A 288,358-nucleotide genomic window follows, 5' to 3' on the forward strand; every position below is an offset into this window, starting at 1 on the left:
CAGTAGAGCCCCAAAACAGGGTAACTTGTAAAGCATGAAAAACTAAATTGAAATGTCAGCAGTTCAAGAGTATTTATCCGCCTTTGCTCAGTACCTAGTTGAACCACCCCTCACAGCTACTACAGCCAGTAGTCCTTTTGGATAAGTCCCTATTAGTTTTGCATAACATGATGGAGCAAGATTTGCCCATTCCTCCTTGCAAAATTGCTCCAGCTGTGCCAGGTTAGTCGGGGAGCAATCTTAAGATCTTATCAGAGATGTTTGATTGGGTTAAGGTCAATTTTCTTCATTTGAAGCCACTCCATGGTTGCTCTGGCAGTGTGCTGTGGGTTGTTAGCCTGCTGAAAGATGAAATTTCTCCCCAATTTAAGCTTTCTGGCAGAGGCTAGCAGGTTTTTTATCCAGGATCTCTCTGTATTTAGCAGCATTCATCTTCCCATCCATCAATCCTGATCAGCTTTCCAGTCCCTACCATTGAAAAGCATCTCCATAGCATGATACTATTGCCACCATACTTGACAGTAGTGATGGTGTTACCTGGCTGATGTACAGTATTAGATTTACGTCACATGTACCGCTTAGTGTTGAGGTCAAAAGTTCAACTTTATCATCTGACCATAAGACCACATCTTTACAGTATCTTTAAAATCACACTTTGCAAAGACTTGATGGGCAAAGATGGGCTTATTTTTAAAAGCTAAGGCACTCTTCCATAAATGTACCCATTTTGTACAACACCTTAGAGATTGTGGAGCCGTGAACTTCATCTCCAGTTGCAGCTGCTGAATTCTGCAGCTCACGTAGAGTGACTGTTGGCATCACAGTAGCCTCTCTTACAAGTGCCATTCTTTTGTGGTGATTAAGTTCAGAGGAGTGGTCTGACCTAGGCAGTACTGAATTGAATTGACTTTATTACTTACATCCTTCACATAACATGAGGAGTAAAAATCTTTACGTTACATCTGTCTGTATGTGCAATTTATAGTAATTTGTAATAAATAGTATGTACAACAGGACAGTCAATATAGCATAGAAATATAATTGTATCAGCATGAATTAATCAGTCTGATGGCCTGTTGGTCCCGGCTTTTATGCTGCGGTTTCCTGGATGGTAGCAGCTGGAACAGTTTGTGCTTGGGATGACTCAGGTCCCCAATGATCCTTCGGGCCCTTTTTACACACCTGTCCTTGTAAATGTCCTGAATAGTGGAGAGTCCACACCACTCTCTGCAGAATCTTGCAATTGAGGGAAGTACGGTTCCCATACCAGGCAGTGATGCAGCCAGTCAGGATGCTCTCAATTGTGCCCCTGTAGAAGTTCTTAGGATTTGGGGGCCCATACCAAACTTCAACTGTCTGAGGTGAAAGAGGTGCTGTTGTGCTTTTTTCACCACACAGCCAGTATGTACAAACCACGTGAGATCCTCAGTGATGTGTATGCCGGGGAACTTAAAGCTGTTCCCCCTCTCAATCCCAAATCCATTGATGTCAATAGGGGTTAGCCTGTCTCTATTCCTCCTGTAGTCCACAACCAGCTCCTTTGTTTTTGCGACACTGAGGGAGAGTTTGTTTTCTTGACACCACTGTGTCAGGGGTGAAGACGACTTCTCTGTAGGCTGCCTTGTGATTAGGCCAATCAATGTAGTGTCATCAGCAAATTTAATTAGCAGATTGGAGCTGTGGGTGGTGACACAGTCACAGATTTAGACAGTAAAGGAGGGGGCTATGGTTTCATATGTTTTCCACTTTTTTAACAATGCACTGAGCTCTGAGATGCATATATTCATTTTGGTTTGGTCTGTTAAAAATCTACCATGCTGTTGGACCTTGCAGAGAGACAGCATATTTATTCAGGTGATCCTCCAATTTTCTACATCAACAAATTGGGTGAGTTGGTAAGGTAATATACCTAAGAAAAGTTAGCCAGGTAATTACAAAGGGAACAAATACTTCTTCGGCCTACCGATTTTCATTTTTAAGTTTTAGTAAATTGTTGACAGGTTCTTTCTTTTAATTTGACATGACATACAACATTTTGTAGATTAGCTCAAAAATATCCTGCTTCAGTACATTTTAAATTTAGAAAATGAGACAGTAAAATGGGAAAGTAGTTGTGGGAGCTGAATACATTTTCAAGGCACTGTATGTCAACGACTGGGATGACGGAATTGATGGCTTTGGGGCCAAGTTTGCAGACAATGCAATGATAGGTGGAGGGGTAGGTAGTGTTGGTGGAGCAGGGAGTCTGGAGAAGGACTTGGACAGATTGGGAGAATGGGCAAGGAAGTGGTGGATGGAATATAGTGGAGGGAAGCTTATGGTTATGCACTTTGACAGAATGCATAAAGGCGTAGACTATTTTGTAAAGGGAGAGTAAGTTCTAAAATCAGAGGAATGTGGGAGTCCTTGTGTAGGATTCCCTAAAGGATAACTTGCAGGTTGAGGTGGTGGTCGTTTTGTTTGGCTGTATTCATGTATTGTTGAATGATAATTAAACATGAACCCGAAGGATGTGATGCTGAGGTTTTATAACGCATTTGCCATACCTGGAGTACCGCGTAAACAGTTTATAAAATGACCCTTCATCAAGACTGGAGAAAAAGATGAGAAGTCAGAGCAAGAAGGTAGGGGAAAGGGAGGAAGAAGCACAACATGGCAGTGATAGGTGAAACTGGGAGAGGGGAAGCGGTGAAGTAAGGAGCTGGGAAGTTGATTGGTGAAGGAGATAAACAGCTGGAGGAGGGGGAATCTGATAGGAGAGGGTAGAAAATCATGGAAGAAAGGAAAGGGGGAGGAGTACCAGAGGGAGGTGATGGGCAGGGTAAGGAGATAGGAGGGGAAGCAGGTTATGGGGAATGATGAGGGAGGGATGGGGCAATTACCAGAAACTCAAGAAATTGATGGTACTCTTTTCTACAAGATGCTGTCTTGCCTGCTGAGTTCCACCAGCATTCCATGTATTTTGCCTTGGATTTCCAGCATCTGCAGATTTTCTCATGTTTGGAGTAATGACAGCAGCTTTGCATCCATTATCTAAGAAAAGATGCGCTGGCATTGGAGAGGGCCCAGAGCAGGTTCACGAGATTATCTCTTTCATTCCCAGAAAAAATGTATGAGGAGTGTGTGATGGCTCTGGGCCTGTACTTGAAACCTACCAAATATTGAAAAGCCTAGATACAGTGGATGAGGAGAGGATGCTTCCCATAGTAGGTGAGCCTAGGACCAGAGGGCTCAACCTCAGAATTGAGGGACGTCCATTTAGAACAGAGATGAGAAGGAATTTCTTCAGCCAGAGGGTGCTGAATCTGTGGAATTCATTGCTCTGGACTGCTGTGGAAGCCAAGTTATCGGGTATATTTAAGCAGAGGTTGTTTGATGTCCTGACTAATCAAGAATCTAAGGTTACAGGGAAAAGGCAGGAGAATGGGGATGAGGGGGATAATAAATCAGCCAGGGTGGAATGGCAGAGCAGACTCGATGAGTCAAGTGGCCTAATTCTGATCTCATGTCCTATGGTTGAAATATCAACAATAATATCCAGAAATGCCCTGCTCCAATCCAAACTTGAATGTGGAATTTGCACTGGAAAGGGGAACCTATTTCTTGTGTTAACGTCTCAATTGAAAGTTAGCACCTCCTTCAGTATAGCACTCTAATGTCTGCTGAGATTTGTCTGGATGAAACTCATCCACACAGTCTTCTACCTGGAAGGGGAAGTAGCTGACTCAGCCAAAACTGGCAGAAGCAGAAACAAGCAGATAACCATAAACAGCACCATGGTAAAAGTCCCCAGTCACAAAGTGATTTCCCCTCCAGTCAAAATAAAATCAAGAAACAAAGTAGTTGCAACATTTTTTAATGATATAATGTGATTTTAGCTTAAATCTCATTTTACATATTTATAAAATCTAATTGGCAACAGCCATTTTAGAGAATGTGGAATTAAAAGGAATATTCATTATCTGAAATTATGAGTGTTTCTTCACTTATACGGTGGGCAAGTAGGAATAAGGCATAACATTACACACTTTAGTTTGTGAATTTGATTGAGAAGATTATGATTTTCTAGCAACAATGATTGGAAAATTTATTAAACCTCAACAGTATAGAAAAGAATTCAAAGTTTTGTTATAAAACCAGCAAGGTGCCTTTAAAATTGAATTGTTACAAATCTTTTCTCTATTAAATAAACTATCTTTCTGATTCGATTAAAGATCGCACTCCTCACAGCTTTGTCCTTCCCCCTGGACGGCAGCCCTCTCGGAGGCTGCTGCTTCACTGAGTAGGCGCTCTGGCCTCAAGCCAGCAGGCCGAGCCGTGCAATCTTTGCTGAAAGGAACGAGTGGATGATGAACACAACGGGTTTGGGACACGAGTGAAGGTCCAGTTGCTAGGTGGGGAACAAAAGAGGAGTAGCCATGAGTTATTACAATCTTCAGTATAGCCATATAGAAAGAGATTCTACTTGCTTTTAGAATCATTGAATATTCCAGCCAGCTGGTCTGCACAGGCTGGTACAACAACAACATTTAAAATACACAAGGGCCTTAAATTCATTTGGTCCACTTCTGACACCTCTCTCCCCTTTCTTGATCTCTGTCTTCATCTGTGGAGACACACTGTCGATCAACATCTTTTACAAACCTACCAATTCCCACAGCTATCTTGACTATACCTGGTCCCACCGTCTCCAAAAACGCCATTCCCTTTTCTCAGTTTCATCTGTTCTCAGGGTGAGGCTTTCCTTTCCATGATCTCAGAGATGCCCCCCTTCTGCAAGGAATGGGGTTTCCCTTCCTGCACCATTGATGCTGCCCTCACCTGCATCTCCTCCATTTCACGGACATCCACGCTCACCCCATCTTCCCTTCAAGCAGCCAAAGTGCAACACCTGCCCATTCACCTCCTCCCTCATCTCCATTCAGGGCCCCAAACAGTCCTTCCAGGCAAGGCAACACTTCGCCTGCAAATCCGCTGGGGTCATCTGTTGTATCTGGTGCTCCCGATGCAGCCTCCTCTGCATTGGTGAGACCTGTTGTAAATTGGGGGACCGCTTCGTCGAGCACCTCCGCTCCATCTGCCAAAAGCGGAACTTCTTCCCGGTGGCAAACCATTTTAATTCCAATTCCTATTCCTGTTCCAACATGTCGATTGATGGCCTCCTCTTGTGCCACGAGGCCACCCTCAGGATGGGGATGCGACTCCTTATTCAACCTGATGACATGAATATCGATTTCTCCTTCCAGTAAAAGAAAATTCCCTCTCCCTCCCCTTTCTGGCCTCGTAGCTCTTCTCGTCTGCTTATCACCTCCCCCTGGATTCCCTCCTCCTTCCCCTTCTCCCATGGTCCACTCTCCTTCTCTATCAGATTCCTTCCTCTCCAGCCCTTTACCTTTCCGACCCACTTGGCTTCACCCATCACTTTCCAGCTGTCTTCCTTTCCTCTCCCGGCACTTTTTAAATTCTGGCATCTTCCCACTTCCTTTCTAATCCTGAAGGAGGATCTCAACCCGAAACGTCAACTGTAGCCTGACCTGTTGAGTTCCTTCAGCAATTTGGCATTTCATATGCATTGCTTTAAGATTTCCAGCCTCTGCAGAATTTATTGTGTTTATGAGAAGCAGTTAATGTTTCAGTTTGATGATCTTTCATCAGAACCCAATAATGAATGTCACCTTTTTTTGGTATTACTCCTATGATGGCCCTTAGGGTGTTTTACTGTATCAAACATGCTATATGAACACAGTTGTTGTAGTTGTACTACAGTACCAGACAGAGGAAATGAAAAGTACTTACAATTTCCCCGTCCCTTCCACCAAAGTCTAGATAGAGCATTCTCACGCCATCATCTGAGGAGTTCTTTAATTTCTCAAAGGAATAGTGGCAAATCAACTTTTGCATGCTTCCCTCCTGTGCGTCTTTTAAGATAGAAAACCCATTTTCGTAATGAATTTTCAGACAGCACTCCTGGGTCCTGTATGTACATGCTGTGAGGCACATAAATAACACCAGCATTAGGAGTAGTTCAGTCGAGAAAAATACTTGCCTGCATTAAGTGGCACTGAGTGAAAATACAAGCTGCACCAGCAATTATTAAAAGGAAAATATTGAACCCCAAGTTAGAAATGGGGGCCACAGTGGGACACCTGGCGGAGACGCTGCCTCACAGCTCTGGCAATCCTGACCTTGGGTTCCGAGTGAGTGGAGTTTGTGCCTTCTCCCTGTCGAGGCTCATTGGCTGCTATGTATTATCCCTGGTGGGTAGTGGAATGATGGGAATCAAAATGGGTGGCCACTGGGAGATCCTGTCTGTTTCAGCTGACAGAGTGAAGGTGCTCGAAGAAATGGTCTCCCAGTGTAGAGGAGGCCGCCAGGACCAGCGGGTGCAGTAGACAACCCTGACAGACTCGCAGGTAAAATGAGGCTTCACCTGGAAGGACTGTTTACTGCTCTGATGGTGATGAGGGAGGTGGTGCTGGGTCAGGTGTAACTCTGGTCACAGTTGTAGGGGTAAATGCCAGGAGGGAGGGAGATCAGTGGGCAAAGGATGAGTGAACGAGGGAGTCACAAAGAGCTGTCCCTGTGGAAATCCATGGCGTTGGTGAAGGGGAGGGGTGGGAATGATGTGCCGAGTGGTGGGATCCCATAGGAGATGGTGATAAGTTGCAAAGAATGAGGTGTTGTATGTGGAGGCTTGTGGGTGGTAGGTGAGGACAAGGGGAACCCTATCCTATTATATTGTGCTGGGGGTGGGGGGGAAGAGGGGTAGGGTGGAATAGGGCAAGGGCAGACATGTGGGAAATGGATAAGGTATGAGTGAGGGGGGGCAGCATTGGTGGTGGTAGAGGGAAATGCCATTGTTTGAAAAAATAAGAGGAAATCCTAGAATGGAAAGCCTCATCCTGAGAACAGATGTGGCAGAGGAACTTAAAGGAGGGAATGACATTTTACGTGTGAAGCGGTGGGAAGAGATAGTAGTCATAGTCATACTTTATTGATCCCGGGGGAAACTGGTTTTCGTTACAGTTGCACCATAAGTAATAAATAGTAATAAAACCATAAATAATTAAATAGTAATATGTAAATTATGCCAGGAAGTAAGTCCAGGACCAGCCTATTGGCTCAGGGTGTCTGACCCTCCAAGGGAGGAGTTGTAAAGTTTGATGGCCACAGGCAGGAATGACTTCCTATGATGCTCTGTGTTGCATCTCGGTGGAATGAGTCTCTGGCTGAATGTACTCCTGTGCCCAACCAGTCCATTATGTAGTGGATGGGAGACATTGTCCAAGATGGCATGCAACTTGGACAGCATCCTCTTTTCAGACACCACAGTCAGAGAGTCTAGTTCCATCCCCACAACATCTCTGGCCTTACGAATGAAGATATAGTCCAGATATCTGTGGGAATCAAGGATTTGTGAGAGATATTGATAGATAATCCATTTCTGGAGACAGACTGAGAAAAATCAAAGAGGGGGAGGGGGAGATGCCAGATTGACCCAATAATCTGAGGGTGGGGTGGAAGATGCAGGAAAAGTTGATGAAATTAACAAATTTAGCATGGGTGGAGGAGGCAGCACCAATGCAGTCCTCAACGTAGCGTATAAAGAGTAGAGGTGCATTACTAGTGAAGGCTTGGAACACGGGTTGATCCATATAGCCAATATAAACTGGGACTGGGTTTGGGGAAAATGGGAGGGGCCAAAAGAGATATTGCTGAATGTAAGTGCCAGCTCCACCTGACGGAGGAGGTTGTGGGGGAAGGGAAGGGGAGTTGTTTGGGTCTGTTGTCCAGAGAGAAATGGAGATCCTTGAGGCCTTCCTGATGGAGGGATAGAAGTGTACAGGGACTTTAACTAGTGCGTCACCCATTGCTTAACTATAAAGTCATCAACTAATTGAGATTGTTAGTTGCATTCTGGAAGATTGGGTTTGCAGCAAGATAATTTTACCTCTGTTTTCTATTAAACACCAAGTCTCCCTCCTGCTGTGGGAACTGGATAATGAACAGTGCCAAGAAGTTGCAAACCTCCCTTTATTGAGTAATATGCCAATCTGAATCAAGTTGACAACTGTATCAACAGCTTCTCCATCTCACCTCTGATGTATTCTAGTTTTATTCTGTCATTTCTATTGATACAAGAAAAAAAATCCACTTGGTGTTAAAATGGTATCATCCGTAGGCTTTACATTCTACAGACCTCAGGGGCAATTCCAGGAAGTCTTGCCTAGTGCTGTGGTTTCCTCCAGCTGCTAGCCTGACAGGACAACCCTCAGGGAGTACTGATTCGATGTGGAGAACGGCACCTCAAGCCAAGCTTGACAACTGGCAAGCCTGCATGTACACATGACTGCACTCCGAAGCAGTTTCTGCTTTGGGCAGTTAATTATCAATATTAGGGGAAAGTGGTCAACATTAACAAAGGTCAGAAATTAAATTTAGGAAGATTTAATCATTACGTTTCAGAATTTTCCATGCTTATAGAACAGAGGAACAGATCTGTTGACCATAATGTGTACTGAACTCATCAAGCTAATGATACCCAATTCCCTTCTGGCTGCACATGGTCCACATCCTTCCAGTTTCTGCAGATTCATGTGTCTATCCAAGAACCTTCTAAATGCCTATATCATAATTGCTTACACCACAATTTGTGGCAGCATATTCCAGGCATCTACTGCCACTTGAACTCTTCCCCATATCACCTTGAATACATGCCTTCTAGTATTCGATACTTTGACCGTGGGGAGAGAAAAAAAGATGCTGGCCATCTTTTCTATTTATGCCTCTATTATAGTCCATGCTGCATTCTCATTGGTTTAGGAAGGTAATTCAGGATATCCAGTTAGGAGCACAGCAACAGAAAGAAAACATTCAGCTTCTCCATCCTGCACTGACAGTTAGTGAATGAGCATTTGACCTACAGTCAAACTCTTTTACTTTCCCTTGAACTCCTTTTCCATTGATAACTCTGGAGATTTTTTATTATTAAATTTTAAATATAAAATTAATCATGAACCATTGAAATTTGCAAAGAATTCCTAATTTCTTCAACAAAATGACTGCTGGAGGAACTCAGCAGGTTGGGCAGCGTCTGTAGAGAGAAATGGACAACCGATACAAAACAATGACTCTCCATTTCCCCCCCACGGAATCTGCCTGGTCTATTGAGTTTCCCGAGTAGATTGTTGCTCCAGATTCCAGCATCTGTAGTCTCTTGGGTCCTAATTTCTAGCACCTTGTATATTGCAGAGCAAGTAAGTGCCTTCCTCACTCCTGAGGAGTCCGCTCTCATTTTCATGCCCTGGCCACCTTATCATAGACTCCCCAACTACTGGAAATAGCTTCTCTTTACAAACTCTATAAATTCCATTAAATCTCTTAAAAATACTAAATAAATCATACCTTATATCTTCTATAAATTCCATGGAATACTATCCTGGATTCTGCAATTTCTGTCCATGTTTTAATCCTTGAATAATGGTATTTTCTGCAAGTTCACTTCCTGCAAGGCTAAAGTACTCATGAAATGCTCCCAATGTAACCATTGAGAGGTTGTAGTCATTGAAACCTTACCTCACTGGTCATTAAGAGTTAAATTACTAGGCACTTTGAATGGATTAACTCTGTAATCATTAATCCATGAAATGTGTGCGCATACCTCTGATCATTCTTAACCATCAAACTCAGCACAATCTCCAAGCACAGTCCACCACATGATACTACATATTCACAGTTCCTTGCATTAATGACCTCATGGCTCCTCTGAGACAGATGATCACATTACATACCAATAAATGGAAATTGTTATGAGTTGATTTCCTTACACTCTCTTTAATCCTAAAATTAGGGCTCGAGTCAAAGTCCTGCAACATTTTGGACCATCCACTTAATAACAACAACTGTTTACTGTGGTGCTTATGTCCACCTCATTTCATCATTATTCCTCTCCACCCCCACCCCCCAACCGCCACCCTCGTTCACCTCTTTGGCTTTGCCTTCAACCCCACATCTACTGTGGACTTGGGAGTCAGTTCCACAACAGAACTAATATCAGTCTGCACAACATGGAAAATGCCACAAAACAACCTGGAACTAAACACAACCTACTCAAACTGGATTGCCACAGTTATATACAATTCAATCATTTGGAAATTTGAAGGTGAGCGTTTGATTCATCTTTTCACCAACTAGGGCTGAATATAAAGCTTTGGGTACCCTTGATATTTATCCCAAGGGATCTTAGTCCCTTCAGAAGTACAAAAAGGAGAAAAAGGAATGATGATCATTTAGAATGCTTTATTCTTCTGTCACTGTCTGACTATATGAAGTAGTAAAGCTTTTTTCCTTGAATGGACATCTCATACTAAAAGATAAATTCTTGATCTTCCAATCTACCTCATCATCACCTGTGTAGCTTATTTTTGACCTGCACTTTTCTGGTTAGCTGTAACACCATACTCTGCATTTTGTTTTCTTTGTACTACTCAAATAATCTTTCCGGATGACTTGCAAAATAAAAAGCTTTGTTGTATTATACGTGACAATAATAAATCAATACTAGTTTCATGGCATAATCTCCCATCCCACACTGGAAACACTCACTGGTTGTGACTTCTTTAATGAGTTCCACTGCTTTGTGGCAGCCCTGTACGATTTGCCTGGTCCAGTTAGACAGACTGGAGTTGTTCTCAACCCTGAAGAGGTGAGTTTCGATTCCCTGACGAGTTCCGGTTCGGGTGGCAAAGGATAGCTCTGCGCCTGGCTGAGGGGAGTCTCTTGCTGCACCAGAATGAACCAACCTATAAAAAGAAATGCATAGTTAGAGTAATATTTAGGAAAAAATTGAAACACCCCAAAGTTCGTGTATCCAGTAAGGCACTTGTTTACAAAAGCAAACAACTTGAGGAACTTAAGGTCAGGTAGCATCTGTGGAGGCAAAGAACTAGTTTTGGGTTGAGACCCTGAGTCCTAATGTGTGAACTTGACCCAAAATGTCAATCCCTTTGCCTCCACAGCAACGTATTCTCTAATTTATTTTTATAGCTGCGCAGAGCAACCATGCTCTGAGCTGGAAATGTTTTTTTAAATATATACACGGACTGAAAACTGTACAGCACTTAAATTTTTTTGTAATATGCATACTATGAATATTTAGATTGAAAAATCACACACTTCTGATTTTATTTATTAATTGAAGGGTACAATGAAACGCCATACAACAGAGAAAATCTTTCATGTTTCGTAAACTTTTCCGTGTCTGTCTTCATTACAAATCAATTGTCTATAAACACTGCCCACATTAATTACACATCCAGATGAAAGACGAGTCTTAATCCTCATTAGATCAACCGAATGTTTCACTTCTGGTCTGTTTCTGGACTTACATTTGATTGAATTCATAAGACTGAATCCACATTCACAGTCAGCACTAGAAGCTTGAAATTTTGCAATGATGTCAAGAATTGAGAGTTCTTCAAATTCTTCCTTTCTAGGCATGTAGTTCAACTTAACAGTGAACATCTCGATTGAACCAGTCTTAACTTACCAAGAAACAACAAATTTGAAATCACAGTAATGCTACAATTTTTTTGAGGCAACACTTTAGTCGTATTTTGTAAAAATACAACGTTCTCTCTTCTAAATTCATAATTGGTTGTGTTTGCAATAGCAACAGGGTCAAAAGCTTGCTATTCTCATAAGCCATCAGAATATCTATTATCCAAGTGATTACACACACATAATAATGGCCCAGTATTGACGTCAGAATTTATAAATCCAAGCAGATCTTTCACTTTGTCACTCCAATAAACAGAACTGGGACCGTAAATTGTTAACTTTTGCGTTTGCATACTGCAGTGCTTCTATTGTAAACACGCGGAATTCTGCAGATGCTGGAAATTCAAGCAACACACATCAAAGTAGCTGGTGAACGCAGCAGGCCAGGCAGCATCTCTAGGAAGAGGTACAGTCGATGTTTCAGGCCGAGACCCTTCGTCAGGACTAACTGAAGGAAAAGCTAGTAAGAGATTTCAGTTAGTCCTGACAAAGGGTCTCGGCCCAAAACGTCGACCGTACCTCTTCCTAGAGACGCTGCCTGGCCTGCTGCGTTCACCAGCAACTTTGATGTGTGTTGCTTCTATTGTATTCAAATAGCTTTCCTGAAGGAATTTACAAAGATGTCAGATTTTCTAAAACATTGTTAAGGACAGTTAATGCTATTTGATATTATCGATTGGTCAAAATCTTCAGGCAGTAGTTGCTGATTGAATCGTAATATTCACTAAACTTGCTCTTTGCAATACTGATCAAAACTTTGTAATTCCTCATTAAAGCAGTTACAGCAAAATGTCTTGACAGCCACCTTACAATGGGGAATTAAGACGATCTTTTTGGGCCGAGATCCTACATTAGGACTGATGAAGGAGCCCAGCCCCAAACATTGACTCTCTAATTCCTTTCCCATAGATGCTGCCTGACCTCGTGAGTTCCTCCAGCACTTTGTGTGTGTTCCTGAAAGTTATGGACCAGGAATCCATGAGGTTTGGCAGCATAGGAGGTGACAGTTGAGTAGAATTTGGTGCAAAGTAGGAGATTGATAAGAGTTTTGGATGAACAGATTTACAATGAGTGCAAGGCGGCTGGGATGGAACAAGCTGAAGGTAGTGGACCAACAGAAAGAGCAAACAACAGGAATTCTGCAGATGCTGGAAATTCAAGCAACACACATAAAAGTTGCTGGTGAACGCAGCAGGCCAGGCAGCCTCTCTAGGAAGAGGTGCAGTCGATGTTTCAGGCCGAGACCCTTCGTCAGGACTAACTGAAGGAAGAGTGAGTAAGGGATAACAGAAAGAGCATTATGTTTACAGTAGTAAACTCTCAACACAAATAAATGACTATACAAGTCAAGGGCATCTCTCATGCAAATAAATTAGGTCCATGGTGATATTTCAAAGAACTGCAAGTGAGAGGAGAAGATTATTGACTGCATTTGTGTGGAAGAATCTATGGTGCAAGATAGATATCAAATGCTCTCCTCACCCCTATTATCTATCAGAAGTAAAAAGGATATTAACCACTACTTTAACTAAGGCTACAGGAGATACAAGCGGACTGCAGTATTTGCAGATATTTATTGGGAAACACTTTTTTACAACAACGTATTAGAAATGGCACATCTAGTTCATGCGTTTTAATTAAATACTGTATAGACTATTTTTACTTCCTGAAACATAGGATCTTTGCATTCACAGAACATGCAGTTTATCATACTCTTGATTGATTTAACCTGGCAAATGTATATCAGCAAATCCGGGAGCCCCTGGCCTCCGGGAGGTGGCAGAATAAAAATTGAACCGCCCCCGTGGCTGTAGTGCTAATGTGACATGAGATTCCAATTAAAGTTCAAGTCGCAATAGAAACCCTGGAAATTCTGCAAGCTGGCAGGGTGTGGCTCACAGTGAGCTCACGCGCACGCAACGTAGCTGACCAACCATCTGCTCTCCTTCCTACTTGCCTGCACCTTTCTCAGAAGAGGGAGACTGGCCAAGTCAAACCTTACTAGCCTTTGAAAACTTTTCTGATACTCAGAGACAGTTAACAACATTAAAATAGACTCTCGTTTCTCCCTAAGGTAACTGACTGCAGTGGTATGAATGAGGTCACTGTTGGTTGGCCCTCCCTGGCGTAAAAGCTACCTGCAGCGTGCAAGGGGCATCAGTCACCCTCTCTGCAACATGACAGTGTACTGCCGCTGGAATCACAGGAAACAGCGGAGGAATGGGAGGCTGGCCTGACTGCAACCATTGGCTGTGGGTAGACACTTCATCCCAGCGTCTCTTTACAAGAAGAAACAATACCATTAAACATTACGTATTACATTATATAACGTATAGTACATAAAATATCACACAAATTAAATATTTAAAATTATATCAGGGTTTTTTATGCAACAAAGATCTGTACACTTACAGTCTCTGCTACTTTGCTTCATGGTGTAGTCTCTTACAAATAATTGTCCAATCACAATCAAGAGGTCAGGCCATAAACCACAGATGCTGTTTTCTGTCAGTTGTTATTCAGTGGGCAGTGCTTGGGCCAATGAGGCAGATCACAGCTGCACGTATCACTTCAGTACCAGGAGTAGTAGTATCATTGACACCAGTATTGGGGAAGGAGGGAGCTGTTCAGATGGGGCGAGTCTCCACCTAAACCATGCTGGGACCAGGATCCTGGTGAATTGTGCAACTGGGGCTCCTGATGGGGTTTTAAATGAATAGTAGGGTGCTGGGTTCAACAGCTTGGAAAAGTATGGACAAAGCAAAAGGAAAGAAGAGCACAGGAGAAATTACTGAAGTCTCCAGAATAAAGAATTAGACAAAATGCTCAGAAAGGAACACAAATTTAACTTCAGGCAACTTGAAGACAAATTATAGAAGGATGGTGAGTACGGGACTGGAAGTGTTAAATTTGAACACACACTGTACAAAATAAGGTAGATGGTCTTGTAGCAAAGATAGAAATTGGCAGGTATGCAGTTGTGGGCATGACAGAGTTATAAGCATATAACAATTACAGCATGGAAACAGGCCATCTCGGCCCTTCTAGTGCGTGCCGAACTTTTCCTCTCACCAAGTCCCACCAAACTGCACTCAGCCTATAACCCTCCATTCCTTTTCTGTCCATATAGCTGTTCAATTTAACTTTAAATGACAACATCGAACCTGCCTCAACCACTTCTGCTGGAAGCTCGTTTCACACAGCTACCACTCTCTGAGTGAAGAAGTTCCCCCTCATGTTACCCCTCAACTTTTGCCCTTGTTTCAATCTCCCCCACTCTCAATGGAAAAAGCCTATCCACGTCAACTCTACCTATCCCCCTCATAATTTTAAACACCTCTATCAAGTCCCCCCTCAACCTTCTACGCTCCAAAGAATAAAGACACAACTTGTTCAACCTTTCTCTGTAACTTAGCTGCTGAAACCCAGCTAACATTCTAGTAAATCCTCTCTGTACTCTCTCTATTTTGTTGACATCTTTCCAAAACTGTACACAATACTCCAACTTTTATGATTGAAAGGTGATCACAGCTGGGAGCACAACATCCAAGAATATATATCGTATCGAGAGGACAGGCAATTGGGCAAAGATGTGGGTGGCTTTGTGGGTATAACACAAAATCAAATGCTTGGAAGTGACATAGGATCAAAGAAAGTAGAACCTTTGCAGGTAGAGTTAAGAAATTTCAAATGTAAAGACCCTGATGGGAGTTATACATCAGCCTCTGAACAGTAACCAGGGTGTGGGCTGCAAAACACAACTGGAGACAGAAAAGGCTTGTCAAAGGGCAATGTTGTGACAGTCATGGGGAATTTCAATATGCAGGTAGATTGAGAAAATCAGGTTGGTGCTGGACCAAAGAGAAGGGATTTGTAGAATGCTAACTCTGAGCCTCCGAGGAAAGCCACCGCTACAACCTGCAACCTGGTCATTTCTGAGGCTGAGGGACGCAGATGTTTCCAACGTGTGGACAGTCGCAATCCTGCCGGACTGGACAGCGCCCCGGGGACGAGTACTCAGGAGGTGCGCAGCACAACCGGCAGGTGTGTTTACTGATATTTTTAATCCCTCCCTCTCCCAGTGTAGCGTGCCCTCCTGCTTCAAATTATCCACCAAAAAAGACCCAGGTAACATGCCTGAGCAACTGGTGTCCTGTCGCACTCACCTCAATAATAAGCAAACGCTTTGAGAGGCTGGTCAAGGATTACATCTGCAGCTTGCTACCACCCAAACTGGACCCCCAAAAATTCGCCTACCGACAAAACAGATTGACAGACGACACGATAGCCACTGCTCTACATACCATCCTTACACATCGGGAGAAGGAGGATGCTTATGTGAGAATGCTGTTCTTGGACTACAGTTCAGCATTCAACACCATAGTTCCATCCAGGCTCAACAAGAAGCTCAGAGACGTCTGCCTTGATCCTACCTTGTGCAGCTGGATCCTGGACTTCCTGTCAGATCGCCAGCAAGTGGTAAGAGTGGGCTCCCTCACCCCCAACCCTCTGACTCTCAATACAGGAGCCCCTCAGGGCTGCGTACTGAGTCCCCTCCTTTACTCACTGTATACCCATGACTGTGTCGCCACCCGCAGCTTCAATCTGCTAATTAAATTTGCTGATGACACTACATTGATTGGCCTCATCTCAAACAATAACGAGGTGGCCAACAGGGAAGAAGTCATCTCTCTGACACAGTGGTGTCAAGAAAACAACCTCTCCCTCAATGTTGCAAAAACAAAGGAGCTGGTCATGGATTACAGGAGGAATGGAGACAGTCTAACCCCTATTGACATCAATGGATCTGGGGTTGAGATGATAAACAGCTTTAAGTTCCTTGGCATCCACATCAACGAGGACCTCACGTGGTCTATACACACCAGCTGTGTGGTGAAAAAGGCAAAACAGCGCCTCTTTCGCCTCAGATGGTTGAGGGAGTTAGGATATGGGGGCCCATACTAAAGAACTTTCTACAGGGGCACAATTGAGAGCGTCCTGATTGGCGAGAAGACTGCAACTAGCGGGGCACCATCTACGCCACCCCGAGCTACCTGCCAGCCTAGTCATCATATGGGAGCCCAAGCACGGGAGGATGAACCCTGGGCGCCCTCTCAAGACTATGGTCAACATGCTCCTAGAAGACAGCGGCGCAGCTAATGTAGATGAACTGAACACACTGATGAGGGAGAGGGAGAAGTGGAGAGTCTGTCATTGTGCCCAACGCCGGCCCCCTAGGACTGAGTCGACGTAGTAGTAGTGACTGGCTGCATCACTGCCTGGTATGGGAACTGTACCTCCCTAAATCGCAGGACTCTGCAGAGAGTGGTGTGGACAGCTCAGCGCATCGGTAGTTGTGAACTTCCCATGATTCAGGACATTTACAAGGACAGGTGTGTACAAAGGACCCGTAGGATCATTGGGGACCCGAATCACCCCAACCACAATCTATTCCAGCTGCTACCATCCGGGAAACTGTACCGCAGCACAAAAGCCAGGACCAACAGGGTCCAGGACAGCTTTTTCACCAGGCTTTCAGACTGATTAACTCGCAATGATCTGAGTGTATTCTATGTTACATTGACTGTTCTGTTTATTATAAATTACTATGATTGCACATTGCACATGTAGACAGAGACATAACATAAAGATTTTTATTCCTCATGTACGTGAAGGATGTAGGATGTAAAGTCAATTCAATAAAAGATCGCTTTTTGGGGCAGTTTGTGGTTGAGCCCACCAGGAAAAAAGCCGATTATATAGAGGATATCAAAATTTTTATATAACAATTATGTGAAAATATATAAAAAATACTGACCTGCATCCAGACCATATCCCTACCATCCATGTATCTATCCAAGCTTCTCATAAAACACTGAAATTGAACTTGGGTGTACTACTTGTGCTGGCAGCTCTTTCCGCACTCTCACAACCCACTGAGTGAAGAAGTTCCCCTTCATGTTCCCCTTAAACTTCTCACCTTCCACCCTTAACCCATGACCTCTGGTTGTAGTTCCATCCAACCTCAGTGGAAAAAGCCTGCGTGCATTTACCCTGTTTATACCCTTCATAATTTTGCATACCTCCATCAATTCTCCTCTCAATCGTCTACTTTCCAAGGGATAAAGTCCTTACCTATTCAATTTTTCCTTATAACTCAGGTCCTAGAGACCTGGCAATGGCCCTGTAAATTTTCTCTGTATGCTTTCAACCTTGTTCAGAATCAGGTTTAATATCATTGGCGTACGTTGTGAAATTTGTTATTTTAGCAGCAGCAGTACAATGCAATATGTGATAAACACAAAAAAATTACAGTAAATACATATGTATATTAAATAGTTAAATTAAAAATAGTGCAAAACAGAAATAATAAAAAGAAACTGAGATAGTGTTCATGGGTTCAATATCCATTTAGAAATCAGATGGCAGAGGGGAAGAAGCGGCTCCTGAGTCGCTGAGTGTGCACCTCCCTCCTGACAGTGATGCTGAGATGATGTCCTGGGTGATGGGGGTCCTTAATAATGGACTCCCCTTTTCTGAGGCACCGTTCCTGGAAGATTCTTGGATACTACTACTTAGATCTTTCCTGTAGGTTGGTAATCAAAACTGCACACAATACTCCAAATTATTCAACTTCAGCATAACACCCCATCTCCTGTACTCAGTACTTTGATTTATGAAGGCCAATGTGCCAAAAGCATTCTTTATAATCCTATCTACCTGTGACACCACTTTCAATGACCTATGGAGCTGTATGCCTAGATCTTTTTGTTCTACCGCACTCTTCAGTGCCGTACCGTTCACTGTGCAAGACCTACCCTGAGTGGCCCTACTGAGGAGCAACACTTGCACTTGTCTGCATTAAATTCCATCTGCCATGTTTCCAGCTGGATCAGATCTCACAGTCAGCCTTCCTCACTGTCCACTACAGCCCCAATGTAGGTGTCATCACATATTTGCTGATCCAGTTAACCATATAATCATCTAGATTGTTGATATAGATGACAAACAACAATGGACCCAGCACTGATCCCTGTGGGACTCCACTAGTCAAAGGCCTCTAGTCAGAGAGGCAACTATCTACTACCACTCTCTGGCTTCTCTCACAAAGCCGTGTCTAATCCAATTTACCACCTCACCTTGAATGCCAAGTGACTGAACCTTCTTGACCAACCTCCTGTGAGGGACCTTGGCAAATGCTTTGCCATGTAGACAACATCCATTGCTTTGCCTTCATCAACTTTCCTGGTAACTTCCTCAAAAAACTTAAGACTGGTCAGACAGCACCTACCACACACGAAGCCATACTGACTAATCGTTAATCAGCCCATGTCTATCAAAACACTTATACATCCTAACCCTCACAATACCTTTCAATAAGCTTCCCACTACTGATGTCAGGCTCACCAACCTGTAATTTCCTGGTTTATTTTTAGAGCTTTTGTTGAACAGCAGAACAACATTGGCTATCCTCCAATCCTATGGTACCTCATTTGTCAATTCACAGTGGAAGACACCAGCAGAATGCCAGAAAGTTGAGTGGCAGTGGCAGGGGCAAGGGGCAGGGCCAGGGCCAGATTTAGTGGGGCCGGGGCCCCTGCCGACACTGTAAAATGCTGCTGTACCAACCAAGCAAAAAAAAAAAGGCAAGAACAAGAGCGAAGGTCGTACTGGTCTAAATATCGAAGCTGTAGACCAAGACATTGGTTTAGTACAACACGTAGGCTATAAGCTTACAGGCCTTAAGAGGGAGGACAGAAAGTAATGCAGGTTCTTAGTTTGAAGGACAGCATCTAAAGCACTCAAAAGTTGACCTAGGCTTATTTGGCTTAGTAAAATTACGAGGGAGACAAAGTATGATGTATCCAATCTTAATTGTTTATTTAGCTATTGCTGCACATACCATAGGCCTTATTTCTCAAACAGTGCCAAAGCATTTTTATCTAGGTATTTTTCTCAACCGTATGTTCTGAGAAAGTAAAATGGAAATAAGAGACAAAGGCCAAGAGAGATGGCACTATGGCAAACTAGGAAACTTGACAATACTCCAACAATCTTATTGAAAAATGAGATCTAGCACATTCTAACTTATTGCTGTACTGAGTGTGGCTTGCAGAGTAAAGACCACTTATTACTAAGTTTGTAAACAGTCAACTATTAGCCTCTTGCCACAAAAACAGGAACAGCACTGACACACAAGCCTAGATATTTACAAAGTCAGATGCTTGTTTTTCAAAATTAAACCTAGTTCTTCTGGATTCCTTCGCAACAAAGTCCTTGATCAGATCACTAAAATCCAGTTTCTGAACAAGTGACATCAGAGTGAGATGACTCAGCCTGTCCTGTCCCATTGTGGATCTGAGCCTGTGTAGTTGCCGTTATCAGGCCTGCCAAATATGTCACTGGAGCCTTGGATAGCCAGTCCCCTCTCAACCAAAAACTTCACAACCGCCAACACTCTTCTGAATACGTCGGTCCAGTAGACACACTCTGACTCAAACTGTTTTTGCAGTTCTGTATCTATTCTTCCGCTGTCAGACGCTAGTGAAACGTAGGTCAGTATCGTTTTTCTGTGGTGTTTGCCTATTTTCATGCTCTCCTATGCGCTCAGCGGCACGTTGCCAGTCGCTAAAACCAATTTCGAAGATGGACTGACAGTTACCATCACTGAAGATGCGGCATGCAAAACAAAACACACAGCCGGTGGGAGGGGAATATAAGAGCCACTGCCTTGATATGTACTCACCATTTACCAGCTTGCGTTTGAAGTGAAATTTAGAGAAAAAACGTCTCTGCTGTTTGTATACTCGTTCCAAAGCTTTGATATCCACATCCTTATTCTGGCAGGACTCCGGCCCTTTCTTAGCCCAGTACGCTCGGACTGAATCATCTAATGCTTCCTTTCCCCAGCGAGCAGGATCAGTGCTGTAAAGACCCTCAGTAGTGGTAACGTTAACATTAATGGCAGCCTGACTTGGTTGTTTGGAGGCCTCTGTGGTCGGGAATCCCAAAGTTATGCTCTCTGCCTCTTCAACGTTAGCTGCTAACTGTGGCAAGGATGGCGGTCCTCTGCTAACGCTGGTGCTAGCGCTAACTCTTGAACAAGTCTCCATTTGTCCACCAGTCTCAGACTGTGACAACAGCGATGGTACTGCAGCATCATCAAGAACAGGTTTAAAAAATTCCGTCAATTTCAATGTCTTTTTTAAATGCTTCTTTCTCACAGTCCTCTTGTTTCTTTTTTCTTTTCTGTGCTCCACTCTCATATTTTTTTTGTCCACCATGATGATAGCTACCTATTTTGGGCCCCTCTGCAGCTCAGGCCCCTGGGCTGCAGCCCAGCCTAGCCCTGCCTAAAGTCCGGCCCTGGGCAGGGGCCAGAAGTGAGTGTAGTTGCTATTACTAAGGTGTTGGTGCTTGGGAAGCTGAAAGGTCTTAAGGTAGAGATGCCACCTGGACCAGATGGACTACACCCTGTGGTTCTAAAAGAGGTAACCATGGAGATTGTGCTGGCATTAACAGTGATCTTTCAAGAATCAATAGATTCTGAAATGTTCCCAGAGGACTGGAAAATGGTAAATGTTACTTTTCTTTTACAAAACACTTCACTACGTGCAAGTGTGGTCACAGTTCTAACCAGTTTGTGCACAGCAAGTTCCCATGAAGCAGAGTTTAGAAGTGCTGACTGAGATACATACACACACATACACACACACACACAAAATAATATTGGCCAGTCCCTTGCCCTAATTCTATGCAAGGAATTAAGAGCGACACAGTTTTAGAAGGCATTTTTCTTTTTAAACAGTGCAGCAATCCCTCAGCACTGCTCTGGAAACCCGACCACAATCCTTGTGCTAATGTCACTGCAGTGGGACTTGAACCCACAGCCCTCCAGGTCCAAGGCAAGAGAGGTCCAACTGAGCCACAGCTAAGTCAGAATTGGAGCAGGCTTCTGGTTGGGAGGTGACAGCCATGCTCAGGGAAGGACTGATAGAAGTTCCAGTTCTCTGTGCCAGATCTCGTACACTAATTCCTCTTTGAACTGTTTCCAGACAGAATTTAATGGCAGGTTGATCATTGCCAGGTGACATTTCTCCCATGACCCTTACATGACCCCACTCTCTACAATACACCCTTGTTCCATTACTGACTCACCAATGCCATCAAATTCCTTCCACAGAAAGGGAGGAAACAGCTTTACAAATTAATGCCCAACTTATTTTTCTTTCCTGCCCATGACAGTTGCGTTGTGTTGATCGTGCTGGCACCTGCCCTGAAGAAAGAATCTTGCTGAAACATTTGCAATCTGAAGACCTCTTTTCCACTGCCGCTGCTGTATGAAGTAGACCAGTGAAGACCCAGTGGTATGTCAGTGGGAAATGATAAGTCAGTGTTGTTGGAGTAACACTTACTTTGTAGTCTGTTTCCGGATTTAATGCTGGCCCCTTGTATTAACTATTCACTGCTGACAAGTGGGAAATGAATTATTGAACAAGTCCAACAGCTGCTCTCCTTGCCAACATTGCTTTTGTTTAGCACAGACTTTATTACAGAAGAAAAAGATGTTAAATTAATTCTTTCTCCCCTCTAATGAGCAGCATCTTCTCCACTGCTGTCGGATTTCTGAACCAATCACCCCTTTTCGGTGGTGCTGCCACATTCTCAGACTCTCCATTAGCAGTTATTCCACTGTTGATACTTTCCTCTTTGCACTAGAATCTTTGCGCCAATCTGCTGTCATGCACTCATATTGTATTTATTCACAATAACACATTTCAAATTTCACAGCACATGCCGATGATATTAAACCTGATTCTAACACTGATATTATACAATTTGTGAGCTTCACGCAAACAAGGGATTTCATTTCATCCATTGTTTCTGACAATAAGTTAATCTGAATCTGATCTGAGGTGCTAGCTCTTGGTAGAGTTAATCAGGGTCACCTCCCTGTGCAGCAAAAGTTCATTCATCTAACTGATGGCTATATTTTTTATCCTTGGGGAATACAAACAACAGCAGCTGAGGCTGTTCAGAATTGTCTTCGGTACATCGTCTGCCGAAATGCTCGTACATGCCTTTGCTATCTCCTTTTCCAATGCAATCCCACCAGCCTTCCATGAATTAGTAGCCATTCCAAATTTTAGAGGTGCTGCACCAGACTTAAACAATTAACAAGTCCCATTCATCATTATCCCCACACTCACAAGCTCCCAGTTACCTTGTTCCTCAGTCCCTTCATACCATTATATCATCGCGTCATACAACTCCTCAAAGTACCTGAGTTCCTCCAATAATGACTGCTTGGTTGTCCACCAATAGCCCCACAATAGCTGCCCCAACTTCAGCTGCGGAAGCCCTGAGCTCTGGAGACACAAACCATTCTGCCTCTTTCTTCCTCCACAATGCTCTTTAAAACACATCCTTTTCAGAAGCTTTGAGCTTAAAGTCAATATCCTCCTGAAGATGGTCTTGTGATGGTCAATATAATATCAAAGGCAGTTAACAGAGCTGCCACCTCACAGGTCTAGTGACTAGAGACCTTGGAGAGACTGCAGAAAGATTCACTAGGATATTGCCCAGATTTGAAAGTATTAGCTGCAAGAAAAAGCTGGATAAACTTTGGTTGTTTTCTCTGGAGCCTTGGAAACTAAGGGGAAACCTGATCAAAGTATATAAAATTATGAGAGGCATAGAGCAGATAGTCAGATCTTTCTCCCCCAAGGTGGAAGTGTCAAGTACCATGGTGCATTTAGACATGCAGAAAGAGACGAGGAATGGAGGGATATAGTTCATTCACAGGCAGATGTAGTTCAAGTTTGCATTATGGGCCAAAGGACCTGATCTTGTACTGTACAGTCCAATGCAGCACTAACTTCCTGATAAAACAAACTGCAATCTTTCAGTTAAAACCTTAAGGATATTATATTGAATTAATACATTTTCACACCAGGGGAATGCTGAACTACAGGAAGTTGCTCCTGGGAGACTTGAGAGGGGATGAAGGAAGTTGGTGGGGGGCGGGGGGGGGGAGGCTCTTGGAGAAGGGTTGCAGACAGACAGACAGACATCTATTCACTAGCTTCAATTTAGCTGTAAGGTTCCAGTAGGAGATCCCCAGAGCCAAGATGATTGTCCACAACTAACAATGGAAGGCAGAGTGTCAGCGAAGGCACTAAAACAGCCCCTTAGGTAAACAACTCCTAACATCAAAAGGTCCGAGTCAAACCAACTAAGACTTGTGGGAAGAAGCTGGCTGGATGATTACAAGATACATCAACTCCTCTGGGAACTTTGGACATCGCAAATCAGACCGGACTGGATAATATCTTCAACTCTTACATCATCTTGGGTCAACAGCAATGATCAGATTCACTTGGTTTCATAAAACAATAAACAGATTACTCTTCTCACTTCCGGAAGCAAGTTTCCTCTGGCACACAGCAAGAACAGGATTTCTCATCCTGTTTTTCCTGAACGCAGAATTTTCCTAGAGAGTGTGAATTTTTTTTTAATGATTAAGGGAAATTAGTTGACATTTCAGTGCTGGCAAATCCATCATCAGATACTGCTATAATTATTTTTCAACAAGGATCCTTGACTTTTAAAAAAATATTTTGGGTAAAAATATTCCTAACATAAGAAGAGAGCGCTCCTTCAGAGTTGTAATTATCCTGCCCTGGGTTCATCCCCCTCTCAGTAACCCAGGCTGGGAGCAGGAAGCACCCACTTTCAGGCCTCAAACAGATCTCAGCACAATCTCACTCATCTGTCTGTTCTGATGATCCCTGCTGCTTATCAGAGGAGCTCAGGGTGCGTTGATAGATTTGTTGAGGGATTTAACTTGCCCTAATGGGATGTGCCCGTGCACGTGTCCATGCCTGTGTGACTGTGCACATGTGTGCGTGTCTCTCCCTGTTTGTTTGTGCTTGTCCATATGTGCTTCACTCTGGGTGTCTGTGTGTTTGCCCATGTATCTGCTTGTCTCTGCAGGAACGGCTCACAGAACCTCCTGCAAATCTGGAGCACTGAACAGAGTTGAGCATTTGACCTGACACACGAGGGTTTGCCAAATGGTACTGGGCACTGCAATTGGCAGGACCTGGTCTGGGAAACAAAGGATGGGATAGAAGAGAACTCTTTGGAGAGGGAGGGGTTGGAGATGAAGCCCACAAGTTAAGAGCCAGGTCTTTGAAGAGTGAAGTTCTACAGGAGAAATGTAGAGTTATCTCCAACACCAACAGTCAAAGCAGGACTGTTAAATCTCAGATGGAGTGCATTAACTGGAGATATTAAGAGAGATGGACAAGTGGCGAGGAAGGGGGAATGTGGTGAAGGGGAGGATCACATTTAAGCCCCACTCACTCAATGAATGAACTGATGTGCCAAGTAAAATTGGGGATACAGTATCCAGTCTGCATTTCAGGCTGAATTCAGGTGTCAATTGTGGGGGTTGAAGCAAAGGCACTCAACAGCTGAGGCCACATACTGGATCTATTGGTGAAGGACCAGGAACTGCAGAAGTGAGACTCCAAATTCCGATCAAGTTCCAGCCTGGCCCGTGGGGAATGCGTGCATCTGCAGCGGCAGGATCATTGGTGGGCTGGGGGAGGTAGGGGTATCTCAAATAGAGTGTGGTGAAAGGAGGAGGGATGCAAAGAGTGCAACTAAGACCCGTTTAATTAAAGCTAAACCAAACTTGAAGCTGCCGCCGTTGTAAAAGGAAAGTGAAGTTCCCACTGGCAAACCAAAGAGATCATTTCCTCACATTCTGCCATCTTACCTGGTGGCAAGCAGCGGGTAAGTATATGCTGGACTGAGCCAGGACTCCTTCAGACGAGGCATACTAGGATACATAAGCATGTCCTTCTCAGTGATTACAACCAGTACCGGCTTCCAGGTTCTCTTGTCACCCTCCACCATTGGCTGCAGAGAGAAAAAGACAGGGAACCATTAGGCCGGGCCGCCCCCGCCCAACTCCCTCAGGCCGGGCCGCCCCCGCCCATCTCCCTCAGGCCGGGCCGCCCCCCGCCCATCTCCCTCAGGCCGGGCCGCCCCCCGCCCATCTCCCTCAGGCCGGGCCGCCCCCCGCCCATCTCCCTCAGGCCGGGCCGCCCCCCGCCCATCTCCCTCAGGCCGGGCCGCCCCCCGCCCATCTCCCTCAGGCCGGGCCGCCCCCCGCCCATCTCCCTCAGGCCGGGCCGCCCCCCGCCCATCTCCCTCAGGCCGGGCCGCCCCCCGCCCATCTCCCTCAGGCCGGGCCGCCCCCCGCCCATCTCCCTCAGGCCGGGCCGCCCCCCGCCCATCTCCCTCAGGCCGGGCCGCCCCCCGCCCATCTCCCTCAGGCCGGGCCGCCCCCCGCCCATCTCCCTCAGGCCGGGCCGCCCCCCGCCCATCTCCCTCAGGCCGGGCCGCCCCCCGCCCATCTCCCTCAGGCCGGGCCGCCCCCCGCCCATCTCCCTCAGGCCGGGCCGCCCCCCGCCCATCTCCCTCAGGCCGGGCCGCCCCCCCGCCCATCTCCCTCAGGCCGGGCCGCCCCCGCCCATCTCCCTCAGGCCGGGCCGCCCCCGCCCATCTCCCTCTGGCCGGGCCGCCCCCGCCCATCTCCCTCTGGCCGGGCCGCCCCCGCCCATCTCCCTCAGGCCGGGCTGCCCCCGCCCATCTCCCTCAGGCCGGGCCGCCCCCGCCCAACTTCAGCAACATCAGCATTTTGTGTCAGACCTGTGTCACAGGAAACCACAGTGGCCATGATTGCCACACTCTGCCAAAGCCATTATTAGAATCAAGAGATCCAAGCCCGCTTGACAATAACATGAGAAGTTTACAATAGTATCGAGCAGATGGGGAGATGGTAGGAATTTTGCAAGTGTGACACGGGTTAAAGAATGTTACTTTCTCTTCGCATATTCTCAAACTAGTAGACTGACTTCAGGACCCTGCGTTCTCTGGGCTTAGTGCTGACACTTTTGGGGTCAAGAAGGGGAGATGCAATCGGAGGGAAGGTTCTTCTTACCCACTGCTTGTAAAATCAACGTGAATCTACTTTATTAGTTAAGTAAAAGGCAGCTCTGTATTTCCATGTTTCCCAATAGTCTGAGCTTCCTGTTTGTATGAAATGCTATACTCTCCCTCTCTCCCATCTGCTCTTCCCACTCCGCCAAGTGTTCTGCATACAAGGAACAGGCCCAAGACAGTTCCCATTCCTTCTCCTTTGGGAGGGGACCGCCAGACAATTCCTGAGACCTCGACAGGCGAGCAGTTATTTGTGGCCATGAGATAAAACGGGTCTGGGAGGCACAATGATCCAGCTGTCCCTGGGATACCTCTGCAGACAAACCACAATTACAGAGCAGGGATACAACCAGAGCCACAAGATATCAATGAGCACTCAGTGACCAAGGCTCCACTGAATTAAAGGACTCTTCTCACAACTGATGATTAATTTCAGGACAAAAAATGCAAAGTTAAAATAGATGAAGCCCTCAATGAAAGGATTCCATATTTGAGGACATGTCTAACTTGACAGAAACATAACACTACAGCACGGGAGCAGACCCTTACACCCAGGGTGTAGTGTTGAAATAATTAAACTAGCAATTAAATGACTAACCGAGCTAATCCCTTCTACCTACACAATGTCTGTACCCCTCCACCCTCTGCACGTTCACATGTTGTACTTGCCTTCACTACCACCCCTGGCACAGTATTCCAGCCGCCTACCATTCTCTCTTTAAAACAAACTTGCTTGCACATCGCCTTTCCCCCCTCACCTTGAATGGATTTCCTCTGATATTAAACATTTTGTCCCTAGGAAAAAGATACTGGCCATCTATAGCTCTCGTAATCCTATAAACTCTTATCAGGTCTCCCCTCAGCCTTGTCATTCCAGGGCAAACAACCCAAGTTTGTCAAACCTCTCCATAAAGCACATGCCCTCTAATCCAGACAGCATCCTGATAATCAGGAGATCACACTGGTGAATTCAGCACATTTAAATTAGGACACTGCAGATTTTGTAATGCAAATTCATTTGCCAGACAGGGAAATGAGTGCTTGAGAAACCCCATGTTTGGTCTACTCGTCAGTACATTGCACCCCGCCCCCCATCTCTCACAAGACTGCAGCTCAGACTGTCATGTCCAAGATACACCCAAAACAGACGGATAAGGTGGGGTGGCTTTGGTATAAACAGAAGACGGCACAGTGGTTCTGTCAGCCTCATACAGCAACTGCCTGGAATGAAGGAAGAGTTACTGTGTTGGTTTCTAAACTGGGGAAAATAACATTTCTTGAAGTAATTTTCAGGTGTATTGATTATTACTGGTTTATTATTGTCACCGAGATACAGTGAAAAACTTTGTGCCCTTTAGACAGATCATTCTATACGTCAAGATAGTAAAAAGGAAACAGAATGCAGAATACTGTGTGCTTCAGGAAGACTGAGAGATAGAAGATATCTTTGGGTCTGGTGGCATGTGCTTTCAAGCTTATGCATCTTCTGCCAGACCAGTGAGAAAAGAGAAGTAAAAGTTTATGGAGAATTAGAGACACTATATGATCATACAATGCAGTAGGCCAGTTCCTATGCCAATTCTTTTAAAGAGTTGTATTTATGGTATTGGTTCACGTATTTATGGTATTGATTGCCTTCCACTAAACACGGAGGCCAGTGGAATCCATGGTATTCTGCAGGGATTGGTGTTGGGACCGCTCCTTTTCATGTTATACATCAAAGATTTGGATGATGGAATTGATGGCTTTGTGGCCAAGTTTGTGGATGATAGAAAGATAGTTGGAGAGACGGAGTGCTGAGGAAGCAGGGAGCTTGCAGAAGGGTTTAAAACAGATTAGGAAAACGGGAAAAGGGGTGGCAGATGGAATACAGAATAGGGAAGTGTATGGTCATGCACTTTGGTAAAAGGAATAGGCTATTTTCTAAATGGGGAACAAATTGGAAGTTCTTGTGTGGCATTCAGTAAAATTTAACTTGAAGATTGATTCGGTGGTAAGGAAACCAATTGCAATGTTAGCTTTTATTTTAAGAGGATTAGAATATGAAAGGAAGGATGTAATGCTGAATCTTTGTAAGGCATTGGTCAGACCACATGGAGCAATGAGAGCAACTTTGGGGCCCCATATCTAAGCACGTGTTTGTATTGGAGGGGATCCAGAGGAGGCTTACAAGAACGATTCTGGAATGAAACGGTTAATGCACTAAGAGCATTTAATGGCTCTGGGCCTGTACTCGCTGGAGTTTAGAAGAATGAGTGTGGGTATCATTGAAACCTATCAAATATTGCAAGGGCTAGATAAAGTGGACGTGGAGAGGATGTTTCCTATAGTAGGGATGTCTAAGACCAGAGGGCACAGCATCAGACTACAGGGACGTCCCTTTCGAACAAAGGTGAGGGGTGGGGGGATTTCTTTAGCCAGAGGATTGTGAATCTGTGGCACTCACTGCCACAGACAGCTGTGGAGGCTGTCAGTGGGTATATTTAAATCAGACATTGATAGGCTCTTGATTGGTAAGGGCATCGATGCTGACAAGGAGAAGACAGGAGAATGGGATTGAGAGGAATAAATCAGCCACGGTTTAATCATAGAGCAGACTCAATGGTCCGAATGGACCAATTCTGCTGCTATGCCCTTGGTCTTATGGTTTATTGCTCTGCTTCGATAAGCCGATTTACAGCCCAGTCAGATTATATAACACAGAACCAGGCCTTCTGCACCAACTGCTCCATGCTGACCAAGACGACTGTGAACCACATCCTTTTACATTAGAAGTCAAAGGAAAGAGGCAATCAAGCCAATGAGAGCTGCTGGAAAGCATGTACGCCAGCAGTTTGCAGGGCATTGGCCTATCAAAAAAAAAAGAGGAATTAACTTGGTTTTGTTTCTAAAATTCTATTCAAAACCAGCTACAAAAAGCAGAACTGTTTTGCTTTATTTTTAAACCTAGAATTTGTTTCAATGCTTTTGTTTGACCTTACAAAAGCCTTTGGCTCCAGCAGTCAAGAGGTTTCTGTCTGGCCTCAGTAATTCACCTCGCCCCCGTAGTCTGCATTGCAAAAGCAGGCCATCATCTTAAGCAACAGGTCCACAGTCTCACAGCACATTCAGGAATTTGCTAGCTTGGAGGTGTGCGGAGGTATTTAAAGTGGAGGTAGATAAATTATTGAAAAAAAAAATCAAGGAATTGAGGGTTTATGGGGTATTGGGTTTGAGGCCAGTCCTCATCATGCTGATTGGTGGACAGGCTGAATAGTTACTGCTAATTCTATTTTCCCAAGGCCAACGTTTCTCACTGCAACGCTGCACATCAGCCTCAGCAAACTCCGATTAGGGTGCGCTTGCAGTGTGATGCAGAGTTCTGGTCATCCATTACAGGAAGGACGTGGAGGTTTTGGAGAGGGTACAGAAGGGATTCACTGGGATGCTGCCTGGATCGGAGAGTGTTAACTGCAAGGAGAAGTTGGACAAACCTGCATTTCTTTTTTCTGTGCACCGAGTTTCAGAGGTTGAGGGGAAAGCTGATAAAGCTTTATAAAATTATGATAGGGTAGACAGTCAGAATCTTTACCACAGAGTAGAAATGTTGAACACTAGAGTTTATAGAAAGTGCGAGGAAGAAAAAGGGCAAGCTTTAAATTCCACCCCCCCCCCCCCAAGAGATCAGTGGGAGCGTGGAACAGCCTGGTGGAGGTGTGCAGGCACATGGGATTAGTTTAAAACAACGTCACAATCCGTGCAGACGCTGTGAGCTGAAGAGCCTGTTATTGTCATGTTCTTTGTTAACTTCACATGGGAGTCCAGCCGATCTGCAGAACCAAGCCATACTCCGAGCTACATCAGCTCCACTCCCAGACCAGGGCCATTCCCACCTTCACCATCGAGCTGCAGTACAGAGTGGGCTAGAGAATGAACGTTTGAAGGTCAACTTCATTGTCGACTCATTCACTAAGGGCATGACGGAATGGGCTCTCACTTCCACGGAAGAATGTCTCTGTCGAACTGACTCCGCTGAATGCCAGGGCCCTCTATCACTCTTCAGTACTCGAGTGTAAAGGAGAGTGAAATGATTGTTACTCTGCATCATAGGCAGTAGAAAACACAAAGAATGTAACACCAATCCTATAAAACAGTGCACAAGTAACTGGGTATGGCCCTATATACAGAGATTAGCTGATGTACATAGACTGATTGCATGTACATAGAGTGACACCAGCTACAGGAGTCTCTGCAAACAGGGCAAGTAACAGGAAACGATAAAGCAACAATGTGACTCTTGGCAAGAGGAACTCTTCTAGGCAGCAGCAGGGCATACGAAATCACAGTAACTGTGCAGAGGGGCGGACTGGAAGCGCATGCTGGGGTGGAAGAGGGTGCAGAGAGCAGTTGGTGACGTGGGTGCAGTGGTGTTGGGGGTGGTGAGGTGGATTACTGAGTGGAGCTGTTGATCAGCCTGACAGCTGGGGGAAGTAACTGTTTTTGAGTCTTGTGGTTCTGGTGTGGACAGCTTCTGTATTCTGCTGCCTCCACTGGGTAGACCACACACTCATGTCCAACTTGGCATTCCTGCAACAGATGTTCAATTCCTAGCTCCATCTTGACAAGACATTATCAAGGTGGAGGGAGGAAAAGATTCGATGACTGTCTTTAGTCTCCTTCAGAAAGTGCAACAACCCCACTATGGAATCTCCTGCCGGCCACCTAGCAAAGTGGAGGAAGAGCTTTCTGGATGGCACTGAGAATCTCTAAATCCATGTTTCAGGAAAACAGAAGCTTTGCAATAATGGCAGGGTTTACCACCTCTAGATCTCGCCATCCTCCAGCCGCCCTCCCCATCTCATGGTTCATGTCCTACGGGGCATCTATGGACCCCACATTGGATCACTGGTCATTCTCAGAACCCAGACACTGGAGAACAGGTTGTCTGCTGACCAAGAAAAAAAGATTCTATTTAAACTCAGCAGTAAAAGCGGAATTGTGGACATTAAGCACTTGCAGCCTCCGTGCCCCCATTTATCACCCTCTAGCCCGTCTCCACCTTTACCCTCCCCTCACTTGGTTCCATTAGTCCTTTTTAAAAAAAAAAAAATTTCCACGCATAACCCTCTTGCCTCTGTTTCTCAATTCCACCCCCTCTGCCCCCTACCTGGCTCTATCTGCCCATTACTCCTTCATCCCTCCTTAATCCACCTATCACCTACTGGTCACTGCCCCTTTCCTCTTTACACCAACCATTTCCCCAGTCCACTCAGTTCTCAATACTGGGGGAATTGACAATTTCCCATCCCTTATTTTTCCAGCTGACTTATTAAAAGGAGAACTGCTTCATCCTTTCAAACCTGGATCTTCCCGAGTAGTCTCTTATTCACACTAAATGAGCAGAATGCAATGTTCCTAACTAGCTTGAAAAATATATGATCTATGTTGACGTTCTTTGCCTTTGCCTCCAGGCTAATGCTTGAAAGGTTTCCCACATGACAGCGTGCTTAATTCACCTCTAATCTGTCGGAGTACGTGAACGGATGCTGGGGAAGTGGTTGGGACTGTCCAGTCTTGGTGGGATGTCACCGGTATTTCGGGGTTCTTGGTACTTGGTGCATTATTGTCATATGTATGAAGATACCTTGAAAAACACTGATGGTGACAGATCACAGGAACAGCGATAACAGAATGCAGAATACACTGTTACATTTACGGAGAAAGTGCAGTGCAGGCAGACAATAAGGTTCCGGGGCCATGACGAGGTGGAATGAGAAGTTCACCTTTATTGTACAGGAGGTGCAGTCAAGAGTCTTACAGCTGCTGGTTTGCAATCTTAAAGTTTGTATGTCTTTTGGGGGAGAAGTGGGAATGACTGAGGTGGGAAAGGTCTTTGATAGTTTTAAGAGATGCGCAATGTGAAAGCAGCAGACAAGAACTTCTGGCTGCGACAGCAGCTCTGGATAACCACCCCACAGCTTCATCAGTAGCTCTCCTTTCAGCAGATCTACATCTCCAATCCGCTAACACGCAACGTACGTACAATGTACTGCGGTTCAGGAAACAGCAGTTCACCCTGAAGGGACTCACCGACCATGACCAAAAAACTTGAGATACGGAACAAAGATTGATTCACACTGAACTAGAGAGAATGAAAAGTAACTAAATGAATACAAAATGCGCAAGAAACAAATGTTGTCAAGAGTTCACATTTCAGACGGCTTTCACCATACAAAGGGTAAAGTAGCTCTTGTAGTTGTTCCACAGATCTCATGACCTCCAGGATGTGCCAAAACACCATACAGAGCTACCAGTCACGCCTTGCTGTTTGCCCACTGCTCTACAATCGGAAACCTGGCAGGTAATATGGACACAGCAAGCTCCCGCTCTCCCACCTCTATTGTCCAGTGATATTTATTAGATCTTGGTGTTGATAAATCAGATAACCAGGGGTAAGGGAGAATCATTTACACAATGTATAGTGATCCAGGGCATATGCTGCTGTAAAGGGTGGTGGAGGCAGATTCAGCAGGGAACTGGACAAATACTGGAATCCCCAGACCCCCTGGAGAACATCCCTGCTCTTCTTTATAATGGTCTGAGAGACATTGCATCCACACACAGGGAGAAGATAGAGCCTCAGTTTTATACCCCACGTGAGAGACACCAAAGCAGCACACTCCAGCATTCCCTCCACAGGTCAGGCCACATTCTGTGTTAACCACGCCATAGCAGGACTTGAACCCGCAACCCTCTGGTTCAGAGTTGACGACGCTACCTGCTGAGGTCCAGCCGGCCTGTGCCACAGCATCTCATTGTTACCGTGGACCGATTCGCAGGGGCAGGAAGCACTGAATTTAAACGCACCATGGGGCAAGAGTGGCACTGCAGTGAGTGCTGCTGTCTCACTGCCCCAGCTTCAATCCTGACCATGTGACGTTTGCAAGTTCTCCCAGGCGCTCCCATTTCCACCCAAACCTGGTTTGTTAATTGACCACTGTAAGTGACCCCGAACCTGACGCCATTGCAGGTGAGGCTTGGGGAAGAGGGTGGTGAGTATAGACAGAACAGCAGCTGACCAGCAGAAGGCAAAGTATAGGAATAAAGGGGACCTTTACGGTTTGGCTGCTGGTGACTAGTGGTGTTCTGCAGGGTTCAGTGCTTGGCCCACTGTATGTTAATGATCTGGATGATGGAACTGATGGTCTTGTGGCCAAGATTGTGGAAGATACAAAGATAAGTGGAGGGGCAGATAATGTTGAGAAAGCAGGGAGTTTGCAGAAGGACTTGGATGGATTTGGAGACTGGGCAGATGGAATACAGTGTAGTGTTGTGTACAGTCATACACTTTGGTGGAAGGATAAAGGCATCGACTATTTTCTACAAAGGGAGCAAATTCAGAAGTCAGAAGTACAAAGGGAGGCCTCGTGTAGGATTCCTTAAAGGTTACCTTGCAGGTTAATTCAGTAGTAAGGAAGACAAATGTAATGTTAGCATTTATTTCAAGAGGACTGGAACATAAAAGCAAGAATGTAATGCTGAGGCTTTAAAAGGCATTGGTCAGACCGCACTTGGCATACAGTGAGAAATTCTGAGCCTCTCTTCTCGGAAAGAATGCGCCGGCATTGGAGGGAGTCCCGAGGAGTCTCACTAAAATGATCCCGGCAATGAAAAGGTTAATGTATGAAGAGCATTTTGTGGCTCTGGGCCTGTACTTGCTAGCGTTTAGAAGAACTGAAACCTACCGAATATTCAAAGGCCTAGATAGAGTGGACGTGGAGAGCAGTCTCGGACCAGAGGGCACAATACAAGAATGCCCCTTTAGAGCAATGAGGAGGAGGAACTTCTTTAGCCTGGGGGTGGGAAATCTGTGGAATTCATTGCCACAGATGGCTGTGGAGGCCAACTCATTAGGTACATCTAAAGCAGGGCTGGATACGTTGTTGATTAGTAAGCTTGGCAAAGGTTACAGGGAGAAGGCAGAAGAATGGGTGTGGGCGTAATAATAAATCGGCCATGAGGAATGACGGGTCAGACTCAATGGGCCAAATGGCCTAATTCTGCTCCTACGATTTATGGTCTTATGTGAAGTGAGCTGCCAGAGGAAGTGGTTGAGACAGGTACAGCGATAGTTAAGCAGCACTGGATAGGTAGATGGAATGTTGGACCAGAGGGGGATGTGGGCCAAGTGCAGGAAATTGGGACCAGCTGGGTGTGCACTGTGGTCAGCATGGACCGGTTGGGCTGAACGGCCTGCCTCTATGCTTTACTGCTCTGTGATTCCAAATGTTAATAAGCATGAGACACACCATCTTACAGGGTAATAAGTAAACTGATGGAAATGCCCCAAGATCTATCACAGGTTTGATGGGCTGAATAGCCTCTAATGCAGCAATGAAAATATAAAAAATGTAATCAGACACCATCTTCAAACCTTCCTGTTATCTGAGAAATATATTGGATGAAACCTGCTTGGTGATGAATGAGGGGAAACTTTATAAAGCACTTTTACAGCTCGTAACATAATCCGGCAATCTCTGTGCACAGCGATTATTATTCAGGAAGCAGCTGACCGGGCAGAGACTAACCTCCAGTAACCTCCAACATTTTCACACTGTGCTGCCATTGTCTGAACAGGATCTTCATTTCCCCAAGCCCCGCAGCAAAACATCCCAACGATCAAACAACAATCGCTCGTGGCCTTACCTTTTCCGCAAGCCAGCCCATGTGCCGAACCTCTCGGCAGCCAGCCAGCCCCGTTCTGCCAAGTTGATCTTTGACCTCTGCGATGGCCTTGGATGTCAGGCTGTTGACATTGGCCTGAATGGTATTGAACCAGGCGTGGGCTGCAGGGGCATCTTTGCACCTCAGCACCACTGTGTGCTTGCAGTCGGGTGAATGCAACTCAAACTGCCTAAAGAAAGCAACAATTAAAACTGTGTCAGTTATGGACATCTGATTGTGAATGGTTATGTTCAACCTTCCACCGCAGAAGGGAGGAAGGAATTCTAGACGCAGCATTTAGAGTTTGTGAGATAAGATTCTCCACACTCCCACCTTGTTTCTCTAGACTTGGGATCCTTTACGTCAATCAAACTGCTTCCTAGTTGGTGGGTGACTTTAAGGGGAATGGCAGACAAGATGTTCTGCTGACCTTCATGGAGGTAGAGCTGTCAAGTTGGGAAGCTTTTCCCTTTATGTGGTGCTGTAGTGCTACAGGCATGGCTAGCATTTACAGTTCATCCCTCACAGCTCTCTAGAGAGCAGTGGTGAGGTGCTATGGAGTCATAGGGAGATACAGCACAAACAGGCTCTTCAAGCCACTGACCATCAACCACCCACTGGCACCAATCCTACGTTAATCCCATTATTTATTTCCTCCACATTCCCATCAACCTCTCCCCGTTCAACAACACATGGCAAGTTACAGCAGCCAGTTAACCTGCCAGAGCTGGGAAGTGGCTGGAAACTGGAGCAACATGATGAAAGGCACACGGTCCCAGGGAGAGGATGCAAACCCACACAGCCAGTGCCACAAGCCCAGGACTCCAGAGCCGAGGCCCTACCAGCTGTGCCACTATGTTTCCAAGCTGCCTTCTTGAACCTCTGTAGTTCGAGTGAAGGTACTCCCAACAGTGCCACGACTTGACCTTGTGATATATAACTGTATGCTGTGCAACCTGACAGGGAACCTGCAGGTGGGTTCTGTTCTTCTGCAGCCCATGCAAGATATGGCAGAGCTGTGGCAGCATTGCCAGCGAGACAGCCCGAGATGCCACATCAGGAAGTGGGCATCTCACCCTCGGGCTCTGCAGTTTACAGGCAGCAGGGCAACCTCCACTCACAGATCAATTGCCATGCCCCCAATGAGCTATGAAACCATGGCATTGTTCCGGACAGCACATGTTCTCCCCTCTGTCTTGACTTGTAGTTATCCCAATTAGTAAAGCCATATGGACAACGTGGGCAAATTGGAGCCACAATTCCTACCTCACAAATACACTGCATCAGAGTCCTGTTTACTGGCAACAGCACAAGTGCATGTGCGATGAAAAATGGCCTCCCAACAGCATCACAGAGGGCCAGCATGCCACAAAGCCCAAGCCCCTGGAATGAAATGCAAGCCCTTCTTTATCAGTGGGATGTCACGGACAAGTCACCAGACTGGGACGTGAACTTGCAACTCTTCGTTTAGACTGCAGTGTTTCCCAATTTGGGATCCACACCCCTCGGTTAATAGTAACGCTCCATGGCATAAAAAAAGTTGTGAATCCCCAGTTTAAAGGCAAAGAGTGCTTGCCGACTGTCCTTCACTCTGGTTAACCACAACTTCATGTTAACTACGTTCTTACACCAACAGTCATTCCACTCTCGAGTTTGGGCCGAAACACGGGTAGGAGATCAACAGTTCCAGTTCACAGGCTACAGATACAGAAATGCACATACAGAGAACACTTGAGAGGAGATGGCTTATCAGCTGAATGATCCAGCACCTTCCGATTTTATTGCAAATGTGGAGAGCCAGCACCTTCCGATTTTATTGCAAATGTGGAGAGCCTTTTTGGTTCTGGGAAGTTGTATTCGTGCAGAAGTGGTATCTCTGTGGCATTGGTGGTATTTCCAGAGAGGCACGCTCTAAACATACAGATATTGGTGTGTCTTCATGAAACATCAAATACTTGTACTGGAAACCACAGCTTCCTGACAATTTACATGAGTAGTACAAGCAGGAGGGGGGTGTACTGCAAATGAGTGATACCGTCAGAGTGAGTGATGCAGACACAAGAGACCACAGATGTTGGACACTGGAGTAACACAAAAGGTATTCGAGGAACTTGGTAGGGCAGGTAGCATCTATGGAGGTAAATGGATAGGTGATGAGTTGTGACAAGACCCTCAGATTGAGGGAAGACAGGCAGTATAAAGAGCTGGAGGAAAGGGGCAGAACAAGCGCTGGCAGGTGATAGGTGGATCCAGGTGAGGAGGGACAGAAGGGGGAGCGAGTAGAGTGGAAATGCTGACAGAAGCTGGCAGGTGATAGGTGGAGGTGACAAAGGGCTAAAGATGTTGGAGCAGTGAAATCAGGGCAAGGCACAATAAAGGGAACAAGCAAACAGAAGAAAAGGGTGAAGGTGGGACTCAGTAGCAGGAAATATAGAGAGGGAAGAAGTGATAGTGCGAGTGGTTAAAAAAAGAGGAAGCAAGAGGAAATAGAAAAGACAGAGGGTAGAAAGAGCAAGGGGAGAGGAGGAGGAAAGTGGGAAGAGAGGAGCAGGAGAAAGAGGAAGAAAGGGATACAGAGTGAGGGGAGAGAAAACAAGCAGGAGAAAGGATGAAGAGAGCAAGGAAGGAAAGGAAGCGAGAGAGAGGATGGAGGGAGAGTGTGAGTGGAAGAGGGGAGAATGAGATGTGAGAGAACTCGCATGGGGGATGCAGAAGATATAATAATGAAGAGATAGAAGTGGATTCAGAATCAGGATCAGATTTATTACCACTGTCGTGAAATTGTTGTTTTACAAGTTACAATAATAAATAAACAGCGCAAAAAGAGGACAAAATAGTGAGGCCACGGACAGTCCAGAAATCTGATAATGTTCCTAAAACATTAGGCGTACCTCTGCCCTGATGGTGGCAAAGAAACGAGTGCATGTTTGGATGGTGAGGACCCTTAATCATGGATGCCATTTCTTGAGGCACTGTCTTTTGAAAATACCCTCAATGGTGGAGATATTAGTGCCCATGAAGGAGCTGGCTGAGTGTACAACCCTCTGCAGCTTCTTCCAACTCTGCGCAGTGGCCCCTCCGTACCAGACAATGACACAACCGGTTGGAATACTCTCCACAGTACATCTGTAGAAATTTGATAGAGTTTTTGGTGACATACAAAATTTCCTCAAACTCCTATATGGCTGCTGGCAAGCCTTCTTCACGACTGCACCAATACATTGAGTGCAGAATAGATCATCTGAAATGTCGAGAGAGGAGGTGGAGATGTGGTGTAACGTCCCCACCAGAATGGAGGGTTTAAGAATTTTCAGTTCTACTTCACTGTTCCTTATGTTATCATAACTCGCAGTGACCCAGAGGTCTTTCAACAGAATTAACAAAAGCACAGTCTCAACGCTTTGCTGTTCACAGAAGTACATTTGCTCATTGATCACTTGACAATACTTAAGCCTCATCTCAGCCAGTTTAGAATCAGCTTACTCATAAAAGACAGTTAGACAGTGGGAAGAGGGGATTACCTGTTCTCTGGGTCTGGGACAGTGAGGCTTCGGGTAACATAACACATCTTCAGCGGGATACTCTTGTCCTTGGACTCCATGCGCAGAGAGAACGTAGGTGTGGAGGGAGACTCTGAGGCAGTTGAGCCAAGTCTGGGCGACTCTGGAGGGAGGGTTTCCCATCCAATTTCAGAGACTGGCGAGGTCTTCCGAATGTATGGCGTGGCTTCTCTCATGTACTTCACTGGAAGGATAAGAAGACAATAATGGGGATGAAGTCAGGTTGTCAGATTTGTAGCAGATTTAACCCAGGATGTTTTGGGAAGCAAGGCAGGAGATACAGTAGCTGGGGCCTAACAGAGATCTTTGCATCAGTGTTGGCCACAGTGGAGGTACCAGAAGACTAGAGGATAGTTAATGTTGTACCCTTATTTACGAAGAGCAGCAGGGATAAGCCCACTGGTCTGATCAGGAATCATCAGTATGATTTTGTACAAGGGAAGTCATGATTGACTTTTCTGAGGTGGTAACTAAGACAGATGAAGTAAAGTTTGTATATGCTGTCTTATGTGGAGTTTAGTAAAGTACAGTATTTGACAAGGTTTTGCATAGTAGCTGGTCCAGAAAGTTAAGACACGTGTGATTCAAAACAAGCTGGCTAATTAAATCCAAAATTGGCTTGGTGATAAGGAGCAGGGTTCCTTTGTGATTGGAGGTCTATGACTAACAACATACCACAGCAATGGATGCTGGGGCTGCTTGTTGTTTGTGATAATATAGTAACAACTTGGCTGTCAATGTAAGAGGTAAGATTAGTAAATCTTACTGATGACACAAAGTTGGTGTTATTGATCATGAGGAAAGTTGTCTAAAGTTACCTAAATATGAGAGATTCTGCAGATGCTGGAAATACACAGCAGGACTGATGAAAATGTCTCCACCTGAAACATCGGCTATTTATTCCCTCCACAGAGCCGTGACCTGCAGGGTTCCTCCAACGTTTTGTGTCTTGCCAAGATCTATAGCAGGAAAGAGATCTGAAAGTTGGGCAGGACTCTGGCAGGTGTAACTTAATCCCGGCTAGTGCAAGGTGATGCATTTTGGGGGTAGGATGTGTACAGTAAACGGTAGAGGTTAAGGAATGCTGATGAACAAAGGTATCTGGAATTCAGTGAAGGTGGCAGTACAGACAGAGGGTACTGGAAAGGGCACATGACATGCTTACCTTTGTACAAGTGGCATAGAATATAAAAGTCGGGACATTACGTTGTGACTTTACAAAGCACTGATTAGACCAGTTCATCATACTATAACGAGGAAGTGGTTGTGCCGGATTGAGTGCGGATGAGATTTACCTGGATTGGAGGACTTCAGTTATGAGGGGAGAATGGATAAGTTGAGTTTGTTTTCCCTGGAGCATAGGTTGAGGGGTGACCTGGTAGGCATGTATCACATTACAAGCAGCACAGATTGGGTTGATAGCCAGAATCATTTTCCATAGCAGAGTTATTAAAAATAAGAGGGCATAGGTTTAGGATGAGAGGAAGGAGTATTGGAAGGGGATTTCAAGGGAAGGTGTAATTTTTGTTTTATTACCAAGAGTGAATGATATCTGGAGTGTGCTGCCAGAGGTGGTGGTGGAATCACCCATTTAAGTGGCATTTGGATAAAGACTATTTATTTATTGATTGAGATATAGCCCAGAGTAGGCCCTTCCAAGCCATGACACCCAGCAATCCCCCGACTTAATCCCAGCCCAATCACCGGACAATTTACAGTGACCAGTGCCGATGATCTTTAGATTGTGGGAGGAAACCGGTGTACCTGGTAGAAACCCACAGCCACAGGGAGAATGTACAACCTCTCACAGGCAGCTGCAGGAAATGAACCTGGGGCGCCTGTACCATAAAGTGTTGTGCTAACCACTACGCCACGGTGCTGCCCTATGGCACTTAGAGTGGCGTGGCATGGGAGGTAGAGTCGAGGCGTGGAGAAATGCGATTAGTGAGGGTTGGCGTGGACACAGCAGACTGAAGCGCCATTTCTGTGCGGTGGGACTCAACTGCTATGTAAAAGACACCAGGAGGTGCACAGGGACAGGGAGGGGAGACCTGAGGAGCTCAGGCACAACATCCAAGCGTGGAATAATTAAAATTGGGTTCATTCGAGAGATCAGAATTGGAGGACTGCAGACGTCCAGTAGAGTTAGGTCAGAAAACAGAAGAGGAGGAGGAGTGGGCCATTCAGCCCCCAAAGCCTATTCTGATCTGCCCAGCCCTCACACCTCTTCTGCACCAGTTCCCTGTAGGCCCAAATTTCCATTTCCTCTATCTGGGTCACTGGAGTGGCGAAGCTCGGACACCAGAAGGCAGATGAGAAGTGGAATGTGCTGATGGGCCAGGCCGTAGGATCACGTCATCAGTTCTCTGCCACACACCGATACTTCAATCAGCACGCCCACTGGGGTAAACCACCGCACTCCTTCACGGCGGGAAACGGTAGAACAACTCAACTCTAGAGCGCCCTTACCCACAGCCAAACACCCCACGGTGCCTCACAATACCTACACCTCCACCCAATAAGCTAACCTCCTTCTATGGGAGACAGAGGAAATGTGTGGGGTAAGGATTTCTTTTTAAATAAAAAAAGACAGAGAGTAATGGATGCCTGGAAAGGGAGGTGGTGGAAGCAGACAAGAGGGTGACACTTAAGTGGCATTTAGACAGACACATGAACAGCGAGGGAACGGAGGGTGTGGATCATGCGCAGGCAAATGGGATCAGTTTAAACTGACACCATATTCACTATAAGGAGTGAGAGACCCACTTCTGTTCCATACTGTTTTACATTTAATCCAGGGCTCTGTAATGTAGGGTTTAACGATCATCCTGGGGGCAGAGAGAGGGGGGCAGAAGAGGCTTTGGGAGCGAATTCCAGAGCTCACGTCGGCCAGTGGCCGAGATGAGAGTGATCGATGAGGGAGTGAAATTGGATGATAGGGGAGGGTTGTACGGATGGAGGGGATTATGCCGTTTGCCTTACACTCCCTCAGTGTGATTAAAAAGGCAAAAAAAAAAGATAAGGGTGTTTATTCAACTTCTAATGGCCGGAAACCAGCATGGAAAATGTTCATTTCACTGAGGCACTGAAATTCAGTCCTTTCATCGCAAACTGATGTCTGCTCTGCCAGTGAACTGTATCAGTACGAGGCTGTGTGTGAGGTCTGCCTTTGAAAGCTTGTGCTTGGGGCTGCTGGGCACAGGAAGATGGCTGAAAACTCATTCCCAAAGCCAGGCCGTCCGGAACCAGCAACCGTTCAAAGCTGCCGGATCACGTATCGTGGCACAGCTTTAGCCGTCCCATCTTCACGCCCAGCCCCGTTGCTGATTCTGGCAGAGATGCATTTCCATGGATCCTGGCTACACTAACACACATACACACATGCCTGCGACATACACAGGTTCAGCTACAGCACATACACATGACCTGTGATTCAACGCTGAATAGAAGAGGCTCCTGTTAATATAACAACACAAATCTTGCTCTGGAGAACTTGGTACCTCCCCTTCCCCAAATTATCTGGGCACAAAATGCCCGTTAAAGTTCTCAATTCTTCATGATGACCTTCACTCTTTGGCGTTCTGTTAAAACCGAAACTCGGAGCTTTCATTTCAATGACCAAGGTCACAATGTTTCAAATAGCTTTAAAACTCTCCTTTCCTTACTTCTGGCTCACAGCCATACTACTAAAAGATTACAATTCACCACACACATGATAACACGTTGAGAACAGGTTGTCTGAATGTGTTACATATCATGTTGCAAAGCAGTAACAGTGCAAGCTCTGCCCCACAACACACTCTCCTGTTCTGTGCAACTTTTCTTTCACCTTTTCTGTCTCTCGCACCCCAGAAATGTCCTGGGAAGGAAAACAATGTTTCTTCAATCCTATCAAAACTTTCATGCACACACTGCAGTTTCCCAAGACAGACCCTGAGAAAATGCAGCGTGCAGCCACTTATCATTTCTCTCTCTCCTTCTACCAGTCCCTTGAACAGTTCAGCACAGAATGTATTTGTGTAGGTTAGGAAGCGTCTATAGGGGAGATATCACGAGTGACTTAAATCAGGAGCAAATCTTGAAGTACACTCGTGAGCCAGCACTGGTCAGGATTGGGCAAAACATATTGCAGTATTTTTATGTAAGTCCATCACTAGACCCCCTGCAGTTTGCTTACTGAGCACAAATTGGATTTGAGGATGCCATTATCTTCCAGCATCAATGGGCTTTCACCTATCTCAATGAGCCAGGCAACACTGTGAGAATCACTTTCTTTGATTTCTCCAGTGCTTTTAACACCATAAGGCCTGCTTTACTAGGGAGTAAGCTCACGGAGATGCAGGTGGATGCTTCACTGGTGTCCTGGATTACAGACTACCTGTCCAGATGACCACAGTATGTGAGACCGCAGAGCTGTGTATCAGGTTCTGTGGTTGGCAGCACGGGGGCACCTCAGGGGACTGTCCTGTCCCCCTTCCTGTTCACCACCTACACCTTGGACCTCAGATACAACTCGGAGTCCTGCCACCTGCAGAAGTTTCTGGATGATTCGGCAGTTATGGACTGTATCAACTGGGGTCAAGAGACTGAGTACAGAAGAGTGGTGGACAACTGTGTTGAGTGGTGTGGGCTGAATCACCTGCAGCTCAACATCACTAAGACAAAGGAGTTGGTGATGGACTTCAGGAAGGTGAAAACACCCTGCATTCCCATCTCCATCAAGGGAACAGATTTACAAGCTTCAATGGCTGAGGTGGGAGAGACTGCACACTCAACTATTGCCCGGGTGCTTCACCAGTCACAGCCTAATGGGAGAGTGGCAAAGAGAAAGCCACTGTTGAAAGAAACTCAAATGAATTTTCAGCAGAGTTTGCCAGAAGACACGTGGGAGACTCTGAAGTCAGCTGGAAGAAGGTTCTTTGATCTGATGAAACCAAAATTGAGTTTTTTTGGCCATCAGACTAAACGCTATGTTTTGTGCAAGCCAAACACTGCACATCAAAAACACACCATCCCTACCATGAAGCATGGTGGTGGCTGCATCATGCTGTGGGGATGCTTCACTGCAGCAAGCCCTGGAAGACTTGTGAAGGTAGAGGGTAAAATGAATGCAGCAAAATACGGGGAAATCCTGGAGGAAAACCTAATGCAGTCTGCAAGAGAACTGCGACTTGGAAGAAGATTTGTTTTCCAGCAAGACATTGACCCCGAGCATAAAGCTAAAGCTACAGAGGAATGGCTTATAAATAAAGTTAATGTCCTGGAGTTGCCAAGTCAGAGTCTGGACCTCAATCCAACTGAGAATTTGTGCTGGACTAGAAAAGGGCTGTTCACGCATGATCCCCATGCAATCTGACAGAGCTTGAACAGTTTTGTAAAGAAGAATGGGGAAAGATTGCAGTGTCCAGATGTGCAAAGCTAACAGAGACCTATCCACACAGACTCAAGGCTGTAATTGCTGCCAAAGGTGCATCTATTAAATACTGACTTGAAGGGGGTGAGTAATTATGCAGCCAATTATTTTATGTTTAATAATTATAATAAATTTAGACCAATTTGTAGAAATTTGTTTTCACTTGACATGAAAGTCTTTTATGTTGAACAGCGTTAAAAAAGCCAAAATAAATCCACTGTGATTCAAAGTTGTAAAACAATAAAACATGAAACCTTCCGGAGAGGGGGTGAATACTTTTTATAGGCACTGTATATAACATATGTGCCCAAGAAAGAACTAGGACAATATTGTATATGCAGTATACCACATAAGTATATAAGCATCCAAGAGCAGAGGAAATTTTAAATTGTTCCATTCAGGTCTAAAAATTTAATCACTGTGGAGGGTTGCCTACTCTTGTGGGATAATGTCTTTCCTGACAAGGGGGGAGTCACTCTGCTTGGCAGGTCAGACTTGTGGCTATGAAACAAATAATATCAAGTTGTGGGGCCTCCTCCATTGAGGTTGTAGGAGTTGACTTCTGGACTGCAGTAAAGCTCTGGTTACCTTTCTTCTGGATGTACTCAGATCATAACGTGAGGACAGTGGCTGATGTCAGAATTTCCTTTACCTTTTGGAAATCCATCTCGCACTGCTTTAGCAATTGCCATTTCTTCCTGAGCTGTGGTAGCAAGTTCAAAGGGTGGAGCACAGTAGCCAGATTTGGGAGGAACCCGTTACAGTGATTGACAGATAAGTACTGTAACTGTATACAATATCTAGTTATCTGTTGTGTCAGTGAGCAAACCAAGTGGTATTTTAAAGGGAAGAGAACTGCCAATGAGAAACAAATGCTAATTTTATTGAATACATCAAATTTAAAGGCATACAGTTTGCTTAGAAGTTTTATTGCCAAAATGAGCTTTGCTGATATTGTGAAATTATTGCAGGAACATTTGGAACCAAAAACCATTATTGATTGCAGAATGCTTTAGGTTTCATAAGCAAAATCAAAAGGAAGGGCAGTCCATTTCAACATATGTGGGTGAATTGAAGAAATTGTCTGAGCATTGCTAGTTCAGTGATGAGCTTAATGATGTACTGAGAAATCACTTAGTTTGGGGAATCTTTCAAAAAAAAAAAATGCTTTCAAAAATGGCTAACTGAAGCACAACTAACATTTAAAAGAGCAGTTGAAATAGCAGTAGCAATGGAAACAGCAGACAAAGACATAATTGAGTTGTAGTCTGGAATGAAAGTGAGCGTGAACAAAATTGCAGCATGTAGACAGCGGCTTGCCTGGCTGAACAAACTACGTTACTGCTGTGGCAGAAGCTCATGTACAACAGACCAATACAGTCAGCAAGTCGGGCAGACAAAAATAAATTGACTACACAGGGAAGTGAAAAAAGATAAAACCTCAAGTTGCAGTTTTAAAAAGAACACTAATCAGCATGCTGTTGATGTAAAACTGAAAATGATGGGAGTGACTGACACAGGACTGAATAGCCTTTAGATCTACAATGTGAAAACTAACAAAAGACAAGCAATATGGCTTACACCAGAAGAGAATGGCAAATTCATTAAAATGGAATTGGGCACTAGATTAGCTGTTTCCGTCATTCCACAAAATGAGCTTGAATGGTATTTCAAAAGAAACTGAATTGAAGACTGCAGATATTCAAGTAAGAACTTGTACTGGAGAAAAGATCATTCCTAAGGAAATGACATTTGTTACAGTGAAATACAACAATCAGCAAACCATATTGAGCTTGTATATGGTATAAAACAGGAGGATCAGCATTGTGGGGCCATGAGTAGCTGAAGTTGGATTGGAAATTCATCCACTGTTTGCATGCCACATCACCTGTGAAAGAGTCAACTGAAAGCAACTTAAAGTACAGGAGAGTTCAGGGGTGGCAATGGAAAACTCAAGCAATATATTTTACAATATCACTCAAATATTGATGAAATATTAAATACATAGTGTCAAGTGTGCAATTGTAGATCGTGGTATTCCACTCATCTCTGCCAATTGAAAGTGAGTGGTGTTGGGTGGATGGCTTTTAATTTGGTCCAATAGAGCAATTCGTTCAGCTTGTGTCAAATCTAATTGTGCCATTTTGGCCAGGGTATGAATTTTTTTTTCCCAGATCAAAAAACAACATTATGAAGCAAATCACTGCTTTTTGAATTGTGCCCATCAACCCAAATGGATAACAGAACACAAGCACAGGCAACTGACGCTACTTAAAAACTGTTTGCTCTAGGCATCTGTAGTGTCTTAATGGCCACACAAGTGCACGCAACTGACGCTAGTTAGAAACTGTTCGGCAACCCTCTCCTGTCCCAATTACACAGAATAATGTCCCAAATAAATAAATGGAATCCCAGCTATTTTCAGGATTAGTTTTTGTTCTTTAAGAGTTTTCCCCAATAAGTGACTACCCTGATTAATTGATGGCCCAATTAATCGGAATCCACTGTACCCATAAATGTATATGGCAAGTAAAGTTGATCCTAGGTACCCGAAAGAGAAACAGAGCTGACACTTTAAGGTTGAGACCCTTCATTAGGACACAAGGAAGAGCAGACATTGGAATCTGGAGCAACAAACAATCCACTGGAAGAACTCAACGCATCAAGCAGCCTCTGTGGGAGGAATGAAATTGCTGATGTTTCAGATTGATACCCTGCATCAAATCTTCATTAGAACAGCTTCTGCTGAAGGGTCTTGAACTTGAAATGTTAACCTTTTCTCTCTCTCTCTCTCCACAGATGATGCCTGAGCAGCCTGGCTAGCACTTCCAGCAGCTTTGTTTTTATTTCACACAGAGGTATGGACGTGGACACTTGTTTCCAGCTGAGCTGCCATCCTGCAAAACTATTGCTTCGGAAGCAAAATTATCATTCGGCAGTTTCTCCCAAGCTCTGACCTAGTCTCAGAGCTTCACTCTTGTAAAAACACAAAATGTGTTAAATGTTCTTGCACAGCTTAAGTGATTTAGTGGAATGGTGCTGGGAGCATCTGATTCAACAGCTTATTTTAAGCTTTCCATTCACTTCTGGCTGTCGGTGGCATTTACCTCTTAATTCTTGAGTTAAGTGATTTAGTACTTTCAGCATTTCAGGAATAATCAGTTCTTTTTCCTCAAAATACTTTACAAGAGTACCTCAAACAAAAAGCACATTAATTATGAGAAACCCCAATACAGTGAGTTAAATGTGATTGAAGGACTGTATGTCATATCAACATCATTCAATGAATTATCATTTCTAACAAATCCAAGGATATGCTGAATCTATAACCATTTCATAGGTCTCAAACCACTTTCCTGCCAATAAGGTACTTTTAGTCTAAAACAAAATACAAAATGAGATTGGTTACCTTACTATAGAAAGGATGTGATTAAACTTGAGAGGGTGCGGATAAAATTCATAAGGATGTTGCCGAGACTGGAGGGCTAAAGTTATAAAAGAAATTGGATAGGCTGGGATTATTTTCACAGGACCTTATAGGGGTTTATAAAATTTTGAGAGACATAGATAAGGTGAATGATTGCAGTCTTTGTCCCAGCATAGGGGAGTCAAAAACTGGAGGGAATAGGTTTATGGTTAGAGGGGAAAAATTAAAAAGGGACCCAAAAGGCGAGTTTCTCACACAGAGAGTGGTGGGTATATGGAAAGGGCTTCCATAGGAATTGGTGGAAGTGGGTACAATTACAATGCTTTAAAAAGAAAAAATTTGGACAGGTACATGAATAGGAAGGGTTTAGAGGGATAGGAGCCAAACATAGGCAAGTTGGATTTACTTCAATAAGCACTTGGTTGGCATAGCTGGGTTGGGCCAATAGACCTGTTTCCATGACACAGAACTGTATGAATCTCATTGACCTTGGAAAGACAAGAGAAAGCCTGTGCACAACAGTGACAATGTGATAACAGCAGCAGGAATTGGAACAAGTCTAGGCCATTGTTCCTGCAGTAAGATTCTGGCTGATTATTTACCTCAGGGACACTTTGTGCACCAATGCCATGTCCCCAGAATTTCGTAATATTCAAAAGTCCATTAAACGCTGAGATTTGAGGCAGAATCATACAGTAACACAGCACAGAAACAGGCCCTTCAGCAACTTGTCTATGCTGACTATGGTCCCCACCAATATAGTCCCATTTACCCATGTCTGGCTCACATCTCTCAAAACCTTTTCTATCACGTCCTCATCCAAATGTCTTTCCAACAATCTTATTGTACTTGCCTCAACCACTTTCTCTAGCAGATTGCTCCATACACGCAATCTCTGCGTGAAGATGTTGCCCCTCAGGTTTCTTTGAAATCTTTCACCTCAAACACATGTATAGTTATATCAAAGTTATACCAACATGTCTCCTGCCCCACTAGAGGCCCGAATGTACTTGACCACTGCTACACAGCAGTCAAGGATGCCTACCGTTCCGTCCCACGACCGCACTACGGAGAATCGGACCATCAGACCGTACTCCTCCTCCTGGCTTACAAACAGAAACTGAAGCGGGAGGTCACGGTGTCAAAAGTAGTGTCGCGTTGGACAGAGGAAACGAATGAGGTCCTCCGTGACTGCTTTGAATTGGTGGACTGGTTAGTATTCAAGGACTCGGCAGCTAACCTCGATAAGTACGCCTCAGCTGTCATGGACTTTATTTGGAAATGCATGGAGGACTGTGTGTCTTGCAAGACAATCTGGGTATTCCCTAACCGGAAACCTTGGATGAATTATGAGGTCAAATCCCTTTTAAAGGCTAGACCTGCAGCTTTTAGGTCCGGGGATACCAGTCGCTACACAGAATCCAGGTGTGAACTCCGGAAAGCCATTAAGGGCGCCAAGAGGCAAAATCGAGCCAAGTTGGAAGCCCAGGCTAACCAGAGGGATGCCAGTAGACTATGGCAGGTTCTAAATGAGATCACTGGGCGCAACGAAAAGGCTGGGAAAATCAATAACTGTGGCGCTTCTCTTCCTGACGAACTTAACGTATTCTACGCAAGATTCGAACAGAAGAGGAGCGTCCCGCTCCCTCCGGATGAACCGGACCTGGTGGCATCGAGATTCATTGTCACCGAGGAGGACGTTAGAAGGGCCTTCCTGAAGACAAATCCAAGGAAGGCGACGGGCCCAGATGGCGGCTTGGGATGGGTTCTCCGGGCCTGTGCAAGCGAGCTAGCTGGAGTGTTTGCTGATATCTTCAACTGCTCCTTGCTTCAGTCTAAGATCCCCTCATGTTTTAAGAAGGCAACAATAATCCCAATGCCAAAGAAAAGCAAGGTGGTATACCTGAATGACTATTGACCTGTGGCTCTGACATCAATTGCTATGAAGTGCTTCAAGAGATTGGTTATGGCACACATCAACCACAGCCTACCGGTCAACCTCAACGCTTTGCAATTCGCCTACCGAAGCAACAGGTCAATGGGAGATGCCATCTCTCTGGCCCTACATTCCTCCTTAGAACACCTGGAGAATAAAGGCGCATACGTAAGGCTCCTTTTCATTGACTACAGCTCTGCCTTTAATACCATCATTCCAAATAAACTGATTCCTAAGCTCCAGAACCTGGGCCTTAGCACTCAGATCTGCAGCTGGATCTTCAACTTCCTCACAGACAGGACCCAGGCTGTAAAAATAGGGGACAAGCTCTCCTCTACAATCACTCTGAGCACCGGTGCCCCACAAGGCTGTGTACTCAGCCCCCTGCTGTACTCACTGTACACCCATGATTGTGTAGCCAAATTTCCATCAAACTCAATATATATGTTTGCTGATGACACCATAATTGTAGGCCGTATCTCGGGTAATGATGAGTTTGAGTACAGAGAGGAAATTAAGAACCTGGTGGCATGGTGTGAAGACAACAACCTATCCCTCAACATCAGCAAGACGAGGAATTGGTTGTTGACTTCAGAAGGAGTAGCGGACCGCACAACCCCATTTATATCGGTGGTGCGATAGTGGAACAGGTCAAAAGCTTTAAGTTCCTCGGGGGTAGAAAACTTCCAGTGGCGCTCATGGAGTGAGGTCCTGTTCTAGATCGGCTCCATTACCTCTGATCCTTATCCTATGATCAGCTACATTTAAGCTAACTTTTAAGGCACCGAGCTTTACAATACCTTGCAGTTGATTGTCATTATATATTTGGATGTTTTTAAGGTCCGGCATGTCTGAGAAATGGAAAAACGGCAAACCTCCTGTCAGACCGAAAGCTACCGACCCCCCTCCGGTTGAATCGGCAGTAACTATGCAAGCTATAACGGATTTGATCTGTGCGGAGATTTCATCTAAACTGGAGAGAATCATTGATGAAATTGATAAGATGAAAATAACCATCACGGAACATCAGACTGCTGTAGCTAATCTCCAAGTTCATATGCAACAGAATGAACTTAAAATGGGAAAAATTGAAGAAACAATTAGTACAATGAAGAAAAAACTTGATTTCCTTACCTTTAAAAATTCTGATTTAGAATACAGAATGTGTAGTCAGAATACAAGAATTATTGGGCTCCGAGAACGCGCTGAATCTAAAGACCCTATTAAGTTTTTCTCTCAACTTTTAAAAGGTTCATTTCCCTCCTTGTTTCCTGATCAACCACCACTATTGGACAGGGCTCATAGAGTCCCATCATATTCATCTAAGTCAGACAAACCTTGGCATGTTACTTTACGATTTCATTATCTTCAAGACAAGGAAAAGTTGCTTTGTTTTGCTCAACCTACAGGCTACATTGATTTCTCGAATCTCCGCTTTCGATTAGTGGAGGATTTTAGCAAACAGGTTCGTGACCAACGTGTTTGTTACAGATCTGTGATGGCGGAATTCTACAAGATGGATTTAAAACCAGTGCTGCTATATCCCGCACGTTTGAGGATCCGATTGTCTGAGTGGTCTTCCCATTTTTTCGACTCTCCATCGGAAGCCCAGAGTTACCTGGATCAACATTCACCTTCAACATCCTAATCACACTACTAAATCATCAGTGCCTGATTGGAGGCTGTTACTCTGTTGGGTTTTAATTTCTTTTTTTTTTGGTCTTTCTGAGGGCAGAAATGGTTTTTTTTTGTTTAATCAATATGGCTGCCAAACTCTTTTTTAACTGCGTCATTCCTTCTTCTTCCCTGGGGATTTTGGGTGGCCACTCCCACAGCATCATTTTTCGCACATACCTGGAGGCCTTAAACTTCGTAATTTTTTTTGTTAGTCCATGCAGATATTTCACCTCCTTTCTTAATTGTATGGTTTGCTGTGTGTCAACATTTTTTTTATATTTTTTTTTCTTTGTATTATATCGTTTTAATCGGTGTACTTGATTTTTTTCCACTCTTCTACTGTTTTACAATTTTAGCTGACATTTTTATATATACACTTTTTTTATTGAGCGTCTATCGGAAGTCATGGGGGTAGATTTAGTGCTTGCTTCTATCTGGCTAGTCTATTTTATATTTAGCTTTGGGGATTTGGGGTGGGGGGGCTTCACTTCTTAGATTTTTTTTCTTCTTGGGCTACTCATATTATTGAAGTATTTTTCGCGTCCTCTTTCTCGGTATCTCATGTTTACTCTGTTCCCTTTTCGGGTTTGTGGATTGAACCTATTGTCAATCCTCCCTTTATTTGAGGATTGACTTTAGGGGTTATGGATTCTACTATTAATTTTGTCCCTTGGAATACTAATGGTCTCAATCATCCAATTAAAAGGAAAAAATCTTCAAAGTATTCCGGAGACCTAAAGCACATATTCTATTTGTACAAGAGACCTATGTGCGGAGAGGGGACAGATTACGTTTTTTTTAAGTTCTGGAAAGTTGAACAATATCATTCGAATTCCAATGCCAAAATTAGAGGAGTTTCTGTTTTCATAGATCCCTCAATTACATTTGTGCAACAGGATATTATCTCTGATCCAAATGGTAGATTTTTACTGTTTAATGGTTTACTCTTTAATAAAAAGGTAGTTCTGGTTAACGATTATGCTTCAAACTCGGACTGTCCGGAATTTTATAAATCATTATCTAATTTGTTCCCAAATTTGAATGAGTTTTCACTAAACTGGGGCAGAGATCTTAATGCTTGTTTATCCCCATTATTGGACCGTTCCGCCCGTATACGGACTGGACCCAATAAATCCACAACCTTGATTAATTCATTCCTCTCAGATTCGGGGTCGACAGACATTTGGCGGTTTTTGCATCCCCATGAAAAAGACTTCTCTTTTTTTTCCACATGTTCATCACTCTTGCTCAAGAATTGATTATTTTTTTTATTGACTCTCGTCTTATTTCTTCAGTAGTTAAATGTGAATATGACTCTATAACCATTTCGGACCATGCTCCACTTAAGCTTTCTATTAAATTATTGGCCAACACTCAAAATAATAGACAATGGTGTTTTAATCTGCTGTTGCTTCAGGACTTGGATTTTGTTAACTTTATGAATGAACAGATTGATCTTTTTTTTTAGAATTAACAGTACAGAAGATATATCCATGAACACCCTTTGGGATACTTTTAAAGGTTATATTCATGGCCAGATCATTTCGTACTCTGCTGCTTTGAGGAAAAGGTTGAAGAAGGAAGAGCTGGCTCTTGTGGAAAAGATTAAGGAAATAGATAAGAAATATGCTACAGCTCCGTCTGAGAAGCTGTGTAAACAAAGAACTGAACTTCAAATGGAACACAGTTTATTACTTTCGTCCTCTATTGCAAATCAATTAATGCAGACAGAAGCGAATTTTATATACATAGTGACAAAGTTGGTAAACTGTTGGCTAATCAGTTGAAGACTAACTCCATTAAATTTCAAATTAATCAGATTTATAATCAAAAAGACCAACTGACGTTTGGTCAAGCTGAAATTACTCCATCCTTTTTTGATTTTTATTCCTCTTTATATCAATCAGAATCTCCACAAGATTCTAAACATATGTGTGACTTTTTAGATAACCTAGATTTCCCTAAGATTTCACACGATATATGTTCTATATTAGAAACTTCCTTCACTACTGATGAGATTAAGACTGTTATTTTTTCTATGAACTCGGGGAAGGCTCCTGGCCCTGATGGGTTTACCATGGAATTTTTCAAATGTTTTGCACCCTCATTAGTCCCCTGGTTATCCAGGGTTCTGGAAGCCTCATTAAAACTTGGTAAACTACCAGAATCCTTTTATAGAGCATCGATCTCTTTCATATTATAGAAGGATAAAGACCCCACTCAATGTGCATCTTATAGACCAATTTCCTTGTTAAATGTTGACTCTAAGATTTTTTCTAAATTATTAGCAAATAGACTAGAAGCACTTCCTTATATTATTTCGGAAGACCAAATGGGTTTTATTAAGAATCGCTACTCTTTTTATAATATTCATACACTTTTAAATATTGTCTATGCCCCCTCACAAAATGATCCTGGATGCGTCATTTCCCTGGACGCTGAAAAAGCCTTTGACAGGGTCGAATGGCCTTACTTATTTAAGGTGCTTGAAATGTTTAACTTCAGCCTGAAATTTATATCCTGGATCAAATTGTTATACCATTCTCCTATGGCCTCAGTTTGTACTAACACTCTAAACTCACCTTTTTTTTTTTCTCTTTTTTGAGGTACCAGACAAGGTTGTCCTCTTAGCCCTTTATTATTTGATATAGCATTAGAACCTCTTGCAATTGCTATTCGAGAACCTCCTAACATTATTGGTATAACTCGTGGGTTAAAGTCTCATAAAGTATCACTTTATGCTAATAACTTACTTTTATATTTCCAATCCTCAAAAATCTATTCCAGCAGCTTTAGATTTATTAGCACAATTTAGTCTTTTTTCAGGATACAAATGAAATCATAATAAGAGTGAACTTTTCCCTATTAAAAAGCAAGTTCGCTTATATCAGAACCTGCCGTTTAGATTGGTTAATAATCATTTTTCATATCTTGGGATTAAAATTACCTGTAAACATAAGGATTTATTTAAGACTAATTACTTACCCTTAATTGACCACATTACACAACTTTCTTTTAAATGATCTCCACTTTATTTAACTTTGACTGGTCGTATTAATGCTGTTAAGATGTTTATTCTGCCAAAATGTTTATATATATTTCAGGCATTACCGATTTTTGTTCTAAAATCCTTTTTTGATAAAGTAGACTCTAAAATCTCTTCATTTATTTGGCAAAATAAAAACCCGAGATTTGGTAGAATACATCTACAGAAAGCTAAGAGAGATGGAGGCTTGGCATCACCTAACTTTATATTTTATTATTGGGCAATTAATATTTGACACATGAAATTTTGGTTACTTGACCAAGATACACTACCCATTCCTAAATGGGTAGTATTGAAATTACATTCTGTTCAAGGCTATGCACTTGGCTCTATATTAGGATCTTCTCTTCCTTCCGATTTGAAATGCTATAAGCAGGTTTGCAACCCAATAGCTAAGCATACCTTACGCATTCTGGTTTCAATTCCAAAAATTTTTCGATCTTAATCAATTTATGTTAGCGATTCCTATTATGGGCAATATATTTTTTCTCCCCTCCTCTACGGACCGTGCCTTTCAAATTTGGAAGACTAATGGTATATCATGGTTTTTGGACTTATTTTCAGACGGCTCCCTTATGTCTTTTGAACAGTTATCTAACAAATACTGTTTACCAAGAACACTTTTTTTTAAAAAGATACTTGTAAGTTAGAAATTTCCTAAATACCATACTTTCCTCCTTTCCGGTGTTACCCCCTACAAATATTTTAGACGCTATCATTAACCTCAACCCGTGTCAGAAAGGTGTAATGGCTATTATTTATAATACTATCATGAAACTTAGGATAGCTCCATTCGATAAGATCAGGGCTAACTGGGAAAAGGAATTGGGCTTTACTATCCCGGCGGATGACTGGGTTCATATTTTGCAACTAGTTAATACTTCCTCTATCTGTTCCAAACACTCCTTAATTCAATTTAAAGTTGTCCATAGAGCACACATGTCTAAAGATAAATTAGCTCGTTTTTACTCTCATATTAACCTTCTTTGTGATAGATGTCATGGGGAGATAGCTTCCCTGACCCACATGTTTTGGTCTTGTCCTATTCTGGAAACTTTTTGGAAAGACATTTTTAATATTATCTCAAAGGTTCTGAATAGTGATATTTCTCCCCATCCTATTATGGCTATCTTTGGATTACCTAAAACTTCTAGTAATTTATCCCCCTCAGCGTGTAGAACGATTGCATTTCTTACCTTAATGGCAAAAAGATGTATTTTACAACACTGGAAGGAGATTAATGCCCCAACTATGTTTTTTTGGTTCTCTCAAACGATACTGCATCTAAATTTCAAAAAAGTCAGAAGTAATCTTTATAATACTTCAGTTAAATTTGAACAGACCTAGAGATCTTTTATTCAATACTTTCATTTAATGTAGCTTTTTTTTTCTCTCTGATCATACATACACTCCCTTCATGGATTTTTTTTCTGCTATTAGGCAAGGTTGGGTTTGAGGACGTGATTGTTTAATTTGTTTAAGTCTATTATTTACCTAGTTAGCCTATTGCTTTGCTTTGTTGGTTAGCTGCACCGTAAGTTTTTTTTTGGGTTTTTTTTCTATTTTTTTTTCCCCTCGGTTATTGATATATATGGAAAATTAGTATACAACTATATTTCCTTGTTATTTTATAACTAACTTCCATTGTTTCCATTTTTTGTATTAATAGTACTTATATATTTATATTGTAACAATGTATTGGTTGCTATATGTTTTACCTTTGTGTACTAATTCAATAAAAAGATTTAAAAAGAAAGAAAGAAAAGTTCCTCGGGGTCAATATCACAAATGACCTGACTTGGTCCAACCAAGCAGAGTCCATTGCCAAGAAGGCCCACCAGCGCCTTTACTTCCTGAGAAAACTAAAGAAACTTGGCCTGTCCCCTAAAACCCTCACTAATTTTTATAGATGCACCGTAGAAAGCATTCTTCTAGGGTGCATCACAACCTGGTATGGAAGTTGTCCTGTCCAAGAATGAAAGAAGCTGCAGAAGATCGTGAACACGGCGCAGCACATCACACAAACCAATCTTCCGTCCTTGGACTCATTTTACACCGCACGCTGTCGGAGCAGTGCTGCCAGGATAATCAAGGACACAACCCACCCAGCCAACACACTTTTCATCCCTCTTCCCTCCAGGAGAAGGCTCAGGAGCTTGAAGACTCGTACAGCCCGATTTGGGAACATCTTCTTTCTAACTGTGATAAGACTGCTGAACGGATCCTGACCTGAATCTGGGCCGTACCCTCCAAATATCCGGACCTGCCTCGGTTTTTTTGCACTACCTTACTTTCGATTTTTCTATTTTCTATTTATGATTTATAATTCAAATTTCTAATATTTACTAATTTTTACTATTTTTAATATTTAATATTTGTAATCCAGGGAGTGGGTAGTGCAGAATCAAATATCGCTGTGATGATTGTACGTTCTAGTACCAAATGTTTGGCGACAATAAAGTATAAAGTATGTACTCTAGTCTTTAGATCTCCTTTCCTGGCAAAATAGTTGTGCTTGTTCACCCTGTTGAAGCTCCACATGATACTGTGGAGCTCTATGAGACTACCCCAGCGTTCCAAGGAATAAAGTCCTGGCCTGCCCAACCGCTCCCTATAACTTAAGCCCTCAAGTCCTGGCAGTATTCTTGTGAAATCTTCTCTGCACTTTTTCTAGTTCAATGATGTCTTTTTGATAATGTAACCAAAACAATACACCATGCTGTCAGTGTGGTCTTAAATGGGCAAATGTTAGGAGGCACTCTTCTACACCCACCTAGATGGTCATGAAGTCACATCTAAAAGACAGCACCTCAGCCTGCCACATGACACGCAGACAGTGAGATCTGGACTCCAGCCCAGTTATGTGACCACATCCTTCAGCCGCGGTATCAGATTCTAAGATCAAGTGTCCGCACTACTGGCAAGCGATGGAAGTATTAATGAAATATAAACATAATCCAGCTTCAAAGCAATGAGTGAAACAGGACTCAGATGTTTCACCCAATCACGGCTAGAGAACATGAAGTGCAGAGCCTCCAGCAAAATGGGAAGGGAGATTCCTTCCTCTCGGGGAAGGAAATGCCAGCTGCGGACTACCAGCAGCCAAGGGCAAAGCTTTGCCAGGACTCAGCAGGGCGCTCACACGGAGACTAAACTCCAGGGTAAACTCCACTTAGTCTACAGCAAGTTCATATCTATTACTATGGACATACATATCCAGGTTAGAAACACCATAACAAGCAGCAATTTGCAGCAACAGCACATTAGAAACATACCACAAGTTAACTTATACTTAAATTAACAAATTATATGCAACTTGCATGACAGAAAAATGTCATAACATTACTGCAAGGTGATGGAAATCTAGCCTTGGGCAGAGTTGGTTTTTCAGGTCAGTTGAAGAACCTAATGACAGTGGGAAAGGAGCCATTATTGAATCTTGGTGTGGGTCTTCAGGCTCCTGTACTTTCTGCCTGATGGTAGCATCAAGAAGAGGGCATGGCCCAGATTGGGGGGGGGGGGGGGCGGGTGCACAGATTAGCTGTTGCATCTCTTGCTTTGTGATAGTGACCCCACTACCAAAGCTCTTTACTGGGACAAAACAGCGCCATTCACTGTGAATTCCCATCATGCTGTAGAAATACAACGGCAAAAACCTACACATGCTGAGAATAGGAATCAAGGCCAGAAGCTGGCAAGGACAACCAACACGTAAGACAGTGTCTGTGGAGGGGGATGCAGGGTCAATAAACCTTGGTCAGAACCATAAACAAACTGGAGTGAAAGTTTGAAAGAGAACTACAAGAGTGAGATTTCAATCACCATTAATAAAACTAAAGAGCTGTTTGTTGACTTCAGGAAGGGGAGGAAGGACAAACCTGCACCAGTCTACATTGGGAGAAATCAGCAGGAGATACAGTCAGCAGTTTAACTTTCAGGGTGGTAACTGATTGGACGACGTGTCCTGGGCCCAACACATCAATGCAATCATGAGGATGGTGCACCAGTGACTTTGCTTTCTTAAAAAGTTAAGGATATGCCACTCTAACAAGCTTCCACAGATGTACTGTTGTAAGTATCTTGATTGGTTGCATTATGGTCTGGTATGATAATTCAAGTGCGCAAGAATGCAAGAAGCTGCAAAGAGAGTAGTGGACTCAACACAATATATCATGGGCATTATTGGTAGTATCTACAAGTTTTGTGTTGTGTGCTGTCTCAAGAAGGCAACATCCATCCAGATCCCCACCACCTGCTGCATCCCAACTTCTCACAGCTACTATCAGGCCGATGTACAGAATCCTGATGTCCCACACCACCAGGTTCAAGAGCAGCTACTTCCCTTCAACAATTTGGTTCTTGAACCAACCTGCCCAACTGTAAACACCACCTCAGATCAGCAACACTATGACCACTTTGCACTTCTATTCATATGTTTTGTTCTAAGACCATAAAACCAAAAGATATAGGAACAGAATTAGGCCAATTGGCCCATTGAGTATGCTCCACCATTTCATAATGACCAATCCAATTTTCCTCTCAGCCCCAATCTCCTGCCTTCTCCTTGTATACCTTTATGCCCTGACCAATCAAGAATCTAACAACCTCTGCCTTAAATATACATAAAGACTTAGTTCCACAGCTGCCTATGGCAAAGAATTCCACAGATTCAACACTCACTGGTGAAATAAATTTCTCATCTCCATTCTAAAAGGATGTTCCTTTATTCTGAGGCTGTGCCCTCTGGTCCTAGCCCCTCCCACCATAGGAAATATCCTCTCCACATTCACTAGCAGGACGTTTCACTATTCGATAGGTTTCAATGAAGTTACCCCTCATTCTTCTGAAGTCTAGTGAATACAGGCCCAGAGCCATCAAACACTCTTCAGATCACAAACCGTTCAATCCTAGAATCATTGAGCTGAACCTCTGTTGAAACCTCTTCAGTTTCAGCACATACTGTTCAGCAAACTCCAAGTGAGGCCCCACCAGGGTAAAGTCTCAACATTATATCTTTGCTTTTACATTTTAGTCCTCTTGAAATGAATGCTAACATTGCATTTGCCTTCTTCACCACTGACTCAACCAGCAAATTAACCTTTAGGGAATCCTGCACAAGGACTCCCAAGTCCCTTTGCACCTTAGTTTTTTTGTATTTTCTCTCCATGTAGAAAATAGTCAACCCTTTCATTTCTTCTACCAAAGTGCATGACCAAACACTTCCTGACACTGTATTCCATCTGTCATGTCTTGGCTCTTTCTCCTAATCTGTCCAAATCCTTTTGTAGCCTCTCTACTTCCTCAAAACTACCTGCCCCTCCACCTAGCTTCATATCAAACTTTGCAACAAAGCCATCAATTCCATCATCCAAATCATTGACACAAATAACGTAAAATATATTGGTCCCAACACAGACCCCTGTGGAACACCATGAGTCACCAATAGCCAGCTAGAAAAGGCTCCCTTTATTCCCACTCACTGCCTCCTGCCAATCAGCCACTGCTTTATCCATACTAGGATCTTTCCTGCAATACCATGGGCTCCTAGCTTGTTAAATAGCCTCATGTGTGGTACCTTGTCAAAGGCCTTCTGAGAATTTAAGTACACAACATCAACCAATTCTTATTTGTTTATCCTACTTGTTATTTCTTCAAATAATTCCAACAGATTTGTCAGGCAAGGTTTCCTCTTGAGGAAACCATGCTGACTACAGCTTATTTTATCATCTGCCTCCAAGTATCCTGAGACCTCATCCTTAATAATCGACTCCAACATCTTCCCAACTACTGAGGTCAGGCTAACTGGCCTATTGTTTCCTTTCTTCTGCCTCTCGCCCTTCTGGAAGAGTGAAGTGACATTTGCAATTTTCCAGTCTTCCACAACCATTCTAGATTCTAGTTATTCTTGAAAGATCATTTCTAATGCCTCCGCAATCTCTCCAGCCATCTCTTTCAAAACCCTGGAATTTACATCATCTGGTCCAGATGATTTATCTATCTTCAGACCTTTCAGTTTCCCTAAGAACCTTCTCTCTAGTAATGGTAACTTCACACACTTCATGACCCCCTGATACTTGGAACCTCCACATACTGCTAGTGTCTTCCACAGTGAAGACTGATGCAAAATACTTATGCAGTTCACCTGCCATTTCATTGTCCCCCATTACTACCTCTCCAGCATCATTTTCCAGTGGTCCGATATCTACTCTTGCCTCTTTTACAAATTATGTATCTGAAGAAATTTTCCGTATCCTCTTTAATATTATTGTCTAGCTTACTTCCGTATTCCATCTTTACTTTATTTTTTTAAATGACTTTTTTTTTCATAAAGTTGTCTTCTATTGGCTCTTAACAGCTTCCCAATCCTCTACCTTCCCGCTAATTTTTGGTCTATCATATGCCCTCTCCTCGGGTTTTATGTTGGCTTTGATTTCTCTTGTTAGCCACAGCTGTGTCATCTCGCCTTTAGAACACTTCCTCTTTGGGATGTATATATCCTCTGCCTTCCGAATTACTTCCAGAAATTTCAGGCATTGCTGGTCTGCCGTCATCACTGTCAGTATTATTTTCCAATCAATTCTGGCCAAATCCTCTCTCATGCCTCTAATTCCATTTACTCACTATAATACTGATATATCTGATATCATCATCTCCTTAAATTTCAAGATGAATTCCATCATATTATGGTCACTTGCCCCGAACAACACCCAATCCAAAATAGCTGATCCCCTAGTTGGCTCAACCACAAGCTGTTCTAAAATGCCATCTCGTAGGCACTCGACAAATTCCCCTTCCTGGGATCCAGCACCAACCTGATTTTCCCCAGCCTACCTGCACATCATCATCATCATAGCCTGTCACACCAGACAGCCACTCTAGTGTTGTTTGCTTGATGTTGAGCAGGTCAGTGTCAGCTAAATCAGGTGAGAGTGGGCAATTGCACAGAACGTGTTCAACGTTCTGCATCCTTTCGCCACACTCACAGGATTCTCTGGTCTTTAAACCCCACTTCACCATATTGTCTCCTGTCCTACAAACTCCCGCTCTCGCTCTGTTCAGAGTGCACCACTTCCGTCTGTCAAGCCGTGGCCTGTCTGGTAACATTTCTGTGGGGTCTTGCACTGCATTGTTTGGCGGGGTTCTGGCTTCTGTTTGTTGCCAGAGGTCAATCCTGTATGTTTGGGGGGGATGTTCCGTGTGGTAGTTCCTCCTCTGTAGCAAAGCTTTTCCTCCATTTTAGGCGTTTGGAAACTGGCACATGATGATGTAGTGGGTGCCGTGGATCCGAGTTCTGTTTTCCTTTTCCAATTTTTGTGGTAGCGTGTCTTCGGATCTCTGGAGGAGCAGTGCCTGCAAGTCTGTAAATGACGTTAGTGGGTGTGGGGTGCAGTGGGCCCATGAATATTCAGCAGGCTTCGTTAAGCAACGGGTCTATTTTCTTCGCATGGGCTGATCTGCCCCACACAGGTGCACAGTATCCTGCTGGTGCATAGCAGAGTGCTCAGGCAGTTGATCTAACTGTGTGAGCATTAACTCCCCATTTCGTGCCTGCTAATTTTTTCAAGAGAATTGCGAGAACCAACTTTCCCCTCGGAGTTTTTGGATATGGGTGGCAAATGAGAGTGTCCTATCCAGTGTCATGCCCAGGTAAAGGGGAGTCGGATGGTGTTCCAAGCTCCTTCCCACGCCACAAGATCTTGAGTTTCCGAGCTGCTTCTTGATTCCTCAAGTGGATGGAACACACTTGAGTTTTTGATGGATTTGGATTCATAGACCATTTTTTAATGATACTGCTTTGAGGACCGCTGTAAGTTGTACTTCAACTTCTTGGAAGGGGTTAGCTTGTGTTGCTATGCATAGGTCGTCTGCATAGTTAAACCTGCGTGTGGTAGGAAAGGTTGGTTGGTCATTTGTGGAAACATTAAATAGTAGAGGTGCCAGGACTGATCCCTGTGGTAGTCCGTTCTTTTGTGGATGCCACCTACTCTTAATTCCATTCATTTCTACATAAAATCTGTGGTTTTCTAGGCGGCTTCTTATTACTTTGAGGGTGGTTTCATTATTTAACATTTTAGATAATTTCAGTAGAAGGCCTCTGTGATTCACAATGTTGTATGCTGCTGCTAAATCAACAAATACTGCCCCTGTAATTTGTCGCATTTCAAAGCCATCCTCAATATACTGGGTTAAGTTCAGGACTTGACGCCAGCAAAAGCGGCCTGGCCTGAACCTGGCTTGATCTGGTGTTAGAAGATCTTCGACTAAGGGGGATATTCTTTTCAGTACGAGTCTCATATTGAAATCCCTCATCACTATTGTAACATTTTCTATCTCCCTTTATAATTTGTAGACCACATCCTTACTACTGTTTGGGGTCTGTACATAACTCCCATCAGGGTCAATTGTGTTCTTTGCATAATTTTTAAATAATTTATGTAACATTTATGTTTTCATGTGAATGTATATAATGCTATGCTCCTATGATAATATCGCAAGTAATTGCACCTGTGCATATGTGTACTTGTGCGTGTGACGATAAACTTGACATTGATTAAATAGTGGAATACAGCAGCAGGTTGCCAACACTGAGGTAAAACATTTTCAGGAAGGTTCACACAGTTCTCAGCTGCAGGAAGGTGATGGCAAAGTATGTACACCCTGCTGTTTGTATTGTGCTGTCTTTGCCAACAGGGCTTGATTAATAAGGTCATTTGAGAACTAGAACAACTTTTCCATCAAGCACAAAGCCAAAGTACAAAGTCAAAGCCCAGGCTGACATTTATAAACCAGTTGTACCTTAACACAGTTGGAGAAACTGGTTGAGAAGAGGCTGAAATCACTCCCCATTTCAGGGTGGGATGTCAGATCTCTATAGATATATCAGGTTTCCCAAAAGCAATGTAGTCACCAGCCCCGAGAAGCACAGAACCACATGGGACTGGTCAAGGCCATTCAGCCCTGTGCTGGTTAGTTGAAGGAATAATCCAATTAATCCCAGACCCTAGCTGGGTCTCCAGAGTCTCCCAAATATTTCCTTTTTTTGTATGATCCTGTTGAAGTTGCTACCATCAATCACTTCTCATCCCCAATCTGATTCTTTACTTGACCCCACCTTCACTCAGACTGTCACTGGGAATGTTCCTTCTTCTCTTACTCTGAAGAAAGCTCCTGTTGATATTGAAGTGTCCTTTTTAAAATCACAATAAGCAAAAAAAAACTAAAGACTGTGGAACAAGAAAATACTGGGGATACTCAGCAAGTTAGGCAGCATCTATGGAGAAGCAGAATGAATGGCTCAATGCACAACCTTAAGTCAAGACCTTCAACCCAACACATTAACTGTGCCTGACCTACTGAGCATTGCCAGTACTTTATGTCTTTATCCTGTCAATCTTGCTTTTCCACTTTACTGAGAATTTTTCCAACTATCTTTCCTTGTCCAAGCACAATCAGTTCCAGCAGGATGATTTCAAATCTTCTTTTTCCACATCAGGATGAAATAGGTGGATTCAAATAGCTGAATTCTACACCAGTTAAATTGCAGTTTCTTACTTTATACTTTCTTACAACACAAGGCCATTCAGCCCATTGAATCTGTGCTAGCTCTCAACACAATCTCATTCCGATTCCCTCACTGATTATCTTCTGAATCAGATTTACTTATCACTGACATCCAAGGTGAAATTTGTTGTTTTGTTGCTTTAACAGTGCAAAGATTTCAAAATCCATCTACAAAGCAATATCCAGAAATTCACTGACATTTGTTCTGAATGATCTCAGTGACTGTGCCTGCAAAGCCTTCTAGGGCACAGAATTCCAAGCATTCACCACCTCAGGGTGAAAATATTTCCTCAGTCCAGAACAACCCTTACTCTGAGAGGGTGCCCCAGTCTGAGACTCCTCAGCTGGGGGAGGCATCCAGCCTTTTTAGAATTTTGAACAATAGAAATGATACTTGAGGATTTCAGCAGCTCAGTCAGCCTCTATGGAGGGAAATGAACAGTTGATGTTTTGGGTCAAGGCCCTTCACCTGGACTCGAAAAGTTTACTGGCCAAAAGTGATGTTGCCTGTTTTAAATGTATTTACGATTGGAAGACCCTGCTGGAAATCAACCTAAAGTACTGAGGGTCTACCCCATCAGCAAATTGCTTGTTGGTGGAGAAAATGAAGGAGTTGGACTTTGTGCACAGAATCTGATACCTCTTGAACAACATGGCCTGCACCAAGGCTATGTGTAGTCTAACAGCGAGTGATTTTCCAAGTCACTTTTTTTGGAATGTGGTGAGGACCTACGAGTATCTGGTGGTGCACCTGGACGACAGACTTGAGTGGAGCACCACCAGAGGCTGTGTGCAAGAAGGGCCAGAGCCACCTCTACTTGCTGAGGAGACTGATGTCCTTTGGAGTATGCAAGCATCTCCTTTACATGTTCTACCAGTCTGTTGTCACTGGTACACTCTTCTATGTGGTGGTGTGCTGGGGCAATGGCATCAATACCGGTGATGCCAACAGGCTCAATAAACTGATTAGAAAGGATGGCTGTTGTAGGAGTCAAATGGACACACTAGAAGCTGTGGTAGAACAAAGGACTCCATGGAAAATCCTGACAATTCTGGACAATGTTTCTCACCCTCTGCATGCACCCTTGGCTGAACAGAGGAGCACTTTTAGTAAAAGACTTTAAGACAACTGTGCTGCTCTAAAGAGCGCTATACGAGGTCATTCTTACCATCGGCCATTAGGCTCTATAATGAGTCAACCTATAGCTGGGGAAGTGATGACCCCCTCCTCCCCCCCCCCCCCCGTTAGACTGTTTGCGGTTACTTATTTTTTTATTCTTTCTTACTTCTCTTCTAATATTTGTATGGCTGTGCACTTGTAATGCTGCTGTGACACTAATTTCCTTTGGGATCAATAAAGTATCTATCTAACTCATATCGCCTGTGGTGCTGTTGATAGATTCAAAGCTAGCATTATTTGTTTTCTGCATCTACCTTCAGAGGCACTTTTGGGAGATGCTTCTCTCTGCCATCAGTTAAACATCTTGAGCCCCTCATTTGACTTTGCAGGCTCAGCCAGTTATCAGAATATCTTCTGCAATCATGCTTGCCCACGCATTCATTGGCAACACCAAAGATCTCATTTCTACTCAGCTCAAGGCTGGCTTGTGGATCCAGTCCCCGTGGGGAGATTTAGCTGATGGTGGGTACCAACGGAATGGGAGAAAGCTGACTGCGTTATCAACCGTGGACAAGATGGGGTTATTCTTGCATGTGTGTGTGTGGTCAAAGTGTCTGTCGGCACTGCTCAACTATGCTCAGACAAAGATTTCAGACGGGAGAGAGAATGAAGGACTGCTGTGGCTTGCAGAATGAAAACAGAGGCTGCTCAAATATTTAAAATTACACTCATTTCCAGTAACTTCAATGGTTAAAAGGCAGGTGAAAGCAAGTTCAAAACCATTACTAAAGATGGGGGAAGTTAATGAACGGTGAAACTGTGTGGCTGATGAACTTGTGTGCAAATGTTATCAGAACATCTTTCAAAAACAGTGCTGTGCAGGAACTCACTTCAAAGTCTAGAGGCGAGACATTTTTTGCTTCAGTCAGTCACACGGGGTGGGTGTTGCAGACTCAGCATTTATTGCCCATCCTCGATTGCCCTCAAGAATGTGGGGGCACGCCTTCTACCTGAACTGTCTACAGACCTCTCGATTAACAGCAAGACTTCATGCATAAAAAAAGAGGTTGGGAAGCCCTGGTTTAAGTACCACTGTACCGCTGGGGAGGGAGCTCCAGGATATAAACTCAGTGAAGAAATGGCGCCATTTTTCCGAGAATCTGTACACGTGAATCTCGTCTCCTTCTTGTTGGAGAGGCGGCGGTTTGGGCCCTGCGCTTGGAGGACCCTGGCCGAGCAACTGCAGTTCTTTTTGTAGAAGATGTGAGTGCTTACTGGGTGTCAATCAAATGGATAGCGTGGTTGGTGCATATTGTGGAGAATTGAGCCAAGATCGGAGGAAAGGGCCAGGGAGTGACAGAGGACAGAATCGGAGCAGCTGACTCTCTGTGAGAAGCTGCGAAGAGTAATGGACCAAGGAGGTACCAAAGCCTGAAGTCCCATACCACCAGGTTCGAGAACAGCTTTTTCCCTTCAACCATTCTTCTTGAATCACCCAGAAAAACTCTAATCACCACAGTAAAGCAACAGAATGACCATTTTGATCACTTTCCACTAAAAATGGGCCTTTTTTATTCTAATTGTGTTCTTACTTAAAAATTGTGCAAAATTTGTTTTTCTTGTGAATGATGCATGCAATGCTGCTGCAGACATGTTTTTCATTGCACCTGTGCATACAATACATGCATTCGTGCATTGGACAATGAACGCAACATTGACTTCAATGTCAGCTCAACAGGTCCACGTCCTCGATGAGTACGACAGCCATCCCCAGCAGGAGAATTTGTTTGGATGAAAATTTGTATTTTCATTCAAACAAATTCAGCCCTTCTTAAGGAGAAAATCCTTTGATCAGGGATACGGAGCAAACTGCCTCAGACTGTGGAGACTTCGCTGCAGTTACCGCCTTGGCTTGTTAGTTGCATTCTCAGATTTATCCCACGTACATTAAAACATAGTGAAATGTATCATTTGCGTTAACAACCAACACAACTAGAATCTGCTGGGGGCAGCCCGCAAGTGTCATCACACACTCTGGTGCCAACACAGCATGCCCACAAGCAGCAATCACAACAACAGGGCAAAACAAGCCCCTTCCTACCCTCCCTCCACCTGTCCCTGCATATACACAGGCCTCCCACCCCAGGATAGGCTGCCTCGTGACCTCCAGTCTTTGGTCCTGGACTCTCAGATATTGGGCTTCAAACCTCCAGTCCGTGGCCTGCACTCGCAGACTCAACTTTTGGGCCTCCACCCCTGTACACGCTGACTTCAGTCTTCATCTTTGAGCTTAATACCTACTGACTCGCCGAGCATTCACTGTGAGGTTGGCAGGAATTGCGTGAGATTCTTCCATATAAACACCGTAGCTACCAGAGCAGGTCAAAGGCTAGGAATCCTGTGACATGCAACTCACATCCTGACTCCAAAGCCTGTCCGCTATCTACAAGGCCCAGGTCAGGAGTGCAATAGAATACTCACCACTCGCATGGATGAGTGCAGCTCCATCAACATTCGAAGCTCGGCAGCATCCAGTGTTAGGCAGCTAATTTGATTGGTACCCCTTCCACAAGCATCCAATCCTTCCACCATTGACGAACAGTTACAGCAGTGTGTGCTATCTACAAGATGTACTGCAACAACACCAAGTTCCTAACGCAGCACCTTTCAGACCCACGACCACGTTCTAGAAGGACAAGAACAGTAGATACCTGGGAACACCACCACTTGGAAATACCCAAGTCACTCACCATCCTGATTTGGAAACATATCGCCGTTCCTTCATCATCGTTGGGTCAAAATCATGGAATTCTCTCCCTAATAGTACTGTGGGTGCACCTACACTTCAGGGGCTACAGCGGTTCAAGAAGGCAGCTCATCACCACCTTCTCAAGGGCAACTAGGGATGGGCAATAAATGTCGGCTTAGCTGGTGACGCCCAAATCCTGTAAATGAATAAATAATAAATAAATAAATAAAGGTCCTACCACTTTTTTTTTTTTTAAAGTCCAGTTACAAGAGGCCGCAGAGGCTGGGATCGGACATTTGAGAAATCCAAATGCATGGATCAAGTTGGAGGCTGCCCAGATAGAATACGAGCTGAGAGTGATCTCACACAACCAGACACTGGTCTCATCATGGCAATAGAGGCGGCCATGGACCGACATGTCAGAAATCCTGCTTCAGGGAGACATGCACGAGTCCAGGTCTGCAGAGACTCCCATTTTCACCACACCTCCACTCCTGCTGTGCTGCTGGAGGTCTCAGATAAGATGTTAAGTAGAGAACCTCTCTGCAGAGTATGAAAGATCCCAAAGCACTACACCAGTGGCCAGACTGAAAAATAACACCGAGGAAAAAATATATCAGATTATCTTGTCATTTTTACACTGCTATTTGTGGACTTTGCTAGGCATAGACCGGATGCCACGTTTCCTTCATTATAACAGCAGGTCCAGTTTAGATACACTTAATGCCCGGTGTTATGCAACATCCTACATTAATGCTATTTTGAAAGGCAACTCAAAACCCTATCTTTGTTGGAGCACCAGACATTCCCCACTGCTGTTCAAGGCAAATTCTTCCCTTTAAGGACGTGGAAGGCATTTGAAAGAGGGGCCCATGAGTTTTGGGGGGGGGTGTGGAAAACAGAACTGAGCAGATATCATAAGACATGGGAGCAGAATTAGGCCATTCAGCCCATCGAGTCTCCTCTGCCATTCTCCTGCTCTATCCCCATAACTTACTAATCATGAACTTATCAATCCCTGCTTTAAATATATCTAACGACTTTACCTCCAAGGCTGTCTGTAGCTGTGAGGGAAGCTATAGAAATAGAGGGGGAGGTCTCCATGACCCTGCTTATTTTCCGGGCAGGTTTAACACAGCAGAGACCGTTAAGGTCATCCCCGCAGTCCCATACTTGTGACACACTCTTAGCACCGGTTTCTGCAGATCAGAATGGAGGACTTTCACCGGCCTGGGAGCTATGCACGACAGTGACAGAGATGTCTCTGTGCTCTTGTGGGACCGGGAGAGGAAATGAGTATGAAGCAGATTAACACCGAGTGCAGGAACAGCTTTCTCATTGAGAACAATCAGAATCAGTTACACATGGGAACCCAGAGCAGTAACAAAGGAGCTCTGTCTGCCAGAATTACTGCCAGTCTGTGATCTGCCTCCATGCTCCCTTACTCAAAAAAAAACCTTTCCTCTGCTTCCCTAGGTTTTCTGAATTAAATCTCAATGCTCCCCTCCCTGCCCATGTTCAACCTTCTCCTCTGATGTAACGTGAGCTAACTGTAGAAGCCTGGTTCAACCTCACCTACTCAAACATGTAAGCATGAATCGATTTTAGTTGGAAGATGTTTGGATCCCAAGGTTGACATCGGTGAGAATACCACATAAGAATATAGAACATCAGATTTAATATCATGGCATATGTCGTGACATTTGTTAGCTTTACGGCAGCAGTACAACAAAGTACATGATAAATAAAGAGGGAAAAAAACAGAATTACAGCAAGTAAATAAGTCTTTTAAATAGTTAAGTTAAAGTAAGTACTGCAAAATAACAGGAATAAAAAAACTAGTGAGGTAGCGTTCATGGGTTCCGTCTCCATTTAGGAATCGGATGGCAGGCGGAAAGAAACTGTTTCTGAATCTGAGTGTGTTCCTTCAGGCTTCTGCACCTCCTCCTCGATGGCAACAATGAGAAGGGGCCATGTCCTTGGTGATGGGGTCCTTAATGATGGACAGCACCTTCTTAAGGCACCACTCCTTGAAGATGTCTTGTATACTACGGAGGCTGGTACCCATCATGGAGCTAGTGCCCAAGATGGAGCTGACTAATTTTACAAGTTTCTGCAACTTATTTCGATCTTGTGCAGTAGTTCCCCCACTCCCCCATACCAGACGGTGAAGCAGCCAGTCAGAATAAGTCCACAGTACAATTGTAGAAGTTTGAGAACTTTAATTGACAAACCTCCTCAAACTCCTAATGAAACATAGCTACTGTCTTGCCTTCTTTATAGCTATATTAATATATTACATCGAAATTTCTCTCTCTCACCACTTCTGATCTCTCCGAGGATTGGCTTGTGTTCCCTTGTCTTACCCTTCCTGAAGTCTACAATCAGCTCTTTGATCTTGCTGATGTTGAGTGTGACACCACTCAACTAGCTGGTATATCTCACTGCTGTACGCCCTTTCGCCACCACCCGAGACTCTGCCAACAATGGCTGTATCATCAGCAGATTTAGAGATCCTGTTTGAGCTATGCCTAGTCACACGGTCATGGGTTATAGAGAGTAGAGCAGTGGGCTAAGCACTGTGGAGTGCCAGTGTTGATCATCAGGGAGGTGGAGATGTTGTTTCTAATCTGCACAGATTGTGCTCGTCCGGTTAGGAAGTCAAGGATCCAGTTGCAGGGGCAGGCCCAGGGGCCCAGGTTCTGTAGCTTTTCAATCAGGGCAGTAGGAATGGTGTTAAACCAGAACACAGGAACAGGCCCTTCAGCCTGCATTGTTGTGCCAAACTAATTAAAATAATCCCTCCTGTTTACTCAATGTGCAAATCCATCCATTCTCCACACAAGAGCCTGTTAAATGCCTTTACATTGTATTGGCCTCCACCACTGCTCCAAACAACACATCCCAGGCACCTACCACTCCCTGTACTAAAAATAAACTTGGGCCACTTGTCTCCTTCGAACTTGCCCCCTCACCTTCTTCCCCGGGGTCACACATTCTGACCCTGGGAAAAAGATACTGGCTGTCTACTCTATCTATTCATCCCAATCTTATGGACTTCCATCAGTTCTCCCCTCAGCCTCTGCTCCCTCCCCTCTGTCTAACCTCTCCTCATAGCACACGCCTTCTTATCCAGGGAACATCCTAGTGAAATACTTTTGCACCTTCTCTAAAGCTTCCATACCCATCCTTGGTGTGGGTTGGTATAGGCAGTGATACAGATTCATATGATATTTGTCTCAGTACAGCAAGGACAATTTCTGAACACGGGAATACGAGGATAGTTATTCTATTCAAAAATGACCAGCCTTCATCTTTTAGTGAGCATTTCTGGACTATTCAGCTGTGAATGTATTACAGGTGAACTCTTTGCCTGAAGTCCACCTGAACTTGTAATCTCTATGGGACCAATCACAATCTCAGAATCCTAAGATATGCTTTTATACTGATGTTGGGGCAGTCAGTTTGTGCACCGCCTGCTCCAGCAAAATAGCAACAGCCAGGTAGACTGTTGCTGGGGGATCTGGTTGAAGGGCAAGTACTGGGATGGAGCTGTGGGGGAAGACGAGACATCCATTGGTGGGGCAGGTGGGGCTTTCAACAGTATTGCTGACAGTGAGGCATTCGTACGAAATAGCACTCGGCGTATCAGCCTGGGTCTTCTGCTCAAATTTCTGGTGGAACACCTGAACACAATCCCTCAGCTAAGCCCAGGCCTTTCCCTTATAGAGAGACCAGGGCTATTACAAGAACAGAGAACAGTTCAACACAGCAGCAGTGTTTTGCTCTGCAATGTCTGATATTGATCTACGGTAATCCCCATCTGCCTGTGCATGGTGCGTGTCCCTTCGCTCCCTGACTGTTCACGGACCTGTTCAAACACCTCCTTAAACTCTACCATCTGACCTGCTTCCACCATCACCCGAGCAGCCCACTCCAGACACCCACCACTCGGTGAAGAGAAAATCTACATCAGACACCTCCTTTTAAACTTTCACCCTCTCAACTTAAAGCTCTGCTCTGTGGCATTTGACATTACTATGCAGGGCCAACGATTCTGTTCCTCTATGCTGCCAATGCCTTTCATACATTTTAAGATAAATCTAGTGAAGTTTCTTTTGGTGATTTCTTATGCCAAGTCCACTGGAGAAATTGAAGGCCCAGTATCTGTAAATCCACGAGTCTGCTGGAGGCTGAAGACGGCCTGAAATGGTGCAAGAGGATTGTGTATGTGCACGGATAGGAGGAACTGGGCTTGTTTTCTGTGCGCGTGGATGGGTGGGAGGGAGGGGAGGGGGAACGGATTCATTTTGTGTGAACGTGGATGGGTGGGAGGGAGGGACTGGGGGGAACAGGTTCATTTTGTGTGAATGTGGATGGGTGGGAGGGGGGGAACGGGTTCATTTTGTGTGGATGTGGATGGGTGGAAGAGAGGCGGAACAGGTTCATTTTGTGTGAATGTGGATGGGTGGGAGGGGGGAACGGGTTCATTTTGTGTGAGCGTGGATGGGTGGGGAGGGTTTGTTTTGTTGTTCCTTTGTCACTTGGTATTTCTGTGCTGTGCCAAGTATTGTGGCAAAATTATACTGGTGCCAGATTGTGTGCCAATACTTGCAGGCTGCCCCCAGCACATCCTTCAGCATGTTGGTTGTTAACACAAAAGTTGTGCACACACACACACACACACACACGTGATAAATGAATCTGAATCTGGTGTTAGGCACAGAAACATAGAATTAATCTCAATTACAACTTTCACTAACTTTGCATGGTGATAGAGACAAGGCATTAAACATTTGATGACAGGCATCACTGGTGGGGGGGAAAACTAAATCAGCTCCCTGTGCAGCCAGTGTTAGGAGAATGGCCGCACTTTGAATCTCCAGTAAGAGAGGCAGAGGAGGGAAAAGTTTTCACACCCCATGGTGTGATCTCATCCTCACAGCTGGCCACAGCCATTGAAGAAAATTCAACAGCTTCTTCCCCAGACACCTGAAACTTTTCTCAGGATTGCACAGAAGGAGCAGGGCTGGGAGCTGAATGGAGGTTTTTTAAAAAAAAATAATCAGCAAGCACACGCTTGAAGGGATGAATGGTCTTGTCCAATGCTGTGATGTTCTATGGACAATGCTCGCTCAGTTATTGTCGTCCTCGACATACATACTCAGGTACAAATGCCATTAAAGCTTTTTGCCACAGCAGCACAATACAAACATAGGTTAATATAAACAAATTAACATCAGTTATGTTAACTTAAGTGTGAGGGTCAGTGCCAAATGTCTTTGTGAAAGGTGCTGTACAGACTGGAATAAGTGAACAGGATCTGTGCTTGAATCAACATGTCCGGGAACAAAGCCTGTCTCACTGCAAACAGAACAAGTCTTATGGGTTTACTGTCTGGGTAGTGAAAGTGTTGCCACGGCCTGTGGAATTTGGTGCTTTGCATCTTCAGAACACGTGCACACTAACCCGTTGGCATCCAGTGAGCAGCCTGTCGGTCAAGGGGCACGCATTTCTCTTTAGCCGTCGCAACCACAGGAATCTGCTGTGGTTGACCGAGGACTACGGTGTGTCTGCCGAAATATAGATGGCATCGCACAAGCTAGGTGAGGCCACTGGGTCTTGGCCGATATTCTTGCCCCAAGCTCAGCTGCCCCGCCCCCTTCCTTCTTTCCCTTCTTCCATCTGCATTAATCCAGGATCCCATTACACGGTCCTCTACCATTCCCCAAGTCCCTTTCTGATGGGAAGGAAGAAATTTCTCATTCCAACCACTGTGCAGAAAACTCTCATTAACAAGGTATTTTTGACCACAGAATTGCCACTCACCGGATTTTTTTTGTTTCTCACACCATTCTCTGTCAACTGTAGACAATTTTGTATGAAAATCCCAGGAGGTCAGCATTTTCTGAGCTACTCAAACAACCCTCCACGATCATAGTCAGTTGGATCAGGTCTCTTCCCCATTCTGATGTTTAGTCTGAGCGAAACCTGAACCTCTTAACCACATCTGCATGCTTTATGCATTGAGTCACTGTCACATGATTGGCTGATTAGATATTTGCATTAATGAGGTGTATAGGTGTACCTGATAAGGTGCCCACTCAGTGTATATATAAACTGCTTCAGTTTATTTACTGCAAGGAGACCTCAGGGTGGCTGGTTCCAGGTCTGAAATTCCTCTTCACAGTTAATGCTAAAATCGCACATAGGAAACCTCTTCAAAGATCTTCAATTTTGCTCATTTCCTAAACTGTCAAGAGAGGGAAGGGAAATGCCCGGATAGTGGAGAGCACCCCTGTGGCTGTCCCCCACAGCAACAAATATCTTGTTCTGGATGCTGTTGAGGGGGATGACCTGACAGGGGACGCCCACAGTGACTGGGTCTCTGGCACTGAGCCTGGCACTGTTGTGCAGGAGAGAAGGAGGGTGAAGAGAAATGCGGTAGTCGTGGGGGATTCCATAGGCAGAGGAACAGACAGGAGATTCTGTGAGCCTGACAGAGATACCCGCATGGTGTGTTGCCTCCCAGGTGCCAGGGTACGGGATGTCTCGGATCGGGTCCTAAATATTCTAAAGGGGGACGGTGAGCAGCCAGTTGTCTTGGTACATGTTGGTACCAATGACATAGATAGGACAAAGGAGGAGGTCCTGAAGAGAGATTTCCAGGAGTTAGGAAGGAAACTGAGAAGCAGGACCTCCAGGGTAGTAATCTCGGGATTGCTACCTGTGCCACGTGCTAGCGAGGGCAAGAGTAGTCGGATCAGGCAGATGAATGCCTGGCTGAGAGACTGGTGTAGGGGGCAGGGCTTCAGATTCTTGGATAATTGGGATCTCTTCTGGGGGAAGTATGACCTGTTCAAAAAGGACAGGTTACACCTGAACCCGAAGGGGACCAATATCCTGGCGGGAAAGTTTAATAGAGCTGTTAGGGAGGGTTTAAACTAATTTGGCAGGGGGATGGGAACCGGAATGATAGAGCGGAGGAAGGGGAAAACAGAAATAAATCTAAGATAGTGAGCAGTAAAGATGTCAGGAAAGACAGGCAGGTGATGGGGCAAATGTGTAGCCATTGCGATGAGTTGCAGTGCAAAAAAGTTGCAGTGAAATCAAAGCAAAAAGTATCAAATACTGGTCTTAAGGTGTTGTACTTAAATGCACGCAGCATAAGGAATAAGGCAGATGATCTTGTTGTACAGCTACAGATTGGCAGGTATGATATTGTGGCCATCACTGAGACCTGGCTAAAGGATGCATGTCTCTGGGAGCTGAACGTCCAAGGATACACGGTGTATCGGAAGGATAGAAAGGTAGGCAGAAGGGGAGGCGTGGCTTTATTGGTAAGAAATGATATTAAATCATTAGAAAGAGGTGATATAGGATCGGAAGGTGCAGAATCTTTATGGGTTGAGCTTAGGAATAGCAGGGGTAAAAGGACCCTGATGGCAGTTATTTATAGGCCTCCAAACAGCTGCAGGGATGTGGACTACAAATTACAACTGGAAATAGAAAAGGCTTGTCAGAAGGGCAGTGTTATGATAATTGTGGGGTATTTTAACATGCGAGTAGATTGGAAAAATCAGGTCAGCACTGGATCTCAAGAGAGAATTTGTAGAATGTCTGCGAGATGGCTTTTTAGAACAGCTTGCTGTTGAGCCGACTAGGGGATTGGCTGTACTGGATTGGGTGTTGTGTAATGAACCGGAGGTGATTGGAGAGACTGAGGTGAAGGAACCCTTAGGAGGCAGTGATCATAACATGATTGAGTTCACTGTGACCTTTGAAAAAGAGAAGCTGAAATCTGATGTGTCGGTGTTTCAGTGGAGTAAAGGAAACTACAGTGGCATGAGAGAGGAACTGGCCAAAGTTGACTGGAAAGAGACACTGGTGGGAAAGACGGCAGAGCAGCAGTGGCTGGAGTTTATGTGAGAAATGAGGAAGGTGCAAGACAGGTATATTCCAAAAAAGAAGAAATTTTCGAATGGAAAAAGGATGCATCCGTGGTTGACAAGAGAAGTCAAAGCCAAAGTTAAAGCAAAGGAGAGGGCATACAAGGAAGCAAAAATTAGTGGGAAGACAGAGGATTGGGAAGTTTTTAAAACCTTACAAAAGGAAACCAAGAAGGTCATTAAGAGAGAAAAGATTAACTATGAAAGGAAACTAGCAAATAATATCAAAGAGGATATTAAAAGCTTTTTCAAGTATATAAAGAGTAAAAGACAGGTGAGAGTAGATATAGGACCGAGAGAAAATGATACTGGAGAAATTGTAATGGGAGATGAGGAGATGGCAGAGGAACTGAACAAGTATTTTGCATCAGTCTTCACTGAGGAAGACAGCAGGATACCGGACACTCAAGGGTGGCAGGGAAGAGAAGTGTGCGCAGTCACAATTACGACAGAGAAAGTACTCAGGAAGCTGAATAGGCTAAAGGTCGATAAATCTCCTGGACCAGATGGAGTGCACCCTCGTGTTCTGAAGGAAGTAGCTGTGGAGATTGCGGAGGCATTAGTGATGATCTTTCAAAAGTCGATAGATTCTGGCATGGTTCCGGAGGACTGGAAGATTGCAAATGTCACTCCACTATTTAAGAAGGGAGCAAGAAAGCAAAAAGGAAATTATAGACCTGTTAGCTTGACGTCGGTGGTTGGGAAGTTGTTGGAGTCGATTGTCAAGGATGAGGTTACAGAGTACCTGGAGGCATATGACAAGATAGGCAGAACTCAGCATGGATTCCTTAAAGGAAAATCCTGCCTGACAAACCTATTACAATTTTTTGAGGAAATTACCAGTAGGCTAGCCAAGGGAGATGCAGTGGATGTTGTATATTTGGATTTTCAGAAGGCCTTTGACAAGGTGCCACACATGATGCTACTTAACAAGATAAGAACCCATGGAATTACAGGAAAGTTACATACGTTGATAGAGCGTTGGCTGATTGGCAGGAAACAGAGAGTGGGAATAAAGGGATCCTATTCTGGTTGGCTGCCGGTTATCAGTGGTGTTCCACAGGGATCAGTGTTGGGGCCGCTTCTTTTTACATTGTACATCAACGATTTGGATTATGGAATAGATGGCTTTGTGGCTAAGTTTGCTGACGATACGAAGATAGGTGGAGGGGCCGGTAGTGCTGAGGAAACGGAGAGTCTGCAGAGAGACTTGGATAGATTGGAAGAAGGGCAGAGAAGTGGCAAATGAAGTACAATGTTGGAAAGTGTATGGTTATGCACTTTGGCAGAAAAAATAAACGGGCAGACTATTATTTGAATGGGGAAAGAATTCAAAGTTCTGAGATGCAACGGGACTTGGGAGTCCTCGTACAGGATACCCTTAAGGTTAACCTCCAGGTTGAGTCAGTAGTGAAGAAGGCGAATGCAATGTTGGCATTCATTTCTAGAGGACTAGAGTATAGGAGCAGGGATGTGATGTTGAGGCTCTATAAGGCGCTGGTGAGACCTCACTTGGAGTACTGTGGGCAGTTTTGGTCTCCTTATTTAAGAAAGGATGTGCTGACGTTGGAGAGGGTACAGAGAACATTCACTAGAATGATTCCGGGAATGAGAGGGTTAACATATGAGGAACGTTTGTCCGCTCTTGGACTGTATTCCTTGGAGTTTAGAAGAATGAGGGGAGACCTCATAGAAACATTTCGAATGTTAAAAGGCATGGACAGAGTGGATGTGGCAAAGTTGTTTCCCATGATGGGGGAGTCTAGTACGAGAGGGCATGACTTCAGGATTGAAGGGTGCCCTTTCAGAACAGAAATGCCAAGAAACTTTTTTAGTCAGAGGGTAGTGAATCTATGGAATTTGTTGCCACGGGCAGCAGTGGAGGCCAAGTCATGGGGCGTATTTAAGGCAGAGATTGACAGGTATCTGAGTAGCCAGGGCATCAAAGGTTATGGTGAGAAGGCGGGACAGTGGGACTAAATAGGATAAAATAGATCAGCTCATGATAAAATGGCAGAGCAGACTCGATGGGCTGAATGGCCTACTTCTGCTCTTTTGTCTTATGGAAAGCAGACAATGCAATCAAGGACCCCTCCTGCTCCAGCCACTCTTTTTCCTCCCATCGGGCAAAAAGTACAAATAATTGAGAACATTTACCTCCTGACACCAAGGACAGCTTCCATTCTGTTGTTATCAGACTCCTGAACAAACCCCTCATTCATTAAAAGATGAATTCCTGATCTCCCAACCTACCTCATCATAGCCCTTGTGCTTTGTCTATATGCAGTCCATATTCTCTGCAACAGCAACACCATTCTGCATTGTTTTGTTTTTACTAACTCACCGTATTTATGGCAGCAATTGTATGGATGGCATGCCAAACAAAACCTTTTCACTGTATCGCAGTCCATGTGACATTAATAAACCAATACCTTCAGCTGACGGTTTAGCCGAGGTACCTCAGAAGGCACCAAACGTGCACCCTCTCACACAGATGCAGATCATCCAATGGTGTTAGGAGAACTGGAGAGTTCTCATTGCCAAATCTAGCATTTATTCCTTAGACAACATAGACCATTCATCCAACAATGCACACTCATCGCTACTTTGCAATAATGAACACACCATCAGTAGAAGAGCACTGAACTTCCAAAGGATTTGTGGAAGCTTGTCACGAGACCAATTTTGTCCAAAGAGCCATCATCGTTTGATGAAACCAGGTTAGCTCTGTGCACTACATTTTAGTTCTGAGTGAGCTCCCAGGAGAACATGTCAAAGTACATTCCCAGCTCACCACAGGTCTCCCTTCATGGGGATCAGGGGCTTGAGATGACCAAATCCAGGGCCATTGCTAGAGTCAGGCTGCAAAACTTTCAACAATATTCAGAATCATAGCAAAGCATGGTAAGGAGATTCTCAATTTCAAGATGAATTCATTTTTCCTCAAACAGTTTGCATGATTTTACTAAATCTGCCGTGATGGTAGACTTACAATTACAGACATTAACAATCTGAGATGAACAAGTGTATTTGGGAACATAGGTTGCCCCCAATCACACACCAACCTGACTGGTAAGCACATCACTGTTCCTCCTCCATCACTCTGTTTAAATGCTGTAAACCAAACCCCACCCCTCCCCAATGAACCTGTGGGATCACCTTCATCAGAAGTACTGTGGCAGTTCCAGGCAACAGTTCATTATCAAGGGTAATTGGTGAGGGCAACAATCATTTGCCTTGTCAGGGAGGACAATGCCTCGAAGATAAGTATATACAGAACATGTAAAGGTAAATCAGCCACCAATACCTGCCATCTATCCCTTTGAATGACATACACTCAGTGACCACTTGATCAGGTACATATCTAATCAGTCAATCATGGGGCAGCAACTTAATGCATAAAGCATGCAGACATGGTCAAGAGGCTCAGTTGTTAATCCAGGACAAACATGAGAATGGGGAGAAATGTGACCTAGGTGACTTTAACTGGGGAACGATTGTTGGTGCCAGACAGGGTGGTTCGAATACCTCAGAAACTGATCTCCTGGGATTTTCACACAAAGTTTACAGAAAATGATGCAAGAAACAAAAAAAAAATCCAGTGAGCATCAGCTCTGTGGGCAAAAAATGCCTTGTTAACAACAAAAGTCAGAGAATAGCCAGACTGTTCAAGCTGACAGAAGGTGCCAGTAACTCAAATAACAACGCGTTACGACAGTGGTGTGCAAGAGAGCATCTTTGAGCACACAACAAACCGTACCTTGAGGTGAATTGGCTACAGCAAGAGGAAGACAACACCAGGTTCTACTTCTGTATCTAATATAGTAGCCACTGCATGTAATTATAGATGTTCAGTTTTCATGATACCTACGTCCAATGACAGATATATGGCAAATATCAAAATAGCCAGATGACAATGACTTCAGTGAATACATATACATGTGGAAAAATAAAAGTCAAACTGTCTCAGCCACACAATATTTCATGCTGTGTCTCCAAGATACTAACAGCATCTCACTCCTTGACATGCAGCAACCAGCCCAAGCCCATGCAATCCCTAGTTTGCTGACATCAGTCAAACATACAGGAGTGTAAGCGGCCAAAGAGAGTAGTGGACCCAGCCGAATACGTCCCTGATACTGACACATCTGTCCCCACCATCTGTAGTATCCACAGGAGGTCTAATTCAAGGTGGCAACATCCAAAGATCCCCAACATCCAGGACAAGCCACGTTCGTGTAGCTACCGTCAGACAGGCGGCAAGGAAGCCTGACGAACACACCATCAGTTTCAAGAGCAGTTAATTCCCTTCGACAATTTGGTCCTTGAACCAACCTGCACAACCTAATCACCGTAGTACGGCAACACCATGCACGAAAATGGACTTGGTTTTACTTTTGTTCTTATTGTGTTCTTGTAAAAATTGTACTTAATTTACATTTTCTTATGGATGCTGTTTATCTGATGTTCTGTGCCTGTGATACTTCTACTGGTAAGAATTTCATTGTACCTGTGACTTTGACTTTCATTAAGTTAGATTCTTCTTCCCCCCCCCCCCACCCTTTTGTCTCTTCTTCTGCTGTACCACCAACAGTTTACAGAGCTTTATAGAAGATGGCTCATCTTTGCAGGTGTCTAGGCTGGCCTGTACGTTTGGTGAATGTGAGCCAGCCCTCAGATCTAAAGGAGCACCTGTCCTTGTGAACGTCTAATAACATAAAGTTAAAGGGAATAATGGTTATGGTAGAATTCTTTAGGACTGCTGAACCATTCCGCCCTCCAGTTTATATCATTTCAAAGCAAGAAATTTTCTGGAAGGTTGCAGATATGTGGAATGTTGGCACCTGCAGTAAATGTACTTGACGTAACACTGAAAGAGAACCCAGGCCACACACTCCTCCTCACTGTTGAGCCAGATCCAACGATTGCTATCTGCAAAAGATGGCACTAATGCAGCTATCTCTAAAAATCAAAAGGCTTCTCTGGAACTAATTTTCCACGGCAGCCCTCAGAAAATCTCCTTTAATCCTGGTCTTTGAAGTCAACCGCTCAGTAATGGCAGCAACTATAACATTGAGCAATAATTTCACACTGATACAACAGAACAGCCTGCATTTCTCCTGAAGGGCGTTCTCCCATGGGTCCTTCATTGTCAGGTGCCTTGATGTTTTTGGAGACCGAAGCCTGCGTTTCAGTTAATTGGCGGGAGGAGAAGCGAAGCAGTGCGCCGTGCATGTGCAGCCCTCCGATGAAAAATGATATCGTATCTGTTAAATAGGGGCTGTGGACAATTCTGATTTGATGAGGATGGACATGAAAGCACAGAGGAACATCTGAAAAAATTTCTGAAACGCTCGTTTGCTGCTGTCAATACTGCGCGGTCAGGAATCTTTCGGAGGGTAGGCCTCAAAATCCCCGGCTTTGCCTGCTGTTGGTGACCAAGAAGGAGGTCGAATCGTTTGGATAGTGATGGCGCTCAGTACTCAGTGTCGGCGTGCTGATCAGAGCTCGAAGTTTTCGAATTACTCAGAGTCGGACTGTGGTCGGGTATGGCAGGGAGAGTTTTCTTCCTTCTCTCCGTCTGCGTGAGATGTGGGACATTTGAGAGACTTTGAACTTTACTGTGCTCATGGACTTCTTCATCAAGTTATGGTATTGTTGCACTGTTGTAACTATATGTTATAATTATGTGGTTTTGTCAGTTTTTTCAGTCTTGGTCTGTCCTGTGTTTTGTGATATCACACCGGAGGAAATATTGTATCATTTCTTAATGCATGCATTACTAAATGACAATAAAAGAGGACTGCGGGTCCTCATAATCTAATTGTTGAATTTGAGGGACTCGTGATCCTTCATCCAGTCCAGTCTGTTCCACCACTCCACAACCTAAGCAATGAATCAGTCTTGTTCCTCCCCCCATTTCTCTTGATACCAGTCGTCCCTACAACCCACAAGACACTCCAACGCATTGAGGACAAGTCTTCCCTTGGCCTCTTGGGCAAGCCATCTTCCGCTCTTAAACCCTCCTCTGGTGGACGTTCCTATCAGAGGCGAGAGGTGGCTAGGTTCTGTGCCAGGTAGGGAGTCTGCACCACCAACTTACTGTGCATCTGCAAGTGAAGGAAAAGACAGTCAAACCAAGAACAGAATGGCTGAAGACACTCAGAGGAAGCGTGGGTGGTAAACAGACAAGACACGCCAACTTGGTTGAACCAATAGGAATTAGTGAGCAGTGCCAGACATGAAGGATCACAGAGCCACACAGCACACCACGGTAAGATGGGAGAGTGCTCAGTCACAGTGGCATCTCCAGATACAACCAATGGTGTAATTGTTCATTCTTTGCAGCTTTCTTACCATCACAAGACACGACTGAATACCAAGATCACCAAGTACTGAAGGCCTACCCCACTGTCAAATCGTTGGGTAGCCGTGGAGCTGGACTTGATGTGCGCTGTGTCATCAGCTGCTATAGCCACCAAGGAAGGTGGCTTTCGGGGCGGAGTACAGTCCAGAAAACAATGGAAGTATTGTCTTGGATGTTTTTCTTGTAATCGCGAGACCCTGTGGTAATGGAGAATGCTGGAAATCCGATCCATTGGTGAGTCAGGCGGCGGGGAGTCGCGTGGCCTCGGTTTTTGCGTGGACCAGGCCCTCCTGCCTTGACGTGCCTGTTGCAGCTGCTCAAGGAAGAAGATGCCGGAGGCGGTGTGGGAGGGAGCAGAATCTGTGCTGGCCCCTGCAGACTGGCTCTCCCAGTGGAAGACCAGCTGTACTAGCGCACGATGAGGAACCAGTGTGTGCTTGTTCTTGCAGAAATGTGGATCCAGGACAACATCCCACGTACCATAAATCCACAGTTCAAGTCCCTGAGTGACATGGCCTTTTGTTATTTTTCTGTGACTGGATGTTTCTCTGCTACTGCCGGTCTATGTGCCAAGTGTGACTGTCGGTGCTGTGTTTTGCACCCTGGCCCCAGAGGACCCTGTTTCATTTGGCTGTATTCATGTGTATGGTTGAATGACCATGTCCATGCCAATGTCTACCCATCCACATTAATCCTGCTTGCCCATATTAGGACTGTATCCGTCTACGTCCACCCTGTGCCTCTTAAACATAGTAATTGTATACAACCCCACCAACTCCTTTGGCAGCACCTCCCGAGATCAAATGATTAAATGGGTACCATTTGCTAGAATTCAGCTGACTTTCCCAGGATCTAATTTGGGTCAATGGGATTAGTGTAGGTAGGTGAATGGGTGAGATGGGCCATCGCTTTATCTATGCTGGATAAGGTGGTCGAGGAAAGAGCAGATGGATAAACTACTTCTCAACATCATCTATCATTCTCCAGAAACCTTGTAGCAGACACTTTGGACAAGTCATGGAACATCACAGCAGACACAGAAACAGGCCTGTCGGGTAATGTAATGGGCGACAGATGACTCATTGTTCATAATAGAAAATGACCTACATAATTCACAAACACTGCCATTGAGTTGTTGTATTCAGTTTAAGAGATGGTGTCTGACGTAATGGAAGTAAAGGGCTGCGGCTTTTATTAAGCACACAAAACAGCTCTCACGTTTTATTCACAACCCTGACACTCTGGGGTGATTCAGAGTTAGGCAACATGTCGACCAGTGGAGTCGCTTTGAAGCTGCCGGAGTTCTGAGAGCAGCGTGCCTCCGTGTGGTTTGAATAGGCGCAAGTCCAGGTTGTGCTGCGAGAAATCACTGCGGACAATACCAAATTTTACTACATCGTAGCATCGCCAAGTAGACTTCAGGAGAAGGAAACCAGAGGTCCATGAGCTAGTACTCAGAGGATCAGAGGTGGAGAGGGTCAGTGACTTTAAGTTCATGGGTGTCACTATCTCAGAGAAACCTGTCCTGGACCCATCATATAAATACAATTGTGAAGAAAGCACGACAGTGCCTCTACTTCCTCAGGAGTCTGCGGAGGTTCAGCACATCAAAAATCTTGTCAAACTTCTATAGATGTGTGGTGGAAAGAATGCTGACTTCTGCATTGTGGCCTAGTGTGGGAACACCAATGCTTTTGAATGGAAATCCTACAAAATGTAGTGAATTCTGCCCAGCACATCATGGGTCAAACCCTCCCAACTATTGAGCATGTCTATATGAAATAATGCCCTAAAGCAGCATCCAAAGATCCTCACCACCCAGGCCAGGCTCTTTTCTGGCCGCTGCCATCAGGTAGAAGGTACAGGTGCCTCAGGAATCGCACCACCAGGTTCAAGAACAGTTACTACCCTTAATCAGGCTCTAGAACAAAAAAGGTATAGCTACACTCATTTAAGGAATCTTGTATTGTTATTTCATGCTCATATTTTATTTATTGCTAGTTATTTACTATCTGCATTTGCACAGTTTACAGTTCCCGATGTTTACAGTTTACAGATCCTGTTTACAGTTATTGTTCTAGAGATTTTGCTAAGTATGCCCGCAGAAAAAAATCTCAGGGTTGCATTTGGAGACATGTATGTACTGATAATAAATTTTACTTTGGCTGCAGTGGAACTCCTTAAGAAGTTCAGATTTGTGAATACTAGAAGTTCTGCTGGCATGTGATAAATATGTCACTCAGAAAACTTGGAGATGACAGACTTTTGGACTGAGAGCCTGAGCATGCCAAATAGTTGCTCCCCTTGTCCAGCATGCTTAACGCTAGGCCTTCAGAACTAAAAGACAACATGCTGTCTTGCCTAGGAAATCACAATTCTCATGTTATTTTTTTTTAAATTTATACCACAAATGCCTGATCACGTTCATACAGTGTTCACTAATACACTCACGAGCACTCGTGGAGGTAAGATACTTGACCACTGTCACACTCCCTTCCGCAACGCTTACAAAGCTCTCCTTTGCCCAGCTTTTGGAAAATCAGATCACGCTTTGATCCTGCTTTTGTCGATGTGCAGGCAGGAGTTGAAACAAGAGGCGGCCATTGTTAAAGCAGTCCACTGTTGGTCCGAACAATTGGCCCCCATGCTGCAGGACTGCTTCAGTGACATCGACTGCAATGACTTCCGTGATGAGGATGTCTCCGAGTTCACGGATGGGTCACGTGGAGTCATCCGGAAGTGCATTGATGATGTTGTCCCCCAGAAGATGGTCAGGGCCTTCCCAAACCAGAAACCCTGGATCAATAGTTCCATGTGAGCGGCACTTACCGCACGACAGAGCTTACACTGCCGGCAATCAGCTGGAGCTCAAGAAAAGCAGCTACGATCTGCACAAAGCTATCAGGGCTACGAAACAACAATACAGGGACAAGATTGAGTCAGTATTCACTATGAGTAGCACACATGACTTGTGACAAGGGTTGCATACCATCGCAGACTTCAAAGCCAAACGTTGTGGTGCCGCCAACATCGTGGCCTCTCTCCCAGCTGAGCTCAATCGCTTTTGCACATGGTTCGATGTCACTTACTCTGAGCCTCCGAGGAAAGCCACCGCTACAACCTGCAACCTGGTCATCTCTGAGGCTGAGGGACGCAGATGTTTCCAACCTGTGGACAGTCGCTTGCTACCACCCAAACTGGACCCCTTACAATTCGCCTACCAACACAACCAATTAACAGACGACGCAATAGCCACTGCTCTACAACCCCTCCTTACACATCTGGAGGAGGATGCTTATGTGAGAACGCTGTTCATTGACTACAGTTCAGCATTCAACACCATTGTTCCATCCAGGCTTGACAAAAAGCTCAGAGACCTCGGCCTTGACCCTGCCTTGTGCAGCTGGATCCTGGAATTCCTGTCAGATCACCGGCAGGTGGTAAGAGTGGGCTCCCTCACCTCCACCCCTCTGACTCTCAATATAGTATGCAGCTCTGAGGGGCTCCCAAGTCCACTCCTTTACTCCTTGTATACCCATAACTGTGTTGCCACCCACAGCTCTAATCTGCTAATTAAATTTGCCGACAACACAACATTGATTGGCCTAATCTCGAACGAGGTGGCCTACAGGGAAGAAGTCATCGCTCTGACACAGTGGTGTCAAGAAAACAACCTCTCCCTCAATGTCGCAAAAACAAAGGAGCTGGTCGTGGATTACAGGAGGAATGGAGACAGGCTAACTCCTATTGACATCAATGGGTCCGGGGTTGAGAGGGTAAACAGCTTTAAGTTCCTCGGCATCCACATCACCGAGTATCTCACGTGGTCTGTACACACCAGCTGTGTGGTGAAAATGGCACAAGAGCACCTATTTCATCTCAGACGGTTGAGGAAGTTTGGTATGGGCCCCAAATCCTAAGAACTTTCTACAGGGTCACAATTGAGAGCTTCCTGACTGGCTGCATCAATGCCTGGTATGGGAACTGTATCTCCCTTAATCGCAGGACTCTGCAGAGTGTGGTGAGGACAGCCCAGCACATCTGTAGTTGTGAACTTCCCATGATTCAGGACATTTACAAGGACAGGTGTGTAAAAAGGACCCGTAGGATCACTGGGGACCTGAGTCACCCCAACCACAATCTATTCCAGCTCCTACCATACAGGAAACAGTACCACAGCTTAAAAACCAGGACCAACAGCTTCTTCTGCCAGGCCATCAGACTGACTAACTCACACTGATCTGTGTGTGTATTTCTATGTTACAATGACTATTCTATTTATTATAAAATATTATAAATTACTATGATTGCACATTGCACATTTAGATGGAGACGTAATATAAAGATTTTTTATTCATGTTTGTGAAGGACACAAGGAATAAAGTCAATTCAATTCATGAAAGACTATAGGGAAGCTTGCTAAAATGACTGATAGTCTACACTTCACCAGGCAGGGCCTCCATCAGACTCACGCCTGCGGCTCAGAAACAGACATCACCAGGTCTATGTATTTACCACACACTCTTCAGCACCAACACCAAGTGCCAGCCACCCTGCAACTTCGACAGGGCCATCAGACGTCTGTGAACACCATGGGCTCCAGCTACCAGAGTCATCTATTTTTCATTATGGACACTCTTTAAGGGTGATACTTCCTGTGTGACACGGGTGCTTAAGGGAGTGTACTGCCAGCATCATCCACTGATTATAAGACACAGCAATGGACTCTTACTGGATACGCCCAAAGGCAGCAGGGTCCAGACTTATGGGACACCTGGGACTTGAACTTGGAGCATAGTGAGGCTAATTTGTGAATATTTCATTGCAAGGAATGTTGTAGAAAAGGCAGATGAGCTACACCTGGGACCTTGTCTCCGCTAAAGTTGCTAGACCTCTGCTCAGCACAGATTTCCTGTGAGCCAGAGGACCGTTTGTTCTTGGGAACTGCCAGCTTGTGGACACAAAGGACTTTGGATTGATACCCTGTACCTGCTGTAGGTTCCTCATGACATATCTGTAATGCACCACCACATACGAACTCACTTGCCTGCAGGGCAAATTCCCAAGCCTCACCAAACCCAAATTTTCTGCTCTGTCATGTCTAAAACGATGGAAACCTGAACATTGAGCTGCCAGTCCTCCCCCTCCTGCAACCAAGTCTCACCAACAGCTACAATGCCCAAGCTCACCCACCTCTCCAACAATATTCCTCCCATTGAAATGTTCGCAGCTCAGAACATTAGTCCCACCATGCTCACTCTTTCAATTCCTGACTTTGTATGTAGGCTTAACAACATCTTTCTCCATAACCACTCCACTATCTGTTCTGGCACACTAGTTCCCATCCCCCTACAAATCTAACCTCACCTACACCCCCCCTTCACCACCACCCCCCAACCCAATGCAGTACTAGCAAACCTTTTCTCAAGAATATTAGTCCCCCTCCAGTTCAGGTGCAAAACCTCTTGTCTGTGCAGGTCCTGGAAGACAGCTCAATAATCAAAAAAAAAATCTGAAACCGTCCCTTCTGCACATCTCCTTGACCACATGTTAAACTGTACACGCTTCCCATTTTTGGCGTCACTAGCACTTGGCACAGGGCGCAATCCTGAGATCACAATTCTGGAGGTCCTGTCCTTTAAGAGCACCAACTCCGGAGCTCGCTTTGGAGGAACTCATCACCCTTCCTCCTCACGTTACCGACATGGAGCATGACCTCGCACTGCTCACGCTCCCACTTAAAATACTGTGGACTCAGTCCAAGATGTTTCCAACTCTGGCACCTGGGAGGCAACATATACCCTATCTGTTCCCCTAATCACCAAATCCTTTACCGAGCTGTACCAGTCACTGATATCCGGTCTAGAGTGGAAATTTCCATGGTCGTACTCTAGATCTCTTCACTGGGACAGTAGATTATCAGTGTGTGCTGAGAACTTGCACTCAAATAGTGCCTCTCACAGACAATGAACAAGGAGTAATAACCCGGCGTTACAGAAGGAGATCCTACCAAAAGAAAAACATTACTTGTAATCTTTGTTGCAGGAAGGCCAGCACTTATTGACCAACCTCGACTTCCCTTGGAAAGATCGTGTGGATCATTTGTTTGAACCTCTCCAGTCCTTCTACTCCCACAGCATGGTTGGGTTGGGTTTTCCAGGATTTAGAGCCAGCGATGACAGATGTATGCATTTCCAAGTCAGAATGGTGTGTACTTGAAGGTGAATGCAAGATGGCTGCTTCCATGAACCTTCTTGCCTGGTCCTTCTAGATGGTTTGAGAAGTGTTGTTGGTGTTGCCCAAGCAAGTAATTGCATTTTGTAGATGGTACACATTGCAGTAACTATATAAATTGGCAGAGGGAATGAATATTGAGAGGAGTGCTCATCAAAAGGCTGCTTTGTCCTGAATGGTGTCGAGCTTGAAAAGAGCGTTTTGAGCTACATTCATTCAAGTGAATTGAAGGTGGTCCATCACACTTTAACATGTGTGTTCCAGATGATGGAAAGGCCTTGGGGTCTCAGAAGGTGAATTACTCACAGCAGGATACTCTTCTATGCTAGTCACAGTATTTACAGGGCTGACAACAGGAATTCTTCAGATGCTGGAAATTCAAGCAACACACATAAAAGTTGCTGGTGAACGCAGCAGGCCAGGCAGCATCTCTAGGAAGAGGTGCAGTCGACGTTTCAGGCCGAGACCCTTCATCAGGACTAACAGAGCTCGTTGACTTTATTAACTTTGCCTCCAACTTTCACCCTGCCCTCAAGTTTACCTGGTCCATTTCCAACACCTCCCTCCCCTTTCTAGATCTTTCTGTCTCTGTCTCCGGAGACAGCTTATCCACTGATGTCTACTATAAGCCTACTGACTCTCACAGCTATCTGGACTATTCCTCTTCTCACCCTGTCTCTTGCAAAAACGCCATCCCCTTCTCGCAATTCCTCCGTCTCCGCCGCATCTGCTCTCAGGATGAGGTTTTTCATTCTAGGATGAGGGAGATGTCTTCCTTTTTTAAAGAAAGGGGCTTCCCTTCCTCCACTATCAACTCTGCCCTTAAATGCATCTCCCCCATTTCACGTACCTCTGCTCTCACTCCATCCTCCCACCACCCCACTAGGAATAGGGTTCCCCTGGTCCTCACCTACCACCCCACCAGCCTCCGGGTCCAACATATTATTCTCTGTAACTTCCGCCACCTCCAACGGGATCCCACCACTAAGCACATCTTTCCCTCCCCCCCTCTCTCTGCATTCCGCAGGGATCGCTCCCTACACAACTCCCTTGTCCATTTGTCCCCCCCATCCCTCCCCACTGATCTCCCTCCTGGCACTTATCCTTGTAAGCGGAACAAGTGCTACACATGCCCTTACACTTCCTCCCTTACCACCATTCAGGGCCCCAAACAGTCCTTCCAGGTGAGGCAACACTTCACCTGTGAGTCGGCTGGGGTAATATACTGCATCCGGTGCTCCCGATGTGGCCTTTCATATATTGGCGAGACCAGACGCAGACTGGGAGACCGCTTTGCTGAACATCTACGCTCTGTCCGCCAGAGAAAGCAGGATCTCCCAGTGGCCACACATTTTAATTCCACATCCCATTCTGACATGTCTATCCACGGCCTCCTCTACTGTAAAGATGAAGCCACTCTCAGGTTGGAGGAACAACACCTTATATTCCGTCTGGGTAGCCTCCAATCTGATGGCATGAACATCGACTTCTCTAACTTCCGCTAATGCCCCACCTGCCCCTCGTACCCCATCTGTTACTTATTTTTATACACACATTCTTTCTCTCACTCTCCTTTTTCTCCCTCTGTCCCTCTGAATATACCCCTTGCCCATCCTCTGGGTCCCCCCCCCCGTCTTTCTTCCCAGACCTCCTGTCCCATGATCCTCTCGTATCCCTTTTGCCAATCACCTGTCCAGCTCTTGGCTCCATCCCTCTCCCTCCTGTCTTCTCCTATCATTTTGGATCTCCCCCTCCCCCTCCAACTTTCAAATCCCTTACTCACTCTTCCTTCAGTTAGTCCTGACGAAGGGTCTCGGCCTGAAATGTCGACTGCACCTCTTCCTAGAGATGCTGCCTGGCCTGCTGCATTTACAGGGCTGGTCCAGTTGAGTTTCTGGTCAGTGGTAACCCCAAACTTGTTGTACTCACTAAATATCAAATGGATTTGACTAGGCTGTCTTGTTGGAGTAAATGCCATCACAGATATATACACCACACGCTGCAGCCACAAAGCAAACAGCATTATGAAGGACCCCATGCACCTCTCCTATAAACGCTTCTCCCCCCTGTCATCTGGAAAAAGGCACCTAAGCATTCAGGCTCTCACGACCAGACTATGTAACAGTTCCTTCCCCCAAGCCATCAGACTCCTCAATACCCAGAGCCTGGACTGACAACCTACTATACCCTCTACTGTGTCTACTGTCTTGTTTATTATTTATTGTAGTGCCTGCACTGTTTTGTGCACTTTATGCAGTCCTGGATAGGTCTGTAGTCTAGTGTAGTTTTTGTGTTTTTTTCTTACGAAGTTCAGTGTAGTTTTTGTACTGGAAAAAACATGGTCCTGGAAAATGTTGTCTCATTTTTACTATGTTCTGTACCAGCAGTTATGGTTGAAATGACAATAAAAAGTGACTTGACTTGGAGTTTATTGAAAGATGACCGAAAGGAGGAGAGAGGCCAGGAGGCTCGGGGACAGAAGTCCAAATCTCGGGGAGTTAGAGTGCTACAACATGGTTTCTAATCACAGTCCAAAGATTAGCAAGGACACGTGGGAGGGCAAAGCTGAGGAAACACAAAGATCCTTAGGAAAAACTTAAGATAAATGTTTTGAAAAGTTACCTTTGAACACTGTAAATGCTTTTTACCTAATATGGCAGTGCTAAAGTTCTATCGATAACCTGGCCCTTTCTGACAGCACTGATTGTCCCCAGCATAATAACAAGCTAAACAAGTGCTGTGCCCAGCCCAGTCAGATATTAAGATGATCAATACATTACATTATTTTGGAAAGACGATAATTGGTCACTGAGGAACTTGCAGTTATGTAGTTAAGGCACAGCAGACGTTGGATCCATTTATGCTGATAGTGAGTGCAAAACATCATTAACTATTGTTCAAAGTGTGAAGATACATCACTTCAGGGTGCCAAGGTTTCACGTCCTGCTGCAATCTGCAACACCAGGTAAGAGCAGACTGGATGGAGTCTGTCCCACCAACTAGATCTGGACTCAGCCAGTTCCATCACGGGTCCAGCTCCTCCCACCATTGAGGTACCTACAGGAGGTGATGATGTCTCAGAAGGTGACACCCAGCATCAGGGGCTTCCGCCATCCAAGCCATAAGCTTTTCTTGACGCTGCCATCAAGCACAGAGAAGTACAGGAGCCTGAAGACCCACACTTCAGCAACAGCTTCTTCCCCAACCTGTTTAAAGGTTCTTTAATCAACCTGAAAAATCCTTACCTCGGACTATATTATTTTTCCTTTCTATCAATCTTGCACTATGTCATTATGTTTACTGCATGTTGTTCATTTTGAGCACATGCAAGTTATATACAACTTACGTGAATTTATTTTCGTTAACTTACGGACTATGCTACTACCAAAAGCTAACTTTTGTAACATTGTATGTGGCATTGTATCATTTCCCTGTGCACGTGTGCCTATGACAATAAACTAGAACTTGTACATATAACCTCACCACATCTCAGAGCGAGTCACGGTTGCTGATACTTCCAGGAGCTCTGATATGATGTTGGCTGAGGTTCAGTGTACATCGCAATCACCTCCCAAGAGAGAAGCACAAAGTCCAGGCTCAGCTTCTCAGCAAGTTGCTGCTCCCAGGACCAGATCTTAAACTCCAGAACAACTCCTCAGCAAGTCAGTCAATAGGCATCCTGCACTCCTCAGCTGGTCAGTCTCCTCAGAGCACCAGGCACAGATCATCCAGCTCTCATCACATTGCTGCCTGTGCGTTCATGCCAACTACTGTCTTTGCTTCATTAACTTAGTAATTACTGAACACTTCGGGGAGTGCTTCACCATGCAGCCCAAAGATATGTCTCAGGATTGCAAAATGAAATCCAGAAATTTGCCCTTCCCCCCCCCCGGGTGGAGGATGGCCAGTCCTGGCGTTGCCTCAGGAGGATTCTGGCACAGGCAGCCACAAAATGGCTCAAAGGTTCCAATAGGAAATGAAGTCAACTCTCAAAAAAAATGACAGCAAACCAGAATTCCAGCAGGCAGGTATCCAAAGCTAATGAGAGTCAGGAAAACATGCTCAGTGCCCTGGCTTTGCTGAAAAGCCAAGACCTGAAGGAACCAGGAACTTTGGAGTGATTGGCTTGAACAGGTTTAAAATCGGTGAGATCTCAGCTATTCAAAAGCAGGTAAAACATCTCACCCTCCACCGAGAAGGGGTTGAGTCAGCAGGTAGCACAAATCACTGCAAAACAGGTCTGCTGAGAACCTGAATGTACATGCCTTACCCATTATTAATTGCCTAAGAGCATTTGGTTACAATGTTGGGAAAACTCACACGTGAATGTGCCCACCCATTTTGTAGGCAAGGCTCTGCTGTAGCGGAGGCGAAGTTGGTGACAATCGGAAATGGATCCTCCCCTCTCTCGACTCCAGACCTCAAGTATTTAGTAAAGGTTAAGGCAAAACCAAACTCACTGCATCTTTGCCAGGAGCTATTTGGGTGTTGTCTCTTGATTGGGATTTTCACTGTGGTTAGATCCAACAGAGGCTGGATTGCTGAAACGTGCTTTCAGCTGCCTTTAGTGTTTCTAGGCCATGGAGAGAAGTGAAGGACTCTCGTGCTTTTATTTGTCCTTCTTGAATTAGGACCCTACGCTCTGGACTTCTTCCTTAACACTCTCCACTGCATCCTGACCAACCCAATATCTCTTCACACAGTCTGGTGTCAATTCATCAAGGTCAGGCACAGGAGCCTAATCTTTAATGGAGAGTTCAGGTCATGTTCAACTCACACTGAAAACCCAGTGTGATGGTACACCAAAGCCAAGCACTGAATGAACATGACAACTTTAAATGTGAGGGTCTCAGCTTATGGGCAATGTGGCAATTACCCCTCATGTTGATTTCTGCTGTAGAGACAATTGACAACTACAGATTCCTTGGCATCCATATCACCAACTACCTCCTTTGGTCCTTCCACAAAGTGATCAAGAAGCTCACCAGTGAACTTACCTTCTCAGGTACTTGAGATTTGGCTTGTCCCTGAGGATTCTCAATCTTCACAGGGAATGCTATAGAAAGTACCCCAACAGATTGCAATTCAGCCTGGTATGGCAATTGCTCTGCTCTAGACCAACAAAACCTGCAGAGTGATACACACTGCCCAATCCACCATTTCCTTCCATTCAGTCCATCTTCATAGTGCATTGCTTCAGGAAGGTTAAATAGCATCATCAAGGAAGTCTGCCACCCTAGGTCATAACAGGGATGTCGAACTTCAGAATACAGAGAAACTCATCTTCTCATTGCAGTCCTAAATATTTCCTTATCTACATAGATCAGCTTTATTCTTCAACTCAGGGAGCTATGGATTCTTCAACATGATGTTCAGGAACTGAGGGGTGGGGTGTCAAGAAAACTTTAGACACCGAAAGCTTGTGTTTGAACCTGGCCTTGCCAACCAAGTTCAACGACAGCTGACCACACCTTGGATTGGCTCAGGTGTGTTCTGACAAAACACTCAAGTCAGGGCGATCTGCCCTCTGTTCCCAATGAGAGATCAACAGCAACCTCGAGATACAGTGTTGGTTGGGTTCAGCATGGAGACAAATCCTTGCGTTTGGACTCAAGATCACCCTCGGTGGGGCGGGCCATGTTTTAACTTTACAATTAAGAGCAAAGGAGGGAGCTGGAGATCAGGCAGGAAGTTGGTTTTCTGCCAAGGTTCTGCCTGAATGGAGGCCGCTCCTGTTCCTATTTCTTATGTACTTGCGTCCTTATTCAATTCAATCATGGCTGAGGTGTAAATCTATCTATTGCTTTGTTCTGTAACCTGTAACACCTTATCCAACAAAAATATGCCACTTTGAGCAGCGCAAGGAATGCATTCTTTTCTGCTACTTTCATTCCCATTAAATGCCTTGGGATAGATTTTCTCTTTAAGAATATCCTTTTTTGGCTAGGTCTTATCATACTCCAAATATGCAAGTCCATAATCGGGAAATCGCTCGATGAAGGGAGATAATTCACATCTGTAGCCACAGCAACCATTTTTAGAAGAGTAGTTTTCCTCCTTCTGATCTTTCTAGTGACTTTCAATGGTCACGCTTAAATAACCATCTAGCTTTAAACCAATTATCAGATTGGCCGACGTCTAAAGAACAATGTCTAAAGAAGGAAACAACACTCTTTAATACTTTTTTCACCAAGTTAGCATGATTTTCTTTTAAATAAACATGCCTTGCTGAGCTACAGTGCGTTTGGAGCATTACAGAATAGTGAACAGTGAGTACAGCAGTCTTCTAAGCAAAACACTGCATTGGTACAAATGCCCTCTTGTGCAATATCATATTAGCACTCCAAGCTGTTCAGTTACTTTGAAATTCTGGCATTTTTTTTTTTGGGAGCCAAAATAAATCGTCTTCAATTACCAGAAATAAGAACCCAGAGGGGACCCTGTAGCTGCCAACCAGTCTGTGGACAAGCACCCTATAGGATAATGACACTGTTGTAATGCTGGCCTTTTGTCTGGGTAAACTCCCTAGGGCACTCACCCTTCCAAACAGCCATCAGTAAAAACCCTCTGGACTGTGCCTGATCTGGGTTTGAATCCCATTCATTTTCCAAAACAAGACATTTAAATTGACCCATAAAAATTAGCTTGGTTCAAAAACTCTTTTGGATTCTGCTCGTCTGCAATGCTCAGCAAGGGCTTCTGACAGAATGAGATTTAAAAATCGTCTGCTCAGCATATGACAAAATTCTTACATTTTATTCATAACCTTCAGGACCTAGACTCTTCTTATTGATCGTATTAGAAAGGGTCAAGCAACTTTGGGGCAGCATGGTAGCATAGCTGTTAATGCAACACGATCAGAGCCCCAGCAACCTGGGTTCAAATCCACCGCTGTCTGTAAGGAGTTTGCACGTTTGCCCCATGACCACATGGGGCTCTTCCCCCATTCCAAAAACGTAGGTGCATTGGTCACACCTGTAATTGGGCAGCTTGGGCTCGATGAGTCAGAAGGGTCTGTTACCATGTGGCATCTTAAAATAAAAATAAAAAATGAAACTACTGGAGACCTGCAGGGAGGATACCACAACAGCAGTGCTATCCATGGAAAAGCAATGCCATTAAGGAAAAGGTAGAAAGAGTGGTGATGTAAAGGAAAATCATGGTAATGGACATCATAAACAAGAGAAAATCTGCAGGTCCTGCCAAAGGGTCTCAGCCTGAAACATCAACTGTACTTCCCCCCCCCCCCCCAAATGTATGCTGTCCGGCCTGCTGAGTTCCTCCAGCATTTTGTGTGTGTTGCTTGGCAATGGATGTTTCCTGTTGTGAGGAAAGCTGGTATTAGAGGTCCTAAATATTCCGTGGGGAAAGAGGAGAAAAGTTGTCCCAGGGAGTGAGGGGGAGGAAGAGCTTATTCCTACAAGGTAGTGCAAATGGAGAGATTCAAGGGAAGCAGAAATCACACTTGGGGATGGGAATTGATAGATGGAGGATGATGGAGAGGGGTTATGCATTTCAAAATAGCAGTGCAACTGAAGGAATTCACGTTACTTGGATATTCCTTGAGGAGCTAATGCCCACTGTAGTTAAAAGTTCATATATGGAAGTCCTCTGTAATTTGGCAAGGTTACTGGGTGGAACTGGGGTTGTGCTTTATACTGTACATTTCTACAAACCCTTTCTTCCCACAAGATGTCCACTAACCATTAAGAAATAAAATCATGTGAAGGTCCTGCAGTAATGGTAAACTCTGGTACTAAGTAGTATGGACCTGAGAGTACTATTCCCATCAACAAGGCCCTTAGATGCAAGTGGGTCAGGGACAAGAGTTTGCGGACAATACGAAGGTAGGCGGAGGGACACGTAGTGTTGAGGAAGCAGGGGGTCTGCAGAAGGACTTGGACAGATTGGGAGAATGGGCAAAGAGACAGATGGAATATAGTATTGGGAAATGTATGGTCATGCACTTTGGTAGAAGGAATAAGCTATTTTCTAAATGGAGAGAATGTTCAGAAATCAGAGGTGGAAAGAGACTTGGGAGCCCTTGTGCAGGTTAACCTTTAGGGAATGTTGTAAATTGAGTCAGTGGTAAAGGTGGCAAATGTATTGTTAGCATTCATTTCTGGAGGACTAGAATAAAAAAAATGCAAGGATGTGATGCTGAGGCTTTACAAGGCATTGATCAGACAACACTTGGAGTATTGGCAGCTGTTTTGAACCCTTGTCCAAGAAAATAGAGGGTCCAAAGGAGGTTCATGAGAACGATTCCAGTAATGTAAGGTTTATTGTATAAAGAGCATTTGTTGGTTCTGGGCCTGTACCTGTAGTTTAGAAGAATGGGGGTGGGGATCTTATTGAAACCTATCAAATATTGAAAGGCATAGATAGTGTGGATGGGGTGAGGGTGTTTCCTGTAGTGAGGGACGTTGAGGTGGTGACCCTGTGGAATTCATTGCTGTACATGCCTGTGGATGCCAAGTCATTCAGAATATTTAATGCTTACAAAGGTCCTTGATTAGCAAGGGCATCAAAAGTTGCAGGGAGAAGGCAGGAAAGTGGGGTTGAGAGAAATAGGATAATAAATCACCATGATGGAATGCAAGAGCAGACACAATGGACCAAATGGCCCATGGCTTGCCTTTGGTCCAAAATCAGCAGATGTCTTTGAGCTTCCAGCTGGTCTCATCAAATCTTCCAAATGAACAGCCTCAGTGTTCAGACATTCCACTGCTCTGCAATTCCCTCCACAGTTCTCTCACGGTCACACAACTTACATCATTATGGTGCCGGAGGGAAAGAACCATAAGACAAAGGAGCAGAAGTTGGCCATTCGGCCCATCGAGTCTGCTCTGCCATTTTATCATGAGCTGATCCATTCTCCCATTTAGTCCCACTCCCCCGCCTTCTCACCATAACCTTTGATGCCCTGGCTACTGAGATACCTATCAATCTCTGCCTTAAATACACCTAATGACTTGGCCTCCACTGCTGCCCGTGGCAACAAATTCCATAGATTCACCACCCTCTGGCAAAAAAATTTCTTCACATCTCTGTTCTGAATGGGCAGCCTTTAATCCTTAAATCATGCCCTCTTGTACTAGACTCCCCCATCATGGGAAACAACTTTGCCACATCCACTCTGTCCATGCCTTTCAACATTCGAAATGTTTCTAAATTTGACCAAAATGCATATGACCAAAGCAAGGGTTAACTTCACAAGGGAAGTTCATCGTCTTCCATTTCAAAACAAAGCATGAACTGAAGTTGATCAAATCACCTTTGTTAGAGATGAACCAAGTCTGATCGGAGAACCGTCACATCACGGAGCACTGCAAGTTGGGTCCCACTCTGACCAAATGCGACAAAGAAACAGAACTTGGCCCGAGTTCTTATCCAGAACTGCAATCTAAACATGACCTAGGTTTTGATGTTGAGGATTAGGAAAGACTCCCAAAACTAGTTGGATTTTATTTTATAGCTGCAGCAAGTTAAATGTGAGTAGCAAGTTGCTGGTATTTTACCGACTCAAAACAATGGGAGCAGAATATAATATACTTAAGCGCATAATGCGCTTATTCCACTAATCTTTGTATTTATATTGTAATCCAATTGGGAAGCAGTCACGTGCAGTGTCTGCTTCTCAAGCAAGTTAACAGTTCTACAGATGTTCTGTTTTGCACCAAGAGCTTAGAGACAACATATAATTAGTTACTGGCTGCCTTGTAAGTGAACCCTCACCTCTGGGATATACACATGCTGCACATCAATGCATTCTGAACACAAACAGCTCAACAGGCTGGCCTGGTCTTCAACTCAAATCCCAGGGTTTAGAAGAACATTGTTCTCCCTTCTCAGACTGAAAATGTAGAAGGTCACAACATTTTCTTGGTTGCAGGGAATCAACTAGAAAGTTGGAACTTTGGTTCACAGTTTAATGACAGTGCATTCTTATTAACCCAACCACCCGCTCCTGTTTATTACGACCAGGGCTGATGACTAATTTAAGAGGGCATTAAACATCTCAACTTGATCTTGAGCTACCAGTTAGTCTACATCAGGGGTCCCCAACCTTTTTTGCACTGCGGATCGGTTTAATATTGACAATATTCTTGCAGACCGGCCAAGCCGGGGGAGGGGGGAGAGGGTAGGGTTGCCAACAGGCAAGAGTAGCAGTCAAATACGTTGTGTTTACCTAGAGAAAGACTACAATGACCATGAAGCCTTGCGCGGGCACCAGTGCGCATGCGCGTCGTGACCTGCTGATTTTTTTTTTCCTCCGCAAATCCTTTTTGGCGATTCTGTTGGGGGGGGGGGGTGGTCGCTGATAAGTGGCTAATACACTCAATTTCATTTCTAAAAGGGTTTATCTAACGAATTTAATATTAAACACACAGCGCATATTTTCCCTGTTTGAACATATAAAATCATTGCAATGCACCAATATCGCTGAATCAGTGGGAGCCCTGGGCTTGTTTTCCCTGTAACAAGACGGTCCTATCGAGGGGTGATAGGAGACAGCGATACTCGAAGGGGGTTCCTTATGTCCAATCTATTCCACAATTTAGTTTTTGTTGCATTCACTGCAGAGATATGTTGGAAATGGAAGCAACGTTTTCAGTGCTTTCGTGGCTATCTCAGGATTTTTAGCCTTGACTTTGATCCGGAATGCCGGCAGAGATGTTATGTCAAACATACTTTTCATCCCGCCGTCATTTGCAAGTTCGAGGAGTTGATCTTCTTCCCGCGCCGACATGGATGACGCGCGGGTAGTGACCTCGCGTGCATAATGGCTCAACAGTGCATGACAGGGAACGAGGAAAGGTGCAGCTGACTCCTATCGCCAAATCATATCGTTTCCTTGCGGCCCAGTACCGGTCCGCGGCCCGGTGGTTGGGGACCACTGGTCTACATCACTGATCACACTGTTGATAAGTGCACAATTAGCTTCAGGTCAACCTTTTAACTTATTTTTTTTTCAGGTTCTTCCAAACTGAGGGTGGTGTACGATAACATGCAGTGCACGGACAGCTATGCCTCGGAGGGGAGCACTCCCATCCCACAGTTTGGGTTTTGAACCCAATCTGGATACTGGAGCACAAGAGTCATGACCAACAGCTCCATGCTGTACTCAATGTTTTAGGCATATAAGACAGTGGAGCAGAGTTAGACAACTTGTCAAAGGCCTTCTGAAAATTCAAGTAAACATCCACTGATGCTTTCTGTCCTGCTTGTTACTTCCTCTTATTAACCTGTTTAGCAGAACTCTGTTTAAACTCTTTTTAGCTCTGTTTACCACAGCCTGCTATTGTGGACACCTGTGCAATACTACCATCAGTTCTTATCTGGACAGTGTGAATAAGCCCTCATTACTGTATAATATTACAGTAATTCTTGCACTACCATCTTATCAGTGTGAACTTGTAAATCTTGTAATCTTTGACTTGCAAACCTTGTACATCTTATTGTTAAGGTAACTTATTTTATTCTTTCTTCTCTTCCAATATTTGTATATCTGTGTACTGTAATGCTACTGTGACACTAACTTTCTTTTGGATCAATAAAGCATCCATCTCCCAAAAAAAATATTGCAACCAATTTGATAGGCAAGATCTCCCCTTAAGGAAAGAATGCTGATTTTGTGCATCTGACCACGTGTTTCCAGGTGCCCTGTAATCTTATCAACTTTAAAATCTTACCAACCACTGCTGAAGCAAGGTTACTGACCTATAATTTACTGTGCTTTGCTTCCATTACTTCTTATACAATGGACTGAATCATCTGGATTGAATAATTGAGTAGAAAGAAGACAGCCAGTAAAGAGGGATGACACAAGAGCTGGCAAGCAAAAGGTGAATCCAGATAAGACCACAAGACCTTAAGACACAGGCGCAGAATTAGGCCATTCAGTCCATCGAGTCTGCTCCACCATGCCTCATTTATTGTTACCATTTGGCCGGCATGTTAGCACTGGGGTGGGCACAACACTTTACGGTACAGGCGATTCAGGTTCAATTCCCACCGCTGCCTGTAAGTAGTTTGTACATTCTCCCCGTGACCACGTGGGTTTCCTCCGGGTGATCCAATTTCCTCCCATGGTCCAAAGACGCACTGGGTGATCAGTTAATTGGTTATTGTAAATTGTTCTGTGATTAGGCTAGGATTAAATCTGGGGATTGCTGGGCAATGTGGTTCGAAGGGCCAAAAGTGACTATTCCGTGGTGTATTTCAATAAATAGAGAACTCCTCTCACAGTGCCATTCTCCTGCCTTCTCCCCGTAAACGTTGACGCTCTTAGTAATCAAGATCCTATCAACCACCACTTTAAATGTACCCAATAACTTGGCCATGGCAAGAACTTCTACAGCTGCACCACCTTCTGGCTAAAGAAATGCCACTTCATCTCTGTTCTAAAGGGACACAAGCTAAAGAGGGGCAACAGACAAATGGATGAGGGAAAAGTGGAAATAGTGACAGAGGTTTAGAGGTGACACTGTAGGTGGAGAAAATGAAAGGCCACACAAACTGCATCTTGTTTGTCGCCACAGATTCCAGCACTGACAATATTATATCACTGTTTTTGGATGTGGGAGTCAATATTTCAACTTCCTACACAGCAACAAGGACTGCTTTCAACAAAGTTCTTCATAAAACTCTGATCTGCTCAGACACAGAGGTACTAGTCTTCTTGGTGAAACCATGCGGTGTGTCAATTTAGTTAACTTGCTGCCCCGGAAATGTAGACTGTTTCCCAACACTGCCATTGTCTGACTTTCATTAGCACGTTGACATTCTCACACTCTGGCTTCTACACTGCCAAGACTGCAAGGCCAAAGCGGAAGTGATGGACGCCAGATGAAAGCTGGGACAGATCAAAACTTTTTAACAGCAGAGGGATGGAAAAAAGTTTAAGGAGTAGAAATGTGGACCGGGGGCACTGAGCAAGCTACACACAGAGCACAGCACAATGAAAGCCGCTGCTTCACAAGCTGTGCCACAGGGAAACACAACACTGGGGAAGGAAGTACAGATTCCGATGCATCCACTAGAGCCGTCTGCTCTCTGACAACTGGAATGCAGAGCTCGTCTCCCAGTCATTTCATACCGCATACCCTCAACAACAGACTATTAATAAACAACTGCTGAGTGTCCACTATCTGGCAGGAGTCACTAAATCTTGAGGCTGGCACAGGGAAACTTCCTGCTCATTTCACAAGCTTGGGATCTATTTTGTGCTGATTCAGGGATGCAGGAATCATCCAGACTGGTATTAGCAGGCCAGCACCAATTGTCTTTAAGTTGGATTTATTCCATATTGAATTAATTAGTTGAATTCCATTCCCTGGCTGCTGTGATGGGAACTAAGCTTGCATCCCTGGAGCAAGTCAAGTTTATTATCACGTGTACATGTATAGCGAGGTGCAGGTACAAGGGAAAACTTGCTGCCCAGGGTACAAAGAGCAGTGCAGGAGTCTGTATTTAACACATTACCCTATCCCAAACGTGTCATTATAAAAAATATAGTGTTTAACATTAAAGTTATGTGGACTTTGACCTCTTGGATAGAGGTTGCACAAGTTTAGCTGTGTAAATGGAGAGGCAGAGGACAGTGTGTTGATAATGTACTTGAAAGGCAGCACCACAAGCACATAGGCACCAACAACACAATACAAAATTGTACAATACAGTGTGAAGCAAAACTGTACAGGACCTTAGTGTAAAAACAATGACAATGAAGTGCAAGAGGTGGCCTGTGGTGTCCCGTTGCTGAGGTAGGGTTAGGATTGTACAGGTCAGATCAGGATTAGGGTCTTCAGGTTTCTGTACCTCCTGCCTGCAGTAGCATTAATACAGGCCCCTGGCTCACTAGTTCTATGACCAAACTAATACTTACTGATCTCAATGACAAGCTCTTTCAAACACATCCCCATTCCCTAGAACTAATCCAAGGTTAATCTGGTCAGGGTAGTCCCTACCTCTATGCAAATCCACATAACTTCAGTGTCAGACACTGTACCCTTATGGTGACACCTCTGGGATAGAACAAAACACACAGACTACTGTACTGGTGTTTGCATCCTGGGACAGCACACTTTTCATTGTACCTGCACCTCACCATACATGTCAAACAGGTTATCCATTGAAAGGAGAGCAGCCAGATTTGCTTACTACCAGATAATGGAGAACAGTTCAGCAATACTCAGACTCATGTCATTTAACAGATTTATCTTCAGTTGCTTACTGTGCTTCAGTGCTTCGTATTTTATCAACAAAAGGTTCTCTGTATCTCCATTGAAACAACTGAACTTGCACAACCTGCCCTGCAGGTCAAGGTCCACACTTCTTTGTGGGAGACACTGTACCCTCATGACATTATCTTTGGGATGGAGCAACATAATAAAACACACAGACTCCTGCACTGGTGGTTATGCCCTGGGACAGTTGTGTTCTCAACCAGAAATATCACATCAGCATTTTGTATCCCCACAGCAGCTTAAGGAGAGATTTAATAGAAGGGGTCACATCACGTGAGGTTTTTGTTTGAACAAGTAATAAAAGGCTGGGTCTACTTGCACGAAGGTTGGAAACGAGATAGTACAGATTTTTAAAAAAAGATTAGCAGAGGAGTTACACACAAGGCACATCTGTTTTAGAATCACTGTGTCAGCTCACCAAATCCATGCTGACCATCAAGATCCCATCCCACTTGCCAGCCTTGACAACTCAAGTGCTTATCCAGATGTCTCTTAACCCACTGTAGGATCCTCTGTCTCCACCACCCACTCAGGCAGTGCGTTCCAGATTTTAGCTGCCTTCCGGATTTTAAAAAAATATCTTCCTCAGATCTCCTCTAACACCCTACTCCTCACCCTAATCCGATCCCATTTAGTCTTTGATACCCCTGCTATGGGCAGATGCTTCTTACTGCCCCATCTTATCTATGCATCCTATCAAGTGCCTGCTTCAGCTCAAGGAAAATAAAGCCAGCCTCTCTAGCAAGTCTGACATCTAAATGGAGCTTTTCTCATGAGGAAAAAATGAGATTAACCCAGGAGGTGCCCAGTCGCTTTATGAAATGTCAGATCACCTTATTCGTTTGCAGACAGTGCTGTTATGTGTTGTTCACCCGTTCATCCCCGAACAAAGGCAATGAAGAGTGAGTCGGCAGTTACAAAGTTCAATCACTACCTGAGTTAGGTGCCTACTACCAAGACAGCTGAACTATTTAACCACCCAAATCTGGAATCACTCAAGAAATCAAACAGCCTCCATGGAAAAAGAAACACAGCCAATGTCTCAGGTTCCAATCTCTGCAGTTTTTTAAAAAAAATCTGTAACTTCAAAGAAAGGCTAGTGTCAGGACATCTAAACTTAAAACAACTGGATTGTTGTAAAACTCATCTGGCTCACTAAAGTCCCTCGGGGAAGAGTATTTGTCGTCCTTATCTGATCTGGCTGATGTATATAATCCTAAATGGGACGTGACCATTTAAAGAGAAATCTGCAATGTGAATGGTTAAGTTCGACTACTGGGCCAAAGTTCATCAGGAACCTCCAGCACATGAAAAATATCTCCACTCGTAAAGAATCGGGAAGGTAGAAGAGAATGTTTCCATGTTTTCTTACCACTGCACACACAGTTCTCTCTGTTCTACTTTCCCCATTCCCAAAATGGTGATGGGGGAGGGGAAAGTACCTCACAGGACAGCACTGGGTATCACAACCTTGTTGCTATTCACAACAGATGACCCAGACTTTTCCTGTGCAGCACACTTCCACCGCGCTGGAGTCTCCCAGAGGTCAGATTTCCTGGACAATGTCCGAGCATTCACCAGTCTCCGTCAGCTGTGGCCAACTGAAGCCTCAAGAACGATGGGGTTTGATGCGCTGGTCAGAAACCACTCGTCACTGGATCACAAATTGGAATAAAGGCTCCATTGTAAATGTTAAGTACTCCTTGATTACAATCAAACCTTTATCTGAGTTCAATGAACTGTTTGCATCTTGACAAGGGCAAGACTGTACTATGAAGCAGTAGTATTGTAGAGTCAAAGTCCATTTCCCATCATTTAATATGCTAATCTGTTGTTCTTTAGCAATTGCATATCGATATCTGGTTTAGCTGAGTATCTACTTCAAAAAATACAAGGAATTTCCAAAGCTCCTTTTATTTAAAATGTAGATTTATCAACTTAGAGTGTGGTGGTAGAGCCATTAAAGATTTCAGGTATGCACTAAATTGTTGGCACCAGTTTAGCCCGGACCATAGGAGAGGGGAATCCACTTATTAAGCTCAGCCCCCCATTCTATCACATTATGATCACAATTCCAACATCACAAGGAGACAATTCAAAGCTTGCTTGTTACAAGCCCAGCTTGCGATCGCAACCATTGTCCAATCCCAAACCAAAACACTGCTGGAATGCTGAAATAAGAATGGAATTTTGGGAACACTCAGGTCAGGCAGCATCTGCAGGAGAGAAATAGAGCTGATCATCACTCGTCGTGGAGACACAAAGCAGAAGCTGGAATTTGAAGCAACGAACAGATTGCTGGAGGAACTCAGCGGGTCCAGCAGCATCTGTGGAGGAAAAAGAATGATAAACATTTTGAATAAAGCCCTACATCAGAACTCTGGATCAGCAGATCATGCATCGTTAGGAGAGAACAATGCAACTGCATCTGAAGGTTAACAGCTGTTGGTCATCTAACAACATCTGTAGGAGGCTACACTAAACTGCCACAGTTAGCTAGACCACAGGCGTTTTGCTGAATTAAGATGCCCCCCATTCCTGGACTCCGGCACTATCACTGACCAGATAACCTGCACTTAGAGTATTTGATGGGTCTGGGTCTGTGCTCACTAAAGTTCAGAAGAACTGGGGGGGGGGGGGGAAATCTCATTGAAACCTATTGAATATTGAAAGACCTAGATTAGAGTGGACATGGAGTGGATGTTTCCAAAATTGTCTAGAACCAGACAGCATGGTCTCGGAATACAAGAACATACCTTTAGAACAGATGAGGAGGAACTTCTTTATAACCAGAGAGTAGGGACTGTGGATTTCATTCCATAGTTAACTGTAGAGGCCAAGTCATTGGGTATACTTAAAGCAGATGTTGATAGGTTCTTGATTATCAAGGGCATTTGGAGTATGGATTCGAGGGGCCCATGATAAAAAAAAATCATCCAACTCTGCTCCCATGTCTTTTGCTCTTTAATGAGGGACTGAGTACCACTAGGCTCAAAAAGTTACTTTTCCCAACCAGTCAGGCTGATCAACACCTCCACGCATTAACACACCCCACCACCACCTAAACATCCACATCAGCCACTCTCCACTGCACTTTAGTACCCTCATCCCCCACGCACTGCCACTTTATGCTTACACTCTGCATCTCATTCCTACACTGACACTGCCCTATCGCGTTTCATGTTCCCTGATATGACCTAGAAGAGTGACTTTGTCACTTTATCACCTCCTGTCAGTCACCTTGTGTTTATATATGCCTGCACCTAGTCACTTTATTTACATACAAAAAAAATGTGTATATAAAATCACACTCAATTACTTTTACATTGCATTTTGTAGGATTTATAGGCATCCATTAGTCTCATGAGACCATGGATTTGCGCCTTGGAAAGTTTCCAGGGCACAGGCCTGGGCAAGGTTGTATGCAAGACCGGCAGTTGCCCATGCTGCAAGTTTCCCTTCTCCACACCACCGATGTTGTCCAAGGGAAGGGCACTAGGGCCGATACAGCTTGGCACCGGTGTCGTCGCAGAGCAATGAGTGGTTAAGTGCCTTGCTCAAGGACACAACACACTGCTTCAGCTGAGGCTCGAACTAGCGACCTTCAGATCACTAGACCAACGACTTAGCCACTTGGCCACACGCCAACGTAGGATTGCCTTTATATTTATTATATTTTTATGGTTGTGTTCTTTTATGTTGTATTGGATTCAGAGTAACAACTGTGAATCCTTTACACATGTGCACTGAAAAATGATAATAAGCAATCAGAATCGGGTTTAAAATCATTGGCACATGTTGTGAAATTTAAGTTTACGGCAGCAGTACAATGCAAAGCATGGTAAATACAAAAAAGAATTATAGTATGCATATTAAACAGTTAAATCAAGTAGTACAAAACAGAAGTAAACTAAAGCAGTGGGTTGGAGATTCAGGAACAACTTCTTCCCCTCTACCATCTGATTTCTGAATGGATATTGAAACCATGAGCACTGAGTGTGTCTCTTCAGGCTTCTGTACCTCCTTACTGATGGTAACAATAAGAAGAGGGCATGTCCTTGGTAGTGGCTCTGGTTCTTTAAATCCACTTCCTAATTAGTGTATGCCCCATACCCTTTCCCACAGACATAGAGCTATCTGCTATTTAAGTATATTTATGAGACCTTCCTCTTTGGAAACTCCCGCTGAATATGCTTCCACCATCTTTTCAGGCAGCACATCACAGATCACAATGACTCACCCCATTAAAACATTCATATCTGCCATCTAGTTGATTTCAGCTTGGGTAAATGCAAAGTTAAATAATGAAACACACGAGACTCTGCCAAAATAGTTCAGAACCAGATTCAGGGTTATTATCACTGCCTTATATGACGTTAAAGTTGTTATTTTGTGGCAGCAGTACAATGCAAACACTATAAATTTATAAGTAGTGCAAAAGGAAAGGACTAACAAGTTTGCGTTCATGGACGATACAGAATCTGATGGAAGGGAAGCTGTTTTTGAGTTGCCTTTTGAAGATATCTTTGATGGTTGGGAGGGTGGTGCCCGTGATGGAGCTGGTTGAATCTATAACCTTCTGCAGCCTCTTGTGATCCAGTGCATTGGAGACACCATATCAGACAGTCAAGGAACCTGGCAGAATGCTCTCCAACAAACACCAATTAAAACTACTCACACTCCTAACAAAATAGACCAGCTAGCTTGCCTTCTTCATGATTGCTTTAGTGTGTTGGGCCCAGCCCTTCCACCGTTGAAACCTCCATGAGGAGTACCGTGTCTTGACTTCACCTTCTTGAGGTCCATAATCGCTTCCTTAGTCTTGAGGTTGAGTGCCAGGTTGTTGTTGTGACCCCACTCAACCAGCCAACCTCACTCCCGTACACCTCCCCATTGCCACCTGAGATTTTACCAACACTAGTGGCATTTGCAAATCAAGGACTCAACGGATCTGAATGAATACAGCATGCCTGTCATGGACTTCATTAAAAAAAAAGTCACAGACAAGTGTCTCTCCACAAAATCAGTCTTCCCCAACCAGACGCCCTGGATGAACCATGAGACGCGCAGTCTGCCAAGGGACAGATCAGCGGCATTCAAGATACAAGAGGTCCAGGTACGATCTCTGAAAAGCAAACCTCATGGGCAGAGTCACAATTCTGGACCAAGCTCGTTTCTTTTTTATTTCGTATTTGCACAGTTTGTTGTCTTTTGCACACTGGTTGTTTCCTCACCTTACTGGCTGCAGCCTTTCATTGATTTATTACGGTTCTTGGATTTATGAGTATGCCCACAAGAAAGCAAACCTCAGGGTTCTGTACGCTGACAAATCTGTACTTTGAACTTTGAAATTTATAGATGGTGCTTGAGCAATGCTCACCACAGTCATGAGCGTAGAGAGCAATATCATAAGACAAAGAAACAGAATTCCACCACTTGGCCCATTGACTCTACTACTCCACCATTCAAACAGGGCTGATTTATTATCCCTCTCAAATCCATCCTCCTGCCTTCTCCCTGTAACTGTCGATGCCCTGATTAATCAAGAACCTATCATCCTCCAACTTAAATATACCCAATAACTTGGCCTGTACAGCTATCTGTGGCAATGAATTCCAAAAATTCACCACCTTCTGGCTAAAGAAATTTTTCCTCTTCTCTGTGCTAAATGGACGTCCCTCCATTCTGAGGCTATGCCCCCTGGTCCTAGACTCGCCCACTATAGGAAACTCTCTCTCCACATCCACTATCTAGACCTTTAAATATTCAATAGGTTTCAATGACATCCCTGTTCATTCTTCTAAATTCTAGCAAGTACTGGTTCACAACCAACAAAAGCTCCTCACGTTAACCCTTTCATTCCTGGGATCATTCTTGTGAACCTCCTCACGACACACTCCAATGCCAGCACATCTTCACTTAGACAAGCGACCCAAAACTGCTCACAATATTCCATGAGCGGTCTGACCACTGCCTTATAAAGCCTCAGCATTACATCCTCGCTTTTAGATTCTAGTCCTCTCAAAATTAATGTTAATGTTGCATTTACTTCCTTACCACTGACTCAACCTGCAAGTCACCTCTAATGAACCCTTCCAGGCTCCTTTGCTTCCGATTTCTAAACTCCCCCCCCACTTAGAAAATAGTCCACACCTTTATTCGTTCTGCCAAAACACATGACCATACACTTCCCTACACTATATTCTGTCTGCCACTTCTTTACCCAGTCTCCCAATCTGTCAAGTCCTTCTGCAGTCACCTTGCTTTTTCAATACTTCCTGCCCCTCCACCTATCTTCATCCACAAACCTGGCCACGAAGCCATCAATTCCTTCATCCAAATCCTTCACATACAGACAAATACAAAAAGCAGTACCAACACTAACATCTGCGACACACCATTAGTCACTGGTAGCCAACCAGACAAGGCCCCTTCTAATCCCACTTTGCCTCTTGCCAGTCAATCAATCTTCTATTCATGCTAGTACCTTTCCTGTAATACCATGGGCTTTTCTTTTTAAGCAGCCTTATGAATGGCACCTTGTCAAAGACCTTCTGAAAATCCAAGTAAACAACATCCATTGACTGTCCATCCTGCTGTTATTTCTCCAAAGGATTCCAACAGATTTGCCAGGCAAGATTTCTTCTTAAGGAAACCAGGCCGACTTTGGCCTATTTTGTCATGTGCCTCCAAGTACCCTGAAACCTCATCCTTAATAATAGACTCCAACATTTTCCAACCACTGATGTCAGGCTAACTGCCCTATTATTTCCTTTCTTCTACCTCCCTCCCTTTGAGAATGGAGTGACATATGCAATTTTCCAGTCTTCCAGAACCATTGCAGAATCTAGTCTTTCTTAAAAGATCATTTCTAATGCTTTCACAATTTCTTCAGTACTTCTTTCAGAGCCCTGGGCTGTAGGCCGTCTGGTCCAGGGGACTTATCTACCCTTAAATTTAAGGCTCTCTAGCATCTTCTCCTTTTGAAATAGAAACACTCACTTATGCCCTCTGGCATACTCACACTTCTGACATTCTGCTACTGTCTTCCACGGTGAAGACTGATGCAAATTACTTAAGATTGTCTGCCATTTCTTTGTCTCCTATTACTACCTCTCCATTGAGATTTTCCAGTGGTGCAATATCCACTCTTCTCTTTTCTACTCTTCATATATCTGTAAAAGAAACTTTCAGATATTTTTAGCTAGCTTACCTTCAAATTCCACCTTTACTCTACGGCTTTTCTAGCCATCTGTTGGTTTTTAAAAGCTTTCTACCTTCCCCATAATTTTTGCTATATTATATGCCCCCTTTTGACCTTTGTCAGCCACAGATGCCTCATCCTCCCTTTGGAATACTTAATCTTTGGGATACATCTTTCCTGTGCTTTCCGAATTGCTCCCAGGAACTCCAGCCATTATGGTGTTGCTGTGATCCCAAATAGGGTCCCTTCCCAATCAATTTTGGCCTGCTCCTCATCTGACTTTAGCTTCTCCCTCTCAAACTGCAAGATGAATCTTACCACATTATGATCACTGCCTCCTAATGGTTCCTTTCCCTCAAATTCCCTGTTCAAATCTGGGTCATTAAATAACACCCAATCCCAAATTACCATTCCCCTAGTGGGTTCAACCACAAGCTGTTCTAGAAACTCTCATCAGCATTCTAAAAATTCTCTCTTGGGATCGAGCAACATCCTGATATTCCCAATCTACCTGCATATTGAAATCACCCATGACGACCACAACTTTATCCATTTTAAATGCCTTTCCTATATCCCATTGTAATTTGTAGCCCACATCCTGGCTACTGTTCAAAGGCCTGTAAACAACTCCCATCAGGGTCTTTTTACTCTTGCAGTTCCTTAATTCTACCCCACAAAGATTCTATATCTTCCGATCTCACAGTATGTGACCTCTTTTTAAAGATTTGATTTCAATTTTAAAAAAACAGCCAGCCCGCCCCCTCTGCCTCACCTTTCAATACAATGTGTGTCCTTGTATGTTAAGCTCCCAACTATGATCCTCTTTCAGCCACAACTCAGTAATGCCCTCAACATACCTACCAATCTTTAACTGCACTACGAGATCATCTACCTTATTCTATATACTGCATATATTCAAACATAACACCTTCAGTCCTGTATTCACTCTTTTTGATTTTGCCCCCGTTAAACTTTAACTCATCGCACTGACTGCAATTTTGCCTATCAGCTGCCTGTCTTTCTTCACAGTTCCACTACACACCTCATCTAGTTCTATACTGACCGCTCCATCCTCAGCCTTGTCACTCTGGTCCTCATCCTCCTTCCAATGTAGCTGAAACCCTCCCCAACGGGTCTAGCAAACCTCCCCACAAAGATACTCATCCCACTCTGATTCAAGCGCAACCTGCCCGGTCCCCAGAAGAGATCCCATGATCCACGAATCCAAGACTCTAACACCTGCACCAATTCCTCAGTCAGGCATTCATCTGCCAGATCATCCTATTCTTACCCTCACTGGCACGTGGCACAGACAGCAATCCAGAGATTGCTACCCTGGCATCTCTGCTACTCAACTTCTACCCAACGCCCTATATTCCCTCTTCAGAACCTTCTCCCTTTTCTTACTGATGATGCTGGTACCAGTGTGTACATAACTTCTGGTTGTTCACCCTCCCCCTTCAAAATGAGTGGACCTGATCAGAGACATTCTAGACCCTGGCACCTGGGAGACAACATACCATCCAGTTGTGTGTGTGTGTGTCTCTCTCTCTCTCTCACACTCACACATCCACAGAATCTGCTGTCTGCCCCTCCAGTTATGGAATCCTCCATCACTACCACACTCTTCCCCCCGCACCCGCTTCTGAGCTACAAAGACTCAGTGCTAGAGATCAGGTGGCTGTGACTTCCTCTGCTAGGTCATCTGCCCAGTTGTATCCAAAGCAGTAGAATTATTATTGAGGGGAACAGCCACAGGGGTTCTCTGCACTGGCTGTCTATTCCCTTTCCTACCCCTGACAGTCACACATTTACCTGCCTCCTGCAACTTAGGGGTAACTACCTTCCTGTAGCTTCTCTGCCATTTTCCCGTATGAGCCAAGGGTTACGGATCTGCAGCTCCAGTTCCTTCACACGTTTTCTAAGGAGCTGCAGCTCAATGCATTTATCAGGAAGACTGAAGGTCTTCCGAAGTTCCCACATCTCAAATAAGTAACATACCACTAACTCTGGGCCCATTCTTAGCACACTATGAGTAAAAAAAACACTTACTTAGAACCTCTGCCTGTGCTTACCCAAGCCTGTTGAGCCAAAGCCTGACCACTCTAACACTGAGCACTCACACAATAGCTGCTCTGCTTACACCTCGCGTCTTTTTATTGGCCCTTGCCAAGTGCCTAATAGATAGTTATGATTTTAGCCCATTGGAAAGTTCCCAAAGCACCCAAGCTCTTTTTAAACTTTGTGCTGCCTGACCAACATCAACCTCTTGTGCAAATGCAGCCCGTGAGAGTAGAGCAGTAGGCCAAGCATCCATATGAGAGGGGTACCAGTATCAAAGGAACTGCAGCTTCTTAGAGACCGAGTAGGAGGAGGAGATGTCATTACCAATCCCTAATGACTCTCCTGATGAGGATCCAGTGGCAGAGGGAGGTACCTAGGTTTAGAAGCTTATTTACCTCCTCTTAGACCTGCAGTGGTTGGGGTGTTTGCTCAGACAGGAATTCTAGGCAATAACCAACCTCTTGAAGTGCTTCATTACAATAGACGTGAGGCATCTCACACTGTTCTTCCTGGGCACAGTAATCTTTACTGCCATTTTGAAACAGGTGAGAATCTCAGACTACAGCAGTGAGAGATTGAAGATTTCCTTAAAAAAAATTCCAGCCAGTTGGTTGCCACAGATTTTCAGTACCTGGGCACATAGATCATTTGTGTCTGACATCTTGAAGGCTTCACCCTCCCAGAGGATGCTATGACATCGGTCTCCGGGACATACATCACAAGGTTGCTGGACGCAGTAGGGATTGACACAGTGTAGCATTACTCTCCCTTTCAAAGGGTGAATGTAAGGCTCATTGGGGAATGAAACATCAGTGCTATTCATGTCTTATACGAAGTAATGGTAGGCAAACCCTTCCACAGAAGTTGTGCATCCTGTTGTGTCCCTAGTTTCACATGGAATTGCATTTTTGCTCTCAATGGACTTCCGTAGGTTCTACCTGGCCAACTTTATAGGATTCGGCATCGCAGATCTTGAATACCACAGATAAGGCCCCCAACAGAATGCGAATCTCCTGGTTCATCCAGGTGCTCTCGTTTGGGAAAACTCAATATGCTCTTGAAGGCACGCACTCATCTATACAGGTCTTGATGAAGTCAGTGATGACTGTGGCTTATTCGTTCAGATCTGAAGATGAACCCCTGAATCTGGTCCAGTCCACTGATTCAAAGCAGTCCTGTAAAGACTCCTCTGATGCTATCTTCAGTCATCAGTCTCTGCCTGTATGCCAGGTGTAGAAGTATAGTCAGGGGAGCGGACTTAAAGTGCAAGCATGGAACTGCCCGGTAAGTGGTCTTGATAATGGTATAACCAAGTGTGTTGGTTCCTCATGTTCTGTAGGTAACATCTTGTTGGTCATTTGCCAGAGACTTCTTCAAGCTCCCTGGTTGAAGTCCCTCGTAATGACCAGGAAAGTGTCCAGGTACACTGCCTTGAGGCTGCTGATCAGGGTGCTTGGCTCCTTGAGGGGGAGTCTGACATTGCCCAGTGGTGAAATGTACCAGAATGACAGTAGATAACTCCCTTGACAGGTAGAAAAGATTTCACTTGACTGCTATATGATTAGGTTGGGGGAAGCAGGACTGAAACAGAACAATTGGTTAATCATGAAGCAAACACCAACATCTCTGCCTTGACCTGATGCTAACACATGGTCCATATAGTGGATGAAGCCCTCTGTCTAGTGTGCTGGGCGGTGAGCCACATCTCTGTGAAGCAGAGTACACAACAGTTGCTGACGTCCCTCTTACTCTCGTTCTGATGCCCTACTTATAAACATTCAGTTTCTGGTTGAGCTCATTGTACTTGTCTATATTATTCCCATATACTAGATGTAGGTATATGGGAATAATATAGACAAGTACAATGTATAGTCAGGGGACTAAAGAGCCTGTTGCTATGCTGTACAGATGGCGTAGGCAGTCAGTGTGAAGGTCAACTCATATCACCAGTCCAAACGTTTTACCCATGAGCAATGATTTCAATCTTTCTAAATGGCAGAACATCTGAGGTTTTCAAACAGAGGCTGTTGGGAGTGATTACTGTTCTACATGAGCCTCGCAATACTTCTCTCCAATAGTTCCACCCTGCCCCTGGGATCTGAGGCAGGAGTTGGATTAAAATGACCTCTCCCCTCTACTTACGAGATAATAAAAACATTCTAGGCAGTCCTTTGGCATCAACTTGCTTCTACTTCAAATCTGAGAATTCTGTTGAGGCCAATGTGCTCCCCACCCTACATAATTACTGCCTGTCTCAAAGCCATTTACTGCTCATGCTCAGCTACTCCCAGCTGATGATCACTCCTCTGTAGGAGAGATAAAGCCCATGAAGACTCATGGACTAGCAGCAGAGTGTTTGGCTACACAAGGTTTGGAGGTGGTTACAAGAAGGAGCATCTTATAGAGGTAGATGTGAAATAATGCAAAGAAAAAACAGGTTGGATGCACACAGTCTGTCTCCCAGGGAAAGAGAATCAAAAACTAGTGGGCATAGGTTCAAGTTGAGAGGAGACGGGTTTAAAAAGGGACCTAAAGGGCAACAATTTCATGCAAGGGGTGGTTGGTAAATGAAACACTGCTAGAGGAAATGCTTGAGGCAGATGGAATAACATTTAAAAAGACAATTGGATGGACGGAAGGTACATGGATAGGAAAGATCTTGTAGGATGTGAATGAAATGGGACTACCTCAGAAAAGAATCTTGGCTGACATGGACCAATTGGGCTAAAGGCTTGTTTTGTGCCTTATTAACTTCCAATTATTATATTAAAGAGGTACATAACGTATGCTAGGCTCACTGCTCTACTCCATCCACACTCATGACTGTGTGACTAAACACTGCTCAAATGCATATAAATTTGCCAATTACTCCGCTGTTGTCAGTAGAATCTCACGATGACGACGAAGAGGCACGCAGAAGTGAGATGGAGCACCTAGTTAAACGGTGTTGCAACAACAATCTCACATTCAACGCCAGCAATACCGAGGAATTTATTGGAGACATTAGGAAGAGGAAGTTGGAAGGACACACACAGTTCTCATTGAAGATTCAGCAGTGAAGCATGAGCAGCTTTGTGGTCCTGGGCATCAATGTCCTGGTCTCAACACATTGACGCAATCATGAGTAAGACAGCAGCGACTCTACTTCGTTAGGAGTTTGAAAAGATTTGGTATGTCAGAGACTCTTACAAAGTTCCATAAATATACAACACAGAATCGCAAGAGGCTGTAGATTTGGCCAACTCTTTTGGGCACAACCCTCCCCACCAAGAACAATTTCTCAAGGCATTCTTTCAAGGAGGAGGCACCAAACACGACGTGCTCTTCTTATTACCATCAGGCAGGAGGGTACAGGAGCCTGAAGACCCACAGGCAACAATTCACAAAACAGCTTCTTCCCCATCAGATTTCTGAGCAGTCCATTGAAAAAACTACTTCATTATTCCTTTTCTTTGCACTCTCTGTAATTTATAGTCACTTTATATCTTTGCACTGTACTGCTTCTGCACACATGTCATACAAGTCAGATAATAAATCTGGTTCAGATAAAGTGATAACTATTAATACAGTACATATATTTTAATATTTCTGGAAGATATGCGATAAAACACCAAGGCAGACCTGTAACTGAATATACTGTAATAAAACAATCAAGTTCGCCTTAGGGCATGTCACAAGCAAAATTTCACAAAGACCTTGTATGTCAACCCATGAACAATACTAAAATTCAGTGCTTAATGAGGGTCAACTGCTTCCGAGCCAAAGTTTGTGCATTCTGTTGCACCATGACATCAGACAACCCAGACCTTGCAGTTATACGGATGGCACATCCATCAGTGTTCCCCACTACCAACACTGCTCCAACACATTAGCAACGGTGCCTTCAAGTCTTGTTTTGGGATTCCTTCCTTGAATCTGTTATCTCCCCTTTCAACTCAAGGGTCCACCTTGTTTGACCAAGTGTTAAGTTGGCCTTTTTTTCCCCCATTATTTGTAATTCATAGATTTTTAAATGTCTTCACACAGTACTGCTACTGCAAAACAACAAATTTCATGTTCTATGTCAGTGATAATAAACCTGTTCACTCAACAGTTCCAGTGACCCAAGTGCTGAATGTGTGGAATTTGTATGTTTCCTGTGCTCCACTTTTTTTTTTTTCCATACCTCAAAACACACGGGTCGGTAGATAAATTGTTGACTATAAATTGCCCCTGGTGTGCAAGTCAGTGGTAGAATTTGGGGAGAGGTGAAGTGAACGTGGAGAGAATGAAACAGGATTAGCATAGGATTGGTTCAAAAGGGTAGCAGAGACCTGACGGGCCAAAGGGCATGTTTCCCTGCTGTACAACTTTGACTTTTGTTTGATAACATTCCTTTGGCATTAAGTCCAGAGAACACTGAAGAAAAACTCATCAGCATCCATGGAAGTCAAATCAAATCTGACTTGACTTACAAAAAGAGAAACAATTACCTTTTCAGGTGTGGGACCCTTTACCAGAACCAGGCGAGGGGTAGGTGGGGAGGGACATTTAGAAAAATGGGAATGTCCATAATAGGATGCCCTGAAATGCCTTAACAGGGAAAGCTACCAGCACATTAACAATTTGTTACACAGACCTAAGCACTCAATGATAAGGTGGGACATGCCCAAGAGGCTAGATTTATATGAGCGGAGATAAGAGAAACTTAGTCTTTGGTTTGAAAGAGGCTTTACTGACTGATGATTCTCCAGTTTCAATTTAAAGTACTTCTACATAATTACTGTCCAGGAAAGAGTCAAAATCTTTTAGCTCGACAGGATTTTTTTTTTTCACACCAGGGCTAGATGTCACAGAGTCTTTGCACTCTCAGAGAATGAGAGTCACAGTAAAAGTGCGAGGACAACTTACAGCAAACAGAATTAATGCACAAGTCCATCTGCAAGGGAATTTGCAGATTAATTCTCAAACCATTAAACAGAGTGCAGAAAAAATATGAAGGCAACAAACTCGTCCAATGTGGAATAGGGACAATGGCCAATCTTTCTGTGTGGGCAAGTGAAATGCCAAGATGCCCACCAGATCATCCACCTTTCTATGGGAGAACCTAGGGCTACATCCACACTAGACCGGATTATTTTGAAAACGCTGGTTTCACGTAAAAACGATAGGCATCCATACCAGGCGTTTTTGAAAATACCTCCATCCACATTAAAACCAATATTTGGGCGAATCTCCTCCTACTGGGCATGCGCAGGACACATCTACAGAAAACAAAAGAAGAGGAAACTATACTTGGTGTGCGTTTGTCCAGTTACAGACGAGAAAAACTTAAAAGGAAACTGCCAAACGAAAGACGGTGCGCGTTTGTCCAGAAACATTTCCTACAGCCATAGTCTCTTCACCAATGAAAGGGATGACTACAACTAAATGCAATAAGACTTGTTACTGGGCAAAAGTGAAATTTGCTGTTACCTCATCTGTTTGCCTTTACTCTTGCCATGTCTTTGTGTATTATTTTGCTGTGTTTAACATGTGCAATAAAACAAGTTACTGGGCAAAAGTGACAATTGCATCTATTGAATGTTTGCACAAGCAATACATTAATAAAGCACCTTGTTAAATGTATAAAACTGTCTGCATCAGTGTTATCTTGTATTTCCATACAATGTTACATTAGGCCGTTACACATCTATTGTCAGATATTGTTGTGGTGCTGGAGGTTGCATTCAAGAAAATAATGAAATGCCACGCTGCCGCCACCATCTGTTCCGGCACGTCATGACAGCGTTTTTAAATTAGCCGGTTACCCCGTACACACTACAACGGCCAACCAGCGTTTTCAGATTTAAACACTCCGGAGAGTGTTTTGGAAAAGCTCTGTTTTCGGGGGAGGAAAACGTCATTTCAGTGTGGACGCAGGGTCAAAACGAAGAGGAAAGGCTTCGGTTATGGATTTATCCAGTCTACTGTGGACGTAGCCAAAGGTTGGCAAGATAAACCCAGTTCGTGGACAGGAAATGGTTTCAAAGTTCAAGGTTACTGGACCAATTATCTGAAGCTACCAATTCAAACCCACCACTGCATCTACCATGGTTTAAACTCTTTAAGTCAATCTAAAACGAACACCTACCTTAAATGCCCTCCACCTCACCAATGTTCTTCAGGGAAGGGAATCTGTAATCCTTACAAAGTCTAGATCTAGACTTTCCTGGCCTCTGAAGTGGACAAGAGCTGCTTGCTCCTCCTGCTGTTCACACTGCTGACACATGACTACGTCACAGGACTCAGCTCAAGCAGTGTCATCAAGTTTGTGTGACAACAGCAGGTGGCTTTCTCAACAGTGATGATGAGACAGTACAGAGAGGAAGTAGAGCGGCAGGTGGATTGGTGCAAGAACAACCCAAGCCTGAATGTGGAGAAGGAAATCATTGTGGCCTTCGGGAAGGTGCAGCTGAACCATCTCCCTCTGTGAGTACATGGCTCCTCTGTAGAGAGAGTTAAGTGCACCAAGTTCCTGGGAGTTCACATCACAGATGATCTCACCTGGACCCTTAATACCACCACCCAGAAAGCTAATCTCCTAAGGAGATTGATGAAAGCGAGATGCTTCTCTACCCCCTCCACCCTTAACTGCATTTTATAAGAGTACCATTGAGAACGGCCTGACAAGTTGCATGGCCATCTGGTATGGGAGCAGCCGAGCATCGAACCTGACGTCCCTTAAGAGGACTGAGAACAGCTGAGAGGATCATAGGAGTCTCCCTATATCATTCAGGGATATTTATCAGGAGCATTGCGTAGGCAGGGCCCTAAGTATTATTCAGAATCCCACCCATCCATCATCCTTTGACCTTCTACCATCAGGCAGGAAACTCCGATGCATAAAAACATGAATGGTCAGGATGAGAAAGTTTCTTCCCTCAGGCCATTAGGCTTCTGAACTCTCTGCCACATTGCATCTGAAGTGTCACCAGTTAATCTGTTCTGCACCTGACAATATCTATACATCTTACTTCATTTATTTATGCACAATTCATCTGTAGATTTTACCCTTACTTTCATAAATTGTGTGTTATGCATACTACTGTGCTTTACACCCTGGTTAGGTGAACGCTGTCTTGTTTAACAGAATACAAGCATATAATTAAATGATAATAAACTTGACTAAATTAAACTGGGGTAACAAAAGTGCCTTCAACTTTATGGCTCACATTTTGGAGGAGGGTACTGCCCAAAGGGTGAGATCGAGAATTAACTCATCAATTCCCCTCAGCTCCTCAGCACATGCCAAGTGACACTGAGAGGCTCTTTGCGGTCCAGGTGTTTCAAATCTTGGTGCAGACCCTTGGAAGAAAATGTTTTCCTATTCAAAGGGTGGGGATATAAGGGACAAGCTACCAGAAGCAGTGATAGAGGTAGGTACAATTGCAATGCTTGAAAAGGCATTTGGGCAAGTACCTGGGTAGGAAAGGATAGAGAGATACAGGTGCAAGTACAGACAAAGCAGAATTCAGGTAGACAGGCATCTTGGCCGTCCCGGATGAGTGAGGCCAAAGGGCCTGTTTCCGTGTTGTCTGACTTGAATCGCTCCTTGGCCTCGAGCTCCTTCATCCACATCCAGGACTCATTGTTCTCCACCCACTGCCATTCACATCCCAGAGCTTCCTTCATCATCCACACTGCTCTTCCCCATCTCACTTTGCTTTCCCTGGTGTTAATCTGATTTAAACATCAGATTAGCATCAATCTGCGTTTCTTTTCCCTGTACTTTCTCCACGTCCATCAAGACCCTCAGTGGACCAGAAGTACCCTTGGCTCCATACTCCGATGTAGAGGAACACGGGCCCGATGCAAGCTAATGGGATTAGCAAAAACAGATACTACGGTGAGCATAGATGAGGGGCTGAATGGCCTGTTTCATTGCTGTACCACAATTCTACGACTAAAGAGTGCCCTCAGAGACAAGGACCTAGTCAACAAATTTCTAAAGCTTGAAGCCCTCCTCTCTTGCCCTCACACTGACATGTGGATGGCAACAGGTTTCCAAGTGTGCTTCCTCACCCTAATCCGTGTCCTTACTGATTTTCACCGAGACACTGCTGATCAACATTCCATTGATTCTGAATCCTTACATGGCTCTTGGACTGAAGCTGCTGAGAACCTTGCTGGCAACACTCAAGCCTTTGACCAAGGACTTCACAACTTCCACATAGCATCTTACACCATGAGCAGCCATTTGGCCCATCACAGCAATGCCAGCTCTTGCCCTACAGACCTCGAAATCACCGTTTTCCCAAGTGTTTGTCCAATTTTCTGTCAAAGGTTCCAAGTGGATCTGCTCCAGGTCGTAGTGTCACACAGCATGGAAACAAACCCTTCAGTTCCAGGGCAACCAAGGCTTTGGTCGCATCCAAGCAAGTCTCATTTTCTCATCTTTACCCCATATCCCTCTAAACCAGGAGCTCCCAAACTTTGTGTGCCATGGACTCCTACAATTAACTGAGGGTTCTGTAGACCCCAGGTTGGGAACCCCTGCTCTAAACCTTACCTATCCCAGTACCTTTCTAATGCTGTTAACATGCCTGCCTTAACCACTTCATCAAGGTAGCAAACTTCAACTATTGGCCACTAAGGTTGAAAAAGCTGCCCTTCAGGCTCACATTAGATCTTTCCCTTCTCACCTTAAACTTACTCCCTCTAGTTCTTGATTCCCCAACACTAGGAAAATGACCATCTATCCATACGCACAAAGCAGGAACGTCAATGTAGTAGTGTGATTAAACGTTTTACTGAGTGATGTTAGAAATGGTATACACTGGGCAGCTTACATAATGGCTGCTACGAATCAAGCCTGTTGAGTCCAAAACTTGAAAGCCTGTGCAAAAGCAGAGTGCCTCCCGCACGTAGGAGGCCCAATCGATTCACTGTGTGAGCAACGAGCCACATGCACACTTACCACATTTTCCAATCAATCCGATATGGTTCGCTCATAAGACATCTCAATAACCTCACCTCTCATTGTATTATAGGCAAAATTAATGAAGTCCCAACCTGTCTCCAGAGCTCCGTCCATGAAGTCCCAGCAACATCTTCATAAATCTCCTCTTCATCCATTCCAGCCGCAGAGTGCCCAAAATTGAACATAATATTACAAATATGGCCTCACCAACATCTTGTGCAACTACAACCTGACAGCACCCTGACTGATGTGACCCAGCGTGCCAAAGGCCTTCTCCACCACCATGTCTAACTGCAACACCACTGTTAGGGAGCCGTGTACTCGCACTGCTAGGTCCCCTGTTCTACACCACTCACCTTGCGTTCATACTGAAAGCCCTGATTTGTCTTCCCAAAATGCAACGCCTCAGACTTATCAGGATCAAACTCCATTTGGCCATTCCACAGCGCAATTACCCAGCTGATCAACATCCCTCTGAATTCCGCCAACTATCGCACTAGAAAGTCAGCAATATCCCCATATTCAGGGAGCAACATCTCAAAAAAAATTCTCAGATTTACCGCAGAGAGGAGGCCTTTTTGCTTGTTATACCCATGCTGGCAACATTTGGAGGATGTGGCAGAGTTAATTGCTCAGTTTTGTGGTTTATCTCAAAAAAAAGCAAATTGATGCAGTTGGTCATATGGCAGCTGCTATGACATATGACCAAGGCAGGGCCTATTGTACAGAGTTCTCAGATAACTCTTCCTGGTAATTGGTAATATTATTGTCACAAGCACCAAGATGCAGTGAAAAACTTTTATTTATGTATTATCTGAACAGATCATCCAATACACAGGTACATCAAGGTAGTACAAATGAATTCAAGGAAACGCAGAATATACAGTATCACAACAGTTACACAGAAATCACAGTGCAGGAACAAACATAAAATACAAAGGCCATGATAAAGTACACCGAGAGATCAAGAGTTAAACTGCATTGTTTAATAGGTCAATTCAAGAGTCTGCTTACAGCAGGATAGAAGCTGCCCTTGAGCCTAGTGATATGCGTTCTCAAATTTTACATCTTCTGCCTGATGGCAAGGTGAGAGAACAGAGAATGACTGGGCTGGGATGGGGCCCATCATTATGTTGGCTGCTTTGCTGAGTGGCACCACTCACATTTGTGTTCGTGAGGAAGGGCATGCACCAACTAGAGAGTGGTTTCAGGGCACGAGTGCCACGCCAGCATGATGGGCTGAATGGCTTCCCTGTGCACCACTAGATTCTGAGATATCACTTAATATCATCTGAAGCTGCATTTACTAAAACTGCTAGCAAATTTTGCATCACTTAATTCTCCTCCAACAAAAATGTGCAATGAATAGAATGATAGGGAAGGGAGAAGGCTCATGTGGGGCATAAACTGAGGCACAAGTCTGCTGAGGAAAAGGCCTCATTAAAAATGAGTGTTACCAGTACAAAAAGTGAAATTAAAAACATGTTCAAAGCTGTGTGGGCTGTGAGGGCTAATTGATACTGAATTGCCCATAGTTCATAGATCAATGGCAGAATAAAAAGAAATGGGATTAATGCAAAACTGCACCCAGGTCATGCCTTGTTCTCATTACTACAATCAGGAAGGAGGTACAGAAACCTGAAGGCCTACACTCTACAATCAGGAACAGCTTCTCCTCCTCTACCAACCGGATCTCTGAATGGACATTGAACCCATGAACACTTCCTCACTAATTTTTTAAATTTCTGTTTTTCACTGCTTATTTAACTAATACAATGTAAATGTATGCACGTCCCCACACTTAGCTGCTTTTCTCTCATTATTCTCTCACTGCATTGCACTGCTGCCACAAAGACAACAAATTTCACGATGGCTGCCGGAGATATTAAACCTGATTCTGAGATTGGTGCTCGAAGATTACTATGCAGTAACAAGCCTGTTACTACACTGCCCCACTCCACAATCAAACAGATATACAGATGGGAGGGTTAACTCCAGGACCAGCAACTTCAGATACACTGGCCAAAATCCCTACATCCCTATAGGAATCATGGCTCATGTTGTTTCTTCTTTCTGGATGGCTTTCTGATGAAACAGCAGTAATTTCTACAAGGGTCAGCTACCAGACGATACGAGTTAATAACAAGAGAGTGGATGAGAATTTGTTTAAATCAGCGCAGTGAGTTGCTGTGATCGGGGACATGTTGCCTGAGGAGGCAAAGAAAGCAAACTCAAGAGGAAAATTTAGAAGGTGAATACTTTAAGGCAAAATATAGTTACTGGACTGTGGGACAGAGGAACTGATTAGAGATCTCTTAAAGATGAGCCAAGTGCATAGGTTCATTTAGTTTACACAGTGAGGTGCTCCAAGATTCACTTAAACTTGGAACCCAGTGAACGAATGACATTTGCAATTGCTTCCAGCTAGTGTTGTTTACTAGCAGAAGTCATAAACCTCAGAGTTGGGGGGGAAAAAAAACAATACTAATTCAAGATTCACTTCAATAATCCTTCAATGGGGAAAGAGATGATTAAGTGAGCACTAACTGGTGAAATTTAGCTTCAGTCCTGGAAATACAAGATTTTTTTAATAAAGGAACTCTATTTAAGACTGGAGACATGGACATTGGGCACATTAATTTTCTGTACCTTTATTGGAATTTACAAATCATGGAATCTTACAGTAGGGAGTGAGGCTGCCCAGCCCATTATGCCAGTACTAGCTTTCTGAAAGAGCTGTTCTCCAACCCTGCATTTCTGTAACTTTTCATGCTTTATCCATCACTGCTGTTGAGATTTTTTTTCCCCCCCCAGATACCAGTTTCCTGACCACACCAAGTGTGGTGCAAAACATTGCTTGTGCGACCAATAGCTCCGATTCGGTGTTCCTCAAATCTCACTCTCCTGCCGTGGAGAACACTTTCTTCTTACTGTTGGTGTTGCAAAGGGAAGACCAGAAGTCCACGTTGGTCACTCTAACCTTCTCCTAACAAATGGTGCAAAGTCAGTAAAATGTACGTGGTTAGCACCATTCACAAAACTGCAAAAGCCAAGCTGATTATTATGCCATGTGGACACCTTTGTTGCCTTGGAGTGAATAGTTGGGCTGAGATGACAAGTGCAATCACCCCAGCAACATCACTATAAAATAGATTTGTCCCATTACAAAATGAATTGAAATACATGCTTAAAGCTAATTTCTTTTCAAGAGAAGCAATTGAAGTTTCTCATTAAAATGTATTAGGATTGTAGAACTTTTGTAGCACATTTCACAAGGAAGGGGTTTAGTCAGTTTGGGTTTCTTCTTTAAAAAAGTGTAGGAGGCTAGTAGAGATTAAAATGAGGTAAATAGAATTATGAAAGGCCCAACCAAGGGAAACAATTATCTTTTTAATTGCATTTTTGTTCACCAGATGTGGACCACTGACTATTGTCCACCTTTGCACTGTGGAGGCTGTTAATGTCAAACACATTAGTGGGTCTGGATACAGGCCAGACCAAGCAAGAGCCAGAGATTTTCTTCCCTGAATGGTACGTGTGAAACCAAGAGCCTCATGCATTAATCTGAGAGTTTCATGGGAGAATCTTCTCATTTTCCAGATAATTTTAATTTAAATTCTCCATCTGGAGAGTTCAAACTCCAGTCTCTGGATCAATGGGCCGGTCTATGGCTTTTTGCCCAGTAACCGAACCACAATGCTAACAAAGCTAAATTCAAGTTTATTGTCACATGCACAAGTACAGACAGTCAGTGGCCTCTTTATTAGCTATATCTCATATGGCCACTGTGCTCGTCATCTTCTGCTGTTGTAGCCCATCCACTTCAAGGTTTGACGTGTTATATGCTCAGAGTTGCTCTTCTGCACACCACCGTTGTAACATGTGGTTATGCGTTACTGTTGCCTTTCGGTCAGCTTGAACCAGGCTGGTCATTCACCCCCGACTTCTCTCATTATCAAGGCATTTTCGCCCACAGAACTACCACTCGCTGGATTTCTTCCCCCGCCCCCACCCCCACCCCCACCCCTCTCTGTAAACTCTAGAGAACGTTGTTTGTGAAAATCCCAGGACATCAGCAGTTCCTGAGATACTCAGAACAGTCTGGTACCAACAATCATAGCGACTCAGATCACAGCTCTTCCCCATTCTGATGTCTGAACAACTGAACCTCTTGGCCACATCTGCATGATTTTATGCATTGGGTTGCTGCCACGTGATTGGCTGTTTAGACATTTGCATGAATGAGCAGGTGTACCTAATAGAGTGCCCACTGAATGGATATGCACAGGTGTAAAGAAAAGTTTACTGGCAGCAATATCACAGACACATAGCATCATACAAGCAGCACGCACAAGAAAAACATATTAAACATCCCTTTTCTGTTGGCTTGAGGCAAGGTGAAAATTTATGTATTTATGGAAGGATTAGAGGGAAATTGAATAGAGATGTTTTCCCCCAATAATAGTGGCCTGGAACTGACTGAAAGGGAGATGGCAGGTCGAGTCTTCACCATGGTTAACACCAACCCAACAAGCTACAGACCAAGAAGCGGGAAATGGGATTAGTCACAGTAGCTCTGCGATTCCTGGAAGCATGTCAGTCTATCATACTTAAAATAAACTTTGTGCATAAGCCTGTAAGTCTGTGTTTTTTTTAAAACGTTGCCTTGGAATTCAGTTTCCATCCCCAACATCAGGTACTGATCTCAACAACTGCCTGCTGTGAACATTGCTCTTCATTTCTGATGTAGTTCTTAGGCAATTTATTCTTAACCTCATCTCTGTTCTTCACTTTCCACTGAGTTCTCAACTTAATCCTTTTGGCAACCGCAGTCAGTGCTGAGTCCGAAGAGTGAACTTCATGGGGTAGGTTCAGAAGAGGAGAGCCAAAATTAATTAATGGACAGTTGCTCTCAAATCCTGAGTCCCAGGAGAAACCTCCTTTCACAGCGAGTGGAGAAAGTGAAACACTCCCTTGGGGAGGGGTGGAGGTGATTAATTTAGGGGAAGAAAGAAGAAGGGGCTGATAGAAAGGGAAGTAGAGGCTGGGGAAGGGTAGAATCACGTACAGATTGGAGTGGGGGGAGGGAGGAGAAATATGCAAGATACTTCCTTGCTGGACATTTGAAGCAATTTACTTTAAGGCATGGCTGATGCATATTACTCTATAGTGACTGAACGCCAACACTGCAGCTTGCCTCTCTGAATACTTGGAATGATGCAATGGAACCTGTTAATTCTTGTACAGGGTGTTGACAATATTGGTTTATATTGCAGCAGACTGTACTAGGAGCACAAGTGTTGTTGGGGATCATCGAGTCATGGCTGCGACATCAGAAAAAGTCATCCAAGCCGATCGTGATTCCCAAGATAACAAATCAGCTGTGAGAATCACAGACACAAGAGATTTTGCAGATGCTGGAAACCTAGAACACAAAATGGTGATGATGGATCTCTGCCCAAAACGTTGACTGTTTATTCATTTCCCTAGATGCTGCCGGACCTGCTGAGTTCCTCCAGCATTTTCAGTTTGGAACAGTGAAAATACAGGGCAAATCTATCTTTGTAACAAACCCACCTTACGACCAATGGGTGACTGAAATTTGTCCTTTCAGAACTCAAATCACTACCCAAAAATTTGAGATACAAAATAAAATTCACTCAGAATTTAAGGGGGAGAAGGAAATAAATGCTATTTTTTCCCCAACTTATTTCTTGACATGTATGCAGAACATGCAGCTTTACATTACAGAAAAAATGATATGGATCAATTGCTTGAAAAGCAAACATGCCATAATGCAGAGGTGGTCTTCCCATCAGATTACCTTTCCCCAACTGCTTCTTTTCTAGGTACTTTTGTTAGCCTGAGACACCCAACAGAACAAACAGGAACAATGGTAAAACTCAGATCAACCAGCATCTGTCGAGCCAAAAGGTACAAGTCAAGACCCTGTAAAGCCTCAGAACTTTGACTTACACTTTTGCCTCCACAGATGCTGACTGACCCACTCAGTTCTGCCAGAATTAGGTTTCTGCTCTAGATTCCAACATCTAAAAGATTTCTAAAAAATTAGCTTTATTTGCAGCAAAGATCACAGTCCGAGGAAGTACTGGGGCACCAACTTGGCACGTCCACAACTTACAAACACTAACCCATAGATCTTGGGAATATCTTAAGTCTCTTTTGTCTTTATACCTGGAGGAACTCCCCAGCTTCTGGGAACGTGATGCAGTGCAACTCACCGGTTTAATATTTCCAAGGAATAGGTCACCTCTGGTCGACTGACAATGGAGCACGAGCACGAGTCCTTGTGTTCAAGAGCTCATTGTGCGACCTGAACCCTGGACTTTTCTACCAGTTTCCACCGTCTGTCCTGAATTGGCAGAACTAGTCAAAAGTGAAGAGGCTAAATGGATTGCAATTTCACAGGAAGCCTCAGCTGTGGTCTCTCCCTCTCCAAGTGCCTTGAACGTGGATTTGAAGAGCTCTCACTAGGGTGGCAGATCTGCCCTAGTGGATGACATCATGAGCCTATTCATTCCCAATTTAAACACTATACAATGCAACACTAACATTAACTGTCTCTCCGGAAATACAAGACACTGCAGGTGCTGGAATCTGGAGCAACAATTGTTATTACCTCACAACCATCAGGCTCCTGAACCAGCATGGATAACTTCACTCACCTCAACTCTGACTGATTCCACAACTGACAGACTCACTTTCAAGGACTCTACAACTCACATTCTAAGCATTTATTGCATAGTTGGTCTCCTTTTGCACATTGGTTGTTTGTCAGATATGATAGTTTTTCCATAAATTCTATTGTATTTCTTATTTTCCTGTAAATGCCTGCAAGAAAACTAATCCCAGGGTTGTATATGGTGACATACATATACTTTGATAATAAATTTACTTTGGTGATCAATCTGCTGGAGGAGCTCAAGGTCCTGATGCAGGGACATGACCCAAAACATTGATAATACATTTCCTCCCACACATGCTGCTCAACCAGAGCTCCTCCAGCAGATTATTTGCTGCTATCGTTCACCTCACCACTTGCTCATCTTAAACAACCCACAACACATTGATTTTACATTCAATCCACTAAAGTTAATTCGAGATGTTAAACCAACCTCCACTTTAGTCAGGTGACAGGGCCCTCACTGACTTAGTCATCTCACTTTCCACAAGAAGATTCCTAGAACCAGTTTAGCCAGTAAAACTCCGGATTTGGAGCTCAAATTTATTCAGCTACAATCCATCTTGCTCAGTTTTACAATACATATCAATACATAAAACTTCAGAACTGTCTGACATTTTGGTTCAAGAATGGCTCCAGGAAGAAGGATAACATCTGTTTGTACAGACAATCAACAAGTTCCATCTCTAAATAACAAAGCAAATGAATTCTCAACATATTCCAGAAGTTTCACAAGAAACTGAAATGTATGACTTATATTCATACAGTCCATGTAACGGGAAAAATTCCCCAGCTTCAATCAAATTTGACTCCAAGAAAATAAACATTAGGACTGGTAACCAAAGATTTGGCCTAAGAGGATATTGTAGAGGAGAGAGACCCAGAGCAAGGGAGCTTTTGGGTGGAATCTCGGGGCTTAGGACACAAACAGCTGAAGGAACAATCATCAGTGGCAGAGTGATTATGTTCATGGATGACTGACCCACCCCACAATTCAAGAAGCAACAGTACCCACACATCACTAATAGTTTAATAGTTTAATTATTGGGGGGGGGGGGGGCGCGGCGCTTGTAGGAAATTCTTGGCATATTAACTTGTAACTGCAGTTTTGTAACACCTGATAAATTGGTTTGTTATCAAGGTAAAAACTTTACCAGTATGTTTTGCATGCTATCAGTACAGATCGTTTCATCACACCAGCACAGAAGCAATGCAAGGGAAAGACAAATAACAGAATGCAGAATAAAGTGTTCCAGCTGTAGAGAAAGTGCAGTGCAGGCTGACAGTAAGGTGCAAGTCATAACAAGGTAGATTGTGAGGTCAATAATCCATCTTATCATTCAACAGTCTAACAGCAGTGAGACAGAAGTGTGATTGCACCTGATGGCTCATGCCTTCAAGCTTTTTTATAAAACCTTCTGCCCAATGGTAGTGGGAGAAGAGAGAATACACAGGCAGACCAGTATCTGATTATGTTGGCCGCTTTATCAAGGCAGGGAGAAGTGCAGACAGTGTTGCTTCTGGAGGGGTGCTGGTATATGGATGCAATGCTCCAGAAATGGACAGGAATACAAGTGCCATACCGCAGTGGTAGCATCCATGCTTCTGAATGATGAAATACGAACTTTCAAATCCTATACTAGAATCTCAATCTAATTCTCCCTGTGCATTAATGGGGTAGTGCAGCACCGTCATAAGTGGTGATGTTTGGACAAGATGATAAACCAAGTGTTTTCTGTCCCTTCTGACCTCACACCAATAATTTGAAGCTCTTACTGGTGACAGTGTGTGATTCTCAAACAACCAGTGCAAAACACTATCTGGTCATTATCTTATTTTTTTTTTTTGAACAAATTGCACATTACAGCAGTGGTCACTAGTTACTGGCTGTAGAGGACTTTCATATGTCTGTGGCATTTTAGAAATGCCTTCCGTTTCAGACTTTTACAAAAGGTCTAAATTTCTAAGATTTATAAGTAATGCATCCAATAACAGAAAATAGCATGGCAACATTCAATTTACCCAGTCTTACAATAGCCCATTCACATGCAGACTACCAGGAAGAAACTTTAGACATTGCACCAATAATACTTCTTTATGAAACTGGCTTCACAAACAATATTTAAATATTATCTTAGACAGATTAAGGGTTAGGATTTGAACTCAATATTTGAAAATGAAATTTGGTTTTAAAATATCTTCAAACATTGAAAATTATGAAGGAGTACGGAAATTCTGCAGAAATGAATCCAGTCCTGGTTACACAGATGGAGCAGTCACATGGCAAGATCTGACCGTGGCTCATTGCGTCTGCATTGAATTCAATGGGCAACCACAAGTGGATGTGTACACAGATATGGCCGGAATTTCTAAGCATTCACTCACCCTCCAGGAGTACCTCTTTCCCCGCTCTCTTCAGAGCCTGTACTGCTTCGTCATGTGTTGCATCTCGCAAGTCCACGGAGTTCACAGACAAGATGGCATCCCCGACATACAGAGCCTCAGTCTGGTCAGCCGCTAGACCCTTGAAGATCTTCGAGATCAGGATTGGCATCTTGTTCTCTTTGCCTCCTTTGATGCTGATCCCCAAACCCCCAACCTCCTGCTGAAAGAAGGAAACAAAGGTGTTAACCTTAGGGATTAGTGTAGACCATCACAGTGCTATCCAACCATACAAAAGCTAAGGGCATTAGCTCACCAACCAACATTGGACTACAGGGGCATCTGAGGGCCAATGGGCACCTCTTCTCAGTTGAGAGAAGAGACCATTCCAAAGACATGAGCACAAAATGTCAGCTGTCTCCAATACAGCAGAGCACAGAAGGACATGACATAGGGATGTTGTCTTTCCAATGAAAAATTAAATTGAACTCACTTTAGTTTTTCATTTTAAATACTTGAAGAAAATCTCATCTATGTTCCTCTATTAAAATGTCCAGAACAATGTCCCAAAATGCTTCATTAAGAGAAACATCAAACATTTCACTTCACACTGAGGCACGCAAGGACCGATGATCATTAAGGCTTATAAGGAGTTGATCTCCCAGTCTCTCCAAACTGCTCTATCATGCAATGAGATCATGATCTGTCCTCAGCTTGACTTTCCTGTCTATCATCCTGAATCCAGGACTCCCATAAACATCTTCTGATCTAGGTGTTAACACAGTCTCCACAGTGGTTAGTTATAAAGCTACATCTGCCAGAGCTGGCCCAGGGGATTGATAAGGGCAGAGAATTAAATGTGCTCTAGATGGATTTAAGCAAGGCCTTTGGCATGGCAGGCCAGTTCAGACACACTGGATCCTGGGTGAGCTTGCCATTTGGATACAAAATTGGCTTGATGGTAGTGGAGGCTGGTTTTTCTAGACTGGAAATCTGTGACCAGTGTTGTGCTGCAGGGATCAGTACTGGGTCATCTGTTGTTGGTCATATATTTTAATAATCTGGATATAATGTTGTTGGCATGGTCAATACGTTTGTGGGTGACACCAAAATTGGTGTGGTGGACAGTGAAAAAAAGTTGTCTATGGTTACAACAGGACATAGATCAACTGGGAATATGGACAAGGGAACTTTTTGAACCTTTGAAGAGCATAGCAGATGAAATTTAACTCAGGAAAGTGCACACTGATGCACCTTTGGAAGTTAAATCAAGTCTGGAATTATACCACCAATGACATGGTCCTGGAGAGTGTGGTACAACAGAGAGACCCAGGGGTACAGATACAGAGTTCTCTAAATTTAAAAAATGGCATCAATGGTATACAGAGCAGTGAAGACATGTGACATGCTTCCCTTCACAGTTCAGAGTACTGAATATGAGAGTTGGGGTGTAATTTTAGTTGTACGAGATGCTGGTTAGGGTGCACATGCGGCCTAACCAACATGGTGCATTGCTCTTGTTAGCACTCAACAGCAATGAAGTGATTAAGCTAGAGGGTGCAGAAGAGATTCACAAGCATGCTTCTGGAATTGGAGGTCACGAGTAGGTTGGGTCTACTTTCCCTGGAGAAAAGTGGGCAGAGAGATGACAAAAAAAAAAAAACAAAATTATGTGAGGCAATAATAATAGATAGTCAAGAGCAGTTTCAATGGTACAGGTGTCCAAAACCACACAGCACAGGCTTAGTTTGAGAAAGGGGAGGTTTAAAGGTGATAGGAAGGGTGAATTTCTCACAGAAATAGCTGGTATCTGGAATGAGCTGCCAGCGGCAGTGGAGGAGGCAGTACATCTCTAAAACCCCACGACATCCTCTTCAGTTCCATCCCAAATGGGCAACTGCATACTGAAACCTCACTCCCACCAGGGGAAACACTGCCAATGAATTTCTTAAACGATGGAACAGGGAGGGGCTGCAGAAGAGGAGCGGAGGAGATGCAGGCATGGCTATCAAAAGTGGAGTGGTTCCTTCAATGGGTTGGAACTGGGGTTAAGCAGTATGTAGGGCTGGGAAATGGGGGCGAGATGGGCTTGAAGAGATTGTAGGGTCAGTAAATCGAGATTATTCAGATTGGGGCAAATACTGGTTCACGAGCAATACCCACTCAGAACCTGCAATTCTAACAACAATGTGTCATTATTGTGTTATACAGACATTCAGAGCACTAATTGAAGTGTCCTCTGACTCCAGCCAACATCAGATAACACAAAGCCTTCATGTCCAAGAACAAACAAACAGCTTGTGCCCTGTGATTGTTGTACACAAACTAACTACTGGAGGACCTCAGCCAGCTCAGCAGCAGCTGGGGTTTTTGGGGGGGGGGGGGGGAGGGGGAGGAAGTGAAGCAATAGTCAATTTGAGTCCAGACAAAGGGTTTCAACCGAAAACATTGCCTCCAGATACTGCCTGGCCTGCTGAGTTCCTCCAGCACATTGGGTTACCTTAAAGCGGGAGTCCCGTATTCCAAGATGATTTTAGGGAGAGTATATGGGGCAGTGAGAAACTAGATCTTCTACTCCTTTTGACCATAAGATATAGAAGAATTAGGCCATTTGGCCCAATGAGCATGCTCCACCATTTCATCATGGCTGATCCATTTTTCCTCTCAGCCCCAATCTCCTGCCTTCCACCAGCACCCCCACCCCTCATATCCTTTCATGCCCTGACCAATCAAGAGCCTATCAATCTCTGGCTTAAATATACATAAAGATTTAATCTCCACAACCACCTGTGACAATGAATTCCACAGATTCACCACCCTCTGGCTAAAGAAATCTCCATTCTAAAAGGGCACCCCTCTATTCTGAGGCAGTGTCCTATGGTCTTAGGCACACCCACCATAGGAAACATCCTCTCCACATCCACTCTATCAAGGCCTTTCACCATTTGATAGATTTCAATGAAGTCATCCCTTATTCTTCTATATTCCAGTGAATACAGGCCTAAAGCCATCAAACACTCTTCATATGACAAGCTGTTTAATCCTGGAATCATCTTCCTGAACCTCCTTTGAACGCTCTCCTGTTTCAGCACATCCTTTCTGAGAATAGGGGCCCAAAACTGTTCACAATACTCCAAGTGAGGCCTCACCAGTGCTTTATAAAGTCTCAACATTACATCCTTGGCTTTTGTATTCGAGCCCTCCTGAAATGAATGCCAATGCTGCATTTGCCTTCCTCACTACAGACACAATCTGCAAATTAACTTTCAGATAGAAATCAGTTCTGAGAGAGGGATGAACTGATGTTCAAAGCTGAACTTCATAAATTACCATTGCTATTACAGATGTGGAACCAAGGCAGTGAGGTTTGTAGAGACAACTTGGTTCTGACCCAATTCTGAAACTGAATGGGTTCTTAATTCTCACATTGCCTCTGTATTTTAGATATCTGCATTAAGAATGGAAAAGGGTCTTTGATAATGAGACACATCGTACTTAATCCCATGGTGTCCCAGTGAATAGTGATAAAACATTTATGATACTTTGCTATATGGGACTACTTATTGATCCTATAAGCCCATTTCCAAGTGAGGATGCAGTTCTGATTGGTGACACAGGTGAAAACAATAATGGCCTCAGTCCACAATTAAACCCAGGACAGTTAAAAGCCTCCAAGACACTTACACCTCCCCACAACCTAGTTCGCTCTTCTCTCTGGTGTATACACAAGGTGAAGGTACATAGTCTCTCCACACCCCCTCCCCAGGGAAAGGGTTTCAAAAAGGGGCCCAAAACAGCATAGGCTTAAGGGCATAGAATTAAGAGAGGAAAGATTTTAAAAAGTGACCTGACAGGCAATTTCTTCACACCGAGTGCTGATACATGGAACAAAATGCCAAAAGAAGTGGTTGAGGTGAGTACAATTACAGCATTTAAAGGACAAGTCGACAGGTATATCGATGGTAAAGGTTTAGAAGGATGTTGACCAAACCAAATGGGCATCTTGGTTAGCATAGACTAGTTGGACTGAAGAGCCCCATTTCCATGCTGTATGATTCAATGTCTCGAGGTCCTAATATAGTGCAGCCCAGCCTCCAACCTGGCAACATTCTGCAGAAATTTATTAAGGCAACAAGTATTCGGTGAAGTCTACAGAGCTGTCATATTCATAACTCATCCCTGTCCTCTCCCACATACATTCCTCAAACCCATTCCCCCCCATGGAAGTCAAGACCCTGAAGCTTTACTAGTCCTTTCTAGAAACTCAACCTTAACTTGCATCATCAAATGACTTCTGCAGTACTTTCTGAGAACTGATGTCATGTCCTTCACTAATCATTACCTCTTGAAAGTAGAACAAATCACTTTTGCTCCAATGTCAATAATGAAACTGATTGTAAAACCAAGTTAAATTCTGAACAGTTTGAAGTTTCTGGTTGGATTGAAGAAGTTTATTTTCAAGAGGGCGATTAGTTAATACTCTGCAGTATCAAATGTATTTACTCATTTCACTAAGCCTCAGTAATCGAGTAATTTGTGAAAGGAAACCAATGACCCGCTGTTTGACTGGAACATGATTGGTAGTTGTCAACTGGCACAATTCGAGATTATTTGTATCTATAGATCCCGTGAAGCAAAATGCACGTCCTAGAAAGAAGAACTAAAGTTACAATCATGAAAGCAAATTGCCTGGAATCCTAATCGCTTACTGGCTAAGCCCCACTGAACTTTAAACAACACGGCAAAGCATTCGGCACGCAAAGGGTTACTTGCTGCCTCCACAAATCCTGTGGTATTTCCATCTGTGAATACTTGCTGCAGGATTTTCACAGGCTAGTGAGGGATAGCAATAATTATTAACCATTGCCCTACCCTCCATCTTTAAAGCCTCTGTAAGGTAAAGTGTGTGTGAACAGCAAATGTTTAAATAATAAAATAAGTTCAGACAGAAATCAGAGTAGAAGCTCATATTTACAAGCCTGGAAATAGAGAGGGTATTGGGGTGGGGAAGAAATTGGGCATGAGCCTTGGGATGCGGGGAGACTGGGGATGTCAGTGCTGGAATCTAGGGACCGGAACTCAGGGTGACTGGGGACATCGATGCTAGGAAACGGGGGGGACTGATGCCAGTGCCTGTGTTGCAGAAGGAACCCCAGTCTCGGAGCCATCACAACTTTGCCCAGAAGTATCTGTCCGAAAAGTGAGAGTTCGGCTGTGGTAGTGGGTGGGAAGGAGGAGAAATGGACCCAGCTCTTCCACCCTTCTCAGAATGGACATTCAACCATCAGCCAGGGCACACCAGCCCCTCCTGGGAGCCCCTAACATTTGTGAGGGCATCCTTCTATCCAAGACACTTTCCAGACCCTTTCCCGGGATACCCCCCCCCCACCCCCGACACCCCACTGCTTCTAGAGACCAGCCCCGCCCCCAGCCACCTGCCCTTTGTCCTGGTGCAGGGTCTCGGCCGGGCGGGGGTAATCTCCCCCTTCCCACCCCAGAATCGCCGCCGGTCAGGAGCTCCAGTACCTTGATGACCCTGACGCTCCTCTTCCTGTTACTGACACTTTCGGGCAGCTCGGAGAAGGCATTGCGGACCCCTCCGGCTCTAGGGCTTGCGCACGGGCCCGGCGAGCCGGCTTGGTTCCCATTGGCCACACCGTTCCATGCCGCGGGATCGGCCGCCTGGTCACAGCTCAACACCAAGGTCTCGTCGTACAGAGAGGCCAACACTCGGTGCCAGGTGTCCCGCACCAGGACGTCCAGCAGCCCGCTTCTTTGCACCCTGGCCGTCAACGCCATCCCCGGAGCATCCTTCTCATTCCAGGACCTGGGGGGGTGGGGTGAGAGGGAGAGGACAGGAGACTCCGGGTCCACTTCTGTCTCGCGCTCACAGAAGTGCTGACAAATTCCTCTGCTCAAGTACTGTTTGAGGTGGAGCTAACAGTGATTAGGCAACAGAGAAACACGGATTAATCTCCACCCACTCAGAGTTTTGGGGAATCTGCTGAGGGCCAAACTTTTCAGCGACTCGTTTAGAGACAGTCCCAGATTAAAGACCCTACACAGCAGAAAACGTGGGGAAGGAACTCCATAGGTTGAAAATCAATCAAAATAACCCGAAACAAATCACGTCAACGCCCCGCCCCCGAAAGGCGCTCTTAAAGCAACGCCGGGCTCTCTGAAGTCACTGAAAACTTTTTGAAAAGTAAAACAACTTTATTAAAAATGCAAGGGCTTAGGTCCCAACTCGCAAAGGTGTATAAAGGTGTACATTAATAGTAAGGCTACCTTAAAATGGGGCCTAATGGTTTAAGGTACAACGGTGGGTGGGACACGTCGCTCACTTGTGCCAGTTAATACCTGAGTCTCAGGAATGGTTGGTCGTAGACTTGTGAAAGAGACGGCTTGGCTGTAAAGTGGGCACAAGACGTGCTTTACGATTCACCATGAACCAGGCGAGAGCTGAGCGGCAGACAGCAGTTCCCACAGGAGATGGCGACCTCATGTGGTCTGAGGGAAGGCTATGACAAGGGAGGTCGCAAAGAGTGAAGATGCCCTATCACTCAGCTCAATATCTCTCTGTTCTTCTTCACTCTAAATGGTTTAACCATAGACTAATTCCTAAACGGGGAGAAAATTCAAAACTCCGAAGTGCAAAGGGACTTGTGAGTCCTGGTGCAGGATTCCCTAATTTGCAGATTGAAGTGGTGGTGAGGAAGTCAAATGCAATGGCAGCACTCATTTCTAGAGGACTAGAATTATAAAAGCAATAATGTAATGATGGGGCTTTACCAGGCACTGCTGAGGCTTCACTTGGAATAATGTGAGTAGTTTTGGGCCCTTTATTTAAGAAAGAGGGTTTGGAGGAGGTTTGTGAGAATGATTCCTGGAATGAAAGGCTTATCATGTGAGGAACGATTGATGGCTCTGGCCCGATACTCGCTGGAATTAAGAAGAATGAAGGAGGATCGCATGGAAACCTGTTGAATGTTGAAAGGCCTAGATACAATGGCTGTGGAGAGGATGTTTCTTCTGGTGGGCGAGTCTAGGACCAGAGGGCACAGGCTCAGAATAGAGCCAGAGGGTGGAGAATCTGTGGAATTCATTGCCACAGGTAATGACTGTAGAAGCCAGGTCATTGGGTGTATTTTAGACAGGTTCTTGATTAGTCAGAGCACAAAAGATTACGAGGAGAACGCTGTTGAGAGGGAAACGGATCGGCCATGATGAAATGGTAGAGCAGACTCAATGAACCAAATGGCCTAATTCTGCTCCTGTAGTACTGAGAAAAAGTCTTGGGCACATGTATAGAGTTAGGGTGCCTAGGATTTTTGTACAGTACTGTATTTGTCAACATGGAGGGGAGAACAAGTTTGTAAATCTGACAGGAGCAAGGGATGTTAGGAATGGCAAGGATGGCACATTGTGAGAGGGGTGTGGGACAGTTGGTAGAGAAGGAGTGCCAGGGGCATTGGATGGTGCAGGTGCAGACACACCCAGCCCTGAAACACCAGGCAAGGTCGTTCAATTCCAAAAGTTCGTTTAATTGGTCCTTGCTTTTCATTCTGACAGAGAGTCCATAGAAGTGAGGCAAAACGGCAGGGAAGTCATGGACAGTATACAATTTATAATGGGATGAGTTTGCTGTCTTGAGACAAAATAGGGTGGATAAATCTCCAGGATCTGACAAGCTGTTCCCTCAGACCTTGGAGGAGGCTAGTGTAGAAATTCTAATGGGCCTAGCTGAGATATTTAAAACATCCTTACAAACGGCTGAAGTGGCAGAAGATTGGAGTATAGCTAATGTTGTTTATGAAAGGTTCTAAGAATAAACTGAGAAATTATAGGGTGCTGAGTCTGACATCAGTAGTGGTTAAGTTATTGAAAGTATTCTAAGGGACCATTTATAAGACCATAAGATACAGGACCAGAATTAGGCCATTTGGCCTATTGTGTCTGCTTCACCATTTCATCATGGCTGATCCAATTTTTCTCTCAGACCCAATCTACTGCCTTCTCCCCATTTCCCTTTAAACCCTGACAAATGAAGAATCTATCAACCTCTAGCTTAAGTACATTAAGGCTTGGCCTCCACAGCTGCCTGTGGCAAAGAATTCCACACTCTGGCTAAAGAAATTCCTCCTCATCTCCATTCTAAAAGGACACCCCTTTATTCTGAGGCTGTGTTCTCAAGTCTTAGACTCTCCCACCATAGGAAACATCCTGTCCACATCCACTCTATCAAGGTCTTTCACCGTTCAATAGGTTTCCTGTGAGGTCACCCCTCATTCTTCTGAGTTTTAGCGAATATAGGCCTAGAGCCATCAAATGCTCTTCATACGACAAGCCACTCAATCCTGGAATCACTTTTGTGATACAAGTATTTGGATAGACTAGGATTGATTAAGGATAGTCAACATGGCCTTGTGCATGGTAAGTCATGTCGAACCAATCTTATAGAGTTTTTTTGTGGGAGTTACCAGGGAAGTTGATGAAGGCAAGGGAATAGATGTTGTCTACATGGACAATGCCCCACATGGAAGGTTGGTCAAGGAGCTTCAGTCGCTTGGCATTCATGCTGAGGTAGTAAATTGGATTAGAAGTTGCTGTTGCAGTAAGTGTCTTGACTTACCTGCTCATCGAAAGCCATTCCCCAGTGGGAGGTGGGGAGTGGCTACTGTAAGGAGCATTGCAGCCCCTCCCACTAGCTGTCGATGTCACGGCACTGGTAGGATTTAAATCTAGCATGTGTACACGTGATCCCTTTTCCTCTCGAGTCACCGTGGACCAGTAGATGGGGGTGCTGTGGGAATGTTAAACAGTGGGGGTATGCTGTAGTGCAGTAGGCCTGTGCGCACGCTTTAGTTAAGAATTCGCAACTGTTTTTATGTTTAGTCTGTTTTGGGCACCCAGTTAAGACAAGTACATATCTGTAACCAAGTTTAACTTGAAAAAATATTGACTGCTTAGTGTCTTAGGGGTGTTAGGGAGCTTGTTTGACTTAGATGCTTGGTTGAGTGCTTCACTGCTTGTCTTGTGAATAAATAGTTAATGCGCTTAGTTGTAGTTGGTGTCTTCTGTCCCACTTACCGAATCTGCTTCCCCGTAACAATTAACTTTGTGGGAGAAGCCAGAGAGCAGTAGTGGATGATTGCCTCTCTGACTGGAAGCCTGTGACAAGTAGAGTAGTGCAAGGATGGGTGCTGGGTCCATTGTTGTTTGTCATGTTTATCAATGATCTGGACGATAATGTAGAAAACTGGATCAGCACATTGGACAAGATTGGGGTGTAGTGGACAGTGAGGAAGACTATCAAAGCATGTAGTGGAATTAGGACCAGCTGGAAAAATGGGCTGAAAAATGGAAGATGGAACTTAATGCAGATAAGTGTGAGGTGTTGCACTTTGGGAGGACAAACCAGGGTAGGGCTTACACAGTGAACAGTAGGGCACTGAGGAATGCGGTAAAACAAAGGGATTTGGGAAGACAGATACTTAATTCCTTGAAAGTGGCATCACAGGTAGATAGGGTTGAAAGAGAGCTTTTGGCACATTGGCCTTCATAAAACAAAGTATTGAGTACATGAGTTGGGATGTTATTTTGAACTCGTATAAGACATTGGTGAGACCTAATTTGGAGTATAGTGTGCAATTCTGGTCACCTATCTACAGGAAAAATATCAATTAGATTGAAACTGTGCAGAGAAAATTTACAAGGGATTTGTCAGGAGTTGAGGACCTGGGTTGCAGGAAAAGGTTGAATCTGTTAGGACTTTATTCCCTGGAGCATAGGAGAATGAGGGGAATTTTGATAGAGGTATATAAAATTATGAGGGGTATAGGGTAATTGTTACTGAGGGTGGGTGAGACTAGAACTAGAGGTTATGGGTTAAATTTCAAAGCAAAATTTATTATCAGAGTACATACGTGTCAAAATCAGAATCAGGAACAGGTTTATCATCACCGGCATGTGATGTGAAATTTGTTAACTTTGCAGCAGCTGTTCAATGCAATACATAATCTAACAGAGAGAAAAAAAATAATAATAGATAAAATAAAAAATAATAATAAATAACCAAGTAAATCAATTACGTATATTGAATAGATTTTAAAAATAAATGTGCAAAAACAGAAATACCGTATATTTAAAAAAAAGTGAGGTAGTGTCCAAAGATTCAATGTCCATTTAGGAATCGGATGGCAGAGGGGAAGAAGCTGTTCCTGAATCGCTGAGTGTGTGCCTTCAGGCTTCTGTACCTCCTACCTGATGGTAACGGTGAGAAAAGGGCATGCCCTGGGTGCTGGAGGTCCTTAATAATGGATGCTGCCTTTCTCAGACACTACTCCCTAAGATACTGCTCCCTAAAGATGTCCTGAGTATTTTGCAGGCTAGTGCCCAAGATGGAGCTGACTAGATTTACAACCTTCTGCAGCTTCTTTCGGTCCTGTGCAGTAGCCCTTCCATACCTGACAGTGATGCAGCCTGTCAGAATGTTCTCCATGGTACAACTATAGAAGTTTTTGAGTGTATTTGTTGACATGCCAAATCTCTTCAAACTCCTAATAAAGTACTGTATAACCACTGTCTTTTCTTTTTTATAACAACATTGATATGTTGGGACCAGGTTAGATCCTCAGAGATCTTGACACCCAGGAACTTGAAACTGCTCACTCTCTCTACTTCTGATCCCTCTATGAGGATTGGTATGTGTTCCTTTGTCTTGCCCTTCCTGAAGTCCACAATCAGCTTACTGATATTGAGTGTCAGGTTGTTACTGTGGCACCACTCCACTAGTTGGCATATCTCACTCCTGTACGCCCTCTCGTCACCACCTGAGATTCTACCAACAATGGTTGTATGGTCAGCAAATTTGTAGATGGTATTTGAGCTATGCCTAGCCACACAGTCATGGGTATATAGAGAGTAGAGCAGTGGGCTAAGCACACATCCTTGAGGTGCGCCAGTGTTGATTGTCAGCGAGGAGAATATGTTATCACCAATCAGCACAAATTGTGATCTTCCGGCTAGGAAGTCGAGGATCCATTTGCAGAGGGAGGTACAGAGGCCCAGGTTTGTACAACTTCTCAATTAGGATTGTGGGAATGATGGTATTAAATACTGAGCTATAGTCGATGAACAGCATCCTGACATAGGTGTTTGTGTTGTCCAGGTGGTCTAAAGCCGTGTGGAGAGCCATTGAGGTTGCATCCCACCACATACAATGGAGATTCTTTTTCCTGCTGGATCAGTTCCTTGGTCTTGCCGACTCGGAGTGAGAGGTCGCTGTGATGACAGCACTCAGCCAAGTTTTCAATCTCCCTCCTGTATGCTGATTCATCACCACCTTTGACATAGCCCACAACATCAGCACACTTGAATATGGTGTTGGAGCTGTACTGAGCCACACAGTCATACTGTAGGTGTAAAGTGCATAGAGCAGGGGGGTTAAGGGTTGAAAGGTGAAATGTTTAAGGTGAACATGAGGGGAAACTTCTTCACTCAGAAGATGGTGAGAGTGTGAAATGAGCTGCCAGCGGAAGTGGTGGATACGAGTTTGATTTCAACATTTTTCAGAAATTTGTGTAGGACCATGAATGGAAGGGTCCATAGTTCGGGTGCAGTTCAATGGGACCCAGCAGATTAATAGTGTGGCACAGACTAGATGGGCTGAGGGGCCTTTTCCTGTGTTTAGTGTTCTATGATGCTATGACTCTATGAGCCTAGAAGCAAGAATGGACATCGGACCGCTGGAAAATGACACTGGGGTGGCTGTAATGAGGAACAAGGAAATGGTGGAAAAACCGGATAAGCATTTTGCATCAGTCTTCACTGTGGAAGACACCAGCAACATGTCAGAAATTCAAGAGAGCCAAGGGGCAGAAGTGAGTGTACTGGCTATTCCATAAGAGAAGGTACTTGGGAAGATGAAGGTACGTAGGTAAGTAATCTGGACCAGGTGGACGACACACCGGAGTTCTGAAAGAGGTAGCTGAAGAAATTATGAAGGCATTAGTAGTAATCTTTCCAGGGTCACCAGAATCTGTAATGGTTCCTGAGGGCTGGAAAATTGCATATGTCACTCCACACAGGAAAATAGACAGGAAATTATCGGCCAGTTAGCTTGACTTCAATAATATCTGACTTCAGATATTAGATAGATATACTTTATTGATCCCGAGGGAAATTGGGTTTTGTTACAGCTGCACCAACCAAGAATAGAGCATAAATATAGCAATACAAAACTCACAAACAATCAAACAACAAAATGCAAACTATGCCAGATGGAAATAAGTCCAGGACCAGCCTATTGGCTCTATTTAATAGACTCTATTAGAGTCTATTATTAAGGATGAGAGTTCAGGGTAATTGGAGGCACATGATAAAACAGGCCAAAGTCAGTATGGTTTCCCTGAGGGAAAGTCTTGCTTGACAAATCTGTTGGAATCCTTTGAGGAAGTAACGGTCTGCCCTCTCTGCCAGCACAGACAGGGTGGCTGAATGGCCTCCTCCTGTGCTTTAATGATTCTATGATTTCATTAAATTGTTTACTGCAATCCATCTCCCTAACTTTCCATTGCACTCTGCAGGAGGCCATTTGGCCCATCAGCTTCTGTTTGTGTCTGCCCTCATGACGAACTTTCCAACTAGTTCCACTTTACCCCTGCTGTGGTATAAACCCTTCCTATCAGTTACTGAAACAATTTAGTTCAGTTTGTTTTCATGAAGGGTCTTCAACCTCAAGCATTTTCACTCTGTTTCTCTCTCCACATATGCTGCCCGACATTCTGGGTATTTCCAGCATTTTGTATTTTAACCAGAATCCATTTTATTTTTACTTTTATTATTATATTAGTTACACTATTTTTTAAATTTTACTATTATATTTCCTTTGTGAAGCACTCTGGGATGTTTCTAATCTATCAAGACGCTGTATAAATGTAAGTGGGGGAAACAGTTAATGCTTCAGCTCCATTATCTTTCATCAGAGCAGTTCCTTTCTCCACAGATGCTGCCTGACCTGTTGAGAGTTTAGCTGCATATTACATTTTCTCATATGTGGGCCAGCAGTGTGGGGAATAAATTATGCTGTTGCAGACAATACCCACATCCTGTGCATGAATAATAGGCAAAGTATCAGGTCTTGATACAGAAGTGAGAGAAAAAACATAACAAAAAACATATGGTTGCTAACAGGAAATGAAAGAGTGTTTGATATCTGATACAGATAGGTTTAAACATACCATTTAACAACATTAAATGTGCTCTTTAAAAAGAAAGCAGAACAGTTAAAACACTAGACAGTACTTGAAAATAATTAACAAATGTAATGAGGTATAAAAGTCCCATCTTTAATCAAAAAGTTGACTTTTAAGAAATCATTTATGTCAGGTAGTCACACCTGCATTACTGATGAGAATCTGTATCATGATAGTACTGGGGAATTTCATCACAGCTGATAACAAAAAACAAAATGTTAGAAGAACTCAGCAAGGCACGCTACACCTGTGATGGCAGAAGATGGTAATGTTACTGCTATATAGGACCCTGGTCAGACCCCGCTTGGAGTACTGTGCTCAGTCCTGGTCGCCTCACTACAGGAAGGACGTGGAATCCATAGACAGGGTGCAGAGGAGATTTACAAAGATGTTGCCTGGTTTGGGAGCATACCCAATGAGAATAGGTTGAGTGAACTCGGCCTTTTCTCCTTGGAGTGACGGAGGATGAGAGGTGACCTGATAGAGGTGTACAAGATAATGAGAGGCATTGATTGTGTGGATAGTCAGAGGCTATTTCCCCAGGGCTGAAATGGCTAGCACGAGATGGCATAGTTTTAAGGTGCTTGGAACGAGGTGCAGAGGAGATGTCAGGGGTAAGTTTTTTTACGCAGAGAGTGGTGAGTGTGTGGAATGGGCTGCTGGTGACGGTGGTGGAGGCGGAAACAATAGGGTCTTTTAAAAGACTCCTGGATGGCTACATGGAGCTTAGAAAAATAGAGGGCTATATGTAAAGCCTAGGTAGTTCTAAGGTAGGGACATGTTTGGCACAGCTTTATGGGCTGAAGGGCCTGTATTGTGCTGTATGTTTTATATGTTCTATGTCCTATTTTGGTTTGGGATCCCTCATCAGTACTGGGTGGAAAGATTGCCAGGATATGGTAGTATGGAGGTGGGAGGGAGTCCAGAATTCTGGTAGGTGATAGGTGGAACTGGATGGGGAGGGGTGATGGACAGGTGGAATTGGGTGGGGTGAGGCGATGGGAGAGATAAGCAAAGGGAAGAGAGCAGGGAGTGGTGGAGGGAATGGCCCTGACACAATGTGAATGGTAGATTGGAGTGGAAGTGGTGTCTGATGGTGCAACCTTGTTGAACTTGTCAAAAATTACAAAGGATGATCTCTTGAACATGGAGGTTGGTTGGGTGAGATAGGATGAGGGGAACCCTTTCTTTGCTGTGGTCAAGGAGAGAGATTAGGGCAGAATTGTGAGCTGTGGAAAAGCTGGGGTTGAGAGCCCTGTTAACCAATACAGAAGGAAAGCCTAGTTTCACCTTAAGGTGAAGGAGTTGCTCAGTTTAATTTTTCCGCTCCAGTGATGCCCACAATGTAGTCTTCTCTCATAACTCACTGAACCGTTAGCACAATATTTTTTTTCTACTACCTCGATGTGCTTGTATATGGTACAATCCATCCAGATGATTGGCAGCGCTTTTCAATTTTTTGTGTCATTCTCCATGAAGTCTGATGGTCTTCAGTTTGTGCCTTATGTAGTCTGGAACGATGCACTCTCACATATGTACCTCCATTTCTTACCAATACCACAACTCCATCCTGACCAACGACAACTCCAGGACCTCTCCTTTTTGTACGGTCTGCTCTTCTGTAATACACTTTGTCCCCGTGTCATATTTGTCATTTGTAGGACGGACCTGTGCCCTGTGCCTCTGTGCCCTGTGAATTCTCTCTGAACACTCTACCTCAGAGAAAGCCTTCCTTGATGCATGCAATCTGAAATATGTTTCCCAACCCACTCACTCCTTGTAGTGCCCTCTAGAGCAGGTAAGCTGTCAACCAGTACAGAGGGAAGGTTTGGATTCTGGCCGAATATCAATTTATACGGGCTATAGCCATGTACATTGTGCTTGGTATTCTTCACAATAAGGGCCCAGTCCAAGGCTGTGTTCCAATCACAACCATTGCTTTTCTATACCTTCAGTATTATTTCAGTTAATGTTTGATTGTCTCACTCCAGAAGTCCATTACTCCAAGGACTATATGCCACTGTTGTCTTTGTTTCAATGTGCAAGTTCTCTGCCATATCTCTGAACTCATCATTACTAAATTCAGGACTATTATCACTGAATACTTTCTGAGGTGGGCCATACACACTTATCCAGGAACAGATGAAGATTTTTTACTATCTCTGAGGTATTTATGTGAACTCAATGATGTGCAGATACCACACTCCTTGCTCCAGTTCATGTAGGTCTATGGCTACTGTTTCATTGTATTCAGATGCTGGTGGCAGACCAACCACAGGCATGGGCTTGGGCTTTCTAAACTTCTGGCACATCTCACAGCTGTCAATTATCTGCTTTGCAGTGGAAAAATAATCTGCGTCTTTGTTTCCTGAATACCTGAGCAGTCTCCAAAGTCTTTCAATTGAAGTGTCTCCAAACTGCTTGTGAAGTTTGAACAATACATTACACTTCACATCTGTGGTCTTGTTTTGTGCGACAGTTAGTACTGCATTCTCACAATGGTTCTCAGTAAATCTTTATCTAGAATGTTCACACAGTAATGTCCGGAGCTGGTGAGCTCAAGAGGCACTGCCTGTTGATTCATTGTTGCCTGGTCATTCTCCATATCCAGCACTGCTTCAGGTTTCTTGAGGGAAGTCTTACTAAAGAGTAATGGAATGTTCACTAGTACCATCTCCAATTCAATGTAACATTTTGTCTGCCCTAGTTTTGCAGGAATTTTCACTCTTTTGGTAGAATGTATAACCTTTCCATCTCCAAATGTGAATGCTTTGTTACTAGGTGTATCTGTGTTCACCAGTTTCTGCATTTTATTCTGGTTTTGTTCACTTACATAGCTTTCAAGCCATTTTTCTCCGCTCTGTGTGTGTGCACCAGTAACAGCAGATCCTAGAGATTCTATCATCAAAATCTCTCCCTCAGATATCTCCTTATTGCAAACAATGTGATATGGCACTCTTCTACATCTTCAGATTTGTTAATTTCTTCAGTTAGCTTAACTTGTTCAGTTCTGTGCAGACAGTTTCTTGCCTCGTGGTAAGTACTTTGAGATACCGCACATTTCGATCTCCCACCACACTTGCTTATTGGACTTGTGGCAGGTAATGGTTCCCTTGTCTGGTCACTGTTGGATCTATGCTCGCTATAATCTTGTTTTGCTCAGTGAAGTATGCCATTTCCTGACTCAAACTGGACTGTTGTCTTAATGGACTTTTCTCCAAAAATCCTGTTCAGTGCTGATTTCATAGATGCAAGTGTAAGTTCTGTGCATGCAGTTAACGCAGGCTATCTGTCCTTTATGTCTAGACATGCAGTAGCAACAATTTAAAAGCTAATGCAGTGTCAGGAAGTTCCACTTTGTATTTCTGCATGTGACTGTACTTTAGTTCAAAATCAATAACATAATCAACCATATCTTTAGAATTTTCTCTGTAAATTTTGTCAAAGTCTGAATATGCCTCATAAATCCGATCCTTTTCTTCCTTCAAAAAAAAGTCACGTGGATTTATTAGCCTATTCATAGCGTCACCTTTGTTCAAGTCTTCCACCGAAATTCCCATCACAGTCTCTCTCGCTCTTCCTGACAACAGCCAAGGTATGCTTTGTCTTCTCCAGTTCTGCAACATGAGTCCATATTTCAATTTCATTTTTCCAGCTTTTGTAAGGCTTGCTCTCAGCAAATGCTGGCGAGATCCTATAATTGGAAACCATTCTCTGCTACCACTGTTAACGCCGAACAACAAGGACATGTTTTTATTCTGTTTAAAGAACTTTACTTTCAACGCCTCCGTTCAATCCCTGAAGGCTGCCACCTTTTTATTCCACATTCCTCCCTCCTTCTCAGGTGCCCATGCACGTAACAGGGGAAGTGTGCATGCCTACTAAGTACTTACATAGTCCAAATGAACAGAACTCAACATACCTTATGGATTTTGCGCGCTGATCATCACCATGAAATTTCCATATCACGCACCATTTTTTTAAAGCACTTATATTTGTTATTTCAATTCATAATTCAAATCAATTAAAATGTTGCCCATTATGGAAACTGAAGTTTTCTATCTTGTTCAGGCATGCTTAGGAATGCTTAGGCAGGACGGATGCCACATGGCAGGACAGGTTTTGAAAGGCTGTAAAAGCGTCATGTACACACTGTCCTATGCATTGCATTTACATGTATATTGTTTTGCAATCACGTTGATGCTCATCTCTACGTGCATAGCATATTGTGTGTACTCATTATGATAAAGTAATTGTATTTTCAGGAGTAATTGTGATAGCAAAGTGCCTTGCCAATGTTGTAACAGCTGTGATACTTTCTGTTATACCTGTGGCGAGTATATGCTGAAATCTCAAAGATAGAGTATGACTCCTCTTATTAAGAAAGCCTATGCGCTCTACTTTGCACTTACAACTGTGGACCAAGACAAAGCTGAATGCCAAGATTAAGGAAGGCATTTTTTTGGTCCACAAATCAAACAGGTCATCAAGGATAGACAATTTAAAGAACTTCTAGTTGCGCCGTAATCACATGGAAGGCATTCAAGGATGTTGTGGAAAATTTTCTTGGCAACTACAGAGCAACAAACTATGTACAGCTGGTTGACAGCATGCTGCAGGCATACAAACCATGAAGTACAACGTGTCATAGAAGATTCATTTTCTGCATTCCCATTTAGACTTCTTCCCTGCAAATCTTGGCGCTGTCCGTGATGAGCACGGTGAAAAGTTTCACCAGGACATTGCGGTCACGGAGAAATGGTATCAGGGCAACTGGAATTTTCTGTACTGGCTGATTATTGTTGGACACTTAAGCAAGAAACCTCAGACACTGAGTACAAACAAAAATCATCAACAAGCTATTTTTAGCTTAGTTGAACTATTGCAAGGTGTCAGCACAGTTATGCAATTAAACACATAATATTCTATAAAAGTCAATTCCTTGTTTCTCCAAATTCTGATGCTAATCAATTAGTCTGAAGTTATATTTATGTTCAGCTTCAAGTGGTTGATCATAACCACAAAAATTTCTGAGGGAGCATCATTTCCAAAAGGTTTGCAGTCCAGCTCAATTAATAAACTTACACACCTCCCCTTCAGTCCATAAGGGTGACCCTGAGCTTCCTATCCATTTTATTCTTCATCGCCACCATCTCCCACTCTTAATTCACAATCTTCAGCCTCTTATGTTGTTCTAGTGACATCCAGTGTAGGGTCCAGGAACAGAAACTATTCTTCTGCCTTGGTCTGTCCTTAGGATTTAATACTGAATTCAGCAAATTTCAGGTTACACATTTTTTTCTCTTTACACAGACATAGCCACATGCTTTTCCTGTTTTGTCTCCGGTAGCTAATTTTAAAGATATCATTACCTTGATGCCCTTTCTGAGCCCAATCGCTATCCTTTTCAACCATCCTTCCTACAAGTTCACATATGGCCAGTCTAAATCCTGGATCTCCTGCTCCAACAGCACTGCGAGGGAACCCTCACCAGAAGGAATTCAAGAAAGTGGCTCACTAACACCTTTTTAAAGGCAATTGGGATCGTAAGTTGTTCTATTCATTTCACGTGAATTGATTTTTGTTTTGCATGCCATCCAGACAGATCATTTCATTGCATCAATACAGAGACAGTGCAAGGGAAAAGCGATAGCAGAATGCAGAATAAAGTGTTGCAGTTAGAGAGAAAGTGCAGTGCAGGCAGATTGTTAAAGTGCAAGGCCATAATGAGGTAGATTGGGAGGACAAGAGCCTATCCTTATGGTAGAAGTGACCATTTCAATAGTTTTATATTGCTGGTATAGAAACAGGCTTTAAGCTCAGTAGTACAATGTTCAAAGTTCAAAAAAGAACTATTACCAAAATATGTACTGTATATGCTACCTTGATATTCACTCTCTTGTAGGCATTTGCGGGAAAAAAGAAATACAATAGAATTTTATGAAAAACTAAAACAGGAACTCTGCAGATGCTGGAAATTCAAGCAACACACATCAAGTCCTGACGAAGGGTCTCGGCCTGAAACGTCGACTGCACCTCTTCCTACAGATGCTGCCTGGCCTGCTGCGTTCACCAGCAACTTTGATGTGTGTTGTTATGAAAAACTACATGTTAGCAAAAATTGGCAAACAACCAATATGCAGAAAGATGACAAACTATACAAATAGAAAATAATTATGAGAACATGAGTTGTAAAGGGTCCTTAAAAGTGAGTCTGTGGGTCATAAAATCAGTTCAGAGTAGTGATCCACACTGGTTCAGGAGCCTGATGATTGTTGGGTGAGAACTGTTTCAGAAGCTGGTAGTGTGGGACCTAAGGCTTCTGTACCTCCTGCCTAATGGTAGTAGCAAAAAGGGGCCACTGCATGGATAGTGGAAGTCTTTAATAATTGACACTGCTTTCTTATGGCAGTGCTCCATGTAAATGTACTCAGTGGTGGGGAGGGATTTGCCTGTGTTGGACTGGGCTGTAGCCACTACTTTCTATAGCCTTTTCATAGAAACATAGAAAATAGGTGCAGGAGTAGGCCATTCGGCCCTTCGAGCCTGCAGCGCCATTTATTATGATCATGGCTGATCATCCAACTCAGAACCCCACCCCAGCCTTCCCTCCATACCCCCTGATCCCTGTAGCCACAAGGGCCATATCTAACTCCCTCTTAAATATAGCCAATGAACTGGCCTCAACTGTTTCCTGTGGCAGAGAATTCCACAGATTCACCACTCTCTGTGTGAAGAAGTTTTTCCTAATCTCGGTCCTAAAAGGCTTCCCCTTTATCCTCAAACTGTGACCCCTTGTTCTGGACTTCCCCAACATCGGGAACAATCTTCCTGCATCTAGTCTGTCCAATACCTTTAGGATTTTATACGTTTCAATCAGATCCCCCCTCAATCTTCTAAATTCCAACGAGTACAAGCCCAGTTCATCCAGTCTTTCTTCATATGAAAGTCCTGCCATCCCAGGAATCAATCTGGAGAACCTTCTTTGTACTCCCTCTATGGCAAGGATGTCTTTCCTCAGATTAGGGGACCAAAACTGCACACAATACTCCAGGTGTGGTCTCACCAAGGCCTTGTACAACTGCAGTAGTACCTCCCTGCTCCTGTACTCGAATCCTCTCGCTATAAATGCCAATGAAAGGGAGCCTTACGTATGCGTCGTTATTCTCTGGGTGTTCTAAGGAGGAATGTAGGGCCAGAGAGATGGCATCTGCCATTGACCTGTTGCTCCGGTTAGAGGAATGAGAGGGGGTCTGATTGAAACCTATTGAATATTAAATGGTCTGGATAGAGTGGATGCGGAGAGGATGTTTCCTACCGTGGGGGAGTCTAGAACCATGGGGCACAGCCTCAGAATACAAGGGTGTCCCCCTAGAACAGAGATGAGGAGGAATATCGTTAACCAGAGGTATGTGAATCTGTTGAATTCATTGCCATAGATAGTTGTGGAGGTCTGGTCATCAGGTATATTTAAAGCAAAGGATAGGTTTTTGATTAGTAAGGATGTCAAAGGCTGCAAGGATCAAACAGACAGCCAATGATATTTTCAAGTTAGTTAGGACAATTGAGTTGTTAAAAGTCAAAATGAAACTTCCAGCAGACTTCCGATGATATTTTGAAGTTAGTAAAGACAATTGAGCTTTTAGTTGTTGGATATGTTTCACATCCTTCAGTTATCTCGACTGTCTCCAGCCCCCCCCCCCCCCCGATTGTGTGAAGGGAAGCTATGTTTTAGGGAGACCTTTCTGGAAAGATCTCACTACAGAAGCCTCACTGGTACTCACTGCCACAGTCTATCTGGTGGTCTCGCTCTGGGTGCAGACTCAGTGGGATGAATGGCCTAATTCTGTTCCAATGTCTTCATACTCTTGCTTGAATACAACTTCCCCGGGCTACCTTTGCCTCACTGCAACTTCGCACCTCCACTCTCGGTCCAGATGGCACTTCCACTCTCGGTCCGGGTGGCACCTCCGCTCTCGGTCCGGGTGGCACCTCCGCTCTCGGTCCGGGTGGCACCTCCACTCTCGGTCCGGGTGCAGGCACTTGACTCACGGCCAGTGGTGCCTTCCCGCCCAACACGGATGCAGCTCGACCCGTTGCAATCTCTTGTGTCTTCGGGCTTTATCATCTGTAAGATGCTAGAGGAACATACCTGTGAAAGATGTTAGAATGCAGTTACCCTGATAAAGACCGGAAGACATAGGAGAATAATTAAGCCATTTGGCCCATTGAGTCTGCTCCAGTATTCCATCATGGCTGATTTATTATCCCTGTCAACTTCATTCTCCCGTCTTCCCCCCCCTAGTCTTTGACACCATTGCTAATCAAGAACCTACCTGCTCCTATGGCTTATGGCTGGTGTCTGTGACGTGCTGAGCTGTGTCCACAACTCTGTGCAGTGTCTGGAATTCTAATGTGCAGGTTGGAAGCCGAAATGAATGGATCTTTGGAAAAAGGGGCTGAAGACAGGGGTTGATAGAACAATACAGCACAGTAGAGGTTCCTTGATCCACGATTTTGTGCTGACCTTTTAAAATACACCAAGGTCAATGCCATGCTTCCCTCCCACTTGGAACTCCATTCTTCTTTTCATCTACAGTACTGTGCAAAACTTTTAGGCACAAGTGAAAAAACCTGTAAAGCAAAGATGATTTCAAAAATAATGAAATGAAAAGTTTCTAAATATCAAAACAATTACTATAAGGAGCAGGAAACAGTAAAAACTAAATCAAATTAATATCTGATATGACCACCCTTTGCCTTGAAAACTGCATCAGTTCTCTTAGATACACTGCCGTGCAGTTTTATAAGAAAATTGGCTATTCGGTTGTTCCATCTTGGAGAACCTGCCACAGTTCTTCTACAGACTTCGGCTGTCTCACTCGCTTCTGTCTCTCCAGGTCATCACGGACAGCCTCAATGATGTTGAGATCAGGGCTCCGTAGAGGCAATACCATTTGAAACCATATAAAAAATCTAAGGTGTCTAAGACTTTTGCACAGTACAGCATGTGCCTTTCTAAGGGTCTCTTAAATAACCCTAATATATTTACCCCTACCACCTTGCTTGGCAGCACATTCCATGCACCACTATCTTCTGTGTCAAGAACCTACATCTGTCACCCCCCCCCACTGTATTTTCTTCCAATCGCTCTAAAATTATGTCACCTTATTTTAATCATTTATGCCCTTGGAAAAGGCACTGGCTGACCACTCTATCTATGCCTCCAATCATCTTATACACCTCTATCAAGTTCCTTCGCTCCAGAGAAGAGCCCTACCTCACTCAACCTTTCCTCATAAGACATGCTCTTTAATCCCAGCAAAATGCTAATAAATTTCCTTGAGCTTCCACCTATAATGAGGAGACCAGAACTGAATACAATACTCTCAAGTGAGTTTTACTGAGCTGCATCATTACCTCATGGCTCTTGAACTCAATCCCTTGACTAATGAAGGCCAACATACGATATACCTTCTTAACCAGGCTGACAACTTGCACAGCAACTTTGAGGGATCTATGGACGACGAGCCCAAGAGCTCTCTGTTCTGCCACACAGTCAAGAATCCTGTCATTCACCCTACACTCTGCCTTCAAGTTCGACCTTGCAAATTCTATCACTTCACACTTTCCTGGATTGAAATGCAATTGTCATTTCTGAGCCCAGCTCTGCCTCCTACAACAACCTTCTACACTACCTACATACCACATACCTTCTTTAAGCTTTTGATAAAGTCCTGATATGCCCACATTAAACTTCCAATATTTCTGTGTCAATTTTTAACAAAATGCTCCTGTAAAACAATTTGATGTTGATGAAGTTAATGAAGTTGCCAAACACATTGTACTTTTCCTCCAGGGAAATTAAGTGTGTAACTAAACATACCTCATTGTGGTTAAACAAGATATATCTTGGCTAATATAGGACATATGCAAAACCACTGGAATGTTTAGCTGGATGAACATTGTTCACACCAAATATATTTTGGACAAGTGCAGAATTTACTCTTAGTTCTTTGACATACTGTGATGGAGAGTTGTCTTTTCAGTCCATTGGACAGGCTGTATGCTGTGGGATGGACTATTGATACAAACTGTTACTAAATAAGAAATATTGATTTCAACAAGTGTCTACAGTCTTTTTCTCAGAACTGGAGAAACAAGAACTAGAGGACATAAGTTTAAGATGAGAGGTGAGAGATTGCGGAGATTTGGCATAATATTTAAAACTTCTATAGAAGTGCAGTAGAGAATATATTGACTGGCTGCATCACTGCCTGGTATGGGAACACCAATGCCCTTGAACATAAAATACTACAAAAGGTAGTGAATACAGCCCAGTCTATTACAGGTAAAGCCCTCCCAACTATTGAGCACAACTGCATGAAATGCTGTCACAGGAAAGCAGCATCCATCATCAGGGATCCCCACCACCCAGGACATGCTCTCTTCTCACTGCTATCATCAGGAAGAAGGTACAAGAGTCTTAGGACACACACCACCAGGTTCAGGAACAGTTATTACCTCTCAACCATCAGGCTCTTGAACAAACTTCATTCAACTTCACTTGCCCTGTCATTAAAGTGTTTCCACAACCTATGGACTCATTTTCAAGGACTTTTCATCCCACACTCTTGATATTTATTGCTTATTTATTTATATTATTGTTTCTTCTTTTTGCATTGTTCAATTTGTTGTCTTCTGCACTCTGATTGAACGCCCTGCTCAGTCATTCATTGAATCTATTCTACAGATTTGTTGAGTATGCCCACAAGAAAATGAATCTCAGGGTTATATATGGTGACATATATGTACTTTTATAATAAATTTATTTTACTTTAATAGGGACCTGAGGGGAAATTCTTTTTCCACCAAAGGAATGAGCTTCCAGAGGAAATAGTTGAGACAGGTAAATTGACAAGTTTCCAAACAAAGCTGTGATGCAACCAATTAGGATACTCTCCACTGTGCATCTGTAGAAGTTTGTCAACATTTTTGGTGAAATGCTGAATGTACACAAACCTCTAAGAGAGTAAAGGCACTGTCTTGCCTTCTTTGTGATGATACATATGTGCTTGTCCCAGGACAAATCCTTGGATATGTTAACCCAACGAACTTAAAGCTACCGATCCTCTTCACCTCCATTTCTCTAGTGGCCAACAACAGCGGTGTTGTTAGTAAACTTAAATAAGGCATTGAAGCTGTTCCTAGCTACACAGTCATAAATATAGAGTAGAGCAGGGGGCTAAGTATACACAGCCCTGTGGTGTTCCTGTGCTGATGAGGAATGTGGAAAAGATGTTGTTGCAAATTCAAACTAACTGAGGTCTGTCAATGAGGAAATCAAGGAACTGGTTGCACAGGGAAGTACTGAGGCCTAGTTCCTGGAGCTTAGTGATCAGATTCAAGGAGATAATAGCGTTGAATGCTGAGCTGTAGTCAATCAAGAACAACTGGACATATTTAGAAAGAATTTAGGGAGCGAGGTAGAAAGCTGAAAAACACGACTTCAGGGGTAGTAACACAAACATGAGGAAATCTGCAGATGCTGGAAATTCAAGCAACACACACAAAATGTTGGTGGAAGGCAGCAGGCCAGGCAGCATCTATAGGAAGAGGTACAGTCAACGTTTTGGGCGAGACCCTTCGTCAGGACTAACTGAAAGAAGAGATAGTAAGAGATTTGAAAGTGGGAGGGGGAGGGGGAGATCCTAAATGATAGGAGAGAAGACTGGGGGTGGGGGGGATGGAGCTAAGAGCTGGAAAGTTGATTGGCAAAAGGGATACAAGGCTGGAGAAGGGAGAGGATCATGGGATGGGAGGCCTAGGGAGAAAGAAAGGGGGAGGGGAGCACCAGAGGAAGATATAGTGAGAGGGACAGAGGGAGAAAAAAGAGAGAGAAAGAAAGGGGGGGGAATTTAAAATAATAAATAAGTAAATAAGGGATGGGGTAAGAAGGGGAGGAGGGGCATTAACGGAAGTTAGTGAAGTCAATGTTCATGCCATCAGGTTGGAGGCTACCCAGACGGAATATAAGGTGTTGTTCCTCCAACCTGAGTGTGGCTTCATCTTGACAGTAGAGGAGGCCATGGATGGACATATCAGAATGGGAATAGGACGTGGAATTAAAATGTGTGGCCACTGGGACATCCTGCTTTCTCTGGTGGACAGAGAAACGGTCTCCCAGTCTGCATCGGGTCTTGCCAATTATAGAAAGCTGCATCGAGAGCACTGGACGCAGTATATTACACATGCCCTTACACTTCCTCCCTCACCACCATTCAGGGCCCCAGACAGTCCTTCCAGGTGAGGCAACACTTCACCTGTGAGTCTGTTGGTGTGATATACTCAAGTCAAGTCAAGTCAAGTCACTTTTTATTGTCATTTTGATCATAACTGCTGGTACAGTACACAGTAAAAACGAGACAACGTTTTTCAGGACCATGGTGCTACATGAAACAATACAAAAACTACACTGAACTACGTAAAACAACACAAAAACTACACTAGACTACAGACCTACCCAGGACTGCATAAAGTGCACAAAACAGTGCAGGCTTTACAATAAATAATAAACAAGACAATAGGCACAGTAGAGGGCAGTAGATTGATGTCAGTCCAGGCTCTGTGTATTGAGGAGTCTGATGGCTTGGGGGAAGTCCGGTGCTGCCGGTGAGGCCTTCTATAAATTGGCAAGGCCTGACGCAGACTGGGAGACCATTTCGCTGAACACCTACGCTCTGTCCGCCAGAGAAAACAGGATCTCCCAGTGGCCACACATTTTAATTCCACGTCCCATTCCCATTCTGATATGTCTATCCATGGCCTCCTCTACTGTCAAGATGAAGCCATACTCAGGTTGGAGGAACAACACCTTATATTCCGTCTGGGTAGCCTCCAACCTGATGGCATGAACATTGACTTCTCTAACTTCTGTTAAGGCTCCTCCTCCCCTTCTTACCCCCACTCCTTATTTATTTATTTATTTATTTGTTTTGTTTGTTTGTTTATTATTTATTAATTCCCCCCCCCCTTCTTTCTCTTTTTTCTCCCTCTGTCCCTCTCATTATATCTTCCTCTGGTGCTCCCCTCCCTCCTTCTTTCTTCCTAGGCCTCCCGTCCCATGATCCTTTCCCTTCTCCAGCCTTGTATCCCTTTCGCCAATTAACTTTCCAGCTCTTAGCTCCATCCCTCCCCCTCCTGTCTTCTCTCCTACTTTAGATCTCCCCCTCCCCCTCCCACTTTCAAATCTCTTACTATCTCTTCTTTCAGTTAGCCCTGACGAAGGGTCTCGACCCAAAACATCGACTGTACCTCTTCCTATAGATGCTGCCTGGCCTGCTGCCTTCCACCGGCACTTTGTGTGTGTTGCTTCAAGGGTTGTAATCTCTGATTGCAGCCTGTGCCACATGCCAGTGAGAGTAAGAATAGGATGATTTGGCAGATTAAAGTGTGGCTGAGGAACTGGTGCAACGTTACATTTCCAGAGATGCCAAGTAAAAAGGGGTTTCATGTACAAAAGGGATGGGTTATTCCTGAACTAAAGGGGACCAATATCATTGCGGGTAGGTTTGCTAGAACTGTTGGGGAAGTGTAAACTAATTTTTTGGGGGGTGGGGGAAGGGATGAACCTGAGTGATAGGGCAGCTGCTATAGAAGCAGAGGCAGTGTGTAGGGAGGTTGTCAGGAAGGACATACAGATGATAGAGCAAAACTGCAGTCAGTGGGATGATCTGCAGTGTAACAGAGGGACAAAATCTAAAAGGGGGACAAATATAGGATAGAAGGCACTATATTTAAATGCACGCAGCATATGGAATGAGGTAAGTAATCTTGTAGCGCAGTTGGAGATTGGCAGGTATGACGGTGTGGGTGTCACCAAATTGTGGCTGAAAGAAGATTATAGTTGGGAGCTTAATCTAGAAGGATAAACATTGTATTGAAAGGGCAGGCAGGCAGGCAGAGAGTGTGGTATGGTTCTGCTGGTTAAAAAAGGAAATCAAATCCTTAGGAAGAAGTGAGATAGAATTGGAGGATGTAGAATCCTTGTGGGTGGAGTTCAGAAACTGCAAGGGTAAAAAGACCCTGATAAAAGTTATATGCAAGCCTTCAAACCTTTTTCAGGATGTGAGCTACAAATTACATAGGAGGTAGAAAAGGCATGTCGAAAGGACAATGTTACGATAGTCATTTGGGATTTCAGTTGCAGGTAGATTGGGAAAATCAGGTTGGTGCTGGATCCCAAGAGAGAGAATTTGAAGAATGTCCATGAGATGACTGTTTAGAGAAGGTTGTGGTTGAGCACACTAGGGGATCAGCTGTTCTGGATTGAGTGTTGTGTACTAAATCAGATTTGATTAGGAGCTAAGGTAAAGGAACCTTTAGGAGGCAGTGATCATAATATGATAGAATTTACCGACATAGATTGGAAGACTGCTTTGCCAAGCACCTATGCTCCAAGTGCCAGAAAAAGCGGGATCTCCCAATGGCTACCCATTTTAATTTCACTTCCCATTCCCATTCTGGCATGCTAGTCCATGGTCTTCTCTACCGTCACGATGAAGCCATGCTCAGTTTGGAGGAACAACACCTTGTATTCTGTTTGGGTAGCCTCCAACCTGATGACATGAACATGGATTTGTCGAACTGCTGGTAATAGCCCCCCCCCTCACCATTCCCCATCCCCTCTTCCCTCTCTCACCTTATCTCCTTGCCTGCCTCTGGTGCTCCTCCCCCTTTTCTTTCTTCCATGGCCTCCTGTCCTCTCCAATTATATTCCCCCTTCTCCAGCCCTGTATCTCTCTCACCAAACAATTCCCCAGCTCTTTACTTCACCCCTCTTCCCTTCCCAGTTTCACCTGTTACCTTGTGTTTCACCTTTCTCTTCCCCACCTTCTAATTCCGACCCCTCATCTTTTTTTCTCCAGTCCTGATGAGGCGTCTCGGCTTGAAACGTTGACTGTACCCTTTTCCACAGATGCTGCCTGGCCTGCTGAGTTCCACCAGCATTTTGTGTGTGTTGCATTAGTTTTCACAGTGGGAGACACTAGGAGTATACCGGAGGTTCGAGTGTGTCAAAGGACGGAAGTGAGTGCAATTGCTAATACTAGGTAGAAGGTGCTTGGGAAGCTGAAAGGTCTGAAGATAGATAAGTCACATGGACCAGATGGACTACACCACAGGGTCCTGAAGGATGTAGCTGAAGAGATTATGGAGACATTAGTAACAATCTTTCAAGAATCAATATATTCTGGCACGGTTCTGGAGGACTGGAAAATTGCAAATGTCACTCCACTCTTCCAGAAGGGAGGGAGGCAGAAGAAAGGAGATTATAGGCCAGTTAACCTGACCTCAGTGGTTGGGAAGAAGTTGGAGTCGATTGTTCAGGATGAGGTTTTGGGGTACTTGGAGACACATTATAAAATAGACCGACAGCAGCATGGTTTGCTTAAGGAAAATCTTGCTTGAGAAATTTTTGAGGAAATAACAATCAGGAGATACAAAGGAGAATCAGTGGATGTTGTGTATTTGGATTTTCAGAAGTCCTTTGACAAGATGTCACACATGAGGTTGCTTAACAACTTAAGACCCCATAGTATTACAGGAAAGATACTAGCATTGATAGAAGATTGTTTGATTGGCAGAAGGCAAAGAGTGGGAATAAAGGGAGCCTTTTCTGATCGACTACCGGTGCCTTGTGGTGTTCTGCCTGGGTTGGTGTTGGACTGCGTCTTGTTACATTGTGTATCATTGAGTTGGATGATGGATTTAATAGCTTTGTGGTCAGGTTTGGAGACATTATGAAGGTAGGTAGAGGGGCAGGTAGTGCTGAGGAATCAGGAAGGCTGAAGAAGGACTTGGATAGATTAGGAGGATGGGTAAAGAAGTATGTAACCCAGGTTAATTAAACCCAAAGATGTAATGTTAGAAAGTTCCACCTGCGGAGGGATGAAAACAAGGTTTATCAATTCTTTAAAAAAAAGAGAATTTGAAAAATTGCTATGTGAGAAGAGACGTGGCTGACACAGGACGGGCAAGGAGAGAACGCAGCAATGATTAGAAGCTGAAATCATGAACTGTTAGGAGCAGAATTAGTAGTGAGTATCTTTACCCTACTAACTTGAAAATGTCAGGGTGAAACCCCTGGAAGAGAGACAATAGCAATAAAAGATTTACTGAAATGAGTAATGACACAGAGGATTTAATATGGTTGGATGTATAAGTTTATTTTCATTCGAATAATCCAAATTACATTTTCTGCAAGAACTGACTATTTTTGCAAAGACTTTGATAAATTGCTGAATGAGATTTATTTTGTTTAAAAGTTGTGATGTTGGAGAATTGTCATAAATGAGTTAAACTGTGTGTGTATGTGTATATATATATATAACATCTTTAATTTGAATTTAAACTTGTAGATATACTGCCTGGAACTGAAACTGAAGTTAACTATAATACTTGAGAACAGGAATTCAATTAGTTTTCTAAATAACTTGGGATAAGTAAAAAGAAAAGTATAGTCTGTAAACCGGATCTAATTAGTCGGAGAGATTAGAGTAATAAAGTAATCTCACTGATTCTAATTAAAAAGGAATTTGTTTTGGTTTGATATCTAAGATTTGGAACCTAAACAAAATGTTGGAAATTTGAATTGTTGTTGCTCATGTAAATATTTTGTACATATTCTTCTTTTTTCCCTATCAGCAAAACTTATCTCCAGAAGAGTGTGGTTTCTATTCACTGCCTCCTTCCGATACTAGAATCTTCTGATAGCCTATTAGCACCAAGTGTAATTTGATTTTCTTTAAAGAGTGCGATGACTAGTCACACACAATAAGACTGGTGCTACACAGGTGTTAGATAAAACGTGGCAAGCCAGCCAGGAGGCAGTGTATTAGATAACCAGTAGCATACCGATCAGTATACAAAGCACTGAAAGAATCTTATTGTTCAAACTTACTTGTTCAATTGAGGCTTACAGTGAACGAAAATGGAAGTCATAGAGGAAAAGGGTGTCAAAATCCCAAATGCTGTTTTAGTCAATGGCTTAACAGGAACAGAACAAGATGAGGAGATACTGGACTTTCTAAAAGAACGTGGTTCAGTTGCCAGAGTTATTTGTTTAACTGATCCCGGTGAGAATTTCCCAGGTCCCTCATAGTAGAGTACTATTTTGATTCTGCCATGCAAGATCTCCAGCCCATACACTCAACAGGCAAGTGGTAACCAAAATGTTTCCTTCCATGTAGTTACTTTAGCCAGTGTTTACACTCAGAAAGTTGGAAAAGACACCACTCAAGCTTACCTTGGTGGGTTGAAAACCTTAGCAAAGTGCAGTGGGAAAGATTATAATGAAATCTTGAGAGAGATGTTAACCCAGTTCAGTGAAACCCTTACTAGTGCGAGTAGGGAAGTAGTCACTGTTGAAACTGCTGAAGATGTACATAATAAGTCCAGAACTCTTCAATTCAGAGCAGACTCCTCTGATACTAACCAGCCAGAAACAGCTCCAGCTACTATGAGTTACAGTAACTCAGTCGTTGAAAGACAAACGAATGGAGTTTCAGTGAAACCATCACTCTCTCCCAGTGACCTAAACCCTCCTGATATTCAGAGAGTCATAGTGGAGCACGTTGCGCGCAGTAATGACTTGATGGCTCATGGCAATCCACCAGTAAAGCTCCGAACCTTTTCTGGTAGAACCCCAATGAGGCGGGTTATGAGACTTGGCATGCTAGTGTTGAACTGCTCTTGCAAGACGCAAGTGTGTCTGATAATTCATAGAACATGGAAAATATTTGAATGTATACTTCCACCAACTTCTGACATCATCAAGTCAACAAGCCCTGGAGGTTCACCCGCTAATTACATACATTCCTGGATTCAGCTTTTGCAACCATAGAAGATAGTGATGAATTATTCGCCAAATTCAAGAACAGGGTACAGAACACATGTGAAAACCGTCCCCCTGCCTACAGCGGCCTCAAGTAGCGTTGACACTGACTGTAAAGTGAGGTGGAGTTGCCGAAACTGAGGCTAACAAGCATCACTTAAAGCAGTTTTGCAGGGGACATTGGAACCACTCCCAATGTTAAAGCTGCAACTGGAACTGAAAAAACAAAACCCACCATCGTTTACTGAACTATTAACATTTCTACGCAACGAGGAAGACAAGCATGCTTCTAGAACCACACGCATGAACCAGCATTTAGGAATAGCCAAACCACATGCTGTAAAACAGTCTCCCATAAAGAAGATGATGTAGCACAGCTAATTTCAATTACTTCTCAACTGACTAAACTTCAAGTAGCTAGGCTGAGCTTCAAAGTCAACTAGCTGCTCTACAAACTACAAAGCAGCAGAAGGTAAAAGCGAACTCTAAGACAGCAAGTGATATGCCACGAAAAGGAAAGCCTGACATCAGGGATAAACAGGAGTTCACAACCACTAACAAACAGCCAAGTGTAAAACCAAATCCTTGGTACTGTTTTAAATGTGCCAAAGATGGCCACATAACTAGCTCTTGCTGCTAAGAACCCAATCCGGCATTAGCAGTAGAAAAGAGAAGACAACTTGAAAAGAGATAGAGTGAGTGGGAGTCACGTCATGTACTCCTAAGCCTCATTCTAAACTAGAAGCAGATCCTGTTGCGGGACAAGTGGAGGCTGATGTTGGCAAAGCATGTCCCAAAAGCTCCATGATCTTGCTTGGTGAAACAGTCCTAGGGAGAGCAGGAACACACCTTGAAGTGTACTGAAAGTCACCTGGTGAACTCAAGTGACGTGGTTGAAGTTAGCGCCGACAACCAATGAGGAAATGCGTAATCAGTGTATCTTACCTGATGGCAGAAGTCTAGAAATTTTGTCAATCCCAAATGAGTTTGAGACTTGACAAGAAAAAGACACATGATGAAGAAAAGACACAACAAATGAAAATTCTCGCAAGGAAGAGCCTGAACTCAGGAGGTCTTCTAGACACAGAAAAAAAACCTAGAACTCTAACATATCCTGAGCTTGGAAATCCTTTACTGACAGTAGTTCAGTTCCTTTTCCAGGCTCTGAGTTCAGCTATTGTAGAGTCTCCTAGATTTCACAAATGAAGAATGCCCTAAACCCATTATAGTGCAATCTGTAGCCGTATGCAAAGGGACTTGCATAAATTCAAAGGCAGATGGTGTAACCCAGGTCAATTAAACCCAGAGATGTAATGTTAGAAAGTTTCATCTGTGGAGGATGAAAACGAGGTTTACCAATGTTTTTTAAAAAAGAGAATGTGAAAAAAATGCTAAGTGAGAAGAGGCGTGGCTGATGCAGGACAGGCGAGGAGAGAAACACAGCAGTGATTAGAAGCTGAAGACATGAACTGTTAAGAGCAGAATTAGTAGTGAGTGTCTTTACCCTACTAACTTGAAAACCTCAGGGTGAAACCCCTGGAGGGGAGACAATAGCGATAAAAGAATTATTGAAGCTTTGGCTATAATACACAGCAGCTATAATGAGATAATATCGGCAGAGACGAGTGTCCAAAGTCCCTACCGTGTAGTCGGGAATTAGTTCTGTAAATTCATACCAAGGGATTTGGTTAGGTTTTGTACAAGTTTGTGAATTGACTTACTGTGGATGATCCATTATTTCATCCAGTGAACCAACAAACAGATGGTGAGGCACCCAAGATAATGAGCCATTGCAGGAACGAAATGTATAATGACGCAGGGGGTTTAATACGGTTGGATGTATAAGTTCATTTTCATTCGAAGGACCTGAATTTGATTTTCTACAAGAACTGATTATTTTTGCAAAGACTTTGATAAGTTACTGAATGAGATTTATTTTGTTTTTGTAAATATACTGCCTAAAACTGTAACTGAAGTTAACTATAATACTTGAGAATAGGAATTCAATTAGTTTTCTAACGACTAGGGATAAGTAAAAAGAAAAGTTTAGTCTGAAAACTTTTAAATAGGGAATAACACTGGATCTAATTAGTTAGAAAGATTAGAGTAATAAAGGAACCTCACTGATTCTAATTAAAAAGGAATTTATGTTGGTTTGATATCTAAGATTTGGAACCTAAACAGAATGTTGGAATTTTTTAATTGTCCTTGTTCATGTAAATATTTTGTACATGTTCCTTTTTCTTAAAAAAAGTTCCTTTTTTTAAAAAAAAACATCTCCAGAAGTGTGTGGTTTCTATTCACTGCTTCCTTCCGATACTAGAATCTTCTGATGGCTACTAGCACCTAGTGTAATTTGATTTTCTCTAAAGGGAGCAGCGATTAGTCACACGTGATAAGACGGGTGCTACGCAGGTGTTACAAGTGGCAGATGGAATTCAGTGTTGGGAAGTGTATGGTCATGCACTTTGGTAGAAGGAACAAAAGTATAGACTATTTTCTAAATGGGGAGAAAATTCAAGAATCAGAGGTGCAAGTGGGCTTAGGAGTCCTTGTGCAGGATTGGCTGATTGGCAATGTTTCCTAAAGGTTAACTTGCAGGTTGAGTTGGTGGTGTGGAAGGCAAATGCAATGTAATATTGAGACTTTATAAGGCACAGACAAGGCCTCGGAATATCGTGAGCCGTTTTGGTTTCCTTATCTGGTGCTGGAGAGGGTTCAAAGGAGGGTCTCAAAAATTATTCCAAGAATGAGAGTGTTATCATTTGAGGTGTGTTTGATGACTCAATGCCTGTACTCACTGGAACTTAGAAGAATGAGGGATGATCTCATTGAAAGCAATCAAATGTTGAAAGGCCTAGATAGAATGGATACAGAGAGAAAGTTTTTCTGTAGTGGGGGAGCCTAAGAGTTGAGGAACAGAGGTGAGTAGGAATTTCTTTAGCCAGATGGTGGTGAATGTGTGGAATTCATTGCCACATGTGACTGTGGAGGCCAGATCATTGGGGGTATTTAACATGGAGATTGTTTGATTCCTGATTAGTCATGGTGTTAAAGGTTATGGGGAGAAGAGGGGAAAATGATGTTGAGACAGGGAAATGCATCAGCCATGATGAAATGGTGAATCAGACTTGAAAGGTCAAATAGCCTAATTCTGCTCCTATGTCTTATGGTCTTGTATGCATCTTCATTGTCCAGGTGTTCCAGAGCTAGATGAAGAGCCAATAAAATGGTATCTGCTGCTAACCTGTTGTGATGATAGGCAAATTGGAATGGATTCAGGCCACTCCTCAGGCAGGAGGTGATAGACTTCATGACCAACTTCTCCAAGCAATTCATCACAGTGAATGCAAGTGTTATTAAATGATAATCATTAAGGCAGGTCACCATGGTCTTCTTGGGCACCAGCATAATTGATGCCTATATAGAAAAGGTGAGTACCTCAGACTGCCAAAGTAAGAGGTTGAAGATATCTGTAAACACTCCACCAAGTTGATTAGCAGGGATCTTCAGCACTCAGCTAGATAGACTGTCTGGGCCAGATGTTTTCCATGGATTCACCCTCCTGAAGGAAGCTCCCATGTTGGCATCAGAAACTGAGATCACAGGGTCATTGAGGGCTGTGGGGATTTGCGAAGGTCTATGCTGGTCAAAGTGAGCACAAAAGACTAATAAATGCTGGACTGCCCACTTTGGCCACTTCTAAAATATGTATAAAATCAAAAAATGCTCTATCTGACATTATGTTGCAGTTGTACAAGCTGTAAGTGAGACACCGCTTGGGGTTTTATGGACAGATTTGGTCACCCTGATATCAGAAACATGCCAATAAACTGAAAAGAATGTGGAGAAGATCGATAAAGGTGCTGCCAGGTGTCAAGGACCTGAGTTATAGGGAGAAATTGGGTAGGCTCGGACTGCATTCATTGAAATGTAGGAGATTCAGAGATGATCATACAGAGGTGTATAAGATCATGAGGTGCATACTGTAGGTAGGGTGAATGCACAGGGGAACTAAAATCATGAGGGCATAGGCTTAAAGTGAGAGGTGAAAGATCTATAAAGATCCAGGGAGGCAACTTCACATACCAGATGGTCCATATCTGAAATGAGTTGCCAAAGGAAGTGGTTGAGTTGGTACAATAAAAACATTTAAAAGACATTTGAATAAGTTTATAGATAGAAGGAGTTTGGAGGGATCTGGGCAAATAGGACTAGACTGGTGACAACATGGTTGACATGGACAAGATGGGCTGGAGCACAAGTTTCCCTGATGTATTATAAATTGATTTTCACTAAATCAATTGACATTCCCCTTTCTCAGGACACCAATGCCAACCTTGTCAGGTTTGAAGAAGAGGAGCAAAGAACTGCAGATGCAGAAAAACTGAAACAAAAATGGCAAATGCTGGAAACACTCAACCAACATCTGTAGAGAGTGAAAGACAATAGTGTTTCATGTTCAGAGGCCCTTCAACAGAATGTGCTCTTTTCTCTTTTTTCCCTTTCCAATGAAGGGTCTTCCACACTTGAAAAGTTAACTCTGCTTTTCTCTCCATCGATGTGTGTTTCTAGCATTTTCCATTTTTAAACAACTATGTACTGTATCTGCAATAGAATATCCCCAGCTGATTTCCAGGAGAGTTATCACTCTAAAGTGATCTTGAGGGGAGGCAGGACCAGAGGAAGTTATAGAGACATGTAACATCGCAGAGGGGCTCGAAGGGGACCTATCACTGGCATTAGGTGTGCATGCTGACTTGCACTGAGTTCCAAATACAGGGTCCTCCATTGCTCCAACTTTGTGTTCCTGTACCAGCTTGGGACCCCTGTTTATGTTTGTTTTTTTGTGTGTTCTTCGTTTAATCTCGTTGACCATCTCTGTGTTCACACATTCACAGTGCTGCTCAGGGTCATACACATCATTATCAACCCCAGTCTCTATTCTTGCAAACATCTCAAGAAATTCTGACAAATTCTGAATTGTGAAATGTCTCCGCCCTCCTAATTCACAACCCTGTTATCACACCCTCGCTCCTCTTTTATGTTAGGAGTCATTGTGGTAATAAAATCAAATTACAATCTATGCCTCCTTTGTTTATCCATTCCTCACCATCAGGCTGACCTTCATACTTGTTCTGTTCTCTACTTTACAGCTGCTAATTAGTAATAACAGGTGTAGCATGACCTTCATTCCCAGCTCACCAGACTAAGAGAGTCTGCATTCAGTCAAAAAAAAAGGAACCTTCTCATGGACTTAACGGTGTTCCTGAACTAAAGGCCCCCCTGCTGCAGGTGTAAGTGCAGGAAGCAATACTAATAGTTTGGTGTACTAGAAGAAGCTAAGGGAAGTGTCCTTGGGACTAATGGTTGGAATAAAGGAGTCTGAATCCATCTTATTCCATCCCTCTTGCCTCCCATTTAAAATCTTCGCTGTCCAGTGCCCTCCACAGTTACCTTATTTGCTTTTGAGCCACATGTTGCAGTCTTGCTCCACTGAACAATAATTTGTCTTTTCATTTTTCCTCCTGTTGCCTCCATTCGTCAACAACAGAATCTGGAGTCAAGCAGTTTGCATTAGTAGCTCCCTTTGCAACCAGTTCCTCAACTTCCTCACTAACAGACCATAATCAGTGAGGGCAGTCAGTAACAGAACACTGTGAGTATTTTGCGTCAGTCTTTATCGTGAAAGACACCAGCAGTATGCCCCGAAATTCAAGAGGGCCAGGGAACTGGGACTTCTGGACAGCAAAGATGCATGCATCAGGATGCTTGTGATTAACTACAGCTCAGAATTCAATAGCATCATCACCTCAAAACTAATCAATAAGCTCCAAGACTTTGGCCTCAAACCTCCTCCTGCAATTGGGTCCTGAATTTCCTCATGTGCAGATCCCAGCAGTTCGGGTTGGCAACATCTCCTCTTCACGATCTTCATTGGCACAGGGGCACCACAAGGCTGCATGCTTAGTCCCCTGCTCTACTCAGTTTACACTGTTTGGCTAAGCACAACTCCAATGCTTCATTCAAGTTTACTGACGACATCACTATCATTGGCCAAAGCAAAGGTTGTGACAAATCAACATATAGGAGATTGAAAATCTGGCTGAGTGGTGCCATAACAACAACCTCTTACTCAATGTCAGCAAGATCAAGGAGCAACACACACAAAATGCTGGAGGAACTCAGCAGTCCAGGCAGCATCTAGGAAAAGAGTACAGTCAATGTTTTGAGCCAAAGTCATTCAGCAGGACCTTTCAAAGGGTTTCGACCTGAAACATCGACTTAACTCTTTTCCTAGATGCTGCCTGGACTGCTGAGTTCCTCCAGCATTTTGTGTGTATTGCTCAGATTTCTGGCATCTGCAGATTTTCTCGTTTGTCATTGGAAGACCAAGGAGCTGCTTATTGACTTCAGGAGAATGAAATCAGAGGTCCATAAGTTAGTACTCACTGGGGGTTCGGATATGGAGAGGGTCAGCCACTTTAAATTTCCCAGTGTTATTATTTCAGGGGACTTGTCCTAGGCCCAGCACGTAAATGCAGTTCAAAGAAAGCACAACAGCACCTCTACTTCTTTAGGAGATTGCAAAGACTCAGCATGACATTTAAATCTTGAACAAAATTCTATTAATACGTATTGGAGAGTAGATTGACTGGCTGTATCACAGCTTGGTATGGAAAATCCTACCAAAAAAAGTGGCTACAGCCCAGTCCATCATGAGTAAAGCCCTCCCCACCAATGAGCACTCTACATGGAATGCTGTCGCAGGAAAGCAGCATCTATCTTCAGGGACCTCCCCCCGCCCCCCCCCCCCCACCCTGGCCGTGCTCCCTTCTCGCAGCTGCCATCAGGGAAAAGATACAGGAGGCTCATGACTCACACCAACATGTTCAGAAACAGTTATTACCCCTCAACCATCAGGCTCTTGAACCAAAGGGGATAACTTCACTCAATTTCACTTGCCCCATCATTGAAAAGTGCCAACAACCTATGTTGAAGTCACTTTCTCATGTTCTCAAGATTTATTTATTTATTATTATTTCTTCCTTTTGTGTTTGCATAGCTTGTTGTCTTTTGCACACTGGTCAAATGCCCAAGTTGGTGCTGTCTTTCATTAATTCTGTTATGGTCATCATTCTGTGGGTTTATTGAGTATGCCTGCAAGATAATGAATCTCAGGGTTGTATATGGTGACATACAGAAGTGAATGCAGTCACTATTCCTTTGGAGAAGGTGCTTCGGAAGTTGAAAGGTTTGCAGGTAAATAAGTCACCTGGACCAGATGGATTGCATCATAAGGTTCTCAAAGAGGTGGCTGAAGAGATTGTGGAGGCATTAGTAGTCATCCTTCAAGAATCACTAAATTCTGAAATGTTTCCAGAGGACTGGTAAAAGGTAAATGTCAATTCTTTTCTTTTATAGAACACTTTACCATGTGCAAGTGTGGTCACAGTTCAAACCAGTTTGTACACAGCAAGCTCCCATGAAGCAAAGTTCAGAAGTGCAGACTGCAATATATGCAGACACATAATAATATTGGCCAGTCTCTTAGCCTAATTCTATGCAAGGATTAGATAGCATTTTCTATAATGCAGCAACCCCTCAGCACTGTCCGAGAAGCTCAGCCACAACCTTAGTGCTTACATCTCTGCTGTGGGACTTGAACCCATAACCCTTCAAATCCAAGGCAGGCGAGCTCCAGCTGAGCCCCACTCATTCAGATAGATGACACCCTAGGGTTCAGAGAGAGGCAGCGGAAGAGATTATTGAAGCATTAGAAGTCATCTTTCAAGAATCATTAGATTCAGGAATTATTCCAGAAGACTGGAAAATTGCTAATGTCACTCCACTCTAAGAAATGTGTAGGGGTTGGGGAGATGGAAGTAACTCCAAAGCGCAGGACTAATTGAAAGAAAAACAAGGGAGCCTGGGATAAGCTTGTGTTTTGTTTCAGTTTTACTTTAAGTAAGGCATGCAGTTAGGGTGTTTTATATATATATGGTGCCTATGAAAAATATTCACTCCCCTTGGAAGTTTTCATGTTTTACAACACTGAATCACAGTGGATTTAATTTCGTTCTTTTGACACTGGTCAACAGAAAACGTCTCTTCCGTGTCAAAGTGAAAACGGATCTTTACAAAGTGATCTAAATTAATTACAAATATAAAACACAAAATAATTGATTGCATACAATTGATTGCATAAGTATTCACCCCTTTAATATGACACACCAAATCATCACTGGTGCAACTAATTGGTTTTAGAAGTCACATAATTAGTTAAGTGGTGATCTGTTTTTGGAGATCTGTGTGCAGTCAAGGTGTTTCAACTGATTGTAGTAAAAATACACCTGTATCTAGAAGGACCAACTACTGGTGAGTCAGTATCTTGACAAAAACTACACCATGAAGACAAACGAACACCACATAAAGGTTATTGAAAAGCACAAGTCAGGAGATGGGTTCAAGAACATTTCCAAGTCACTGAAAATCCCTTGTAAGAACAGTTCGGTCAATCATCATTTCTCGATGATTGACCGAACTGTTCTTACAAGGGATTTTCAGTGAATATGGCACAGCTGTAAATCTGCCATGAGAGGGCTGTCTTCAAAAACTGAGTGGCCATGCAAGAAGGGGACTAGTGAGGGAGGTCAAGAGACCTGTGTCAACTCTGGAGGAGGTACAAGCTTCAGTGGCTGAGATGGGAGAGACTGTGCAGACAACAACTGTTGCCCGGGTGCTTCACCAGTCACAGCTTGGTGGGAGAGTGGCAAAGAGAATGCCACTGTTGAAAAACACTCATATGGAATCTCAGCGAGAGTTTGCCAGAAGGCATGTGGGAGACTGTGAAGTCAGCTGGAAGAAGGTCCTATGGTCTGATGAAACCAAAATTGAGCTTTTTGGCCATCAGACTAAACACTACGTCAAGACGTCTAGCCAAACACAGCACATCATCAAAAACATACCATCCCTACCATGAAGCATGGTGGTAGCTGCATCTTGTTGTGCGGATGTGCCACTGTAACAGGCCCTGGAAGGCTTGTAAAGGTACAGGGTAAAGTGAATGCAGAAAGTACAGGGAAATCCTGGAGGAAAACCTGATGCAATCTGCAAAAGAACTGCGACTTGGGAGAAGATGTGTTTTCCAGCAAGACACTGACCCCAAGCATAAAGCCAAAGCTATACAGAAATGGCTTAAAAACAACAAAGTTAATGTTCTGAAGTGGCCAAGTCAGAGTCCAGACCTCAATCCAATTGAGAATTTGTGGCTGGACCTGAAAAGGGCTGTTCACTCATGATCCCCATGCAACCTGACAGAGCTTGAGCAGTTTTGTAAAGAAGAATGGATAAAAATTACAGTGTCCAGATGTGCAAAGCTGATAGAGACCTATTCACACAGTCTCCTCACTGTAATTGCTGCCAAAGGGGCAACTATTAAATACTGACTTGAAGGGGGTGAGAAATTATGCAATCAAATACCTTGTGTGTAATAATTGTAAAAATTGAGACCAATTTGTAGACATTTGTTTTCATTTTGACACAATAGAGTCTTTCTTGTTGATCAGTGTAAAAAATAGCCAATTTAAATCCACTGTGATTCAATGTTGTAAAACAATGAAACATGAAGACTTCCAATGGGGTGGTGAATACTTTTTATATCTAGATGCATACATATATATATATATATATATATAATACAACTACTATATAGACATCCACAGCACTGAAAATTTTAATTTGTCCCAATCAGTCTAAAGATTTAATATCTGTGAAGGATTTCTTACTCTTGTGGGACTACGCCTTCCCTGACGAGGAAAGTCACTCTGCTTGGCAGGTGAGACTTGTGGTTGTGAAACAATCACAGGTTTTGAGGCCTCCTCCATGGTGGTTGTATGAATTGACTCTGGGATTGCAGAAAGTGTTTCTGCCAGCTCTGGACATTTTTCTTGTGCATGTGTTGGCATCTCAAAAAGTACATGGCAAGCTGCTCAATTTGCTGATTTATCCCAGGCCACCAGACAAAGCTCTGAGCCAATGCTTTCATTTTGACCACACCTAGGTGACTGGCATGTAGCTACTTAACACTTTAGCTCTCAGATTGGATGGTACAAGAACTCTCATACCCACACAAGGCAACCCCCATCAAGGGCAAGTTCATTCTGGGATTGGTAGAAATGGGGGGCTGGAGTTTCTGCTACACATTCCAGCCACTTTGTGTTGCCATGTAGCCCTGAGACAGTGTGGGGTCTTTTCTGGTCTCCCTTTGGATTATCTCTGCCATAATAGGAAGACTTTTGATTTGCATTGGGGGAATCCGTCAAGAGGAGTGTACTCTTTTGAATATTTTTCAGGTATTTCTTTTTCCAATGGTAAGTGGAACAATCCATGAGCACTTCCATGATTTGGTGTCCTCTTGAATTCAATCTTGTAGTTGTGCCCCTCCAGTAAAGAGGGCCCGTCTCTGCATTTGTGCTGCTGCTTTTAGTGGAACGACCTTCTGTGCGTTGAAAATGGACACTAGTGATTGATGGTCAGTAATGAGGGTAAACTTTCTCCCAAACAAGTACTGGTTGAAATGTTTTACACCCCAAACCAGAGACTCAAGGCCTCTCTGTCTATCCATGTGTAATCTTTCTCTGCAGCGATAAAGCAATGTGATGCACTTCCATCACTCATAACACGTGACATAATTGCATCTATACCATAAGGCAAGGCGTCACAAGTAAGCTTCACTGGACAATGTGGACCATAATGTGTGAGTACAGTGTCTAACGTCACCATTTCCTCTGCCTTTTGGAAAGCCACCAAACACTGCTTTGTCCATTTCCATTTCTTCCCAATCTGTAGAAATGAGTTGAAGGGGTGGAGTACAGTAACCAAGTTAAGCAGGAGCCTGTTACAGTAATTGACAAATCCTAAAGAGGATCACAATTGTAACACATCCTTTGGCCTTGTGGCATCCACCACTGCTTGAATTTTCTCAGCACACTTGTGTAAACTTTGTGTGTCAATGGTGTGACCACAGTAAGTGATACTTGGTTTAAAGAATTCACACTCTTTGCATCATACTCTGAGCCCATAACCTTCTAATCTTTTTAACACTGTCTTGCAATTTTGAGATGTTCCTTGTCATCCTCACTAGTAACTATGATGTCATCTAGGTAACACTACGTATCTAGACACCCTTGCAGCACCTGGTCCATAGCTTTCTGCCAAGCTGCAGGTGCAGATGCTACTCCAAAAATAAGCCTATTATAGCGATAAAGCCCTTTGTGTGTGTGTGCTTATGGTGAGAAACATTTTGGACTCTTCTTCCATCACCATCTGTAGATAGACCTCAGTATGTTCACTTTGCTGAAGTGTTTCCCCCCAGAGAGGTTTGCAAAGATATATCCTATCCTGGGCAGAGGGTTTTGATGTACTTTCAGTACGGAGTTGGTGGTAACCTTAAAATCACCACAGATCCTGGCAGATCCATCTTTTTTTACTACTGAGAACACTGCTGTTGCCCATAAGCTCCACTCAACTTTGAAAAAAATTCCTTCAGCCTCCATATGATCTAGCTCACTGACTACTTTATCACAGTTGGTATAAAGATCTGGACAGCCTTCATAAAACTTGGGTGTCACATTTTCATTTAATGTTATTTTGCCCTTGATATGTTTGCATTTTCCAATGCTGTCCTTGAACACTCCTGTGGCATCACACACCTGCATTGGTCTGGTGTATGTGAGCCCCTGCCACATGGTAACAATTTGTTCAGCAGGGCAAGCCTCCATCTAGACACTGCAATTTTGCTCATGCTCACATTTGTTCCTGATTGCAGCTTACTTGCATGTCTGTCTGCCTGTTTCCATTGGTACAACAGTTTCAACTGCTCTTTTAAATGTGAGTTGTACTTCAGTTAGGAGCTGATTTTGAATACCTTCTTGTAAGATTCCATAAACCAAATAATTTCTCAGCGCATTGTTGTCACTGAACTCACAAAGCTCAGAAAATGTCTTCAATTCAGCCACGTAAGTTGAAATGGGCTCCCCTTCCTTTTGATTCCGCTTATGAAATGTAAAACGTTCTGCAATCATCAATGGTTTTGGTTCTAAATGGTCTTGCATTATGTTCATGATATCAGCAAATCTCATTTCAGCTGGTTTGGTTGGAGCAGTTAAACGTCTAAGCAAACTGTATGCTTTTCCAGCCAATGCACTTGGCAAAACTGGCACTCAATTCTCATTGGCTATTTCATTTTCTTCAAAACACTGTTCAATTCACTCAATATACAGTATCCTGTTGACTTTTGTCCAATTGAACCTGTCTATCTTTCCGATATAGCCAGCCATTTATCTTTTTTAAATTTATGATTATTATCATCTGGTATTCACTGTTTATGAACCCATGAATTCATCCCTTTCCTGCCCTTTTTTAAACTCAGTCATCTTTCCTTTCCTGAAGAAACCATGTGCTGTGCTTTTTAAAAAAAACTTGAATGTCTCTTTTCCCTTGGTAAAGAAAAAAAGAACATGTTCAACAGGTAGCTAGTCATCTTGGATTCATTTTCAATCTTACTCATTGCCACTGTAATGCTTTGTAACTCTAAAGCATAAAACTAATAGAAAGAAAAACAAGGAAGCCCGAGAGATGTGTCTGCCTAATTTAATCTTTACTTTAAGTGAGGCATGCATTTGCATTTATGATGTGGTGGCATAATGACATATACCACTCAAGTATTTTTATATATAACCCGTAATGGATTATATAAACACAAAGAATATTTAATAAAATAACATATTTACAATGTTACTCAAATATTACTGAAATGTTAAAAACACAACATGTCAAAAATTGTAGGCTAGTTAGCCTGACTTCAGTGGTTGGCAAGATTTTATTAAGGATGAGGTTTCCAGGTACCTGGAGGCACATGATCGAATAGGCCAAATTCTGCATGGTACCCTAAAAGGGAAGTCCTGTCTAATAAATCAGTTGGAATTCTTTGAGGAATTAATAGGCAGGGTAGACAATGGAGAGTCAATAGATGTTGTTTACTTGGATTTTCAGAAGGCCTTTGATAAAATGTTGCACATGTGACTGTTAGACAAGCTGAAAAACCGTGGTATTACAGAGAAGATAATAACATGGAGAGAAGATTGGCTGACTGGCAGATGGCAAAGAGTGGGAATCAAGGGAACCTTTTTAGTTGGTTGCTGGTGACTAGTGGTGTTCGGTAAGGGTCGGTGTTGGGTCCTTTACTTTTCATGTTATATGTTAATGATCGGGATGGCAGAATTGATGGCTTTGTGGATGATGCAATGATAGGTGGAGGGGCAGATAGTTTTGAGGAAGCAGGGAGTCTGCAGAAGGACTTGGACAGATTAGGAGAATTGGCAAAGAAGCGTCAGGTGGAATACAACGTAAGGAAGTATATAGTCACACACTTTGGTAGAAGGCATAAAGTCATAAACAATTTTATAAATAGGGATAAATAGAATTCATAAATTGGCAGTCCTTGTGCAGAACCCCTAAAGTTTAACTTGCATGTTGAGTTGGTAGTAAGGAGTGATAGCATTCATTTTGAGAGGGCGAGAATCTAAAAGCAAGGATATAATGCTAAAACTTTTTAAGGCATTAGTTAGATCACATTTGGAGTACTTTAAGAGGTTTTGGCCCCATATCTAGGGAAGGGTGTGCTGGCATTCTTATTCTCCAGAGAAGGTCTATAAGAATGATCCTGGGAATGAAAAGGTTAATATATGAGGAGCACTTGATGGTTCTCGGCTAGAATTTAAAAGAATGACAGGGAAGGGGAAATCTCATGGAATCTTGAAAGGCCTAGGTAAAGTTGACGTGCAGAGGATGTTTCCAATAATGGGAAAGTCTAGGACCAGAGCGCGTGGCCTCAGTATAACAGGATATCCCTTTAGAACAGTGAAGTGGGGGAAATTTCTTTAGCCAGAGGATGGTGAATCTGTGGAATTCATTGTTACAGATGGCTGTGGAGGTCAAGTCATTGAGTATATTTAAAGCAGAGGTTGATGGGTTCTTGATTAGTAAGGGGATCAAAGTTTACAGGGAGACAAAGCGGTGGGAACCAGACCCGCTCATAGCCATCCTTGGAGCAACAAGCTCCCTATCTTCAGCCAATACATATGAAAAAATGGCTGTATTATTTGGAATGATGATTGCTAAGAAATTAATCCTGCAAATGTGGAAAATGGACTCTGTGCCTATGTACAATCTGTGGCTGAGAGAACTGGCAAATACTTTACATTTGGGGAGACTGAGACTATATAATGAGGACAGAGGGGACATCTTTGAAAGGATATGGGGCCCTGTATTGGACTTTCTCACGGGGTGAGGACTGAGGTTTTTTGGTGCGCTGCTGTGTATGTTTACTTTTGCCTTTATATTTTCTCCTTTTTGTTGTTCAATATTTAGTTTGATTTTGTTATGGTTGTGGTTTTTGTGGATGTGCTGTATTTTTTGTGTTTTTTTAAATAAAAAATAAAAATATTTTAAAGAATCGATGGAACCACACAAAAAAATGTTTACAGAGAGGCGACCAGAGAATGGGGTTGAGAGGAAAAATAAGTGAGCCACGATGGAATGCTGGTGTAGACACGATGGACCGATGGCCTGCTTCTGTTACTATATCTTATTAGTCTCCTTAACATTGGTGCCCCACAAGGCTGTGTCATTAGCCCTCTCTACTCTACCCCCGTACACTCATGACAACGTGGCCAGATCCTGCTCGAGCTCCATCTACAGTTTGCAGATGACACCAGTGTAGGTGGTTGAATCTCAAATAAAGCTAAGTTGGAGTGCAGGAAGGAAAAGGAAACAGAGAGCTTAGTGGCATGGTCTTGTGACAGCAATGTCAGCAAAACAAAAAGAGCTGGTCATTGATTTCAGGGAAATGGGGGTGAGGGGTCAGTTCACATGTTTCTGTCTGAGGTTGAATGGGCAGAGAGCTTCACGTCCCTCGGCCTGAACATCTATAATAGCATGCCCTGGTCCAACCATACCAGTGCCTCTACTGGCTCAGGACACTAGGGAATTTGGCCTGTTCCCTTTGACGTGCCCTGATTTTTATAAATGTTCCATAGAGAGCACTCCATCCATATGCTTCACAGTTTGCTATGGGAGCTGTTCTGCCTGAGACCACAAGACACTGGTGAGAGTTGTGGACACAGCTCTGCACATCAAGGAACAGTCTCCCTCCATGGACTCTGTCTGCATCTCTTGCTGCCTCGGTAAAGTAGCCAGCATAATCAAGCTGCCCAGTGCCCCCCTCTGAAGTTTCTCTTCTTCCTCCTTTCAGGATACAAAAGTTTTAGGGCATGTAGCGCCAGGCTCAAGGGCATCTTCTATCCTGTAGTAGTAAGACTTCTGAATGGTCCCCTAGAACGATAAAATAGAATTTTGACTTCATAATCTACCTCATTATAGCTTGTACAGTATTGTCTGCCTGCTCTGCACTTCCTCTGTAACTCATAGAGTCACAGAGTCATGCAGCATTTAACCAGGTCCTTTGGCTCAACTCATAACACTTTTGTCAGCATTCTATTGTTGCCTTTCCCTTGAACCACCTTGATGATATAATCTGTATGGAAGGTATGCAAGACAAAGTTTTCTGCTATACCTTGGTACGTGTGACAATAAAAAAACAATTTATCAGTTAGTAACACTCACTACAAGACTACTAGACTGCTCTCTAATCAAGGAATAAATGCCAACAAAGAAAAGAGGAAGTCATCGAATACATGACAATGCTGGAACTGTGAGAAACAAGTACATGGTTCCCTGAAACTGGTGCCACAGGTGGTGAAGACATTTGGCTTGCTGGCCTTCATCTGTTAGGGCATTGACTGTAGGAGATGGGATCTTGTGTTGCAGTTGAAAAAGACATTCAGTAAGGGCTCATCTGGAGTATTATGTAGAGTTTTCATTACTCTGTTTTAGGAAAGAAGTCATTAAGGTAAAAAGAGTGCAAAGAAGAACTTTTGCTTCTTTCAGGACCCAAGGACTGAAGTTATATGGAGAGATTGGGCAGGCCTTATTCATTGGAACATAGAGGACTGAGAAGTGAACTTATAGAGGTGTATAAAATCATGGGGCATAGATAAAGTGAATGCACATGATCTTTTTACCAAAGAAATAAAATAAAAAAGGGCATTGGTTTAAGTTGAGAAGGGAAGGATTTAAGAGGGATTTAAGGGGCACTTCTTCATGAGGAAGATGGTGTATATATTGGACGAACTACCAGAGGAAATGATTGAGGCAGGCGCAATGATGACATTTGAAAGACATTTGGACAAGTACCTGGATTGAAATGATTTAGAGAGATACGAATGGGACACAGGTGAATGGGACTAGATTAAATGTGCACCTTGGTGGATATGGAGGAGTGAGGCTGAAGGGCCTGTTTCTATGCTGTATTACACAGTGACGCTGTGACAACACTCCAATTGCTGGACATCTCCCAGCTTAGTGCAGTCTGCCCTCTACATGTCTCCAGACTCACAACTGTGACTGACTCATTTCACAGCCTGTTTCCATACTGTATGACTCAATGAGTCAATGACTGTAAGCTGTTCCAGCTCATGCAGTCATCGGGCATTCTTTGAGTGATTCTACAACTGAGGGTTAAATTACCAGTACAAATTACATGGTCTCAGCTTGCATTCTCTGGAATTTAGAGGATTAATTGAGACATTTTAGCAAAGATAGGGGAGATAACGAGACAGTTCAGTGACCTTTCTTCAGAACTTGAAGGTCAGAGATGTTACAATTAGGGCTGCCAACTTTCTCACTCCCAAATAAAGGACAAAAGTAGCAGTCAAATACGGGACACTTGTGTTTACCTTGAGAAAGACTACCATGACCATGAAGCCTTGCGCGGGCACCTTTGTGCGCATGCGTGTACGTGCCGATTTTTTTCCTACAAATTGTTTTTGACTTAATCTTCCGTATTCTGTTAAGACCATAAGACAAAGGAGCAGAAGTAGGCCATTCGGCCCATCGAGTCTGCCCCGCCATTTTATCATGAGCTGATCCATTTTCTCCTATTTAGTCCCACTCCCCTGCCTTCTCACCATAACCTTTGATGCCCTGTCTACTCAGATACCTATCAATCTCTGCCTTAAATACACCCAATGACTTGGCCTCCACTGCTGCCCGTGGCAACAAATTCCATAGATTCACCACCCTCTGACTAAAAAAATTTCTTCGCATTTCTGTTCTGAAAGGGCGCCCTTCAATCCTTAAGTCATGCCCTCTCGTACTAGACTCCCCCATCATGGAAAACAACTTTGCCACATCCACTCTGTCCATGCCTTTTAACATTCAAAATGTTTCTATGAGGTCTCCCCTCATTCTTCTAAACTCCAATATTCATTCATTATCAGCAAAGAAACCACAAAAAATAGTATCTATACATCAGTTAAATCCGCAAAAAAATGAGCTGGCCTCAAAGAACAGCCTCAATTTCTAAATATCTATGTTTACATTGTTTACTTTTCTGTAGAAATTTAGTTAATATCTGTAATCTGAGGAATAAAGAAAAACTGATCAATCCTGAGTTTAAGTGAAACTACACTGCACATACGTTATTTCTACTTTATATAGGCTGTGTATTTATCATATTATTCCTACTTTTACTATGTGTTAGTGTTATTTTAGGTTTTATGTGTTGTTGGTATGATTTGGTAGGTTATTTTTTGGGTCTGGGAACGCTCAAGATTTTTCCCCATATAAATTAATGGCAATTGCTTCTACACTTTACGCCATTTTGGCTTTCACAGGAATGCTCGACCTTAGCGGGGGAAATACGGGACAAGGGTGGTCCCGTATGGGACAAACCAATTTAGCCCAATATACGGGATGTCCCAGCAACCCTAGTTATAAATGGTGGAGTTGGGGACAAAAGGAGAGAACAAAGGGAGACCAAACGTCACAAGTAGAGGTGGTGCTAGCCGGGAGAGGGTGGTGAAGGATGGTTAATCACAGCTGATCTTTCTTGGGGAAGTGTAAACAGAAGGAGGTGACAAAACAATGCTGGGCTTGTAGGATACAAAACATTCCAGCTGCTGGAAATATGAAATTAGGGAGAGTTCTCTAAATACCCTGCAAGTCAGGCAACATCCGTTGAGAGAAACACAGAGTCAATGTTACTGTTTAATGAGTTTTCTGTCACAGACTGGCAAGATTGGTTGGTGAGGATTGTAATGTGCCTAGTTGGAAGATGAGGTAATTTTCTTTGAGTTCATGTTGAGCTCCACTGAAACAGGGTAAGAGGCCAGAGGGAGAGCTCAGAGAGGGGGTACATTGGAGTTGAGAGGGATAATAATTCAGCCATAATCAAATGGCAGAGCTGGCTCAATGGCCAAATGGCCTAATTCTGCTCTTGTGTCTTATGGACGGAGAAATAAGGTGACAGGCATCTGGAACATCAAGGTCAGCCTCTCAGACTGGACAAAGGTGTTCTGTGAAGCAGATACCTGGTCTGTGTTTGTTTTCTCCTGTGTAATCAAGGCCACATCATGTACACCTGACTGGAAAACGTGCAAGTGAACTGATGCCACATGTGGAAGGAACCTTTAAGACTCTGGATTTATCAAAAGACTTGACCGGCGGATAAACTATTTCCACTAGTGGGCTGAGACCAGTACTAGAGGACAGAATGTTAAAATGATTGTGGAGTCAGGAGGCTGCTTATCACACAGGTGGGGAGAGACCTGGAGATCACACCCTTAAACAATCTGCTGAAGCTGCATGATATGGGCCAGTTGAAAATATAATCCCCAAAATGCAGCACAGTTGTGTGGGACTGTTTGAGTTTGTCAGCTTCTGAGCATTAACCACAGCACTGAGGACCAGGGTTCAATCCCAGTCTCGGATAATGCATGAAGAAGACACAATGGCAGGTGTTGGAATCTGGAGCCACACACTATGACTATGTGAGATTTCTCAGGGTGCTCAAGCTTCCTCCCACGCCCCAGGTTCTGAGGTAAATTACTCCTGGTGTACAGGTGAGTGATAGAATTGTGTGCAAGTCAATTAAAATGTTGGGGAAAAAATAGGGATTAGTTCCGGATTAGTGTACGTTAGTGGTTGGTAGAGACTCAGTGGGCTGAAGAGTCTGTAACTTTATGACTATAACCATGATGGAATTGGAAATAGAAATGGTTTATTGTTGTAATGAGATACAGTGAAAAAAAAACTTGTTTGTCTGCCATCCAGAGAGGTCATGCCATACATAATTACACTTAAGGAGTAAAAAGGAAAAGAAAACAAAAGCCAGTATTACAGTTACTGAGAAAGTGCAGTGAGTAAAGAGCAAGGACAACCATGAGGTAGATTGCTAGTTTGATGTAGGTTGGATCAATAATTTGTCGTTATTGTCTGAGAGGTCTGTTCAAGAATCTGATATCACCCATTGTGGATGGGAGATTGAGTTACGGCAGAGATTTGCCTCAATCTAATTCAAAGCAAGGCACTACGGTGCAGGGGCTACTGCTGTTCTCATTTACCTTCCTTCCTAGACTTTGTAATCTTTCCACCACAGCTTCTTAACCTTCTTCAAGCCTATGCCTATCCCTCGTTTCCAGTTAGTTGTACTTGAGGTGGGAGGGCACATTTCTCTTTGGCAATTTCATAAAGCACAATTTGGACTATAAATTTTTCACGAAGTTCATTAAACATTGTCAAATATAAGTCAACAAACTTATATCTAGCAGGTCACTGGAAGTAACACTGGAGGGAGCTATAACCTAGGTTATAACTTACAGTTCCTTCAGTATCTTCAGCTTTTGGGTTTAGATGTGACATTATTTTGAGCATTAAACTTTAAATTAATAGAATTTCTGTGTATCAATGAGGTAACTTTATTATGCCAGTGAGCATGACAAGTTTATAATTGGCAAATTATATCAATTTTTGTTATTTTAGACCCATGATTAATATATTCGTTGGCCCGGACAAATCAGCAGGGCTCTCACAGCTAACGGTTTAAAAAGTTTGTCTGTTTGGCAAGGTAAGTGGGTGAGTAGACACATTTTTCCTGTTTCATTCCTGTAGAATTAGATAGCATGCCTGCAGGGTTAGTGCTTTGTTCAGGGTGTCAGATGTGGGAATCCTGGGAGACTTCCAGCCTCCCTGATGGCCACATCTGCGCCAGGTGCACCGAGTTGCAGCTCCTCAGAGACCGTGTTAAGGATCTGCAGCTGCAGCTTGATGACCTACTGCTTCTCAGGGAAAGTGAAGAGGTGATAGACAGGAGCTACAGGGAGGTAGTCATCCCTAGGCTACAGGAGTCAGAACACTGGGTCACTGTCAAGAGAGGGAAGGGAAATGCCCGGATAGTGGAAAGGACCCCTGTGGCTGTCCCCCTCAGCAACAAATATCTTGTTCTGGACGCTGTTGAGGGGGATGACCTGACGGGGGATGCCCACGGTGACCGGGTCTCTGGCACTGAGCCTGGCACTGTTGTGCAGGAGAGAAGGAGGGTGAAGAGAAATGCGGTAGTCGTGGGGGATTCCATAGTCAGGGGAACAGACAGGAGATTCTGTGAGCCTGACAGAGATACCCGCATGGTGTGTTGCCTCCCAGGTGCCAGGGTACGGGATGTCTCGGATCGGGTCCTGAATATTGTAAAGGGGGAGGGTGAGCAGCCGGTTGTCTTGGTACATGTTGGTACCAATGACATAGATAGGACAAAAGAGGAGGTCCTGAAGAGAGATTTCCAGGAGTTAGGAAGGAAGCTGAGAAGCAGGACCTCCAGGGTAGTAATCTCGGGATTGCTACCTGTGCCACGTGCTAGCAAGGGCAAGAGTAGTCGGATCAGGCAGATGAATGCCTGGCTGAGAGACTGGTGTAGGGGGCAGGGCTTCAGATTCTTGGATAATTGGGATCTCTTCTGGGGGAAGTATGACCTGTTCAAAAAGGACAGGTTACACCTGAACCTGAAGGGGACCAATATCCTGGCGGGAAAGTTTAATAGAGCTGTTAGGGAGGGTTTAAACTAATTTGGCAGGGGGATGGGAACCGGAATGATAGAGCGGAGGAAGGGGAAAACAGAAATAAATCTAAGATAGTGAGCAGTAAAGATGTCAGGAAAGACAGGCAGGTGATGGGGCAAATGTGTAGCCATTGGGATGAGTTGCAGTGCAAAAAAGTTGCAGTGAAATCAAAGCAAAAAGTATCTAATACTGGTCTTAAGGTGTTATACTTAAATGCACGCAGCATGAGAAATAAGGTGGATGATCTTGTCGTACAGCTACAGATTGGCAGGTATGATATTGTGGCCATCACTGAGACCTGGCTAAAGGATGCATGTCTCTGGGAGCTGAACGTCCAAGGATACACAGTGTATCGGAAGGATAGGAAGGTAGGCAGAGGGAGAGGCGTGGCTTTATTGGTAAGAAATGATATTAAATCATTAGAAAGAGGTGATATAGGATCGGAAGATGCAGAATCCTTATGGGTTGAGCTAAGGAATAGCAGGGGTAAAAGGACCCTGATGGCAGTTATTTATAGGCCTCCAAACAGCTGCAGGGATGTGGACTACAAATTACAACTGGAAATAGAAAAGGCTTGTCAGAAGGGCAGTGTTATGATAATTGTGGGGGATTTTAACATGCGAGTAGATTGGAAAAATTAGGTCGGCACTGGATCTCAAGAGAGAGAATTTGTAGAATGTCTGCGAGATGGCTTTTTAGAACAGCTTGTTGTTGAGCCCACTAGGGGATCGGCTGTACTGGACTGGGTATTGTGTAATGAACCGGAGGTGATTGGAGAGATTGAGGTGAAGGAACCCTTAGGAGGTAGTGATCATAACATGATTGAGTTCACTGTGAAATTAGAAAAAGAGAAGCCGAAATCTGATGTGTCGGTGTTTCAGTGGAGTAAAGGAAACTACAGTGGCATGAGAGAGGAACTGGCCAAAGTTGACTGGAAAGAGACACTGGCGGGAAAGACGGCAGAGCAGCAGTGGCTGGAGTTTATGCGAGAAATGAGGAAGGTGCAAGACAGGTATATTCCAAAAAAGAAGAAATTTTCGAGTGGAAAAAGGATGCAACCGTGGTTGACAAGAGAAGTCAAAGCCAAAGTTAAAGCTAAGGAGAGGGCATACAAGGAAGCAAAAATTAGTGGGAAGACAGAGGATTGGGAAGTCTTTAAAACCTTACAAAAGGAAACCAAGAAGGTCATTAAGAGAGAAAAGATTAACTCTGAAAGGAAACTAGCAAATAATATCGAAGAGGATACTAAAAGCTTTTTCAAGTATATAAAGAGTAAAAGACAGGTGAGAGTAGATATAGGACCGAGAGAAAATGATACTGGAGAAATTGTAATGGGAGATGAGGAGATGGCAGAGGAACTGAACAAGTATTTTGCATCAGTCTTCACTGAGGAAGACATCAGCAGTATACCGGACACTCAAGGGTGGCAGGGAAGAGAAGTGTGCGCGGTCACAATTACGATAGAGAAAGTACTCAGGAAGCTGAATAGGCTAAAGGTAGATAAATCTCCTGGACCAGGTGGAATGCACCCTCATGTTCTGAAGGAAGTAGCTGTGGAGATTGCGGAGGCATTAGCGATGATCTTTCAAAAAGTCGATAGATTCTGGCATGGTTCCGGAGGACTGGAAGATTGCAAATGTTACTCCGCTATTTAAGAAGGGGCCAAGGAAGCAAAAAGGAAATTATAGACCTGTTAGCTTGACGTCAGTGGTTGGGAAGTTGTTGGAGTCGATTGTCAAGGATGAGGTTGCAGAGTACCTGGAGGCATATGACAAGATAGGCAGAACTCAGCATGGATTCCTTAAAGGAAAATCCTGCCTGAAAAACCTATTACAATTTTTTGAGGAAATTACCAGTAGGCTAGACAAGGGAGATGCAGTGGATGTTGTATATTTGGATTTCCAGAAGGCCTTTGACAAGGTGCCACACATGAGGCTGCTTAACAAGATAAGAGCCCATGGAATTACAGGAAAGTTACATACGTTGATAGAGCGTTGGCTGATTGGCAGGAAACAGAGAGTGGGAATAAAGGGATCCTATTCTGGTTGGCTGCCGGTTACCAGTGGTGTTCCACAGGGACCAGTGTTGGGGCCGCTTCTTTTTACATTGCACATCAACGATTTGGATTATGGAATAGATGGCTTTGTGGCTAAGTTTGCTGATGATACAAAGATAGCTGGAGGGGCCGGTAGTGCTGAGGAAACGGAGAGTCTGCAGAGAGACTTGGATAGATTGGAAGAATGGGCAGAGAAGTGGCAAATGAAGTACAATGTTGGAAAGTGTATGGTTATGCATTTTGGCAGAAAAAATAAACGGGCAGACTATTATTTGAATGGGGAAAGAATTCAAAGTTCTGAGATGCAACAGGACTTGGGAGTCCTCGTACAGGATTCCCTTAAAGTTAACCTCCAGGTTGAGTCGGTAGTGAAGAAGGCGAATGCAATGTTGGCATTCATTTCTAGAGGAATAGAGTATAGGAGCAGGGATGTGATGTTGAGGCTCTATAAGGCGCTGGTGAGACCTCACTTGGAGTACTGTGGGCAGTTTTGGTCTCCTTATTTAAGAAAGGATGTGCTGACGTTGGAGAGGGTACAGAGAAGATTCACTAGAATGATTCTGGGAATGAGAGGGTTAACATATGAGGAACGTTTGTCCGCTCTTGGACTGTATTCCTTGGAGTTTAGAAGAATGAGGGGAGACCTCATAGAAACATTCCGAATGTTAAAAGGCATGGACAGAGTGGATGTGGCAAAGTTGTTTCCCATGATGGGGGAGTCTAGTACGAGAGGGCATGACTTCAGGATTGAAGGGCGCCCTTTCAGAACAGAAATGGGAAAAAAATTTTTTAGTCAGAGGGTGGTGAATCTATGGAATTTGTTGCCACGGGCAGCAGTGGAGGCCAAGTCATTGGGTGTCATTAAGGCAGAGATTGATAGGTATCTGAGTAGCCAGGGCATCAAAGGATATGGTGAGAAGGCGGGGCAGTGGGACTAAATAGGATAAAATGGATCAGCTCATGATAAAATGGCGGAGCAGACTCGATGGGCCGAATGGCCTACTTCTGCTCCTTTGTCTTATGGTCTTATGGTCTAAATTGTTACACAAGGTTAGGTTTCATTCTGTCCACCCTAACAGCCAGTGCCTTCCAGTGATTAATTATTTTAATTCCTCTCCCATTCCCACACACTTGTCTGTCTATGTCCTTCTCTACTGCCAAGTTCAGGCTCTGCAGAGATTAGAGGAACCACACCTCATATTCTGTTTGGCATGAACACTGCCTTCTCTGACTTCCGGTAATCATTCCCCTCTGTCCCCCTTTGTTTTCGTTTATCCCACCGGCCCTATCACCTCGCTGTTTTCCCCTCCCTTGCCCTTCCAATCTGCTGGTCTCCCACACATTCCTTCCTCCTGTTCCTCTCCTCAGCTCTTTTATTCCATGGTCCACTGCCCTGTCAGATTCCATATTCTTCAGCTCTTTGTTGCTTCCACCTATCAACTCTCAGTTTCTTTCATCACCCCCACTTTCTCCCCCTTCCCCACCTGCCAGCTCTTACTCCACTCCTCCCCCATCCTTTTATACCAGCTTTCCAGTCCTGAGGAAGGGTTGACTGAAACATTAACTGTCCATTTCCCTTCATTGACGCTGAATTCCTCAGGCAGATTGTGTATTGATGAGGATTTTGTTCTTCTGCTTTCAGTTCAACTATCTCCATGTATATATTTTAGCCAAAAAAAACCCTCCCCAGTTACCTTTTGGTATTAATATATCATTGCTCCTGAGATCCTCAAGTTCACACAGGGAAGGTTGTTGTCCTCACTGTATTTGTAACCTCAGGTTAATACTTAAGAACACAAGATCCTCATTTTCCCAAAGCCCATTGTATATCCCTGCTCTGTCTTACACCATCCCCGGTTCTATTCCTTCCATCCTTTCTTCTACTCCCTCCTACCTCCTACTTTATCACTAATGCTCTGACCAAGGGGTAAATGCAGAAATTTAATGAAGGGCTCTTTGGATGAATAACAATGAACATAGAACAGTACAGCTCAGGAACAGGCCCTTTGGCCCCCAGCGTCTGTGCTGGACATGAGTAAGCCAAACCTCTTCTGCATGTATGTGATCCACATCTTTCCGTTCCCTGCATATTTCATGTTACTGTCTCAAAGTCTCCTAAACACCACTGTCAAATCTGCTTCCACCACTATCCCTGCCAGCCCGTTCCCGGCAAGAGAGAAAATAAATCAGCCATGGTGCAGTAGACCCAAATGGCCAACTTCTGCTCCTATATTTTATGGGTCTTATGATCTAATGGTGTACCAAAAATTGTCCTCCACGTCTCCTTTAAACTTTCCTTCTCTCACTTTAAATGTGTATGTGCTTGCATTTGACATTTCTATCCTGGAAAAAGATTCTGACTGTTTCTACCTTTTTTGTACAGCTATCTAATTAATTTCATACCCTTTACTTTTCTCGTGACCCTGTATATTTCACCACCATCGTCTGAAGGGCAACTAGAGATAGGTAATTAAATGCTGGCTCAATCTGTAAAGCCCACATGAGATACTTTGTACATACATATTTATAAAGAGTATTAAAGAGTCATTAAGTACACTCCAGATACTTCTTAGATGTTGTAAGAGTATTTGTCTCCACCACCTTCTCAGGCAGTACGCTGCACATTCAATGAAACTTTGGGTGAAGATGGCCTTCCACAGATTCCCGCATAAGACAGAGGAGCAGAGTTACACCATTAGACACATGAAATCCGTTCCACCATTCCATCATGGATGATTTCTGATCTCTCTCAAGCTTAGTGTCCTGCCTTCACCCCGTAACCTTTGATTCCCTGACTAATCAAGAACCTATCAACCTCTGCATTAAATATACCCAATGACTTGGTCTACACAGCTGTCTTTGGCAATGAATTCTACAGATTCACCACCCTCTGGCTAAAGAAATTCCTCCTTATCTCTGTTCTAAATGAATGTCTCTCTATTCTGCGACTGTACCCTCCAGTCCTATAGGAATCTATAGGAAACATCCTCTCGTCATCCACTTTATCTAGGACTTTCAATATTCGATAGGTTTCAATGAGATCCCCCCTCACTCTTCTAAACAACAGAGCCATCAAACAATCCTCATATGTTAACTCTTTTATTCCTGGAATCACTTGCCTTCCTCACCACTGAGTAAACCTGCAAGTTAACCTTTAGGGAATCCTGCACAAGAACTCCCAAGTCCCAGTCCACCTATGAATTTTGAATTTTCTTCCCATTTAGAAAATAATCTACACCTTTATTCCTCCCACCAAAGTGCATGACCATATACTTCTCTACACTATAATCCATCTGTCACTTATTAGCCCATTTTTCCAATCTGTCCAATTTCTTCTGCAGACTCCCTGCTTCCTCACTACTACCTGTCCCTCCACCTATCTTTATACCAACCGCAAACATGGCCACAATTCCATCATCATTAATATATACCGTGAGAAGAAACAGACCCATCACTGACCCCTGCAGAATACCACCAGAAAAGGCCTCCTTTTACCCTCTTGTCTCTTGCCAGTCAGTCAATCTCCCATCTGTGCTGGTATTTTCCCTGTAACACCATGGGCTCTTAGCTTGTTAAGCAGCCTCACGTGCGGCAACTTGTCAAAGGCCTTCTGAAAATTCATGTAACCAATGTCCAATGATTCTCCTTTGCCTATCCTGCTTGTTATTTCCTCAAAGAATTCCAGCAGATTTGTCAGGCAAGCTTTGTCCTTAAAGAAATCATGCTGACTTTGGCCTGTTTTATTATTTGTCTTCAAGTACCCCAAAACCTCATCCTTAATAATGGACTTAACATTTTGTTAACATCCAAATGTTAACATCCTTAACATTTTATTATTTGTCTTCAAGTACCCCAAAACCTCATCCTTAATAATGGACTTAACATTTTGTTAACATGCCAAATGTTAACATCCTTAACATTTTCCCAAATACTGAAGTCGTGCTAACTGACCTATAATCTCCTTTCTTCTGCCTCCCTCCTTTCATAAAGAGTGGAGTGACATTTGGAATTTTCCTGACCTCCAGAACCATTCCAGTATCTAGTGCACAGCTTGGTATGGAAAAACCAACATCCTTGAATGGAAAATCCTACAAAAAGTAGTGGATGCTGTCTGGTCTGTCATGGGTAAAGCCCTCCCACCACTAAGCACACCTACACGGAACATTGCCAATTGAACACAGCATCCATCATCAGGGACCCCGCCACCAAGGTCATACTCTCTTCTTGCTGCTGCCACCAGCAAGAAAGTACAGGAGCCTCAGGACTCACACCACCAGGTTCAGGAACAGTTATTACCCCTCAACCATCAGGCTCCTGAACCAGAGGGGATAAAATCAATCAACTTCACTTGCCTCATCACCGAACTGTTCCCACAACCTATGGACTCACTTTTAAGGACTTCTCATCTCATGTTTTGATACTTATTCCTTGTTTATTTATTATTGTTATTATCATTTATTTTTCTTTCTTTTTGTATTTGCACAGTTTGTTATCTTTTGCTCACTGGTTGTCTGCTCTTTTGATGTGGTCTTTCATTGATTCTATTATGGTTATTGGAGTTATTGAGTATGCCCACAAGAAAATAAATCTCAGGGCTGTATATAAACTTTGATAATAAAGCTGCTTTGAACTTTGAACTTTTTTAATGCTCCACAATTTCTTCAGCTGCCACTTTCAGAATCCTGGTTAGTAGCCCATCTGGTCCAGTTGACTTATTTTCCTTCAGACCTTTCAACTTTCCAAGCAACAACACACACTCCCTGACACGCTAGCTTCTCCCTCTCAAACTGTAGGGTGAATTCTATCATATTATGATTAATGCCTCCTAAAGGTTCCTTTATCTTAAGATTCCTAATCTAATCTGGTTCATCACACAACATCCAATACAGAATTGCCTTTTACCTAGTGGACTCAACTACAGTCTGCTCTAAAAAGCAATCTCGTAGGCATTCTACAAATTCCCTCTCTTGGAATCCAGCTCAAACCTAGCTTTCCCAATCTACCTGTACAGTATATTAAAATCATTGAGACTATCATAACATTGTCTCTTTTTACATGTCCTTTTATCTCCCACTGTAATTTGTACCCCACATCTCGGCTACTGTACGGAGGTTTGTATATAACTCCCATCAGGGGTTTTTAACCCTTGCAGTTCCTTAACTGTACCCATAAGGATTCTATATCTTCCTATGCCACCTCTTTCTAAGGACTTGATTTTATTTTTTACTAGCAAAACACCTCACCCCCTTTGCCTACCTACCTGCCCTTTTGACACAATATGTATCCTTCAATATTAAGCTCCTGATTATAACCTTCTTTCAGCCCTGACTCAGTGATTTCCACAATAACATTACCTCCAAATACACTATAAGATCATTTATCTTATTCCGTGCGCTGAGTGCATTCAAATATAACATCTTCAGTCCTGTATTGATCACCCTTTTTGATTTCTTCCATTACACTTGAATTTATCTCACTCCCTGCAATTTTACACTATCATCTGCTTGTCCCTCCTCACAGTCTCACTACACACTGCATCTACTTTACACCAGTTGCCCCTTCCTCTGCCCTATCACTCTAGTTCCCATCCCCCTGCCAAATTAGTTTAAACCCTCCCCAACAGCTCTAACAAACCTGCCTGCAAGGATACTGGTTCCCCTCAAGTTCCGGTGTAACTTGTCCGTTTTGTACTGGTCATACATTCACCAGAAGAAATCCCAATGATCCAGAAATGTGAAACCCTGCCCCCTGCACCAATTCCTCAGCCAAGCATTCATCTGCCAAATCATCCTATTCTTGCGCTCACTGGAGTATGAAGGAAGCCGCCTTTCAGCTTTCTTCATACTTCTCTCTTCAGGAACTCATCTGTTTTTCTACCTATGCCATTGGTACCAATATGTACCACGACTTTTGGCTGTTCACCCTCTCCCTTTAGGATGCTGTGGATCTGATCTAAGACATTCTGACCTTAGCACCTGGGAAGGCACATATGATTCTGGTGTCTCTTTCACTTCCACAGAATCGTCTCTATCTATAGAATCCTCAATCACTGCTGCACTCCTCTTCTCTTCCCTCCCCTTTGGAGCCACAGAGCCAGACTAAGTACCTGAGACCCCATCACCATGGCTTTCCGTGATAGGTCACCCCCTCAGCCAAACTGTATCCAAAGAGGTATACATGTTATTGAGGGAGATGGCCATGGGGTACTCTCCACTGGCTGCCTATTCCCTTTCCTTTCCTGACAGTCACCTGGCTACCAGCCTCCTGCAACTCGGGGATGACCACTGCCCTGTAGCTTATATCTATCACTTCCGCATTTTTCTGTATGAGCCAAAGCTCCAGTTTCTTAGCATGGTCTCTAAGGAGCTGCAGTTCGATGCACTTCATGCAGATGTAGTTATCAGGGAGACTAGAGGTCTCCCAGAGTTGCCACATCTCACGCAAAGAACATACTGCTAACCCTAGACCATTCTGAATACACTAGCTATGTACCAATAGACAAAGAAAGAGAAAAAAAGCTTACTAGAGATTTACTTAAGCCTTCTTGTTGAAGCCTGTTGAGCCAAATCGCCCCACTCTAATTCTGGCCCACTCCAACAATGGCTGCTCTCACAATGGCCACTCTTTTACACCTCGCATATTTTTATTAGCTAGTGTTAATGATCCAGGCAACCTCTCGGTCCAGAGCCAAGTTCCAACAGGCCCACTTTTGAAAACTGGCATGTAAACTTTACAAGTAAATGTCTCCAACTCTCCTTCCCTAAACTTATTATTCCATTGTTTTGACACCTTTCTTATGGGAGAAAGGTTTCCATCGAAGATGATAAGAGAAGGAAAGGAAATCCAATTGGATGATTTTGTTGCTCATTGAATTTGGAGGTTGATTGGATGCAGAGCTTGGCTGAGAATCAGCAGATGGAGTTCAACCTAGAAAATTATGAAGTGATACACATTGGAAGGTTGAACTTGAAGGCAAAATATAAGGCTAATGGCAGGATACTTAGTAATGTAGCGAAACAGAGGGATTTTGGGGTCCACGTCCATAGATTCTCAAAGTTGCCGCACATTAATAGGGCCGTTAAGAAGGCGTATGGTGTGCTGGCCTTAATTAGTCAGGGATTGAGTTCAAGAGGTAATGTGGCAGCTCTATAAATCCTTTCTTAGCCCGCACTTGGAATATTGTATTCAGTTCTGGTCACCTCATTATTGAAAGGATGTGGAAGCCGTAGAGGGGGGTACATAAGAAATTTACCAGGATGCTACCTGGATTAGAAGATAGGTTGAACAAGCTAGGGCTCTTCTCTTTGGAGTGAAAGAGGATGAGAGGTGATTTGATAGAGGTGTAGAGGATGTTGAGAAGCAGAGATCTAGTGGACAGCCAGAAACAGTTTCCCAGGGTGGAAATAACTAATGCAAGAGGACATAATTTTAAGTGATTAGAGGAAAGTATAGGGGGGACATCAGAGATATATTCTGTACTCAGAGGGTGTGCAGAGAACCCTGCCAGGGGTAGTGATAGAGTCAGAGACATTAAGGACATTTAAGAAACTCTTAGGTAGGGACATGGATGAAAGAAAAATTGAGGGCTATATAGGAGGAAAGGGTTAGATTGATCTTAGTTAAAAGTTTGGCTGAACTGTGCTACTGAGTTCTATGTTGTATGTTTTAAACTGTTCCCAAATGAAATGGCTCCCATCGGCACAGAGATCTTTTCTCAGAGACAACCAGGTTACAACTTCTCAGTTGGAGATGCGTTGAAGCAGTACTTTATCAAGCCGCCACAGTTCAGGAGCAATTCTACCATGACATAGCCGGGACCATCAATAACATCAGCCATTGCATTTATAAAGCACTTTCCAGCCAGTAAATCGAACTTGCTTTGCAGGAGCTTCACCCAACAAAATCTGTCACCCAGTCATGTATTGGGGAGGGAGACCAAAGGCTAGGCCAATCGGATGGGTGTGGGGACCATCCTAAAGGGGAAATGTGGGGAGAGAATCTGGGAAGCAGTGGGTGTTATAATTGGATTCCTGCAGTGTTGTAAAGAGGGTTGCTGTATTAGAGGAGGTTATAGAGATGAGGGAGGTATAGGGCTGAGGGGGTTTGCAGAGATAAGGAGGGATTTGGGTGGCCAGAGGAGGTTAGAGAGATAAGGAAGGGTGGGGAGGGGGTAGAGAAAATTACAGAGAGAGAGAGAATGATAAGACAATAAAGATGCTGATTCAATTTCCTCACTTGGTAGCTGCAGGGAAAATGACAGAGGTATATAAAGAAGGTAGTTTAATTCAGTTCCCTGGTATGGTAACATGTCATAGAGCCAACATTGTAGAGTTAGCACAGTAAGAATAAAATATCAGCAGGGGTAATTCAAGGCAGATGTTGGCCTAAATAGACACTATTAGTTCCAAAATTGGAGAAACTAAAGCAACAAAAGTACATAATGTTTACTATAAGTGCTGGTTCCCAAAACTGGAGCCCACCTAGAGGCTGATTTCTAAGCAGCTACTGATTAATACTCCCCAGTATTATGCAACTCTGCAAGATGTTTGTTCTTTGGTATATCCCTCAGTAACTCTGTTTTCATTCACTTCAGTCCAGAACCGCACACACACATATAATTCAGCAATGCTTTCTCCAAGGAAGTGTTTTCCACAAACTCTTTTGTTCATTTTATAAATTAATTTAGGGTACTTGGAGCTAGGACCTACTTAAGAATGAGAGAGGTCCCAACTCTAAATAGATACTTAGTTTCCTGATTGAAGTTGGTAGGACTTGTCAAGGAATAAAGAGGGCAGTATTTTAAGCTCAGCAAAGTCTATTCAGAATGGAAAACTTAGGAGCATATTGAAATTGAGTACAGGCGGAGACCGGATAGGCTGAGGTTTATTTTCCCCTGGACAGTAGGAGAGTGAGGGGAGGTAGATAAGATCATGAGGAGCATAGATAGGGTGGATAGTCACTGGTTTTTCCCAGTGTAATCTAAAACTATAAGACATGGGTTAAAAGAGATCTGAGGCTCAACGTTTTCTCTGTTGGGTGAAGGGTCTTGGCCCGAAACTTTACATTTCCCTTCACAGATGCTGCCTATCCTGTGAGATCCTCCAGCAACTTGTTCTTCACATAGTCCCTTGAAGATGTTTTACCATTCAATAAAGTCATGTCTGTTCTCATCTTGGTCTCAGCACAACTGTCCTGCTCTCTTTCTGTTCCTCTGTTCTTTTGTCTGTCAGTCTCTCCCTTGAACATACTGACTGACACCATCCCACAACTCTCAGCAGTAATGAACTCCAAAGAGTCACAAATCTCTGAGAAAAGAAATTCTTCCTCACCTCCATCTGAAATGGCCAACCCCTTACTCTGAAACAACATGTGTGTTCGTCCGTCGTCGATGTCGATGAGGACCTTGACACCATTATGATGGTGTCAAGACTAGCGCGTGATTTGGATTTAAGTGAGGGAGAGTTGCACAGCGTCAGCCTCACTCTCTCTTCCCAATTCCCATCTGGATCCAGCGGCAAGACAAGAGTCAAGACGGCTGGAGATGGGACTAGGTGCAGTGGATGACCAGGACGTCTTCTGTGTCTTGTCCTGCTCTACATGTTCCACAACGCTTGCAGAGACAGCCTTCTTGACCATTGGACTTTCCATTGGTCTTGTCCACTCAACCCGTCGAAGTCTGTCTTCACATGCTGGGATAGGCAACTCCCTATCTCACCGAGGGTTTGAGACCCGTCGGATACCCTCACCTAGTTTAGCCGGCTTGTCGAAGCCGTTCCCTGGGGTGTGGCCGCTGTCACATGCAAACAGCTTCGAGGAGCCACAGGTGAGAGCTGAGTGCCAGGTGGGGACCAAAGGTGGACTAACCACCCTGAAAAGGACGTGACATGTTCCCCCACCAGAGGTGCTACCCCTCCCTGACACTTCATACACCCCAATCTGAAACAACATGGGGGAAAAGTGTCCAACCTATCAACTGCCCTCAGAATCTTACGTTTCAATAAGATCACCCCTCATTCTTTTAGTCTTCAATGATTTGAGGCCTAACTTTCTCAACTTCTCTTCGTACAAAATCCTCTTCATCACAGGAATTGATCCAGTGAGCCTTCGCTGCACTGCTTCCAAATCCAGCACATTCTTCTTCAAGTAATGTACCTGGTACTCCAGGGACCCCTCACCAGCACCCTGAAGAGTTGCATCAAAGGTTCTCACCCTTATCCCTTTGAAATAAAGCCCAACGTTCCACTAGTCCTCCTAACTCAACCGGCACGATAACTCCTTACCCTCCATACATACACACTGTAGAATCCCTTTGTAACACATGATTGTGTCATTTCACTCTGTTTAAATATTTATTTATTTTGCCATTTTTCACTGGACAACATCACAATATACACATTACACTCTCACTTCTTGCCCACTCAATTAACTTCTTTACATCCCTCTTCAGATCCCTTGTGTCCTCCTCACAATCGACAAACCAACCTATCACTGTCTCATCAGCAAGTCTGGCTGCCGTACACTCAGTCCCCTTGTCCACGTTACTGAATGCAAGTCTTCAGTGCCCATTGAAGAATGTGGCTGAAAAATGTACAAACGAAAGCAGCTGTAAATTGGCAGCAAAGTGATGGGGTTCATTCTGAGGTGCACAATTTAACAACAATTAAAATCGACTATTATAAATGGAGGAACTCAGATGTGGGATGGTAGGACACAGCAAAGTTGTTCATGAGTCTGTAACCAGCTGAAGGAGTGGCCCAGTGGCACAGCTGATAAAGTGTGTGTGGGGCTGATGAGGTCGGGCCATGTCATATCACACTGGCTCCTGTATGTAGGCCTTGTTCAGCCATCACCCTTGCTGCAGCATCCACGCAGTGCGAGAGACCCGGTTTCAATCCCAGCCTCCAGGACTGTTGTCATGGAGTCTGCAAGTGGCTGATTCCCCCAGGGTTGTTCCTGTTTTCTCCCACATCCCAAAAATGTTTCAGTAGGTTGTTTAATAGGCCATTAATATCTCCCCCCATGTGTAGGTACGTGGTAAAATTTGGGAGAAATTGATGGGAGTGTGGGAAATTAGGATTATTAAAAATTAGGTGTGTTGATGATTGGCATGTACTCTGTGAGCCCAAGGGTCTGATTCTATTCTGAGACTTTCTATGGCTCTGTGACCATGAAACCTGTGGCTGAGCCACGTATTAGGACAGACGATGAAAGGCTAGGTCACAGATGTGTGTTAAAGGAGCAGCGAGCCAGAGAGGTTGAAGGAGGTGATAGAGAAGAGACCATTGAAAGTCACACCACACCAATTCCAAGCCGCTTCTAGTCACAGCAGAATGCTTGTGTTAGAGTGGGCTGGCCCAAGGGGGGCTGCTCTAGGCTGTGTCCTTGGAACAATGCAGTGACTGAGCCCTGATTCAATGTGACCTCAAACCATACTCATCACTGTCTCTACCTTCTGTATGGGTGTGAAGGTCAAGGCAGAATTAACCCTGAGGTCACTTGTAGGTCAAAGATGATAAAAGGAAAAGGTTGACCTGCATATTATTAATGCTGTTAACGTTTGAAGATGTGACAGAATCTGTTACACAGTGTGCGTAGGGCTGATGGCATTGAGCTGCGCTGTGTCATATCACACTGGCTCCTATATAAAGGCCCAGCTCAAACCATCACCCTTGTGCTCCTTTGTCCACACTGCCACGTCAGCAACTTAAAACTTAAACTCTGTGGCCTTATCCTACAAGGACTGGGAGAGGAGGCAGAGATGACATAATGATAAGGCAGTGTGACACACATGCACACACACGCACATTAATACCAGCATGGATCAGAGTATTACAGATTTTATATACAAGGGGGCACAGATTCTGGGCCTGCCTATCTCGTAGGAATTACAATATGTAGTGAAGATCCGGCTAATGAGAATGCTGGCAATCCCCTGGCTCACGTCCTCTGACATCTGGGAGCTGAGAGGCTATTGTTGCTGGGAGTCCACTGATTGGAACTTGAATTTGGCAGGGACTGCCTGGTCCACCTGGCCCCAGCAAAGCCGCAGCTTGGTGGGGGAGATTCCTCTCAGGGACACTGAGATTCAGGGTCCTAGCACTCCACTTCTGGCCAGGATTCAGAGTCAACAGTCCAGCTCATAAAACCTCGAACCCTCAGCACACAAAGCCTCATTCAGTACTGGCTCGTAGCACACCTGATTACAGTGAAGTGGAGTCATTCAGCATTCGCCAGCCAGTAGTGGACTGGTTCTTTGCCAACCCTTGGCACAATGTGCCAACTCTTAAAGGAGCTGGAGGAGTACCTACCTTTTGATTTTAAAGATAAACTTTATTCACCAAAAATATATCATACAAAGAATACAAAAAAATGGAGTGCATGGCGTTCTTTACAGTCGTTCAGTCAATACATTCATATTGGTTCTACATACATGAGCAGTGTCGGTACCTTCTGTGTACAAAGCGTCATTGTCACTTGTGTGGCCTCCTGGAATGAAAGAAGCTTTAAATGCTTGAGACTCTTCTACACAGATTTATCCCCTCTGTGTTCAGGGTGGCATGACCCTCGACAGTGGTCCTTGTCCACAGAACCATTGTGCTGGTTGCACCAAGCTTCATGGCATCTCTCAGCACATACCCCTGCAGCCTGGTGAGTGCAAGTTGGTGGCATTCCCTCAAGGCCAGCTCATCATACTGCAAGACCAGCAAGTTTGGGGTAAACCACTCAGCTGATGATCTTTCAGTAGCATTTGGTGTGTGTGTGTGTGTGTGTTTGTGTGTCTGTGCTTGGGAACAACCCATAGATACTTTATACTTTATTGTCACCAAACAATTGATACTGGAGCGTACAATCATCACAGTGATATTTGATACCGCACTTGCGCTCCCTGGAGTACAAATCGATAGTAAATATTAAAAATTTAAATTATAAATCATAAATAGAAAATAGAAAAGGGAAAGTAAGGTAGTGCAATAAAACCGAGAGGCAGGTCTGGATTTTTGGAGGGTACGGCCCAGATCCGGGTCAGGATCCATTCAGCAGTCTTATCACAGTTGGAAAGAAGCAGTTCCCAAATCTGGCCGTACGAGTCTTCAAGCTCCTGAACCTTCTCCTGGAGGGAAGAGGGACGAAAAGTGTATGTCCTGGATGGGTCGTGTCCTTGATTATCCTGGCAGCACTGCTCCGACAGCGTGCGGTGTAAAGAGAGTCCAAGGACGGAAGATTGGTTTGTGTGACGTGCTGGGCTGTGTTCACAATCTTCTGCAGCTTCTTTCGGTCTTGGACAGGACAACTTCCATACCAGGTTGTGATGCACCCTGGAAGAATGCTTTCTACAGTGCATCTATAAAAATTAGTGAGGGTTTTAGGGGACAGGCCAAATTTCTTTAGCTTTCTCAGGAAGTAAAGATCAGAGAGCTCTCTGCTGTGCACATGCTCAGGATGAACTGAGACAAGGACCCTCACTTCCATTTCTAGACTTTTGTTGCACCCTAACAGGAGCATGCTGCCCCTTTTAAAAGCCTCCCATTTAGCAACTGTTCCTGAAGAGCACCCCAGCTGGATTCTGTCTAATGCCCCGAAAGTTGGCCGTGCTCCAGTACAGGACTTCATCCTGTGAACCCACTCTGCCTTTATGAACAACTATTTTAAAGCTCACACGTTGTGGTTGCTGACCCTGGAGTGCTCCCCAACTGCTTCTTCAATTACTTGGCCCACCTCATTCCCTAAGAAATCCAAAATTGCTCCTTGCAGAGTAAAACCTTTACCATATTGTGTGAGGAATATTACATGAACAACGACCTCTGGCAGTTCACCCTCCCACATGAGAATATTCTGCGGCCGCTCATTGTCATCCTTGGCCCTAGCATGCAGGAGGTAACTCGCCATCCTGACGTCTCTTCTGTAGCCACAGAATTTCATGTCTGTACCTATCGCCATTGATGTGCTGGGCCCAGGACAGCTCATCGGAGATTCTAACGCCCAGGAACCTGATGCTGCTGACCTCCTCACAGGGAATGGGGAAGGAAAAGCCTGGGCTCCAGAAAGCCGTGAGTGAATCAGGGAATGCGTCAGGCGGAGGTAACGCGGAAAAGAACGAGGGTAAGGTGGAGGCAGAACAAAGAACGGCTGTGTGAGAAGGCTCCTCTCAGGCCGGCACTCCACAGAGATGAAAGGTCCCAGAGTCACAAAGGCAGACCTAAAGCAGGAAATCCCACAAACATGAGACAGCTAATCCTGTGATGAAAGTATTGACCAAAGACAAGACGACTTTGTTTGCAGATGTTAAGATTCCAGAGTCAAAAGTGGGATAAATTAACTTCTAAAGGTAACCCCAAGTTTGAAAGTTGATTGAAATATAAAGCAGAGAGGCAGCAGGCAATGTAACGTCACCAGGGGCTCCAGTTATGGGTTGTACTGTGGTAACCCCAAGCAGAGCACCTGGGGACAGGAAACAAAACTAAAGGAAATACTGAAATTCAGAGGAATTTGATCTGGTGGATGTACTATTGAAAGTATTTTGGCCGGTTACATCATGGTCTGGTACAGCAATCTGAATGCTCAGGAATGCAAGAAGCTGCAGAAAGTAACGGACACAGCGCAATGCCTTACGGTCATAGCCCTCCCCACCATTGACAGTATCCACAGGAGGCAACATCCATCTTCGAAGATCCCCACAGTCTGAGCCATGCCAACATCGGGTACAGAAGCCTCAGGTTCCACGTCACCAGATTCAAGAACAGCCACTTCCTTTCAACTGTCAGTTCATGAACCAACAAGCACAACCCTTATCTCTAAAGTTTAGTAACACTATGCCACGAGGAAATCTGCAGATGCTGGAAATTCAAGCAACACACACAAGAAATGCTGGTGAACGCAGCAGGCCAGGCAGCATCTGTAGGAAGAGGTACAGTTGACGTTTCGGGCCGGGACCCTTCGTCAGGACTAACTGAAAGAAGAGATAACTATCTCTTTATCTCTTCTTTCAGTTATTCCTGACGAAGGGTCCTAGCCCAAAACGTCGACTGTACCTCTTCCTACAGATGCTGCCTGGCCTGCTGCGTCCACCAGCATTTTTTGTGTGTGTTGTTTCAGTAACACTATGACCACTTTGATTACTATCCTAAAATGGGCATTGTGACTTCTGTTCTCATGCTGTTCTTTCTTGTAAAAATTGTGTATACTTTATGTTTTTTTCTTGTGAACGCTGCTTATCTGGCACTATGATGCTGCTGGGAGTACTTTTTTCATTACCCCTGTGTGTACAACTACTTGTGCATATGACAGTAAACTCAAATTTAATCTTACAAGCTGTGAGGAGGGACAAAATGAGAGCAGAAATACTTGTATTTTACAGTGATTTTCACCTCATCAGGAAACACATAACATCTTACAATCAATGAAGGATCTCTTGACACACAACCAGTGTGGTATGATGAGGAAGGTAGTTTGGAAAGGAGGAGAGGATCAGCTTTAGCTCGTGCTGCCATGCCGGCACCTCTACTTCCTCAGAAGGCTAAGGAAATACAGTATTTCCCCGATAACCCTCGCCAATTTTTATTGATGCCCTATCCTATAGAAAGCATTTTGGTGGATGCATCACACACAAGAAATGCTGGTGAACGCAGCAGGCCAGGCAGCATCTATAGGAAGAGGTACAGTCGACGTTTCGGGCCGAGACCCTTCGTCAGGACTAACTGAAAGAAGAGATAGTAAGAGATTTGAAAGTGGGAGGGGGAGGGGGAGATCGGAAATGATAGGAGAAGACAGGAGGGGGAGGGATGGAGCTAAGAGCTGGCTTCCTGCATTCACCAGCATTTTTTGTGTGTGTTGCTTGAATTTCCAACATCTGCAGACTTCCTTGTGTCTTGGTGGATGCATCATAGCTTAGTATGGCAAATGTGCCTAAGACTGAAAGAAATTGCAGCGAGTTATAGGCTCTGCCCAGACTGTTATTGAAACCAGCCTTCCCTCCTTTGGACTCTTATCTAGAACAGGGGATTTGGTATGTCACCAAGTCTCTGCAGATGTACCATGGGGGGTCATTCTGACTGGTTGCATCACTGCCTTGCATGTAGGTTCCAATGTGCAGGATCAAAGGTGGCTACAGAGGGTTGTAGACTCAACCAGCTCCATCACGGCACAACGTTCCCCATTGAAGAGGACATCTTCAAGAGGTGGCACCTCATGAAGTCTGTATCCATCATTAAGGACGTTCATAGTTCAAAGTACATTTATTATCAAAACATGCATACACTATACAACCTTGAGAATCATCTCCTTACAGGCAGCCACAAAACAAAGATACCTAAAAGAACCGATTTTAAAAGAAGACTGTCAAGCACCCAGTGGACAGAGGAAAGAAAGACAAGTTGTGCAAACAATAAAAGTAAGCAAATGGCATTCAGAACAAAAGTGAGTCCTCAGACCTGAAGCCTGGAGCAGCTGGAGCAGGCCGCAGGTTCAACCTCAGTTCAGCACAGAGCTGAGTAGATATTGCAGAGCAGTGAGCAGAACCAGCCCAGCTCTTGCCTCTGGTCCCAACGCCCTGCCTTTTCAATCTGGTCTGGCATTTAAATAGTCCAAACAGCACGTTGTTCCTTGCTCTAGAGCCCGGGCGCTGACACTTCGATACACTCTGGGTCTGGACCCTGCCACCATGTTTCAGCCCGTACCCGACCTTTCCAAAATGGCCTGGCACTTAGATCGATCAAACCTCGGGTGTCTCCTCGCTCTTGATGGGTCTCGACTCTTCCTTGCCTCCATTTGCCCCGAATTTGCCTTGAATCTGCTTCAACCTCGCCTTGACTTTGTCTCGCCTCCACTTGCTTTGACCCTCAAATCTAGCTCGTCTTCGCTCGCCTCCCCATTGTTTGTGGTGATTGTTTACCATAAACTTTACCAGAAAAAGTATTAGTAATAAAGTTGTACTCTTTGTTTTGTTTGCTGCTGAGTGGTTCCCGGGCTTCACCATCGCCATCTTAAACCATCCAAGGCATGGATGGTTTCTTCTTCCAACCATCAAGGAGGAGGAACAGGAGTCATAATATCTTAGGAACAGACTCTTCCTGTCCTTTATCAGATTTCTGAACAGTCGGCTAACCCATGGACACTACCTCATTATGCCTCTTTTGCATTTTTTGTAACATATGGTAATTTTTATGATTTGCACTGCACTGTCGCCACAAAACAATAAATTTCATGACGTGCCGGTGATAAAAAACTTTGTTCTGATTCTGACAGACCACTCGCTGCCGGTATGTCAGGGACCACTCTGGCTCTGGCCTTTCTCTCTCTTTCCTCCTCCCATCAGGCAGAAGATCCTAGAGCTTGAAAGTACACTCAAGGACAGCTCCCACCCCACTGTTATAAGCATCTTGTATGATAAAGATGAATATTTGGCCTCACAATCTACCTTGTCATGACTTTGCACTTTTTTGTCTGCTTGCCCTGCACTTTCTCAGTAACTATAAACATTATATTCTACGCCTGCTACTGTTTTCCCTCGTCCCACCTCAAAGTGCTGTTGTAATGAAATGATCTGTATAGATGATGGCACATGCAAGACAAGGTTTTCACTGTGCCTCAGTACATGTGAGAACGATAAACCAATTTCACCATATTTAGATCTGCTACACTTGGTGCACTCAGTAATAATGAAGGTATGGGATGTCATGGTAGTGTAGTGTTTAGCACGATGCTATTACAGCTCGGGGTATTCTGGAATCAGAGTTCAATCCCGGTGCTGTTCCATAACGAGTCTGCCCCGTGGAATGCATCGGTTTTCTCTGGTCCTCCGGTTTCCTTCCACACTCCAAATATCATACGGGGTAGGTTAATTGATCATTGTAAGTTGTTCTGTGATTAGGGTTAATTGGCTTATTTGGGATTACTGGGGAGGCATGGCTTGAAGGGCTGGGAGGACCTACTCTGCATTGTATCACTAAGTAAATAAATAAACTTCTGCTAGCATTTCCCACACTCTCACCCCCATGTTCCCCATAAACATTTCACCTTTCACACTCAAACCATAACCTCTAATTCTAGTCTCACCCAACCTCAATGATAAATGCCTGCTTGCATTTACCCTGTCTAAACCCCTCATAATTTTGTATACCTCTATCAAATCTCCCCTCGTTCTCCTGTGCTCTAGAGAATGAAGTCCTAACCCCATCCAATCTTTTCCTATCACTCAGGTCCTCAAGACCCAGCAACATCCTTGTAAACTTTCTCTCTACTCATTAAATATTTTTCCAGTAGGTGACCAAAACTGCACACAATACTCCAATTTAGGCCTCACCAATGTTTCATACAACTTCAACCTAACATCCCAATGCCTGTACTCAATACTTTGATTTATGAAGGCTAATGTGCCAAAAGCTCTCTTTCCAATCCTATCTATCTGTGATGCCACTTTCGAGGAATTATGGACCTGTATTCCCAGATCCCTCTGTTCTATCTGTGCCCTACTGATCTCTGTGTAAGTCCTACCCTGGTTTGTCCTTCCAAAGTACAACACCTCCCGCCTGCCTGCATTAAATCCCATCTTCCATTTTTCAGCTGCTCCAGATCCTGTTACAGGCTTTGATAATCTTCCTTACTGTTCACTGCATCCTCATTCTTGGTGTCATCTGCTCATTTCCTGATCCAGTTTACCACATCGCCATCCAGATTGTTAATATAGATGACAAACAACACAGACCCGGCACCGATCCCTGCAGCACTCCACTAGTCACAGGCCCCCAGTCAGAGAGGCACCCATAATGAGAGGTTGGATAAATTTGACTAGATTGCCTGGAGCATCCGAATCTGACGGATGACCTGATACAGGTTTATAGTATTGAGGAGCATAGATAGAGCAGATTAGTCTTTTCTCAAGGGTAGAAAGGTCAAATACCCGAGGATATCTATTTAAGGTGAGAGTGGGAATTTTAATGGGGATGCATGGGGCAAGTTTTTTCTTCCCCCCACACACAGAGTAATAGGTGCCTGGAACAGGCTGCTGGATGGTGCTGGGAGCTGGTATGATAGTGGCACTTAAGATGCTTTTAGTTAGAACAGGCAGGGAATGGAGGGATGTGTGTCACGTGTAGGCAGACGATATTTTGTTTAGCTTGGCATTGTGTTTGGCACAGACGTGTGGGCCGAAGGATGTGTTCCTGTGTTGTGCTGTTCTGTGCTACATCCTCTATTTTCTATATGTCCGAACCTCTGGAGTGGGACTACATGGAATCTAGGGTCACCTGGAAGCAGGTCCTTCAGACCACTGACTCCATGCCAGTCATCAGCCACCTGTTTGTACTGATCCCATTGTTTATTCCTGTCATGGTGGCAGGACTGGACCCATGTGCAGAGGGACAGCGATCACCGTGACTATGTAACGCGATGTTGAACACAGGGTTTTCATGGAAGTAGATTGCCAAGCCTTTCTTCAGTGCAGACTCTGCTGCTGCCCAGGTTGAGACCCGGCTGGGTTTGAACTCAGGACCATCTGCCTTGAAGTCCGGTGCTGATGCCACTACACCACCAGCTGGTCCACATAACACGATAGGGCTCCGCTAAAGAGCTAACTGGAGACTCTTTAAGTATTCATAGAACGTAGGAAACACATGCCAGTTACAATTAACTTGACCAGATTAAACCGAAAGCACGAGGGCTTAACGGCTCTAGTTAAGATAACAGTTAGTAAATACAGGTGCTCGAGAACCTGAGAAGATCAACGTTCTCCGGCAAGCCGCAGAGACTTGCAGGGCTCATGACAATTCTTCCCACGTTCCCACCAACTCGCCCAGATTCCACCTCTCACCTACATACAGGGGGCAATTTACAGTGGCCAAATCACCAATCAATTCATGCATCTTTAGGATAAGAGAAGAAACTAGAGCAAAGGCGGCTGAAGGGTGCCCTTATAGAGATTTACCAAATTATAAGGGGCAGAGAGGGGTTAGATAGTCACAGTATTTTTTTTTCTCCAGGGTAAGGAAGTGTAAGACTAATGAGTTGCACTTAAGGTGAAATCTATAAAGGGAAGCTGAATTTTTTACACAGATGCCGGGGGAAGTGGGGAAGATGTCTGTAATTATTACTTTTAAAAGAAATTCGGACAAGTACATGGTAGGAAGGGATATGGGCCAAGCGCAGGCTAATGAGATTAGTGTAGATAGTCATCATGGTCAGTGCGGGCAATTCGGGTTGTGGGGCTGTGACGGTGCTGTGTAGTTCTATGAATATCGCTTGGAGGAAACCCGAGTGGCCAGAAAGCTACACACACACACACACACCATCCAAGGTCAAGACTGACACCAGGTCTCTGGCACGGGGTGGGGTGGCTGCAGTTCTACCAGCTATGCCACAGAGCAGCCCCGTTCTGACCTGCTCCCCGATGGGTGGGGATGGCCTACACTTACCCAAGTCCCGTATCCGTCTGTGCAGAGAGTGTGAAAACGGTGCTGCCATGAGAGCACGTTTCACTGCCTGGTTAGTGGACACAGTCCAGCAAGGGTTGTGAATGTTTTAACGCAGTGCTGAGGGAGTTCAGTTAAATCCATCACATGAACACATGTGGCTTGATGTTCACAGCTGGAGCAAGTTTGGCAGTCTAAGTCTATTGGATCACAGAAGAGTGGCAAAACATGAGTCATGGGAGGCAGATATTGCTCGCAGTCAGCCAACAGCTGTAGGGCTACAGCTTAACATCTTGGCAACTGGAGCTGGACAGGGGCTTGGTGATCTGGTAACCTTTGCACAGGACAACGTTCCACAATATGTTTGCTGAATTTGCTTTTATTACCAAGATATTGACCAAATTGCTGCACAGGACAACAACCGCTACAATCTGCCCTCTGTCGCGCTCTTCGCTTCTGTCTGATGTTGCTAATTTTGTTAATTGATTTTACTTGTTTTGAGATGCAGCACAGTAATAGGCCCCTCCAGACAATTACACCCATGTGACCAATTAACCTCTAACCCATATGTCTCTGGAATGTGGGAGGAAACCGGAACAGCCATACAAAATGCACGAGGTCACAGGGAGATTGTACAGTGACGGGACCAAACCTGGGTTGCTGGCGCCGTAATAAAGTTATGCCAACTGCTACTCTATCATGCCACCCTAATCTTATCCGAGGCTGTCTCCCTGCGCCATGCAAACTCCACATAAGTAGCACAGGGGTCGGGGTTGAACTGGTGTGGCTGGAACTGGCAGGGAGCAGCTCTACCTGCAGTGAAGGCAAATGCCAGTGGCCGAAGCCTGGTCGAGCGGAGGTATTCTTTATCTCCTCTGGTTACCCTGCCTCATGCACACTCTCCCTCAATCATCCCACTCCCAGGAAACACAGGGAGGAGAGAGGCGCGTATAGGAGACCATCACATGGGAAACACCAATGTCTTGAAAAGAAGAGCCAACAAAAGGTACTGGGTACAGCTCAGTCCAACAGGTAAAGCCTTCCCTATCATTGAGCACATCTACACGGAGCGCTGTCGCAGGAAAGCAACATCCACCATCAGGAACCCCCACCGTCCAGGCCACGCTCTCTTCTCACTGCTGCCATCGGGAAGCAGGCGCAGGAGCCTCAGGACACACACCACCATGTTCAGGAACAGTTATTACCCCTCAACCATCAGGCTATTGAACCAGAGGGGACAACATCTCTCAACTACACTCCCCGCATCACTGATCTGTTCTCACAACCTATGGACTTACCTCAGGAACGCTTCATCTCATGTTCTCGATATTTATTACTTACTGATCGATTGATTTGTTTATTTATTTATTATTATCCCTTTGTATTTGTACAGTTTACTACCGTTTGCACGCTGGTTGTTTGTCCGCCCTGTCGGGTACGATCTCCCACTGCGTCGATTGTGCTTCTTGTATTCACTGTGAATGCCCGCAAGAAAATGAATCCCAGGACTGCATATACGGTGGCATATTTGTGCTTGGGAAATAAGATTACTTTGAACTTTGGACCCTGAATATGCTTTAACAGACAGGCTGGAATCAGGATTATCAAAGAGCTACATAACCTATTTGTGCAGTTGACTGTAATAATGCACTGGCTCAGGCTCAGGCCTCCAGCTACATTATGTCAGCTTGCTTAAGCTACATTGTGTTGTGACAACTGTCCGTCTATAATTCATCTTGCTCGTGTCTAAAGTGCAAAGGCTGTTGAATTGCAAAGTGCCATTAAGGTTATGCTGTTTGAATATAGCTCTTATTAAGAAACACTGGGTTATGAAATGGCATTGTTCTCTGTCTCTGCACATCTGACACAAATTATTCTATAGCTGCGCTGCACAGCTGGCATTCGTCCATGCAGCTGTGACCTCTGGATCCAGTCCTTAAAGGGGCTAACCACTCAAAACACCACCAGCGCAATTTGCCCGGTACTGCCTGCGGATAACGGCTGCTAATGGTCTTGGAGATGGGGGAGGGGGGGAAGGGTGCAGGGAGGGGAGGACGGCGGACTGAGTGACTGGAGAGGGAAGCTGGAAAGGGATCAGGATGGAGAATAGGTGGAAGGGGAGGTGGGAGTGCAGGTGAACAGAAGTAAGATGCAAAAGGAGGGGATAGTAGACAGGAGGGGAGGATATATATGAAAGGTCAATCCAGTTAAATTTACTGTCAGGTGCACAAGCACGCTGAGGGACCATTACAATGAAAAACTTGCTTGTTGCGGCGTCAGTCGCACAGAGGTTTAGACAACAGACAGAATGTAAGTGATGCATTCATTCTGCATAACGTTATACCACACCTTGAGACTTTAGTGCAGAACAAAATAACGTCCCATGGTAGGGAGTTGGGAGGGGTAGGGAGTGAAGAGGGGAGGAGAGGTGTGGGGACAGTGAGGAGGGGAGGAGAGGTGGGGTGACAGTGAGGAGGGGTGGAGAGGTGAGGGACAGTGAGGAGGGGAGGAGAGGTGGGGGGACAGTGAGGAGGGGAGGAAAGGTGGGGGGACAGTGAGGAGGGGAGGAGAGGTGAAGGGACAGTGAGGAGGAGAGGAGAGGTGGAGGGACAGTGAGGAGGGAAGGAGAGGTTGGGGGACAGTGAGGAGGGAAGGAGAGGTGGGGGACAGTGAGGAGGGGAGGAGAGGTGGAGGACAGTGAGGAGGGGAGGAGAGGTGGAGGACAGTGAGGAGGGGAGGAGAGGTGAGGGGACAGGGGAGAAGAGGCCAGAGGATGGGGAAGTGATAAGGTGATATGACTGAGAGTTTGCTCCCAGACTAACTGAGAGAGACATGAAGAGCAGACAGCTGGAGAGCTGTTCCACAAGGCCATAGAGAGTCTGCTACAGAGACACACTGCTGGGGGAGGTTGTTGGGATCATTCCTGTGCCTTGTAAACCTCCCAGGTGTGTGTGGCTGTAACCTCCTCCTCGGCCTTGGCGCTGTACCAATGGTTCAAGTTAATATCACAGAATGTCTACAGTATGCAACCTGAAATCCTTACTCTTCACAGACATCCATGAAACGGAAAAAAATCTCCAAGGAATGAATGATAGAAATGTTAGAGCGACAAAGCCCCCCTCCCCCTCCCACGCACAAGCAGCAGTAAAAGCATCAACTCTTCCCCCCCAGCCACCCACAAAGCACCGACCCCCCCACCATGCACCGACCCCAACCAAGCACCGACCCCCCCCACCATGCACCGACCCCCCACCATGCACCGACCCCACCAAGCACCGACCCCCGCCAGCCACCCATCAAGCACCGACCCCCCCACCATGCACTGACCCCCACCAAGCACTGACCCCCGCCAGCCACCCATCAAGCACCGACCCCCCCCCCACCATGCACCGACCGCCACCCATCTGCCGTATTGCTTGTCCAAGTCCCCCGACTCGAGGACCAACAGACTCTCACTCACCATCGAGAGAGAGAGAGAAATCGCTCGTGTGCAGGGGCCTGCTGACGGTAATGTACACCACCCGTTGTCCCAACGTTTCAATCTCCCACAACGGTTCAATCAGTGACATCAGCGAGGAGCTGGGTCGTCTGCGGGGCTGCACCTTGACGGCACGAGTCTTCCAGGCCGCACCTGGAGATACTGAAGCACCCGGTCGCGCGGCTAGAACGGGAACCCATCACTCGTGGAGAACCATAGTTTGAGCTGAGCTCCAGATCACGACTTCGATAGGACCCTAGCCAACTTGAAAAGCACTCGCGGCCAACGTACGGCTGAAATGGCTGAAGGTTGGGGATTGGGGCAATCCTCAGTTGCTGTACATACCCTTCATCTGTCAAAACAAGATGCTGATATTCCCACCCACCAACCTTGTCCATGACATCAGTCCCTATATTTGGTCAGAAAAATTTTGAAATAGCCCAACCTCTAAAATTACCTCTCTTCCCTTCTCTGCTATTAAAGCCTCAGCTATATTTGATGGTGACGTTTTCTTGTTCATATTCAGGCTCCAAGTCCCACTGGTGTAGTTGTCTATATCCATCATCTCTAATTGCCTTTGAGAAGGTGGTGGTTAGCCATCTATTTGAACCACCTGGGTGGGGAGTCCTGGAATTTAGATTCAGTAACAATGAAGGTGCAGATGTACATTTATTTTCGAGTCTGGACGGTAAGCTGTTTAGGAAACCCAAGGTGGGGGTGTTCCCTTGTGCCTGCTGTCTGTTCACTTCTGGTGGTAGAGGTCACAGTTTGGGAGGAACTGTTGAAGTTACCTGGGCAAGTAAGTGCAGGACATTAAAAGCTAATTTCCTCTATTTTATTAGGGATGTTGATGATATTTGGAGCTTTCCAGGCATGGTGTCATAAACATCATTTTTATTTCATATTTGCTGTTGCAAACGGCACAGTGTTCTGCTCAATTGCAAACAGATCCCCAAGTACTTACTCATTGTTCAGGGGAAAATGTAACCTTCTGGGATAAATGGTCACAAGTGCTGCTTTGAGTTCCAAATGAAGGAGAAAACATGATTTCAATTTGTAGAACTGAAAGGAACATTAGGTGGAACTTAGAAACAATAAATGGTAACGGATGCCAAAATGTGTCTCGCTTGGGAATTTGAAATACGTCAGTAAGTGAAAGCCTTCCTTTAGCTTTGAATCAGGCTCCATTCTCTAACAACATAGTCACTAACAATGAAACCATAGTCAATTGGGGTGCCAACCCTAAATAATCTGGACAAGTTCTGGTTCTATCAATGTTCCACATGAACTTCCACCAGAGGAGACCTTTTTAACCAATTTGAGACCCCGGACAGCAGAAGGAACTCAGTGACTGCACTGTTCCTGATTGGCTGTGATCCAGGAAGTTTCGTCACATGACTTCCTCCCTTCCCCACTCACTCCGCACACAATATCTTCAATGGCCATCTCAAAAACAAACAGACTCTCATATGCCTTCCCTTGTGGTTCTACAACTAATATAAGGCCAATTTTAAACATCAGATTCCAGGTGTTGCTTGGCAGAGCTTAAAGCTTTGTCCCAGGAGGGGTAGTAGAAAGAGGTTCAATCCCAAATTTCAAAAATGTGTTGGGCAAGCTCTTGCAGAAGGTAAAGACAGTCAGATGGACTAATTGAAGAGCTCTTTCAAAGCTCAGTCGGTCTGTGTCATTTCATTCTATGGCTCTATAATTCTGGTAAAGTTTACAATTCCTCACAGTATGCAACTGAACTGAATTGCTCTAATTCTCAGTTAGACGCAAAGCCAATCGTTAACACTGTTGTGTTAATTTTATAAGCTTAATGAGACCAGCGATTACAAATTTAGCAGTACAAAGTCTCCTTCTGATATTTAATGGTTAGTAATGATACCAGCAGAGTGACATACCCCTGTCTATCTCTGTCCTCTTGTTTATAATTCTTTGAGATCTCTGTGGTTTCCTCATTTTGTCCACTTCGGTGCTCCCTTTTATAAGTGCTCTACTATGGTAGCCAAGCCTTCAGCTCTTGGAGCCCAAGCTCTGGCACTGTTTCCTTAATTCCTAGGGCTAAATTCTGAGACCATGCTGGGATTTGAAAGCAAGACTGAGAATTGTTTCATCCATTTTTAAAAGCTGATCTGGTTGTGGATTTGGACACGGCTAACCAATCCATTTGTTGAGCTGGACATGTCTAGGTGGTCCAGTGGTGGAGAGAGACTTGTTCGGCCAATCCAACTCTCAGCAGCACCAGTATGGGTCATTTTCATGTGAGAGTTTATTAACTCGTTGAACTGGTGTGTTGACTATAGATTTTGTAAAAGTGAATCCCAGAAAATGACCTGGGACCTGAAGGCCATTCTGTCCCTTGAATATGCTCGATACCATTCGATAAAAGGAGAACAGCACAGGAACAGGCCCTTCAGCCCATCATGGTGTGCCTAACTACCTCATCCTTTCTGCCTATACAATTCAAGATTGGTCGTTGTCATTGGTCAATACACTAGTGTAAAGGAGAACAAAATGATTGCTACTCCAGATCTGATGAAGCATAAAAAATAACACAGTAAGCATAAAGCATTAAAAACACAGTAAATATAAATACATTAGATTAGCTTATAGACATAGACTGATTGGTTAACGTGACACCAGGTACAGGAGTAACTATACATAAGCTGACTCTGATAGAAAATTATACAGTATTGGTGGCGGGGTGTGTGGTCGGCTGGGTTAATGGGTTGATGTGTTGATCCCTTCATTCCAATCAGCAATGTCCATACTCCTTCATTCTCTGCATATCCATTTTCCTATTGAAGAGTATTTTAAACACCTCTTCATATCTGCCTCCACTAGCATCCCTGGCAATGTATTCCAGGTACTCACTTCTCTATGTAAAAAAAAAATTAGCCTGCCCATCTCCTTTGAACTTTGCCCTCTCAACTGAAATCCATGTCCTCCCGTACTAGACACTTTGACCTTAGAAGAAAGATACTATTCCTGCTTTAATCTTATCAACTTCTATTCTCTATGTGATGTTGAGGCCACACTCAGGTTAGAGGAGAAACACCTCACATTCCTTCTGGGTAGCCTCCATCCTGATGGCCGGAACATCAATTTGTCCAGCTTCCATTAACTTTACACCCTCCTTCTTCCCTCTTCTATTTCCCACTCTGCCCACCCTTACCTCTTCTCTTCTCCTCACCTGCCCATTATCTTCCCCTGGGTTCCCCTCTTTCATCCCTTTCTACCATGGTCCACTCCTCTCCTATTAGATCCTTTCTTCGTCAGCCTTTTACTTATCAACTCCCAATCTTTTACTTCATCTCCTCTCCTCTAGCCCTCTGGCTTCACCTATCATCTTCTAGCTGGTACTCCTACCCCTCAATCCACCTTCTTATTCTGGCTTCTTCCTCCTTCCTTGGGCCTTGGCCTGTCTATTCATTTCCATAGATGTTTGCCTGACCTGTAGGAGTCCCTCCAAGTTTTTTTAATATGTTGAACTTCTACTGGGTCTCCCTTCGACCTCTGAAACAGCCCAAATTTGTCCAACCTTTCCTTACAGTACATGCCTTCCATTCTAGGCAGTGCTCTGGTAAATTTCTTCCACACCCTCTCCAAAGCCTCCACATCCTTCCTAAAATGGGATGACTAGATCATCTGATCTGATTATGGATCTCAGTCAAAAGCCAAAAGAAAAAATACAAGTAAAATTTAATATCAGAGTACATACATGTCTCCACATATGAGATGCTTTCTCCTGCGGGCATACTTAGTAAATCTATAGAACAGTATCTGTAAACAGGATCAAACTGTGCAAATGCAAATATAAATAAATGGCAATAAATAATGAGTATGAAATAACAAGATAAAGAGTCCTTAAAGTGAGATCATTGGCTGTGGGAAACCAGAAATAGAATGAGTGCAGTTGTTCCTTTTGTTCAAGAGCCTGATGGTTGAGGGGCAGTAACTGTTCCTGAACCTGAAGGTGCGAGTCCTGAGGCTCCTGTACCTTCTACCTGATGGCAGCAGTGAGAAAAGAGCATGGCCTGGGTGGTAAGGATCTCTGATGATGGATGCTGCTTTCCTCTGCAACGTTTCCTGCTGACTCTTCACCTTGTAGCACACTGCTTGCCAAGTGTATTCTGCCTCGAGAATATAGAGTAACTCTTTGAGGAAAGGTTCCAATGATTCATTACAGTCAGAGGGAAAAAACAAGTACTTTAAGATGGGGAGAGAGTGGATAACTTTGATGTTCAAAGGGACCTAGGTATTCCTGTCAAAGAAAACTACTGTGTAAGACCGGCAAGCGACTAGCAATGCCTGAATCAGATTTACCATTAATCTCTGACCTGTGAAATATGCTGCTGTGTGGCAGCAGTACAGTGCAAAGGCATAAAATTACTCAACATTACACCAATAAGTGAGGGACCTGGTACAGATAAATAGCAAAGTAAAGAAACGATGGGGTAGTTAGTGTTCATGGACCATTCAGAAATCTGATGGCTGAGGGATAGAATTGTTATGTATGAGTCATCAGGCTCTTGTACCTCCTCCCTGATGGCAGTAACATGAAGAGGGAACGAGGGCCCTTAATGATGTATACCACCATCTTGGGGCACTGCCTCTTGTAGACGTCCTCAATGGTGGGGAGGGTTGTGCCCGTGATCAGGCTGGCTGAGTCTAATAACCTCTGCAGCCCCTTGTGATCCGGTGCATTGGAGCCTCCGTACCAGACTGTGATGTGGCCAGAACACTCTCTACTCTACTGCACACCTACAGGCATTTGTAAGTGTCTTTGATGATGTAACGAATCTCCTCAGACTCTGAAAGAGAGCCGTGAATCCCCAATGAGTGTAATTGATATGTTAACCTTTATTGCAATGGGAGTTGAGCTCAGTGGCACAGATCATCTGAACACTGCAAATGCTGGAAATGTGAAATAGTAACAGAAAATGCTGGAAACACTCGGAAAAACAGGCTTAATATTCCACGTTGAAACCCCTTCGACAAGATGCTTTACTTCTGACAGATGCTACCTGACCTGTGGAGTGCTTCCAACATTATGACCTCTGAAGTAAAGGAATCTTCCTTTAGTTGTGTGGAGCCTTGCTAAGACTGCACCTAGAGTATAGCTCACTGTTTTTGCCTCCTTATACAGATAGGATGTACTTGCCATAGAGGCAAAAGTTCAATAGACTGCTTCCAGGGATGGCAGGTCTGCCTTACCAGAACAGATTGAGTAGACTTGCCTGAGCTTAAAGAACTGATTGAGTATTGTGGATATACAAAACAGAGACAGGTCCCGAGCTGACCATCGACTGCATATTTACACCACTTCCCATTCTAATCTCATTTTATTCTTCCCATATTCCCATCAACATTCACCAAGCTTACCGCTCACCTACACACTGGGAGGAAGTTACAGTGGCCACTTACCTTACCAATCTGGGATGTGAAAAGGAACTGGAGTACAAGAATGAAATCCACGCGGTCACAGAGAGAATGCAAAACTCTGCACAGATGATGCCGAAAGTCAGGAATGCGCTCAGGTCAGAGTTCAAAGTATATGTATGATCAACGTACAGATATGTCACCATATACTACCCTGAGATTCATTTCCTTTCAGGCATTCACAGCAAATACAAAGAAACACAATGGAATTAATGAACACCTGCACACAAAGGCAGACAAACAACCAAGGTTCAAGAGAGCAAATTGTGGAATTACAAAAAAATCAGTAATAACTATTGAAAGCATGAACTGTAAAGTCCTTGAAAGCGAGTCCATAGGCTGTGAAACTAGTTCAGTGTCCGGGGTGAGTGAAGATCTCCCCTTTAGTTCAAGCTCCTGATGGTTGAGTGGTAATAACTGTTCCTGAACTTGGCGGTGTGGAACCTAAGGCTCCTGTACCTTCTTCCTGACTGCAACAGGAATAAGAGAGTGTGAACTGGATGATGGGCGACCTTGATGATAGATGCTGCTTTTCTGTGACAGCTCTCCTTGTAGATATGCTCAATGGTGGGAAGGGCTTTATCTGTCATGGGCTAGGTCATATCCACTACTTTTTGTAGGCTTTTCTGTTCAAGGGCATTGGTGTTTTCATACCAGTGATTCAACCAGTCAGAATACTCTGCACCATGATGTTGAATCTTTGCAAACTCATGAAAAAGTAGAGGTGCTGCTGCACTCCTTTGTAATGGCACTTTAGTGCTGGACCCAGAACAGATCTTCTGAAATGATAACGCTGAGGGATTAAAAGTTACTGACTCTCTCCATCAATGAGGACTGGGTCAGGGACCTCTGGTTTCCTCTTCTTGTGGTTAATAATCAGCTCTTTGGTTTTGATGATGTTGAGCGAGAGGTTCTTGTTGTCATTGGAGCTGTAAGCAGTGTTTCTACAGTCTGCATCACTGTGCCTGATCTGGAAAGAAGACAGCAGATTCAACAGAAATTTTCTGAAGGGCCTTGGAGAGATAGTTTGAGAGCAGAGCGCCAAGTTCTTAGGAATGAACGTCACCTATAGCCTGTTCTGGTTCAACCACACAAACATCATGACGAAGGAAGCTCGCCAATGCCTCTACTTCCTCAGGGTGCTAAGGAAATGTAGCATGTCCCCATCGACTCCTACCAGTTCTGTTTGGTGCACCACAGAAAACATCCTCTCTGCATGCAAAACACTTTTGTATTGTAGCCGCTCTGCACATGGCCACTAGAAACTGCAAAGAATCATGGACACAGCTCAGTACATCACGGAAACTGTCTTCCACATAGGCTCTATCTATACATCTCACTGCCTCAGTAAAGCAGTCAGCACAATCAAAGACCCCACCTCTCTAGACATTTACTCTTCTCCCCCTTCCCTCTTCCATACAAAAGCCTGAAACCACTTAAGACCCAGCTCAATTTCTACTCCACTGTTATAAAACTACTAAAGAGCATGATAAGATGGATTCTTGACCTCACAATCTACCTTACTATGATGTTCCACCTTATTGCTTACCACACTGCACTCTTCCTGTAACTGTTCTCCTTGGAGCGACAGAGGATGAGAGGTGACCTGATAGAGGTGTACAAGATAATGAGAGGCATTGATCGTGTGGATAGTCTGAGGCTTTTTCCCAGGGCTGAAGTGGCTAGCACAAGAGGACACAGTTTTAAGGTGCTTGGAAGTAGGTACAGAGGAGATGTCAGAGGTAAGTTTTTTATGCAGAGTGGTGAGTGCATGGAATGGGCTGCTGGCGACGGTGGTGGAGGTGGAAACGATAGGGTCTTTTAAGAGACTCCTGGATGGATAGATGGAGCTTAGAAAAATAGAGGGCTATGGGTAAGCCTAGTTAGTTCTAGAGTAAGGACATGTTTGGCACAGCTTTGTGGGCCGAAGGTCCTGTATTGTTCTGTAAGTTTTCTATGTTTCTATGTTTCTATGTTACACTTTTTTCAGCATTGTTATTGCTTTATCTTGTTCTACCGCTAAGCACTGTGTGATGATCTGACCTGTATGAACAGCATGCAAGACAGGCTTCTCACTGTGCTTGTGACAATAATAAACCACTTCCAATCTCAAACATTTCTATCTTCAGTGACCCTGGTTTGATCCTGACCTCCGACACTGTCCCAGTGGAGTTGCTACATATTCCCTGTGACTGCATGGGTTTCCTAAAAATATGCTGTTTGGTTATATGTCTACATTAAATGATCTCTGTATGGTTGAGTGGGAAAAAATAATTAAGTAGAGTTGATAAGGATGTGAAAGAGAATAAATTGCTGGGATTCAGGGAAATAAGAAGAGTGTAGTGGGTCTGACGTTGGAAAACAACATTGAGACGATGAACCAAATCATATATTCCATGATTCTAATGGCTGATAAATATAGTTGATGACCCTGGAGGTGTAGGACTTATACCAACTGATTGCTTGAGCAAAAATGAGGATACTTTAACTAAGAGATTCCATCATCCAAGGCTGTTTCTAGTATACCATAAGATGTTGGAGGAGAATTAGGCCATTCAGCCTATCGATCTGCTCCATCATTCAATCACAGCTGATTTCCCCCCCAAATCTAATTCTTTCTCCTCATAGCCCTTAATCCCTTATCAATCAAAAGCCAATCAACATTTGCCTTAAATATATCCAATGACGTGGCCGCTACAGCCTTCTGTAGCAATGAATTTCACAGACACGTCATCCACAGGCTGAAGAAATAGCTCCTCGCCTTGGTTAAAAAGGGACAAATTCTTTTACTTTAAGATTATATCCTCAGATGTTAGGTTCTCCTACAGTACTAAAGGAAACCTCCTCTCCACTTCCACTCCATCCAGGCCCTTCAGCATTTGGCAGGAAATGAAATGAAATGAAATCCCTTCTCAGCCTTCTGAACTTTATCAAGTACTGGCCCTGAGACATCAATTGAGCTAAAGAGGTTTTACTTGAGGGCGGGGGGGGGACATGGGGATAAGAGTAGTTGAATTCCATTTATAGGAGCAAGCTCCAACCAATACACCAGAACCAAACTTAGCCAACACCCTCCACCCCCCCAAGTTGTGGTTCTCTGAGTGGTTAGCACTTTGCCCCCTAGAACAGAAGTCTGGAGATTAGAGAAACGAGGATGCGGTGCAGAACTGTGGGTTTCTGTACTGTCAGAGGTGCTGATGTTTAGATGAGATATTGCATCAAGGCCACATGTAGCAGGTTATGAAGGACCCTATGCAGCCATCAGAGATGTGGGTTACGTTCTAGAACATGAACAGTACATCAGGACAAGCCCTTAGGCCTACAATGTCTATGCAAAGCACAACGTAAAATTAAACAATATCTCATCCTGTGCGTGTTCATATTCTCCATTCCCTGTGTATTTAGTGTATTTATGTCTAACTCTTCTTATGCCACTATTGTATCTACTTCCACCATCACCCCTGACAGCTTGTTCCATGCACGTTCCATTCCTGGAAAAATGTTGCCCCATACATCTGCTTTAAACTACACTCCCCCCCTCCAACCTCACCTCCAATGTACGTCCTCTAGTATTTGATACTTCTATCCTGGGCTACTGACGCTCTGGAAAAACAACCCAAGTTTGTCCAACATCTCCTTATAGCTCATACCCTTTAACCTGGGTAGCATCCTGGTAAACGTCTGCTGCATCCTCTCCAAAACCTCCACCATCCTTGGAAGGTGTCTTGGAGAATAATTATCGAGCAACCAGCTTGACTAACATAGACCATCTGCACATCATGTCCATACTGCAAAGAGCAGCTCATTAGCTGGAGAACATTCTTGGGCATGAAGGCCAGCACACGAACACACATTACTGGATATACAACCCCCGCTCCTGAAAGCGGGTATTGTGTCTTGGTCTTTGATCAGGCCCCTGGTAATCCAGATAACATGGCTGGACGCGGCAGCAGTGGAAGAGTTTGTCCAGGTGAACCAGCAGATGACAATGTATCTCATGGAAGAATGGGGACGGGGAGTTGTAGCATTTTCCCTGCTGACTGCCAACACAAACAGAGCTTTACACTTGTATAAAATATCAGTGAGAGCCCACCGAGCAGAGCAGCTCATTATAAGATACTGTTTGTGTTGGCTGCTCTCCCAGCAGCTCGTTGTACTGAAGGGCTGATGTATATCTTTCTCCGTCAGAACTTTGTTATTTAATATACGTGATGTGGTAGTTATAAATTTCATCACGATCACCTTGCATTGGAAAAATTACCGTGGAGGTGGTGGGAGCTTTCCTTTTAAAAGTCATCGCTTTTTCCACCCACTCTTACCCGATTTTCATTCATGGGACATGAAAGTCACTGGAATGATCAGGCAGTAGGGTCCACCCACCCTCCAAACTGTGCTCATACCCCTCCCTCCCCAAGGCCGTCTCCCCAGTAAACTGCCAGAGGTGGAACCCCGGTCTCTGTTCCTCCTTCTCACTACCATCCAGGTTCTAACCAGCCCTTCCAGGTGAAGCATTCTTTCACATGCACATCCCTGGCATTATTTATTGCATCCAGTACCCCTGTTGTTGCCTCCAGTGAGACTAGAAGCAGATGACGGCTTTGCCAAGCACCTTTGCTCAGTCCCCTCTGTGGCCAAGTGGATCTCCCGAGGTAGTATAATTCTCCTCTCCATTTCCAAGCTGCCATGTCTGTCCACAGTCTCCACGACTGCCAAGATGAGGCCAACCCCAAAGCAGAAGAATAGCATTTCATATTCCACCTGGGTAGTCTGCAAGCTGACAGACTCAACATTGATTTCTCCTACTTCCAGTAATCGCTCCCCCATCTCTTTTCTTTCTCCTCCTGAAATTACCTTGCCCTCTATCGCTACTTCTCCTTTCCCTCCTCCAAATAGTTCCACTCCTCAGCTTACTTCCTTTAGTGCATGTCCACCTTCTTCTCCTGGTGGATTCCATCATCTTCAGCCTTTCCGGAGACAAGAGATTCTGCAGATGCACGCAGAATGCTGGAGGAACTCAAGAAGTCAAGCAGCATCTGTGGAGGGAAATAAAAAGTTGATGCTTTGGGCTGAGATACTTCATCACGTCTTCAATCTATCACTGTGATTTCTGCCTATCACCTCCCAACTTCTGGCATTATTCCAACTCTGGATTCCTCCATCTGTCTATCATCCTTCCTATCTCCTGTCAGCTCCTAACATGCTCCTTCCTTTCACCTCTTTACATTGGCTATCTCCCCTCCCCTCTTTTAGCCAAGAACACTTAGAACACTTCAAAGCCACCAGCTCTGCCAGTGAGGGGGACAATGGCAGCAAACGCATGGGGGCACCACCCATGCCCTCCAAGCCACGCACTGTCCTGACTTGGGAGTATATCACTTTCTTCACTGTAACTATGTCAAAATCCTGGAAATGCCTCCCCCAATAGAATTGTGGGGATACCAACACCTCAAGGACTGCAGTGTCTCAAGAAGGCAGGTCATCACCACTTTCACAAAGGCAACCTAGTGATGGGAATTTAACTGCTGGCTCATGTTGCAAAACTCTAATCTTTAAAATGAAAAAAAAAATTCTTAGCCGCTGTGATAGAGGGTCTGAATAGTCTAATCCTGCTACAAAAATATGAACATAGGGATTAGAGTAAGACTGGGCCACTCAGCCCCACGACCCTAACCCACCAGTCAATATGATCATGGCTGACCCACTTGTAACCTACAATACCCACTCTTGTCCATCCTCAGTAACTTTTCACCCCCTTCCTTATCAAGAAACTGATCTTCAAACTATTCACCTCTTCTGATGAAGGGAGTTTCAAGAACTCACAATCCTTTGACAGAGAGGGAAAAAAAGCTTTTAATTTCATATGGGAAACAGACGATTTAAAGTAGCCAATTAACCCGTCAGCCTGTGGGTCTTTGGGATGCGGGAAGAAGCCAGACCATCCAGGGAAGCCTACACAGTCACAGGGTGAATGTGCAAACACAACACAGACAGGACCTGAGGTCAGGATTGAACCTGTGGTCAGATAGTAATTCTACCAGCTGCCCACATTTCCCAGAGCTCCTCCCCACATCAATGCTCTGAATGACAGTCATCAAACTATATGTTACAATCATGTTGCTCCACACTCTTTTAAGCTCCCTGGATACCACTGTGAGCCTGTCCAACCTTTCCCCAGAACCTGCCCATCCCAGATTTCACAGCAAACCTCCTCTGAACTGTTTCCATGACAATTACATTCTTAACTGGGCTCCAGATGTGCTCTCCCCAGTGCTTCATATAACTGCAGTGCATCCACCCTACCTTTGTATTTAATTCCTTGCTCAACAAACACTAACATCCTGTTAGCTTTCCCAATTACTTGCTGTGCCTGCATTTGAACTGTTTGTGAATCAGGTACTAGGATCCCCCAGTACCTCAGAGGTGTGTGATATCTCACCATTTGGAGCATTTCATTCTGTTTCCATTTTTCTTATCAAAGAGGACAATTTTGCATATCGTACAGCACTTACCAGACTGTTTTTCCTATTGATAACATATTATTAACCTGTCATTCCATCATCCACTCCCTGTCCAGGTGAAGAGTTTCGACCCAAAATGCCAACTGTCCATCTCCCTACACCAATGCTGCCTGACTTTACGTGTTATTCCAATGTTTATTTTTTGCTGTGTGGTCCAGAATTTGCATGCCACTTAGGTCTGGATGTGCTCTGACCACCTCCTCCACAACCTACTTTCCAAACCCGTCTTTGTGCCATTGGCAAATTCAACAACCATACCATGGTGTCTCCTTCCACCCGGGTTACCTACACCTGTTAGACCAGACTGAAAGGTGTCGGGTTTCTGGATACCATATAACATGGAAGACTATAGCCCACAATGCTGTGCCAAACTAATTAAGTGAATAACCTCTAATTGAACTAATTCCTTCCGCCTGCACATGATCCATATCCTTCTCTGCTAACCATCAACTACACCCGTATACTAATCACTTGTATACTCTGTACTGGGTCTGCAGCCTTGTCTGGTGAGGTGACTTAAGTGCTCCTCCAGATGTTTCCAAAATGTGGTGAGACTCAGGCAGTGCAGTTCAGATGCTAACCACTGTCTGTGCGAAAGAAAATTCTTGCTCAGCTCCCCTCTAAACCTCTTACTGCTCACCTCAAACCTATTTATACATTTTATTCTGCCATGTTTGCTGACGGGTAATCATTTTCAGCTTAATTTTTCCTGCTAAAAATACTTCACAAGGTGTGACCATCATGGTTAAAGCCCAACATCTATTTGTCCATCCCTAAATGCCCTTGAAGTGAGTGGCTCTGGTGGTTCAGAGGCTGGTTCAGCGTCACCTGCACCGATACGTGGGACCGGACTGAACAGCTCGGTACCGCAGGGGGTGGAGCTGCGGCCTGCGCCCAAGCTTCAGTGACCCAGGTTCCATCCTGAACTCCACTACTGCCTGAGTGGAGTTTGCATGTTCTCCATGTTTGCAAGTAGGTGGGTTTCCCCTGATTGCTTCAGCTCCCTCCCAAATCCCAAAGGCATGTAAGCTGATTCACTGAGCGCTGTAAGTTGCCCCTTGGAGTAACTTAGTGTAGGCGGCTGACCTGAGAATCAGGGGTTATTAATGGCTATGTCAAAGAAGGAATGGCTTACAAGGGAATGATTAGTATTGAGAGCTGGCTTGAACTTAGTGGCCGGAATGGCCTTCATCTATGTGTAAGAAAATATATATTTTCCTTAATCATTATAGTTTCAATATTTCTATTCTACTTTATGAATTTCAAATTAACTTTGAAAGGTATAACTTAAAACCATCAGGGGAGTGCAGTGGAAATCTGCAGGTGAGTGTGTCTCTGTATTAATGTTCTTTAAAAAAGAAATACACATGGTGTGCCACTTTCTTTGAAGGGGCTACATATGGCACTGGTTTCTGGATATACTTTGATTAAAACATGAAAATTATTCCCCACGGATTTTCATCCAATGTTTCTGGGAGAAAGTTTTAAAAAATCTAAACGACAGGAGGAGGTGAGGGGTTTTAGTGAAGCTTTCATCAGAGTCTAGGTGAATTCTGGAAATCAGTATGGTGCGTTTCTTGATGATGATATATTGTTTATTCTGTGAAGAATAAAAGCCTTCATTTCAAATGTAACTGATATAAAGCAGGAGAAATAAGATATAGGAGCAGAACTAGACCATTTAACAACTACGTCTGCTTTGCCATTCCAGCATGGTTGATTGCTTATCCATCTCAACCCCATTCTCCGGCCTTCTTCCCATAACCTTTGATGCCCTGACTGATCAAGAACCTGTCAACCTCTGCTTTAAATGTACTCAATGACATGGCCTTCATGGCCATCTGTGGCATTGAGTTCCACAGTTTTACCATCTTCAGGCTAAAAACATCGTTATCTCTGTACTAAATTTGTGTCCCTCTATTCTAAGGCTAGATTCACCCACTATAGGAAACATCCTCCCCACACTTATTCTCTTTAGGCTTTTCAATATTCGATAGGCTTCAATGAGATCCCCCCTCATTCATCTAAACTTCAATGAGTACAGGCCCAGGGTCATCCAGTGCTCCTCATATGTTAACCCTTTCATTCCCAGAATCATTCTTGTGGACCCTCTCCAATGCCAGCGCGTCTTTTCTTAATTAAGGGGCCCAAAACCACTCACAAGACTCAAAGTGTGGTCTTTGACCTATATGGTTAACTTGTGGCATGTGATTGTGCAGAAAAGTTCAAATTCCCTCAGTTTGAGAATATTAAGTTGTGATCTAGTGAAGGCGTTTAAAACATTAAGGAGCAAGAGTGGAGAAAATTATCTGTTTGGCTGGACCCTCACATTGAATTTGCCCCCGTCACCCATGTATTTTCTCAGCCAAGCTGATCATCTCCCACCGCGGAAAAGAGTTAGAGCCCTTACTGACATGCTGTCCCTCAACATGGAGTTGGTTGGGTGAACCAATGAGGGGTCAGGCTGAGAATCTCGAAGCTCTGCCCCTGGGCTGACTTGATGGTCCTTCACAAACCTTCCTGTTCAAGAGCTTTCCAAATAATGCTTACATCAGTCACTGAAACCAATAGGGTCAAGTTAAATAGTTAACAATCTAAATACATAGTTTAAATTAAATAATTTAATAACTAATTAAGTAAAGAATGTAAAAAATTCTAAATCAATTTAAATGATATAGATTAATCTTCACTTATCTTGTCTAGCCAGGTTTATTTATTTATTTATTTTTAACTTATTGAGATACAGCATGAATCTGGCCCAGCCACCCCCGATTTAGCCTCATCCTAATCGTGGGGTAATTCACAATGACTGATCAACCCACCAAACAGTAGGCCATTGGACTGTGGGAGGAAATCGGGATGCCCAGAGGAAACCCACATGGTCACGGGGAGAACATACAAACCCCTCACAGGCAGCGGCAGGAGTGGCACCTGGGTCACTGGTACTACACAGAGTGGTGCCAACCGCCACGCCACTTTGTCATTTGTGCCACCCCCCCCCCCCACCAAGCCAAGCCTGTGGGCTATCTTATACTGGGTAGCCATGGCTGCCGTTAAACCGAGGGAACAAGTGCCAAGAACAGAGACACAAGTGACTCTGCAGATGCTGGAAATCTTGAGCAACAGCTACAAAATGCTGGAGAAACTCAGTAGTCATAGTCATAGTCATAGTCATACTTTATTAATCCCAAGGAAAATTGGTTTTCGGATGACCATCAAAACCCATTCACGCTCCTCCAACCTATTTCATTCCCCGCAATCCTCTTCAACTCCCCCACTGATTCTACCCCTCACTCGCACACTGGAGGCAATTCACATTGGCCATTTAGCCCATTGAACCACAAGCCTTTGGGTGTGGGAGGAAAGTGGGGCACCCAAGGGAAACCAACACAGCTACAGGGAGAACATACCAACTCCATGGATGGATGGTGTTGGAGCTTGTGATAGAAATCAGGTCACTGGAGTTGAGGCAGTGGCTCCAGTATCTGCACCACTGTGCCACCAATAGGGAAATTACCAAAAGATCAAGAAACAAAATGCTTGAGGAATTCAACAGGTCAGGCAGCATCTATGGAGAGAAAGGAACATCTGGATGAAGTCAAGTGTTCTCTTTCCAGATGCACGCGAGCATGTATATACAGGTAAAATGGAAAATGCTCTTAATAAAGGATCTGGACCCAATACATCAACAGTCTATTTCCCTCCACAGATGCTGTCTGACCCACTGAGTTCCTCCATCATCTATGATTATGATTATGAGGACACACAGTCCCCTTTTATTGTCATATAGTAATGCATGTATTAAGAAATGATACAATGTTTTTCCAGAATGATATGACAAAAACACATGACAAACCGACTTAAAAACTAACAAAAACCACATAATTATAACATATAGTTACAACAGCGCAAAGCAATACCGTAATTTGATAAGAACAGACCATGGCACGGTAAAAGTCTCAAAGTCTCTCGAAAGTCCCATCACCTCACGCAGACGGTAAACCTCCAGCGCCGCCAACTTGCCGATGCAGCATCCTGGAAGCATCCGACCACAGTCCGACTCCGAGTCCGTCCGAAAAACTCCAAGCCTCCGATCACCTCTTCGACACCGAGCACCGAGCACCATCTCTGCCGAGCGTTTCGACCCTGGCCCCGGCAACAGGCGATACGCAAAGCCGAGGATTTGGGGCCTTTGTCTCCGGAGATTCGCGATCGCACAGTAGCAGCGGCAGTGAAGCAGGCATTTCAGAAGCTACTCCAGATGTTTCTCTGTGCTTCTCACAGCTGTCTCCATCAAATCCGGATTGTGCACGGCCCCTAGTTACATATAATCGATATTCATTTGGAACAGCCGCACGCGCTGCGTCACGCCGCCATCTTCTCCTCCCTCCCTTGTGTGTTGTGTGTTGCTTTAGATTCCAGCATCTGCCATTCTTGTGCAAACATAAGAAGCTCAGCGGCTTGGATCCTCAGTCGGGTAACAGCGGACCCTTGATCCAACTCTGGGTGAGAGGCTCATGCGTCTGGTTTGCACTGCTTCCATGTCCCACGCCTGGGCTACTCCCAATCCCGGTGTGTAGTAAAACTTGATGCAAGTGATATCCATGGGTACTTTGCATCACAACGCTCTTCATCCATAGGGGCAACTTTCACACAGAGAACCGACAGAATATCAGGACAGGGAATGCGTTTGGGTTCCAGCCAAAGCTCCTTTGTGCGGCACATGGAAGCACCGTGAATCATGAGGGAGGTTTCAGGTCAAACCTGGGTTTATTATCCTGGGTGTAAATGCCACGAAAGCTAGCTTTTTGCAGAAGCAGCAGCACAGAACATTACAAACAAGGCAAATGTAATAAATAAACATAAATTACAGAATTAAATAAACATCATGCAAGTTGAAAGAGAGGGAAATAAATATAGTCTGATGTAGTGTTGGGGTTTTTCAGCTATGTTCAGGAACCTGATGGCAGTGAGGAAAAGCCGACTGTTGAACCTTGAGGTGTGGGTCTTCAAGGTTGGGTACGCTACCTGACGACCCCCACCATGAAGGTGCAGCGTCTGGAGAACATACTGTAAGGGTGGGGTTACTAGGAAAGGTTATCTACACTAACTGGCCTTATTCTCCCCTATATCCCCATGAACAGTGTCAGATTCCACCATTCACTCACACACTAGGGAGATGTTACAGGGGCAATTAACCAACCCACTCGTAAACCTTTGGCGTGTGGGTGGAAACCGGAGCAACCAGAGGAAAGCCAGTGGCACAGGGAGAACATGAAAACTCCACGCCGTAAGTCAGGATCGAAGCAGAGCCACTGGGGCTCTGCTAGCTGCCCCTCTCTGCTGTCCGAAGAGGTCAGATGGAGATACAAGAGGTGATGGTCGGGGATTTCAATGCTCTCAGAGGCTGCAGGATTGGAATAGGTTAATGTTTGCTATGTTATTGGATTTCTGCTTTAAAGTCTGTAGATTCAGAGATGAGATCACTGAAAGCACCTTTGTGAATGCGATATGTAACTGAGGTATCATTAAAAGTTTTCAATGACACCATTAGGATTGCCTCATTTAGGCAATACCTACTGCAGATGTGCTTTCAATTATTGAGAGCTGTAGACTGAATTAATTTATGTTGCCACAATGAGTTACATATGTACCTCTAGAATATCTTCCACATTAACTCCAGCTTCTATGAAAGGGACTTTGTTGAGATCAAAATGCAGCGAGTGTGCATCAGACCAGCCACAGCTGCGCAGTCCACATCCCTTGCCTCGTAGTGTGAAGGGCAAGGTCACATCCGGTGACCTCTCTGAATCAGATGAAATGTGAAAGGCCTTTCTGTCTGACCTGGTAATTGTACGCACTCTCAAAGCACGTGCCCGCCATGGTTCCTGCTGCTTCCGATGAACGTGGCCTCATCCTTGGGGATAGAGATTGCACAATATGCATTCTATCTGCCGAGGAGGGGGCTAGGCGATCTAGGAGTCTAGAGGGTCAGGTCCAGGAGCTTAGCACGTTCTCCCAGTGACCATGTGGGTTTCTCTGAATGCTCCACGTTCCTCCCACATCCCAAAGACGTGCGTCGGTGGATTAATTGGCCACTGTAAATTACCTTAAGTGTACAGGAGAGTGGTAAAATCGGGGGGGGGGGACAAAATGGGGTTGGTGTGAGTTTAGAGTGAAAGGGTGGTTGGGGGTCAGCAAGACCTTGGCGGGCTGAAGGACCCATTTCTGTGCTGTGTCTCTCCGTGAATGTGTTTCTGCAAAGGACACTGTAGAGCTGATGAAGCAAAGTGTTTTTAGGACAATGAGCTGGGGGTTTAATTTCCAGCCTCACTGTCACTGGTCCCCAATTTACCTGTCAAGGGGAAAGATTTAGTTCCACAGTTGGGAGCTCTCCAAGTTTGTCTACAGAGTTACCGGGGCCTGCAGCGTCAGGCCAGTGTGGGTTGACTCCAGTGCCCAGAGATACGTGCACCCGTCTAACATCTGGGATGCAGCTACCCCAAGAGAGAGAGTTCAACCCCAAGTGTCTCCTCGGGCTCTGTCCTGGCGTTCCCAAGTGGCTTAGCGCCAGCAATTTCATACTCCCGCGGACTTGTTTTATAAATTCTGATCAGATGCTGTAGCTCAGTCAGTCCACCTTGTACTCTGTCCACGAGGTGCAAGTTTGGGTTACCAGAGCTGGCCATTTGTATTGACATTCTGCCCTGAGGGTCTGAACCACCATTCAATTAGTTTGGCCAATCTGAACATCAGTTTCAATAACCCACCTTGTTCTGTAGCTTCCGGTGCCGTCACTTAACAAATTTTGATTGATAATGCAAATAAAACTATTCCCCACCTCAGACTCACCACAGTGCATTCCTACATCCCCACACCACTATCTCTTCCATACATTTCCATAGTTCCTGAAAGCACAGGAGGCAATTTGGCCCTTCAAGTCAGTGTTAGATCACAAGGTACTCCCACTCTCCGATAATCTATTCCTCACATTCCCAATAACTCCCTCCCCCTACACTGATCAACCTGCACGTTGTTGGGATGAGAGAGGAAACCAGGGGACCCAGGGGAGATCTGCATGGTTGAAAGAAGAATACGAACATGCAAACTCCACACAGACAACACCAGAGGTCAGAATTTAACCTGGATCACTGATATGTGAGGCAGTACCATGACTGTGTGGGTTTCCTCGGATGCTTTGGTTCCCTCCCTCATTTCAATAATGTATGAGTTAAGTTTAGTAAATTGTGGGCAGGTCATGTTGGCTCCAGAAGCCCTGTGACTCTTGTGGGCTGCCCAGCACAATCCTCGCTGACTTGATTTGATGCAGACAATGCACTTCACTGTATGTTTCGATGTTTCAATCTACACGTTACAAGTAAAGATCATATTTTCTTTAGTTCTACTATTGCTGACCCCATTAACTGGATGAGTCACGAGAAGAGAAGTTGTGAGAAGTTATGGGATCGATACAATTAAAGTATTTAAGAAGATTAACAGATCTGATCAGGTTGATCAAAGAAAACTGCTTCCTCTGGTCAGTCAACAACTTCGAACCCACGCATTCAGAGATGTTATCAGAAGACTTTCCCCACACAAAGTTAGGGGGCAAGATCTCTTTCCCCAAAAAAACTAGCTAAGATCAGGGATAATTAGAAGTTTCAGACTGGCATTGATTAATGTTTAAAAAGCAGAAAGCTGCAGGTGCTGGAAACATGAAATTTAAACAGAAAGTTCTGGTAACACTCGGTCACAAAGTGACACATTCAGTTGAGCTGCTCCCTTGTAGCACCAGAGAACAGCTTCAATCCTGTTTCGGTGGAGCAATTTTAAAGGGAGATTCCACTAACCACTACACTTCTGCGCTGTTCTGCTTTAATGTAAAAACAGAAAATATTTTTTAAATGTTTGCTATCATATTGGAAGATTTTGAAATTGGAGCAAAACAGAAATGGCAGGAGGATCTCTGCATGTCGAGAAACATCTGTGGAGACAAAGGGACCGTTGACATTTTGGGTCAAGACTATTTCAGGGCTCTGGGGTTGGCTAGGACAGATGTGGAGGCGTTGCTTCCAGCTGTGGGTAACTCTCAATAATGAGAAGTGACAACGCGAGGAATTCTTTCCTTGTATGGGGAAGAGCTGGGTTTAGTGACAGAGATGGGTTTAAGAGGAGACTCTATATCACAAGAGGGGTAAAGAAACAGCAGGAGATGATGAATTGAGGGAGACAGAGAGGACTATTGAGGCGTAGAAATACCAGAATGGAACAGATGGGCCTAAGGCCTGTTTGTTTTTACTACTGTATAAAATCCATAAAACTGCACTGGTTAAATCTATTCCATTCGTATCACCTAAAGCTCTTATTTCACAGTTCTGTTTTATCCATTTGCGTTAGCCTACCCACTGCCCTGTCTGTGGGAACATAAAATCAAGGTCAATGTCTAAGTACATTGTTATCAAAGTGTGTATATGTCACCATAAGCTATCTTGAGATGATTCATTTTCTTACAAGAATTTATGGGAAAATACAGAAATGTAATAAAATTTATAAAAACAAAACTATACACAAACAAAGACTGACAAACAACCAATGTGCAAAAGAAGACAAATTTTGCAAATAAAAAAAATACTGAGAATATGAGTTGTGGAGTGTTTGAAATTGAGTCTGTATGTTGTGGAATAAGTTCAGTTTGTGGTGAATGAAGTTATCCATGTCAGTTCAGGAATCTGATGATTGTAAAGTTCCTGAACCCAGTGATATGGGATCTAAGGCCCCTGTACCTCCTGCCTAATAGTAGTAGTGAGAAGAGATCTCATCAATTATTCTATTAGAACCCAAGCAAACTGTGGACGTATGCAGTAGGCAGATGTGATGGGTCTGGAGAAAAGATTTACCAAAGTGATTTCAGGGAGTGGGATATCAGCTGTGAGGTTGACTGACATTGTTTTCCTTGGTGACAATACGACTAGAGACAACTTTACTGTGAAACGTTTTCACTGACTCACGTACTGGTATTGGTGTATTAATGTCACGTGTACCAAGGTGGTTGTTTTCATACTGTAATACAGATCAAACCATTGCACCATGCATTGAGCTTGAATAAGATAAAGCAATGACAATGCAGAATGAAGTGTGAAAACTACTGAAAGGGAACCTTTCAGGTAAACAATAAAGTGTAAGATTATAGCGAGGTAAATTGTGAGTCCACCTTATCGTAGAAGAGGTCCTTTCAAGGGACTAATAACAGCAGGATAGAAGCTGTCCTTGAGCCTGATGGTACATGCCTTCAGACTTTTGTATCTGCTGCTCAATGAGAGAAGGGGAGAAGAGAGAATGTCCGGGTAGGGTAGCATCTTTGATTATACTGGCTGCTTTACTGAAGCAGTGAGAATATGGACAGAGTCCACGGGGGGGGCGGGGCTGATTCCAGCGATGTGCTGAGCTGTGTCCACAATTCTGCGGCTTCTTGTGGTCACGTGCAGAGCGGCTGCCACACCGAGGCATTTTGCATCCAGACAGAATGCTGTCTATGGTGCATTTTAAAAATTGGTAAAAGTCAACAGGGCCATACTAAATTCCTTATGCCTCCTCAGGAAGTAGAGGTGTTGGTGAGCTTTCTTGCCTGTGACATCATCGTGATTGGACCAGGTCAGGCTATCGGTGATGTTCGCTCCTGGGGACTTGAAGTTCTCAACCCACTCAACCCCAACACTGTTGATGTAGACAGGAGCATGTGCACAGCCCCTTTTTCTGAAGTCATTGACAAGCTCTTTTGTTTTATTGACATTGAGAGAAAGGTTGTTGTCATGAAACCATGTCACTAAGCTCTTTGCCTCCATCCTGTACTTAGAATCATTGTTATTTGATACGCGACCCACTACAATGGTATTATCTGCAAACCTGTAGATGGAGTTAGAGCTTCCTCCCCTTCTGACTTCCCATTACGGCTATGGGGCTCTACATTCATGTCCACCATCTGGGGGAGGAACCTACCCTTGAATTTCACACTGGATTTATTGCTAAAATTCTTCTAAAAAAATTATTTATTTACAGGATGATCTCCACCCCTGATGTGAGAAGGTAGTCAAGCTTCAGCATATCTCCTGGTCTGAGTCATGTCCTTGCTGTGGTCATACAGCACAGAGCTGGGCCCTTTGGCCCATCGAATCTGTGCTGACCACCAAATGCCCAGTTACATCTATCCCACCTCAATCCCATTTTATTCTCCCAACATTCCCATCAGAATCTCCATGATTCTACCTCTGACATACAACACTGGAGCACTTTACAGCAGCCAATTCACTTTCCGATCCACACATTTTTGGGATGCAAGGGGAGCCTGGAGCATCTGGAGAAAATCCATACAGTCACAGGAAGAACATGCAGACCTCACACAGACAGTGCCTGAGGTCAGGATCGAACTTGGGTCTCTGCAAACTGTAGGGCAGCAGCTTTACCCACTGTATCACAGTGACGCTCACATGAAACCCAAGCTGGGCGAGGACTGTAGACTCCCTTCCCTGAAGAACATGACTGAACCAGATGGTTTTTCAATAGTCCTAGAGTTTCAAAGTTACAGTCACTGTCACTTTCAGTAAGATGGCCAGCTGGTGGTACAATTGCATCAGCGCTGGACTCTGGAACGAAGGCTCCTGAGTTCGAATCCAAGTCGGGCCACCCCTGAGCACGCTTCCCACCATCCGTGCCGGGTTGAGCGTCGAGCTAGCCACTCGACCTCGTTAAAAAAAAAGGGTCGTCTCAGGAACGTTCATATCGTGACCTGGTTAATCCGAAAGGAGACCGATCCTGACACCACGCGCCAGATAGGAATGGCTGGCTGTCTGGTGCCACACACTTTAAAAAAAGTAAGACGTCAGCACTTTTCGACACAGGGGCCTCTCGGGGGCTATTCAAAAGTGTTGTTTTTCTTTTTTTTACAATTGCAGGACAAAGCTAGAAATTAAAAAATTCAGGAACTACAGGTCTACCCCATCAGCGAGCTGCTTGTTGGTGGACGAGTGGAGGAGCTGGACCTGGTAGAACCGTGTTACTACCTGCTCCAGGAAGACATCAGAGTCAATGCATGAAGACAGTGCACACTGTAACAGCGAGTGATTATCTTGGATGTTTCTCTTGTGATCACAAGACCTTGATAATGTAAAATGCTGCAAGTCCGTTTCCCTTGTTATTGGTGAGACAGGCGGCGAGGGATCTGCATGGCCTCGGTTGTAGTGAGGACCAGTCCTCAAGCCACAAGCTTGCCTGTTGTTGCAGTTCAGCAGAGGAGATATCTGAGGCAGTGTAGCGTGGCAACCATGCTGGGTTGGGAGCGGACCTCTCCCATCAGTGCTGCCCCCAGTGTTCAATTGGCGTAATGACAAGCTGAATTGCATGTGTGCGTACATTCATCTGCAGACTGCTGAGAGCTGCTTGTTCTTGCTGTTGCCACCCATGCACCATCAATTTACAGGACATATTACCTAGGGACTTGGTCTATGATATGCTTTTTCCTGTGACTATGAATTTTGCTGCTATCTTATACGTGCTATACATAATTTGTTCTGAGAATGAGAGTTAGTACTATGTTTTGCACCTTGGCCCAGAGGAACATTGTTCCATTTGGCTGTACTTGTGGGTATTCATATATGGTTGAATGCTAATTAAAGTTGAATTTTAGCCAAATTTATTTTATTAGCTGAATTTAAATTCCCCAGCCGTTGTGCTGGATTTGGACTCAAGTGGAAAATCTACCCAGAACCCCTGTTCCACCCAAGGAGTGCAGCACTGCCAGGCCTTCCTTTCCTTCATTCATCCCCGGGCATGACCACAATCCCGGGTGGGGAAACAAATGTAGAGTAGCATTTCTCCCCCACATTTTCAAGCCCCACTTTCTCTCAGACACCCCAGTCAGGCCTGCTCCAAGGCTCTGTTAACACAGTACAGCACATGAACCAGGCCCTTTAGCCTACAATGTTTTCTGAACTAATTAGCTAATGACACCTAATTCCTTCTGCACATGACCCATATCCCTTCTTTCCCTGCATATTCATGTACTAATCTCAGAGCCTCTTAAATGCTTCTTTTGCACCTGCCTCCACCGCCACCCCCACAGTGCATTCCAAGAACCACCACTCTTTCCCTTTCATCTGTTCTCCTAGATAGGTACATGGATGAAAGAAAAATGGAAGACTATGTGGGAGGGAAGGGTTAGATTTAATCTCAAAGTGGGTTAAACAGTTCGCACAACACTGAAGGGCCTGTACTGTTCTATACTGTTCTAGGTTCTACGCACATATCCTTTCAATTTACGCCTTCTCATCTTAAATACATGCCCTCTACTATTAGGCGATTGACTCTGGGAGAAAAATACTGTGTGTCAATCTATGCCTCTCCTAATTTTAAAAACTTCTATCAGGTCTTTTTTCCACTGCGGAGAAAACAACCTTATGTTTGCCCAACCTCAACGTAGCTCATGCCCTCTAGTGCATGCAGCATCCTGGTAAAAGTTTTCAGCATTCCCTCCAAATCCTTCACGTCCCTCCTATAATAGGGTGACCAGAACTGAATGAAATACTTCTGACATAGGCGAACCAGGGTTTTATAAATCTGCAACATATTCTCCCTACTCTTGAACTGAGTGCCTTGACCAATGGAGGCAAGCATGCCGTACTCCTTCTTTACCACCCTACCAACATAGGTGGCCACTTTCAGGGAGCTATGGACTTGAATCTCAAGATCGCTGTGTAGGTCAACACTGCTAAAGGTTACCTGTGTAAACTTCCACTTTATATTTGATTTCCCCAAGTGCACCACCTCTCCCTCGCCAGTTACAGCAAGGATACCCAACCTGGGTGTAGGCTGTGACTGAGCTATGGACTGTGAGCAGAGAGTGCGACCAGAGAGAATGCCCTCCTTCGTCAAGTGACCAGCTGCTGCAGCTGAGAGCAAAACCCAAGGTCACCAAAATTAGAAAGAATTCCCGCAATGAAAACAGATGCAGAGCCAAGTGTCGGCCAGGTGGGACACACATCTGCCCAGACAAGAGGAAAGGATTGTTTCATTAGCAGCTGTGGCAGAATTGACAGGCAGTTGTGGCATTGCAAGATCCCACAAATAGTGAGTATAGAAGGTGCAATTGGAATATCATGTTTAATTTTGGTCGGCCTGCTATAGGAAAGATGCCATTAAGCTGGAAGGTTTGTAAAAATGACTTAGAAGGATGTTGCTGAGGCTCAGGGGATCAGTTTGTAGAGATACGTTGAGCAGGCTAGGACTTTACCCATTGGAGCGTAGGATAATGAGCAGAGATCATTATAAAGTTATGAGGGTTATAAACAGGGTGAATGAGCACTGCCTTTTTCCATACTGAAATAGGGCATACAGTATACTGAAGGTGAGAGGGAGAAAGTTTAAAAGAGATTTATGAGGTGAGGTTTTACATAGAGATGCCTGGGATGCACTGCCAGGGGAATTGGCAGAATCAGATATGATAGTAATGCTGAGCGGACAAACAAGTATGCAGGGATAGGGATATTGATCATGTATAGACAAGAGTGATTTAGTTTAATTTGACACATGGGTCGAAGGACCTGTTCCCATGCTGTACTGTTCTGCGTTCTATGTAAGTTACATTCTGTAAATAAGTAAATAAACCTTGAGTTTTATTTAAAGGAGCCACATCACTAGCAGGAGACAACTACCCCATGAACGCGCAGGTAACTTCCTGTTGCAGGGACTGTCCTCACGAGGTTCCTCAAGGGAGCATTTGGACCAGCTGGAACAAAGCACACGCAGCCACACCATGACAGAGAAATGCAGATTAACGTGGGGATTTTTATATACTCTCCAGACAGATGTTTAGTTATTAAACACATGTTGATGTTTGCATTGGCAATGCTCTCACACCAACTCACAAGACTTGCACTGAATAGACAATATTCAGTGTGAGACTCAGAGACAGATGTTTCGACATGAAAGGCAACGAGCAATGGGGAGTCCCCGTGAGGCTTTTGTGAGCAGGAGACTAACATTAACCCTCAGAAATATCTGTCTCACAATCCATCACTATCATTTCCTGGTGCTTATGCTGATGGCTGCTCTTAAGGTTGTCTTCCAGATATCTTTCCACCTTCACAGGGTGCATTCTTCTTCCATCACCTTTTCTGACTTCTGGAGTAGACAGTTGCTTTGTACCAAGGAACGGCTGAAGACTGGATTGGCCAGGTGGAGTGTGAATGGAGGGAGAGAACAAATCTTCCGAAGATTCAATCCATTCTGTGCAGTCTTCTGTGCTCATTGTGGGTTGCAAGCAGAGGTATGCCCCGTCCAGCTGACGGAGAAAGAAGATCATCAGAGAAGCAAGAAAAGTTCCATCCCAGGAAGAGTTCAGGCAACTTGTCAAAAGGACCTGCTTGTAGAAGCAACCATTTATGAGATAAAAGATATTTGAGCATGCAGATTGGGACCTTGTTTGGAGAAAAGCCGTAATTTGCATTTAGATATCTGCTCATTTCAAAATAAGGGCTACAGAAAACAATTAAAGTTGAGAGAGGTTCAGTTGGAATGATGAAGACTGAGAATGTCTGTCTCATTGTTGTAATTGGTTTATTATTGTCACATGTACTGAGATACAGTGAAAAGCTTGTCTTGCATACTCTTTGTACAGATCAAATCACTGCACAAGGCATCAAGGTAAAACAATAACGGAATGAAGAGTAAAATGTAACAGCAATAGCAAGCAGACAATGAGGTGCCACGCCATAACAGGGTAGATTGTGAGGTCAAGAGTCCATCTTATCATACTAAGAACCATTTAGTTGTCTTATAATAGCAGGGCAGAAGCTGCCCCTGAGCCTTATGCTATGTCCTTCCAGGCTTTTGTGTCTTCTGTCCGATGCAAGAGGGGAGAAGGGAGAATGTCCGGGGTGGGATTGAGAAGTTTCATTGGTAGCACTGAGAGATTCCTTACAATGCACTTACAATTCTAAAAGATACCTAGTCAAAATTCCAGCCCTGTGCTTATGTTCCTGGTTAGATTATGAAGACACGTAGTCCCCTTTTATTGTCATTTAGTAATGCATGCATTAAGAAATGATACAATATTTCCTCCGGTGTGATATCACAAAAACACAGGACAAACCAAGACTGAAAAAACTGACAAAACCACATAATTATACATATAGTTACAACAGTGCACAATACCATAACTTGATGAAGAAGTTCATGAGCACAGTAAAGTTCAAAGTTTCTCAAATGTCCCACATCTCATGCAGACGGGAGAAGGAAGAAAAACTCTCCCTGCCATGCCGACCACAAACCGACTCTGAGTCATCCGAAAACTTTGAGCTCTGATCAGCTGTCCGACACCGAGTACTGAGCGCCATCTCTGTCCGAGCGATTGGACCTCTTTCTCGGTCGCCAAAAGCAGGCAAGGCCGGGGATTTTGAGGCCTACCCTCCGAAAGATTCCCAACCACACAGTAACGACAGCAGCGGATGGGCGTTTCAGAAATTTCTCCAAGTTTTCCTCTGTGCTTTCACGTCTATCTGCATCAAATCAGAAATCGTCCACGGCCCCTATTTAACAGATACGACATCATTTTTCACCGGAGAGCTGCGCACGCACAGCGTGCTGCCATCTTCTCCTCCCGCCTTACTTACTGTTTGCAAAGATTGCTAGGAACCAAGGTGATAGTATTGTCCCCACAAATGTACATTCAAGGAAATCCTGACAGGCCTGATGTTATAGGTGCTAACTTCAGCTGGAATGTCCAGTACCAGGGGTCACAGTCTCAAAGTAAAGTGTCAGCCAATTAGCACAGTAGGGAGATGAAATGTCTTTCCCAGTGGAATGTGAATCTTTAAAATTCTGTAGCCGAAAGATCTTAGCAGACAGTCATTGAGTATATTCACACTGGTAGACTGATAGTTGTCTGGATCCTCTGGGGAAATAGGGTTAGTGCAGGAAGTTTGTGCTGAAGGAAAAGTGAGCCAAAACTTATTGAATATCAGAGTTGGGTGGCCTGTTCCTGCTTTATTTCTTGTATTCAGATTTTGGCCTTTCTGTAGGTATCGTTGCTTTTCTGATGCTGTCCCATTCCCCTCCTCTTTTCCCACAGCCCTGGCAACATTTCACCTTCATGTGGACACCCAGATGCCTTGGGAAACATCAATGGAATGTATTTACATAGTCTCTTCAGGCAGTGTGTTCCCATTCTCTACACAAGGATTCCTCCTCTTCTCCACTTCTCCCCTTAAGCCATTGGGCCATAGTATTGTACTGCGTGGAAACAGCGTTACCAGGTTGGGATATGGCCCAAGTGCGGAGTGAGAGACACTGAAGCAGGTCGATCGTTCACAGACCTTAATGCGAACAGTGTTAAAGGGAAAGTAAAACAATAAACGCTAGGCCAAACAGGGCCGTTAATTAAAACTCTCAAATGGAAAACGAAGCCTATACTGCGGCTGAAAAGAACATCTAAATATTAAACAAGTACTGCTGGTCTTCAGAGTCAGTTGACTCGACAGTCCAATTCCTCAGTGAAGGCCGAATGCAAACAGGCAGCGAAGCGTTGCTGTGCTCTGTCCAAGTCCCGACAAGCACTACGATGACAAGAATGGAGTTAAATACTATCATGATTAAATAATAATAAGTGCAATTGCCATATCTACTGCGCTGCCGAATCCGTGGTTGTGACAGGGCCCCCCTCTCTAAGCGCAACCCCTGAGGTGCCGCAGACCTGTGTCCGCTGGAAGTCCTGGATCAGTGACTTGTCCAAGATGTCCTTTGCTGGGATCCAAGTACGTTCTTCTGGGCCATACCCCTCCCAGTCTACAAGGTATTGGACCTTACCACGTACCCGGCGAGATGCCAGGAGGCACTGCACAGTTTAGACAAGGGAACCATCTACCAGGTGGGGAGGAAGGGGAGGTGGGGTGACTGGAGCAAGGGAGTAATCGGCTTGAGCTGGGAAACATGGAATACTGGGTGGATCTTCAGTGACGCTGGTAGATGCAATCTATAGGACACCTTTAAGCGAGGAATGCCTGTGGCGCATTTGTTCCCAGTGACGGTGATGCATAGTGCCCCCGTGAGGCCAGTTGGGGAAGAGCAGACGGGAAAAAGGCCTAAGTTGACTGCTGAAGCTTTTTAACTTTGGGGGCATCACCTGTACCAGAGGGTTGGAAGCGGAGGCTGGTGGAGAAGATGTTGACGATGACAGATGTTTTTTCCCTTGATGAATTTGATGTGGGTTGTTCCAGGAGCACTCGCCACACCATACGGGTGACTGAGGATACTCCGTTTAGAGAACCATCACGGCGACTGGCCCCTGCAGATGTGGAAGACATGCGACAGCATTTGGGCAAGTTGAAGGAGGCCGGGATCATCACAGAGTCCCGAAGTCCGTATGCGTCTCCTATCATAGTGGCCCGGAAGAAGAATGGGAAGGTTCGTATGTGTGTGGACTGTAGAACATTGAACAGGCGCACGGTCCCCCGGGGGGAAGATGCGCTGGCCTGTCTGAGTGGGGTGAAGTGGTTTAGTGTGCTGGATTTGAGGAGTGGGTATTACCAGATCCCAATGAGTGAGGCCAATAAGGAGAAGGCGGCCTTCGTCTGACCTTTGGGCTTTTACCAGTTCGAAGGGATGCCCCAGGGCATATCGGGGGCCCCTGCCACCTTCCAGAGGGTCATGGAGAAGACAGTGGGGGATATGAACCTACTCGAAGTGTTGGTATATTTGGATGATCTCATAGTATTTGGATCCACCTTGGAAGAACACTAAGCAAGGCTAATGAAGGTGCTCACCCAGCTGAAGCTGGAAAGGTTGAAGCTTTCCCTGGACAAGTGCCAGTTCTGCCAGACGTCTGTTAGTTATGTTGGACACATTGTGCGTGGAATGGTGTAGCGACCGATCCGGCTAAGATCGAAGCAGTGACTGCCTGGCCGAGGCCCCAGACTGTAAGTGCTCTGCGCTCGTTCCTAGGGTTCTGTGGGTACTATCGGAGATTCATGAAGGGCTACACCAAGGTGAGTCATCCCTTGAACCAGCTTCTGCGTGGCAACCCTCCCCTGGGGCAGAGGGGGATAGTGAGGAAAGGACGGGAGGTGGGAGAATATTTGAACCCATCAGAGCCATCCGGACAGAGATGGGATGACAAAAGTGAAGCGGCTTTCCAGTCACTGAAGGAGATGCTGACTCAGGCGCCGGTGCTGGCTTTTACAGACCCCCGATTGCCTTATGTGCTACACACTGATGCCAGTCATGAGGGGCTAGGGGCCGTTCTGCATCAGGATCAGGGCGCTGGCCTGAGGCCTGTAGCATTTGTCAGCCGGAGTTTGTCACCTTCAGAGAGAAACTATCCCACTCACAAGTTGGAGTTCCTGGCATTGAAATGGGCGGTGGTGGATAAGCTGAGTGACTATCTCTACAGGGCCAAGTTTGAGGTGCGGACCGACAACAACTCATTCGCTTACATCTCGACCTCGGCGAAACTGGATGCCACAGGCCATCGGTGGCTGGCAGCTTTGTCTTCCTATGATTTCAGCCTGAAGTACCGGCCGGGGAGCCGGAATGTTGGCGTGGATGCTCTGTCCCGACGGGGCCATGAGGAGCCGGGGAAGGACGAGGAGTGGGAGAGTGTTCCTGCGTCCGGGGTGAAGGCGATGTGCCAGTTTGCTATCACCGTGCAGGCTGAGGAGAAGGAGAGGCCAGATCCAGCAGTGGACTCATTGGGGGCATTGGATGATGCTCTGCCCCTAGTGTACTGTGACATGACTGCTCTGAAGACCATGCAGCTGCCAGGGTTAAGCCCTGGGGAAGTGGCCACTGCGCAGCGAGATGACCCAGACATGGGCCCGGTTTGGCATGCTGTGGAAGAGGGGGATGTGACACGGGCAGAGAAGGCTAAGCACAGTCCCGTGTTCCCTGTTACTGAAAGAATGGCTTTGATTGAGGTTGAAGGATCAAATGTTATACCGGGTAACATCACCCCCGGACCGACCTCGGTGTTGGCAGCTGGTCCTGCCGGAGAAGTATTGGAAGGTTGTGTTGAAGCCTCTCCATGATGACTCTGGACATTTGGGGGTGGAAAAGACCTATGAGATTGCTTAAGGATCGGTTTTACTGGCCCCGAATGAGGAGGGAGGTTGAAGAGTACTGCAAGTCCTGCATTCGTTGCATACGATGGAAGATGCTGCCCGGGCAGGCTGCCCCTTTGTCCCACTTGCAGAGTGCGGGGCCTTTGGACCTGGTGTGTGTGGATTTCCTGTCCATAGAACCCGATGCCAGCAACATGGCAAATGTCTTGGTCATCACGGACCACTGCACCAGGTATGCTCAAGCTTTTCCTACTAGGGATCAGAGGGCAACTACAGTGGTGAAAATGCTATGGGAGAAGTATTTTGTGCATTATGATCTTCCTCGGCAGATCCATAGTGACCAGGGACGAGACTTTGAGAGCAAACTCATCTATGATTTGCTAGGCATGCTGGGGGTTGAGAAATCGAGGACCGCAGCCTATCATCCACAGGGTGATCCCCAGCCAGAAAGGTTCAATCGGACACTAATGGACATACTCGGGACTCTGGAGATCAGCAAAAAGAATCGTTGGAGTCGACATATTGGGCATCTTGTTCACTGTTACAACTGTACACACAATGAAGCTACTGGTTACTCACCCTATTATCTTATGTTTGGGCGCGAGGCAAGGTTGTCCATTGACCTTAGTTTCAGGACTGATGCAGGTGAGGTGTCACCGAAGCCTTACTTGAAGTATGTGTCTGATATGAGGCAAGAACTGAAAAGAGCTTACGAGTTGGCCGGGGAGGCTGCCATCCAGTAGAATCAGGGAAATAAGAGGAGGTACAACCGGAAAGTAAAGTTCTCTCAACTCCTGCTGGGAGACCGAGTCCTCATTAGGCATCTGGGATTACCGGGAAAACACAAGCCGACTGATCGCTGTGCAGCTGCGCCCTATGTGGTGGAGAGTCAGATGCCAAACCTGCCGGTTTTCCGGGTACGGCCTTGGGATGGAAAGGGACCTGTCAAAATTCTCCATCGGAATCACCTGTTGCCCCTGGGGCAAGATCTGCAAGTAGAGCAGGAGCCTGAAGAGGTGGCTGCACCCTGTGCCAGGACTCTGCGTCCCCGCAGGGTGGAGGACGTGCCTACCCCGGGAGAGACGGGCCCGAGCCCGGGCCCAGCCCCTGTGAGGGATACTGATTCAGAAGATGATGACTGGGATGGTTGGTACATTCTGCCATTCGCTGATGCTCCCGGGATGGAGGAAGAGACTCCTGGCCTTTCTCCCACTGGGTTAGAAGGGACTAGTGAGGGGCAGTCCGTGGCACCGCAGGGCGCTGGAGGAGAGGATGTAGGGCCTGGACCAGAGATAGAGGGTTCCGAGGTGCAGAAGGGCTTGGGTGACTGCTTGTTGGAGGATTTGCCTTGTAGTTTCAAAGGGTCCCCTGTAGTATCCGAGGCAGAAGGGGTAGACAAGGGGGTACGTAGGCCTCAGAGGAGTCAGAAACCCCCAGAGAGGTTGACCTACATAGCACCTGGGGAACAAGGTGTGGTCTCCACTGTGTTGGGGAGTCAGATCACTGCTTTCTGCACGTGGATTGGGCTGTGTGTTCTGCAGGAAGGGATGGCGAATTATCTGAGCGTCATGGGGGCATGACTTATTTCGATGAGGGGAGGATGTAGGGCTCTCAGTATACTAGATGGACTGTTAACTGTTGATCGCTTATTGCCAAAATGGCTTCTCTGAAGTGTTATATTAAAATGGCTTCTTGTAATGTTAACTGCTGAGCAAGGGGTTCTCTGTAACTGCAATCTTCGGGTTATACAGGGAGGTAATGGAAATTGTATTCATTTGTTAGCCAATGGAAGTCATGTTCTGTTATCTTGTATATGTGTGCTGAGTTGAGGAGCGTGGGCTTTTTCAGGAAGCAAGCAGAGAGGACGGATGTGTGAGGAACAGACAGCGGTTCCAGGGTGGCGGACACCGGACCTCGGGGGTTCGGAGGGAGGCCGGAGTCTCGGAAGGACGTTGTGGATGGAATTGGAGGCGTGAGCTCCAACGTATTAAAATATTATGTGCACAAGACTGATAAGTTACTTATGTGGCGCCTTTTCTTGTAGTTGTTTCTACTAACCCATCACCAAAAATTTGCTATGAAGTATAATTCTTTACTCACATTTTGTATATTGTTTCATATTTGTATCGTGGCTGATCATTGGGCGACTCACACCTTATCCACACCAAAGCAATTGCATTGTTTGGCGGGGTTGACGGCTATTCACCCTGGACAACAGGGGGTCAGTGGGGCAAAGACCCTTACATCGGCACGAGGTTATCTGCCACATTGCTTCCGTAACAGATTCCATTGCCTGTAGCTTGTCTCTTACCTGACCAATGAATCTCACGGCCAAGTTCAGCTGGTCTCTCTCTCTTCTGCTGGGTCCATCTTTGTGTGTTCAAGACTTGCTGTTAACGTGTTCGGATATGGCCCAAGTGCGGAGTGAGAGAAACTGAAGCAGGTCGATAGTTCACAGGTTTTAATGCGAGCAGTGTTAAAGAGAAAGTAAAACAATAAATGCTAGGCCAAACAGGGCTGTTAATTAAAACTCTCAAATGGAAAATGAAGCCTACACTGTGGCTGAAAAGAACATCTAAACATTAAGCGAATACCGCTAGTCTTCAGAGTCAGTTGACTCGACAGTCCAATTTCTCAGTGAAGGCCAAATGCAAACAGGCAGCGAAGCGTTGCTGTGCTCTGTTCAAGTCTTGACAAGCATGATGACAAGTATGGAGTTAAATACTATCATGATTAAATAATAATTAGCTGACACGTGCATATTCACAAACGCAATTGCCGTATCTACTGCGCTGCCGAATCTGTGGTTGTGACAAACAGGCCCTTCGGCCCATCGAGTCTGTGTTGACCAACTAGTACCTGTTTACACTGTCCATTGTTATTCTCCCCAGGCTCCCATCACCTCCCCCCGCCTAGATTCTACTGCTTACCCTCACATTGGGGGCAATTTACAGAGGACAATTAACTCACCAGTCTGTGCTTTCTTTGGGATGTAGGGGCAAATGGAGCACTAGGAGAAAACACAAATGGTCACAGGGAGATTGTGCACACTCCACACGGACAGCCCCAGAGTTCAGGATTGAGCCAGGGTGATGGAGCTGTGAGACAGCAGCTCTACCTGCTGTGCCACTGGGCCAACTGTTCTGTTTCAGCTGTGGCTCAGTAGTGGCTCTGAGTCAGGTGTCTGCAGGTTCAAATCTCACTCCAGATACTATTTCAGAGACTTCCTTTTCTTTGGCCTTTTACAACTTCCACCTATCACCACCCAGCTTCTCACCATCTCCTTTCCCCCATCCATCTATCTTCCTCCCACCCCTCATCTGGTTTTATCTATCACCTGCCACCTTGTACTCCTTCCACTCTCTCCACCTTCTTATTCTGGCTTCTGCCCCCTTCCTTTCCAGTCCTAATGAAGGGTCTTCATCCGAAATGCCAACTATTTAGATTCTGAGAACACTCGGTCCTCGTTTATTATCATTTAGAGATGCATGCGTGCATTAAGAAATGATACAATGTTTCTCTGGAGTGATATCACAGAAAAACAGGACAAACCAAAGACTAACACTGACAGAACCACATAATTATAACATATAGTTACAGCAGTGCAAAACAATACCATAATTTGATAAAGAACAGATCATGGGCACGGTAAAAAAAAAATCTCAAAGTCCCGAGTCGATCAGCTCCCGAGTCCCCGATAGCAGGCCGCGAAGGGAGAAACTCCCTGCCATAAATCTCCAGGCACCGACAACTGCTAATGCATTGGAAGCACCCGACCACAGCCGACAGTGAGTCCATCCGTCCGAAAACTTCGAGCCTCTGACCAGCCCCTCCGATACAGCCTCCCGAGCACCATCCTCTGCCGAACGCCGTCGACCTGCCCGGCCGCCGAAACAAGCAAAGCCGAGGACTCGGGGCCCTCCCCTCTGGAGATTCCGGACCACACAGTAACAGCGGCAGCGAAGCGGGCATTTCAGAAGTTTCTCCAGATGTTCCTCCGTACTCTCACGTCTGTCTCCATTAAATCAGAATTGTGCACGGTACCCTACTTGACAAATAACAGACATCACCACCGAAGTGGTCGCGCACGCTGCGTTGCGCCGCCATCTTCTTCTCCTCCTCCCTAGATGCCTATTTATTCCCCTTCCTAGATGCTGCCTGACTTGCTGATTTTTGTCCAGCATTTTCTATGTGTTGCTAAAGAGTTCCAGCATCTGCAAAATCTCTTGTGTGTGCACAATGCTTCCAGCTGTATCGCTTAAATGGAAACAGATGGTGGTGGTCAACTGGTCAGGCGGCAAGTATGAAAAGAGAAGGCTTCTGGTCAAGGACTTAGTTCCGAGACAGCTTCTCAAGGATTGTTTCTATCCAGCTGTTATAAGACCAATGAATGAACCTCTTGTATGATAAAATGGACTCTTGACCTTGCAATCTACCTCATTATGACCCTGCATCTTATTGTTTGCCTGCATTGCACTTTCTCTGTAACTGTAACACTCTATTCTGCATTCTGTTATTGCTTTTCCCTTGCACCACCTCTATGTACCAATGTGATTTTTATGGACAAAATACAAAACAAAGTTTTTCACTGTACACTGATATATACAACAATAATAAACCAATTTCTAATGATCATTATTGGCTGAGCAAATGATTAGCTTTGATGTGATAAATTGCTGAGACTAAAATCAGAATCAGGCGTGATATCACCGGCATAAGTCACGAAATTTGTTAACTTAGCGGCAGCAGGACAATGCAATACATGAGAATATAGAACAATAAATAAATAAAACAATTATGGTAAGTGTATATATGTATATTAAATAGTTAAATTAAAAATAGTACAAAAACAGAAATAATTGGAACAAAAGGAGAGGTAGTTTTCAAGGGTTCAATGTTAATTCAGGAATCGGATGGCAGAGGGGAAGGAGCTGTTACTGTATCGCTGAGTGTTTGGCTTCAGGCTTCTGTACCTCCTACCTGATGGTAACAATGAGGAGAGGGTATGTCCTGGATGATGGAAGATCTGGGATGTGATTCCTAAAAGGGTGGTGGAGGGAATTTTATAATGGAATTAGAATCAGAATCAGAATCCTTTATTATCGCGAAGTATGTGGACACATACAGGGAATTTGATGCCGATTTCCCTGAGCTCTCGCTGTACAGAATCAAAAAGCAAACAAAACAATAGTGCAAATAATCGTGAACTATATACAATGAGGTATACCTGTGTATGTACCAGTGGACTTGGTTTATAATAGACTAAAATTCAAGTGTTCATAAGACTGATAGCATACGGAAAGAAACTGTTCTTGTACCTATTTGTCCTGGCATACAGTGATCTAAAGCGCCTACCAGAAGGAAGGAGTTGGAACAGGTGATGTCCAGGGTGTGATGGGTCTACAATGATGCTGCTTGCTCGCTTCCTGACTCTAGATGCATATAAGTCCTGGATCAAGGGCAGCTTCACACCAATAATCCTTTCTGCAGCCCTGACGGTTCTTTGGAGTCTATTCTTGTCTTGTTTGGTAGCTGATCCAAATCAGATAGTGATGGATGAACAGAGAACAGACTGAATTATTCCTGAATAGAATTGAATCAGCAGCTCCTGAGGCAGGTTGTACTTCCTGAGTTGATGTAGGAAATACAACCTCTGCTGAGCCTTTTTGATAAGAAGTTGGGTGTTCACTTCAGGTCCTGGGAGATTGTGACACCCAGAAACCTGAAGGTCTCCACAGCAGACACAATACTGTTGAGTATAGTGAGTGGGGGGAGTATTGGGGGTCTCCTCCTGAAGTCCACTGTCATCTCCACAGTCTTGAGCATATTTAGCTCCAGATTGTTCTGACCACACCAGAGGGCCAGCCGTTCCACCACCCGTCTGTATGCAGACTCATCACCATCTCGGATAAGGCCAATGACAGTTGTGTCGTCTGCAAACTTCAGGAGTTTAACAGCTGGATCCTGTGAGGTGCAGTCATTAGTGTAAAGGGAGAAGAGCAGTGGGGAGAGCACACATCCCTGGGGGGCACCGGTACTGATTGTCCGGGTGCTAGAAGCGATGCTCCCCAGTCTCACTTGCTGCACCCTGTCAGTCAGAATTAGATGAATACTGGACCATGGGAGATAACTGTAGGGATGGGCAAGGTGGGATGGTGATTATTTGGATAACCCCCTCACAGAGGAGGGCAGGAACAAAAAGGCAGTGACCCAAGAAGGCACATCCATCACTGAGGGCCCTTAACATCTGGACCATGCAGTCTTCTTATCACTATCACCAGGGTAGAGGTACAGGAACCTGAAGACCCACACTCAGTGATTCAGAAACAATTTCTTCCCCACTGCTGCCATATTTCTGAAAGGTCCATGAACCCATGAATTCTACCTCAATGTTACTTTCTTGCATTATTTGTTTAATTTTGTAATTGGTGCCTTTGCACAGCATTGCTGCTGCAAAACAACCAATTCCACATCATAAAAGCCAGCGATAATAAATCGGATTCTGGTTCTGCACCTGACATTTACTCGGCTCTTGGTTGTGGTTGTGAGCCTGTTCTGACTGCCCCAGGCTCCATGCCTGAGGACTCACTCTCGTTCCAAATGCTATTTGCTTACTTCCATCGTTTGCACAATTTGTTTTCGATTTCTCTCTCTCTCCCTGCACATTGGGTGTTAGTCATTTTTTTATGGGTTCTTTTGTGTTTCTTTGTTTTGTAGCTGCCTATAAGGAGACGGATCTCAAGATTGCATTATGCATACATACATTGACAATAAATGTACGTTGAGCTTTGAATAAATGTATCTTGGACTATGATTCTGAATGTCCTCTGCCAGTGTTGGAATCGGTGTGAGAGTAAGTGAAGCGTTAGGATTGATGTGAAACATATTAAATTGCAAGTTCAATCGCCTGGATCCCTGGTCCAAATGGCATTAAAAATCTATAACAAAAGCTGGAAATACACAGCAAACTGGACAGCATCCATGGAGAGAGGAACAGAGGTAATATTTCAGGCCCAATACCCTTAGCTCTGATGAAAGTATTTGTTTTATTTTGCTCTCCTGAGATGCTGCCTGACCTGCTGATTGCTTTAGTTCACATTTTCAGACTCTGTGATGTCCTGCTTTTGGATTATGATAAAATCCATTGGCAAATGTACAGTGGCAATTTTCATCAGACATTATTTTTCTTCAAAAATAATATAACTTATAAGGCCCAGGGGGATTGTGAAACCAGACCCACAATTACCAAATATGCACAGCTGAAACCTTTCTGACAGTGAAACCAAGGGGAGAAAGTTCCTCTTAACACTCTGATACAGACCTTGGCCAATGATATCACAAAGGGCCTTTCAGCGTTGCTAAGTGAATTGAGGCACCAATATCATGTTTCCAAGTTAGTGAGTTATTGGCAAGTGTGGTTTCCTAATTTGGTTTGACTACTCCATGGCTAGTTGGATCAAAAAAAAACCCACAGCACTCTGAGACAGGATAAAGTTTAGTTCTGAATACTTCTGAAATCAGAGTAATTGACTGAAATGTGGAATTTACCTTCTCAGCCACCGCTGAGCAAAATGTTACTGATGGTCAATTTGTACATCTAGCTTTTGGAGCAGATGTTCACAGACAACATGATTGCATGCAAAAACAAAATTTCCCAAAATCCAAGGTCAGCTTTATCTCCAATCCCTGTTCACATTGAATGATAGTGATTGTTGATTAATTGCTATTTGGTTTAAATGTTGGCACATGTAACAAAAAACAGTGAAAAACTTTTCTTTTGCATGCCATCTAGACAGAACATTCCACACACCGAGGTTGTACGAAGGAAAAGCAATAACAGGAAGCAGAATAGAGTGTTACAGTTACAGAGAAAGTGCAATGCACGTTAGCAGATAAAGGTGCAAGGGCTGTGACAAGGGAGGTTGGAAGATCAAGAGGTCAATTTTATCATACAAGAGGTCTGTTCACTAGTCTGATGACAGCGGTTCTTTCGATTTCCTTGCTTTGCGACTGCCTGTAAGCAGACAAATCTCAAGGTTGTAAAATTTATACATTCTTTGATAATGAATGCTGTTTGAATCTTTGAACGGTCCTTGAATTTGGTGATATTGAAGCTTTTATACCTTCAGCCTGATGGGAGAGAGGAGAAGGGAGAGAGGAGAAGGGAGAATGACTGGTGGGGGAGGAATCCTTGATTACGCTGGTTGCTTTCCTGGGACGGTGGGAGGTATAAACGGTGTCCATGGCGATGAGGCTGCTTTGAATGATGGATGGGGCTGTGTTCCTAGCTGCTGCAATTTCTTGCAGTCCTGGGCAAAGCAGTTGCCATGCCAAGCGAGATGTACCCGGATAGAACACTTGCCATGATGCATCAATAAAAATTGGTGAGGGTCATCTGGAACACGCCGAATTTCGTTAGCCTTTCAAGGAAGTAAAGGTGGTGCTGTACCTTCTTTGCCGCAGTGTCAACATAGTTGTGAGAGTGGATGAGAGGAAGAAGACAGCGGTCTTCTAAATTGTTTTATGACTCACAGCAGACAAGGAAATTCTGGGCCGTGTCAATAGAACAGCACTCACAGCTATCATGAGCAGGAAAATCCCTCTCCAAAACCCACAAACAATTGAATCAAGTAAACAAACAAGAGAAAATCTGCAGATGCTGGAAATTCGAGCAACACACACAAAATGCTGGAGGAACTCAGCAGGCCAGGCAACATGTAAGAAAAGAGTACAGTCGACGTTTCGGGCTGAAACCCTTCAGCAGGACTGGAGAAAAAGTGCTGAGGAGTAGATTTGAAAGGTGGGGGAGGGGAGAGAGAAACACCAGGTGATGGGTGAAACCTGGAGGGGGAGGACGAAGTAAAGGCTGGGAAGTTGTTTGGTGAAACAGACAGAAGGCCATGGAAGAAAGAAGAGGGGGGAGGAGCACCAGAGGGACTTGATGGGTGGGCAAGGAGATAAGGTGAGAGAAGGAAAAGGGGATGGGAAATGGGGAAGGGGTTGCTGAGGGGCAAGTGAACAAAAGCTTTCATTGGGCTGCTCTTTCACCTCTAACCACACACTAAAGTACAACCTCAAAGCTAAAGTGTAAAACCTCTCCAAGGCTTTGCCTGAGGGAGTGCTCCACGCTGGAGGGGCTGCCCTTTCGACGAGTTGAACTGAGGTCCTGACTCCTCTCCCTGGTGGATGGAAAAGACTCCATGGCCAATAACTCTCCTCCTATAGTCACAGAGAAACAGGCCCTTCAGCCCAAAATCTGCCCATGTTTGGCCCACTTCCCTCTAAACCTTTCCTGTCCATGTCTTCTCTTTGTCATCTCTTTTAAATGCTCTCATTGTCCATGTCTTCTCTTTTAAATGCTCTCATTGTCCATGTCTTCTCTTTGTCATCTCTTTTAAATGCTCTCATTGTCCCTGCCTCAAACACTTGTCCCATATACTCACCACAACCTGTGTCAAGAAGGTGCCTCTCAGAATTTGTTGCTTCTTTTAAATCTTGCCCATATACCTTATACCAATGCCCCCTAATTTTTGGTTCTTTTTCCCCTGGAGAAAGACTGTCTGTACTTATCCTATGCACACCCCCAGGATTTGATACACCTCTATCAGATCACTCATTATTCCCCTAAACTCCAAGGAATAAAGTGCCAACCTGTCCAACCTCTCCCAATAAATCAACCTCTTGAGTCTTGGTAGCATCCCCATACAGTATATATCTGGTGGTGATTATCTTGCTTTTTCTGGGAGCTTTCTGTGCATGAACTCACTGCCATACATCTCACATTGACACACTGCTGACTGCGCGTCAAAGAACCTTGGCATACAGATTAGATTAGATTATGAGGACACTCAGTCCTCATTTATTGTCATTTAGAAATGCACGCATTAAGAAATGATACAATGTTTCTCCAGTATGATATCACAGAAACACAGGACAGACCAAGACTAAAACTGACAAAAACCACATAATTCTAACATATAGTTACAACAGTACAAAGCAATACCGTAATTTGATAAAGAGCAGACCATGGGCACGGTTAAAAAAAAAGTCTCAAAGTCTCAATAGCCTCATCATCTCATGTAAATAGTAGAAGGGAGAAACTCTCCCTACCATGAACCTCCAGCACTGCAAACTTGCTGATGCAGCACCCTGGAAGCACCCGATCACAGCTGACTCTGAGTCTGTCCGAAAACTTCGAGCCTCCTACCAGTCCTCCGACACCGAGCACCGAGCACCATCTCTGCCGAGCGCTTTGACCCCGTCCCGGCCGCCGAGCAACAAGCAAAGCTGAGGACTCAGGGCCTTCCCCTCCGGAGATTCTGGATCACACAGTAGCAGTGGCAATGAAGCAGGCATTTCAGAAGTTTCACCACATGTTCCTCCATGCTGTCACATCTGCTTCCATCAAATCAGGATTGTACATGGCACCCTACTTGACAGATAACAGATATTCATCATTGGAGTGGCTGCTGCGCGCTGCGTCACCCATAACTGGCAGAAGTCGCCACGTCACCGGCACCAGTCTACCTGCCTTCAAGGGTATATAGACAGAAAGGTGCCAGAGGAAGGCCAGCAGTATCATGAAGGACCCCACCCGTCTTGCTCATGGACTGTTAGTCCCACTCCCATCTGGAAAGAGGCTACTTAGCATCCACACCTGGACATCAGACTCAGAAATAGATACTTCCCTCAAGCTGTCAGGCTGATCAACACTTCCACCCAGTAACCCAGCTCACCACCACACACATATCACCTCATGTCACTTCACGTACATACAATCAGTCGATGTATGTAACCGTTACATGCACATTATGTTTATAGCATTGCTTTTATATTTATATTTATTGTGGAGTTTTTTGTTTCTTTATGCTTGTTGTGCTTTTAGCTGCTGCATCAGATTCAACAACAATCATTTCGCTCTCCTTTACACTCAGGTAATGAAGAACAAGAATAAATAATCTGGAATCTTGAAATGTAACCTGGTTGTATACTGTGGCACTGCTTTGTGTTGGATCTGATTCCTCCCCCTCTAATCAGTAGTATGTCAGCCATCCAAGTTAAATGCCATTCCCTGCCACATCAAGAACCCATTTACAACAGTGAAATTAAGTTCCTTTTAACCTTATTCCTGAAAATATATCACACAGCACCATGCACTGGAGACTAAATTAGTTTCTTGTTCTTTGTCTAGCATTGGACGTCAGACCTTGGAAGTGTGCCTGTCCACGCACAAAACCACTGTTTATACATCCCCACACCCCCCCTACTCCAGTATCAAGCTCATTGCGAAAGAAGGAACGCCTTCCATATCTGCAGCCATCAAACAAACAATAGTCAGACAGGCCTGCTGCCAGGGCTGCACTGGAAAACTTTCAGCAGTTTGATGTAAAGATGAGATAATGTCTGGATTAGATCTGTGATAGCAGAAGAGGCACTCTTTTCAAGACCACCAATCGCCCTTAGGGAAGGAGGGGGAGAGCAGCAGTAGTTTAGCTGGAAAGGATACAAGTTGATCACTAGGCATCAACTATGCAGGGTGAGGTCAATCCCAGACCTGGTTCCGGGTCCCGTTCTGATGTTATAAATGCTCGGATTATGCAGCTTGAACAGAACCATCCATTGACAGCATTTGTTGCATTGAGGGAGCCTGTCAAGTCAGTTCACAGTATAGCCCATGAATCAGTGAATGGAAGATCTATCTGTCAGTGTTTCATTTCTATATCACTCCTTCCTTGCTGATACTGTGCAGGGTTTAACAGCTTACAGCATTTAGCAGTCTGAACAACGACTTGCCTTCCTATGTATAAACATCGATACATACTCTGCACTGGCACCAAACTTGGGCTGCTTCAAATTCGTGCACTCACACAAAGTGCTTCTGTGAACATAATATTGCAACTAAACTCAAAGCAGCACAAAAATGTCCTCTTCTTGTTACTACCATCAGGAAGGAGGTAGAGGAGCCTAATGGCTCACACTCAACAATTCAGGAATGGCTGTTCTTCCTCTGTCGAACAGTCCATGAACCCATGTACACTTCCTTGTATTCCTTTAGTTTGTGCTGTTTACTTATTCTCAGAATCAGAATCAGGTTTATTATCACCGGCATGTGTCGTGAAATGTGTTAACTTAGCAGCAGCAGTTCACTGCAATACATCATATAGAAAAAAATAAGTAAATCTGTTACAGTTTACGTATATTAAATAGATTAAAAATCGTGCAAAAACAGAAATAATATATATTAAAAATGTGAGGTAGTGTTCACGGGTTCAAAGTTCATTCAGGAATCAGATGGCAGGAGGGAAGAAGCTGTTCCTGAATCACTGAGTGTGTATCTTCAGGTTTCTGTACCTCCTACCTGATGGTAACAGTGAGAAAAGGGCATGCCCTGGGTGCTGGGAGTCCTTAGTAATGGACGCTGCCTTTCTGAGACACCACTCCTTGAAGATTTCCTGGGTACATTGTAGGCTGGTACCCAAGATGGAGCTGACTAAATTTACAACCCTCTGCAGCTGTTTTCGGTCCTGTGCAGTAGGTCCCCGCCCCCCATACCAGACTGTCAGAATGCTCTCTACAGTACAACTATGGAAGTTTTTGTGTGTATTTGTTGACATACCAAAACTTTTTGTAATTTGTAATAATTTATGTCTTTGCACTGGACATCTGCTGCAAAACAACAAATTTCATGTCACGTAAATCAGTGATAATAAATCCAAGAATGATAAGCCTGTTCTGATTTTGACGTTGGCCTACTCCATAACAACATGCATTTAGGTAGTGCCCTTTACAATCATTGAATGCTGCTGGTGAACTGTTTTAAAGGTGTTACAGACACAGGCCTTTCAGCCAACTCTTCCCTGCTGACCAAGATGCCCACCTTAGCTGGTCCCATATGCCTGTGTTTGGCCCATATCCCCCTAAGCTTTTCCAATCCATGCACCCGCTCAGCTGTCTTTTAAAGGTTACCATTTTACCCACCTCAACCACTTCTGGCAGCTTGTTCCATATATGCACCACTCTCTGTGTGAAGTTGTCCTTCAAGTACTTTTAAATCCCCCCCCCCCTCACTGAACCCCACCCTCTCAACCAGCACCACCACCACTGGTCTCCATCCTATCACTGACATTCCCTTTCTTCGCCCCACCCCTCCCCCTCCTTTGGAACTTAAAATGTTTGATTTCAAACCCCGATAAAGGTTAATTGACCTGAAACATTAACTCTGTTTCTCTGTCTCTCCTCAGACGCTGCTCCCAGCATTTTCTGGTTTAATTTCAAAATGCCAGCACTTGCAGCAGTTTGCCCTTCAGCCCAAGCTGGGCTCCCCGTGATTGCCTGTTCACAATGCCAATAAACTGTACAATCAGAGGGAATTGAACTGCATTAAACCTGCTGTGATGATACAACCCACAGCAAGATTCTAGCCAGTTATCATGAAAGTGTGTGCTCTGCTGTGGAACACATCCTCAAAAAGGAAATACTCTTGTCACTAAACACACAGAGAAGTTCACAGCCTTTCGGGTGACCAATCTGGTCATTATAGAAGAAGTGCTATTGTGGATAATCCCACATATTCGCCCATAGTCCCAAAAGGTCACAGTACACTAAGATCATCAGTAGAACAGTTACAGCACAGGAAAAGGTCTATCTGCCTCATCGTGATGTCAAATTAAACTAGATTTTATCACCTGTATTTGGTCCATATCCCTCTATTCCCTGCATATTCCTGTGTTGATCCAACAACTTCTTGAAAGCCACTATTGTATCTGCTTCCAGTACTACTCCTGGCAGCCTGTTCCAGGCACCAATCACTCTCTGTGTAAAAAAACTTGCCATGAACATCTTTAAACTTTCCCCCTCTCACCTTATAAGTATATTCTAGTATTTGACAGTTCTACTATGGACAAAGTATTGACACTCTACCTATGTATACCTCAGATAATGTTATAAACTTCTATCAGGTTTCCCCTCGGCCTGTCGTGCTTCTGAAAAAAAAACAAGCTTGTACAACCTCCCCTTATGGCTCATATCCTTTAATCCAGGCAGCATCTTGGTAAACCCCTTCTGCACCTCTCCAAAACTTCAACATCCTTCTTATAATAACGCAACCAGGAGTGCACACCAGGGCAGCCGAACCAAAGTTTGATATAGCTGCAACATGTCCTGACCAATGAAGGCTGGCATGGTCTACATCTTCTTCACCACCCTATCCATTGATGTGGCACTTTCAAGGACCTATGGATTTGTACATCAAAGCTGTTAAAGGTCCTGCTGCTAACTATGTATTTTCTGCTTACATTAGACCTCCCCCCACCCCAAAATGTAACCCTCACACTTCTCAGATTAAACTCCAAGTATTACAAGTACATTTTAAATGTGACGTTTGGCTTCACAGTCATGAGAACTCAGGAAAACAGGGGCAGAAGTAGACCACAAAGCCTTTCCAACCTGTCCAACTATTTGCTATGATCATGGCTGATCAATGCTGGCTGGAACATCTTATTTGAGCCAGTTCTCCATAACATGCTATTCGTCAATCTTCCATATATTTATCTACCTTCACCTTAAGTCGGGGTTCCCAACTTGGGGTCCATGGACCCTTGGTTAATGGTAAGGCTCCATGGCATAAAAATGATTGGGAACCCCTGCCTTAAGTATCACTAATGACTTGTTCTCCATCACTCTCAGGGACCGAGAATTCCAGAGGTTTTAAATGAAAGACTTTTTATCTTGTAACTATGCCCCCTCATTTGTGACTCTGTACAGAGGAAACATCTTAACATCTGCCCTGTGAAGCTCTCCTTAGGATCTTAGTTGTTTAAATAAGCTTTTTGTTTATTCTCCTTGACTCTAAGGAACACAAACCCAGCCTCCAAGTCCCCTTATCATGCGGCACACGCCAGATTTGCTCATCTTTGTTAATCTTTCCTCATCTACTCTCTTGTCTTTTCGTTTTTTTTACTTTAAATCCCTGTCCCTTAAATTCTGTAACTAGTCTGCAAAGTGAAATAGGTTCTTTTCATTCACCCTCTCTCGACCTCTCAGCCTCTGTTTATGTCTCCCCTCAGCCTCCTCTGCTCCGAAGCAATCATAAATTCTTTGTGCAGCATCCCTGACTTGAGCGATGTGCTTGTGGTTTACGAGTCCTGAATTACACTTATCACTTCCAAAGCACAAGATCTGGTGGCAGCTGGAACTGTGCGGCCTCCCAGCTGGTGCTCAGAAGACAGTTTACAAACATGCTTATCCTAATAAACTCATCAGCCACACTGTTGTGGTGCCAAGCCTCAACTATTTCCCACCACGCTTACACCATAACACATTGGAGCAGAATTAGGCCATTCGGCCCATCTAGTTTACTTCACCATTCAATCAAGGCTAATTATTTTCAACCCCATTTTCCTGACTTCTCCCCATAACCCTTGACCCTATTACCAATCAAGAAGCTATCAATCTCTACCATAAATGACTTGGCCGCTACAATCCTCTGTGACAATGAATTCCACAGATTCACCAACCGTTGGCTGAAGAAATGCTTCCTCATCTCAGTTTTAAAGGGGTGTCCCTTTATTCTGAGGCTGAGCTGTGGATTTTGAGACTCTTCGACAAATGGAAACATCCTCTCCATGTCAACCTTACGCAGGTCTCTCTGTTTTCAGTGAGATCCCCTCTCATCTATTGACCAGGGCTGAACCAAGCAATGGACAAAGCTGAACCAGTCAGTTACCAGGGCGGAGCCATTCGCTGACCAGGCCTGACCCACTCTGTGATGAGGGCTGAACCACACAGTGACCAGTGTCTTCAAAAAAAGTAGTGTCCATCATTAAGAACTCCCACCATCCAGGATATGGCTTCTTCTCACTGATACCACCAGAGAGGGGGTATAACATCCTGAGGACTCACGCATTTTCAGAACACCTTCTTCCCCTCTGCCATCAAATTTCTGGACAATGAAACTAAGAGCACTACCTCACTATTTTTGCTGAAGGAATTCACACATTTTGTATGTGTTGCTTTGGATTTCCAGCATCTGCAGATTTTCTCCTGTTTGTGACCTCACTATTTTTTTTGGGATGTAATGCTGAAATTGTACAAGGCATTGATGAGGCCAAATTTGGAGTATTGTATACAGTTTTGGTCACCAAACTATAGGAAAGATGTCAACAAAATAGAGAGAGTACAGGGAAGGTTTACTAGAATGTTACCTGGGCTTCATCACCTGTGTTACAGAGAAAATTGGGTCTTTATTCTGTGGAACGTAGAAGGTTGAGGGGGAACTTGAAAAAGGTGTTTAAAATTATGGGAGGGATAGATAGAGTTGACGTGGATAGGCTTTTTCCATTGAGAGCGGGGGAGATTCAAACAAGAGGACATGAGTTGAGAATTAAAGGGCAGAAGTTTAGAGGTAACATGAGGGGGAACTTCTTTACTCAGAGAGTGGTAGCTATGTGGAATGAGCTTCCAGCAGAAGTGGTTGAAGCAGGTTCGATGTTGTCATTTAAAGTTAAATTGGATAGGTATATGGACAGGAAAGGAATGGAGGGTTATGGCCTGAGTGCAGGTCGGTGGAACTAGGTGAGAGTAAGAGTTCGGCATGGACTAGAAGGGCCGAAATGGCCTGTTTCTGTGCTGTAATTGTTATATGGTTATATGGTTATCTTTATACTATACAGTATATATAGTTATTATTATTTGTAGTCCATTTATGTATTGCACTTACTGCTGCAAAACAACTAATCTTTTTAACTTGTCAGTGATAGTAAACCATATTCTGATTCTGCACCACCCTATTGACCGAGAGTTTTTACGGAGGGGGCTGTCTGTGGCCAAATACCACCACTGGGACCTTTGTAACAACATGGGCCATGGCTACAGGAAACTGCAGCCTGCGACACATATCATCAATGCTGACCTTCAGCTCAGGACCACAACCTCTCTTATTCATTGAGGATGTTTGGCTCGAGTACTGTTCGCACAGTAATGAACTGTCGTGTGTCTGATGCTCTAAGCATCAGTAAGATGGACCATGTGTAGACCCATCTTCAAACAAGCGTGTGCCTAGACTATTTGGAAGGGAGAGGGCTTGAACTGACAGAAGCTGGAGGCACGAGAATGAGAATGAGACTCATGTTTATTATCACTGGCATACTGTGCCTATAAAAAGTATTCAACCCCCCACCCTTGGAAGTTTTCATGTTTTATTGTCTTACAACATTGAATTACACCGGAATTAATTTGGCTTTTTTGACACTGATCAACAGAAAAAGACTCTTTCATGTCAAAGTGAAAACAGATTTCTGCAAAGTACTGTAATCTAAATTAACTATAAATATAAAACACAAAATAATTGATTGCATAAGTATTCACAGCCTTTAATGTGACACACCAAATCATCACTGGTTCAGTCAATTGGTTTTTGAAGTCACATAATTGGTTAAATGGGGATCACCTGTGTGCAGTCAAGGTGTTTCAATTGATTGTAGTAAAAATACACCTGTATCTGGAAGATCCACCTGCTGGTGAGTCAGTATCCTGACAAAAACTACACCATGAAGACAAAAGCACACTCCAAGCATCTCTGTGGAATGATTATTGAAAAGCATAAGTCACAAAATGGATACAAGAAAATTTCAAAGTCACTGAATATCCCTTAAGAGCTGGGAATCGATTGGTTAAGAACTCCAAGAAATGGAAAGAATATGGCACAGCTGTAAATCTGGGGTCGAGTCAGGAACGTTCACGCTGTGACCCTGTTAATCCGAAAGGAGACCAAACCTGACATTACGTGCCAGACCAAGTGATCCAGCGGGTGGTAAAAGGATAAACCCTCGGCCCACTGGAAATCATGAAAATCGTTAGCCACAACATCGAAGGCTTCAGCCACAGTAAAGCAGAAATCCTGGCAAACTTAAAACCGAACATCTTGTGCATACAAGAAACTCATAGGCTGAACAACCAACCCTATGTGCCAAGAATGCACTTGGCTATTGACACCCCTAGCCAAACTTATGGAAGTGCAAACGCAAAATAATCTGCAGATGCTGGGATCAAAGCAACACTCACAACATGCTGCAGGAACTCAGCAGGTCAGGCAGCATCAGTGGAAACAATCAGTCGACGTTTATGGAAGTGCAATCTTTGTTAAAGATAAATCTATAGTAATGATCACAGCAAACATCCAAGCTGGCTCAATGGAACTTCTGAAAGTTGAAACAAAACACATAAATATCATCTTGGTCTACAAACCCCCTAATGAACCATTCATGTGGCCACATAACCTAGATCTCCAGGACAAAATTAGCAGGCACGAAATGGGGAGCTAATGCTCACACAGTTAGATCAACTGCCCTAGCATTCTGCTATGCACCAGCAGGATACTGTGCACCTGTGTGGGGCAGATCAGCCCATGCAAGAAAATAGACCCGTTGCTTAACGAAGCCTGCTGAATAATCACGGGCACACCGTGCCCCACACCCACTAACGTCATTTACAGACTTGCAGGCATTGCTCCCCCAGAGATCCGAAGACACACTACAACAAAAATTGGAAAAGGTAAACAGAACTCAGATCCACAGCACCCACTACATCATCATGTGCCAATTTCCAAACGCCTAAAATCGAGGAAAAGCTTTGCTACAGAGGAGGAACTACCACACGGAACATCCCCCCCAAACATACAGGATTGACCTCTGGCAACAAACAGAAGCCAGAACCCCACCAAACAATACAGTGCAAGGCCCCACAGGAATGTTGCCAGACAGGCCACGGCTTGACAGACGGAAGTGGTGCACTCTCAACAGAGCGAGAGCGGGAGTTTGTAGGACAGGAGACAATATGGTGAAGTGGGGTTTAAAGACCAGAGAATCCTGTGAGTGTGGTGAAAGGATGCAGAACGTTGAACACGTTCTGTGCAACTGCCCACTCTCACCTGATTTAGCTGACACTGACCTGCTCAACATCAAGCAAACAACACGAGAGTGGCTGGCTGTCTGCTGTGACAAGCTATGATGATGAGCTGTAAATCTGCCTAGAGCAGGCTGTCCTCAAAAACTGAGCAAGAAGGGCACTAGTGAGGGAAGCCATCAAGAGACCTATGACAACTCTGGAGGAGTTACAAGCTTCAGTGGCTGAGATGGGAAAGACTGTGCAGACAACAACAGTTGCCCGGGTGCTTCACCAGTCACAGCTTTTTGGGAGAGTGGCAAAGAGAAAGCCGTTGTTGAAAAAATCTTACATGAAATCTCAGTTAGAGTTTGCCAGAAGGCATTTGGGAGCTTTGAAGTTAGCTGGAAGAAGGTTCTATGGTTTGATGAAACCAAAATTGAGCTTTTTGGCCATCAGACTAAATGCTATGTTTGTCATAAGCCAAACACCACACATCATCAAAAATGCACCATCCCCACCATGAAGCCTGGTGGTGGCTGCATCATGCTGTGGGGATGCTTCACTGCAACAGGCCCTGGAAAGCTTGTGAAGGTAGAGGGTAGAATGAATGCAGCAAAATACAGGGAAATCCTGGAGGAAAACCTGATGTAGCCTGCAAGAGAATCCCAACTTGGGAGAAGATTTGCTTTACAGCAAGACAATGACCTCAAGCATAAAGCCAAAGCTACACAGGAATGGCTTAAAAACAACAAAGTTAATGTCCTAGAGTGGACAGGTCAGAGTCCAGACCTCAAACCATCTGAGAATTTGTGGCTGGACTTGATAAGGGCTGTTCACTCACGATCCCCATGACAGAGCTTGAGCAGTTTTGTAAAGAAGAATGGAGAAAAATTGCAGTGTTCAGGTATGCAAAGCTGACAGAGGCCTTTCTACACAGACTCAAGGCTGTAATTGTTGCCAAAGGTGCATCTACTAAATACTGACTTGAACAGGTAAAAACATAAGCAATCAATTGTTTTGTGTTTTATATTTGTATTTAATTTAGATCGCCTTGTAGAGATCTGTTTTCACTTTGCCACAAATTTTTTTTTGTTGATCAGTGTCGAAAGAAGCCACATTAAATCCACTGTCATTCAATGTCTTAAACAATAAAACATGAAAACTTCCAAGGGGGGGTGAACAAACAAGAGAAAATCTGCAGATGCTGGAAATCCGAGCAACAAACACAAAATGCTGGAGAAACTCAACAGGCCAGGCTGCATCTATGGAAAAAAGTACAGTCAATGTTTCGGGCCAAAATCCTTTGGTAGGACTGGAGGAAAACAGCTGAGGAGTAGATTTAAAAGGTGGGGGGAGGGGAGAGAGAGAGAACCACCAGTTGTTGTATGTACCCTGGAGGGGGAGGGATGAAGTAAGGAGCTGGGAATCGATTGGTGAAAGAGACAGAAGGCCATGGAAGAAAGAAAAAGGGAGAAGGAGCATCAGAAGGAGGTGATGGGTGGGCAAGCAGATAAGGTGAGGGGGGAAAAGGGGATGGGGAATGGAGAAGGGTGGGCTGTTGGGGGGGGCACTATTGGATGCTTGAGTAATCAACGTTCATGACATCAGGTTGGAGGCTACACAAACAAAATATAAAGTGTTGTTCCTCCAACCTAAGTGTGGCCTCATCATGACAGTGGAGGAAGCCATGGATGGACATATCGGAATGGGAATGGGAAGTGGAAGTAAAATGGAGCAGGTGTAGCACTTGTTCCGCTTGCAAGGATGAGTGCCAGAAGGGAGATCAGTGGGGAGGGACAAAAGGACAAGAGAGTCCTATAGGGAGTGAACCCTGCAGAGGGCAGAAATTGGGGTGGGGGAGGGAAAGATGTACTTGGTGGTGGGATCTTGTTGGAGGTGGCGGAAGTTTTGGAGAATTATGTGCTGGACGCGGAGGCTGGTGGGGTGGTAGGTGAGGACAAGAGGAACCCTATCCCTGGTAGGGTGGCGGGAGGATGGGATGAGAGCAGATGTGTGTGAAATGGAAGAGATGCTGTTAAAGGCAGTGTTGATGGCGGAGGAAGGGAAGAATACTTTTTATAGACACTATATGCCTTGAAATTTGTTGGTTTGAGACAATGGTACAGTACAAAAAGATTACTCTATTTCAATAAAAAATATAAATTAATAATGCAAAGAAGTCTTGTTTTTGAGCTCAGGGACTGGTCAGAAATCGAATGACGAAGGGGAAGAAGCTGCTTCTGAAATGTTGACTGCATGTCCTCAAGCTACCCTACCTCCTCTGTGTTGGTTGCAATGAGAAGAGGGCACCTCCGGGATGGTGAGGGTGCTCAATGATGGGTTCTACCTTCACGATGCCTTTTGAAGATGTCCTCAATGTTGAAGCACGTGCACACGACGGAGCTGGTTGGGTCTACAACCATCTGCAGCTACTTTTGATCTTGTACATTGGAGCCTCCATTCAAAGCTCAAAGTAAATTTATTATCAGTGTACATACAGTGTACATCCCTGAGGTTCATTTCCTTGCAGACCTACTTAATAAATACCATAATTGTAATAGGATTAATGAAAGACTGCACCGACTGGGCGGACAACCAGTGTGCAAAAGGCAACAAATAGTGCAAATACAGAAAGAAATAAAAACAAGAAATAATAATTATAATAAAAAATAAGTAAGCAGTAAGTATTGAGAGCATGAGATGAGGAGTTCTTGAATGTGAGTCCATAGGTTGTGGGAGCATTTCAGTTTTGGGGTAAGTGAAATTGAGTGACATTATCCCCTTCGGTTCAAGTGCCTGATGGTTGAGGGGTAGTAACTGTTCCTGAACCTGGTGGTGTGAGTCCTGAAGCTCCTATACCTTCTTCCTGATGGCAGCAGTGAGAAGAGAGCATGACCTGGGTGTTGGTGGGGCAGGGGGTGCATATGATAGATGATTTTTTCCTGTGACAGCATCTGTGTAGATGTGCTCAATGGCGGGGAGAGCTTTACCTGTGATTGACTGGGCCATATCCACCTCTTTTTGTAGAATTTTCCATTCAAGGGCATTGATGTTTCCATACCTGGTGGTGATGCTACCAGTCAGGATGCTCTCTACTGCGCATCTATCACCATCCAATTTTCTGTAGTGTGTTTCTCCACTAGTGTCTTTCCTTACTGCACTACTCTCCATTGAGAGTGTAGCACTAACTTTAACTATCGACTGCTTTCTTGCTTATGTTTCCAATTAATTATATCTATTGTTTAATTTGCTGAAAAATAGAAATGAAAGCTAGTTTGATATTCTCCCTGTGAATTCTGCTCAGAGTTCACAAAGTAATCATATCTTAGGAACAGACTTCTAAAACTTGGCTCCAAAGCAATTTTTTAGGATCACAGTTGCTGCATTATTCAATTATAACAAAGTAACACTTGTAGAGCATCTTTGATGTTGAGAAACATCTTGAGGCACTTTCCAAGGGCTGGGAAAGCTGTAGGGCGAAGGAGTGTTACTGATATCCTTGTCAGTTCTGCTTTCCAGATCTTGGTCTGACAAACTCAGCACGTACTGGGTGATAGAGAGGCTATGTTTAAAGGCTTGTGACAAATCTTCTTCAGCCTCGCCCCCTCATTCCTTCCAATCTGGCTGGACATTTTCCAATCCCTGGCAAATTAATAACATTTTGTGTAAAGTCTGAGGCATCTTACTCTTATGACCTGCATATAGAAGAAAAAAGATTTGCATTTAAATAGGACACACAAAACGCTGGTGGAACACAGCAGGCCAGGCAGCATCTATAGCAAGAAGTACAGTCGACGTTTCGGGCCGAGATCCTTCATCAGGACTGATCCTGACGTTAGTCCTGACGAAGGGTCTCGGCCCGAAACGTTGACTGTACTTCTTCCTATAGATGCTGCCTGGCCTGCTGCGTTCACCAGCAATTTTGTGTGCGTTGCTTGAATTTCCAGCATCTGCAGATTTTCTCGTGTTTGCATTTAAAGAGCCTCTTTTACTGTCCTTAACCATTTCTATGCCTTGGATAAGATCTAGAAGCTTCCCTTTCAAAATGGAAGGGCATTCCATCACAGTTCATAACTTCAGTGGTACGGCCGTGCCCTTTGAAAGTGTGGCTCTGCTCTATTGTTCCCCATGCATAGTCTTCAACTAGAGGCGACTGGTGTGGAGAAGAAACACTGATACAGAGCAGAGGGGCTGAATAGCCCATTTCCCTTGGCATGGAATCAAGGTCATTCTGTTTTGTTAATGTTAGAGAGAATAAGAATGAAAGTGAAAGCAGAGAGAACGAGAGAGAGAGACCCTTGTTCTTTTCTCCTTCAAGAGTAGTGTGGAAGTAGGGTTTTAAGTGACAAGATATTTCCCTTTGTTTTTGGCTTGTTCTCTCAATGTTACTTGGAAACACTACACAATCCTCAGACCAACAGGAAAAAAAGGATGCCTTGGTGTCCAAGATACTCAGAGATTGTGACATAGGGTAGAGCATTCCTGCTGTTTCTCATTACGCTTGAAATTTGCTAATCCGGAAGCTAATTAAATTTGCAGAGTAAATTTGTACAACCAAGTTGTGTTTGGAAGTACATCAACCCTGCCTTCCTGCTCCCAGAGATCAGTCCAGAAATATGACAGATTTTCACATTGGTTTCATTCCTAAAAGAACAATCTATTAGTTGAAAAATGACCAACTATTGGGCTTAAGTAAGCATAAAAAGCAGCACGAATGCAAGGGTAAATCTCCGCTTTCAGCTCTGTTAATTTCACATGATTATCGAGCGAGTCAGTTCCACTTCCACTGAAGTGAACGGTCTTGATGTCACGAGCAAGAGAGAGAGGAATTCAAGACTTCGAGTTTATTGCCATATGTCCAAGTGCAATGAAAATACTACTTGCAGCAGCATTGCGGGCCCCTAGCATTAGAGGCACGACATTCACAACATAAGTTACACACTATCACACAAAAAGACAATTAGAACAAAAGCCAATTGTAGTCCCAACTAGGCAAATTGGTCATGTGTTGCTATACAGAGGTAGTAATTAGGATTATACCAGTTGATTCAAGAACTGAATGGTTGAAGGGAAGTAGGTGCTTTTGAATCTACTGAGGTGGCACTTCAGTTTTCTATACGTCCTGCATGAGCTGCAAGGTGGCATGGCCTGGATGATGGGGATCTTTGCTGATGGATGTTGTTATCTTCTTGAGGGAGTGCCTCCTGTAGTTGCTACTGATTGAAGAGAGGAATGTGCCCTTGATATATTGGGCTGAGCCACAGCTCTCAGCATCTTCTTACGTTCCTGCATATTCGAATTTCAGTATCAGACCTGAGTGATAGCAACAGAGCTGGCCATTGAGGTCATTGTTCATTTGAGTTCTCCAGTTGCTTCAGTCTGATGTCCTATCCAGATCTGATACACAATTCCAGAGAAGGAACATCATTGTAAGAATTGCTCCTGTATTTCAGAGTGAAGCAGCGTCTGACGTGGTGCATTCACTCCACAATATGGTCATACAGTAATGCAGCCCAGAAAGAGGCTATTCAGCCCAACTCATCCATGCCAACCAAGGTACCTATATAAGCCAGTCCCATTTATAAGGCCTAGCCTGCTCAACCTCTCCCTGTAGTTCAGACTCTTGAATCCTGGTATAGTTCTCCTATATCTTATTTGCACTTTTTCCAGTTTAATGATGTCTTGAGATAAGCACAGTTCATGGAGTGGTACAGCTCAGAAACAGGCCCTCTGGCCCAACAGATCCATGCTGACTAAAATGTCTTATTCTAGCTAGTCTCATTTGCCTGAATTTGACCCATAACTTTTCTAAATCTTTCCAGCCATGTACCAAGGAGAAGGACATGGAGGATAGAGAGATCAGTGTTGAGCGTATTGGTATACTGGGGCATTTTGAGGTAAAGGAGGACGTTATGTTGGGTCTCTTAAAGAGCATTAAGGTCAGTTTTCCCAGGGCCTGATGGGATATATACCCCATGTTATTGAGCATGACAAGAAATGAGATTGCTGGAACTTCGATGGATATATTCATGTCCTCTCTAGCCCCAGATGAGATCCCAGAGGAGCAGCGAGTAGCAAATGTTGCTCAATTGTTCAAGAAGGGAACCAGGGGTAATCCTGGAAAATATAGATTGATGAGTTTCATGTCATTGGTAGGGAAGTTACTGGAGAGAATTCTTAGGGATAAGATTTCTGAGCATTTGGAAAACCATAGTTTAATTAGGGGGAGCCAGCATGGCTTTGTGTGGAGCAAGTCTTTTCTTACTAACTTGATTCAGTTTTTTGACAAGATGATAAGGGTGATTGATAGAGGTAGAACTGTGTATGTTGTCTACATGGTTTTTAGTAAGGCTTTTGACAAGATCTCTCATGGGAGATTCATTTAGAAGGTTAAGAAGCATGTAATCCATGGTGTATTGGTCATTTAGATTCAGAACTGGCTTGCCATAGAAGACAGAAGGGACTTATTCTAGCTCAAGGTCTGTGACAGGGATCTGTACTGGGACCCCTGCTGTTTGTGATGTATATAAACGACCTAGATTAAAATGTAGATTGGTAGGTTAGCAAGTTTGCAGATGATATGAAGATCATTGATGTTGTATAATGTAAAAGACTGGCAAAGAATAGGGCAGAATACAAATCAGTTGCAGGGATGGACAGAGAAATGGCAGATGGAGTTTAACCCAGGTAAATGTGAGGTGTTGTGTCACAGAAGGTCAAATGTAAGGAGATAGTCCATTCTTAAGGGCAAGTCCCTTAAGCAGAGAGATCTTAGGTTCCAAGTTCATAGTTCCCTGAAAGTAGCTACACAAGTTGATAGGGTGGTTAAGAAGGCTTACAACAAGCTTCTCTTTATTAGTTCAGGCAGTGAGTTCAAAAGTCAGGAAGTTATGTTGCAGTTTCACCAAACTCTAGTTAGGCCACATCTGGAGCATTGCGTTGAGTTCTGATTGCCGCATTATAGGAAAGATGTTGAGGCTTTGGAGATACTGCAAAAGAGATGTTGCCTAGATTAGAGGGCATGTGCTAACTGAGAGGATGGACAGATTTGGGTGGTTTTCTCTGGAGTAGTGAAGGGGGAGATCTGATACAGGTTTATAAGTTTATGAGAGGCATAGATAGAGTAAACAGACAGCATCCTTTTTCCAGAATTTCAATGTCTAATACTCAAGGGCATGCATATAAGGTGAGAGGTGATAATTTCAAAGGAGCTACGAGGGGCAAATTTTTTTTATGCAGAGAGCGGTGGGTGCTTAGAATGTGCTGCCTGAGGTAGTGGTAGCGGCAGATACCACCTCTACCACCCAGGGTGAGATGGTAGAGGGACTTTGAAGAGACATTTGGATAAGCTCATGAGTGGAAGGATATAGATATTGTGCAAGTAGAGAGGATTAGTTTAGCTGGACATTGGATTATTAATTTAATTGGTCTGGCACAATATTGTGAGCTGAAGGACCTGTTCCTATACTGTACTGTTCTATGAAACTGAATTGTGCAAAACAGAAAGATTAAAAGTGGAAGTAGGCCATTCAGCCCCTTACTTCTGCTCCACCATTCGATAAGATCAAGACTGACCTGATCCTGGCCTCACTTCCATTCTCCATTTGGTTCTCTATAACCCTTGGTTCTACAGACACCGAAATTCAGTTCATCTGTCTGAACATAGAGTCATACGGCACCCAAACAGGCCCTTCAGCATGTCATCTCAATGTCAACCATTTTGTCCATCTTCATTAATCCCATCTGCCCACATTAGGACTGCATCCTCCTGTGCCTTATCTATTTAAGTTTCTTTGTATAGCGAATGTATCTGATTCCACCACTTTCTCAGGTTGTGAATTCCGGATATCAATCACTCTGTAAAGACATTTTCCCCTCAAATCCCCTTTTATATTCTTTCCTACCTCTTTCATCAATGTATAATCCATCATCCCATCGTCAGAGTGATGCCATCTTCTAGCAGCCACCATCGGGCAGAAGGTATGGAAGCCTGAGGTCCCACAGCACCAAGTTCAAAATCAGCGACATACCTTCATCCATTTGGTTCTTGAACCAACCAGCCCAAACCTAATCACTAGAGTTTAGAAACACTATGACCTCTTTGATCACTTTGCACTAAAATGGACTTGATTCTCATTCCGTTCTTTCTTTGTGTACAATTTATGCTTAATTTATCTTTTTCTTGTGAATGTTGTTTCCATAATTCTATGTGCAATAAATTTTTCATTGTACCTATGCATATATGTATTTGTGTATATGATAAAAACTTGACTTTCACTTAAAGCTATTAGGTTTTGTAACCCCTACCTTGGAAAAAATGATTCTGATGACCTACCCTATCCATGTCTCTCATAATTTCACATACCAGCCTTAGGTTGCTGTTCAGCTTCCTCCATTCCAGAGTAAACAAGCCCAAACGTTCCAATCTCTCCCCAGATCTTCTCCAATCCAGGCAGCATGAGTTAGAAGCTGCAGTTCATAATCATGAATTTGACCTTGTCTTCACAACCCTAAATAAGACCCAATATTTCAAATTTATTCTTTGGACTTTGGAGACTGTGTGCTGATGCCTTGTGTTGACAGCAGCACACAATAATTGATCAATTATATCCAGCCTGCTGAGCTACAGTAAGGATCCAAGAGAAGAAATCCACCCTTATTTCTGTCCTGTCTGGCCAACTCCTTCTCCTGAGACCTCTCCAAATGCCCTGTCCTTGTAGAAACTAGCAATGCGAAAAGATTACCTCTTGTTCTTAAATTTTCAGTGAGCATGGGCCTTGCCTACTCTGTCTCCCTTCAAGGGAGCATTTTCTCTTCCCAGGAATCAGAATAATGAACACAACTCTCATTTCCAACACAAACTGTGTGTCTTCAGATGCAGAGACGACATCACCTGGTGAAAGGCCAACCAAATCCAGCCTGTAATAAAACCAGATAACATGGGATGTACTTGACCAGCTCTCCCCTACAATTGAAAACATCTCTAAGGGGTGATCACTGAGGAAGATAACATCCATCATTAAGGACCCCCATCTGACCCATGCCCTCTTCTCGATGCTGTCAGCAGGCATGACATGCAGGAACCTGAAGCCCCACTCCTCAAGGTTCAACCACAGCTTCCATCTGGTTCTTGAACCAACATGAAAACACCCTAATTCTACCTCAGATTCCTGTCCCCTTCACTTGCTCTAACATCAATGTTTATTTTTGTTTATCATGTTGTGTAAATTATGAATAATTTATGCTAATTTAAGTTTACATAATTGGAATTTAACATGTTTTTAATGTACTGTGCTGCTGCTGTAAACACCTCATTTTCATAGTATTTATACCTTGGTAAAGTAGAACTTGAACTGGGCAGGCCAGACAGCATCTTCGGAGAGTTCATAAAGCCAAATGGTAGGGACTTTGGCCCGCTGACCATGAACTACATATTTACACCAATCCTACACTAATAAGAGAAAACATCCTACAGTAATCCTGTCTTATTCTCCCCACGTTCCCCTCAATATCCCCCTGATTCTACTACTTACCTGCACACAGGGGACAATTCGCAATGGCTCATTAGTTTCCAACGACCTCACTGGAGCTGTGTGTCACTCACTCTGCCAGCCGCACCAAATGTGTTGTCCCCACTGCGGGGAGTGAAAGGAATCTCAGCTCAGTGATATTTCATCACAAGGGCGAGATGTGCCGTTGATGCTACATTAACAGACAGCAATTCAGCAGGTACGATAGTGGTGTTTAAGAGGCTGTTGGACACACAGATATGCAGGGGAACGAGGGATATTAACTATTTACGGGCAGAAAGGATTTAAGTTGGTTTGGTATCGTGTTCAGTGTGGACATCATGGACCAACAGGTCTGTTCTTGTCCTGTATGTTCTATGTTCCAAATTGGACAAATAGGATTTTGTACTTCTGTCTAACACTATGATACTGAAGTACGTGCAGAACAAAGGGATATGCACTATGTTCAGGCAGATTGGGTTAAAGAATTAATATTATCTTTATTTGTCACATGCACATTGAAACATTAAAACGCACAGTGAAATGCAATGGCATCAAATCAAATCAGCGAGGACTGAGTTGGGCAGTCTGCAAGTGTCACCATGGTTTCAGTGCCAACATAGCATGTCTACAACTCACTAACCGGAACCATATGCATCTGGAATTTGGGAGGAAACCAGTGCACTCAGGGGAAACCCATGAGAACATACAAACTCCTTAAAAACAGCGTCAGGAATTGAACCCCGAGCAGTGACCACTGTGCTGCCACAGATTAGTTGAACTAATCATCATTAGCTTCTGCCAAATGGCCTGTTCTTGTGCTGTTCCACTCTGTATTCTAATCACAAGGTGATAGAACCTGGGCAGCCTGGTCTAGTGAGTCACAGGACACAGCAAATGTGCTGCCTGTTTTGTCCATTACAAAGGGAGTTTGCTGATTACAAATTGTTGTCCTGCCAGATGAACTTCTCTCATTGTATTACCACTAAGTATACCATGAATCTGTGCACTGGATTTGCAGGCAGATGTTAACATTATGCTAATACTTTATACTTACTCAACACCATTCAGGGTTTATTTAATTCAGAATGAATGATCCTCCCTGGGCCCACATGCAAGACAGATTATCCTTTGGGATTCCTGGGTGGAAGACAGATGCTCAGTTGGGAAGAAGAAGAAGGAGTTGGCTGCTTTTATGTATAGATATTTTGTCTTTTTTATGTGTGGGAAACGTATACAATGAGGTTGAAGCAAAGCCCTTGATGTTTTGTGATGTGTGCAACCACGAATCCCAGTCAAGTACAAGGGGCTGGCACTGAAGTGAAACATTTTCTGGCTCTTTAATGAGGAGCAGCACCTCCCATGACTTTCTCTCTCTCAGCACTTTCTTCTCAATCCCTAGTGAAGTGGTGTCACAAGGGACACCTTTCTACAAAGACATTGTAAAAGAGGGGTGGAAATTATTTAAAAACATATAAATTAAAAGCAGCAGTTAGCCATTTGGCCCCATGTACCAACTCCACCATTCAGTAAGATCATTGACTATGATCCTCCCTCTAAATTCCCAACTATCCTGGTAACCTTTCAACTCATCCCTCCCATTTAAGTTTCTATCAAGTATTTATCTAACTCTTTCAAAAAAAAACATCCACAAGACTGTGCTTTCATTGCCCTTTGCAGAAAATTTTCCTGATCCACTGAAGGAAACATAATTTTGTCTCATCTTTGTTTTAAATATTTCTTTGTTTCTTTCAATGATCAGCGATTGAAATGTGCTGGGGTTCAGAGTGGCCGGAATTTCCTTGGACAAGCTAGGTGCAGGTGCTGTAATAAGCAGTGCATGAGAATTTGAGTAGACAAGTACCAGAAACTTACTGCAACTGTGTAGACCCGTGGTCAGACCATGTGTAGAAAAGGGACTGGAGGAAAGTTCATCACGTCGAGTTCTGGGATATGGCTTCCATCCATTGAGCGTTCCACTCTGGATTTTAGAGTAATAAGAGGTAAAACAGGCAAAATTCTTTTGGTGCAGGGCATGGTGGATGTGGGGGCTGTGGGGTGTGCAACCAGTGTCACCATCCCAAAGTAAGAGCTGTACTTTCAGGACAGCAAGGAGAATTTTGGTAAATCTTTGCACCTTTCTAGTCAGCAGTGCTGGGGGGTGGGGGCTCAGTCATTGAGGCACTCGGGCAGAGATGGATAGGTTTTAAGATGTTCAGGGGATCAGGGGATGTGGATTGATCCTAGAAAAGCTCACTGAGGTAGAAGACCTGCCATGATCTCACTCAGAGGCAGAAGCAAATATCTCTTCCAGCTTCTGTTTCTGCTCATATCTAATATGCAAATATCTAATCATGTGGCAGCAACTCAGTGCATAAAAGCATGCAGACATGGTCAAGGGGTTCAGTCGTTGCTCAGACATCAGAATGGGAACAAGTGACTTTGGCTGTAGAGTGATTGTTGGTGCCAGATGAGGTGGAGTTTACACAGAATGGTGCAAAAAGGCAAACCACGTCCAGTGAGCAGCTGTTCAATGGGCAAAAATTCCTTGCTGATATGAGAGCGGTCAGAGGAGATTGCTTAGACTGCTTCAAGCTGACAGGAAGGAGACAGTATCTCAAATAACTGCAAATTGTGGTAAACTATCACCGCAAACAGTGAGGAGGCAGGCAGAGGCAAGGCTGGTTCCGGGGATGAGCATGATGGGGCATTGCGAGGGGCAATGTGTTCGAGCTGGGGATGGAGACTAAGTGAGCATTGTGGAGAAGAGTCAATGTGGAAGAGTTTCGATACCCATTCCCCTAAGCCAGGTGCAGTGTTGGATTGCTCCAACTTCTGAGCCGCTCTGGTGAGATCGTGAGCGACTTTGGACTGGGCAGCCCAAGCGTATCATGGTGCCGGGGTTCAGGTCCTAGAACGAGGCACTACCTGTGCTTGGACGATTTAAACACTGGCACAGATAGTCTGGAGGCCTGAGTACCAGGAATGGACACGATGGTCTGTCTGATTTTGCTCACCCTCCCACGAATGTTCATTCCTTTCTCTGAGGCGCCGAGTCTGTGAACTGACCTGACTGCTGTGCGTTTTCGCCCTGCTGGTGTGATGATCGAGCACTGAGGCTTGGGCATTCTCTGGCTGCTCTGGGAGTGGATCTGGGACTCATTCTGGTTCAGAAAAGCTGTTGGCTTGCTTCTATTGTTTGCATGATTTGTGGTTTTTTCTCCTTCTTTCTCTGCAAAGTGATTTTTGGCCTTTTTAAAATTTGGTTATTTGGATTTCTTGCTTTGTGGCTGCCTGTAAGCAGACAAATTGCAAGGTGTATAATTTATGCACTCTTTGATAATAAATGTGCTTGAATCTTTGAATAGCCACACAACAGTGGTGCGCAGAAGACCATCTCTGAATGCTCAACGCGTCGAAGTTTGAAGTGGATGGTTAGAGCAGCGGAAGTTCACAAACAGGAAGTACTAATAAAGTGGGTCACTGAGTCAAACTTGTATGGAAGCATTTGCTTTGAAATTGTTGGTGGGGTGTGTGCCTTCTTTTGGAAGACACCATCAGGATGAATCTAGCCAGATGGAGGGAGTGGTAATGTCAGTCTTTCCTTTAATTACGAGCAGGGGTGGTGGATCCACAAGAGGGCCTTGATAGGGAAAGCAAAGGCTTGTGAGGTTTCTTCTTTGGACTAATCTACAGGGATCGCTCCTTATTTCTAATAATTGGCCTAGAGACTAGTTGAGACTACAGAAAAGCTTTTGCTGCACTTGGTAAAATAATATTAGAGATACCAATGAGAATCCTGTTTTTTATAAGCTAAGGAAGGAAGGAACCGGGTATAAACCCCACCTCTGGTGCGGCCTGCTCCTGTTCAGTGAACAATGTGTTCAATATTTTATCCTCTTATCAAGGATATTACTTACAGGAGCTCAGAGTCACTCTGCGATGCTATCATAGTTTTCTGCTGCAGCACGTCTCAAGTTAAACTGAGCTTTGGTTGGGGCTCGGACATCCTGACGTACTAAGTCCCAGCAATATTCTGTCACTGCCCTTCACAGAATCAGAATCAAAATCAGGTTTAATATCATCGGTATATATCATGAATTTTGTTAACAGTGTTAGCAGTACAATGCAATACATGATTATAGAAAAAAAATTTAAACATCTAAATATATGTGTATTAAATTCGGTAAGTTAAAAATAGTTCAAAAACAGAAACAATATTAAAAAAAGTGCGGTAGTGTTCACAGGTTCAATGTCTATTTAGGAATCAGATGGCAGAGGGAAGAAGCTGTTCTTGAATCGCTGAGTGTGTGCCTTCAGGCTTCTGTACCTCCTATCGGATGGTAACAGTGAGAAAAGAGCATGTCATGGGCGATGGGAGTCTTTATTAATGGACACTGCCCTTCTGAGGCACCGCTCCTTGAAGATGTGTTGGATAGTTCGGAGGCGAGTACTCAAGATTGAGCTGACTAATTTTACACTTTCTGTAGCTTCTTTTGATCCTGTAGAGAAGCCCACTACCTCCATACGAGAGTGATATAGCCTGTCATGATGCTCTTCACAGTACATTTGTAGATGTTTTTGAGTGTTTTAGGTGACAAACCAAATCCCCTCAAACTCTTAATAAAATGTAGCTGCTGTCTTCCCTTTATAGTTGCATCGATATGTTGGGACCAGGCTAGATCCTCACAGATCTTGACACCCACGAACTTGAAACTGCTCACTCCCTCCACTTCTGATCCCTCTATGAGGATTGGCTCGTGTTCCCTCGTCTTACCCTTCCTGAAATCCACAAACAACTCTTTGGTCTTACGGACATTGAGTGTAAAGTTCTTGCTGCGACACCGCTCATCTAGCTGGTACATCTCGCTCCTGTACACCCTCTCATCTCCATCTGAGATTCTACCAACAATGGTGGTATCATCAACAAATTTATAGATGGTATTTGAGCTATAGCTAGCCACACAGTCATGGGTGTAGCAAGGGTAGAGCAGTGGGCTAAGCACACATCCCTGAAGTGATTGTCAACGGTGAGGAGATAGACAGTAAATACCAATCCGCACAGATTAGCAGCTGCAGTTCAGGCGACAGATGCTGTCACTACAAGCCTCATTTCAGGTTGTGAGCGTGTCTTGGCTTTAGTGCAGAGGGAGTGCTTCTGCGTCGCCAGTCATGTGTGATGTTAAATAAAGCCCTGCACGTCCTCTCCAGAGAATGTGAATGATATTTTTCAACACAGAATACTTGTCCTCACCACTGCCCTGACTCCCTTAACTAACATCACTGAGACCACATCATCCACACGTTTACACATTGTTACCATCAGGAGCTGGTTGTGTTATTGGCTACAAAGTTTCTTGCAACGGTAGCTACACACTCTGGTCAAGATGGCACCTGCGTACAGCGTTCCTTCGGTTGAGATCTTCTGGATAGATCATGAAACCATATATTTCACTTCTTTTATGTCTTTTACATTTGTTTTTCATCTAGAATGTGATTCTGGAGGTGTTGGAGCCTGTGATTTGCAATTTGGAGATCGCATGGGTGTTTCAATGCTCTGAAGTCTCCAAGAGGATTCTGGGAGGCAAAGGCAGCATGCATCAATCTCGTGGCAAGAAGGCTGCAGGACAGGGCGCTTGCCAGTGTTCGATTCCACTTCATTGATTAAAGTGACAAGGGAGATTGGAACATCGAGGCAAATGCAGAAGGTGTGTGCCAGCTGCCTGATGACATCACTGTGAGATCACTCTGCTATGGAGAGTGGAGAATGCCTTTTGATCACTGTGAGATCACTCTGCTATGGAGAGTGGAGAATGCCTTTTGATCACTGTGAGATCACTCTGCTATGGAGAGTGGAGAATGCCTTTTGATCACTGTGAGATCACTCTGCTACAGAGAGTGCAGAATGCCTTTTGATCACTGTGAGATCACTCTGCTATGGAGAGTGGAGAATGCCTTTTGATCACTGTGAGATCACTCTGCTATGGAGAGTGGAGAATGCCTTTTGATCACTGTGAGATCACTCTGCTATGGAGAGTGGAGAATGCCTTTTGATCACTGTGAGATCACTCTGCTATGGAGAGTGGAGAATGCCTTTTGATCACTGTGAGATCACTCTGCTATGGAGAGTGGAGAATGCCTTTTGATCACTGTGAGATCACTCTGCTATGGAGAGTGGAGAATGCCTTTTGATCACTGTGAGATCACTCTGCTATGGAGAGTGGAGAATGCCTTTTGATCACTGTGAGATCACTCTGCTACAGAGAGTGGAGAATGCCTTTTGATCACTGTGAGATCACTCTGCTATGGAGAGTGGAGAATGCCTTTTGATCACTGTGAGATCACTCTGCTACAGAGAGTGCAGAATGCCTTTTGATCACTGTGAGATCACTCTGCTATGGAGAGTGGAGAATGCCTTTTGATCACTGTGAGATCACTCTGCTATGGAGAGTGGAGAATGCCTTTTGATCACTGTGAGATCACTCTGCTATGGAGAGTGGAGAATGCCTTTTGATCACTGTGAGATCACTCTGCTATGGAGAGTGGAGAATGCCTTTTGATCACTGTGAGATCACTCTGCTATGGAGAGTGGAGAATGCCTTTTGATCACTGTGAGATCACTCTGCTATGGAGAGTGGAGAATGCCTTTTGATCACTGTGAGATCACTCTGCTATGGAGAGTGGAGAATGCCTTTTGATCACTGTGAGATCACTCTGCTATGGAGAGTGGAGAATGCCTTTTGATCACTGTGAGATCACTCTGCTATGGAGAGTGGAGAATGCCTTTTGATCACTGTGAGATCACTCTGCTATGGAGAGTGGAGAATGCCTTTTGATCACTGTGAGATCACTCTGCTATGGAGAGTGGAGAATGCCTTTTGATCACTGTGAGATCACTCTGCTATGGAGAGTGGAGAATGCCTTTTGATCACTGTGAGATCACTCTGCTATGGAGAGTGGAGAATGCCTTTTGATCACTGTGAGATCACTCTGCTATGGAGAGTGGAGAATGCCTTTTGATCACTGTGAGATCACTCTGCTATGGAGAGTGGAGAATGCCTTTTGATCACTATGAGATCACTCTGCTATGGAGAGTGGAGAATGCCTTTTGATCACTGTGAGATCACTCTGCTACAGAGAGGGAAATGCCTTTTGATCACTGTGAGATCACTCTGCTACAGAGAGGGAAATGCCTTTTGATCACTGTGAGATCACTCTGCTACAGAGAGGGAAATGCCTTTTGATCACTGTGAGATCACTCTGCTATGGAGAGTGGAGAATGCCTTTTGATCACTGTGAGATCACTCTGCTACAGAGAGTGCAGAATGCCTTTTGATCACTGTGAGATCACTCTGCTATGGAGAGTGGAGAATGCCTTTTGATCACTGTGAGATCACTCTGCTACGGAGAGTGGAGAATGCCTTTTGATCACTGTGAGATCACTCTGCTATGGAGAGTGGAGAATGCCTTTTGATCACTGTGAGATCACTCTGCTATGGAGAGTGGAGAATGCCTTTTGATCACTGTGAGATCACTCTGCTATGGAGAGTGGAGAATGCCTTTTGATCACTGTGAGATCACTCTGCTATGGAGAGTGGAGAATGCCTTTTGATCACTGTGAGATCACTCTGCTATGGAGAGTGGAGAATGCCTTTTGATCACTGTGAGATCACTCTGCTATGGAGAGTGGAGAATGCCTTTTGATCACTGTGAGATCACTCTGCTATGGAGAGTGGAGAATGCCTTTTGATCACTGTGAGATCACTCTGCTATGGAGAGTGGAGAATGCCTTTTGATCACTGTGAGATCACTCTGCTATGGAGAGTGGAGAATGCCTTTTGATCACTGTGAGATCACTCTGCTATGGAGAGTGGAGAATGCCTTTTGATCACTGTGAGATCACTCTGCTACAGAGAGGGAAATGCCTTTTGATCACTGTGAGATCACTCTACTACAGAGAGGGAAATGCCTTTTGATCACTGTGAGATCACTCTGCTACAGAGAGGGAAATGCCTTTTGATCACTGTGAGATCACTCTGCTACAGAGAGGGAAATGCCTTTTGATCACTGTGAGATCACTCTGCTATGGAGAGTGGAGAATGCCTTTTGATCACTGTGAGATCACTCTGCTATGGAGAGTGGAGAATGCCTTTTGATCACTGTGAGATCACTCTGCTACAGAGAGTGCAGAATGCCTTTTGATCACTGTGAGATCACTCTGCTATGGAGAGTGGAGAATGCCTTTTGATCACTGTGAGATCACTCTGCTATGGAGAGTGGAGAATGCCTTTTGATCACTGTGAGATCACTCTGCTATGGAGAGTGGAGAATGCCTTTTGATCACTGTGAGATCACTCTGCTATGGAGAGTGGAGAATGCCTTTTGATCACTGTGAGATCACTCTGCTATGGAGAGTGGAGAATGCCTTTTGATCACTGTGAGATCACTCTGCTATGCAGAGTGGAGAATGCCTTTTGATCACTGTGAGATCACTCTGCTATGGAGAGTGGAGAATGCCTTTTGATCACTGTGAGATCACTCTGCTATGGAGAGTGGAGAATGCCTTTTGATCACTGTGAGATCACTCTGCTATGGAGAGTGGAGAATGCCTTTTGATCACTGTGAGATCACTCTGCTATGGAGAGTGGAGAATGCCTTTTGATCACTGTGAGATCACTCTGCTATGGAGAGTGGAGAATGCCTTTTGATCACTGTGAGATCACTCTGCTATGGAGAGTGGAGAATGCCTTTTGATCACTGTGAGATCACTCTGCTATGGAGAGTGGAGAATGCCTTTTGATCACTGTGAGATCACTCTGCTATGGAGAGTGGAGAATGCCTTTTGATCACTGTGAGATCACTCTGCTATGGAGAGTGGAGAATGCCTTTTGATCACTGTGAGATCACTCTGCTATGGAGAGTGGAGAATGCCTTTTGATCACTGTGAGATCACTCTGCTACAGAGAGGGAAATGCCTTTTGATCACTGTGAGATCACTCTGCTATGGAGAGTGGAGAATGCCTTTTGATCACTGTGAGATCACTCTGCTATGGAGAGTGGAGAATGCCTTTTGATCACTGTGAGATCACTCTGCTATGGAGAGTGGAGAATGCCTTTTGATCACTGTGAGATCACTCTGCTATGGAGAGTGGAGAATGCCTTTTGATCACTGTGAGATCACTCTGCTATGGAGAGTGGAGAATGCCTTTTGATCACTGTGAGATCACTCTGCTATGGAGAGTGGAGAATGCCTTTTGATCACTGTGAGATCACTCTGCTATGGAGAGTGGAGAATGCCTTTTGATCACTGTGAGATCACTCTGCTACAGAGAGGGAAATGCCTTTTGATCACTGTGAGATCACTCTGCTACGGAGAGTGGAGAATGCCTTTTGATCACTGTGAGATCACTCTGCTATGGAGAGTGGAGAATGCCTTTTGATCACTGTGAGATCACTCTGCTATGGAGAGTGGAGAATGCCTTTTGATCACTGTGAGATCACTCTGCTACAGAGAGTGGAGAATGCCTTTTGATCACTGTGAGATCACTCTGCTATGGAGAGTGGAGAATGCCTTTTGATCACTGTGAGATCACTCTGCTACAGAGAGTGCAGAATGCCTTTTGATCACTGTGAGATCACTCTGCTATGGAGAGTGGAGAATGCCTTTTGATCACTGTGAGATCACTCTGCTATGGAGAGTGGAGAATGCCTTTTGATCACTGTGAGATCACTCTGCTATGGAGAGTGGAGAATGCCTTTTGATCACTGTGAGATCACTCTGCTATGGAGAGTGGAGAATGCCTTTTGATCACTGTGAGATCACTCTGCTATGGAGAGTGGAGAATGCCTTTTGATCACTGTGAGATCACTCTGCTATGGAGAGTGGAGAATGCCTTTTGATCACTGTGAGATCACTCTGCTACAGAGAGGGAAATGCCTACTGTTGTGCCGAGAGTACATTACCCAGGTTTTTTACGTTTTCGATATGGACTATGGACTTTTCTTCAGTCATATAGTTTTTTATATTCTATGTTTTTTGCAGATCTTTCTTCTTTTTTTTTGTGTGGGGGGGAGTGGGGGTTGGGGGTCATTGTGCCTGGTCCATTTTAGTTCGTTCTTCGAGCAGGGAGGAGGGATTTTGGGGTTGATGATTGTGTTGCCGTTCGTTTCTTTCTTGATTTCGTGTCTATCTGGAGAAGAATTTCAGATTTGTATACTTTGAACAGTATACAGATGAACCTTTGAACAGTGAGAATTATTTCAATGGCTGTAGAGCATTTTGTGGTGTACAGAAAGGTACGTGGAAGATACTACAAAAATGTAAGCCTCCCTCTTGCTGTCACCAAGTATAAATGCTGTATGGTTACTAGCCCCAGGCTGTGGTATAATCGAAAGGAATGAGGGAATACGGAAACACATAACCACGGGTACATTGGAACAGGGCAGTCTATTACACTGAGAGGCAGGACAACTAGGATAACCTCTGCTTGGGAAATTGGCTAAAGATTGGCAAATGGCTTTCAATTTGGAGAAGTGTAAAGTGCTCCATTTTGGGAAGTTAAACCAGGGTAAGAATGACACATGAATGGTGAGGCCGTAGTGAGTGCTGGAGATCATGGAGACCTAGGAGTACGAGAGCGTAGTTCTCTGTAAACACTGTCACAGGTCAACGACACGCTGGCCTTCATCAGTCAGGGCACTTGAGTATAGGACTTGCGGTGGTGTTTTGCAGTTGCAAAGGACATTGGTGAGGAGATACTTGGAGTATTGTGTACAGTTTTGAATGCCCTAAGAAAGATGTTGTTCAACTGGCAAGGGTTGCAGAGCAGCCTTACAGCATACTGCCAAAACCTGAGTGTTTGAGGTCCAGGGAGAGGCTGGGCAGGCCAGGATTTTATTCTTTGCAACACAGGAGATTGAGGGGTGACCTTATAGTGGTGTATAAAATCATGAGGGTGAATGCACGTAACCTTTCTCCCCCCCCAGGAAAGGATATTTAAAGTGAGAGGTGAAAAAATTTAAGGGGCTCTCAGAGGTAACTTCTTAATGAAAAGGGTGATGTGTGCATAGAATGAGTAGCCAAAGGAATCAGTTGAAGTCAGCACAATAACAGCATTTAAAAGACATTTGAATAAGTACAGGGATAGGAAAGGTTTGGAGGGTTATGGGCCAAATGTGGACAAATGGGACTAGTTTAGAGGGACACTACAGAAGGGATGACTGAAGAGCCTGTTTCCATGCTTATTCCTCTATCATTATAATCCCAGCCTCCCTACTAAACTAGGGCTCGCCAACTCATAAACACAGGATATTCTGCAGTTGCTGGAAATCCAGAGTAATGCACAAAATGCCCGAGGAGCTCAGCAGGTCAGGCAGCCTCTGTGGAGAGGAATAAAAAAGCAACGAGGTAAAGAACACAATAATTTAAAAAAACACAATAAATATAAATACAAGTGTCCCCCGTTTTTCGAACGTTTGCTTTACGAAACCTCACTGTTATGAAACACTTACATTAGTACCCTATTTTTGCTTTCAGAAGGTGTTTTCACTGCTACAAAAAAAAAAGCAGCGCACAATAAAAGGCCCGGAGCAGCCACTCTCCCCGAGATTCGGAACAGCATTCTTGCTGTCATTGCTTAAACACGTGCCTGTGAGCAGCCATTAGCAAGATGAGTTCTATGGTATCAGAAAAGCATAAAAGAGCTCGTAAAGGTGTTACGCTTAGCGTAAAACTAGACATAATTAAGCGTTTCGATCGTGGTGAACGAAATAAGGACAAAGTGAGTTTGGCTTGTGGAAGCTGACGAAGATGCTGTTGAAGAGGTTTTGGCATCCCATGACCAAGATCTGATAGATGAAGAGCTGATGCAATTGGAAGAAAAAAGGATAAAAATCGAAACTGAATGCAGTAATGAACTGAACGTGAAGCAACTGCGTGAGACTTTCGCTGCAATGATAAAGTACGACTTTAATTTTGAAGGGGTACGTAGGTTTAGGGGATATTTGCAAGATGGTTTGAGTCCTTACAAAGAACTGTGTGATAGAAAAATGCACGAGGCTCAGCAGTCAAGCAAGCCTTCCACATCAGCCACAGCAGACGACGAACCTCAACCTTTGACATCGAGGAGGGCAGAGATAGAAGATGACATGCCTGCCCTAATGGAAATAGATGACACCCCAGTGTCCCACCACCCCAACCCCCACGCCACGGACAGATACCGATTCGTGGAGAATGCAGCGGTAGCCGGGAGGCACACGGTACATCTTTAAGAAAAAAGCCGAAATAAACATGCTAATTAATTAGGTGCCATCTGACACCTAATTGTCGGCCGAGATCAGAGACGATGCAATCGGAAATCAGCACTGATCTGGGCCGTTTTTCTTAAAGATGTGCTGTGTGCCTTCCGGTTACCGCTGCACCCCTGCATGCTTCGCGGATCAGTATCAGTTGGTGGCCTGGAGGGTGGGGGCCACTGCACCACCCCAGCCTGCGACGACTCAGTCTAACACACCATCATCAGTGTGCTCGGCTCTGTCCCGATTCCGGTAAGTGAAACTACACTGTAGATACATTATTTCTACTTTATATAGGCTGTGTATTTTTACATGTTATTTGGTATGATTTGGCAGCTTCATAGCTTAAAGGTTACTGGAGAGTGCTTGCGCCGTGTTTTTGCCAACAGCGCTTGCGTGAGATTTTCTGTCGACGGCGCTTGCGTGAGATTTTCGCTACAGAGAACAGTGCAGCAATGATTGTGGAAAAGTATTTCTACTTTATATAGGCTGTGTATTTATCATATCATTCCTGCTTTTACTATATGTTACTGTTGTTTTAGGTTTTATGTGTTATTTGGCATGATCTGGTAGGTTATTTTTGGGTCTGCGAACGCTCACAATTTCTTCCCGTATAAATAAATGGTAATTGCTTCTTCGCTTTATGACATTTCGGCTTACGAACTGTTTCATAGGAACGCTCTACCTTCGGATGGTGGGGGGAAACCTGTACACAAGATGACCTGTATGCATAGATTGATTGTGTGTCGATGAAGTGACGCTAGCCACAGGAGTGTCTGAGGAAATAATAAATTAATTGTGGCTGGGGGTGTGGAGGGGAGGTTAGATTTACCTTCATTTACCTGTCTCTCCCAACCTCAGGTGAGATTTATTATTATTATTGTCGTGTACCAAGATACAGTGGAAAATGCTCTGTGTGTCATTCAGACATATCATTCCATATGCTGAGGCAGTAAAAAGAAAACAGAATGCAGAATATAGACCATAAGACATAGGAGCAGAATTAGGCCATTTGGCCCATCGAGTCTGCTCCGCCATTCAATCTTGACTGATCTTATTTTCCCCTCCTCAGCCTCACTCCCCAGCCCTCTCCCTATAACCTTTGATGCAATGGCCAATCAAGAAGCTATCAATCTCTGCCATAAATACGCCCAACAACCTGGCCTTCACAGCTGCCTGTGATAACAAATTCTACAAATTCACCACTCTCTGGCTAAAGAAATTTCTCCACATCTTTGTTTTAAATGGGTGCCCCTCTATCCTGAGGATGTGCCCTCTTGTCCTAGACACCTCCATCATGGGAAATATTCTCTCCACAACTACACTGTCTAGGCCTTTCAACATTTAAAAGGTTTCAATGAGATTCCCCTTCATCCTTCTAAATTCCAGTGAGTACAGACCCAGAGCCATCAAACATTCCTCATATGATAACCTTTTCGTTCCCAGAATCATCCTGTGAACCTCCTCTAAACCCTCTCCAATGCCAGCACATCTTTTCTTAGATAAAGAGCCCAATACTCACAATACTCAAGGTGAGGCCTCACTAGTGCCTTATAAAGCCTCAGCATCATATCCCTGCTGTTATATTCTAGACTGTCTGAAATGAATGCATTTGCCTTCCTTACCACCGACTCAACCTAAGTTAACCTTTAGGTTTCAATAGGTACATTTAATGTCAGAGAAATGTGTACAATATACATCCTGAAATTCTTCGCAAACATACCCAAAAACACGGTGTGCCCCAAAGAATGAATGACAGTTAAATGTTAGAACCCCAAAGTCTCCCCAATTCCCTCCTCCCCTGCATTAGCAACAGCAAAACAATGACCCCCCCCCACCAGCAAAAAGTAATGGCACCCCCCACCAAGCACTCAAGCGTGCATCAATAAAAACACAGACGTGCAGTACCCAAAGACTACTCGTTCACCCGGTATTCAACATGCCACAGGCTCTCTCTCTCCCTAATAAGGGAAAAAGAGGTGTCTTCGTTTCACAGTGAAAGGGGAGACATAACAAATAACTCACTGATTTATGGTGTTAAAAGTCTGTTGCGTCACTCTTTCCGAGATCTGTCTCAAAGAACTCGGGTCTCTGGGTACACAGCCAGCAGCCAGCTTGCTACTTTAGGGTGTTCGGCACAAGGACTCCCAAGTCCCTTTGCATCTTAGATTTTTGGATTTCCTCCCCATTTAGAAAATAGTCCGCACTTTTATTTCTTCTACCAAGGTGCATGACCATACATTTTATAACATTGTATTTCATTTGCCACTTTCTTGCCCATTCTCCTAATCTGTCTAAGTCCTTCTGCAGCCTTCCTGTTTCGTCAACACTATCTGCCTCTCCACCAATCTTCGTATCATCTGCAAACTTGAGAATAAAGCCATCTATTCCGTCATCTAAATCATTGATATACCGCATAAAAAGAAGCTGTCCCAACATCGACCCCTGCAGAACACCACTAGTCACTGGCATCCAACCAGTAAAAGATCCTCTTATTCCCATTCACTACCTCCTACCCATCAACCAATGCTCTGACCATGCTAGAATCTTTCCTGTAATACCATGGGCTCTTAACTTGGTAAGCAGCTTCATGCATGGCACCTTGTCAAAATCCTTCTGAAAATCCAAATATACAACATCTACTGAATCCCCTTTATCTATCCTACTTGTAATCTCCTCAAAGCATTCCAACAAGTTCCTCAGGCAAGATTTTCTGATCTAATATAGCGTTGGAGTGACAGAGAAATTGCAGTGGAGCAGTGTGCAAGAGCCATGACGAACTAGATTAGGAGATCATGAATTCATCTTTGGCGTATAAGAGGCTCATTCAAGAGTCTAATAACAATGGGATAGAAGCTGTCCATGAGCCTGGTAGAGTGTGTTCTCATGCCTTTGTATCTTCCTCCCATTGGGAAGAGAGAGAACAGAGAATGGCTGGGGTGCAAGGGCTCCTGGACTATATTGACTGCTTTACCAAGGCAGCAGGAAAAGTAGATGGAGTCAGGGGGGAGGTGAGGCTGGTTTGCATGATGGACTAGGTTGCGTTCACAACTTTGCGATTTCTTGTGGCGTTGGGCAGAGCAGTTGCCATACCAAACTGTGAGTGGACTTTGTGCTGTTGACGCATAAGCTCCAGCCATTGTTTTCCAGTCCTCTGATGAGAACAGCCAGAGCCCTCCATCACTGTGTGTTTACCGTCCTTGACATCCAATGGCCTAACACACGGCTCCTGAGCTCTCGTCTCTGCTTTTCACCTTTTGATGCATTTTGTGCTGTCCTCTCTATGTGGGTCTCTCATCCTTAACTTTTGAAGTGCCCAAGAATCTCTCCTGTCCATCTCCTTCAGCTAATCTAAGCCAGCGCAGAAGTTCAGGAGGACAAAGTCATACCTACCCCTTTATCTCTCTTTGGTTATGTGAGTGCAGACCTAACAGCACTGAAGAAGCTCAGTACTATCCCTTCAACTGGCATCCCAATTCTAGCCTAAACATTCAATGTGTCCACAACAGGCACACTGGGACTGTAGTGTGCACAGTTTAGAAGTTGCCCAGACATCTCTGACAGTACCTCCCAAACCTGTGACTCGAACCATTAGGAAGGACAAATGTGGTGGGCACAGGAGAACCCCAACCTCTGCAGATTCCTATATCATACAGCACCCTGAAGTAGATATATATCGCTGTTTCTTCATCATCACTCAATGGAAATCTTGGATATCTCTCTCCAAAGGCAATGTGGGAGCCTCTCCAATATGAAGGATTGCAGTGGTTGAAGAAGACGGACTCATCCCCATCACCTCCAGGGTAGTTAAAGATGGGGAACAAAATGCTGGCCTTGACACAGGTGCCCAGAACAATACCCCGTCAGAAAAATTAATAAAATAATAACATTGCAAGCACAGTTGCGGACCAGGATAATTGTTCCTGGATATTATCCTGCTGGAACAGAGTATGTGTTTGTTGAGGAGAGACAAAAGAAATGTGGTTCCCATCCAGTTTTGGCAAGATTGAAAACTAGTCTTACCCAGTAAGATCAATTACAATGGATCATGTCCACATCACTGTTAATGAAATAGCAGGCATGTATTTGATATATTTGCAGCAAAACCTTCAGAACTATTTCAAACCAACAGTTTAACGTATTCACCTTCAATGCAGTGACCCTGCAGCTAAAATAACAGACAGCCCTTGGGCATTGTGTTCAGGGTGTTGCAGTGGCTATGAAGACCATTCCTCATTGTATGGACGTCACTGTCTGAAAAGGTGATAGTGAGAACCGCAGATGGTTCTTCACCTGATCATGGGGTTACGGGTCTCAGAAAATGGGATCTGCTCTAGATACCCACTCCCTTGAGTTCTGGAGTTTTCACCCAGCATTTATTTAGAGTGCATTTTGTCTGCAGTAGTTTTGGAGTTGGGTGGGACCATTCTGAGATGAATGTTTCCAGCCAGTTGCAGGCTGCAGTCAGTAGAGGGCACAGTGCATCAACATATTGCTGGAAGTTCCCTGTTCTGCTCTGCTCTGTGTCTTGCCATTGGACAGAGGCACAAAGATCAATCACCAAAGTTGATAGGCGCTTGTGCTCAAGTTGTAGCTGAATTGCTGGCGTCTGACACATGATGCCCAGCAGTATCAAGAAGCAACGCCAATCAGAATGCAATGCAAGTTTGACATTAATGCAGCAACACTGCAGCACTTAGCTCAAGGGCAGATCTTACTGACACAGCTCCAGCAACCCAGGATCAATCCCAACATTGGACCATGATTGACCTGGGGCTGCTTCTTTTCATGTTATATGTCAATGATTTGATGACACAATTGATGGCTTTGTGGCCAGATTTGTGGATGATACAAAGGTAGGTGGAGGGGCAGGTAGTGTTGAGAAAGCAGGGAGTCTGCAGAAGGACTGAGACAATTTAGGATGGGTAAAAAAGTGACAGATAGCTTAGGGACGTGTGTGGTCATGCACTTTGCTAGAAGGAATAAAGGCGTAGACTATTGTCTAAATGGAGAGCTAATTCAGAAATCAGAGGTGTAAGGGGACTTGAGAGTCCTTGTATAACATTCTCTATAGGTTAACGTGCAGGTTGAGTCGGTGGTAAGGAAGGCAAATGCAATGTTAGCATTCATTCTGAGAGGATTAGAATATAAAAACAAGGGTGTAATGTTGAGGCTTTATAAGGCAATGGGCAGACTGCATTTGAAGTATTGTGAGCAGTTTTGGGCCCCATATCTAAAAAAGAATGTGCTGGCATTGGAGAGGATCCAGAGAAGATTTACAACAATGATCTTGGGAATGAAAGGGTTAATGTATGAGGAGTGTTTGATGGCTCTGGGCCTGTACTCACTGGAGTTTAGAGGAATGAGAGAAGACCTCATAGAAACCTGTCAAATTTTGGAAGGTCTAGATAGAGTGGACCTGGAGAAGATACTTTCTATTGTTGAGGAGTCTAGGATCAGAGAGCACAGCCTCAGAACGCGGGTTTGTCCTTTTAGAACAGAGATGGGGAGGAATTTCTCAGGTCAGAATCTATGGAATTCATTCTTCAGACAGCTGTGGAAGGTAAGTCATTGAGTATATTTAAAGCAGGGATTGATGTACTATGCTCAGTTCTAGTCACCTCATTACAGGAAAGATGTGGAAGCCATAGAAAGGATGCAGAGGAGATTTACAAGGATGTTGCCTGGATTGGGGAGCATGCCTTATGAGAAAATGTTGAGTGAACTCGGCCTTTTCTCCTTGGAGTGACGGATGATGAGATGGGACCTGATAGAGGTGTATAAGATGATGAGAGGCATTGATCGTGTGGATAGTCAGAGGCTTTTTCCTAGGACTGAAATGGTTGCCACAAGAGGACACAGGGTTAACGTGCTTGGAAGTAGGTACAGAGGAGATGTCAGGGGTTTTTTACTCAGAGAGTGGTGAGTGCGTGGAATGGGCTGCCAGCAACATTGGTGGAGGCGGATACAATAGGGTTTCTTAAGAGACTTTTAGATAGGTAGATGGAGCTTAAAAAAATAGAGGGCTATAGGTAAGCCTAGTAATTTCTAAGGTAGGGACAAGATTGGCACAACTTTGTGGACCGAAGGGCCTGTATTGTGTTATAGGTTTTCTACGATTCTATGATAGGTTCTTGACTGGTAAGTTTGTCAAAGGTTATGCGGAGAAGTCAGAAGAATGCAGTTGAGAGGAATAATATTTCAGCCATAGTGGATTGGTGGAACAAACTCAATTTGCCTAATTCTGCTCCTGTATCTTATGGTCTTATTGGCATCTATCCTAGAGCAAGGAGACCAAAGCTGAAAACGATGCTCCAGATACAACCTCATCAATGTCTTGTGCAACTCACACCACATGTGGCAGATTGTGCCTGCAGGAGAAAGATCTCCTTAGTGTGCTGCAAGCCCGTGTGGTGGCCCCTACTCTGCCCTATCTGGGAAGATCATCTCTTTAGGCTGACATATCATACTCAACGTGTGTGCAATCCAACAATGGAACTCTAACTAACTTCTACAGCTGCTCTGTAGAAAGTATCCCGACTGGTTGATCATGGCCAGTTATGGCAATTCCAACACAAAGCAAATGAAGAGAGGAGAGGACGCAACCTCGTGCATCAGATTTATTTATCACATGTACATTGAAACGTACAGTGAACTGTGTTGTTTGCGTTAACAAGCAACACGCCCAAGGAAGTGCTGAGGGCAGCTCGCACATGTTGCCACACATTCTGGCAGAGATACTGTTGAGCCAAATGGCTTAATTCTGCTCCAATGTTTCATGGTCTTCAGGTCCAACACAGTATGGCCACAAAATTTAGCAGAACACATACAGCAGCAACAAAAACAATACAAAACAACAACAACAAAACAAGCTCCTTCCCCACCTTCTCACCCACCCACCCACTTTCACCCATAGATTGGCCTCCAGCCGCAGGACAAGTCACTTCCAGGCCTCCACTCCTTGGCCTGCCCTCTCAGGCTCGCAGATTTCGGGTCTCCAGCCTCCAATCCTGGGCCTGGACTCGCAGGCTCGCTGATATCGGGCCTCCAGGCAAGCTTACCCAGGGGCTTCCACCTTCAATCTCTGGACTTACTGAGCTTTGGACTTTGCCCTCTGGACATTGCCAGCCTCTGGGTGTTGACCCCAGGACTCGCCGATCACGGGCACACCCTCTCCCATCATTATCAGCATATGCAGGCAACACCGAATCTAGGAGGTGGCATCTGTGATCAAGGGTCGCCAAAGTCCGAATCATGCCCTCTTCTTTCTGCTACCGTCTGTCTGACTCAGAACCAGGTGTATTTTCACTGACGTATGACAAGAAACGTGTTGTTTTGTGGCAGCATCACAGTGCAATACATAAAATATTACTAAGTTACGATAAGAAATATATAAAGGAAATAAATAGGTTGTGCATGAAGAGAGTAACATAGTGTTCAAGGTTTGTGGACCATTCAGAAATATAGTGGCAGAGGGGAACAGGAGGCTACTGAAGTCCCACAGCACCAGGTTCAGGAGCGGTTACTCTCCTGCAATCATCCAATTCTTGAGTGACCTGCACAAGCTAAACCTTACCTCAGCAACAGACAGTACGGACTTCCTCTTGCACTAATTGATAGATAGATACTTTATTGATCCCAGTGGAAATTACAGTCACATTAGCATTACACAAACACAGGTATACAAATGTACAAATATCAGAAGAGAAGTAAGAAAGAATAAAAAAATAAGTTATCTCAAACAGTCTACCAGGAAGGGGTCATCACTTCCCCAGCTATAGGTTGACTCATTATAGAGCCCAATGGCCGAGGGTAAGGATGACTTCATATAGCGCTCTTTGGAGCAGCGCAGTTGTCTCAGTCTACTGCTAAAAGTGCTCCTCTGTTCAGCCAAGATGGCGTGCAGAGGGTGAGGAACATTGTCCAGAATTGCCAGGATTTTCTGTAGGGTCCTTTGTTCGACCACAGCCTCCAGTGTGTCTAGTTCGACTCCTATAACAGAGCCAGCCTTTCTAATCAGTTTATTGAGCCTGTTGGCATCACCCGTATTGATGTCATTGCCCAGCACACCACTGCACAGACAATTGTACTGGTGACAACCGACTGGCAGAACATGTAAAGGAGAGGCCTGCGTACTCCAAAGGACCTCAGTCTCCTCAGGAAGTAGAGGCGACTCTGGCCCTTCTTGTACACAGCCTCTGTGTTGGTGCTCCACTCTTCTGTTTATCTATTCTATCTATATTGTATGTGCTTTTGCTTCACTGTCCTGCTCACTTTATGTATAATATGTTCCATGTGTTGTCTGTTACTGTGTGCCTGTGATGCTGCTGCAACTAGTTTTTCATTGTACCTGTACTTCATCGTACTTGCTCAACTTGAGCAGATTTACAAAGAAAGCTCTCCTTCAGCATCGTATCACGGAGAATAGTGGAACGCAGTGATGGAAGCAGCTGAGCTGTTGCAGGTCCCCCTGCCACCCTTCCTTTCATACCAGGCACTCACTGTTGGCAAGTGGTCTGGGGTTGTACACCAACCCCTGCCAGAAAGTCTTGGAAGATTCTATGAAGCTCTGTGAGAGTTCACGCAGAGCAGCAAAATGCCCCTTTCATGGGCTGGAGCAGCTGAACCGGAGCACTGACAGTGACA

The 288,358-nt window shown here is 44.2% G+C and overlaps 1 protein-coding gene across 1 annotated transcript; it reads right to left on the reverse strand.

The window, feature by feature from the left end:
• Positions 1-3,840: 3,840 nt before the first annotated feature.
• On the reverse strand, positions 3,841-135,933 carry sntb1 (syntrophin, basic 1). The gene is made up of 8 exons (XM_072261144.1): positions 135,389-135,933; positions 129,866-130,085; positions 38,799-39,021; positions 35,260-35,467; positions 25,346-25,488; positions 10,606-10,802; positions 5,797-5,987; positions 3,841-4,390 (listed from the first exon to the last, which is right to left on the reverse strand). The coding sequence occupies exons 1-8, from the start codon at positions 135,659-135,661 to the stop codon at positions 4,298-4,300; spliced, it is 1,548 nt and encodes a 515-aa protein (XP_072117245.1). The 5' UTR covers positions 135,662-135,933; the 3' UTR covers positions 3,841-4,297.
• Positions 135,934-288,358: the final 152,425 nt, after the last annotated feature.

The sequence above is a fragment of the Mobula birostris genome, chromosome 1 (genome assembly GCF_030028105.1).
Source record: "Mobula birostris isolate sMobBir1 chromosome 1, sMobBir1.hap1, whole genome shotgun sequence".
NCBI lineage: Eukaryota > Metazoa > Chordata > Chondrichthyes > Myliobatiformes > Myliobatidae > Mobula > Mobula birostris.

Coding starts and splice junctions, on each gene's coding strand:
- sntb1 (XM_072261144.1), bottom strand. CDS start 135,661: ATGGCGTTGACGGCCAGGGTGCAAAGAAGCGGGCTGCTGGACGTCCTG. Junction 130,086..135,388: donor GGAGCGTCAGGGTCATCAAG/GTACTGGAGCTC, acceptor TCCTTCTTTCAG/CAGGAGGTTGGGGGTTTGGG. Junction 35,468..38,798: donor GTCCCAGACCCAGAGAACAG/GTAATCCCCTCT, acceptor TGCTTTCTTTAG/GCAGTTTGAGTTGCATTCAC.